The sequence below is a fragment of the Macrotis lagotis genome, chromosome 1 (genome assembly GCF_037893015.1).
Source record: "Macrotis lagotis isolate mMagLag1 chromosome 1, bilby.v1.9.chrom.fasta, whole genome shotgun sequence".
Classification (NCBI taxonomy): Eukaryota; Metazoa; Chordata; class Mammalia; order Peramelemorphia; family Peramelidae; genus Macrotis; species Macrotis lagotis.
The window spans coordinates 671,010,383-671,298,740 of NC_133658.1; the positions used below are offsets into that span (position 1 = coordinate 671,010,383).

Sequence of the window (288,358 nt, forward strand, 5' to 3'; positions counted from 1 at the left end):
TACTGTTATTGTATACAATGTTCTCTTAGTTCTCATTTTGCTCTTCTTTATTTTGTGAATGACTATCCATGTTTTTCTAAAATTATTGACCTCATTTCTTATAACACAATAGTATTCTATTAGGAAGATATATCACAACTTGTTTAGCCATTTCCCAATTGATGGACCTCCTAAAAATTTCTAGTTCTTTGCCACCACAAAGAGTTTCTATAAATATTAAAACAGGTATGTCCAATATGTGACCCATGGACTACATGCAGCCCTCAAAGTCCATATATGCAATATTTTTACATTTTGTTATTTTTCTCATTGGTAATATGGGTTACATTGTAGTCATAAATAAAAACTAAATTCTATAGGCAGCCCTTGATATATTTTTGTATGAAGTCTTGATAAGTTTTTTTTTAGGTTTTTTCAAGGAAAATGGGGTTAAGTGACTTGCCCAAGGTCACACAGCTAGGTAATTATTAAGTGTCTGAGGCTGTATTTGAACTCCTGACTTGAGGGCCAGTACTCTATCCACTGTGCCATCTAGCCGCCCCCATAAGTTTTTGCATGCAGAACCTTGTTAAGTTTTTTTTTCTTTTTTCTTTTAGGTTTTTTTGTGAGGCAAATGGGGTTAAGTGGCTTGCCCAAGGCCACACAGCTAGGTAATTATTAAGTGTCTGAGACCGGATTTGAACCCAGGTACTCCTGACTCCAGGGCTGGTGCTTTATCCACTGTGCCACCTAGCTGCCCCTCTTGATAAATTTTTGTTGGGTAGTGTGACCCAGAAGAGCTAAAAGGTAGACTACCCATGTTCTTTTCCTTTTTCTCTAATCATCTTAGGAAATAAACCTAGAAGAGATATCAATCAAAGGTTAAATTAAGAATGTCTATTAGTTTTTGATTATATGGTATGATACTATGTTAATATTTTTCATAATATTGAAACAATGCTGCATTCCTGTTATATATTAAACTCATATCATATAAAATTTGTAATATATTTCTATAACCTCTGCTAATATTTCATTTAAATTTTTTTGCTTAAATTTTCATTAGGGATATTATTCTGTAGATTATTTTCCTTTGTCTTGACTCCCCTGGATTTAGATATAAAGATAATTTTGTATTATAAAATATTTTTGTCATGATAATTTATATTTTTTAAATGCCTTTTATAATACTGATAGAATTTAATTTTTTGAATGTTTGATAGAATTTGCTAGTAAATATTTTTGGTTCTGGTGTTTTGCTTTTCATTTTGGAAGCTAGTTCATGGCATACTCAATTTCTTTTTTCTGAGCTTTTAATTTAAGTTCTCTATTTCTTGTTCTATTATTTTTTTGAAAGGGGAAAAATAACATATATAATCCATGATTCAAAGATTCAGTAGTATGGGGTAGTATTGGGATACCACCATTTTCCCTTTCAACACAATGATTCAAAAATGATCTCCATTTTATCTGTTTGCCAGGTCATTTGTTTTGATATTTTGCATTTTCTTCTATTTTTCAGTGTTTTGAGTTGTTTCTGGATTCATTGGATCTAATCTATATAATTTCATTTTCTATGAGATGCTGTTTGGATAATATTTTGTACTTCTTGGCCAAATGATTAATTATCTTTTAAAGTCTTTTCTCAATACATCTCTTCTAATTCCTTTCTTTTAAGCTCAAATAGCAAATAATTTTTATGCTCCCTAACCTTGCTATTTTACTATAGGTTTCATATCAGACTGGAGATTAAATCTGACATCCCATCCTAGTCCTGGGATAAGAAGTACAAATTTATTGCCTATTTCTGTTTCTGTTATGTACCTGGGACAAAGCTCTAGGCCTTCCTCTATTCTTTGTCCTGGACCACCACAGCTTGGTATAGCTTTCCTCTTCAGTTTATGCTGGACCTAGACCTATTACCAAGCTCCAGAGAAGAGCAACTCAGCTACTAGTTGGCACTTGTTTTAATTTGCTACACAGCATCAGCCCTCTCCATTTTGGATCTATAAGAGATTGCTTTTTTCCCTAGTACATAACTTTTGGCTCCAATCAGTCCCTTTGCTGGATGACTTCACTGTCTCGATTAGACCTTGTCTCTAGTGTTCAAAGACATTTGTCTGTCTCCTTATGCTAACTTGGGTTGGAAAAATGAGTCACTGTGATTTTTTTTTATTTCCCCTTCAGAATCAAATCTAATGCATTTTCTAGGTCTTTTGTAGCTGCTGGGAGATGTACTGCTTTTTCCTACTTTGGCATTGTGATAGTTCTCTGACCACCTAGCTTTAATGTGTATACTTTTTTTTAGACTTTTCAAGGCAATGGGGTTAAGTGACTTGCCCAAGGCCACACAGCTAAGTAATTATTAAGTGTCTGAGGTCAGATTTGAACCCAGGTACTCCTGACTCCAAGACCAATGCTCTATCCACTGCGCCACCTAGCCGCCCCAAATGTGTATACTCTTAAGACTGATTCTTCATGTAGAATTCTACTTCATATAAATAAGTTGGGGACTTCTAATTGTCTGTTTCTTATGCTGACAATGTTTTATGTTAGCTTCCCTATAGTAAAAATATAGAGAAGTGTTAGATTTCTCCTAGGGAGGGATTTGAGAGAGTACCTTTTGGCTTGCTTCTTTCATATAACTTGGTTCTTAGCTGCTATTTTATTTTTCATGTTACTATTTCAATAAAACTGAATATTTACTGAATGAGTTTTCAGATGCTTGGTACTTGGTTTTAAAATGCCTTTTGAAACTGCAGAAAACCACATGATGACAAATCTAAAAAACCCCAGAATTGAAAAAAAATACATATTTCTCATATTCCATTGAATATTTGAATCCAATTTTCTCAATCTTCCCTCTAAAAGTCATGGAGGAGACTAGTTGAAAAATATCAGGCCTTAAAATTTTTTTCTCTTTCATTCTTTCTTGTTAGTATTTGTGCCTGTGTCTATATGTGTGTGTGTGTGTGTGTGTATGTATGAAAATTGATAACAACTGAAAACAGAGGTTTAGAATGAGGCTGGCAGCAAGTATATCCGTATTTTAGTATTACTGTTGAAGACATTATTTGTATCATTCCTAGGCACTATCAGCTAGAATGAAGTTTTTGGTCCATGTATTTCATTTTCTGCTAAGTAAATTCATAACTGGAATACAAGTAAATAATGTTCTTCAATAAATTCAGTTTATAGTAGCAATATCTTGAAAGGTACTTTATATCAGTGTTTCCTATCATTTATCAACATAGGATTACTATTCCCTGCTATTCTGATTATGCTCTGAAAACTCCTGTATTTATCTTAATCTTTTCTTTTTTCCTTGTCCAACATAGCGTTTTAGATTATTTAGTCAATTTTTCTTTGGGCACTTTCTCTGGGAGTCTTGCTTACATTTTATTCCCTGGGATCTTTTCTAATAGCAAGTAGTAAGAAAAAAAGTTAAGATTTCATCTTTATTTGGTTTATATTGTATGTTAATATATTACAGAAATCCTTTCATAATACTAATAAATGAATCTAGACATGTAGTTATCAGAACTGCATGACTGCCTCCCAGATTATTTAGGATCTTATAACTTACTCATAAAGTCAATGAAGTCCCTGAAAAAGAGTCCTAAAATGGAAATGTGCAATTCAGTTTAGTAAAGGTAATTGAAACATTCCATTAAATTTTTTTTCTTTAGGTTTTTGCAAGGCAGATGAGATTATAAGTGGCTTGCCCAAGGCCACCCAGCTAGGTAATTATCAAATGTCTGAGACCATATTTGAACCCAGGTACTCCTAACTGCAGGGCCGGTGCTTTATCCACTATACCACCTAGCCGCCCCTCCGCTGAATTTAAGATACGTGAAACCTAAAGTCTCAGTAAATTAAAGACTTAATTGTTGTTCAGCTGTTTTCCAGGTGTTTATCCAACTCTTCCTGACAACACTTGAGGTCAGGCAAAGATAATGGTAGTGGTTTGCTGATTTCCTTTTCTAGATCATTTCAATTTGAACCCTGGAAAATGAGTCTTCTTGACTCTAGGCCCAGCACTCTATTCATTGCACAACCTAGCTGCCCCCAAAACTTTATACTAAGTTCAAAAAGTCCCTGATCAAAGAGATTGAGGTGGCACTGTAAGCAATTTTGAATTGACTAAGAAAACTTGGCCATATTCTGGAGGTCATTTATAAAATATTAATGCAGTTCATATCCAAGAGATTTGGAATTGAGCAGGTTTCTGATGGCAGAAAGGAAAAGAAAAACTACCTCTAAAAGGGATTTCTTGGGGGGCGGGATGTGTTAGGATGTTTATTTCATGTTATTTCATGGGTGCCTGAGGACAAGTAGCTTCAAGGACTTCAAGGGGTGCTCTGATGCTTGACTTGGTGGATCATCACTGGCAACTCAGGCAAGTGAGCTTTGCTTAGATGAAATAATACAAGGTGTCCTTAGTGCTTATTATTGTTGAATATTCTCTTGCTAGGGCTAAGAAACTTTTTTTTTTTAAACTGTTGAATGACTTATTGATGTCTCATTTTGTTTCAGTATCAGAACTGGACTATCAGCTAAACTAAACCACCAGACCTGTCAACCCCTGCCCAGAATGGGATAGGGAAGGAAGGAGGAAGGAACTCCTCCTTAACCTAACTTGACTGGAGAGGGATCTTGTGAATTTTGGAAGGTTAGAGAACAAGGATTTTTCTTTGACCACTCTAGCAGCATTCCTGAGAAATTATAGCTGATAGCATTGTCTGCATCGGGAGCTAAAGACAGACTGGATATAGATTCTACATTGAAAGGCTATATCATATTTCCTAATGGAAATATCTTGAGCAAGTCATTTAATCCTAATTGCCTTGTATTCCAGGCCATCTCCAGTTGTTCTGATTCATATTTGGTCACTGGACCCCAAAGAATCCAGAGGAGAAAGGAGAGGATGGTGACTTAGCACAGCACCTGCCTTACTCAAATTCAATCCATGTGCTGGTCATATTATCATCTCTCTGATATTATAGTCTTATTTGGGAATGAAGAACAAACATCATCATCACTTCCAAGAGTTATGTTTTTCTAGAATTGAATTTCCTTTCTTTTTGAGTTTTGTATATACTAGTGGATAGCGTGTTTTAGACTGTTGAGTAGATATTTTATTCCAATTATTACAGACCACATATTATATATACTATTTTTGTAACAACTCCTTTCTAAAAGCTAATTGTTTGACTGACTACTTGATAATCAACTGATATTGGTGACAGGAAGCCCTCAGGTATTTACTTAGAGTAGTGCCTAAACCATGAAGACCTGTAAATGGAAATTAGAGTTGACCTTTGGACTCTTTTCATCTCAGATTATATGCTGTAATTCTATACTTTCTTTTGAAAGGAAGGTGAAATTAGAGATATATCTAGGTTGGGATGATGTGACATTGTCATAGGATATTATGCTTAGATGGGTTGGTAGCACCTGTGGTCCTTCATTGTAGAAATAGCAAAGCATAATATTTAGTGAGAAAATATAAATGGTAAAAACAGGAGGATACTGGTTGGTACTTGGAATGAGCCCATCCCTTACACAATTTTTCAGTCTTTCCTTTCACCTCAACTGAGAGTGAATTTTGATACTTTGCCCCAAGCATAATACTTACCATGATATTGGCTCTGGGATCAATAAAAACCCATAAAAGTGTTTATAAGAAAAATCTGAGTTTCCATAGTGAAACTATGGAAACTCAGATTTTTCTCATACATATAAATGTTTCCTTATTTTTTTTCTATGGGGGAACTCTTGCTGAACTGTCATTTTTAAGTTCTAAAGATTACTATTTCAATTTTAAAATAGAATCATGTTATCAATATACTGTTAAAATGAGATTTATAAAATAGAGACATATAGTCTCTTTCTGAGACTTTAATTGAATTTCTTTCCTTTATTTTAGGCATTGAATTAATTAGACTGAACAGTGTCTTCTATAGGAAATTTGAAGGGCAGTGTAAAGTTTGCCATTCCTGGCCCCACATCTCTTTTCTTTATTTTTATATGCTATCTACTTACAGACTGAAAAATACATTCACAGTCATATTTTTGGATCCTCTCAACTGTTTAGTGAGGTAAGCACAGAAGGTGTAATTAGCCTCGTTTTAACCCCAACCTATTTGGCTTATGACAAAAGAAGGAAGCTCTAGTTATGAAATTTCATAAGAATGAAAGCTGATAGAGATACTAGAAATCCAAACCCGTAATATGATAGATGAAAAAATAATGAAGATGAGAGATATATAATGAATTGACTAAGGTCTCTAAAGAGGATGAGAGAGCTTGGATTCAATTTCAGAATGTCTTCCTCTAGTTTATGTCCTTTTTACTATAGCAGAGGCTTGAGCCTATTTAAAAATCAATAACTATATTTCATTTCATTTTAATCTATATATTTTATGACTTTAAAATATTTTGAGAAGGGGTTCATTTGCCCCAAATACATGACACAAAAAATTAAGCACCCCTGCACTACAATGGATTAAATAAGAGAGGTATTCAGGGGAATAGACAAGTCTTTCCTCTGGTATCAGAACCATTCTTTTTTTTTTTTAAGGTGAATACTGTCACTTGTGTTCCCTTATTTTAAATTTAGGATCTTTGAATTTCAATTATTCCTTGTTTTCTTTGCATCTTTAGACTGTTCTTTCTTTCTCCCTACTGCCACTGGCTTATTTATGGTTACATATAACCACATTCAGTTTCCTTCCTTCCTTGTTTCTAGGTTTTTATTATCTTTGGTCACAACTGAGCATTTCATATCTCCAGAAATGAATGAAAACTGTTTGCAAAAACAAATTTTTTACAGAATAAAAATTATCTGATCAAAATATGTGATTAAAAAACATATGTGATCAGTGACTGAATGGTTGCCATTCCTTTTTATATCATTTTTTTGCATATGATTTATGCCTCTCACTCTTCCCACTGAACTTTAGGCAACAATTCAAACCCTCAATGGTTTAGTTAAAACTAGGAAATTAAGTCAAATTATTAATATCATCATCAATGTTTAAAGTATATATATAATATAGACAAATAGTTTCAATTTAGATTACATAAAAGTAATATAGAAGTTTGTTTTAAAAATAAATTAATATAATCATATTTTGTTAGGGGGAGAAGTTTAATCAAAAATTTTTTCCGTGTTTTAGTTTGAACTGGACATTTATCCCTCTTCTTAGGAAAAAGTATTTTGAAAGTTTTATGAATATGACATTGAATTATGAAACAACTAAAGTCAATATGATATTAATTTTGCTTTCATAGTGCCATATTTTTCTTTGAAGTTGTTTGGTTCTGTTGCTCACTTTTATTATGTGATTTGTTCAGTAAATGATCCAGTCTCCTCTTTCAATCACACTTGTAATACTTTCTTGCATAGGATCAGTTAATTTGTCCACCTGATCCTACAAATGCCTAATTTTGTTATTCTTCATTCAAATCATGTTCCAGATCCATCCTTTAGGAGAAAATACCTTTTTTCCCCATTGAAATCTTCTTTCAAAAGGCTTCTTTCATTTTTCATAAAATCAGTAATGTAATTATCAACACTTAGTTGATGTTGAATTTAATTGACATATTTATATACCACCTAAATGTTTTCTGGAAGCTTTCTGGTCACTGCTCCTTGTCGGGGTAGCTGACTGCATCTGATTGATATGGGTGGGTTGGAGGGAAGTTAAGGAAGAAGGAAAGGGAGAGAACTCAATTAAGAAATCTTCCTGGGGTGGCTAGGTGGCACAGTGGATAGAGCACCGGCCCTGGAGTCAGGAGTACCTGAGTTCATCCAGCCTCAGACACTTAATAATTACCTAGCTGTGTGGCCTTGGGTAAGCTACTTAACTCCATTGCCTTGCAAAAACTAAATAAAAAAATAAACAAACAAATCAATCAATCAATAAATAAATAAAGAAAAGAAAAGAAAAAGAGAGAAAGAAAGAAAGAAAGAAAGAAAGAAAGAAAGAAAGAAAGAAAGAAAGAAAAAGAAAGAAAGAAAGAAATCTTCCTCTAGGTAGTCAGATACAACACACTTCTGAGGAGGGATAGGGTGGAAGGAGAGAGAGAACAGAAAAAAATGGGAGTGGGACGGAATAGAGTGGAGGGAAATACAGTTAAAAATAGCAACTGTGGGAAAAAAATATTGAAGCAACTTCTCTGATGAACTTAGAAAAAGAATGCAACCCCTCCCAGAGACAGAGCTGATGGTATTAGAACACAGGCTGAAGTACACTTGTTTTTCTCTCACTTCATTTCTCTTGAGGTTTCTTTATCTCTTTTGGCGGGGGTGGGGGTTGATGTTTACTTTCACAACAAGATTATTGTAGTAATGTGAAATAAATAAATAAATCATTTTTTAAAAAGAAATCTTCCTCTAGTCTAGATCCTGTTAATCTCCTGAGCTGCTATCCAATCTCTCCTTCACCTGCAAACTTTTTGCAAGAGTAGTCCATTCTTATTGTCTTTAATGGAATACTATTAACCTTCCTTCTTTACTGAAACTGCTCTTTTGAAGGTCACTAATGTCCCAGCTGCCAAATCTAATGACCTTATTTCAGTGCTCATGTTTCTTATTGACCTTTCTGATGGCATTTAATTGCTAAATACCCTTTTCTCCTGGTTTCTTCTCCTAGTTTCTTCAATATTATTCTATCCTGGTTTCTTTTTTTTTTGCATCTTTGACCATACCTCTTTCTCTTTCATGGGATTCCTTTCCTTGGCATCAAATAGATCTACCTATCAAGGTTTGATTTTTATCCCACATTTTTTACTACATCTTCTTAAGTCATCTTATTTATTCTTTATGAGTGGTAGAATTGAAGTCAGAGACCCAGGATCAGAACTACAGCTCTATAACTTTCCCCAGTTATTTCCTTGATTTAGGTCAAACTTCTTTCCATTTTGGTCTCTCACTACATTTATTTTGTGCTCTGGTCAAATGGGAAGATTTATATAAAAAACAAAAAAAATTCTTTCCTGCCTTTGCTTGTTCTATTTCCTGTATATGAAATGTTAACTTTGCTTTTTCTACTTATTGAAATCCTTCCTAGAGCCAGCTCATGAAATCTTTCCCCTTTCATGAAATCTTTTTTTTTTTTGATACCTGCTTCCCTTCCTTTCTTAGGCAGTAGAAAATAAACTTTTTGTTTCAGACTCTGATAACACTTTGAACATCATTTAGAGTACACATATTATCTTTTTTACCTGAATATTATTTTGTTTATATGTGCCTTAATTCTACTATTACATTGCAGATAATTTAGGACCAGAGATTACATTGCTAAAATATAAGCATATGTATCTTTATATCCTCTTTAGCAGGAAGGATGATGGAATGAGAGAACACAAGGTAGCCAAATCCTTGATATAAAAAACAGCAATGTAAGCACAAAAGAAGAAATCTTCAAAAGAAAAAGAAAAAATAAATCATATTGATAGAAATAAACAAAAGAAAATTTCCAACAAAATAGAATCATAGATTTAGTGCATTAGAAGAGCAGTTAGTAAAACTATGGGAGGCACATTAGACTTGGGCTAAGGAAGGCATTTCAAATCCAGCCTCAGATATTTACCAGCTGTGTGACTTGGGGCAAATACTGCTTTTCCCCATGTAAAAGATGCACCTTAATTTTGGGGCCCTAAATTTGAAAAAAAAATATATCACATCCAGTTATTTAAGTTTTATTCATCATGAAATTTAAAGACCTTCTGCTCATGCTTTCAGGCATCTTTTGGGTAAGTCTGGTGCATGTTTGCATGCTTAATCCATTCCCTTTCATGAACCTGAAGCACAAATTGTGTCCTCCTTTGAAATCAGTAACTTCTTTTTCATCAGCAATTCTTCTTGCCTCATGATGAACTATCTTTGTGGACACAAGAATTCCATTGGCCCTTTACTCTTCAATCCATATCTTCAATTCCCTCTCTAAATCAGGTCATTTTGCTGACTTGCCTCTCATAGCCTTCTTCAGTCCTGGCATTTTCAATAGGGTTTCTTCTTCCTGTAGCCAGTCTCAGATCATTCTCTCAGTTGGAGGAGGATCAAACTGACATTCAGCAGCATGATTTCTATTCACTTTTGCAAAATGGATCATTTTTATCTTGAATTCAGCAGTGTACGAAAAACTCTTTTGAGCCATATCTGGGCAGAACATGGCAAAACATAACCTAATATGTAACAAAGGTGAAACAATGACTACAAAGGCAACAAGCCCGAAAAAGTGGAAAATGCAAATAAAAAAATCTACAACCACTGTATAGGCTACTCCCATTTTTTAGACCCAATTTTTTTTTTAAAAAAGGGTACATCTTATGCATGGGGAAATGTAGTAATTTGATTTCTATATGCCTCAGTTTCCTCATCTGAAAAATAGTGATAATAATAGCACCTGTCTGCCAATGTTATTGTAATGATAAAATGAGATAAAATTTTGTATTTTTTTTTGTATTTTGAAGCATGTTGCTAGCTTTATAGCATCATATAAATGTGATTATTGCTATTACTACATATAGTGGGAGTTAAAAAGTGTTAGTGGAGTACTGAATGAATGTTATATGTTGCAAAGCTGGACCTGTTCTTCGTATAAGATGAGTAGAATAACCTGCCTTAAAGATAGTATATATATATATTATATATGCATATATATATATATATATGTGTGTGTGTGTGTTGAAAAATATCTATCATATGAGAAAAGTTGAATTTCCCCCCTCCAAACTTCTTTGTCCCTAAAGGTGTCCTCTGTGAAAATTGCTCTGCTTTCAGTTCTTTCAAATTTAAGCTTAGGAAATCTTGGCAGAAGTGCTGAACTGATGCCAATTGCTGGGAGGTAGGGGTGAAACATACTTTTACAGAGTAATTAATCAAATACCCTAGAGTCTAATAAGACATTAGCTGCCCAAGGAGGAGTGAGGAGGATGAATTTTAATTTGTGCCAATCCACCTGAGACCAGAGTGGTACATACCATTTGGTATGTCAAATCTGCTTCTTATACATGATCTGAAATTTTTGGAGACCAGCCATTTTGGAAGTACACTTTCTTTTTTCCCTCTGTACTTCAGTATCCAACATCTCAGATAAGGAATTGCATAAAATCTCCAGAAAAATGACAAAATCTAGGCATATATATATATATATATATATATATATATATATACACACACACACACACACATATTAAAGGAGGAAGCAATTACTGATGTTAAGTCAATATTTTTGCTCTAAGTATTGGATTAATATCATAAATATTATTCTTTCTTGATTTTGACAAACATCTTAGAATTAACAAAAGAAAAGCTTTCAATTCTACCCATAATTGAGAGCATTAGTATATCAGTAACACACACAAAGTAACGAGTTAACAAATAATAAAATAACAAGTTAACTAATAACAAAATAACAAGTTATTTTTTTGGGGGGGGCTTTTTACAAGGCAATGGAGTTAAGTGACCTGTCCAAGGTCACACAACTAGGTAATTATTAAGTGTCTGAGGCCGGATTTGAACTCAGGTGCTCCTGACTCCAAGTGAAGTAAATACTGACAGAGTGCTTTCCATGGGGTGGGAAGCAAGATTGGGGGGAAAATTGTAAAAATCAAATAATATCTTTAATAAAAATAAATTTAAAAAATAAAAAAAAGACATTTTATGTTACTTCTCTTGAAATCTCCACATTTCAGGCAAATTGGCCTCTCTAATGGTCCACAAATTCAATTTGACATCTCCCAATTGTGTGTCTTTGCATAAATTGCCTCCATCTCTGGAATACACTCCCACCTCACTTCCTCTTAGAATCTCAAGTTTCATTTCATTCAGTGCTCCATTTTACCTCACTCTATGCAAATTCTTCCTAATTCCTCCAGTTTTAGGTCCTTCCAAAATTACTCTTCATTACAGATATTATATCATTATCTATGTCCCATATCAACACCCCTTTCTATGAATCCTCATCAATTCTCACCTGGACAATTATAATAGCTTCCTAATTTCTTCCCTAGTTTAAGTTTCTCTCCTCTCCAATTTGTTTTCCAGAAAACTGCCAAAATGACAGATCTGGCTATGTAACTTTCCTATTCAGGAAACAAATGGTTCCTCTCATTCTCTTGACTGCAAAGGTCAAAGCACCCTTTCCTGGCCATTAAGGTCTCACTTATTTTACCTTCCCCTGTTTTTGTTTGTCCATCATTCTGGAAGATGATCAAAGACACCAAAAGGGTGATGACTTGTAAGTGAATTGAACTTAAGTGAGGCAAAGCTGTGTCATCAGCCTCACCCTCATCTCCAGAGACATCAGAGTCCATTGGCAATGAATAAGTCAGGATGACTTGCAGAGCCACCCCATCCCATCCCATACATATCCCCTTCTATAAGTTGCTTGGGAACAAAGACTGTCTAATTTTTTTAATGTGCATCCCCAAGAAGACACCAGAAATTAACTGGTCCTGACTTAAAAATTTGTTCTGTCAATTGGACAGAATTGACTTCTAAACAGTGGATGACCAGAGTGGAAAAAATCAGGTTAAACATTGGAAAGTCAAGAATCAAACAGAAGTTTAATTTCAAATTGAGGGTAACAGCTTGCAAACAAGGAAATAGCTCTCCAGAAGGGTTGGATGAGTTCATAGCTCCACCAACAGTGTAATAGTGTCCCAGATTTCCCACAACCCTTCCAACAATGATCATTATCCTTCCTGGTCATATTGGCCAATCTGAGAGGTGTGAGGTGGTACCTCAGAGAAGCTTTAATTTGCATTTCTCTAATAATTAATGATTAGAGCATTTCTTCATATGGCTATGGATTGCTTTGATCTCCCCATCTGTAAATTGCCTTTGCATATCCTTTGACCATTTGTCAATTGGGGAATGGCTTTTTGTTTTAAAAATATGACTCAGTTCTCTGTATATTTTAGAAATAAGTCCTTTGTCAGAATCATTAGTTGTAAAGGTTGTTTCCCAATTTACTACATTTCTTTTGATCTTGGTTACATTGGTTTTATCTGTGCAAAAGCTTCTTAATTTAATGTAATCGAAATCATCTAATTGGTTTTTGGTGATGTTCTCCAACCCTTCCTTAGTCATAAACTGCTCCCCTTTCCATAGATCTGACAGGTAAACTAGTCCTTGATCTTCTAATTTGCTTATAGTATTGTTTTTTATGTCTGTGTCCTGTAACCATTTGGATCTTAACTTGGTAAAGAGTGTGAGGTGTTGGTCTGATCTAAGTTTCTTCCATACTAACTTCCGATTATCCCAGCAGTTTTTATCAAAGAGGGAGTTTTTATCCCAATGGCTGGACTCTTTGGGTTTATCAAACAGCAGATTAATATAATCATCTCCTGCTTTTACACCTAGTCTATTCCACTGGTCCACCACTCTATTTCTTAGCCAATACAAAACAGTTTTGATGACTGATGCTTTATAATATAATTTTAGATCAGGTAGGGCTAAGCCACCTTCTTTGGCACTTTTTTTCATTAAGCTCCTGGCAATTCTTGACTTTTTATTTCTCCATATGAATTTACTTACAATTTTTCTAACTCATTAAAGTAATTTTTTTGGAATTTTGATTGGTAGGGCACTAAACAGATAGGTTACCTATCCATGAGCAGTTGATATTTGCCCAGTTATTTAAATCTGATTTAATTTGTGTGAGAAGTGTTTTATAACTGTTGTCAAAAAGATTCTGAGTCTGTCTTGGCAAATAGACTCCCAAGTATTTTATATTGTCTGAGGTTTCTTTGAATGGGATTTCTCTTTCTAGCTCTTCCTGCTGTATCTTGCTAGACATATATAGAAAAGTTGAGGATTTATGAGGGTTTATTTTATAACCTGAAACTTTGCTAAAATTGTTAATTGTTTCCAGTAGTTTTTTGGATGATTTCTTGGGATTCTCTAGGTAGATAATCATGTCATCTGCAAAGAGTGAGAGTTTTGTCTCTTCCTTCCAAATTCTAATTCCTTCAATTTCTTTTTCTTCTCTAATTGCTGACGGTAACACTTGTAATACAATATTGAATAGCAGTGGTGATAATGGGCACCCTTGTTTCACCCCTGATCTTATTGGGAATGCCTCTAGCCTCTCCCCATTGAATATAATGCTTATTGATGGTTTCAGATAGATACTACTAATTATTTTAAGGAACAGTCCATTTATTCCTACACTCTCTCTAGTGTTTTTAAAAGGAATGGATGCTGTATTTTGTCAAAAGCTTTTTCTGCATCTATTGATATGATCATATGATTTCTGATAGGTTTGTTGTTGATATAATTGAGTATACTAACAGTTTTCCTAATATTGAACTAACCCTGCATTCCTGGAATAAATTCTACTTGATCATAATGTATTATCCTAGTGATAACTTGTTGTAATTGTTTTCCTTAGATTTTATTTAAGATTTCTGCATCTATATTCATCAGGGAGATAGGTCTATAATTTTCCTTCTCTGTTTTAACTCTTCCTGGTTTAGGTAACAGCACCATATTGGTTTCATAGAAAGAGTTAGGCAGAGTTCCATCTTTCCCTATTTTTCCAAAGAGTTTCTATAGAATTGGAACCAATTGTTCCTTAAATGTTTGGTAGAATTCACTTGTGAATCCATCAGGCCCTGGAGATTGTTTTATAGGGAGTTCAGTGATAGCTTGTTGAATTTCTTTTTCTGAGATAGGGTTGTTTAGGTATTTAATCTCTTCTTCATTTAACCTGGCCAACTTATATTTTTGTAAATATTCATCCATTTCACTTAGATTATCAAATTTATTGGCATAGAGTTGGGCAAAATAATTTCAAAGTTTTACTTTAATTTCCTCCTCATTGGTGGTGAGTTCACTTTTTAATTTATGATACTAGCAATTTGGTTTTCTTCTTTCTTTTTTTAAATCAAATTTACCAGAGGTTTATCAATTTTATTAGTTTTTTCATAATAACTTTTGGTTTTATTTATTAATTCAATAGTTTTTTTGCTTTTTATTAATTTCTCCTTTAATTTGTAGAATTTCTAATTTTGTATTTAATTGGGGATTTTTGATTTGTTCTTTCTCTAATTTTTTTAGCTGCATGTTTAGTTCATTGATTTCCTCTTTCTCCAATTTATTCATGTAAGCAATTAAAGCTATAATATATCTCCTGAGAGTTGCTTTGAATGAATCCCATAGGTTTTGTTATGTTGTTTCATTATTATCATTATCTAGGATAAAATGGTTAATTCTTTCTATAATTTGATTTTTGGTCCACTCATTTTTTTAAAATGAGGTTATTCAGTTTCCAATTTGTTCTGGCTCTATATCTCCTTGGCCCAGTATTGCATATGAGTGTTTATTGCATTGTGGTCTGAGAAAGATGTATTTGCTATTTCTGCCTTTCTGCAGTTGATTATTAGGTTTTTATGTCCTAGTACATGGTCAATTTTTGTATAAGTTCCATGTACTGCAGGGAAAAAGGTATATTCCTTTCTATCCCTGTTCAGTTTCCTCCATAAGTCTACCAATCTAATTTTTCTAACAATCTAGTTACTTCCTTAACTTCTTTCTTATTTATTTTATGATTCCATTTATCTAGATCTGAGAGTGGGAAGTTGAGGTCTCCCACTAGTAGAGTTTTGCTGTCTATGTCTTCCTGTAGTTCTTTCAGCTTCTCTTCTAAGAATTTGGGTGCTGTCCCACTAGGTGCATATATATTCAATATTAAAATGACTTTATTGTCTATGGTACGTTTTAGGAGGATAAAGTTTCCTTCCTTATCTCTTTTAACGCTATCTATTTTTGCTGCTGCTTTGTCTGAGATAAGGATTGCTACTCCTGCTTTTTTTTACTTCAGCTGAAGCAAAATATAATTTGCTCCAACCTTTTACCTTTACTCTATATGTATCTCTCTGCTTCAAATGAGTTTCTTGTAGGCAGCATATTATAGGATTCTGGTTTTTAATCCACTCTGTTATTTGCTTATGTTTTAAGGGAGAGTTCATCCCATTCACATTCAAGGTTATGATTATTAATTCCTTATTGCCCTCCATGCTATCTTCCCTCTGTTTGTAATTTTCCCCCTTTCTCCCCCTTTATCCATATTACCCAGTATTTTGTTTCTGAATACCACCCCCCTCAGTGTGTTTGCCCTCCCATATCACCCCTCCCCTTTCTTTCCCCTTTCCCTTTTCCCCTTTTCCCTTCCCTTCCTTTTTTCCCCCCTCTTTTTTCCCCCACTCCCCTTCCCTTTCTCCATCTCCCCACCTCCCCTTTTCCCTTTTAATATTTGAAAGGTTAGATGTTTTATATGTTAACTGAGTATGTGTAGGTTGACTTTAAGCCAAGTCTGATGAGAGAAAGATTCAGGTGTTTCTCATCTGCTCCCTTCTTCCCCTCTATTACCATAGGCTTTTTGTACCTCTTAGTGTAATGAGATTTACCCCATTCAATCCCCTTCCTCCTCCAGTCTCTTTCCTGTCCCCCTTTTTAAGGAGGTAGTGTTTTTTAGATCATTCTATCTAAGTCATAGAAAATTCTGAGTGTCTTTCCCTTCTAGTTCAGTATATTCTATTGAATAGAGTCAAAATCCTGAGAGTTATTAGGGTCTTTCTCCCAAGTGGGGTTAAAGCCAGTTACATCTCTTTAGATAGCAGTCTCATGGATAGGTCATGAATGTCTATCATTTCTGGCTAGGTATATTCTCTCTGTTAGAGTTACAATTCTCAAGATTTATGAGAATCTTTTTTCCCCCATGTGGGATATAGCCAGTTTCAACTTACTGGATTGCATTTTTTTTCCTTTTACTGCCCCTCCATCCTTTTAACCTTTTCGTGTGTCTCTTGAACCTCCTGTTTGATGTCCAGATTTTCTTTTTCAGCTCTGGTCTTTTCATCAGAAATTTTTGGAATTCTTCCATTTTGTTAAATGTCCATCTTTTTCCTTTGAAGAGAAGGCTCAGCTTTGAGGGAAAGTAGATTCTTGGCTGTATTCCAAGTTCCCTTGCTGTTTGAAATATCTTGTTCCAGGTTCTTCGATCCCTTAATGTTGATACAGCCAGGTCCTGCATGATCTTTACTATGGCTCCTGGATATTAAAATTGTTTCTTTCTGGCTGCTTGCAGGATTTTCTCTTTAATCTGATAGTTCTAGAATTTGGCCACAACATTCCTTGGTGTTTCCATTTTATTATCTCTTTCCAGAGGGGATTGATGTATTTTTTCAATAACTATTTTGCCCTCTGGTTCCATGCTATCAGGGCAGTTTTCCATCTCTAAATCCTGTTATATTCAGTTCAGGCTTTTTTTCTCTTCAATGTTTCCAGGAAGTCCTGTAATTTTCAGGTTGCCTCTGTTTGATCTATTCTCGAGGTCAGTGGTTTTGTTGATGAGGTATTTTACATTTGCTTCTATTTTTTCTATTTTTTGATTTTGTTTAACTGAATCTTGCTGTGTCATGGAGTCATTAGTTTCTGTAGACTCCATTCTCTTTTTGAGGGAGGAGTTTTCTTCATTAACCTTTTGCAACTCCTTTTCCAATTGGTCAATTCTACTTTTGAAAGAGTTTTCCATTTGACCAATTGAGGTTTTGAGAGAATTAATTTCTTTTTGCATTTGCCCAATTGAGGATCTGAGAGATTTATTCTCATTTTGTATTGGTCCAATTGGTGATCTGAGAGATTTATTCTCCTTTTGTACTTGTCCAATTGTACTGTCTAAGGTTTTGTTTTCTTGTTGCAAGGTATTAATTGTCTGTCCCAAATTTTTTATCTCCTTCCTCATTTCTTCAAGGAAGTCTTTCTGTGCTGAAGACCAGATTGTATTCTCCTCAGAGGTTCCAGGTCTCTCTGAGTTAGGGTCTTTCCCTTCCAAGAATTTTTCTATGGATCCCCTTTCCGCTGACCCTTCTTCATTTTGCTAGGTCCTTGAGTGGGGATGGGATGTTTCACAGGGGCTTGGGATCACTAAAGGCTTTACTCACTGAGTGCAGTTTCTCTGGTATTGGTTGCTTTCTCTGGAATGTCTGTGACCTTGATTGAGGCCTTCTCCCTTTGCTTGAAGGGAAGAGTTGGAGCTATTGAATTCTTTTGCCTTCAATCAATGGTGGGCTTTACCCTGGCCTGAGGTCATTCCTCAGTTGGGCTGGTTCTTCTGCTCAGACACCTGGGCCTGAGGCAGAATTAGTTTGCATTTGTTTTCCCTGGGAAGAAGTCTGAGCTGTAATGGGACTCAGAGTTCCTCAGACCAGAGGAACCCATGGATGGTGTCCGCAGCTTTCCTGCTCCATAACTCTCCCCCCAGCTCTGTCCACAAGCTCCGGGGGCACAGCACCAACACCAGCGCCTCTGCTGCCTAGCTGACTCAAGCCCCAGCTATCTAGCCCCACCACTGATCCAGGAGGTCCGGCTCTTGGGCCCTCAGACTCCCAGCTCCAATTCAGCTGTTAATCTGGCAGATCCAGGGCTGATCCTCTCTCTGAGCCCAGATTCACCCGCCTGAATTCAGCCAATGCTGCTGCCGGAGACAAATCCTGAGGTAGATATTCTTTCTCCGGGCTTTTCTTTCTGGGTTTTGTGGGTTGGATTTCTTTTAAGAGGTTTGTTTCATGTGATAGATGGGGAAGAGATCAGGAGACTTTAGAACTGTGCCTGTCTTCTATGCGCCATCTTGGCCGGAAGTCTCACATAAAATGTCTTAAAAAATAAATGGAGAGTATTGAGGAAAGCACTTGAATGACAGGCTAAGGATTTTCTGTTGTATCTCAGAAGGGAAGAGAATAACATTTACAAAGTATCTGCTTTGTGTTAGGTACTATGCTACATATTATCTCATTTGATCCTTATGATAACCTTGTAAAGTAGGTGCTTTTATTATTCTCATTTTGCAGTTAAAGAAAGTGAGTCAAATAGAGATTGGAATGATTCATCCAATAAATATCTGAGGCCATATTTGAACTTGGATTTTCCTAACTCTGAGTCCAGGATGCTATCTACTGTAAGACTAGTCACCTCTAATTTGTATAACCCAGAAGCAACAGACAATAGGAAAAATCTAAGGATTTTTCAAGTTAGGGAGTTACATGATCAGATGGGTTTCATAGGACGATTTAGTCAGCAGTGTGGAACATGGAGTCTGAGTTTTATTTCTAGCTTTCATAAACAATTCCAAAAACTGGATAATGCAAATATCATTCCTATCTTATAGAGGTTAGGAAACAGAATCTCAGAGGTTATATGATTTAGATGAGATCACATAGGTAGAACTTAGGAAGGAAAATACTTGTATTTGTTCTCATGCTAATTTTTCCTAATTTGCAGGTTTCTTGAAAGCATTGACTAAATGTTTGTAGCTCCCCTTGTACAATATGTATCATATAAATTCCATTCTCAAAGGATCTTAGATTGAGAGCTGGAAGGGATCTCAGAGATCATCTAGTCCAAACCTCTCATTTTACTGGTGAGGAAACTGAGGTTTAAGGAGGTTAAGTGGCTTAATAAGGTAACATGAGCACTCAGGGTCAGAGATAGGATTTGAATCTGGGTTCTTCCTTTGATTGTACAGTCACTGGTCTTTTGACTCTAAGGTGCTACTTTATTAATACCTGCTCTTTTTTCCTTTTAAAAGAATAATGAAGGTGGAACAAGGTTGCCTTAAAAAAACCACACTGAAGATGCTATTGTAATTATGAAAATTCATACAGCTAAGCACTGGTTAAGTGGAAATCTCTGAAATGGAATCCTCATAGGAATTTCCCTTCTTATGGTTTTAGCAACTTTTCTTCTACTGATTACTAGGTTTTTGCATCCTCCCCGCCCCTCCCCCCCCAACCTCCCCATGGTATCTTCATTTTCTGTTTTAATTTGAGCCAAATGTTTTATTTATTATTGAAATGTGTTTGCTTGTGAAGTGGGATCATCAAGAAGGTGTGTCACCTGTTTTTGTCAAGTCTCTCAGTGTAGGGACATTAAATAGATATGTCAGGAACACTCATATAAAATTGAATTATTTACCCCATGTCAAAATTTAAGAAGAGAAACTGGTTTTCCTTTTGATGAGTAAATATCTAAAACCACTACAGGTCCTTTTTCTCCTCCTCAGAAGAAAAAAAGTCTCAATAATCATCACAGATTGTGTGAAAAGGCCACAACTGGTGCATAGGACAGTAATTTCTGCAATTTATTAGTTCCTTAGGCAATATTTAAATTATGTTGAAGTAAACAGATCTCATTTAAAAACTGGTTATTTCCTTTTAGGAGAATAGAAAAAAGAGGTGATTAATGGTCATTTTTGGAGTGCTAGTGCCTCTGTGCTAAGTTTGCCTTTACCTTCTATTAGTTTAAGTAAAAAGTTCAGTATAGTTGCTGGTGATTGATACCATGTACACTAACTCTAATTGATACTATGCAACTGCTACCTTTTCTACACAGACATGTCTACCACTTTAGTTTAGGACTTTATCACCACTGACTGAATTACTTGTTTCTGGTCTTTTTCAGAGCTTCTGAATTCTAGGTTTTACACTGGGGAATTGAATTAGGATGGGAGTAAACTCAGATAATTCACAGATATCTTCATTCACAGAGGAAAGCAAGTCTTCTCCTTTGGTTCAACTCTATACACTTCTTGGGGACAAATGAGTTTGATTTACTCTGGATTAGAGGGGTTTAAGTTGGTTTATGTCTCAAGTATTTTTAGTATTCTGGTGAAGTCTATGGGACTCTTCCAAGAAAAATGTTTTAAATGCTTCAAATACAAGTGAAACCAGTTATATTAAATTACAGTTTTATTACAAAGATCTCAGATGCCTGGTTAAGAACTTCTCTAGACAATAATTTGGAGTATCTTATTGTTCACATATGGTGAAAATGGGTATGAAAGTAGGACCATTGAAGTAAATTCAAGATTAAAATAGCCAAAAAGGGTCGTGAGGGCTTGTGATATCTTCCTATGCCTCTGCCAGTGTGATCACACTTGATTTTGGAAATGCTAGAGAATGTCACCATGTAATGGAAATGATGAGAAAGCTCAATGGGGATGATGAACCATGCCAATCCAGTTTAGGTAGTTTACAACTATATTTGACATTCACTGATCCTTTCTGGGGTCCAGAAAAATGGTTTAGTATCATAGTGACTTGTTTCAATACTAATATTGTTTGTCCTTCTACATGAAACTTCTCTAAGAGTTGAAATAAAATATGTAACATATTTAACATGGAGATGAAACCATTGATAAAAGGAATTCTAAATAATTAATGCACATAAATCATTTCATTTCACATCTCTGTGAAGTTTCCTTTATTGACAAATGAGCTAGAATAGTTAGTCAACCAGCTTCAGAGCTGGGAACTACACCCTGGGGTCTTGCTTCCCACTCTATTGGAAGCATTAGATTCAGGCTCAGCAATTTGAGCTTTTTTGGCTCTGCAGGTGGGGACATTGTCATTCATTCTCTCCTTAGACTAACTGCAGGATTTGTAGAATATCAGCATCCTGTCTGGGATGATTTCAGACAGGCTGGTAGATTGATATAACCTATTAGATAGAAGCCATTTCAAATGATTTGGAAATTACGTGTAGTTTGAGGCACAGTTAGAAAAATGCATTTCAAAAGGCCCATTCATCATCGGAGTTGAGAAGTCACAGTGCAGTGTGACTTGGGTAGCAGCAGTTGAACTTGAATCCTTTAATTTGTCTGTTATCATGGTCCTCAGTACAATGCACACCAGGAGTGATGTATTTGTTTCTTCTCTATATAGCTGTGACAACTTCTTGCAGCAATCTTAGCATGAAGTGATTCCAAAATGATGTTTACGATGGAAACTGTCAGTTCACTTCTTCACCACCTGGAGAGCAATAGAACTTGGACATGTCTACTTCCTGCTGATACATGGGCTTTCAACAACATTACAATTGTAAATAAAGGTAAGCCTGATGCAAATTCTGAACTCTGTAGCCTCATCCCAGACATTCCTCCTTCAAACCTTTAGCTTGAATATAGAATTTTTTTTATTTTTTAGATTTTTATATTTACATTTGATGTCAGACTTTTACTTTTAGCATCTGGGAGATCTTGAACAAGTCTTTTCACTTTTCTGAGTCTCAAATTTCCTCATCTATACAATGGTACAGTAATTACTGATACTACACTTCACATATTTGTTGTGAGAAAAGAACTCTGTGGACTTTAAAGTACTATGCTATTATTTTCATTATTATGTATTAATATACTTAGACTGGTTGCCTGATAATGAAATTTCCTTGGCTCTGGCAATCTATGAAACAAAGAAAAGGAAGAAAACAATGGTCCTTATGTTAGTTCTTATTAGTTCTCTATGTTCCTCCTCCGTATCTGTAGTAACTGTGGGAAAGGGGACAGAAAGTATTAAGAATCCTGCAGTGTTCAGATTGTCAATAAATTTTAATTTAACTTTTGGCACTCTAGATGTGAGATCCTTATCCAAGTGAACATGTTGCTGGGGGGGGACTGATCATACAAATTTTGATATTTTTACTATAAACAAAACAAGAAGAAAATTATAACTAAATAAAAGGATGGCTCCTTAGAGAACCAAAGCAAGGAATTAGAAGAGTGGATTGTATCATAGATCCAAAAGATACAAGAAATATTCTTTCATGGAACATATAATTATCATATATTGAAATACTAATGTTAACTATTTGTAGAAAAGACCTTCATGAAAATAATTGCAACTTATGAACCTGTTCCTGAAAGGGAAGTGGTAAGGAAATTCTATGAAGAACTTAATAAACCCTTTAAACCAAACATATGTGTTCTCTGATTATTAATGATTTCAATGAAAAGGCTTAAGGTGAAGATATGGAGAAATATGTAGGACAGGTTGGGTCCAGGAAAAAAAAATGAGACCAAAGATTTGTTGGTTATTCAGTAATTTTATGCCTTGATTTAATGAACACTTAAAAAATGACAAACATTGGACATGATCAGCACCAAATGATATCACTAAGAATAAAGTTGACTATATTTTGATATGCAAGAAATAGCTTTTCACATATGTAGACCTTATTTACAACTTGTCAGCTAAGAATATAATTTATAATCAGTAAGAAAAATAGAATTGATAAAAGGATACAGGTCCAATTAAGATGATTTAATACTTAGTTATTTTAATGTTATTGAAAATTAAAAAAAATGGAAATTGGGCAACAAAAATGTCAGCATTGACCATAGCAATTTGTCCACAAGCTAAAGCAACAAAAATCAATTGAACCAGGGAGAATAAGAAAGTCCAGTATGCACATTAATCAATAAATATATGACTTACTTCTTCATTGAAGAGAGATTACTGCCAGAGACAACAAAGTATTAGAATATAAACTTATCTCTAAATTGTTATGAACTTGGATGATGAACAGTTAGGAACAGCATTTTCTCATAAAGTAGAAAGAATCAGTAGAGACTAAAACAGTTTAAAGAAAGCAGCTAGATGGTTCAGTGGATAGAATATTGGCTCTGGAGTTAGGAGGACCTGAAATCAAATTGGGTCTCAGAAGCTTAATAATTATCTAGCTGTGAGACCTTGGGCACATCACTTAACCTCATTACCTTTTAAAAACAAAACAAAAAAAAGAAAGCATGACAGCTAACTAAGTATTATTCCATGATGAACATGAAAACTGGACTATAAACAGAAAAATAGGCAATATTAGCAAAAATCATTACAGCAATCTATTTTCTCCACCAAGAATGATGAAATTACCAAATCTGGACCCTAAAATTTCAGTCTCTGAGGTAGTTTCAGAGAAATTAGAACTAGTACTAAAGGGAACAATGACAAAAAGAGCAGCCTGGTTGGATCCAATTAATGGAGAAGTCCATACTAGAGGAAATAAAATTTAGGGGGCACAAAGTTTGCCTGATAATGAAATTTCCTTGGCTCTGGCAATCTATGAAACAAAGAAAAGGAAGAAAACAATGGTCCTTATGTTATTTATAAAGTATTTATAAAGTTATATTTATAAATTATTTATAAAGTATTTAAAAGTTAAAAAAGGGGAAAAAAGTTTAACTGAGGTAATTCCAATAACAACTAAACAACATGCTTACTTTTTCATCTAAATACAAAATTTGAGTTATCTATATACAAATTGAAGTCATCTTCAATAAGGGTTTTTAGTAGGGAACAAGGAAGCTTTCACTATTAATATTCAGCAATAGATCACATCTCTACTATTTCACAGTTAACTGAAAGATGAAAGAATTATAAGACATCATTATTTTTAATTTTTGTTGATTTAAACAAAATCATTTGATTCAGTAGAACAAAACAACACTTGACATTTTACAATTTATCTCAAATTCAGCTATCACGATTATCCAAGAATCCTTAGAAGATGTAGTAACATCTTCTGGATAAATGAAAAGCTGCACATAGAACAGGGAAACATACTTGCTAAAAGTGAAGGAGAAGAGTTGGGGCATAGTTCAGATAAAGTAGGTATTCTCTGTTGATTTTATGTCTTTCAGATACTCCTGGTGGATGACAATCTGTTGATTATATCATTTCCCAATACAATGAAGAAATTCCTGACAGAAATCTGTAATCTCTTAAATGCTAGTTTTCAAATGAATGCTCATCCTTGTTCTCTCTACAGGTTTTGATACTGTTGATTACCTTTTTATGGATACTTTCTTCTCACTAGCATTTTGTGACACTACTGTTTCCTATCTATTGTCATTCTCCTCTACTAGTTTTTCATTGATGTCAAGACAAATAGCTGTAAATATTGTCTGGGACTCCATCTTGGGATGCTTTACTTTCTTCCTTGTATACCACTTCACTTCCAGATTGCATCAGTTTCTATGTGTTCAGTTATCATCTAATGTAGATAATTCCCTAACTTCAACATGTTTGAATAGACACCCCATAAAGCTTGTGCAAAAAGTATGTATATATGAAACAAACAATACAGATGCACAGAAAGTAGAGTCTAAAATTGGAAAGGAATAAAGCTGGTGATATTGTTTGTGGGGAAACTGCAGAATGCTTTTATTGACTCCAGGCTTTCCCAAATAGCAAAGTTTCATTTTTTTTCAATTCAAACATTTGACCTGTGTTCCTATGAGGCACTGAGGCATGACACATTAATGTCTAAAAAGAAATAAAGATGAGCATCACATAGAAGGCAGTGGAAAGGGTAATGGCAGGTAGGAAAAGAATCCAACATATAACCAAGGAGGAACTTAAACAAAAAAAGAATGTCATCAAAGAATTGTATGATGGAGAAAATAGATTGGTCATGAAGCAAGAAACAAATTCTTCATTTGTATCCATGTATTATAAAGAGAAAGCAAGGAAGGCTTCAAGTTCAATAGGTGCACATCCTATGGTGAAAATTTGGGTAGAAATGGATGAAAATTTCATAGATGAGCTATGCTCTTTGTTGGAAAGACTTCCTGAATCAACAAAAGCAGATTCATTTTGAATATTGTCAATAATAATCTATTTTTTGTATTGTATCCTGGCATTTCATAGATTATAAATTAATGGTAAAAGCAATTGCAGATGGTCATATGCATATGTTCAGTTATATGTAGGGCAGTTATGTGTTATAGTGGATAGAATGTCAGACCTGGAGTTAGGAAGATTCATCATCCTGCATTTAAATCTGACCTCGGATACTTGCTAGCTGTGCAACTCTGGCCAACTTACTTAAACCTGCTTGCCTCTGTCTCATTTGTCAAATGAAATGGAGAAGGAAAGGCAAACCAATCTAGTATCTTTACCAAGAAAATTCGCTCAATGGGGTCATAAAGAGTAGGGCATGACTGAAAAAATGACTGAGAAGCAATAATTATTATATTTGTGTTATTATATTGTTACTTATACAGTTACATTGTGTATAGGTAGTTATATATGTATTGTTAGCTCTAAAATAGATCAACTACTTCCAGTAACATAGTAACATATGTGTTCAAATGTGAGTGAAAAGGCCATTGTAGAAGCAGCTCTATTTTTTTCTTCTTATGGGCTGCCTAAATTGAATGAAATTTTGTCTTGTCAGCCTCTTACTACACAGTTATTCTACCCAATAGTATGTGTTTCAACATATAGCACTGTTCAGTTAATATTTTTCTCACTCCAATGTAATGCAGGAGAATTCCTTAGAATGCTATGATTAGTCATCCAACTGAATATTTGACAGGTATTTTGAGATTAATATTTCAGAAGATACTGCTAAACTGGTTGCATGAAATCTTAGTATGTGCAAGATGCTGTAATATTTTGAATATTGTAATCATTTTTTCTACAATCCAAAGTGCAATGTTACTCATAAATAACACTTTTGTTTAAAAAAAGATTGCTGCTCATTTCTTTAGGAATTGAATTTTCTGAACAGGACTACCAACATCTCTAACTTCCAAATCATTTCACATGGCTCCTGACTAATGAACTGTTATAGTATAGTAATATGTGTGAAGTGATCTTAGAAAGACTGCTGACATTCAGTTGGTTCAAACAGAACGAATGGATTTAAAAGCCTAGTATTTGGGTGATAGATCCTATACAAGATGAAAATATGGTAAAGATGTGACAACAGGAAAAATATTACAAATACATGAAATGTAGAAACAGTCAGAGTTAATAGATTGACTAAGATTTTTCTCATCATAGTACTGTCAACAACAATAATAAAGCTTATACTAAGTAATGTATCTTTTGACTTTCTTCATTCTAGAAAAAACATACATCTTTTCAAAAGGTATCTGAAGATCTGTATCAAACCCAGAAAACACTTCTAAACATGATAAATACATAGTATAAATGAAAAAAAATGCAAATCTTTCTTTCCCTAAGGAAGATGCTAGACATATTAGAAATTCTAAAGTAGTTTCCTCATCATCTTTAGGGTATGCTTCCCTTCTTGATTTTTTGTTGATTTCACTGCTATCCAGATGGACTTAGCCTTTTGAAATGGGCATTTACTATGCATTGGTACAAATATTTCATCCTTTCTTCTATAAGTATTACTTCTACAAGTACATACACAATTCAGGGTAATATCGTTAAATTTAGAGCACATATAGCAAAGAGGGTAACTCAGATTCTTGTTGTTGAAGGATTTTTCTCTCCTTTGTGAAGAATGTATGAAATTCCTTTTAGTTTTTTCTCTGACTTTTCTATTGGGCTTCTTGTAGAACCTTGAATCATTCTTTCTCTCTTCTATCTTTAGCTGTCCATAAAAATGCACTATTGCCAGCTTCTCCTCTTCTTGGTACATGACTGGATGTTAATTAAAATTCCAAACTCCTGGTACTACAAAATTCTTCATAAGGTTCTCCTCTAGTAAAGGTGTTGGGGAGAAGTGCCTGAAACTTTGTTTCCCCTCTGAAGTGATTTATTCTCAGGTACTTGGTTCTGAAAGACTTTCACTGCTAAGATCTCAGATGTTCAAACTCCCAATTCCATCTTAACTTCCTTTAGTTTTTTGGTTTGTTTTTACAAGCCTCACAGAACATGATAAAGTCTCTCAACCAATCTGAACAGAATTTCTTTTACATCTAATTGAAAGATGTCTGGATCTTCATCTCTCTGATTAAATAGAGATTAGCATTCATCTGTCTAAGATTTCAGAGTATAGCACTTTATAACTTAAGAGTTGTAGAATGATTTCCATGTGTGATTCAAGCAATAACTATTCTTATACCAAGATAAAAAAAAAAGAAAAGGAAGAAACAAACATTTTGGCAAAACCAATCAAAAGTCATATCTGTATAAATTGTATGCTTGCCAAAATGACTGTTTCATGGAGAATTTCAAGGAACAAGCACTCATGGCGGGGCAGAAAGATAATATGCTTTGTTATGCATTCAGACTCCACAGTTCTTTCTCTGAATGTGGTTAGCATTTTCTATCATCAATGTTTTGGCATTGTCTTGAATCATTATATTGCTGAGAAGAGTTAAGTCTATCATAGTTGATCATCATAAGGTGTTGCTGTTACCATGTACCATTTTCTCCTGGTGTTATTCTCTTCAGTCACCATCAGTTCATGTAAGACTGTCAGTTTTTGTGAAATTTGTCTGCTCATCATTTCTAATAGTACAATAGTATTTCACTACATTCATATAGCACAACCTGTTCAGCCACTCTTTAATGATGGACAGCTCCTCAATTTCCAATTCATTGCTACCCAAAAAGCTGCTTGTCATTTCTTACAGCACAACATTATTATATCACAATCATATATACAGCTTCTTCAGTCATTCTTCAACTATTGGGCATTTAGGGAAAACTTTGAATATATTCCAGAACTCATCTACAAGAATCACTGATAGAGGCATAAGAAAGAAAAAGAGGCTATGAGTCGAGTGAAGGTGGTATCTCTGGTGCCTTTGGGCCCTAGTCTATCCTAGCAATAGCTATCTCCTCTGTACACAATTCACAACCTAGTACTCTTATTTCTGATTTAAGTGAAGAACTGTCAAAAGAGTCTTGTATGAAACTCTCTATCAAGTTGTTTTCAATGAATATATTAAGATCATGCAAAATTTCTTTGTGTAGAAACAGTGAGGATAGCTTTTTCAAAGAACCACTAGTTAATGAAGCAGAATTCCAGAAGATCTATGCCCAACAAAGGTATTTATCATGGAATGTCCAACACAGACAACATAAGATAAGAATAAGATGACCTAAGACATAAGAATCCTATAGATGGGAAGGTTCTTTGTATGCCCAATTCACAAAAAGTAAGACACAACAGGAAAACTATTGAATAAGAACAAAAACAAGAAAAATAGCATTATAGTATATACTAAAGTGTTATTAATTACCACTAGTCCAGGGTAGAGGTTTCAATCATATTGGCAAGGATTTTATCCATAATATGGCCTGAATCTTCTGGAATTGAGAAATAGCTAACAAAGTAAATAAAAATGCAATGAAACAAATATGATGTTACTAGGTGGTTTTCTAAGTCAATATGTAGTCCCTAGAAATCCTTAGGATTTTAATGTTTTATTGCCACCCATACTCCCATTTCTTTTTGAATTTGACACTGTTGGTTTTGGGAACAAGTCTACTCTAATTACCTGGATTCTGTTAATAAATCCCAAATGCATATTTTGTAGAAATTCTTGAACTTGAGAGGAAAAATCCACTAGTAGTCTCTAATCTCAGTACTTTTTAATTAGTCTTTTGTACTAACATGTTGATGGGAAAAAATGTTAAGCAGAGCAAAAAATTCATTAATTTTGCTTTCTGTCATAGTGTTCTTCAGATAGACTCCTGATAATTTTCTTTGGTTGATATATTTGTGATATCATTTATTGTTGTTCAGTACTTTTCAATTGTGTACCAATCTTTATGATCCCATTTCTTTTTTTCTTTTTAAAAAAATTATTTATTTAAGGCAATGAGGTTAAGTGATTTGCCCAAGGTCACACAGCTAAGCAATTATTAAGTATCTGAGGCTGGATTTGAACTCAGGTCTTCTGACTCCAGGCACTGTGCCACCTAGCTGCCCCAGACCCCATTTCTTAATACAGATACTGGAGGGGTTGGCATTTCCTTTTCCAGCTCATTTTACAGATGGGGAAACTGAGGCAAGTAAGGTTAAGTGACTTGCCCAGGGTCACATAGATTCTGAGCCCTGATTTGAAGTCAGGAAAATGAGTCTTCCTGACTTTAGAACTCCCACTTTATCCATTCTACCTCCCAACTGCCATTGGGATACCATATGTTTAATATTATGAGTTTGCTGCATTAATAAATAGAAGCATTTCAAAGACCTTTATTAGAGATTAATATTTTTTTCTACAAGTAAAGACAGTATAATGTGAAACAAGACCTGTTTCTCCATGAATGAAAATTGTAGCTTTTCTTCTTTTCCATGTCTGTCCCATATTATTAAAATGAGAAATTTTTTATTATTTAGACTAATCTCTGGTGGCTGCCACTGTGATCTAGATTTCAGGATAAAATTCTGTTCTAAAAGATATAAAGAGATACTTCTTTAGTCTTGGGATGTGCTATTGTTTTCTTACACAATTTATCATTGAGAAAGATGATATTCATTGGAGAACTCCAAAAGAACTAAGCAACCAAGTTGTTCTACTAACAAGAACATATGTAATTCATCATTCAAAACAGCTGCTCCACTAGAAGACAGGATGATAGCCAATGAAGTACCTATTATGTGCACATGTTCTTGTCCTTTGTTTCTTTCCTCTCAACATGTTATTGATGTTATTCTCTGTAGCCCAAATCTATGAAATAAGGGAAGAGAGAAAACAAAACAAAGCAAAACCAACAACACAATCACTTCCCCTAGTTACTGAGAATGAATTGTTATTCCTTAAGCTGGTAAAGGGAAATAAAGATACTATAATTTATAAAGACACAGAGCTGCCATTTTATTAAATGATTTTTCTAATTTTTTGGTAAGCATTATATATCTAGGGTTCTTGAACAATAATATGATGATTACATGATAAATACTTTAATGCATAGGTTTTGGGGTGCTCTTGGTAAATTTATTTTTCCTGTTAGTAAAACAATTTTTTCTTTCAATTTGAAAACTTTATGAAATGTAATCGTTTTGATCGTTTTTTGGCTAGGAAGACAGTGTGACCTCTTGGATAACAAACAAACTTTGAAGGTAGGAAGTCACTCTTGTCTTGCCTCTAGAATGTGCTGGCTGTTCTAGGCAAGTCACTTATACTTTTAGTGTTATACGTAACTTTAAAACTATAAATTGTAGAAAAATTGTGAAGTTTCCTCATCAGGAGTTCCCTTTGCTATCAAAATCAGAGGTTTGGCTCTATCCGTTTATCTGGCCATATAAAGTAACAGGAGCTGAACATCATTGAATTGGATTTTTTTGGTTTTTTTTGGTTGATGGAGCATCTTGTGACGGGTCATTTTTCTTAACCTTGGTGTTTCCTAGGGAGGCCTAGAGAGATAAATAAGAGTTTATTGTGTTCTCCTAACTCCAGGGCATCACCTGCGAGTTGCTTTCTTGACAAAATTCCTCCCTATTAACTTATTTCCTTATGATTCACCTCTGCTAAAAGGTCAGAAATATTCCAGATAACTGAGGACTTTTGAGTTGAATTTAGTTAATAAAGATTTTTGTAGTATCTGCTGTTCGGTCTTAAGCCTTATTCTCCCAAATCTAAGTGCAAGTGACAAACGTAAATTGCTCTCCCCAGGGCTACCTGTGTATTACTGAGTTGACCTAGCAGTAATTGCATTAGGATGTTACATTGCTTCCTACTGGCAAAGTGCTGACCCATCTTCTGAAAAGAGTTTACTTCTTCCTAGGCTGTGTAGCGGTGGTAAAGGAAACAAATGGAAAAAAAAAATGAAAGGACTGCTTTATATTTACCTTCTAGTATTATAGTCAACTCTTGATTTTCCAAATGGGGAGACTTAATTAACTAGGAACTGACAAATAATTGACAATAGATGATAATTCATACTGATCTGGGGTCATATTCTTGCAACTGATGGCACAATTTTCTACTGTCTAGAGCACCAACATCCTGAATGGGCTGATCACTAGGTGGCAGGATATAGATTCAACTTTCCTCTCCCATTGTAAAATGTACTTCATTTGCACGTTGATAATTGGGAATACAGAATACATTGCTTTTTATTGTAAAACTAGATTGCTTAGTGAAACTTTCAAGGTGTCCAATCTTACTACTTCAGAGCAATTTAGTACTAGAAAACTGTTTCTGTAATCATCAGATATATTAAGTGATTTGTCTGACATCACATATGTCAATGATAATGTAATTACACGAGGTCTTTCCTGGATCCCATTTCTAGGATGAATTGTGTTTCAATTTAAAATGACATAGTTTTTGACTTGGCTCTCTCCTTTATTAACAACCCTAATAAATAGTTATTTTTTTAAACTTTCATAAAATGTAAGCAATTCACTCATTTATTTGACTGATTATTTGTTTACTGTATATCCTAAATAAATGGTTCTATATCATTTTTGTCTGTTTTGGATTATATGCTGGATGTCAGGAAATATGCCACTTTGATTCATTGGAATGGTAAGGAAAATAATTATCGTGATATTGAATTTTAAAATTAACTTAACCTATTCTCCAAACAACATCCCACAAACTATTTCATCTCTTTCTTAGAAACAAATAAAATAAACAAAAAGTACAACCCAAACTAAACTAGTTTGCCCTCATATATAGGATGTATGACTATAATATCCAAAATAAGTGCAATAAATATGAAAAACTTAGAATTCTGATGATGATAAAATATAAATTTAAATATTTAAGTATAATTTTGCATTCCATACTTTAAAGAAATAAGAAAACTAGTAGATTTGCTAGATATTTCAAAAGGTAAAATTTTAATAGGAGAATGGAAGATTATGAATTATAAATAATTATATATACTTTAGAGTATTAATTGATTTAAGAGATTACATAATCATTGATTTAAGTCTGTAGTAGATTTAAAGAGGTCATGTAGTCTAATCCTGTCAATTTACAGATGAGGGAATGGAGACTCATGGATATCAAATAACTCCCCAAAGGCCATATAAGTAGTAGCAGGTAAGGTTTGAACTTGTGCTTTGTGAGGCTGAAGTCAGTACTCTTTCTATTGTATGTTGTTCATCACTCCTTCCTTTACTTTACAGATGAGGAATAGAGATTAAATGACTTTTCCAAAGTTACAACTAGCTAGTGGTAAGAACTAGCATAGGACTACTCCTCTAGACTCCTAGGTTTTTTGCATTGTATAGTAATGAACATTTAAAAATCTGAGTTACAAATTATATGTAAAGAAATTCAACTTTTATTACTTTCAGGTATAATGAATAGTATTTCTTTTTTATATATTTCTTCAATATTTTATTTTCCCCAATTACATGTAAAAATAATTTTAAGAAGTTTTTAAAAATTTTGTGTCCCAAATTTTCTCCATCCTCCCCTTCCCTTTCCTTCCTTGAGAAGGCAAACAGTTTTTTAAAAACTTTTATTTATTCATTTCAATGAGGTTTGAGTGTCTTGCCCCAGATCGCACAGCTAGGCAATTATTAAGTGTCTGAGGTCACATTTGAACTCAGGTTTTACTGACTCCAGGGAAGATGCTCAATTCACTGTGCCACCTAGCTATCCCAGAAGGCAACAATTTGATATCAGTTATAGATGTAAGGTCATACAAAACATTTTAATGTTCATCATGTTGTGAAAGAAAACACAGACCCTAAAGAAAAATGAAGTTTAAAAAAAAAATTTGTTTTGATCTGCATTTAGACTCAGATTAACTGCTGATAATCTTGTGTGATCCTATCTTTGGCTCCAACAATATTTGAATTTTTCTTTCTGGCTGTTTGTAGTATTTTCTCTTTGATTGACGAGTATTTGGATTTGGTTATACTATTCCTGCATGTTTTTATTTTGAGATCTCTTTCATGGCATGAAAGGTGGATTCTTTCAGTTTCTATTTTACTATCTCATTGAAAAATATCAGACCATTTTTCTTGATAATTACTTGAAAGATTATGTCTATGCTCTATTTTTCATCGTGCATTTCAGAGAGTTAAAGAATTTTTAATAACCTTTGTTTTTAATCTATTTTCCAGGACAGTTGTTTTTCCAATGTGATATTTCACATTTTCTTCTATTTTTCATTTTTTATTTTTTCTTGATATGTCACATAGTTCTTAGCATCCACTAGTCCAATTCTAATTTTTAAGGAATTCTTTTCTTCACTAAACTTTTTACCTCCTTTTCCGTTTGACAGATTCTGCTTTTTTTCCCAAAGATTTTATTTATTTTGAGTTTTAAAATTTTCCCCAATCATGCTTCCCTACTCCCACCCCCCACAGAAGACAATTTATCAGTCTATAAATTTTTTCCCTGGTATACATTGATACAAATTGAATGTCATGAGAGAGAAATCATGTATAATAGATATCAAGATTACATAATAAGATAATGGTTTTTTTTTTTCTAAATTGAAGGTAAGTCTTTGGTCTTTGTTCAAACTCCACAATTCTTTCTCTGGATGGTATTCTCCATCTCAGATTGCTCAAAACTGTCCCTGGTTGTTGCAGTGATGGAATGATCAAGTCCATCAAGGTTGATCATCACCCCCATGTTGCTGCTAGGGTGTGCAATGTTCTTCTGGTTCGGCTCATCTTGCTCAGCATCAGTTCATGCAAATCCCTCCAGGCTTCCCTGAATTCTCATCACTCCTGGTTTCTAATAGAACAATAATGTTCCTGGCATACATATACCATAGTTTGTTGAGCCATTCCCCAATTGATGGACATTTACTTGATTTTCAATTTCTTGCCACCACAAACAGGACTGCTATGAATATTTTTGTACAAATGATGTTTTTATCCATTTTCATCATCTCTTCAGGGTGTAGACCCAGTACGAATATTGCTGGATCAAAGGGCATACACATTTTTATTGCCCTTTGGGCATGATTCATAATTCCAAATTTCTCTCCAGAAAGGTTGAATGAGTTCACAGCTCCACCAGCAATATATTAGTGTCCCATATTTCCCACATCCCTTCAAACATTGATCATGTCCTTTCTGGTCATATTGGCCAGTTTGAGAGGTGATACTTCAGAGATGCTTTAGTTTGCATTTCTCTAATAATTAATGATTTAGAGAAATTTTTCATATGACTATGGATCGTTTTGATTTCCTGATCTGTAAATTGCTTTGCAAATCCTTGACCATTTGTCAATTGGGGAATGGTTTGTTTTCTAATAATTTGACTCAGTTCTCTGTATATTTTAGAAATGAGTCCTTTATCAGAAATACTAGTTGTAAAGATTGTTTCCCAGTTTACTACATTTCTTTTGATTTTGGTTACAGTAATTTTGTGCAAAAGCCTTTTAATTTAATGTAATCAGAATCATGTAGTTTGTTTTTAGTGATCTCTTCCTTGGCCATAAACTGCTTCCCTTTCCATAGACCTGACAGGTAAACTATTCCTTGATCTTCTAGTTTGCTTATAATATAGTTTTTTTTTATGTCTAAATCCTGTATCCATTTTGATCTTATCTTGGTATAGGGTGTGAGGTATTGGTCTAATCTAAATTTCTTCCGTACTAACTTCCAATTTTCCCAACAGTTTTTGTTGGAAAGAGTTTTTATCCCAATAGCTGGACTCTTTGGGTTTATCAAACAGTAGATTACTATAATCATTTCCTGCTATTGCACCTAGTCTATTCCACTGGTCCACTACTCTATTTCTTAGCCAACACCAGACAGTTTTGATGATTGCTTCTTTAAAATATAATTTTAGATCTGTAAGGACTAAGCCACCTTCTTTTGCACTTCTTTTCATTGAATCCCTGGAAATTCTTGACTTTTTATTTCTCCATATGAATGTACTTACACATTTTTTTACTCATTAAAGCAATTTTTTGGAATTTTGATTGGCAGGGTGCTAAATAGGTAGTTCAGTTTTTGGTAGAATTGTCATTTTTATTATATTAGCTTGACCTATCCATGAGCAGCAAATTCTGGTTTTTAAGGAGTTTTCTTCAGTGGATTTTTACCATTTGTCTTATTCTGTTTTGTGAGTGTTATTTTGATTGGTTTTATAGGACCTTTTTTTTTTACTAAGGTGCTTTTTTCATTATTTTCATGCATCACTGTCATTTAAATTTTTTTTTTGTATTCTTCCAGGTATTTTTTTTTGCACCTGAGACCAATTCACAATTTTTTCATTGATATTTTGAATGTAGCAAATTTGACTTTGTTATCTTCTTTGTTTATGCTTTGATCTTCTCTGCCAGTATTGTAACTTTCTACTATCAGGTTCTTTCTTTGTTTCTTTGTCTCAGTCTATCTCTCTGTCTCTTTCTCTGTCTCTCTATCTGTCTGTCTATCTGTCTCTGTCTCTGTCTCTCTCTGTCCCTCACTTTTTTTCTTCCCTCCCTTCCTCCCTTCCTTCCTCCCTCCCTCCCTCCCTTCCTTCCTTCCTTCCTCCTTCCTTCCTTCCTTCCTTCCTTCCTTCCTTCCTTCCTTCCTTCCTTCCTTCCTTCCTTCCTTCCTTCCTTCCTTCCTTCCTTCCTTCCTTCCTTCCTTCCTTCCTTCCTTCCTTCCTTCCTTCCTCCCTCCCTCCCTCCCTTCCTTCCCATTTCCAGTATATTTTTAAATATTAACTTCTTTGTTAAAGTTCAGGTCCACTCCTGGAGATTGTTGAGCAACTATTTTTCAGAGTTACTCCTGGGGGGGGTCCATAATTTTTAAGTTCTTCCAAGGTGGTACTCTTCTGGTCTGTGCTTTGAACTATGGGGCAAACACAGCCATTCTTTTCAATCCTGGAACTATGATTTGGGTATTTGTTCCCCAGAGGTTATAAGCTCTAGTATGCTAGTACTTGTCCTGGGACTGCAACATGGGACTGAGTCTGCATGTGGGCAATGCAAAAAAATTTTACACCCAATGGCAAAAAAGGGAACCCTATAATTTCCTTCTGACCAGTTGTTTGATCCCCCTTATTGTGAGCCAAAAGTTCTGGAAACTCTGCTTGACGTTGTTGTAGACCTGCTGCTGAATTTCCTGGATGTTGTTTGCATTGTGCTATGCTTCATTCTTATCTCAGTTTGCATACTTTTCCTGCTGACCTTCTAAGTTTGGGCTCACAAATTATCTTTTTGTAAGTTTTGCCACTCCAGAATCCATTTTGAGGCATTAATTAAAGTTTTTTTGGTGGGGAATTTGGAAGAGCTTAGGTGGGTCCCAGATAGTTCTCTACCATATTGGTTTCCGTCCACTTTACCTCCAAAAACTGTTTTTTGAAGTAGTCTTAGTCTATCAAAGTGTTTCTTTGGTTTTTTTTGGTTTGTTTGTTTTATGTTTTTGCAAGGCAAATGGGGTTAAGTGACTTGCCCAAGGCCACACAGCTAAGCAATCATTAAGTGTCTGAGACCAGATTTGAACCCAGGTACTCCTGACTCCAAGGCCGGTGCTTTATCCACTATGCCACCTAGACACCCCTATCAAAGTGTTTATAAGGAGATTTTTTTGAGGAAATTATTTTCATGAAGAGTTAGTGCCAATTATAATCATCTGTAGCCAATTTCTTACAAACAGCAAGTGTTCTAAATTCCTTAATCCTGTTTGTTTTCTTAAATAGGATAAACATGCCCCCTACAATCTAGTTGAGTTTTTTTTCTTCAGAAGGAATAAACAGTGAAATCCTTGAACATAAATTCAAACAAATTTTAGAACCTAAAAAAAGCAACCTTTGAAAGGCTGTGTTCAGAGAGCTATGCTCAAGAGTGAATGTATCAAAACTTACTTGGCATCTATCATAAACTAATTTTACTTTTATTAGGATTAGGAAGATCTAGGACATGTTTAAAGTTTTGTATTGCCTGATTTATTGGAGGGGGCATAAATAATCAAATAAATAAATAAATAAATAAATAAATAAAATACTATAGTTACTTAATAAATTTTGTTATCAAAGAATAGTAATTATTTTGAATGAAACTTTCTCCACTTCCCAGTTTGCAGTAGAGAATTAAAAAAAAAACCAAGTCTTATTCTTGAAACCTGAAAACAGGACATTTCAAGGAAAGGGTGTAGTGAATTTTTACGAATGTCATGTAAAATACAAATATCTAAACAGAGACACCTAGATTGGTATGTCATGATATATGAATTGAAGAAATGAATTGGAACAGTTCTACATGCACAGCACATTAAGGACAGAATTGCATGGAACCTTCTTTGAAAACAGTGTTCTGCATTGTTGCTCGTAAATTGCATTGGTTATGTGCTTAAATGCTGAGTTTTGAAGGTCACAGATTTTGTTTTCCTGACCTGATTTTAGTTGTAAAGTGTTGGCCTCTATTCAGTTCTATGTAATTTGCATTTTAGTCCTAAAGCACAGCACTTCCTATTAATATTATATAATTGAGTCAATCTTTTACAACTATATCAAACTGCTGTTAATTATAATTGACACTTGACTTTTCATGAAAAGTTTCCTCAGGACATCTCCTTGGAAACTCTTTTATAGCCTACTTTATAATACAGTATATAGAGGTGGAGGAAAGAGAAACCAAGATGGTAGAGAAAAGTCAGGGACTCAAGCTCTTCCAGATTCCCCTTCAAACAACTTTAAATATTGCCTCAAAATAGATTCTGTAGTGGAAAAAAAATCAATAAAAGATGGGGTAAAAATTTTTTTCTAGTTCAAGAGAACTTAGAAGGTCAGCAGGAAAGGTGTGTAAAACTGGGATGAGAAAGGAACATAGTCTAGTGTAGTCTATGTCCAGTATTGTATAAGGAAATTATAAATCATTTTTTGAGCTCTCTCTAGCTGGCCAATGATTTATGATGAGCTCATTTTAGATAATAAGCCATAAATACATCCTCAGTCTTAATAATTTATTAAAGAATAAGTTATTAAAAATTTTTCATTAGTTATATATTATATTTATTAGCTAAAAAAATGACCTGACAAATTTTAAGCCTTGAAAGTTGTTTGAAATCATTTTTGAGGGATAATTATTAAGTATATGAAAAATAATTTTAAAATTTACACCTTCAGAATTTGCCTATGTCAGGAACTGCCATTGTCATTAACTCCACCATTCTGTCTCTACCTACTCCCCCACTCAGGTTAAACCTACATAGGAATTGCCTCTTTTTCTAATTGAGAATATATAAACTTCCTGTTGGTGTAATATTTTATTTCAACTATCAAGATATTTCTTTGTCATTATTGCTGTTTTTTTTTTTGTTCTTTGCTTTGCTTTATCTCATGTCTTTAATTTCTAAAAAATCTTTTGGGTTCTGATATTTTATTGATCACCTGCTTTATTTTAGTGGTATATGAGTCATTTAAGGGCAGGTATTTTGTGTGTGTGTGTGTGTGTGTGTGTGTGTGTGTTTGCATCTCTAAAGTTTAGCACAGCATCTAATAGCATGTATTTTTTTTTTGATTTTTGCAAGACAGTGGGTTAAGTGACTTGCACAAGATCATACAGTTAAGAGTTAAGTAAGTATTAAGTGTCTGAGCTGGATTTGAACACAGGTCCTCCTGACTCCATGACCGATGTTTTATCCACTGCACCACCTAGCTGCCCCCCAAAATATGTATTTTTTAAAACAATGGTGGTTGACTGATTGCCCTCTGGCATATGTGTTCTTGGATTCTTTGTATCTAGCTTTTGAACAATTAATTCCCTTGATTTATATAATCTTTGTAAGTGTCTTAACTCTGACTTACTTATTTTAAAAAAAAACACAAATTCTTCCTTGGTTCAAACATTTGTGTTAGCTATTATTTCACATCTTTTTTCCTCTTCATAGTTAACTTCCCTGAGAAGTCATCTACAGTTAGTTTTTGATCCTTCTAAACACTCAGCAGTATGGCATCTCAGCTAATCATTCATGACACTGATTTGCTGCTTTTACCCCTATCTGTCTGAACATTCTTCTGTTTCCTTTGCTGGTTCTTCATCCATGTCATGTTCAATAACCATGAATGTCCTTCCAAGACTCTATCTTCAGTTCCCCTTTCTCTTCTAGCGATTGAATCATATCAGTTCCCATGTTTTTGTAAATGATTCCCAGGCCTATATCTTGTCTCTGTTCAGGTACAATCATGTCATCAACTTGGACACCTCCAACTGTAGGTCTTGTAGGCATCTTAAACTTAATATGCCTAAAATAAAACTTGTTATTTTTCTTTTCAAGCTTTCCCCCCTCCCTTCCCAAGAATGTTGAGGAACACAGGACTCACAATTTTGGTGTCATCTTTGATTCCTCATGCTCATTTCATATAACCTATCATTTGCCAAATCTTGTCTTTTCTACCTTTACAACATTTCTTGGATGTTTCCTTCTTTTCTACTCATACCATTGACCTAATTTAGACTGTAATTATCTCTCTTCTGGATTACTTCAATAATTTCCAATTGCTATCACTGCCTCAAGTCTCTCTTCAATCCATTCTGCACTTAGCTGCAAAAGTGCTTTTTTAAAAGTGTAATTTGACCATGTTACCTCTTTACTCAATAAAATCCTCTGGCTCTCTGTTATCTTTTTTTAATCCTGTAGGATTAAATATAAAGGCTTCTATTTGATATTTAAAAGTATACATACTGGGGTTCATCCTATTTTCCTAATCTTTTGGCCATACACTATGATTTAGATAAGGTGACTTACTTGCAAATCTTCTAATAGACCACAATTGTTAAGGGCTTTAAATATGCCAAGCAGACCTTTTTATACTTTATCCTAAAGATAATAGGAAGCCACTGTTATTTATTGCATAGAAGAGTGACATGGACTCTTCTATGTTTAGGAAAATCATTTTGCCATCTATCTAGACTATGGATAGGAGAAAGAAGAAATTTGGGAGAGCAGTTAATAGATTTTTTGCAGTGGTTCATATTATTACTATTATTGCCTTACTATTGGATTGTGACCATATAAGTATTGAGAAAGGAGCAGATGGAAAAGATCTTTTGGAGGTAAAATTGAAAAGATTTGAGGAGCAATAGCTGAACAAGAATCTAGAGCAAGGTGTTAGTTCAAATAATGAACCACAGTGATTGCACTATTTGAAGTCATACTGCATATTTCAAATGGACTGGATCTAGTTACCATATTTTGCATAATTATAACTTTGAATTATAGAAAATCAAATGTATGTTCCTACTTTATGGGATTCATTGTTCATAATAATCAGAAGACCAGAAGTTCATCAGTATTGTATGCCAATTTCATGATGGCATGCATACCCAGGTTCTGGATAGTGGATGATGCTCTTGAGATTTCCCAGTCATCAATGGAATAAAGGATATATCCTTGCTCCCATTCTTTTTAGAATGATGTTATCAAACACTTTCACCGAGGATGAACATGGCCTCAAAGTCAGCTACCACACTGATGGCAAATTCTTTAACTTGAAAAGGCTGCAAGCCAAGACCAAAGTGGAAGGATTGTTGGTGCATGATCTTTTGTTTTTAGATGATTGTGCCTCAATGTAGCCTCTGAAGCTGAGATGCAACAAAGTATGGATCGATTCTCTGCTGCCTGTGCTAATTTTTGTCTAACCATTAACAGTAAGAAAACACAAGTTCTCCATTACCCAGAACCAAACCACCCATATGTGGAATCATCTATTACAGCAAATGGAGAAGTTTTGAGTGCTGTGGAAAAGTTCTTACCTTGGCAGTGTCCTTTCCAAGGAGACAATGAGATTGACACTCACACTGCAGAGCTAGATCAGTATTTGGGAAGCTCCAAAAGAAAGTATGGGAAAGAATAGGTATTACACTGACTACCAAACTGAAGGTCTGCAGAGCCATTGTGCTGACCTATTTGCTATATATCTGTGAAACCTGAACTGTGTACCAGTGCCATGACAGAAAACTGAATCGCTTCCATTTAAATTGTCTTAGGAAGATTCTGAAGATCACCTGGCAGGAGAAGACACCACTGAGGTCCTTTTTTGAGCTAAATTGCCTATCATTCCAATATTACTACAGAGAGTGCAACTACAATGGGCTGGTTATGTTAGAATGCTAGACGTACATTTGCCAAAAAAACCCCCCTCTATTTTATGGAGCACTAAAGAAAAGGTGATACTGAGATACCCTGAAGGTCTCATTGAAGAACTTTAGAATTGATTGTTCAGCATGGGAGAGACTGGTACAGGACCACCTAGCATGGCATACCTTCATCAGTGAGGGTGCTGCACTCTATGAGGAAGGCAGAATTGAAGCAATTCAAAGGAAGCATGACACTCCAGGTGTTCATGTGGACTATTTGTGCCCAACCAGTGGTAGAGCATTCTGAGTTCATATTAGTCTGATAAACCATAGTCAGACACACTGTAATTTGTCTCAAACATGGTGATGTCATTTTAGTCTTCTTTGATAATGAAGGCTAATAACCAACCAATCACAATAATCAAAACCCTAGCTGTATACAAAATGGGAAAGCTTATGAAAATACGAACTAGGATAAAAGCCAAGTGCTGAACAATTAATAATTGTCTTTTAAATAGTTATTATGTAATTACTGATAACAATGTGTGGGATAAAACTAATACCCACCAGCATAAAGCTATAGAAAGAGAACTAAATTTGGAGTTAGAGGACCTGGGTCAATATGACAATTTTGGTCCATGGTACTTGTGGTAAGTTTAATATCTTTGAATTGTTTTCATCTTTAAGATGACAGATTATATTAGATAATCACTAAATTTTCATTTCAAGCTTTTATATCCTATGAACATATATTGGTACACAGTTTTGCTGAATCCAGTACTCATGACTAATGTTGTATTATGTTAAAAATGATAATGATATAAAGGGAAACATAATAGAAATTCAGTTTCTCTCACATTTAATCTTTAGAATGTTAATTACTTTGCCTTCTGCAAGACTGGTTTGACTATCCAACCTTTTAACATGATAGGAGCAAAAATCTTAAATTTGCTATAATGACACAGTCAATTTCTTAGACTATCACTGGAATCTAGACAATTGAAAAGACATATTAGGGAAATCTCATTATCTAGAAATGATAGTAAAACTAGATTTACTATCTTCGTCTGGGAGATATTAACATAACAAAATACTAGTAAAAATTCATCTTCATAGTATTTCATTTTAGGGCTACTAATAAAAAATGTGAAGAATGGTACAGTAATAATTTCCCCTGTAATGTGTTATATTTATTATTTAATGCATTAAACACATATGTCTTCTGAATATTTGAAATGAGAAGTAAAGAAATCCTTGTCATCTCCCAAGTTTCTCTTGAAAACATATTGATTTTGGGTAGCTAGGTGGTGCAGTGGATAGAGCACCTGGAGTCAGGAGTACCTGAGTTCAAATCCTGCCTCAGACACTTAATAATTACCTAGCTGTGTGGCCTTGGGGCAAGCTACTTAACCCCATTACCTTGGAAAAAAACATATTGATTTTCAAACTAACAACTAGAATATGAAAGTTTTAATTTGGAACAAATTTAAGCAAACAGGTTATATTTATGATTAAGATAAAAGATTTAGATACAAATGATTTAGGCAAAGAAGATTTGTAGCTAGCATTATATTAGAGTGGATATGTTGATCTCTCCTGGTTCTCCTTCTAGCTCTATGACCATTACTTCCCAGTTTTCTTTGCTGATGCATAATATATCTCCAGTCTCTTAGTTTTGGAACCCCTTAATGCTCTATCCTAGTTCCTTTTCTCTTTCTCTACTCTTTCTAAGTAAGTAATTTCATCTTTATCTTTGGGTTCATTAATCATCCCTATCCTGCTAACTCATATACACAATATGTGTTAAGTTTAAAATTGAAGTAAGACTTTTGTGACATACTGTATACTCACTCACACATACAAACATGCACACACACACACACACACACACACACACACACACACGAATACATTTAGCTTTAATTTATACTCTAAACTCAAGTTCACATCACCAGATGCCTGTTGGACTTCTCTGTTCCACTTGGCTACCTCATCAACATCTCAAAACCAACATGTATGAAATAGAACTTATCTTCCTAACTATCTTCCCAAACCCTTTTCTCTGTCAAATTCCTTAAATTTTGGTAAAGAGTGTTTGCCTTTCTGGTTATTTATTTTCAAAATTTCATAATCATTCTCCCTCTCCCTTATTCTATATATTCATTTTTTTGGCAAGGCAATGAGGTTGTGACCTGCCCTAGGTCACACAGCTAGTTAATTTGTTCTCTGTATTCAATTACTTGTCAAGTCTTTTCAATTATGACATCTCTGACATCTATTCTCTTCTCTCTATTCATATGGCAACCAATCTAGTTCAGACTATAATTTTTCTTTTCTGGACAATTTGAAAGTCTCTTTTTTATGTTTGTTTTTGTAAGGCAAGTGACTTGGCCAAGGTCATACAACTAGGTAATTATTAAGTGTCTGAGGTCACAGTTGAATTCAGGACCCCCTGACTCCAGGGCCAGTGCTCTATCCACTGCACCACATAGCTGCTCCAATATAAAAGTATCCTAATTGGTCTTCCTTCTTCTAGTTTCAAATTCATCTTTTCCACAGGTACTAAAATCATCTCGTTTTTGACCATGTCACTATCTTATTAAAAATCTTCAATTAATCCTCAGCCTAGCATTTAAGAATGTCCAAAAATTACTCTCCTTTACTTATTCCATATGTCATCCAAACTGACTATTTTTGGAAGAGGGAAAAAGAATAGTTTTTTCAGACCATTCTGAGAAAGCTTCCTATTTAATTCTTTTTATTAGCTACTAAGATCCATTGCTTTGCTGTTGATGCTATCAGAGGATTCAGAATAGTTAACATTCTCTAAATTCAGAGCTTCTGTACTCTGACTGTATCTTGGCTAAGGGTCAATATTATTTTTGTTCTTAAGTTTGGAAGTCTGAATAATACACAGGATCACCTTATAATAAGATGGCTTTAGTTACTATTCAAGATAGAATTGAGTTCTACCAAAAATGTTTTGACATTTCCACTGTCTTAATCAATACTACCAGTTTCAACATTAAAGAAGAATAGGATTTCTTAATATTTTTTTTGAGATTTCTCCCACTTTTTACCAGTTGAAGACTTCTATTAATTTACTGCAAAAAATGTTTAAAATTTTTTTTAGAAACCCAATTTGTTTGAAGTTATTTACCTCCTTAATTCCCTCATTGAATCTTCTGACTTGTGAATTGTCTTTATTCTATAAAATATATTTAAACAAATTACAAGAAATCACACTTCATTCACAGATAAAATACTTAATTAACTTTGATAATCACTTAGTTAATTAAGATACTCTATTTTTGAAAGCCTATTGAAAATTCATTGATAATTTTTAAAAAAGCTTTTTAAAATAGTGAAGACAATCATGCCTCCATTTATTTCAAGTCTAGAGAGTTTTAGAAGTTATTTGACTTGTTTGACATTTATATTATTAAAATTGTTAGGACCACTAAGAGCTGTAGAGATCTTTCCTAGTTTTTCCCCAAATATAAGGGCAAGACTTAAGAAGTATCTCCTTTTAAGGGGTGGCTAGGTGGCATAGTGAATAAAGCACCGGCCTTGGAGTCAGGAGTACCTGGGTTCAAATCTGGTCTACCTAGCTGTGTGGCCTTGGGCAAGCCACTTAACCCCATTTGCCTTGCAAAAACCTAAAAAAAATAAAATAAAGTATCTCCTTTTATGTATGAAATCAATTGTACTATGCACATGTGCTTTTTTTTAAAGTAAAAAAGCAGCATCAAGCTTCATATTTACATTAAATCTATTTGAAAAAAATCACCACTGATATTCTTTGTACCTTTAGGACATATTTTATTGAGTCATTTCATAGGAAGAACTTAATTTGCCAATTCTGGAATGTGGTAGGAGAAATCAACTCTCAAACTTTGTTATTCTTAAGGTCTTGAATTCTTGGTTAGTTTGTGTAGGGCAGGATTTTTTACTGTTTTATGTGTCATGAACACCCTTGACAGTCTGATCAAACCTATTGTTCCTTTTATTTTTTTCAGAATAATGTATAAATAAATTTTTTAAAAGTTTCTTTTTCTATGTAACATTATGAGCAAACTCAAATGTATGAGTAACTCAGGTGACTGAAATTCATTTTTCTTGCTGAAAATATGATTTCACAAGAGAAGAACAGTCAATCATGTTTCAATATCTTTTTCCATTATTCTTCAGAATTGTAAATGCAATGCTATCTTGGTCCTGGGTAATTTTGTCAGATAGCTGGGGCACAGAACTTTTGCAGGAATACCTGGCTCAAATGCAATCTCAGGCACTTATTAGTATGTCTCTCATCCTCATTTTCCTCATCTGTAAAATGGGAAAATAATAGCTTTTATATCTCAGGGTTTTTCTAAAGATCAAATGAGATAATGCATGTCAGGTCCTTTCCAAACATTAAAATACTACAGAAGTGTAAGTGGGAGAAGGAATGATGTAGGACACAGGGAAAAGATTTCTTAGATATTGTTAAGTATGTAACATTTAGTTTATTTGTGCAGCTATATATTAAGGTAACCTCACATTCTTGGAGATAATTACTCAAATTATAGATGACATAATTTAGAGGAAATGATCAGATTCTGACTTTGGAAATCCAAACCTATAGCATGGAGAAAAATTTCATTTATTTATCAACTACTTATAGTAGAAAGTGATTTTGAGATCAGAACAAAGTAACTTTTTTGGTACCTACTAATGGTTTCCTCAGTGTGATGATATAATGTACTTCTCTTGTTTGTCAGCAATTGTCTTAACTTAGTCTTAGAGAAAACACTGGAGGCACAGGAAAATTAAGTAACTTGCTCAGGTTTAAACAACCAGGAATATAATTGATAATTTTTTGTCAGGTCTTTTGAACTCTTAGGCTGTCCCTTTATTTACTTTTCCAGGCTGCTCCTCAAAAATGTTATGTATATTAGGCTAATAGCAGCACTGTGATAATTCCCTCTTCTAAAATTAATAAACGGGCAGATTACAATGACTGTTTCCACTATCATCATTACATTTATTTATTAAAATTAAATTATTTTTACCTTTGTTTCATCTTGTGAAAAGTACATTACTGCTACTTTTTTATTGGAATAGCACTAATTAGAATACATGACTGGAATAGTATAAGGAAAGTACAAGATAAATCTGTTACTGAAATAAGTAGCATCTATGCCACATGATCATTACACAGTAAATAGCAAAAACCTGACACTGCAAATGGTCAAATAACAATAAAAGAAATAATAAAACTAGAATTTTGAAACAGTGGAAGAAGCTGTATGTGTACTACATGCTGGTAAAATGAGCCTACATATGAGAATTTATGAATTCAGGTTTCATGATGAGTCATTTGAGGAAGCAAAATGATTTATGTATGTCTATTTGTAATGTACATGTTCAATTTAAAAAGAATCTTCTACCTCATTATCAGAGTATTTTTATGATAGTTGGCATCTTTTATCCATTGATCATGCTCTCTTAGGAATGGAGAAAATGAAAAATCTTATTTCCTTTGTCATAAAAGGTATGACTATTTAGTTAAAATATAATAAATAATTGGAAAATATATCAGTCATTGAATTCAATTATTTTTAATTGCTTTGACAACAAAAATACAACTTTAATGCATTGCTACACTCTTGATCTATTATAAAATATACACATGATATTTGGAGAATTATTTGAATTATATAAACCTTTAATCAGAACATCTTTGAAATACTAGATGTAATGAATAATTTACAGATAAAAATACTTTATGGGAAAAGTCTCCTTTCCTCTCATATAGCGATATTTATTTATAATTTGAAATAAATTCTCTTTTTTCCATTTGCTCAATTTTACTTTTTAATATCTTTTATTTTCTTTCTTTTTTTTAAACAAAATATTATGCTAGAGGATGGACAATTTCTTGGTGCAGTGAGAAAGTATTTCATGTACATAATTTGTGGAAACTTCCTGTATAACAGGAGAGAAAACCAATTTTAGAAATGAAAAGATAGGGAAGATTAACAGGAAGAATCTCACTGAATATTTTTATATATACTGTAGAATGCTTGTGTGGTCTAATGCTATGTCAGCTTGCAATTAGAATTCACTGGCATTGAACACTGTTTAAAACAAAAACAAGTCTATGACCAGTAATTACAGAGACTCAGTCCTAGGAAGTAAATTTTATAGAGTGAGTCTTCTATTTGTTCTCATTTGCCATCATGGATACTGTTTCTACTTTCCTAGTATGAATTTGAAAGATAGCATACCTCTCAGTAGCAACTTATAAAAAGAGATAGTCTTTTACTGGACACAAATTTACTTCCAAAAATTCCAGAGACATCTGCTTTCATTCCATTTTTAGTGGCTTATGTTATTGATTTTTAGGCATGTTTGATCAGGGAATGAAGGATCTAGAATACATAATTTGCAGTTAGAAATGACTTTCTCACTCTGAAGTTTTTGCTACATTACTTTGCACCTTAGCTCCCTCACTAGAATATTGTGAAAGTGTATAGATTTTTAAAAATTAATACTTGCTTTGAAGTCCTTGGGATTCTCTCCTTGGGGAGAGAGCTGATACCTAATAACAATACTACATTAGCATTATGACCTTCTAGTCCCACATTTAGAATTCCATAAGGTAAGAAATTATTGTACGAATTCTAAACCTCTCACATAAACTTTTCCCATTGTTTATTTAATATAATTGTAACATTTGTTTCCTACATTGGTTATATGTATTCACATAGGTTTTTCTAGATGTGGCTCATAAGGTCATGAATATGTATATCTAGAGACTCCTCTGCCTTCTACCTGGCAGTTTGGGGCCACAAGGCTCTGCTCTCTTCAGAAAGGGAACATCAGATAAGAATTGGATCTATCTTCCTCCCCTAAATATTGCTAGTCAAGGGGAAACGATTTTTAGGTTTAAACCTTTTTCTTCATCACTATTCCTTTTACAAGGAAATAGTACAATAAGTTTAACCACTAAATATAGACCACCACACATAGTGAATAGTACATATACTCCTTTTTCCAAGCTGATAGTAAACATAAATAAGAAATAGCATACAGTCTAAATATAACAGATAATATTATTGTTTGTCATTCTTTGTGCGTGTGTGTGTGTGTGTGTGTGTGTGTGTGTGTGTGTGGCATTGGTGTTAAGTGACTTTTCCAATGTCAAACAGCTAGGAAGTATCAAATGTCTGAGAACAGATTTGAACTCAGGTCCTCTTGACTCCAAGAATAGTGCACCACTCAGTTGAAGGGAGGTGATGCTATGACATGCATGAGAATTGGATTGAATGAGAGCCTCCTGACACCAGCAGGTAGTGATGAAAATAGCAATATAGGACTCTTTGGAGACCCTGTAACTGGAATGAGGACAATTTAAGGAGAATCCATTGTGGGGGGGGGCCTGTCTAACGCCAGCAGCCATGGTAATAAAGTTGACACAGTTAAAAAGCCCATAGTTGGATTTTGGGATCGTGCTGCTGTTCTGCCACAAAGCAAGCCACTGACTGTCCCAGTCCCTACTTTTTGGGGTGCTCTTGATGCTTTTTGCTGAGTGTCCCTTGGAGTCCTAAGTGTTTATTTTGAAAAAAACATTAGTGTTCAAAGTAGACCTGGATCATCTGGATACCCTAACTAGGGATAATGGAATAGGACCCTAGATCTATTTTGTTGGTTTTCAGAACTGTGGTCATTATTCTGAGGATTAGTTTGAGGCACTGGTATTTTGTAGCTAGGATGAAACTCTTGGACTAATATAAGACCCGAGCAAAATCATTTGCCAAGAATGTTTAATTAATCAAGAATGAAAGTTGGAGATTCAAAGACTATCAGATACCATCATAGTTCTGACCGTAAAATATGCAGATTTGCAATCTGGCAGCATTATTCCCATGATCTTCCAAGCAACTTCTGGGAAATCAAATTCTTTGAGTTTTGGGGGCAGTGTGGTTTTGAAGGTCTGAGAGAAGTGGTATTGATGATTAGTCCATTTAGAGATAGGTTTGGCTGTTCTGTGTTGTTGCAGCTGAAGTTGCTGAAATGTCATGGTACCATGGCTTGCTATTTTGCAGTGTTTTCTCTGCTGTTACTGCAGTGCCATGGTGCTTTGTTAATATGGGAGAGGAAACCCATATTCAAAGGCCAAGAGATTCCTGAAACATTCAGACCATCAGCAGGCAATGTAGAGAATAAAAGAACTTTTCTACTGGGGGGAACATAGGTATGTGCAACAAAGAGAGAATCCCTGATCTTGCTTAAGAGGAAATTCTCTGGAAGTCACTAAGGTCACAAATAGCTAGGAAGTATAAAGTGTCTGAGAACACATTTGAACTCAGGTCCTCTTGACATGCTCAAGGTGCAGATTCTAGGAATTTTGGCTTCTTCCTGTAGTTTTTCTTTCCCTTCAGGAACCTCTAACTGAAGAAAGCCTGGAACTGAAATCTGTAGTAGAAAGACCAGAATCTTTCTTTTCTAAGAGACTGTGACTACCACTTCATATAAGAATGGAGTAATTTTTCTCTATCAAACTGGAAAGTTTTATATAAATGACAGGCTTGAACCCTGGGATACATAAGCAAAAAAATCTTAATGGGATTTTCTCTTCCAGTTTAGTAGCTATGTCTCCTTTTCATACTCTTTCCTCCCTCAAGGTTTTGAGATTTAATTCACACTGATTCTTTGATCAAGAATAGCCAAATATTTTTCTCCTGAAATAGGGTGCAGAGAGTTCTATTTTTCACTCAACTCAAAATCGCTAAATAGCATTGTAGCCATTGTCATTTCCATTTCCCTTGATTCAATTTACATTTATAAAGTCTCAAATATATGTAAAGAGCTGGGGTTGCGAAGAAAAGAATATGAAATTCTTCTTGCCTATTTTGTAATATACATTCCACTAGTTGTAAAATAAGGGGGGGGGGAGAGAGAGAGAGAGAGAGAGAGAGAGAGAGAGAGACAGAGACAGAGACAGAGACAGGAGAAGAGGTTGAGAGAGGTGTGCTTTGAAGGAATGAAGAGATTTTGAGTGGAGAGTACGTAACAGGGCATAGAGTTATTATTAGATTAGTCCCATAACAAGTATAAGACTATGTTGAAAAGACACAGAGGAAGGAGTTGGAATATTTTGCATGCGGAATGGTTAGCAGGCTAGTTTTACTTGAAAATCTGGAGTACCAGAGGATAACTAATCTGAAAAAATCTGGAAGTGCAAATTGGAGTCAGAATGTGGAATTTTAAATGTAAGTATGATGATTTTGTGCTTCATCCCAGAGGAATGGGAAGACATTAAAGATTTCTTAGAAAGATGGAAAGAGAGGGAATGATGAAGATAGATCTTAGTCTTAAGAATATCAATGTGGGGGTAGCTAGCTAGGTGGCACAGTGAATAGAGCACTGGCCCTGGAGTCAGGAGGGCCTGAGTTCAAATGTGAACTCAGACACTTAATTACCTACTTGTGTGACCTTGAGCAAGTCACTTAACCCCACTGACTTGCAAAAACCAAAAAATGAAAAAAGAATATCAATTTGTCAACTGTGTAGAGAATGAATTGAAAAGGAGATTGAGAAGAGGAAAACCAATTTGCAATCCATTGCAATAATGCAGCTGTAGAGGTGTTAAACTTCTACAGTAGATTAGAAGCTATGTGTAGGGGCTGGAGGATAGATATTTTGGTGATATTCAACCAGATGCTACCCGTTTTAATATAGGGGATGTGAAAGAAAGAAAGAAGCATCAAGATTAACTCTAAGGTTGTCAAGCCAGGTGACTAGAGGGATAATGGTACCTGTTATAAATAGGGAAAGTTGGAAGATAGATGTTTGTTAATAGAAATATAATGATTTCTGTTTTGATATGTATTTTTACAAATAAAAATCCTATTAATCATGTTAGGATGCCTAAAAATAAAGTAAATAAAATGTGATATAAGAAAAATAGAGTACTGTGCACATTTTGAACTTTCAATTGTTATTCTTGCAGACTCTTAAATTTAACAAATGTTTAAATTTTGCTTATGTATATTTCTATATTATAACTAGGCTAGAAATATAACACAGAATCATAGATTCAGAAAACCTTGGGCCCCAACATGAAAGATTTCCTATCTTTTCCTAATTCCCAAAGGGTCAATTCTAAAAACTGAAAAAAGGACTCAATTAGTAATATAATTTCTATGAAACTTCTGCTTCTCCCTATAAACATACATGTGTAACTTGGGCATGACATTTAGAATTTTTCAAATAATTTAAGCTTTTTTTTCATCCCCCCCAAAAGAATGATATACACTACATTTTTATGCTTCTATGGAGGAAAATATAATACCATTAAATTTTAATTTTTATCTATTGGAAGCAATATTGCACAAGTAAATTTTAAATGCTTATTATAATTCCATTGAAATGCTAATAATATAAACTATCTCTTTTTGCCTTTTACAGAATAAAAAAAGTTCTAGGAGGGAAAAAAGCAACCTTACCTTCTTTACTCTTATTTAACAAAACATTTTAGGTTCAAGAAACTGCATAGTGTAGTGAAAAAAAGAACTGAGGACAGAGAATTGGGACCTTTGGAAGTACTGTGATAGGCTATGAGCCTTTAGGGATACTTTGCACAGTGCTCTGCCCTCTCCCACACAACCTGGGGAGCTCCCATCCTCACTTGCTGATCACAGGTTGTTGCACTGCTCAGGTAAAATGTGGAAACCCAAACAAGACACAGACTCAAAGTATTACTTCACTCTTATCTCTAACCCTTCCTACACTTCAACCAGCTACAGAGAATAACCTTTATTCAGCTTCAATAAGATGCATCATTGAAATGAAGGAATAGTTTTTTCCTCTCTGGTGTAGTGACTAACTTTCCCCAAGTTATCAGATATAGAGCAACTGCAGCTTTGTGAAAGGAAAGAATGCATATGACAAGTTCATCATATTCTTTTCATTCCTCCCCACCTCAAAATAACACTACTTCAGTGGAATTCTTGAACATTATATATTTGCTATAAGCTTTTGTAAAGGTGATGCAGTAGGCCCGAAGTCAGGAAGACTCATCTTCCTAAATTCAAATGTGACTAAAACTCTTACTAGCTTTGTGACCCTGGATAAGTCATGTAAGACAGTTTACCTCCATTTCTCATCTGTAAAATGAGCTGGAGAGGGACATGACGAACCCCAAATGGGGTCACGGTGAGTCAGACAGCACTGAACGACCACCACCACCACCACCAAGATTGAATTTATAGACTCATTTTCTTTTGCAAAGATTGAATAGAAGTTTTCTGCAATGTGTTTCTATATTAAATCATCATGTCCTTCACAAAACCATGGATTTAGAGCTGAAAGGGATCTTAGAGCTCATCTAATACAAAGACATTTTATATTTGAATTAGCTGAATCCTAGAAGTTTAGTTCAGTCACGTTGGTAAGAAATAACAAAGCTGAGATTCAAGGTCCTGTTACTTCAAACCCAGTACTATTTCTTCTACATCACAGTTTTTTTTTTGGTTGTTGTTTGTACTTTGCTATTCAGTGACTGTAAATTTTTGTGAGAAAAATCACACATTTCTAGGAAAATCTAATGAAATATGAGAAGGGATTACAAGATACAGGCATGCTACAGCAGACTGTATCTTTGCATCTCCAAAATCTATTTGAAGGGTTAGGGAATACATTATCTTTTCCTTTGTGATCACTTTTTATTAATTTCCCCCTTTCAAAGATTATCACTATTCCATCCCCGTTGTCTTTGCTTTCATTTATTGACCTTCCTCCTTCTCCCAGAATATATACATATATATGCATATATATGTGTGTGTGTGTGTGTATATATACATATATATATATAAATATATATATATATATATATATATATATATATGTTTGGTTTTCTTTATTGTTCTTAGTCATTATTTTCTATTTTAACAACTGAGTCTCCCTATTCTCGCAGGTTGTTGGTGGCTACCCATTACTCTCCCCTCTTCTATTTTTGACCTGACCTTCTGCTTCTCTCCTTGGGCCTCTCCATAGACTCTTGTTTCCCTGGAAGCTTATTCCATTAGAACTGGATTCAGTGCAGACACACTATCAATTTATCCCATGGCCTCAGTCTCCTCAGAAGCAGGTACAAGAAATGTGCACTTTTAGTTTCATGGGCAGTATTTGATTTTGACAAAGCAAAACTACAACATAAGACTTTCCACTGGCAAAATATATGCCAAGTATATATTCAAGCCAAATAAAATTCTTAAAAGATGCAAAACTCCAAGAATGAAGAACCTAGAGATCAAATTAGATGAAGATTGGTTAAAGGAAATTGGAATGTATAGCCTGGAGAAAACTCAGGGGGTATATGATAGTTATCTTCAAAGTATTTGAGGGACTGTCATGTGGAAGAAGGATTATATTCTGGTTGGATCCAACTAGGAGAAATGGGTGGGAATAATGAGAGACATTATTTATCCTCTTGAAAACTCAGTTTATATATTGAAAATTTTTTGAATATAGTATCCTCTTCCCTTTTGGTTGAAAGATGGGAGAGACTGACTTGTTCATCTTTATCTATATTCTCAGTACCTAGAATAATATTTTACATATATTAGATAATAAATGATTATCAAATTTAATTGACTCAGTCTTGTATTAAATTTTATAGACTTCAGTGTGATTAATTTAGATACAATGCCTCTATTAATTTCATAATTCTGTATCAATTATTTGAATACATCATATGATCAACCATACAGGTTAGTAAGGAGAAATGAAATAGCAACAAAGATAGCCATTTTCTTTTCAGTTGTCTAGATATAATTCATCCCATGTTTTATTTCTTGTTCCCATTTTTTTCTACTGAAGTAATTTATTTTGAAATCTCAAATTTTACTTTATAAAAAATATCAGATGGGTAATCTTTTTCAACCAAAATATGTATCTTGTAAAATATCCTAAAAGTGACTTAATTTTCAACTGTTTTATCATCATTAGACAAATATATTTACTTAATCTGGGTGTTCTTATCTTCTTTATCCATGAAATCATAAAAAAAATTTTGCTATGTTCTGGACATGTATAGAGTGTTAAATGTATAGAGTGTTAATCCTGGAGTCATGAAGACTCACAGACACTTGCCAGGTTTGTGATCTTGGGCAAGTCATTTAACCCTTTTTTCGCCTCAGTTCTTCTTCTGTAAAATGAGCTGGAGAAAGAAATGGTAAACCACATCAATATCTCTACCATAAAAATTCCAATTGAACTCATGAAGTGTTGGATATGTCTTCAATGACTGAACAAAAACAACAGCAAAAAGTGAAAAATGTAAATTGTTGACTTCTTATAGTATTTCTTTAGAAAGGAACATGGAAGACTCTGAGACTATTTCAGAAAAGCTAAGTAAGAGTATTATGATTAAGCATTTCGGAACCGTGGTTTTCACATTTGACAACTTTTTAAAGGGTTCAGTATAGACATAGAAAAAGTAGTACAAGTTTAAGAAAAGCATGTAAGAAAAGACTCCAGATATGGATAAATATTTTCCCCACTCTAATTGGCAGTATCCCTACCTAGAACTGTGGTCACTAGTTTGAGAAAAAATGAGCTAACTTTGATTTGCTGCTATTCAGTAAGGGTTTTAATAAAAGGGACCTCATCAGCACATCAAATGGATAGATTTTTCTTGGTATTTTCTTAGCAAAGGGGACTAAGATTGAATAAGCCTAGAAAGTATAATATTCTCTTGTCCCTGAAACTTAGAGATGAAGCAGGGAAAATTTCTTTACTGCTGAGTATATTCTCTGGATTTACTCTCCAGCTATACTTTTTCCTCTTCATTTATACTTAATTTGCTTTAACATAGAAAAAGAAAAATTATATAAATTTCTCAGACCCACACATTTTAGCATAAGGATTTGATAAATTTACACTGTTTTAGAACAAAAAATAAAATATAAGTATATTCATATTAAATAAAAGATTTAAGCATATTTGCATGTCATTTCCCCCTGAATAATGGCCTTGATGGAGTTCTTGGTGGTACTCAGTATTCATTCAATTCCACTCAATTTAGTTCTCTTCAGTTAACAGATATTTATTAAATGCTATTATATACAAGGTGTCAGAGGCACATTGAGAAGCATGGCCCAGAAACTCCTCTGAAGGACCTCACATTTAAATAGGAATAAAGAAACAAATAAGATTAAAAGTGGCAGTTATATCAGGACCCACACATACATACATACATACATACATACATACTTACATACATTCATGATTTAGAAAACTGTTAGAAGCAAAAAGAGGGAAGAACATTTTTAGTTGGCACAAGGATTTGTCAATTCAAGAAATGTTTCATGGAAAAGGTGGCACTGAGCTGGGGAATTTGTCCATAAAACAAATCAATAAACATTTATTAGATATGTTATGTTCTTAGGGTTCATCCCTTTGAAGTCTCAATTAAACAGAGAGGGGCAACTCCTTTCTTGTGGCTAGTATGAAGCCAGATTGTACTGGTTTGGAGGAGGGGCAAGTGCCAGAAATCAGAGTTTGATTTATAATTTTGTTGATTGTTCATATATAATGAAATGAAGGAGAAAATGTTAAGAATGTAAATTAAACTTAAAAGTGTGTCTTGGTGAATTTTTCCCCTGTAGAGTCAGTTTTAATTTACCAGCGTGTTCTTGTTTGAGTGCAGTATGAAGACTATTGAGTCTTGAGTCAGTTGTCCTGAATTGAAGATCCAGCTCTGACAATTGCTGACCTTGGACCAGTTACAACCTCTTTGGTTCTCAGCTTTCTCAACTGTAAAATGAGAATGTTGGATTAGATAACCTATAAATTTCTTTCTAAGTCTTTGAAGGAACTTCCTTTTTCTTACTTACAAACCATCCCCCAAAACTTAAAATTTTATTTAAAAAGACCCACTATCACTTATTGATTAGAATAACTTAATTTCTTTAGTTTAATGCTGTGGTCTTTTTCAAGACCTCAAAGAATAAATTCTTGTATTATAATGTCATTTATCCCTAAGTGTGAAAGAAAGGTACTGAGATCAGATTTTGATCGGGAGATGTTAGGAGATGTTAGGAGAGAACCTGATGCCACCAATGTAGAATAAACTGCAGAAGAAAAAGAATAAAGAAAATAGGGAGTCTGAGTGTTTTGCAGATTAATTTCAACCTTAAAATTTGCTTCTGAACAGTTCATTCCTATAAAACTCTCCCCAACTCCACCTTTTAATCTATGTAGACTTCTGCCCTGTACTCCTTTCTCTTCACTTATCCTTATCAATATTTTTCTTTGGGCAGATGACTCCATGATTTGAAATCTCAGAGTAGTTCTTGACTTCTCATTCTTACTAACCCACATAATCAAATGCCAAGTTTTGTAAATTCTACATTTTACAAATCCTATGTCCATCTTTTTTCTCCACTCATAGAGTTACCATTTTAGTTCAGGCTTACATCATCTGTTTCTTAACTGGTCTCCTTATATTGTCGCTGCCCTCCAAAACATCCTATAAACAGCTACCACTAAGGGAATAGTGGTAGAATAGTGGTAGAATAGCTCCCTATTACCTCTGAAATCAAATGCTAAATTATCTTTTGGGCATTTAAAGACATTTGTGGCCTGGTTCCAAAAGAACTTTGAAAACTAATTTTATTTGACTTTCCTTTATGCCATCTTTGGTCTGGATAAAAATGCTTTCTTGTTTTTCTTCACACTGGAATTTCCAATTCTTGTATCCTTTTTTTTCAGACTGTCCCCCCATCTCTAAAATATACATTTTCCTTTCCTCTAGCTTGTAGAATTCCCAATTTCCTTCAAAGTTTAACTGAAAGATGCTTTCTGCCTCAAGCCTCTTATGGTTCACCCCAACTCCCCAGCTGCCAGTATCTCCTCCAAAAATTACCTCATATTTATTTTGTATTCACATACATTATATTTTTAAGTGTATGGAATTTTTCTTTCTGACTCTGACCGCCTCAGGATACATGCCCAGCAATAGAATCTGGGTAAAGGAACAGTGACATTTCAATCACTTTTGTAATATTATTTCAAATACTTTTTAAAAGGATTGGATCAATTCCAGCTCCACCAAGAGGGTATTAAAGCACCCATTTTCATGTAACCTTCTTAGCATTTTCCATTTCCATTTTTTTTATCTTTGCCAATTTACTGGGTGTGATGTGAAATCTCACAATTATTTAGATTTTGATTTTTATTCATTTGAGTGACTTTGATAGTGTTAACAATTATATTTCATGATTATAATAATCTGTTGTTTGATAAACCCAAAGAGTCTAGTTATTGGGATAAAAAAAACTCTCTCTTGGATAAAAGCTGTTGGGAAAATTGGAAGTTAGTATGGAAGAAACTTAGATTAGACCAATACCTCACACCCTATACCAAGATAAGATCAAAATGAATACAGGATTTATACATAAAAACAATATTATAAGCAAATTAGAAGATCAAAGAGTAATTTACCTGTCAGATCTATGGAAAGGGAAGCAGTTTATGACCAAGGAAGAGATGGAAAACATCATTAAAAACAAACTAGATAATTTTGATTACATTAAATTAAAAAGCTTTTGCATAGATAAAACCATTGTAACCAAGATCAAAAGAAATGTAGAAAATTGGGGAACAATTTTTCTAACTAGTATTTCTGACAAAGGACTCATTTCTAAAATATACAGATAACTGAGTTAAATTTTCAAAAAAACAAGCCATTCCTGAATTGACAAATTGTCAAAAGATATGCAAAGGCAATTTACAGATGAGGAAATCAAAATGATCCATAATCATATGAAAAATTGCTCTAAATCATTACTTAGAGAAATGCAAATTGAAGCATCTCTGATTTACCTCCTTACACCTTTCAGTCTGGCCAATATGACCAGAAAGGACAATGATCAGTGTTGGAAAGGATGTGGGAAATCTGGGACACTGATACATTGTTGGTGAAGCTGTGAACTCCTCCAACCTTTTTGGAGAGCAATTTGGAATTACACCCAAAGGACAACAAAAATGTGCATATCCACTACTGGGTCTATACCCTGAAGAGATTATGAAAAAGGGTAAAAACATCACTTGTACAAAAATATTTATAGCAGCCCTGTTTGTAGTGGTAAAGAATTGGAAATTGAGTGAATGTTCTTCAATTGGGGAATGGCTTAACAAACTGTGATATATGTATGCCATGCAACACTATTGTTCTATTAGAAACCAGGAGGGATGGGAATTCAGGGAAGCCTGGCAAGATTTGCATGAATTGATGCTGAGTGAAATGAGCAGAACCAGAAAAACATTGCACATCCTAACAGCAACATGGAGGTGATGAGCAACCTTGGTGGACTTGCTCATTCCATCAGTGCAACAAACAGGGGCAATTTCAGGCTATCTGTGATGGAGAATATCTGTATTCAGAAAAAGAATTGTGGAATTTGAACAAAGACCAAAGGCTGTTACCTTTAATTTAGGGGAAAAAATTATCTTATGCAATTCTGCTATCTCTTATACTTTATTTTTCTTCCTTAAGGATATGATTTCTCTCTCATCACATTCAACTTAAATCAGTGTATACCATGGAAACAATGTAAAGACTAACAGACTACTTTCTGGGGTGGGGAGGGAGAGGAAGATTAGGGGGAAAATTGTAAAACTCAAAATAAATAAAATCTTAAAAAACAATTGTATTTTAGATTGTTCTTTAGTTTTGAAAATTTTCATTCATTCACTTTTGCTACTTAACTATTCACCTAGGGGTAAAATGAACAATTATTGGACCTAAGGCAGAAAGACTTGAGTGCAAATTCAGCTTTAGACATTTATTAGCTGTGTGACCATGAACATCCCCTATGTGCCTTAGCTGTCACACCTATAAATTAGAGAAAATAAGAGCATTTATATCATAGGGATTCAGATTCTTTGGATAATATTCTCTTTTAGTAATTCTTATCGATATCAAAAATATCTTGCCCTCTGGAAAAATATATAATATACATATAATAGTATACATATATTTCCAAATGTCCATATGTATATATCCATATTCCAAGTGTATTTATGTATATATATTACAAGTGTATATATATGTATATATATATAAAACATAAATCATAGTAATAAAGTTAAGGAATTCAGTTCATAAAACAAATAATAATTCATTGATGAATCAATAAGGAAGAAAATATTATTTAGTATTTCTAAAGACCAGATTACTACTGTTGTTATCAATTGCCCTCAACAATCTGTTTCTTAAAACCACAATATTTAGCTTGTTTACTTTCTGGTTTTTTCTGCACTGAGCTGCATTTTGAAGTCTTCCACTTATATATAACCTGAAGAAGTACAGCAATGAAATAAGATGCAAATTAATGACTCTATCACCAAAGGAATTTTTAGCAGAGAAGGGATTCATTCATCCATTCATTCAACAAATAAATGTTGAGCATCTATTATATGCAGATTTCTCTTCTTCATAGGAAGATGAAAGGGTCCCTTCAGTCATTCTTACAAGAATGTTACCTAGTCCTATGCATATTAATTAGGAGAAAGTGAAATAATGAAAATGGCTGACTACTGAAGTGATGATGAACTCTGATAGTTGTATCAATATACTGAGTAGGGTTGTTTTATCAGTAATTCAAAAATACTTCATTAAATCAATGTATTTATCAGAATTCATCATTATCTCAGTGAAGATAAGATTTCCAAATTCATTAAAAGTAAAGGAAAAACTCCAACATTTTTTGGTGAATATTTTATATTAAGATGAAATTACCCTGGGGCAGCTAGGTAGCAAAGTGGATAGAGCACCGACCCTGGAGTCAGGAGCACCCAGTTTAAATCCCGCCTCAGACATTTAATATTTACCTAGCTGTGTGACCTTGGGCAAGTCAACCCCAATGCTTTGCAAAAAAACCAAAAAATACCCAGAAAAAACCCCACCCACCCACTCGAACAAACAAACCAAAAGATGAAATTACCAAGTTCTTAGTTAATGTCCTGAACTTCTGACCATAATTTTGGTGTAGCTGGAAAGGAGAGTTTTGTCAATACAAAAGATCTTTTTCTAATCTTTGATCTTATCCTCTAATCTTTTTTTCTAATCTTCAGTTTTTCAGTCTTTATTTTGTTTTGCCCATGAAATATAATTTTTTTCTTTATGCTCCCTACTGGATCATTTTCCAAAATTTTAATTTCTTTGATAGAGTTCCCCCCAGAAGACAGCTGCTATGCCACTTAAGGTTCCAGGAAGAATTCTGAGGGGCTAGCATTTCTAGCAAATTTCCATCGGTATTTGCTTACTTTTCATTAGATTATCAACCACTAGATTGATTTAGAAAGGATATTTATAAAGTGACTGTAGAAAGGAGAATTGTGTAACAAACAATCCTCAAATCAGGAGCTTACCCTCCCCTTTCATACACAATGTCTATGTTTTAAAGTACAAAGGTACCAAGCAATGTTTATTAGAAAGCCAAAGAGAAAAAAAAAAGAGTATCAGATTATTACTAATTCTATTCTCCATTTATGGAATACTTATGAAATTCCCCTTAGATATAGTTCTGGGGTAGGCTCTGAGGCTTGGTATTCTTTTAAACTGCTGTAACTGATTTTCTTTGACATGTCAAAATATTTTTCAGTGTATCTGCCTACACCCAAAGTGGACAAAGCCATTAATTAGTCTTTTCTGCTCTGGGGATACTGCTACAATCTCAGGTAGATACTGGTAATTACACTGAAGACCATTGATCCTACAAAGGTCTCAAGTTGTTAACTATTTTATTTTATCTCTGAATATCTTTTCTTGGGAAATCTTCAGTTTGCTGTTAGTATATATCTCTCTTTAATCCCAAATTGATCCATTTTCTCCTACAAATCCAGAATCTCTAGAAAAATGGTTAATGGAGAAAGAGGAGTTTTCTTTTCAGCCATGTGGGATGATTAGTTCTCAAATTTTGCATTCTATTTTGTTTAACTATGGAGTAGATTGCTGTTTATATCTATGTATATTATATATGTATATATATACATGTATACTGTATATATATATATATCCATGCATACACATACATTATTAACTCTGAACTGATTACTTTGTCTTTAATTTCTATATTGTTATTGAATTTAAAGTTTATTTTGAATCTCTTACAGAGACAAATTCAAAGAATGTATATTCTTTATGTTGGTCTTGGTTGTTCTGGGCAAGCTGATAGAACAGGCTTCTCAAATATTTCCGTTTCATTTTAGAGCCAAGGGCTTTAGAGTCTCAAAATTCCAGACCTTTTTTTCATGCCTTCAGCTGATCTATGTAGATGTTCACAATGGTAAGTTGTTTTTTATTTTTGAAAAGAAGTTCATGATGATAGTTTTTATCTCAGAAAAGTTGTTTTGGAGTCCAGGTTCCCAACAAAGAGTTATTTGAGGAGATTTCTGGTTCCAATTTCTTCCAATTGCTTTCTTACTAGGAGTCATAAATGCTTTCCTGGCAGATGTGATGGCAACAGCAGCTTTTTTGGTTGTGGTACCTTGTTTGTTGTACTGCTGTAGTCATGACCTTTTTACCCTTCAGAGGGATCACAACCTCTTAACCACTGTTTTCTTCTTCATCTTCTGATTTGTTCTCATCTTTGCTATCTTCTATTTCTTTGGGGGAGGGGTAATTTTCTTTGTCTGACTTTGATTTTTATCAGTCTTAGTGAACTTCACCATGGTGGTGGTGCATGACTATAGGGTGGAACAGATCTGTTAGCAGAGACCCAGGCAACATTGGTGGCAGTGGGAGGGAGGCACAGTGGCACCGGGAGCTATCTCTGAGTTTTCTTTTACTGGAGGGGAGAGAAATGAAAAATTCTAATTACATTGTTTTATAACATAATTCTAGTTCTTATTTTTTTGGTTTTGTTTTTGATCATTTTTTCATTTGAATTATGACTTGAATTATTTACTTCATTTTGTGTCTCATAATTTTTGAAATATTTGATTATGCTGCTGTGATATATCTAACAATCATTGCAGTGTGCTCTTTAAGACTTACAAATTTTCCCCCACATTTCCTTGGTGTTATGTGCTCTTAAAAAACCCACAGAATTAAAAGTATTACGAGGGAGGGAGGGAGAGAGAGAGAGAAGAAATTGTTTAAGAAATGAAATCAATCATTCATTTGACAGGGAACTAATTAAATATAGGAAAACCAGCTAAATCTGGTTTCAACTTGTCAAGACTGAATTTTATGAGATAGTCTAAGCATTAAAATTTTATATACATGACTACTATCACAAAACAAAAACATACTAAAATCATTACTTGTCCTAAATAATTTATACACCACTATGGGGGGTGTCTATCAGTGGGAGAGAAGTTAGATTAGCTGATATCTGAAGTTCTTTTCAAAGAAAATAATTCTATGAATCTAGTGTTAGCACTAGATTAACTATGGAATCTTGAAACACAATGACCATCGTTTAGTGAAAAATTGTGTGTCACTTCAGAGGCTTCTGTTCCTTTTCCCATTAACAAAGATTACTCTATGAAATAATAGACCTTAGAAGGAAAAAAAAGCTGAGATTATTAACAGAAAGGGATATTCAAAGTATTTTGGAGTGGAACATGGCTATTACAATTACTGGGAGAGAGTAATTCCTGTGAACAGTGTTGGAACAGGAAAGCCCCAGAACAGGTTGATTATTCACTTGATTCAGGTGTGATGAAAACAGATGGAAAGGAGGACTGAAAATAATAGGACCTCCTGAAATGTTAAAGACACTCTAAATTGCAGTTCTGTAAACCAGTGATATTCTATTCCTCTCCTCCTCCCCCATTTCCCTAGTATGCATGTATACTAAGACTAATCTCAAGGACTAAGCAGTCTCACTCCCATCCTCTTGTAGGCAGGGAGAGAAAGCCCTGATTCAATATTTGAGCTTTAGTAGTTTTTATGATTTTACCCTCTTCCTGTTTGACCCTTCCAAGTCTTTGCTGAATGGCAGAGTTAAGTAATGTTGCCTGTGTCATTGTACTTCATTCCTCACCCTTTATTAAGTAATTTAGAAAAGATACCCTCATTCCACTGGTCCTGGCTATACTATCTTTCCCTATACATGACAAAGCAGTCTCTTATTGGTACATGCTGGTTGTTTCTCTAAAGCTCAATTTCTGACCTCTTGTCTACAGCATGAAAGACATTGCAATTCTGTTTGGGAAATTACTGCATATCAGAACTGTTCCTTGTTGGCATGTTTTTTTCCCTGTCTTTGTGAGTAGTAATCAAATTTTGTTAACTTACTATTCCTATGTGACTGTTTGCTTTTTATATGAATTCCTCTACAAGATTTTTTCTAGGAAAATGCTTCCTGTAGCTTTTAAACCTTGCTTTATTTCTGAATTAGTTTGACCTGAGTCAACCTCTCTCTTGGTATTACTGTTGAAAATCTCAAAAGCATTAGGGCTCTGTCACTATTTTCATTATATCTGCAATGGAAAGATTCTCCCTCTTTCATCATCAGAACTCAATGTAGCCTTATTGATGGTGGAAGTGCTGGTGGCCTTTTCTGTTCAAGAGCTCCTGCTTCTCCCTTCTTTCTTCAGGACTTAGATGGAAAGCTGAGCTTTCCATTCTAGCAACTTTTAATTATTTGTTTTAAATATTATTTAAATTTTGTTGTTTGTGTATTCAATAGCTTCAGTTAAGCCTTTTTTGCCCATTAGCACCCAAAGTGTGAGCTAATCAAATGCCCCCCAATCAAATTTTAACAGAGCTTCCTTTCAGAGAGGAGGGAAGGTCCTGGTTCCATATTTGGGCTTTAGTTATTCTTTTACCATAAGATCTATCCTGTTGCTTGCTTCTTTGATCATCCTATAGTGACCTCCAGGCATCACTTTTCTGGTAAGGGAAATAAGTTATTTCTTTTGCAATTTAGCTCCTTTTCTACCTTTCCTTTGCCTTTTTCCTCAGATTTTTTCTGTTATATTTCTAGTTGCCTAACAATGATGCTTCTGAAAAAAAAAAGCAGTCTCTTAAAGATTCAAAGTCATTATAAAATGGATTACATGTTTCCTTGTCATCTTAAGCTGATACTATTCAGCATAATTTAACCTTTTCTTGATGACTTTGGTTCTTCTTTTGTACATCAGTGATATATTGGGCTGTGATATAATAATGTTTTCCAAGACCATTGTGGTGGTGGTGCATTTGCCTACTGAATCAGCCAACCCTAAACTGACAGACTTTTTAAAGTATTTATTATTTATAGTTTTCATGTCTTTTCTCTGATATTAAATTGCCAGTGATTATTATTGGATTTTGTCTCTATGCCTTCCTCTAGAATTGAGCTCTTAGGATGTTTGAGAGATTTTCTTCTAGGAAATCAGATTACCGGTCTTGGCATTCTTTTTATCCCCAAATTACAGTTGAAGATATTGAGGTAAACTTGCCCAGGATTATAAAGCTAATAAATATCTAAATCCAGATTAATTAGTAGTTTTTATGATTTTGCCCTCTTCCTGTTCTACCCTCCCAAATCCTTGCTGAATGGCAGAGTTAAAGTAATGTTGCCTGTGTCATTGTCCTTCATTCCTCACCCATTATTAAGTATTTTGGAAAAGATACTCTTATTCCACTGGTCCTGGCTATACTATCTTTCCCTATATATGACATGATGGTGCATTATTGGTGTATGTTGATTATTATTAAATTAAATTAAATTAAACTTAGGCTTTCCTGACTCCAGTTCTAATGCACTATTCACTGTGCTACAGGTTCTGGTCTTGGGATTCAGAACTGGCAAGAAAGGAAAATCAAGGAGACCAGGTATTCTTGTGTGTTAGGGAATGGTTATCATGGAGTACAGAATGAAAGCAAATAGAAGTAGAAAGGGACTTATGAACTAGAAACAAAACTTTGCATCAGAAGATTGGAGGCTATAATGAAGGATAAGAACAAATTTATCAGGATTAAAGAAATAGATGAGGTGAAAGGATAGATGTCATGACATAAAGAGGTTATTTGAAAATCCAAGAAAAACAGCAATCAGGAAGAAGAAAGAGGTCAATCATGTTGAATATTATAGAGAGTTAAAAAAGATAAATACTGAAAAAGGGATATTTAATTTAGAAATTGTACTATTGGTAACTTTAGAGAGAGAGGGATTATTGAGTGCTGGGATTGGAAGCCAGATTATACCACCTCATATTAGTGTATTGTAAGGAAGAAGAGTCAACTGATGTAGAATTGTTTTTTTTTCCTTGAAAAATTTAAAATGGAAAGAGGAGAGAGAGAAGATGACAACTTGATGGGGTCAAAGGAAGTATTCATTTTTTAAGAATAATAGATTTTTGAACATCTTTATGAAAAGCGGGAAAGGAACCAGTATATAAAGAGAGAATAAGGGTTAGAATGAGAGAGAGAATGTCTGAAGGGATGGCATCAATGGTCCACATAAAAATAATTGATCTTTGGCAAAGGTAAAGATCATTAGCTGATACTAGAATAACTTAAGAGAGAATGAAGAATGCTGTTGGGGGTGATTTGAAAGACAGAGTTGGATAGAAGAGGGGACTTATGAAATTAAAAGGAGAGGATAAAAGATAGTTCAGAGAGTTTGAAAAAGGTAGGTTTGGCATAGATGTGGGAAGCATGATAAGGAGTCAGGAAATAATAAAAGTTTTGCATTAAACAAGAAGTGGAGATTGAATAACAAATTTGCAATGGCCCCATTCAACACAATTATATTAATCCCTTGAAAAACTTTCACAATTTGGAGTGGAGAAAGTAGATGAAATCTGAAAGACATGAAAAGAAGGGAGCAATAGGCTTGGAGATAAAAGAGAGTGTAAAGCTAAATAGACTAGCTATAGCATCAGGTTTTTGAAGGGATGAAATTGCAACTAGATTAGGGATGATAGGGAAATGAGGGATGGAGTGATTGAAGGTTTAAAGGAGAAGGAAGAATTAATTATTTTTGGGAGGACTGAGGCAGAGGAAGAAAATGGAAGGGTAAGATGTTATACTTAGAAAGCACAAATTCTGAGTTTTAAAAATCAGATGTCTGAATCATAGACATGGAACACTTGGTGAATGTTAAGTTAAAAAAATAGGACCACTTTTATATGGGTTTAGTTGGATTTGAAGGAGTGGTGCTTTTAAGGATACTACTACCTTGATAATCAATGATGGGTCATTGTGTAAAATTCTTTCTGTGTTATCAAAATCTGATAATTTTGGGGAATTAATCCTTAGATGATTTTTCCTCTAAAAAGTTTCAAGTTGCTTAGCCTGTGAACTAATTAGCCTAATCTGAAATTTGAAATTCTTGAACAAGTTTGTGTTTTTTTGAAAGATTTTATTTATTTTGAGTTATACAATTTTCCCCTTAATCTTGCTTCCATATCCCCACCCCTCACAGAAGGCAGTCTGTTAGTCTTTACATTGTTTCCATGATATACATTGATCTAAGTTGAATGTGATGAGAGAGAAATCATAATCTTAAGGAAAAAAATAAAGTATAAGAGATAGCAAAATTATATAAGATAATAGTTTTTTTTTTTAATTAAAGGTAAAAAACTCCACAGTTCTTTCTCTGGATACAGATGGTATTCTCCACTGAAGATAACTCAAAATTGTCCCTGATTGTTGCACTGATGGAATGAACAAGTCCTTCAAAGTTGATTATCACCCCCATGTTGCTGCTAGGGTATGCAATGTTTTTATGGTTCTGCTCATCTCACTCAGCATCAGTTCATGCAAATCTCTCCAGGCTTCCCTGAATTCCCATCCCTCTTGGTTTCTAATAGAACAATAGTGTTCCATGACATACACATACCACAGTTTGTTAAGCCATTTCCCCAATTGAAGGATATTCACTCAATTTCCAATTCTTTGCCACCACAAACAGGGCTGCTATAAATATTTTTATATAAGTGATGTTTTTAATCTTTTTCATAATCTCTTCAGGGTATAGATCCAGTAATAGTATTGCTAGGTCAAAGGGCATGCACATTTTGTTGCCCTTTGGGCATAATTCCAAATTGCTCTCCAGAAAGGCTGGATGAGTTCACAGCTTCACCAACAATGTATTAATATCCCAGATTTCCCACTTCCCTTCCAACATTGATTATTGCCCTTTCTAGTCATATTAGCCTATCTGAGAGATGTGAGGTGCCTCAAAGGTGCTTTAATTTGCATTTCTCTAATAAGTAATGACAACAATTTTTCATATGATTATGAATCACTTGGATTTCCTCATCTGTAAATTGCCTTTGCATATCCTTTGACTATTTGTCAATTGGGGAATAGCTTGTTGTTTTCAAAATTTGATTCAGGTCTCTGTATATTTTAGAAATGAGTTCTTTGTCAGAAATACTAGTTGTAAAAATTGTTTCCCAATTTACTACATTTCTTTTTATTCTGGTTAAAGTGGTTTTGTCTGTGCAAAAGCTTTTTAACTTGATGGAATCAAAATTATCTAGTTTGTTTTTAATGATGTTCTCCATCTCTTCCTTGGTCATAAACTGTTCCCTTTCCATAGATCTGACAGGTAAACTACTCCTTGATCTTTTAGTTTGCTTATGATATTGTTTTTTATGTCTAAATCCTGTATCCATTTTGATCTTATCTTGGTATAGGGTGTGAGCTGTTGATCTAATCTGAGTATCTTCCATATGATCTTCCAATTTTCCCAACAGTTTTTATTGGAGAGTTTTTATCCAAATAGCAGGACTCTGGGTTTATCAAATAGCAGATTACTATAATTATTTCCTGCTATTCCACCTAGTCTATTCCACTAATCCACCACTCTAATTCTTAGTCAATACCAGACAGTATTGATGATTGATGCTTTATAAAAAAAAATTTAAATCTAGTAGGACTAAGCCACCTTCTTTTGTACTTTTTTTCATTGAATCCCTGGAAATTCTTGACTTTTTATTTCTCCATATGAATTTACTTACAATTTTTCCTAACTCATTAAAGTAATTTTTTTGAGCTTTGATTGTTAGCCTAATTTTGGTAGAATTGTCATGTTTATTATATTAGATCAGCCTATCTATGAGCAGTTGATGTTTACCCAGTTATTTAAATCTGATTTTATTTGTGTGAGAAGTATTTTGTAACTTTTAGAAAAGTTTTTGAGTCTGCCTTGGCAGGTAGACTCCCAGGTATTTTGTATTGCTTGAAATTACTTGGAATGGGATTTCTCTTTACAGCTCTTTCTGCTGTATCTTGCTGGTCATATATAGAAATATTGAAGATTTATTAGGGTTTATTTTATATCCTGTGACTTTGCTAAAGTTGGTAATTATTTCTAGTAGTTTTTTTTAGATGATATTTTGGGATTCTCTAGGTGTACAATCATGTTATCTGCAAAGAGTGAAAGTTTTGTCTCTTCCTTCTCAATTCCAATTCCTTCAATTTTTTTCTTCTCTTATTACTGAAGCTAACATTTCTAATACAATATTGAATAGTAGTGGTGATAATGAGCATCCTTGTTTCACCCCTGATCTTACTGGGAATGCTTCTATCCTATCCCCATTGCATATGATGCTTGTTGATGGTTTCAGATAGATACTGTTTATTATTCTAAGGAACAATCCATTTACTCCTACACTTTCTAGTATTTTTAGTAGGAATGGGTGCTATATTTTGTCAAAACCTTTTTCAGAATCTATTGATATAATCATATGATTTCTGATAGGTTTGTTACTAATAAAATTAATTATACTAACAGTTTTCCAAATATTGAACTAACCCTGCATTCCTGGGATAAATACTACTTGATCATAATGTATTATCCTAGTGATAACTTGTTGTAACCATTTTGCTAAGATTTTATTTAAGATGTTTTTGCATCTACATTCATCAGGGAGAGAGGTCTATAATTTTCTTTCTCTATTTTTACTCTTTCTGGTTTAGGTATCAGTACCATATTGATGTCAAAGAAAGAGTTAGGCAGAGTTCTGTCTTCATCTATTTTTCCAAAGAGTTTATATAGAATTGGAACCAATTGTTCCTTAAATGTTTGATAGAATTCATTTGTGAATCCATTTGGCCCTGGAGAATTTTTCTTAGGGAGTTCAATAATGGCTTGTTGAATTTCTTTTTCTGAGACAGGGTTATTTAGTATTTAATTTCCTCTTCATTTAACCTGAGCAACTTATTATTTGTAAATATTCATCCATTTCACTTAGATTATCAAATTTATTGGCATAGAATGGACAAAATAATACTGTATTATTACTTTAATTCCCTCTTTATTGGTGGAAAGTTCACCTTTTTCAGTTATGATACTAGCAATTTCATTTTCTTCTTCTTTCTTTTTTTAATCAAATTGACCAGAGGTTTATTAATTTTATTGTTTTTTTCATAAAACCAACTCTTGGTTTTATTTATTAGTTCAATAGTTTTCTTGCTTTTAATTTTATCAGTTTCTCCTTTAGTTTTTGGAATTTCTAATTTGGTATTTAACTGGGGCTTTTAATTTGTTACTTTCTCTAACTTTTTTGGTTGCATATTTAGTTCATGGATTTCCTTTTTATCTAACTTATTCATGTAAGCATTTAAAGATATAATATATCCCCTGATAGCTGCCTTGAGTGAATCCCATAGTTTTTGGTATGTTGTTTCATTATTATCATTATCTAGAATGAAATAATTATTTCTATAATTTGTTATTTGATCCACTCATTCTTTAAAATGTGGTTATTTAGTTTCCAATTAATTTGGGGTCTATATCTCTCTGGCCCAATATTGCATATGATTTTTATTGCATTATGATCTGAGAAAGATGTATTCACTATTTCTGTCTTTCTGCAATTGATCATTAGGTTTTTATGCCCTATTACATGGTCAATTTTTGTGTAAGAGTCAAGTACTATAGAAAAAAAGTATATTACTTTCGATCCCCATTCAATTTCCTCCATAAGTCTATCATATAGATTTTCTAACATTCTATTTACCTCCTTAACTTCCTTCTTGTTTATATTATGATTAGATTTATCTAAATCTGAGGGCAGGAGGTTGAGGTCTCTCTTACCGTAATTCTTTCAACTTCTTCTCTAAGAATTTGGATGCTGTAACATTGGGTACATACTATTTAGTTTAGAAATTATTTTATTGTCTATGGTACCTTTTTTAGGAGGATATAGTTTCCTTCCTTATCTCTTTTAATGTTATCTATTTTTGCAGCTGCTTTGTCTGAGATAAGGATTGCTACCCCTGCTTTTTTCACCTCAGCTGAAGCAAAATATATTTTGCTCCAACCTTTTTGCTTTTACTCTATATGTATCTCTCTGATTCAAGTGGGGTTTTTGTAAGTAGCATATTGTAAGATTCTGGTTTGTAATCCACTCTCTATTTGCTTACATTTTAATTGAGAATTCATTCCATTCACATTCCAAGTTAAAATTACTAACTCATTATTGCCCTCTATTCAATCTTCCCACTGTTTGCATTTCCCCCCTTTTCTCACTTTATCCATATTCCCCATACTTTGTTTCTGAATGGCACCACCTTCAGTGTGTTTGGCCTCCGATATCAACCCCCCCCTCCACTTTTTTCCCCTTTTCCCCTTCTTCCTTCCCTTCCTTTTGTTTGTTCCCCTTTTCTCCCCCTCCCTGCCCCCCCTTTCCCTTTTTACTATTTGCAAGGTAAGATAAGTTTCTTAGCTTAACTGAGTGTGTGTAAGTTGACTTTAAGTTAAGTCTGATGAAAGGAAGATTCAGGTGGTTCTCATCTCCTCCCTTCTTCCCCTCTATCGAAATAGGTCTTTTGTACCTCTTAATGTAATGAGATTTACCCCATCCAATCTCCTCCATCCTCCTGTTTCCTTACTTTCCCCCCTTTTAAGGAAGTATTGTTTTTAAATCATTCTATCTGAGTCACAGAAAAGTCATGAGTGTCCACATCGGGCTAAGCATATTTTCTCTATTAGAGTTACAATTTTCAAGAGTTATTAGAATCTTTCTCCCAGGTAGGGATATAGCCAGTTTCATCTTACTGGATAGCAGTCTCATGGATAAATCAGGAGTGTCCATTACTCCTGGCTAAGTATATTTTCTCTAATAGAGTTGCAATTCTCAAGAATTATGAGAATGTTTCTCCCAGGTGGGGATAAAGCCAGTTTCATCTTATTGGGTAGCAATTATTTTCTTTACCATTTTCTTTCTTTCTTTATTTTACTTTTTCATGAACCTCTTGAGTCTCCTGTTTAGTATCCAAATTTTTTATTTAGCTCTGGTCTTTTCATCAGGAAATGTTGGAAAGTCTCCCATTTTGTTAAATGTCCATCTTTTCCCCTGGAAGAGGAGGCTCAGCTTTGTGGATTCTTGGCTGCATTCCAAGCTCCCTTGCTCTTCAGAATATCTCTTTCCAGGCCCTTTGAACCCTTAATGTTGATGTAGTCACATCCTGCATAATCCTTACTTTGGCTCCTTAGTATTTAAATTGTTTCTTTCTGGTTACTTCCAGGATTTTCTCTTTAATCTGATAGTTCTAGAATTTGGCCACAACATTCCTTGGTGTTTCCATTTTAAGATCTCTTTCCAGAGGGGATTGATGTATTTTTTCAATAACTATTTTGCCCTCTGGTTCCATGTTATCAGGGCAATTTTCTATCTCTAAATCCTGTAATATTCAGTTCAGGCTTTTTTTTTCTCTTCAGTGTCTTTAGGAAGACCTATAATTCTCAGGTGTCCCTTCTTGACCTATTCTTGAGGTCTGTGGTTTTGCTGATGAGGTATTTTACATTTTTTTCTCTTTTTTCAATCTTTTGGTTTTGTTTAATGGAATCTTGTTGTCTTATGAAGTCATCATTTTCCACAGATTTCATTCTTTGTTTTTTTGGAGAAGAATTTTATTCGTTTACCTTTTGCAGCTCCTTTTCCAATTGCTCAATTCTATTTTTGAAGGAGTTTTGCATTTGCCTAAGTGTAGTTTTGAGAGAATCATTTTCTTTTTGTATTTTGTATTTTGTATTTTTCCAATTGTTTCCAATTGTTTCCAAGGATTTGTTTTCTTGTTGAGAAATATTAATTTTCTCTTGAGTTTATTTTCCCAGTTTTTCCAATTGATTTTTAAACTCCTTCCTAGTTTCTTCCAGAATGTCTTTTTGGGCTGGAGGCCAATTCCTATTCTCCTCAGAAGTGCTAGATCTCTCTAGGTTAGAATCTGTTTCTTCTAAGAATTTCTCCATGCTCCCCCCCCTCCTTGGCCTTTCTTTATTTTCCTAGGATCTTGTGTTGGGGGGGGCCTGGCTCTCAGAAGTTTGCTTTTGAAAACCCTAGAGACATTGTTTACTTGGTTTAGTAATCCCAAGGCCCAGACAGTAGGGGGTACTGGTTGCTTTCTCTGAAGTGTTTGAAGCTCTCTCCCTAATCCTGGGGAGATTAAGAAGGGAGGGAGGAGGGGCAACAGAATCTCAATTGTCCTTGAACAATGGGTTGAGCCCTGGGAGAGGGAATTAATCTCCCTTTCAGCTGAGTGAACTCTGTTGCCCACACCTGAGCCTGAGCGGGTGTGGGTGGGGGTGTGGGCATCATTCTTCTGAGAAGAGGGCTCCACATAAAGTATGGAGCTCAAGTCCTTTGCCCAGCTTGTTGTTTTCTAGGGATACTCAGCAACAACCTATGTTGCTGGAACTCATGTTGCATGGAACTCACCTTCCTGACAAGTGGGGCTCACCAGAATTCCTCTCCCCACCCCCTACCCCCAAATATTCCGAGGCTAAAGTTGGTCCTTGGACCCACCACTTACCAAAGTCTCTGCTAAATCCAGTCCTAAGTCTCAGCTAAGACTGGTCCTCTGGCTTTACCCCACTACCATCCCTGAACTTATCCTCTGCTCTCTGTTCCTGATTCAATCATGGTTCCCTGAGATAAACTTTGTTGGTAGGTGTTCTCCTAGCTTCTTTTTCTGAGTTTTTTTGATCAAATTTCTGTTAAGAGGTTTCTTTCATGTTATTTTTGAGGGGACCTGGGAGTACTTAATGCAGTCCTGTCTTCTTTTTACCATCTTGGCCGGAAGTCCAATTTTGTGTTTTGAATTAGGAAAATTTTCTTATTTCTACCTACAGATTTGCTCTATGTTTTAGAAGTTACATTGACTTTATATGTGATACTTTATGTTTAAAAACAGTTTAATATAGAATTTGAATATGTTTCTTGATGAATGAATGCAGTTAGATCAGGGATGATAGACTGTTGTTTCTTTCCAAAGAAAATGTGTTGGTTGTGTGTTGTCATAGTTCTTTAAATTTTTTTTGCTAAAAGTAAAATTTCTTTTTTTTCTTAAATACATTTGAATCTTTCTGTCTTATTTATTCTTTGTGTCCCTTAGCAAATTTTTACTTTATTGAATAAAATTAAAAAATTGATGTATAAGATAAAAAACCTCTTCAATCAGATATTGACTCCTTTTAAAGGTAATAATGCCTCCTTTTATAAAGTAAAATGAGAGCTTTAGAAAAAGAAATGCAAGCTAGTGCATTGGAAAAAACACAAGATTTGAATATAAATGACTCAGATTTGAGTATCAGCTCCAGTACTTACTAAGTTGGGGAAGTCATTTAATCTTTTTGATTGTCATTTTCTTCATCTATAATTTTGCAAAAGAATATTTGGGTTTTAAAGGTCATTATATTTGATGATTAAAACCTCTTTGGTGATTTCTGAAAGAGCATCCTTTTTACATTGGTAGGAAAAATAATCAGTTTGCAAGGACTGAACAGTTAGTGGCTGGTAACAAAGTAGAGCCACTAGCTTTGGTCAACTCAAGATGTTTAGTAGGGAAAGGGAAGAGAGAGATATTTGACAGTAACTGGGTAGAGTAGAAGGATAAAGGAGAATTTTTTTTTTATTTAAACACAGATTTGAGTATATTAGCAAATGAGAAAAAGTGAAGAGGCAGTCATGTATAATACTTGGGATCCTAGACCTAGAGTTAAAAGAGATCTGAGAAACCATCTTGGCTGAACACCTTATTTTACAGATGATGAACCATAGACCCATTAAGTTGAAGGAAATCATTTAATCCACACAAGAAGTTAAATATCAGAGGTGGATTGGAAAAGAGGGATGATTTCTAAGTAAGATCTTAGAAGAAGCATGAGATTGAGGCACTGGAAAAGTCTTAATTTTAGAAAGGACTTGAGATAGATATATCTATCTCTGAGGTGCAAGGGAAGTAGAGAATGGCTATAATGATGAATAATATTTGTTATTAATATGTGTTGATGCTGATGGCTATTATCCCTTCAGAATCCAAACTTCTTAAGTTATTGAAAATATACAATCTAGAAATCTCTTGGAATGGTTTCTTCTTTTCTTGAAGGATTTTTTTCTTGTAAAGTCATTTTGCAAACTCCAGTATTGCAAGATTGAAATACATAATAAACACTTGTTGATTGATTGACTGGTAGTAATTTTTAAGTCTCATATGGATGATAAACAAAAACTTTTAATCTAAAAATATTGACTTATTGTGTTTTTAAGAACTGTTACTTATTCTTTTAGGATACTGTATGTATTGTTAAACTAGCCACAAGATATGAGAAAGTTGATTTATTCTATTATTCTTTTCTCATTAAAAATAGCTTTTTTTATTATATACTGAATGGACCAATAAAATTAAAAAAAATGGAGCAAAATGACAACTTCATACAGGGAATTGCTGCAAATACAAAACAAATACAAGTATTGTTTTAGTATTTATAGCTTTATAAAATGATATAGGCTGTTACTTAGACAATGAATTTTGCTTTTATGAATAGAATCATGATTTTTCTAGAGTTTTACTCTGAAACTTAAATCCCCTCAAAATATATTTTAACTGGAATAATGACTAAATGCAAGGTAAAAAAATGTATGTGTTCCTTACTTTTTAAATACTGATTTGTAACTGAACTTTAAAAACACTTCATCAATTTTAATGTATCTTACAGGATCAAAAGAGTTTGATTAAAAAAAGAAATTGTTACATTGTAAGGAAAAACCACCTTTTAATTAAAATATATCATTCCCTTAACAGCAGTCTTAAGATTTTGATATCTTTCAATAGATAGAGGGAAAGTTGGACTTGGGACCAGTATTTCACATAGCAAAGATGATAAAATGAAAAGTGTAACTATGAGGAATGTAGAATATAAATTTCATAAGACAAGGACTATTTCACTTTTTGTTTTTTTTAGTTCCAAATACAATCCTAGTTACCAAATAGAAAAAAATGAAAAAGTTGAATAGAACTGATTGAGAGTCTCAAGTGAAAAATTGTTAAAATATCACAAAATACATTTCAGGCATTCAAAACCTCTTATACTTTTTAGGGGAGGTAGAGTGGAGTGGTTTGCTGTGTTCATGATGTTGAGTTCTCTTTCATTTGGATGGCAAATGGTGGATTTCTATACTATTTTGATCACCTACACTGGACAAAGTATTTTTTAAATACTTTGATCTGCTGCTGACAAAATTTATTAGCTTCTTTTTTGTCCTGGTATTTAAATCAATAATAAACATTATTAATTGACCACAAGATGTGATTGATTTTCTATGGGTAGCTTATTGGGACTCACCAGCTCAAAGAAGCCTTTTTTTGGACAATAAATAGCTTGCACATTGAAAAGCAGCTTAATTGGTCTTTCACATTTCATAAATTAAGTTTGAGGGAAAAATGCTTATGGTTTAGTTCATGTTGTTAGGTCACATTCCTCTTAACTTGGAAGTTTGCCTTGAAGTTAGTCATGAAGTGCTGTGAACATCTTCTATTGATGTCAGATAATTATTTGTGAAAGTAATGATGATGATGATGGTAGCAAACTAAGTTTAGGTCTTTAAAGAAAATTTGAGAGCATGTTGCAGTAGAAGGAATGCTAGATTTAGCATTAGAAAACCTGAATTCCAATTCTAGTTTTGTTTCTATGACTGCTGGGGTGACTTTAGTAAATTATTTTACTATTTGAGTTAGTTTCCTTAACTTGTAAAATGAATAGGTTGGATTTGATATTCTCTGAGATTCTCTCTAACTCTTAATCCTATGAAGATAGAATAGGGTACATGAGTCAGGATTTAGAAATCTTAGCATGATAATGTTAAAGAAGAATAATGCTGATGTAAATGATCTCTGAGGTCTCTTGTTGCTCTAGTAATCTAATTTAGTGCTGAAATAGTTTTGAAAATTATTAATAGAGGAAAATGAGATAATACAGAGTCTGCCTAGTCAATGCTCTCATTTTACAAATGAGGAAATCAAAGACCATAGAGAAGAATGACTTGTCAAAGGTCACATAGATATTAATTGGCAGAGAATGCATTTAAAGACACCTCTTTGGAATACAAAATCAGGGTTCTTTCCTCTATGGAACATATATGTGGTATGAAAACTATAGGAAAAATTAGGTCTTTTGTTTTTGCTCTAAAAATCAATATTCTACATTAAAGCAAAAATTCAGTAAAACAATGCTAGAATACCATCATCATCAAATTGATTTTACCTTAAATTGTCCCTCACTCTAATCCATACTTCACTCAGTTCCCAAAGTTTTTTTCTCAAGTTTGTTTTCCCATGTCTATTTTTTACTCAACAAATGCCAATGTTTCCCTATTGCCTCTAGGATACAATGCAATTTTTTGACATTTAAATCCTTGACATCCAAGCTCCAATATACTTTTCCAGTCTTATTAAACATTCTCCCTCATTCACGGTATGGTCCAGGAAAACTAACTATTTTTTTTCATCAGCAATGTTCTATATTCTATCTCTATGTCTTTGTACTGATTCTCTGTCATCCTAAATGTACTCCCTTTCCTCTGCTTCTTAGAATATTTAGTTTTGATAAATATTCATCTCAAGTACTACTTTTGATATGAATTCTTTTCTGATCCCTCCAACTACTAGTGATATTGATTGATTTAGATTTGTGAATATGACCTCAATTCATTTTAGTTCAGTACAGTTCCATTCAATTTGATGAACTTTTCTTGTGTTAGTGATATTCAAATAAATTATTGAACTAGGTTACTATAGATGCCAAAATGAAAAAAAATTGTTATTCACTGTGATAATAAACAATGATTCATTGTAATCTATTTTGGGTTAGGGTTTGAAATCTATATGCCACTAAAATAGTTATAATAAAGTTGAGCAAGCACCACAATATAGAAGATAATTTGTGTTTAACTCCCATTTATATTAATAATAATAATAATAATAGTAATAATATTGGCTATAAGACCCTGGGCAAATCAAATAATATCTGTGTGACCAAACAGCTGTCTTAGATTAAAGATGTGAAGTGGTTGCTGAACTGCATTATTAGAGATAATGTTTATACTGATGAAATAAAAGCTCAAGATTAAAAACAAAACAAAACAAAACTTAAAATTATAAAATAATGAATGAAAGGTCAAATAAAAATATCTGAAGGATTAATAATCTCAGGGAGTCATCTTCTTTGGTGAGTAGTCAGATAGAATATTTAGAAATGCTGAGGGTTTGACTTAAGCTGCATTGAGGATAATAGTGGTAAGAAGTCAGTCCATGTGTAACAGTGTACAAATGCTAAGAGATGAGAGAACAGAATATGATTATAGATAATCTTATCTGCTTTGATCTGAATACAGGATAATAGAGCATGCATTTTTTGTGTATCCTCTATATTTAACATATACATATGATATAGTGTTAAATATACATAGGTATATGTAGATATAAATATATTAATATAATATGCATCATATCTATCTATATATTATATAAATATATATGTACTTTGTATTATGTACTATATAGAATGTGACTACCTATGTATATATATACACATACACATATGTATATACATACACACATATAGAAAGATAGATAGATAGATAGATAGATAGATAGATAGATAGATAGATAGATATAAACACACAAAGAGGAATATTACAAAATAAAGCTGGAATGGTTGTTTGGAATCAAGTATTGGAAAAGTCTTAAATATTATGCTAAAAATTTAGTAGCTAATTTTTTAGATCATTGAGAAAAACTGAAGGTTTTGAATGTAGGATCAAATTAGTCAAATCTTTCCACTTAGAAGATTACTTTTAAAACTGTATGATAGATGAATTGGAGTGGAGAGAGAATAGTAAAGTTGGAACTGTACTAAAATTGTACAAGAAGGAGGAAAACTCAACTATAGTCTTAGCAATGTGAATGGGAAGGTAGGATTGCTAGATTCAAGCAAGAGCTATCTTGAAGAAGAAACAAAGGGATTTATTAATTTTTTGAATAGACAAGGGATGATCAAAGAGAAAAATTAAAGACAGTTTAGGTTTTAAGCCCGAGTGGCTAAGAAGGTGGAGATGTAATAAGCAGAAAAAGGAATGTTTACAGGAGGGACAGGTTTCAGAGGGAAGATGATGAGTTTAAGTTTCAATCTCTTAAATCTGACATGAGATTTTCTGGTGGAGAACTTGTGTTGTTATTTGGTGAGGAGGAAAGCCTGAGTCTGAAGGGAAATAAATAACATAAAATTTTTCTTGTATGCAGAAGGGGCTATAAGGGATAAAAAAAAATCTATGAGGGGTGAGGGCATTCCAGGAATGGAGGAAAATCAGAGAAAATGCTTGAGCTGAGAGATGCAATGTCTTGTTTGTGGAAGAGACCAGCGGCCAGTGTCACTGGATTATTAAAGAGTATTTATGGAGGACTAAGTTAAAAGAAGACTGAAAAGGCAGGAAGGAACTATGTTAATGAAGGGTTTTAAATACCAAACAGAAGATTTTGAATATGATTATGGAAGCAATAAACAGTCACTGGATTTTATTTTGTAGACTGGTGAAATGGTTAAACCTCTGCTTTAAGAAAATCAGTTTAGTGGTTATATGGAAGATGGATTCAAGTAGGCAGAGATTTTAGATAGAGATACTAACTATCAATATATTGCAATGATTCAGATATGAGGTTCTCAAAGTCTGAACCACAGTGGTGATAGTTCGGAGGCAATAACTGGGAATAGGTGCTGTTGCAAAGGTGATACAGGCAAGTTTCCATGCACTGATTCTACTTTTTCAGTTCTCACTCATTTCTTAAAATTTGACTTCTTACATCACCACTTATGTGGAAAAACTTTTTCCGAAGTTACTAGGATTTGATTTTTTTCTTTCTTTCAGTTTATATTCTTCATGTCTTTTCTATTGTATTTGATGTTATTGACCACTTTTCCCTCCTAGAGATACTTTTTTCTCTCCTGACTTTTGGGACACCACTTTCTTTGCTTCTCCCCTTCCCTGTATAACCACTTCTCAGTCTCCTTTGTGGAGCTAGCATATAGATAATGCCCCCTAATTATGTCCCTTATTTTTCTCCATGTTCTTGCCCTTGATGACCTCATCATCTCCCATAGTTTGGAGGTGAATGTTGGCAGAGTTCAGTTGAGTTATTTGCTCCTTCTCCTCTGGCATCTTGACTCTGCCCAAATGTAACCTCTTTTTGTGAGTTCCAATTATTTATTCATATATATGTATCCAGTATCTACCAAATTGCCTGGCATATAATATAAAATTAATAAATATTTCTTGATTGACTAATTTCAAATTCTGTAAAAATGATTATAATGGAACAGTTAGGAATCAGGAGGACCTGAGTTTAAATGTGAACTCAGATGCTTAATAATTACCTAGCTGTATGATCTTGGGCAAGTCACTTAACCCCATTGCCTTAAATAAATAAAAATAAAAAAATGATTATAACCAGGAAGATTTAAACCTATACAAATACCATTATTTTTAGGGGCTTACTTAGTCAAGTACAAAGAGTTTTATATAGATTGGGATAACAAATTACAATTTATGTTTGACTATACTTTTTAGGTAAGAACTTGTGTCTACCTAAGTTTACAAGGATTCACCACAAGATGACCTCCATAATTATTCAATAATTAAACTTTTATAAAAGTAATAGGAGAACACTGTCTCTTCAGCAATTAAACAAAATGAGGATGTTCTTTGGGGAAGGGTTATAGAATGCTGGTGATTAGCTATTATTGTCTTTCTTCTAAAGGAGATCAGTGAATGATGATCACATCCCAAAGGGCACTGGAAATGTGGAGATTTGTTAAAAATCATATTTATTACTAAAGACTTTGCAAGATTTGAATTATACTTCATCAAAGTATGTATACCATATTTACATTTTTCTCATGAAATGAGCTGGAACATTGTCAGCTGTAGTTTTTACTACAATATTAGGACCACAGAATTTATTCATTGACTAATGACAAAAGTGAAGTCAACCATAAAATTGGGTATGGTCATCAAGGGACAGGAAATTGATATAAATGTTAGGGAAATATCTCAATTTATTGTTGGAGATTTATAAACTTGTATTAAAAACATGTAGCCAATATATCAGAATTTGATATTGCAGTTACTCTGCTTGATTATAAATTTGCATTTACTTTTTTTCTAACACTATCACCATGGCCAATATATTGTCTTATATTATAATATCAAAGGATCATAGATTTAGAGAGAAACCTTGGAATTCACCCAGTTCAGCTTCTTAACTCCTTTTTTACAGATAAGGAAATTGAAGTTTTCACCTGAGCCAACATATGTAGGAAAGAGAAGAGCTAGGATTAAAATCTAAGTCTTCTGACTTCTGATTCAGAACTTTCTATCCTGCCAATCTATCTCCTCGAAAAAATTTGGTGAATTCTGTGAAATTCTCATGTGATAAACTGAATTAAACAAGGGAAGGTAAGGAATACAAGCAGATTAAATTAGACAAATAATGTCAAAATGAGCAAAACTAACTTTTAATTTTCAAAAAAGTAAGAAGAGGAGAAATAAGGTCAGAACAGAGCAAATCATTTCCCACACATTGGATAATATCTTTAGTAACCAAAACTAATTGGCCAGAGCAACAAATGAGCTAATAAGTAGTTTAAAGATGGAACAGGAGAAATATAGATAATTGCTTGATATGCTTTTGAAGTACTGAACATATTTTAAATCTCAGCATACAAAGCAAAAGCACAAGCTATTTATGCTTGATGAGTTCATCTGAACGCAGAATCAATCAAGCTTCTTTCTCTACTAGAGTATCCAGTTTGTTAAGGATAAAAGCATTGTGATCCCTTCTTAAAACCTTTAGAACCCAAATGAGAAAAGCACAGGAGCTCCAATGATAGTATAATTACATTTGATTGAGGCAGAAGGTCAAGAATAGAACAGAGAAGTCCTATAATTAATTAAGGAATATGTATCTAATGTTCACATGCACAAGATAGGAACTCAAGCAAAGTGAATTATACAACTAATATCTAGAAAATCCACTGCAGTTAATTTTTTTAAAAAAAAAACTGAGGCATCTAATATATTTTGCTTTTATTTCTATTTTTCTCTAATTTTATTAAGTTTCTGACATTGGCAAGTCACCCAGTCAAATGAATTTCCTAATTACTCATTAGTAATGATATAATTATTCCTTTATTGAGGAAGAGGTTATATTCCAAGGACTGACTTTGTGGCAGAAAATTTATAGGAGATAACGTTCTTCTCTCTCCGCTGATTATCTAATCAATTGCCATATTTTTTTTTTGTTTTTACTTTCACAAAGTCTCTTGAATCTGCCTTTCCCATGTCTAATCCCACATGATTAACTCCCTAGTTTAATCCCTCATCACTTCAAACAGAAATGAAATAATAGACCCTCTGATGAATCTCTCCCCTCTCTAATCCATTCTCTGTATAACTACTAAAAGAATATTGCTGAGTCAAAAGTATGATCAGAACATTTTGCTTTTCAAGTCTTCAGTGGTTTCATATAGTTTCTGGGATAACATTTTTCTTTCATGTAATAATCTACACAATCTGGTTCAAATATATTTTTCTAGCTTTATTTGGCCTGGCTTAGTAGAAAAAGATCAAGACTTGTAAGTAGGAGAACTGGGTTCACTTCCTAATGAAAATGGAGATGTATGTATTGGCATGGTTTAATTCATAGGATTGTATTGAGTAAAGCACATTACAAACCTTAGAGCTTGGGTTAAATTTGAACTGTTATTGCATTCCAGAAAAATGATAATAACTGGCTATGTATCAGGCACTGTGCTTAACTTCAAGTATTACCTCATTTGAACCTAACACCAACCCTGGAAGATAAGTGCTCTTTTTATTCCCAATTTATAGTTGAGGAAACTGAGGCAGTCAGAAGATAAGTGAGTTGACCATTATCAGACAACTACTAAGTGTCTGAGATCATAATTGAAGAAAGGGCTTTCACACTTCAGGCTCAGTGCTTTTGCAACATGAATGATAATTCTTTTTGCTAGAACTTCTTAAGGCTTTTAAAATATTTTCTATGAGGCAAATAGGATATAATAAGAAAGCAAGCATTTGGACCCTCAGAGTAAGAACATGTGTTAGCTTATTTTCACTAGATTTATGCCACTGGGCAAGTGATTTAAAGATTGTTAACCTCAGTTTCAACAGATATAAAATGAAGATAATACTTAACCTCTTTCCCATACAGATTTATTATGAATAAAGCATGTACAAAATATAAAGCATTATATAAATGAGTGGTCTAGTATATCCTCATTTTATAGAAGAAGCTCAGGGTGATTAATTGATATATTGATACCCCTTTAGAGCTCCTGCTCTGAGACATTTAGAGTTCATATAGTCCATCTTCTTACTTAATCCCTTCCATATAATTGCTACCATTATTTTTTTCTTGAACATATCATTGGGCCATATATTTCAGTCACTGAGTTAATGAATATTTATTAAGCATCTACTATTAGAGAATGTGCTAAGTATTGACTATAGAGTTAAAAGAGTCCCTGACCACAGGAAGCTTATGAGCCAATAGAGGAGGCAACAATGAAACAATTAATTACAAACAAACTACAGGATATAGAATGATTAGGAAGTAAATGAGAGAAGGCACTAGAATTAAGAGGGGTCAGGAAAGGCTTCCTATAGAAGATGGGTATTTAGCTGGCATTTAAAGGATATCAGAGAGACCAATAAATGGAAATAAATAGGGAAAATATTCCATGCATGAGGCACAGCCAGAGAAAATTCATGGAACTGAGGGATGGAATATTTTGTTCCTGAAACATCTTGGAGGTCTGTATCATGGGGCTGAAGAATATGCATGGGGAGGGTGAGTTGTGTAAGGTATAAGAAGAAAAAGTAGGAGAAGACTTGGTTATGAAAGGCTTTTAATATTAAATAAAAGATTTTCTATTTGATTCTTCAGGCAATAGGGAGTTTATTGAGTAATGGGGAGTGACATGGTCAGACCTATTTCAGTGAACTTTGGTGACTGAATGGAGGAGTGGGAGAGACTTGAGTTTCAAAGACCTACTAGCAAGTAATTGATATAGTTAGAGCTAATGAAGGCCTGCATCAGAGAGGTAGCAGTGTCTGAGAAGTGATGCGAGTTAATTAGAGATATTGCAAAAGTAGGAGGGGGAGAGGGTTTAAAGGAAAGATAATAAGTTCCATTTTGAACATAATGAGTTTAAGATATTGTTCTCAACTAATTATGCTTGCCAATTTGTTTCTATTCTTGTCTGGGTTGCTCTATCTATTCATAACAGAAGGTCTGCCTTACGTACTGGGCATCTCTCTCTGGTTTTCCTGATATTCCCATGATGCAAATGGAGAGAAAATATGGCAGCCTACTGCTTAATATTTTTTCTTGCTATATCATTTTTTAATCATACATTTCTTTGATGAAACACTTTGCATTTCTTCATAATTCCTTATGTGTAATTTTTTATGGTTTACATTATACCCACTAGTTGATTAATAAATACATATTTATCATGTTGACTTAACATACTTGACAATTCATTCCATTTTGGGGGAATTCTGCTTATTTCAGGTACCATGACACAATAAATCAAACTTGTAAATTGTATTCTCCCTAATTCTGAGCACACCAAGGAAGGAAATCAAAACAAACTCCATAAATGAGCCTATAGATATTTTCTTCTCCTTTATTGCAATTAACTATTTTTTTTTGGTTGTCACATTGTGTCAGAACATAGCCATTATTATTAATTCAGTGCAAATTTTAACTCCTCCTACTCCACCCCTACTTTGTATGGAAAATATGTGTAGGGGAGATATGCTACTTTTACTCCAATACTTCAAAGGGAAATCTATTAATTTTAAATCTTTGTCAATAATGTCTTCAGAAGTTATGACTTCTAGGTGAATTAAAAAAATATTTCTTTCTTGGGATGTGCTAAAAAACTTGAGTCTTTTTCAATGGAATCCTTCCATATATATATATATATATATATATATATATATATATATATATATATGTATGTATTTGCTAGTGCTCATAAAGTGCAAGATACTAGGAACTAATTTTCTTTTGATTTTCTTGATAATAATAATAACATTGACAATATCACTTTGTAGTTCTTCTACCTTCTACTCTCAAATCCCCTCATAAATCTTAACTCACTAGCCCTCACAGCATACCTTTAAGCTACACAGATGATAGCTATAATTATTTTATTTTTCAGCTGACAAATCAGAGGTCCAAAGAAATTGAAATTGTGTGAATGTTTAGACTATGTCTACTTGAAGAAAATGTTTGGAAGCATTATTTTATTCATTTCTGTTATATAATGTTATATTAATTATGTCATGTTCTATTATTTATATATCATTACTTCTCATATCATGTCATAACATATTATAGAGAAATTTCTTCTTCTAGTAGTTCCCTATACCCATATAATGAGGTAATTTATAAATTCACTTACTATCCCTATCAATCTCTCCATTTCTCTTCTATTTTAAGATCAGGAACCTGTGCTGGGCACTGGGGTGGAGGGGGAGTGGGGTTAGGGAGAAAGGAGATTTAAGTATTTAAATTCAGTTGGGGGAATCTCATCAATTAACTTTTATTATGGAAAGTAGCAGATAAGAGCCTAAATACTTTGGCAGTACTCCATTGACTCCATGACCTTTGGAATGGTAGTCCTTTACTACTTTTCAAGGTCTCTTGTCTCTCTCCTCTAAATTCCTAAAAATGAAACTATATCACTATGTATATAATGGTGAACTAGGATTAAGAGTTACTCAGCATCAAAGTTCAACTTTTGAGTACAAAAAAAAATCAGGAAAAGATTTATTCCTTTGTATTGTTCTCAGTTTCCAGATCCATATCTTATCAGGAGCTATACAGCAAATATCTATCACATTGTTAGAGAGAAATGAATAAGTACCCACATAATGGCTAGCTTAGGTGCTGGAGATACAAAGTCAAAAACAAATGTCCCTACCCTTAGGAAGGTCATATTACATGAAGGGAAACAACATTTAGGCATTTAGGTGAATATAAAATGTAAAAAAAATAATTACAAAATCACTTTGGGAAGGGGAGGCATTAGAAGCTGGAGATTTTGGGAAGGGTAAGCCCTGGAGTTCTCTACATTGTCTAATTGGACTTTCCCTGCCACACAGTGGAATAGTAACCTGTAAATAGGAGTGGTAACTAGTCATAGGACATAGGACTAATCTTTGGATCATTTGGTTCATTTGGTCCAACAGGGTAAAAGACACTGGTCCAATACCTAGCCCTGTCATTTTATACTTGTCATCATCTGAGCCAAAACAGCACATACAATGCAGAGGACTTTTGAAATAGTTGATGATAGCCATATTGCCATCATGTTTCTCTTTCTTTCTGGTTCTAGATCTCCAAAAACTACCTTTCCAAGGAATTAACCTCTGCTAGTGCCTATGGAAACTCTCATGTGGTGATTAGAGTTCTTTTGGCTACAAAAACTTTGTGGTAAAATAGTGAACCTCCAGAGAAGTTCCTGGCATGGAGTTAAAGCAACCTGAGATGCTCAAATGAGAAAAACACAGTAGAAAAAAAAGAGTAGGAATCTTTAATTAAAAAAAATTAAAAAGAAAAAGAAAAAAAGAGGAGGATGAATCCTTTTATCATCACTCTAAGATGCTGCTTATTCTTATTGGTAAAATTATTCAACTGTGTTTCTGCTTTGTTCTTTGTAATTTATTTAAGATATCACTTTGCATCTGATCTTTATGGATTTCCAGTGAAGTTCTGATTTGACATAGAGTAAGAAGGCTCCTGCTTTCCTCAAGAATGCACACCGTGTTGTCCATAATAAGACTTTCATTTGCTTGCTGTCATTTGGACATTCACTTGGTTGGCAGTCAGAGTGTGGGGCAGAAAGAATAAATATCCACTAAATTCCAATTTTAGATCTGTTTCCAAACTTGCACAGAGACTAGAGTCAACCTCTGAAAAAGCCTCCTAGGAGTTCAGCTAATACTTACTTTTCTGGACTTTGCAATATAAATATGTGGTTGTATATCAGATTCATTGTTCAGGAAGTCTGATCTCTCTCCTCAGGGGATTAGGCTCCCCATTGTTAGTCATATTGGTTCATCATGCCTAAGAAAGTTACTTTGAATTCAATTCTGTTTTTGGCTATAGGTTATGTTTTCTTTGAAAAGAGAGAAAGTAAAAGAAGCATTCAATGTATAAACATGATTTGGGACAGGTAATTGATAAATACTAAAGAATCACAGCACACATTACTGAGTTCCAAGAAAAGAAATTAGTCACCTGGAAGGTCAATATTCAAGTTTTGTGGGGACATATCTTCATGGTTTGTAGTCAGGTAGAAGATATCTCAACCCTCCGGGTAATTGAGATGATTGCTCTTTTTACATATTTATTCAGTTTTGGTTTGACAGTCAGTTGGAGATCACTTTGGCTACACAATATAAATCTCTTATTCATCATGGTCAGGGAATATCTATGAATACATTAAGAATTGGTCCTCATAATTCAATACATCTATATTATGTCAAATTGTGTTAGGCATTAGTAATTACCATACATTTTCTGGCTTATACCATCTGGTTTTAAAAATGACCAATTTAGTTCATGGTAGTTTAGTAGAATTTTTTTTCCTTTTTCAAATTTTCTTTTGATGATATGGTGGAAAATACAACTGGATTTAGAGTTAAGAGGATTTGAGTTTGAATGCCATTTCTACCATTGATTTCTTTCCAATCTTGATCTTGGTCATCACTACAATTCTCTGGGCTTCACTTTCCTTATCTGTCAAATGATGGGTTAGAATAGATGATCTCTAAAGTCTGTTAAGAATGGTTGGTTGGTTTTTGTCCTTTGTTATCGAAGAAGACCAAAATGACATCACTATGTTTTAGAAAAGTTACAGTATGTCCGACTGTGACTAATGAGACCAATATGAGCTTGGAATGCTCTACCACAAGTTGGACACAAATAGTCCATGTGAAGACCTGGGATAGGTACTCTAAACTTATGTATGTCACATTTCCTTTGAGCTGCTTCAATTCTGCCCTCCTCATAGAGTGCAGCACTTCAATGAGACCTTCAGGGTGTCTCGGTATCACTTCTTCTGACCCCCTTGTGAGTGCTTGCCCTCTGGGAGTTCTCTATAAAATAGTTTTTTTGGCAAGTGTATGTCTGGTATTCTTACAATGTGTCCAGTCCATCATAGTTGTACTCTCTATGATAATGTTGTAATTCTAGGCAATTTAGCTTGAGAAAGGGTCTCAGTGTCTGGTATCTCCTCTCCTGCCAGGTGATCTTCAGAATCTTCCTAACACAATTTAAATGGAAGCAATTCAGTTTCCTGACATGGCACTTGTAGACTGTCCAGCTTTCATAGGCATTTAGATGAGGTAAATACAACAAATTTATAGACCTTCAGTTTGATAGTTAGTCTAATACCTCTTCTTTCCCATACTTTCTTTTGAAGCCTCCCAATTACTGAGCTAGCTCTGGCAATGCAACCTCCTTGGAAAGTCACTGCCAAGGTAAGTGAACTTGTCCACAGTACTCAAAACTTTTCTAATTACTGTAATTGTAATTGATAGTTCCACATATGGATGGTGTGTTCATGCCATATAACCTGGAAAATTTCAGTCAGTTTTTGGATGAGCAATGGACCCCCCCCCCACCTTGTAGATCTCAGCTGGAATAGAATCAGTGCCAGGTGCTTTGCCACTTGAAAGGAACTTAATGGTATTCAAAACTTGTTCTTTAATTGGAACTTCAACTAGGGATTGATTGACTTCAACTTGAGGTAAGCGGTCAGTGGTTTCTGCATGATGAGCTGTTATGAACACTATGGAAGTGTTCAGCCCATCTCTCTAGGATCAAGTACCTATGGTTAATCAATGTGGATCCATCAGCACCAAGTAATTGATATGGACTTTATGATTTGGCCCATAAATAATTTCAGGGCATCATAATAATATTTTGGTTTGTTACTGTCTACATAAAATTGAATTTCATCTGCTTTCTTACTGAGTCAATAATCCTGCATCTTTCTATGCTTCACTTAGACTTTACTTTTAAAGCAATTAAATGATGCCTTCTTTGGGATGGATGGACTATCCTGCTGGGAAACCCAGTGGAGTACTCATTTTTCATTTAGCAGATTCTGTATTTCACCATCATTTTTCATCAAATCACTCTTGGTGTTTACAAGTGTTCTGGCCCAGATGAGCAAATGTAGTGCTGTACACCAGATCTTTGAAAGCTGCCCACTCCTTTTCTGCTCCACTGTTGCCAACTGTGTAGGCTCAGTTTTCCTTCCAAGTTTGCAACAAACTGTTCCTGCTCAGAGAGACACTTTAATCTCTTGACATTAATTGTTCTTGTATTCAATTTGCCTTAGGGCTACCACTTTGGTTGAATATGATTATTTAGCTTAGAGAGGATGAATCTGTGATCAGTCCAGCATTTTGCACCACACATTGCCTTTGTCATTCTCGGTCTTGTCTGTCTCTTTTTACAATCATGTAGTCTAATAGATGCCAATGTTTTCTAAGAGGGTGCATCCAGGAAGTTTTATTGCATTTAGGTAAATGGAAGACAAGACAGTGTTTGTGATGAGAAGGTCATGAAATGCACAAGTCTTCAGTAGAATTGACCATTGCTCTTGTTTCCAATTCCATTCCTCTCAAGGATTCCCTGCCATGTCTGGTAATTTGAGCCTTCTCTAGCATTAAAGTCACCCAGAATTATAAGCTTGTCCTCTTTTGGTACAGGTCTTCATAAAATTTTCCTTTAACTTCATCAGTGTTCTTCGTGGTGGGAGCATAGGCACTGATGATGGTGGCATGCCATTTTCCTGGAAGTGATAATCTCATTGTCATGAACCTTTTATTCACTCCTTTTGGTAAGCATTCAAGCATGTTAAGTAGATTAATTTTGATTGAAAAATCTACCCTAATTTCACTGCATTCCTTTTCACTGCAACCAATCCAGAAAAATGTGTATCCAGTTCCCACTTCAGAAAACCGGACTTCAATTGCCAGCCTTGTTTCACTCAGACTGCTGTTTGGATACCATACCTGCTGAATTCTCTCTCAAGAAGTGCTGTTCATCTTTCAGTTCTATTGAATCTTGTGTTATCTATAATGTGTCCACATTCCATGTACTGATGAAGAGTGAAGTAGTATGGGGTGTAGGGTGTATTCTAGGAAGACTAGTACCTTGGTGTGAGGGTTGCTGAACCCTTTTCAGAGCTGCTTTCCACCTTTGATGTCTACTTGAGCCACCTAACTCTCACCTGTGGCTCTAAGAAGCTGTGGCATGCAGAGCAGTCATACCCTAGCAAACTGTGTTGGCAGGTGGATCATGAAGACTTTGGAAGAGAGAGTGGTTGATTTTGTGCAGTTCTACCTCACTTCAATTCAGTTTATAAACACAACAAAAGACATCACTTATAACCATTTCTCAAAGTCCTGCGGTGACAGGCAAGTGGCAAAGCAGCATGTGTGGATACACTGGGAGCTGTAGTAACAACCCTGCACACAGGTGGCCCAGGTCTGTTTCTTCATTGAAAGGTTGTTTCTCCATTGAAAGCAGAAATGGGATTTGGTAGCCCTCTGGGTGGATTGTATTGCTCATCTCCTAATATGAGGAAGGGGCTAGAAAAGTTGCCCTAAATATTGTCTACTTACCCAACCCTGACCTGATTACGGCAGCAGGCCAGGTATCCCACAATGCAGTCGAATCTCTTAAGAATATAATGTTATAATAATCCTATGATTCTAACAATCTTTTGTTTCCCTCAGCCTAATGTTTCTACTTCTATGTTTCTACTTTCCTATCTGTATTCTTTCTTCTTCTTAATCTTATTCTATCTCATATAGATATGTCAACATTGGATTTCTTATTTTCTGACCCTCTGATTGAGCTCCAAGTACTTTCTTTTAGTAAAACTTGACTTAATAAGGTTTGTAAAGCTATTTGAAGATAAAAAGCATCAAGTCTCATTACAATTATTCCCAAAGTAATATAATGAATGCAGGGTTCTTTCTATTTTCTACCTTACTTATTCCCCAAGCTCATTGTGCAAATAAGAAAAACATTTGAAAATGCCTTTCAGGATAAATCTTCAAATTAATTCCTGCTGTCAGAAGTAAATATACAAAAATATATTTAATATTAGGTTTCAAATTATACCATATTTAATATTCCTTGGAAAATACTAAGAATTACATATTTAAGAGAAAGAGAAGTTATTTACAGATTTAGCTTGTCTCATTTAATGGTCTCAATTTCAGGGAGAAATGTCAATGCCTAATTTATGGTACAGACTTAAAAGAATATTTTTTTAAAGGACATCACTACAATATTTTTTGGATCTTTGACTTCATCAGTGTGAGCATTCTTCTACAATGCAAAATCCAACCCATCTACACCTTTTCATTCTGTTCATCTTTTATCCATGACTTCGAATTCCTACACATTGACTATAGTCAATTTATTGGGAAATATTAAAAGGACAATATTAGTCTCAAAATAGAAATAAAATGCCCAGGAAAAGTTAAATGTCTTCAAATATTAAATTTTAGTTTCTTAAATTCTTTAATCAGAGACAGGATACTATGTCAGATTAAGTGCTATCTTGACATCAACAAGATCTAAGTTTAAATCCCCTCTCTCATAATTGCATGGCAGACAGTATTAGGTGACTTGCCCAGGGTGACACAGCTAGTAACTTATCTGGTCAAATTTGAACTCAGAAAGAGAAGGTTTCTTGACTTCAGACCCAGCATTATATCTACTGTATCACCTTGCTGCATTGTAATAAATGCAAGTTATATAAGTTTTACAAAAAAAAAAGGTGATCCTGATTTTCCAGAAGCTTATATTCTAATAAGGGAAGATAAATCATAGATGGCAACTGCAATAGTGAGGAGAGGGTTACAGAGGGCTATAGGGTAACCTGCAGACTAAATGGAGCAAAGCATGAATGTGTGCCTTGGTGGGATGCCTTCAAGAAATGACTGTTCCCATGGGGAACTCCCACCACTAAACAGGTTCAAAATATTTATTATGCTGAAGATAAATCCTAGGGAACATCATGTTTCAAGATGCTATAGGCAGTGGAGCAATATTAATATGTTTATGTATAGATGGTATAGATATCTTACACATCTTTATGACAATTTTTCAAATATAGGATGGTACTGTGGTCATTAATAAAATTAAAATTCAATTAAAAGTTTTATGGAATTTAGTTTTTTTTAAATCAACATTTATTTTTTCAATCAGCAAATACTAATTGTATTACTTTGTTTTTTGCAAGGAAATGGGTTTAGATGACTTGCCCAAGGTCACATAGCTAGGTAATTATTGTGTCTGAGGTCACATTTGAACTCAGGTCCTTCTGACTCCATGGCCAGTGCTCTATCTACTGCATCACCTAACTATCACTATATAACTCTTTTTATGTGAGAGGACTTTCACACTTGAAGAGGGTTGGAACTATAAGTATAGCAGAAAGAACATCAGGAGATCTGTAGATCACTACAATTTCCATCATTAACTAACTATATGAACTTGAGTAAGTCTTTTCAACTTTTTATCTCAATTGCTGAAGTGTAAAATAAAGATGATAGAATTTTAAAACAAAATTAATGAAAAATTTCCCATTAGGTTTTGTAATTTTTCCCTATTTTTCCCTATTTCTTCATATTAATTGCTATTTTGCTTAATTCTTCATCAAAATTTTACTGTGATGCCTAATTAGGGTGTTGCACAAGTAGGAGCAGATCACTCTTGTACCTAAAATTCTGCTACTGACACTTGTTTTTTTTTAAGAACAAAACTGATTAAGTTCAGAGAGGTTTATCAACAGAAGGTTGGCTGTCAAGCAATAAATTTTCTGTATGCAGCAATTCATGAGTCTATGGGGCATGCTTAATTTGCATTGGTGGAGGAAGTATGAACACTAGTGAAATGACACATTGACCTAACTTTATGAGACCAATATAACTGAGATCAATTAAACTCTTTGAATATTACCAAAAACTTCATTTATAGTATCTTATCCAAACCTTGAGGAAGTTAGCCAGTTACCCTTATTTATTTTCCCCTTTTTAGATTACAGATAGGAAACTAAGACTACAAGAGAGTAAGTGATTCATCCCTGGTCATAACAGTAATAAATTTCAGAGGCAGGATTGAAACTCAGGCTTTTTCTAGGAACTGAATCTAACATCATTTCCACTACAATATAATGCTTGCAAAACATTACATCCTTTATAAAAATGCTTTTAGTCAGTCAATGTACCAGTCATGTGCTAAGTTCTGGAGACACTAAGCTATGTACTTGAGGCAGTCTAATGTTTCTTTACCTCATAATGTTGATCATATTCTTACATGAACCAACTATTTACTGTGTCTTCTTAAAAAATTAATATAATAACTTCTATTAACAGAAACAAGGTGTTCAAATCAAGCTAGATAAAAATCCTACTGTGTGTATTCTGTAATGGACAGACAATATTTAGAACCTGGTCCTGGACTTCAGGAGGGTCACTGATAGAGAACTTCCAGAGAAGGGTAATGAAAATGAAGAATAGTCTAGAAATCAGATCACATACAAATCAGTTGAAATAGTAAATTGGAAAGTCTATAATGTGGAAAAGGGATTAAGCTAGCTTTATTTATGCTCAAAAAATAGAACTAGGTGGAAACTGTAGGGAGGCTGACAATGGTTCAATATAAGGTATATTTTTAAACATCTACAGCAGAGGTTGTTTTTTTACAATATTTTATTTATTTATTTTTTCCAACCACATGCAAGATAGTTTCAATGATCATATTTTACAATTAATTTTTATTAAAGATATTATTTGAGTTTTACAATTTCCCCCCCAATCTTGCTTCCCTCCCCTACCCCCCATGGAAAACACTCTGTCGGTCTTTACTTTATTTCCATGTTATACCTTGATCCAAGTTGGGTGTGATGAGAGAGAAATCATATCCTTAAAGAAGAGAAGTCTAAGAGGTAACAAGATCAGATCAGACAATAAGATATCAGTTTTTTCCTAAATTAAAGGCAATAGTCCTTGAACTTTATTTAAACTCCACAACTCCTTATCTGGATACAGATGGCACTCTCCTTTGCAGACAGCCCCAAATTGTTCCCGAAATGATGGAATGAGCAAGTCCTTCAAGGTCGAACATCACTCCCATGTTGCTGTTAGGGTGTACAGTGTTTTTCTGGTTCTGCTCATCTCACTCAGCATCAGTTCATGCAAATCCCTCCAGGCTTCCCTGAAATCCCGTCCCTCCTGGTTTCTAATAGAACAATAGTGTCCCATGACATACATGTACCACAGTTTGCTAAGCCATTCCCCAATTGAAGGACATTTACTTGCCAATTCTTTGACACCACAAACAGGGCTGCTATAAATATTTTTGTTCAAGTAATGCTTTTACCCTTTTTCATAATCTCTTTAGGGTATAGACTCAGTAGTGCTATTGCTGGGTCAAAGGGTATGCACATTTTTGTTTCTCTTTGGGCATAATTCCAAATAGCCCTCCAGAGGGGTTGGATGAGTTCACAGCTCCACCAACAGTGTAATAGTGTCCCAGATTTCCCACAACCCTTCCAACAATGATCATTATCCTTCCTGGTCATATGGCCAATCTGATAGGTGTGAGGTGGTACCTCAGAGAAGCTTTAATTTGCATTTCTCTAATAATTAATGATTTAGAGCATTTTTTCATATGGCTATGATTGCTTTGATCTCCCCATCTGTAAATTGCCTTTGCATATCCTTTGACCATTTGTCAATTGGGGAATGGCTTTTTGTTTTAAAAATATGACTCAGTCCTTCAATTGCGGAATGGCTTAGCAAACTGTGGTACATGTATGTCATGGGACACTATTGTTCTATTAGAAACCAGGAGGGACGGGATTTCAGGGAAACCTGGAGGGATTTGCATGAACTGATGCTGAGTGAGATGAGCAGAACCAGAAAAACACTGTACACCCTAACAGCAACATGGGAGTGTTGTTCGACCTTGAAGGACTTGCTCATTCCATCAGTGCAGCAATTGGGAACAATTTTGGGCTGTCTGCAAAGGAGAGTACCATCTGTATCCAGATAAGGAGCTGTGGAGTTTGAACAAAGTACAAGGACTATTCCCTTTAATTTGGAAAAAAAAACACCAGATATCTTATTGTCTGTTCTGGTTACCTCTGAGAATTCTGTTCTCTTTAAGGATATGATTTCTCTCTCATCACACTCAATTTGGAGCATGATACAACATGGAAACAAAGTAAAGACTGACGGAGTGCTATCTGTGGGGTGGGGGTGGGGGGAGGGAAGCAAGACTGGGAGAAAATTGTAAAACTCAAATAATATCTTTAATAAAAAAAATTAAAAAAAAATAAAAACTAAAAAAATGACTCAGTTCTCTGTATATTTAAGAAATGAGTTCTTTGTCAGAATCATTAGTTGTAAAGATTGTTTCCCAATTTACTACATTTCTTTTGATCTTGGTTACATTGGTTTTATCTGTGCAAAAGCTTTTTAATTTAATGTAATCGAAATCATCTAATTGGTTTTTGGTGATGTTCTCCAACTCTTCCTTAGTCATAAACTGTTCCCCTTTCCATAGATCTGACAGGTAAACTAGTCCTTGATCTTCCAATTTGCTTATAGTATTGTTTTTTATGTCTAAGTCCTGTAACCATTTGGATCTTATCTTGGTAAAGGGTATGAGGTGTTGGTCTAATCTAAGTTTCTTCCAATTTTAGATCAGGTAGGGCTAAGCCACCTTCTTTTGCACTTTTTTTTTCATTAAGCTCCTGGCAATTCTTGACGTTTTATTTCTCCATATGAATTTACTCACAATTTTTTCTAACTCATTAAAGTAATTTTTTGGAATTTTGATTGGTAGGGCACTAAACACATAGTTTAGTTTTGGTAGAATTGTCATTTTTATTATATTAGCTCTACCTATCCATGAGCAGTTGATATTTGCCCAGTTATTTAAATCTGATTTAATTTGTGTGAGAAGTGTTTATAATTGTTTTCAAAAAAGATTCTGAGTCTGTCTTGGCAAATAGACTCCCAAGTATTTTATATTGTCTGAGGTTACTTTGAATGAGATTTCTCTTTCTAGCTCTTCCTGCTCTTTCTTGCTAGACATATATAGAAAAGTTGTGGATTTATGAAGGTTTATTTTATAACCTGCAACTTTGCTAAAATTGCTAATTGTTTCCAGTAGTTTTTTGGATGATTTCTTGGGATTCTCTAGGTAGACCATCATGTCATCTGCAAAGAATGAGAGTTTTGTCTCTTCCTTCCAAATTCTAATTCCTTCAATTTCTTTTTCTTCTCTAATTGCTGATGCTAATATTTCTAATACAATATTGAATAGTAGTGGTGATAATAGGCACCCTTGTTTCACCTCTGATCTTATTGAGAATGCCTCTCCCCATTGAATATAATGCTTGTTAATGGTTTCAGATAGATACTGCTAATTATTTTAAGGAACAGTCAATTTATTCCTACACTCTCTAGTGTTTTTAATAGGAATGGATGCTGTATTTTGTCAAAAGCTTTTTCTGCATCTATTGATATGATCATATGATTTCTGATAGGTTTTTTGTTGATATAATTGAGTATACTAACAGTTTTCCTAATATTGAACTACCCTGCATTCCTGGAATAAATCCTACTTGATCATAATGTATTATCCTAGTGATAACTTGTTGTAATCATTTTGCTAAGATTTTACTTAGGATTTTTGTAACTATATTCATCAAAGAAATAGGTCTGTAATTTTCTTTCTTTGTTTTAACTCTTTCTTGTTTAGGCAACAGCACCATATTGGTTTCACAGAAAGAGTTAGGCAGAGTTCAATCTTTCCCTTTTTTTCCAAAGATTTTATATAGAATTGGAACAAATTGTTCCTTAAATGTTTGGTAGAATTCACTTGTGAATCTATCAGGCCCTGGAGATTTGTTTTTAGGGAGTTCAATAATGGCTTGTTGAATTTCTTTTTCTGAGATAGGGTTGTTTAGGTATTTAATCTCTTCTTCATTTAACCTGGGCAACTTATATTTTTGTAAATATTCATCCATTTCACTTAGATTATCAAATTTATTGGCATAGAGTTGGGCAAAATAATTTTGAAGTTTTACTTTAATTTCCTCCTTATTGGTGGTGAGTTCACTTTTTAATTTATGATACTAGCAATTTGGTTTTCTTCTTTCTTTTTTTTAAATCAAATTGACCAGAGGTTTATCAATTTTATTGTTTTTTTCATAATACCATCTTTTGGTTTTATTTATTAATTCAATAGTTTTCTTGCTTTCGATTTTATTAATTTCTCCTTTAATTTTTAGAATTTCTAATTTAGCATTTAATTGAGGATTTTTGATTTGTTCTTTCTCTAATTTTTTTATCTGCATGTTTAGTTCATTGATTTCCTCTTTCTCCAATTTATTCATATAAGCATTTAAAGCTATAATATATCCCCTGAGAGTTGCTTTGAATGAATCCCATAGGTTTTGGTATGTTGTTTCATTATTATCATTATCTAGAATAAAATGGTTAATTTTTTTTCTATAATTTGTTTTTTGGTCCACTCATTTTTTTAAAATGAGGTTATTCAGTTTCCAATTTGTTCCGGGTCTATATCTCTTTGGCCCAGTATTTCATATGACTTTTATTGCACTGTGATCTGAGAAACATGTATTCACTATTTCTGCCTTTCTGCAGTTGATCATTAGGTTTTTATGTCCTAGTACATAGTCGATTTTTATATAAGTTCTATGTACTTCAGAGGAAAAAGGTATATTCCTTTCTATCCCCATTCAGTTCCCTCCATAAGTCTACCATATCTAATTTTTCTAACAATCTATTTACCTCCTTAACTTCTTTCTTGTTTATTTTATGATTCGATTTATCTTGATCTGATAGTGGGAAGTTAAGGTCTCCCACTAGTGGAGTTTTGCTGTCTATGTCTTCCTGTAGTTCTTTCAGCTTCTCCTCTAAGAATTTGGGTGCTGTCCCACTGGGTGCATATATATTCAATATTGAAATGACTTTATTGTCTGTGGTATGTTTTAGGAGAATAAAGTTTCCTTCCTTATCTCTTTTAACGCTATCTATTTTTGCTGCTGCTTTGTCTGAGATAAGGATTGCTACCCCTGCTTTTTTTACTTCAGCTGAAGCAAAATATATTTTGCTCCAACCTTTTACCTTTACTCTATATGTTACCTTTCTGCTTCAAATGAGTTTCTTGTAAGCAGCATATTGTAGGATTCTGGTTTTTAATCCACTCTGCTATTTGTTTACATTTTAAGGGAGAGTTCATCCCATTCACATTGAAGGTTATGATTACTAATTATTTATTGCCCACCACGCTATCTTCCCTCCATTAGTATTTTCCCCCTTTCTCCCCACTTTCTCCATATTCCCCAGTATTTTGTTTCTGAATAACACCCCCTTCAGTGTGTTTGCCCTCTTATGCCACACCCTCCCTTTCCTTTCCATTTTCCCCTTTTCCCTTCCCTTCCTTTTGTTATTTCCCCCTTTTCCCCCCACTCCCCTTCCCTTTCTCCATTCCCCCCTCCCCTTTTCCCCTTTTAATACTTGAAAGGTTAGATGTTTTATAAGTTAACTGAGTATGTGTAGGTTGATTTTAAGCCAAGTCTGATGAGAGAAAGATTCAGGTGTTTCTCATCTGCTCCCTTCTTCCCCTCTATTACCATACATTTTTTGTTCCTCTTAGTGTAATGAGATTTACCCCATTCAGTCCTCTCCTTCCTCCTTTCTCTTTCCTGTCACCCCTTTTAAGGAGGTAGTATTTTTTTAGATCATTCCATCTACATCATAGAAAATTCTGAGTGTCTGTCCCTTCTAGTTCAGTATATTCTATTGAATAGAGTCAAAATTCCTGAGAATTATTAGGGTCTTTCTCCCAAGTGGGGTTAAAGCCAGTTACATTTCTTTAGATAGCAATCTCATGGATAGGTCATGAATGTCAATCATTTCTGGCTAGGTATATTCTCTGTCTTAGAGTTATAATTCTCAAGATTTATGAGAGTCTTTTTTTCTCCCCATCCTGGGATATAGCCAGTTTCAACTTACTGGATTGCATTTTTTTTTCCATTTTACCACCCCCCCCCTTTTTTAAACCCTTTTGTGTGTTTCTTGAACCTCTTGTTTGATGTCCAAATTTTCTGTTTAGCTCTGGTCTTTTCATCAGAAATTTTTGGAATTCTTCCATTTCATTAAATGTCCATCTTTTTCCCTGGAAGAGAAGGCTCAGCTTTGCGGGAAAGTAGATCCTTGGCTGCATTCCAAGCTCCCTTGCTCTTCAAAATATCTCATTCCAGGCCCTTGGATCCCTTAATGTTGATGCAGCCAGGTCCTGCTTGATCCTTACTGTGTCTCCTTGACATTTAAATTGTTTCTTTCTGGCTGTTTGCAGGATTTTCCCTTTTATCTTATAGTTCTGGAATTTGAGCACAATGTTCCTTGGTGTTTTCATTTTAGGATCTTTTTTTGGTGGGGATTGATGTACTCTTTCAGTAACTACTTTGCCCTCCGATTCCATGATATCAGGGCAGTTTTCCCTCATTAGATCCTGTAGTATTAAGTCCAGGCTTTTTTTTTCTCTTCAATGTTTTCAGGAAGTCCTATAATTTTCAGGTTGCCCCTCCTCGATCTATTCTTGAGGTTAGTGGTTTTGTTGATGAGGTATTTTACATTTGCTTCTATTTTTTCTATTTTTTGATTTTGTTTAACTGACTGTTGCTGTGTCATGGAGTCATTATTTTCTGTATTCTCCATTCTTTTTTTGGGGGAGGAGTTTTCTTCATTAAGCTTTTGCAATTCCTTTTCCAATTTGTCAATTCTACTTTTGAAAGAGCTTTTCATTTGACCAATCGAGGTTTTGAGAGAATTTCTTTTTCCATTTGCCCATTTGAAGATCTGAGAGAATTGTTCTCATTTTATATTTGTGCAGTTGAGGATTTGAGAGATTTATTCTCCTTTTGTATTTGTCCAATTGTACTTTCTAAGGTTTTGTTTTCTTGTTGCAAGGTATTAATTGTCCCCTCCAAATTTTTAAGCTTCTTCCTTATTTCTTCAAGGAAGTCCTTCTGTGCTGAAGACCAGATTGTATTCTCCTCAGAGGTTCCAGGTCTCTCTGAGTTAGGGTCTTTCCCTTCCAAGAATTTTTCTATGGATCCACCTTTCCGCTGACCCTTCTTGATTTTTCTAAGACCTGAGTTGTGGGAGGGCTAGTTCACCAGGGCTTGGGAGTGCTAAAGGCTTTACTCACTGAGTGCAGTTCCCCTGGCTGGCCAGTAGGAGGTGCTGGCTGCTTTCTCTGGAGTGTCTGTGACCTTGCTTGAGGCCTTCTCTCTTTGCTTGAATGGAGGAGTTGGAGCTATTGAATTCTTTTACCTTCAATTAATGGTGCTCTTTACCCTGGCCTGAGGTCCTTCCTCAGCTGGGCTGGTTCTTCTGCTCACACACCTTGGCCTGAGGCAGAATTAGTTTGCATTTGTTTGTCAGGTAAGAAGTCTGAGTTGTAATGGGACTCAGACCAAAGGAGCCCAGGGATGGTGTCTGCATCTCTCTTGCTCTAGAGCTCTCCCCCCAGCCCTGTCCACAAGCTCCTAGGGGACAGCACCAACACCACCCCTACTGCTCCCCAGCTGCCTCAAGGCCCTGCTGTCTAGCACCACTGCTGATCCAGCATGTCTGGCTCTCCAGCCCTCAGACTCCCAATTCCAATTCAGCTGTTAATCTGGCTGATCCGGGGCTGATCCTCCCTCTGAGCCCAGACTCACCCGTTGGTACTTGGCCAAAGCTGCTGCCAGAGACAAATCCCGAGGTAGATGTTCTTTCTCCTGGCTTTTCTTTCTGTGTTTTGTGGGTCTTTTGTCTTTTAAGAGGTTTGTTTCATGTAATAGATGGGGAAGATATCAGGAGACTTTAGAACTGTGCCTGTCTTCTCTCCACCATCTTGGCTGGATGTCTCAATGATCATGTTTTGCAAGATTTTGAGTTTTACATTTTTCTCCCTTCCTTCTCCCCCCCCCCCCAAAGAAGAATCAAATCAAATCATAAATGATTAGGAAAAATAAGTTTATGACAACTTTCATAAGTTGAAGATAATAATCTTTAGTCTGTATTTTAACTCCATATTTTCCATCCCAAGTTTTTAAAAATAATCTTTGATTATTGTACTGTTGAAGTGAAGAAGTTATGTTGCTGTTCTGCTCTCTTTATTCAACACCATTTCAAGCAAGTCTTTCCACATTATTCTGAAGTCCTATCCTTCATGATTTCTTATAGAACAATAGAGTTCCTTCACATTCATTTGCTACAGTTTGTTTAACTATATCACAAAAATATTAACATAAAGTCATTCTTTTAGAAAAATTAAGGTATTATTTCAGGATGAAATTATTTTTCTTTTCTCTTTTTTTGTCAGTTTACTTGTGAAGAAAATTTTAGAAATTGATAGAGAAACCTCCTTGTTCCCTGACTATAAAATATACATATGAGCTGTAAAAAATAAATTCTTGGGTTATCACAGGGAAATTCTGTAATGTTTCCTCCATTAAAATGGGCTTATATCATTTGTCACCAGATTATTTTGTATAACTTTAAAAAAATTCAGATTATTACATTTTATAAATTGGACACAGTTCAACTAAAACTTGAAGTAATTTCAAAATAATTTCAGGGAGGGGAGGATACTAGTAGCATGGGGAGCAGGATAAACCCTATGTAAGAGGCAGAATATAAGTTAATCTTTAGAAAAATGTATAGAATGTAAGAGGGATGACTGAGGAGGGAATGGATTTCAGGAAAATCACCTGTGCAAAGGCTAGTGACAATTAGTGGAGTGTTCATAGGATCATAGATATATGACTGACAGGGACCTAACAGATCATTTAGTTCAATCTCCTTTAATTTTATGGATACATAAATTGAACTACAGAAAAGTTGAATGCTTTGTCCAAGAATGCGTATGATAAAGGGCTGGTAGACCAGTTTGGCTGGATTTCTGGAGTGCATGAAAGGGAAGAAGGAAAATGTTTACAAAGATAGACAAGGACCAGATTGTAATAACTGTTGGACTTGGATTTATAAGGACCCAGATTTGAATCCTTATTGACACTTGACTACTATGGACAAATTGCTTAGCTTCTCTTGAGTTTTGTTTTCCTTATCTGTAGAATGGGGATAATAATACTTATAGGACCTTACTTCCTTACTTAATGAGATAATGTATGTATGTATGTATGTAAAACAGTTTTAATCCCTTTATAAATATCAACTAGCTAAATTGTCCTTCCTGGAAAATATAGGGTTAGCAGTCAGGATAGCATTTGGAATTCTCATTCTGTTCAATACTTAGCACAGCACCATGGATGTAGGCAGTCTTCAGTGAATGTTTGTTGAATGATTTGAAGTTGGATTCAGTTTTCAGGACTCATCTTTTAGTGATTTCCTACACCAAAGGAGAACAGAATAATTGTGTCTATATGATGGTGCCAAAAATCCAATTGAAAAGTAAAAATCAACTGGCTGCTTTGTTTATTCAAAGTCAACCAACTGGCTTAATAGTTATTTTCACTGGATTATTTTCACTGCTTGATTGTTTTTATTGTGTAGATGTAACCCAAAAGTAACATTTTAAAATTATCTACTTCTAAAAGTCTAAATCTTTTGGGCACAATATTCTGTGCATTTAATGAATATCAGTTATGCTTTAATGCAATTTGTGATGCCAAATGATATTTGTATTATCTGGTGATGTAATTTTGGCAATTTGAAAGTGTGATTTTTTTTTGGTTATTTTTAGGCAGAATATGATGCCATAAAGGCCTTTGCTTCAGCTTGTTCTCCATATGGTTCCATCATTTTCACCTAAGAGTTGTTCTGTCCACAGTAGAGATAGTATCCTGAATTTTGTTAGCCATTTACAGAGTTTTTCAGAGTGAAAACTTTTACTCTTAACATTATGGATGATGAATCAGTACCATTATTTAATCTTACAAAATACAAAAGGGTTGATTATTGTGAATTGAAATTTCTAATACAAATCATATAATTTATTTTTTACTGTCTAAAAATAAAAAAAAAATTCCACATTTTGGTTCACCAGACTATCTGTGAATATAAGTATAATTTACCTTGTATCAAGTTAAGACCAATGATGCTTATTTCAATGTGGTAAATGTACAGACCAAAGTGGTTTTCTGGTTTACTGATTTTTCATTATATTGAACATTTAGCTTTAGTTTCTATTTTTCTATTTTTTTCAATGGGTTTATAAATTCTATCTGTTTTTTTCTTCTGTCCCAGAATATTTGTGAAAATTGGATGAGTCTTCTGAGTTTCCTAAAAACAACAACTGGAAGAATAAGCTCTTATCGATTAAAGAAGGCAATTAATCAGTTCTTAATCTCTATTCTTAATCATTTCTTATGTTTTTTTCTGCTTTTAAGAGTTCTTCTGGATTCACAAAAGTATTTCAGCAAAATATCCTTTATGTTAATAGTGTGCTATATTAATAACTGATAAGCATTATTCAAAACATTTCTGCTGGTACAAATTTACTTGCTGTTTTAGGCAATATAAATGACATAGCTTCAAAATACAATAAAGAATTGTGAACTCTGTTCTTTAATCTACTTCACCAAATACAAAATAATCATGATCTGTTCTTTATTACTGTTCATTTCAATGGATGAAACCAGATTAGTGAGGAGCTGTCATGACCAGAAGAGATACTGGCTGATGTAGATGATTAAATAAATCATATCAGTACAATCTTATAATATACATTGCTTCTCTGGTCTTTTTAAATCCCAGATTTCATCCTTAGTTATATTTTCCTCTTGATAAAAACTGAATGATTTAAGCAATTGAATGAAAAGTATATGCTTTTGTTTACTATATAATATTTCTTAGATTCCTAATCTCATATAATTTTAATAATTAAAAATGAGCTACAATAGGTATTATTATTATTATTATTTATATTTTTTCAAGGCAATGGGGTTAAGTGGCTTGCCCAAGGCCACACGGCTAGGTAATTATCAAGTGTCTGATATCAGATTTGATACAATAGGTATTATAACAACAATTATTTAACCAATCAATTAGATAATGCTCATATATAAGCCTATTATATGCTATGCACTGCACTATGCAAAAGAATAAAAGAAGACTAAATTTTGTCAAGAAATTGAGGTTCAGAAAAGTCATATATGAAGTAGGAAAAATATAGCAGATACTGTACTTGAGTTTAAATTTCACCTCAGATACTTACCAGCTATGTGATCCTGGAACAATCAAGTAACTACACTGTGCCTCAGTTTCCCCATCTGTAAAATGAGTAGGTTGATTTTGGTGACCTTTATGGTCCAATATGTCTAGAAAGCTGAGATGCTGGGGGTGGCTAGGTGGTGCAGTGGCTAGAGCACTGACCTTGGAGTCAGGAGTACCTGAGTTCAAATGTTGCCTCAGACACTTAATAGTTGCCTAATTGTGTAACCTTGGGCAAGTCACTTAAAAAAAAACCAATTACCTTAAATAGATAAAAAAAAATAAAAAAAATAAAGCTGAGATGCTTTGGTTTTCCCAAAGTCACACAATGATGATCTAATTGATCAATTTAGCTTCTATGAAGAGTTGACATTATACCTCCATTATAGTGTTGTTATGAGAAAACAAATGATCTTTTGTTTTATATATATCTATATCTATATCTATATGTATATATGTACATATACACACACACATATATATGTATATATATATAACTTTATGACCTTTCAAGTACTATAGAAATTTCAATTGTGATGATGACAATGATGGTGGTAATAAAATAACACTTTCCTCAGCTATGTTAAGAAAAATTCTGAGAAGATTATTGTTACTTTTAGTTGGTTGGGCAAATATTTTCTGTATATTGGAGTAGCCATTTTTAAACAAACTGATATTGATGGCTTTTACTCTTGTTTATTTTTGTTTTCTTAATATATTTTTTCAATGACTAAAAATCTATTTTTTTCTCTCTCCCTCCCAACTCCCATTATAAAATTAAAAAAAAAATTCCTTGTATAGACAAAAGAAATTTCAACATTGGACATGTAAAAAATCAAATATTTTAATTTGCAACCTGCATTGTCATTTTTCTGTTAGGAGTCAAGCAGTAGATTTCATCATGAATCTTTCTTAATTGTCATTGGCCATTGTATAGAAAAGAGTTCTTAAGGCTTTCAAAATTGTTTGACCTTACAATGTTGTTATTGTATAAATTCTTCTTCTGGTTCTTCTTACTTCACTCTGCATTAATTCATCCAGTCTTTCTAGGTTTCTCTGAAAATGTTCTCTCTATCTTTCTTTCTGCAAAGTAGTATGTGATTATATTTATATACCATTATTTGTTCAGTTATTTCTCAAATTATGTGTATCCCCATTGTTTTCAATTCTTTGTCACTAAAAATAGCTATAAATGTTTCTGTACATAGGAATACTTTTCCTCTTTAATCACTTGGGATATTGATTTAGTGATGGGTCAAATGGTATGAGGAGTTTGCTGATGCTTTGAATATCATTCCAAATGGCTATCTATAACAGTTGAATCCATTCACATATCTAACACTATTATATTAGTATACCTGTTTTCCCAAAGTCCCTCCCAAGTATATATTTGTCTTTTGTTTCTCAATTTTGACAATCTGATAGGTTTGAGGTGGAATTTTATACTTTAATTTGATTTCTTCAATTATTAATGATTTTTCATGCAGCTATTATTGTTCAGTCTACTTGAATAGTAGCCAAATTAAAGATTAAAAGAGTTGAATTTTTTTTTTAACTTTTTAAAAAAAAATTTCATATTATTACAATAATCTTGTTATAAGAATAAACATAGCTCCCCCTCCCCAGAAGATGAGAAACCTTGAGAATAGTGAGAGAGAGAAAAAAATATACTTCAGTCTGTGTTCAGATTACGATATCTCTGTCTCTGGGTTGAGGTTTCTTCTTTATCATAAGTCCAACACAATATTTCTCCCACAGTTGCTATTATTAATTGCATTTACCTCCACTCTATATCTCCCCACTCTCATTTATTCTATTCTCCCTCTCTCCTTTCATCCTCGCCCTGTCCAAAAGTGTGTTGTATCTGAGTACCCTCTCCCACAATCTTCCCTCTCTTCTTTCACCTATTCCCTCCTTCCCTTCCCCTATTCCCCTTATCCCATCCCTCTCTTCTCATTTTTCTCTAGGGTAAAATAAATTTCTATACCCTATTAAGTGTGTATGTTATTTCCTCTCTGAGTCATTTTTGATGAGAATGAGGGCTCACTCATTCCCCCTTGCCTTCCCCCATTCTTAGCTCTTCCTTCCTCTCCTTTCTCTTCCTCCCAGTACTTCAATTTATCATCCAATGACTCCATCTTTTTACTATATTTTACCATTATATTCTGCTCCTTCCTGTGCCCTGTCTATATTTTCTCCTTCTAACAAGCCTTTATAAATGAGAAAGTTCATATGAGTTATCAATATCTTCTTCCTATGCAGGAATACAAACAGTTCAATATCATTAAGTTCCTCATAGTTAGTCCTTCTTGTCCACCCCCTCTTTGGTTCACGAGGGTCTTGTACTTGAAGATAAAGCTTTCTGTTCAGCTCTGGTTGTTTCAATAGGAAAGTCTGAAAGTCCCTTACTTCATTGAAAATCCATCTTTTCCCCGTGAAAGAAGATGTTCAGTTTTTCTGGGTAGTTGATTCTCGGTTGTAAACCAAAATCTTTTGCCTTCTGGAATATCATATTCCAATCCCTACAAGCCCTTAATGTAGATGCTGCCAGATCCTCTGTAATCCTGGCTATAGAGCCATGGTGGTTGAATTGTTTGTTTCTGGCAGCTTTTAGTAATTCTCTTTGACTTGGGAGTTTGGGAATTTGGCTATAATATTCCTGGAAGTTTTTCTTTTGGGATCTCTTTAGGAGGTGACCGTGAATTCCCTTGATTTCTATTTTACCATCTGTTTCTAGGCTCACGGGGCAATTTTGCTGTATTATATCTTGAAAAATGAAGTCTAGGCTCTTGTCCTGGTCATAACTTTCAGGTAGCCAAATAATTTTAAAATCATTTCTCTTAGATCTGTTTTCGAGGTTGGTTGTTTTCCCAGTGAGATATTTCACATTTTCTTCTGATTTTTGGCTTTTTTTGGGGAAGAGTTTTATTTCTTCCTGATTTCTCACAAAGTCATCAGCTTCCTTTAGTTCCATTCTACATTTGAAGGAGTTATTTTCTTCAGAGATTTTTTTTATCTCCTTTACCAGCTGGCCAATTCTGTTTTTAAAGGCATTCTCCTCATTTGCCTTTTGTTTTGCCTTTTCCATTTGGCCTAAACTAGGTTTTTAACATATTTTAGCATTATTTTCTTCTTTATTTTTTTTTTTGTATTTTATTTAACCAAACTGCTGATTTGGTTTTTATGATTTATTTGCATTGTTTTCATTTCTCCTTCCAATTTTTCCTCCATCTCCCTTATTTGCTTTTCAAGGTTCTTTTCTGAGCTCATCCATAGCTTGAGGCCACTTTCTATTTCTCTTAGAGGCTCTGGATACAGAAGCTTCTAGTTTGTCATCTTCTGAATCTTCCATGGGAACAAAGTAATTTTCTTTGGTCATATTCATCTTTTTCTTTTGTTTGCTCATTCCCTCAGCCTAAGACTAATTTATCACACTTCCAAGGCTTTGGGGTGTTTTTCGGACACCCCAATGGTACCATTATTCCTTCAAGGTCTTATGCTCTCTTGCCTGTGTTTTGATATGTTGATGACCACAGGCACTCCCCTCTGTCCTGGAGCTGTGAGGAAGGTCCCTGCTTGGCTATCTTAGTATGAAACCCAAATAGTAACCTGGATCTGAGTGTGGGCAAACAGCAGAGTCCTGCCCCAGGGAGAATAGAGATATTTCTGCAATCTCTCCTTATCCCCTTGCTGTCTGTGGGCTGCGGGCTGGCTTCCCCGATTCCCACTGCTGGTTCTCACTGCAAGGCTTTTCTGAGGCTGGTGCTCCCGCCCTCTGGTGCAGCAGAGTTCTCTTATTGCCCTTTCAAACTGTTCTTAGTGATCCCCAGGGCTGCGATGTGGTCACGGTTTTTTCCCCATCCCCTGGTCCTGGTGAAACACAACTTTCCCACAGAACTTCTAAGTTGTTTTGGACTGGGAAATTATATCACTCAGTTTTTCTGTGGGTTCTTCCCTTCTAAAATTTGTCTAGAGTCTTAATTTGATGGCTTTTGGAGTGTTTTGGGGAACAACTTTCAGGGAAATCCTGTGTTCACACAACCATCTTGGCTCCCAAGACTTGAATTTTGAGAAACAAACTAGGAATTCAGCTCTTACCTTGGCAATTTATTGCTTGTTTGACCTAAGCTTTATGGATCTTTCAAACTGAGACCTAAGTCAAACTGAGATCTTTGAAAGGCCTTCAGAAAAGCAAAATCTCCTACTGCATTTGAGATCATCTAAAGTGTTTCAGACCTACATCTTGCCACTGCACTCATAAAGCTCCAGAGGAGAAAGTGAGACTGGTGACTGCTCAACCTTCCCTCACTTAAATTCAATTCACTTTCAAATTATGGCATCACCTTCCTGATGTCATGATCCTTTCTGAGAAAGAATGATTAACAACATTTTCCTTATTTGTAAAAACGAGGGAATTGGATTAGTGATATCTTGGTTTTCTTACATTCCTGAATTCTACTGTCCAGATTGGTATATATCTATATATCTATCTATCTATCTATCTATATATATATATATATATATATATATATATACATATATATATATATATATATATAGATATATATATATATATATCTTCATTTATTTAAAAAATTTAACTTTGTTCTCTTCCCTGTTGCCTTATCTCCTCAATGAATCCAAAGTCAGGTTAATCAGAATAGATCTCTAGGCCCAGCTAATGAAACACTTCACTAGGTCTGAATAGTTAAGTATGCCTCCATATTACAAAAGAGATCCAATAGTTCAAAGAGGCATAAAAAGTAAGTGTATTATCCTTTCAAGGAATACATCTCTGTGTTGCTCCAAAGTATCATACTCTTATAGCCCATATATTTTATAAAGAGTTATGCAAATCTATAGAAGCTGCTATATAACAACTTGCATAACTTTTGTAATAGAGCTATTAATCTATAGAATTAAGAAAGTTTTACAAAACACCTTGCCACATTATATACTCTCATTTTCCATATCCTTGGTTATATCCATGAATTTGCATTATACAATTCTATATAATCTACTGTCTAAGTTGCTTCATTTCACTATTGCTGGGAAATGCTTTGACCTTAATTTCTGAGTGCTGCCTTGGACACTGATGGCTAAAAGATGAGGTTGGAAAAGATGTTGCTTTGGCAACTTGTGATAAAAAAACAATCCTGAAGTTTACATGTAGGGGGCAGCTAGATGGTGCAGTGGATAGAGCACTGACCCTGGAGCCAGGAGTACCTGAGTTCAAATCCGGTTCAGACACTTAATAATTACTAGCTGTGTGGCCTTGAGAAAGCCACTTAACCCCATTGCCTTGCAAAAAAACCTAAAAAAGAAAAAGTTCACACATAGAAAGTAATCCTGGAAACTTCAGTCTATTTTTACCCCACTATCAAATAGTAACTGAAACTATTGCTCCTCCCCCTTCTTCATTTTTTGGGATTTAATTTTCCCTTTGAGGATGCCACTGTTATTCAACTTAAGTCTATTTTCCTATAGCTAAAATGTTACTTAGGGGCTCGTTGCATGATTTTTCGTAGCTCTAAATATCTTTCTAGTAGATTTGGGTTTTTTATTCTTTCTCAGGTCTTGCTATGACTACATGAAATCTTGCTTAATTTCTTAGAACCAAGCTCAGGTTTTACTAATGATGTAGAATGCGTTAAAATATAGTTTAATAGACTGCTCTGCCTTTTTCTTGAATCTATCATATAATTTATATTGTCTCTTCCATTTTACCATAGTTTCAATGAAAAACTACACTGGAATTCTGAAATCACATAGTCAATGATAAGTTGGGGTAATACAGGAAAATGTTGAGTAATTTTTGGCAGTTGAGTCTTGTTTGGAATAATAACCAGAAAAGATTAATGGACCTGAAATATTTCCAAGGCAATTGTTTCAACTTCAAATTCCCAGTCTACCAGAAGATGTCAGTATTGTTTGTGGAATGTGTAAAAGAAAACAAAATGCCAATAACCTCCATATGGATTTATTGTGTCTCTCCTAATCTTGCTAAATTTTCTCTGGAGTTCTGTGAAAGAAAACACTTGAGTGAAACCTTGTTTTGAGTCTGACAAGCACTGGAAAATCACTTCAGGCATTGGACTGGCATGACAATCATACCTTACCTCTTTTTACTTCGGGAAAAATAGCAAGTAAAAATGCCAAGAAATAGAGAGAAAATAGTCCTCTATGTGTGATTTTGTAGGGCCCCAAGAGAATGCTAATAATTGGTAACTAGAGCTGTTTTACTTGTAAAAATATTGCATCATTAATAAATTTCAGTAGATATACATTGCAATGAAAACACTCATAATATAGCTTATGATTATAATTATAATATTCATATAATACCTTAACATTTGAAAATTTAGATATATAGACACATATATGATATAATTTTTGTTTTATAACAAGAATGATATTAAAGGTATAATCATAATTTTAATTTTTCAATTAAGAAAACTGAATTTGGTTTAGGTGGCTTGCCTATGTAGAAGGCAGAATTCGAATCAACTCATTTAGCTGTTTTTCCAGCCCTCTACCCCTCTATTTCTTCAAACAGAAGTGGCAAAATTTATATATGAAATAAGAAAAATTTCCAAAAAATTATATTTCAATTTTAAATGCATAGATATTAAATATTATATAATAATAATTAAAATGATTAAATTGGGAAGTTTGGTTAAAATTGGTAATATCTTTTATCAATATAAGATGCAAAGAGAGATCGGATTTATTTCTAGTTAGAAATGTATTGTTCTTGTTTTTGGCACTAAAATTTTCTCTGAAGCCTCTTCAGTTGTTAATCTCTTTTCTTACAGAGGTTATACTCAACAGGTCATAGCTGCTGATAGAACCTGGTCCAGAATCTAGGTTAGTTACATACTAATCAAGATGGGATCAGGGAGTCAAGGTAGATCCTTTAAAAATCAGTGGAATTGGAACTGGGATAGTGTTACCCTGAGAATATTGCTCCCATAAAGACTTAAGGTTACTATTGCCATTTCTATTCTTGGTATTCTAAACTTTGGTTCCATTTTGTGGTGTGTCTGTATAAATCCTATTGTATAGGGAAGATATTGATTCCCAGGAAGGAATCTGCACTTTTATCTTTATGGAATATTCCATGTATGTGTCTTTTCGCAGGGCAATATTCTCTATGCAGTTTTGGCACAGAGTTGGGGGTGGTTGTAATAGTTTGGTAGGGGGGTCAGTTTCCTCCCTGCCTAAACCTTTTTCCAATGCAGTCTTGTATTTTATTAGGGATAGGTCATGAATCAGGAGAGTAGGGGGATTTTGACAGGTTTTAAGAGGAAATAAAAAACTTAAGTTGGAATCAATTAGATTGTGTGCATACACATTTTATGCATGTGTGTATGTGTGTGTGTGTGTGTGTGTATGTGCCTGTGTGATGAAACAGTTTTCACTTATTTATGATTTTAGAATGTTTCTAAAGGGGAAAAATGTCTTTTTCACTCATTCAGGGAACCCAGTAACTGATTAATCATGGATGTATCACTTAAACTCAGTGACTTCAGTTAACCTTTTAGACCAGACTGACAATAAAGACATGAGACAGATTTGGTAATTGCTTTTTAAAATGTCAATAAGAGTAAGATTTCATTTCTTTTCTGTTTAATTTTGAATATTAATTGTTCTTTGAAAAATTTTTTAGACTCTCTACTGAACTGTTTTCTTTCAAGTGTACGATGGTTACTGGTGTTAGAACATGAGAGTGTTAAAAAGTTATTTATGGATAAAATTTTCACTTTAAAGTATTTTTCTACTAGTAGTGTTAGAATTGTCTTCCTTTCTGACATGTATATCAATAACACCTTTCTTTTTATTATTCTTACAAGAGAAAAAAATTTTAAAGCAAATATTAGTGCAGTGATGCTGTTTATAGACTATTGACTCAACCAAATCTTTGAACCTATCTAATTGGGATTTTAGGAAACAATGAATTATTCATTATGCCAATGCTGGATAGATGCATCATTGTAACAGTAATAGATTTTGTATTGGCACATCAAATAAAATTTCTTCATTGGAGATGAAGCCATTAGTCCACAGGGTCTATCCTCTGTTTTTGGTAATGGATGATGTTTCAGAGCATCAGAAAAGGCTGCCACAACAGATGTTCTCAGTCTCATACTCAGCATATTCTGCAGCTAGGAAATAGTCTCAATCAATCAATCAGTCAATTAATCTGGAATTACTTCTAAGGAAATAACAACTAATAATAATAGCTAAAGAGGTGCTGAGTTGTAATGGATAGAGATTTGGGCTTGGAGGCAGAACAACTTGGATTGAAGTTTGTCTCTGACAGGTAGTGTGGTACATTAGAAAGAGTAATATCATGGAAATCTAGATGCCAGTGATAGTCTTATGACAGAACCAAGTGATAGCAAGTTGATGAAGGTCACAGGGAGTGCCTCTCATACTGTCTAATTTTGGGTAAGTCATAATATTTCAACCTTAATTTTCCTTTATGTAAAATGAAGAGACTTGGCTAGCTGGCCTCTAAGTTTTCTGTCAGCTCCATGTCTATGATTCTATTACTATGGGCAAGGTACTTAACTCTTCCAGTGCTGAGCAGTATTAATTGATATGTAACATTGTCTCTGTGCCCAAAAAACTTAGTACATATTAGAGTATTGGGGATAGTTGGCACAGTGGATAGAGTGGATAGAGTGCTGAGCCTGGAGTCAGAAAGACCTGAATTCAAATACAACATCACATACTAGCTGTGTGACCCTGGACAAATCACTTTATCCTGTTTGCCATAGTTTCCTCATCTTGAGAAGGAAATGGCAAACAGCTCCAGCATCTTTGACAAGAAGACCTCAAACAAATTCATAAAGAGTCAGATCTAACTAAAATGACTGAACAGCAACAAAGAATGATAAGGCATATATGTATATAAAAATAACAAAACAAGCCAGCATATATGAAATGAACAATAAAAACATGCCAACAAAGCATCATACTTATATTTAAGGATAAATTGTATTTCAATTTGACCCTGAAGGATTAGTTTTCATTTAAATAGGGTAGTATTCTAAAAAGGAATCACAGTACAAATATGAAAATGAGTCATAGCATAAGTGAGTAAGACAGTGTGAATGGAACAAAATAGCTATGGTGGGGAGTAGCTTAAGGCAAAAGCTCTGAATATATATGGGTGTCAGATTGTGAATAGCCTTGGATAGTAGTACTTTTAACAAACTTAACACATTGAAGTTTAGAATTTTTCTCTATGGGATCAAAAGGGATCAAAGTATGTGATATTTAATATTTTAATTATACACAAACTTAATTAATGCACCTGTCTGTCTACTGTTGTTCATAATAGAAGATGATCAGAATAACATTATGATGTCAGAATTAATGTACAGTATGTCTGAGAAGATCAGTACAACCTTAAAAGGCTCTATCATGGTTAGACACAAATAGTCCAAATGAATATTTGTGATGGAGATGTCTCTAAATTTGTGCATCTCACATTTCTTTTGAGCTTCTGCTTTACTCATGGAGCACAATAATTTCTTTAACTGGGCATACCATTGTGGATGGTCCTGTGCCAGTATCTTTCACATCTCACAACTGATATAAAACAATTTTTAGAGAAAGATTGAGAATGTCCTCATATTACTTCTCCATGTGATCACTTACCTCATATGAATTCTCTGTAAAATAGTCTTCAAATAGTCATTCAAACAAGGTATCTAGACCATTGGAATGGTGTTCATTGTAGAAGAATTTTAATGCTGAGCAATTTAGCTTGAGAAATATCTCAGCGTTTGGTACCTTATCTTTCCAGGTGATCTTCAGCATCTTCCTCAGACAATTCAAATGGAAGTGATTCAGTTTCCTGATGTGGCACTGGCATACTGTCCAGGTTTTTTAGGCAAACAGCAATGAGCTCATCACAGCAGTTCTATTGACATTGAATATGGTGTACAAGGTAATACTTCTTTCCCACACTTTCTTTTGTAACCTCCTAAATGTTAGGTTAGCTCTGACAATGCATGTATCATCCTCACAATCCATGTGTACATCCCTAGAAGATATATTGTTAAGGTAAATGAACTTATCCACAGCACTCAAAATTTCTCCATTTGCTATACCTGATGTTTCCATGAAGGAATGGTGTGATGCTGGTTGGGAGAGAACCTCTGTTTTTTTGGTGTTAATTGTCAGGCCAAAATTAACACAAGTGGTAGAATGCACACTCTGTTGCATCTCAGCCTTAGAGGTTGTACAGAGTGCACAATCATTAACAAACAAAAAGTCATGCAACAATTTTCCTTCCAATTTAGTCTTGGCTTATTGACTTTTTAAGACAAATAATGTATTGACAATATTTTAACTGGCATTGATGCTATTTTCATTCTCATTGAAGTTGTTTGAAAACATTGTTGAAAACATCATGCTAAAAAGCATGGGAGGAAACACACAATCCTACTTCACTCCACTTCACTTCACTGGAAAGAGTGAAAGCGTTATCAATTATCCAGAACCAGTGCAAATCTAATGCCATGAAACTGGCATACAATAACAAAATCTTCTTTAGATAACAAAATTTTGCCATGAATTTATTAAACCTTATGATGTGAAAAAGAGCAGGGTTCAGTCCTCATAGTTTTAAATTAGATTCATATTGAGAAAAATTGTTTTTAAAGACTTTTTTTCCTAGAATGGGACTGGGGAAAAAGTATGTATATTATTTAGTTATAATCCATAGTCATGCTTAGAAAACATCTCAGGTTCCTATCCCAGTAGTTCTGGATCATCTAGGTCAATATCTAGCATCATCTTGATATTGAAGGATTACATATTTTATAATAATTCTATGTTACTAAAGTATATATGATTTTGTTTTTGTCATCTTCGCCCGAAGGAAAAAAAGTAAGCCTAACTATAGATCTACATTATATATGTACATATGTATGAACACATATATAATTTTAAAGTTAACAAATATCAAAGATAACAAGCAAACCTTATGAATTATAGAAAAGCAAAATATATGAAGCCATAAATATTGTGTACAATTTACTTTTCAACACACACATTTGCTTCATTATCGAAGAAGACTGTGACATCAAGGAGATGCTGCCATGAAAAGCCCATGACTTGGATTTGAGTGAGGGGGGTGTTTTGTTAAGTCACCAGCTTCACTTTCTCCTCCAGAGCCATCTGGGTCCAGTGGCCAGACATGAATCAGAATGACTGGAAATGACCCTAGGTGCCAAGCAATCAAGGTCACACAGCTAGTAAATGTCCAGTGTCTGAGACTGGATTTGAACTCCAGTCCTCCTGACTTCAAAGCCAGTGCTCTATCCATGGGGTCACCTACTGCTTCAAATTCACCATGAAATCCCCAAACCATCCTTGCTTAGTTTTGATTCTTTCTCCTTGTTTCTACATTAAAATGATTCAATTTACTTTCTTTGCTACTTTTTTCTTCTTTGCTAGGAAAGGGCTTTCCTATCCCTTTCCTCTAATCTCCAGTGGACTATATACATATTCAAGCAAAACAGATTCCCACATTGGCTGTGCCTAGACCTTGAGTCCATTAACTATTAGGAGTAGTTAGCATGCTTCATCACTGGTTTTCTGAAGTCAAAGTTAGTTGTTGCATCTATCACATATCTTGAATGTTTTTGGAGTTGTTTTTCTTTACAATGTTATTTTTTCTAGAATTTGTTTTCCTGATTCTGCTCACTTGATTCTGCATTAGCTCATAGACATCTTTCTAAGTTTTCTTGATGCCATCCTTTTGATAATTTCTTATGCTACATCAAAATTCCATTACATTTGTAGCTCTGAACTGAAATACCTATTGACTCCAAAGAATGTTTTGAAATAGAGACTCTGGGAAGGTTGTGTGTGAAAGTGTCTGTGCTTTATTTTGCTTAAAGAACTGTGAACTGTTGGAAGATGGAAGATGAAAGGTAAACCCAGTGTATTACTTTGGGTAGCCTCCATCTTGATGTCATTTGTGGATTTTGAAGATTCCAATTTTCTGGAACTTATGCTTTTCTGTTCAATTTTTCAAAGATTGAGGGAGGTCCTATTTTACTAGATAAGCAGAAGTGGTCCTAGAAATGTAAGAGTATGACCATGACTATAAATTCTGAGCTGAGTGAACCAGTTTGGTTGAATCCTACTACTCCTAAAGAAAATTCATCTTCTGTGACTCTGAACTAGGGAGAAGGCAACTGCCTTAATCCTGCTACGCTATAGTTCAAGGATCTTCTCTTCCCAGAGCGTTTATGGATGGTGTTAGGCAGTAAAACTGAATCTCTGCTGTTCCCTTCTTCTGTTTCCATTTTTTCCTCTTATGTTGATTCTTCTACTTTTCATTTTTGTTTGTTTTTAAATCACAATGATTTGTGTTTGCCTTCTTACCAGAGACTGGTAAAAAAATGGGCTGTTATGTAAATCTGAAATTATATACATACAATTTATTAATGAACCCCAAATGCAAGAACAAGAAGCTACAGTGGATTTTCTTTGGTTCCTTTATCCTTAGCACTTGGATCAATGTCAGATGTGAGGACTTTACCTTTCTGCTTGAGATATATGACATGTTTCCTGGTAGTTCATATTTATATGCTACAATTTATTTAGTCATTCCCCCCACCCAATTGATAGATATGTCAATTAGTTATAAGTTCTTTGCTAATAGAAAAAAAAGATACCAAAAATATTTTTGTACACACAGGACCCTTCCCTCTTTCATTTAACACTTTGAAGTATAGGCCTAATAATGGTATTCTCAGTCAAAGGACATACATAGTCTAATGACTTACTAGGCATAGTTTCAGATTTCTTTCTAGAATATAGGCTTAAACTATTTTTTGGAGCAAGTTTCCCCTTGAAGTTTTTAAAGTACATTTTTGTCCATTATTTTGGGATCATATTTATTTCAACAATTTCCTAGAATCTTAATGCTCTAATGTTCATTAAGTTTAATGTTCTCTCTCTTATACCCAACACTTTGCTTAGCTTGTTCTTTTCCTGTGTGTGAAGGTCTTAGGACTTAGGAATAGAAACATTTAGAATTTTTTTTTGCAAGGCAGTTGGGTTAAGTGACTTGCCTAAGTTCATACAGCTAGGTAGTTGAAAAAATTAGAATTTTAAGGGAAAAAGTTATTTCTCTAAATCTCAAACATTATTTTAAAATTGTAATTTATTTGTTTTGAGGTGTGTGGTTCAAACATGAGATCACATCAATGTAAATAATTCCAGGTGTGAAAATCCACCTCCCAGGACATTTAATATGTTCTGCAAAAATGAGCTGGGAGTTCATAGGTTCATAAACTTAGAGATGATAGACGTTTCTTTTTTTTTAAGATTTTTTTTTTAAGGCAGTGGGGTTAAGTGGCTTGTCCAGGGCCACACGGCTAGGTAATTATTAAGTGTCTGAGATCGGATTTGAACCCAGGTACTCCTGACTCCAAGGCCAGTGCTCTATCCACTGTGCCATCTAGCCACCTCAATGATACACATTTCAAAATCAGTCAAATCCTATCTCCTCATTTTACAGATAGGGAACATAAGACACAAAGTTGTTAATTGACTTGACAAAAATTATACATGTATTCAATAGTAGGTCTAGAATTTGAACCTAGGTCTTTTGAATTCAAACTTACTAACCTCTTTACTGTCTTCAGAAAATGTGAGTTCTGTTTTGATGTTTAACACTGACGGGCACTATTGTGATCAGAAAACTTCTGTTTGCCTCACCTTCCGTATCTACAATTTGTTTTTTAAAGCTGAATGATCATATTATTAAATGAAAATTGTAGAGCTTCTTTGTAGTACAATTCTCTTGTTATATATTCATTAAATATTATCAGCAGTGCCATACTGAATTTATTCTTGGATCTTTAAAAAATGACACAATGGAAATGATTTTCCTACAATCATGTCTAAAGCAGGAAAAATTGGTTTTGAATTGAGTTGCAATCTTTCATCTGGGCTTTTAAAAGCAGACTTTATCAAAATATTTATCCCAGTGAGTCTGTTGCATTGTATGGCTCTGTTTGAGCAAACAGTTCTCTAGGTGCTGTGATGAAGGATATGATAAGAGTAATCACAAGTGCTGAGTTTCTTTTTTTGTAATTAGTTACCTAAGGGCTGATGAGAAATGTGTAGAATTTAAAGCAAAATAAATGTGATTTCAAGTAAAAAAAATCTATATGATTATTAAATGGAATACAAATATCTAAGAAAATTTATCTTTCTTTATATTTTCAGAACCAGAAGGTAGTAGTTACATAATCACAGAACTTTAGAGGACTTGAGGTCATCCTATTCAACTTCATTATTTTATTTATGAGGAAATTGGGGATCAATGAGATAAAATGACTTGAGCAAAGCCACACAACTGGGACAAGGAGCAGTTAATTATGAGATTTTTAGCTAAAATCACTATGGTAATTTATCAGTAATTTTCTATTAAAACCCATCTTCATTTTTAAAGAAATGAAATGATTAAATGATTATTCTTGCTAAGATAATAAAATGAAAATTATAGTTAACATTTATATAGTGCTTACTATATGCCAGATACTGCCCTAAGTTTTTTTACAATTATTATCTCATTTGAGCCTTACAACAATGCTAAGGGGAAGGTGCTATTATTATTTCTGTTTTACAGAGTAGGAAACTAAGGAAAATCAGGGTCATGAAGCAGTATCTAAGGCTGGATTTGAATTTAGATTTTTCTGAATTTAGGATGCTCTATCAACTACATCATCTATCTGTCTTTATGGTTATAATTTTTCAGTATGGATTCAGCTGGACTTTTCTAGTAAGATTATTATAATTTAATGGTCAGCAAACTACAATCTTAGAGCCAAATTTGGTCCACTGACTCTTCTGTATGGTCAGTGAACTAAGAATGCTTTTTTATATTTTAAAATAAAGTTTTATTGTATTTAAAAATGTAAAAAAAATCTAGCGTAGTAACTGGATTTGTCTCTCAGGACCTAATTTGTTAACACTTGGGTAATATTTTCACCTGATAAAGTTCAAATTAAAAAAAAATTGTCTTTTCGCAGAGACCCCAGAAGGTCTTTCTTTGCCTAAAGGTACCACATCAGGAAGCTCTGGGGACATCCTTTGAGAAAAGTTAATATTGTTTTCACATGACCCTTAATGCCTACACTATCCTTTTTTTTTTTTTTTTTTTAGGCCTTTGCAAGGCAATGGGGTTAAGTGGCTTGCTCAAGGCCACACAGCTAGGTAATTATTAAGTATCTGAGGCTGGATTTGAACCCAGGTACTCCTGACTCCAGGGCCAGTGCTTTATCTACTGCGCCACCTAGCTGCCCCACACTATCATTTTCATATCCTTTCTATGATGCTGGTAATCCTAAACAAAACCTCTATAAGCCTAGTGTATAATTTTTCTATGTATCCTTGTGGTTGATGTCATTAGCAATTAGCTTTTGCCAAGAATTTAGGTGATGGTGAGTAGACACTTCAGGATCACTTCAGGATTCATATGGACTAGATACAAAGAGGGAGCAAAAATTCCAGATAATATGAATAATTTATCAAGAAATGGTAAACTATTAATGAACTACTTGATGTGTGGTAGAAGTTAATAAAAAGTAATTAGATAATAACAGAATTGCATACCACCTGTGATACAAATTAATAAATTAACTGATGAGGAAGAGGGTTTTAGTACTGGTTCCACTTATAACAAATTGTGAGACTTTGGAAAGTCACTTCAACTCTGTAACTGTGATATCACATTATATAATTTCATGTTTTGCTTTCTTGTGGTTTAGTATTACTGTTTTTAAATCCAGTGTTCATATCATTTATGTTGTCCCATTTTCTGGATCTAAAAGTCCTTTCTTAAGACTCAGATTACATCTGTGATTTAAGGTATTATTTTTCCATTACATTTGGCCACAATTGCTATTATTTTTTCTCATACGTTATTTTTATTTTTAACCTTTGTAATATTTAGATTGGTTTTATTATTGCATATTATAACCATAGTGGATTTCACAGCTTATATGGATACAAATATGATACCAAAAAAGCACATGATGCAAATTTTCTCTAATCTGACTGTCATTCTAAATGAATGAAAACAAAATGCTAATCTTAGTGTTTTAATTCCAATCTGGTTTTTCTTCTTCTATGCATCTTTATTGAAATCATGATCATATTAACAATGAACAAGTTTGAAAGACTTAATATCTATGATCAATGCAATGACCAATCATTATTCCAAAAATTTGATAATGGTGATCTCCTAACATGATGGAGCAAATCAGATTTGTGGACATGGCCAATATGGGAATTTTCTTTACTTATCTCTGCAAAATATATTATATTATTTTGTATTTTTTTGTATTTATTATAATACTTTATTTTTTTCTTTATTGAGGGGACATGGTAAGCAAACAGGAAAATATATGCTCCTTAACATTAAAAAAATTTTCAGATGGTATAAAGACATAGTAACATAATGACTTCAGATCTTGCGAATTATTTGATTTCAATTTTTTTGATGATTCAAAAAAGATCTAGTTCATTGACTTTCAGTAGAAGGTAACCAGAGAAGACTAGTAATTTTTGTTGTTTTTGTGTCATTTCAATCATGTTATTCTTTTGGGGATTTTCTTGGCAAAGATACTGAAGTAGTTTGCCATTTCTTTTTTTAAGCTCATTTTACAGGTGAGGAAGTTGAAACAAATGATTTGTCCAGGGTCTGAGGCTGGATTTGAATCCAGGTCTTCCTGACTTCAGATTCTTTGCCTCTATTCACTCTGCCACTTAATTTCCTGATAATTTTTTACTTTGATTTTATTTATTTTGAAATTTCTCTTGACTTTTTCAGTTTTGAAGCTTCAGAAATTGTTAGAATACTGTTTTGTCAAAGCTAAGAAAGTTTCTTAATATATCTAACTAGCCCTCTTTAAAATGATGTTTAATTTTACTCTATAAGATTTTAAACTTTTAGAGTTTCATTAATACGTATATGTCAGGTATTCAGTTCTCATTCATACAACTTGCTTATATGAAGACTAAAAACAAGTATTGCCCAACTCAGTCTAAGATTGATGCTTCTTTTGATTTGAGAGAAGTATATCAAAAACAAAACTAGATTCTAAAATGAACTTTCTTGATTATTATGTTTTTAATCTTCACTGCCAATTGTCCAATATGTGACACTTTTAAAGGACGTTTGTGTTAAAGGGCATTAATCTAAAGTGATAGAAACTATTTGAAAGCCATGGGAAGATTCTTGAGTAAGGCAGTCATTATACTCTTCTCATAACATACTGTGGCCTTGCCAATCCTAACAGCACATTGGCTAAACAGTGTGTTAGTGCTACAAAGAACCCTTTGCTGAGAACTCAGATTAGGCAGATGCCATTTGAAATGATGCAAGTTTAATGGACAGTCTGACTAACCCGGTTTCCAGCAACCTTCCGGCCTTTTTCTCTGCAAGGCGTGAAACTGAAAAGACATTGGGTCGTTGCCATTGAAATAAATGAAGATGCCAGTATCTATTCAGTCAATCCCACTTGTTTTCTGTTTCATTTCACTTCCTCCTTCAGTGCTCCCTTGCTGTCACCCAGTATGAAGGGCCCAAGGACAAATTGTCTCATTGTAATTTTCCACTGAGTTTTGAGTTTGATTTGCAAATTAGTTTAAAACAAACTTTTAACTCATCTGCTAGCAACAGGGATTCTTTGAGGATTGAATGAGGAAGGGGATGGATATAAATGTGCTATAAATGTGAAAAGTCATTTTATGATTTATCAAAGAAGGTTAAAATAAATAGACTTGTCAAGAAGTATTCAATACTCCTATTTCCCTAACTTGTCTCTGACTTCAGGAAGTATAATAAACTAAACAAATCTTCCTACTCCTTTACCTGGTCACAAGGGTAGCAGGGTCTCATTGTGAGCACTTGGAGTAAGAAGCCTGGGTTTGAAACTCAGTTCTATTACTTATTCCTCTGTGGTCTGGGCAAGTCTTCCCTTGTCTAAATAATTTCCAGATCTAGTTTTTGAGATATTCAAGATGGCTAAAGAAGTAATAATATTGAAGCAGCTAGGTGTCACAGTAGAGCACTGACTTTGGAGTCAAGAGGACTTGAGTTCAAATTCAGCCTCAGATCTTGATACTTACTAGCTGTGTGACCTTGACCAAATCACTTAACCCCATTGCCCCATAATCCCTCCCCCCAAGTACTAATGACATTATTTATTATATTTCCAAAGACTTACATATCTTACATAAAAAGCTCTTGTGATATATAACCTATTGTTGACATTTATGTCCATTATCCTTTGTGCTATCCTTATAGGAGAGGCAAACCAAATCATCTTTGTCTTCTCTTTAATATCTCCTCTATTTGACTGAAGATCATTGAGTGATTTTAAAATTTTTCTTCACTAAGGGAGATTATCCAATTACTTATTTTTTAGGAATTTATGTTAAGGAATTCAGGTGTACTTCCCCACTAATATTACTCAGACATATCCTTTCTATGATCAAGTTATATAGTTTAAGGTAAATTGAACTCATTTTTCTTATCACAACTGGCCTCCCTTCAAAACTACTATAGAGACTTATTAGATCAACCTTGAACAAATTACTTAACCTCTAAGCTTCAGGTCCCTAATATACATATTGTGGAAATTGTATTTTATGAATGTAGTTTTTAAAGATAGCATTATACTATCTATCAAAACTTTCACATGTTTCAAAGCCTATCCACAATCACCCAAAAACTCTCCAGGGAGACATCTTTCATATGCACTAAGAATTCAATATGAATTAAGAGTGAGATGTGCCAGGCACATCTTGGAATTGTCTGTCTTAGTCAAACAATATCAGACTAATCCATTATCTAAATTTATTGAGTTTAGTTCTGTGTGGCATACTATAGGAACAAAATTGTCAGAGAAGCATAGGGAGACAAACTGATACAAAGAAGTAAACAGAAACAGGAAAGAACATACACAATAACAAGAAGGGGATCTGTGATTTCCTTGGTAAATAGAACTTCCAAAGGAAGAAACACTCTACCAAAGCAGTCTGTCACCTTCATTGCAATTTATATTCTCAGAGAATTGCTTAGGTAATATGCCAATACACATCAGAAGCTAGACTCAAAGCCATGTCTTCCTACTCTGGAGAACAACTCTCTCTCTACTGTGGCATACTGAATCTCTAGATAATTATTATTTCTATAACAATGGAAGTAGAAAGGAACAACCTTGAGAAACTGAAACATGCTCCCAGAAAGGCAATAAAGTTTATGAGCAGCCTGGAAATAGTCAAAAATGATTTGGTGTGCTAGTTTATTTCACTCAAGAAAATCCTTCATAGATAGTCTGAACCTATAGGGGTCCAGATTTGTTGCAGGGTTCTTATACTTTTAGTATGCATAAAGGAAATCTAAGCTTCTAATTAATCCTTATCCCTCTTCATGCATTTTGGTCTCTTTATATTCAAGAATTGATTAATTCCACACAGATACAACAGCTTTGGTTTTGAAGAACTACTTCCAATTCTATTGAAAGATAGCAGAGAATAGTATAGAGAAGAATATTTAAGAAGAATAATATATCCATCTTTGAGTTCTAAAATTTTATGTTGGAAAGGAGAATAAAGCTTTCTCTTTGACTCTAAAAGGCAGCTAATATATAGTACTTAAGAAGCATCATGGAATAATAGAAAGACCATTACACCTGAAATTAAGGGAGTTGAGATCAAATATTGATTTTTTGTCAATTATTAACTGAGTCACCTAAGACAAATGCATCATGTTAGCCTTTGGGTTCCTCGCTTAAAAACAGGAAAAACATTTACACTATTTACCTTTTAGGGGGTTCTAAATAAGGAGGTTTCTAAGGCTCAACATGATATATATTTAATATTGTTATTAACCACCTCTCCTCAATTATTATTTACCTGCTATGTGCAAGGCATTATGCAAATTAAGTATGAAAATGCAAGAATACTACAGTTTCTACTTTCAGGGACCTTGTACAGAAATATATATATATATATATATATATATATATATATATGTATATATATGTATACACACAAAGTAATCTCAAAAGGGGAACAATGAGTATTTTAAAATATGGATGAGAAAATATTGATACACATTAAAATTTTACCTGCATTATGCTTTCTTCATCACTAACTTAAGTTTATACAATCAGGAAGACAATAAATCCAGCCCTTATTTGTAGTGTTTGCCTATTTCTGAAGTATAAATGCTCATACTTGAAATTTACTAATCATTTTTGTGTATTGGTAAGAAAATGACCCCAGAATTGGGTGGTTGGGGTGGCTGTATATATGCATATATATATGTATGTGTCTTTGTGTGTTTGTGTTTATGTGTGTGTGTGTGTGTGTGTGTGTGTGTGTGGGTGGTATGTGTGGGTGTGGGTGTGGGTGTGGGTGTGGGTGTGGGTGTGTGTCAGAGAGAGACAGAGGGAGAGAGACAGAGTCAGAGAGAGAGAGAGAGAGAGAGAGAGAGAAGGTGGAGAAAAGGAGGAAGAGGGAAGAGACTCTTCAAAAAGAGGTTTCAGCTGAACTGATCTTTGAAGAAAAGTGAGGATTCTCTGAGGCAGAGGTGAGGAAGGGATTAAAAATATTCACTTGCTGTTTGACACTCTTTAGATTCCTCCTCTTAATAAAAGTTTATAGAAAATTGATTGTGTTATATTACTTACTATTAAGAAGTCCTAAGGATTTAGATGCATGAAGAACCTTAAAGATCAGGTAATTTCACACATTAATTTTACTTTTTTTTTTTTTTGGCAAGGTGATGGGTTTAAGTGACTTGCCCAAGTAACACTGCTAGGCAATTATTAAGTATCTTAGACTGGATTTGAACTCCAGTCCTTCTGATTCCAGAGTCTCTGCTCTATCCAATGCATCACCTCGCTGTCCCCATTATTGGTCAGAGAAGTTAAATGTTTTGCTCAAAGTCAAAAGGAGAGTTTAAAGCAAACTTTGGGTACTTTCTCTCCAAAGCTCTTTTGTGGCAGAAACAGTTGGATAGTAGTGGTTGAATAGTATAGGCAGTCATGGTATGGCATGTAAATAGAGTATCTGAGTGGAGCAGCAATAGGGTAACTGTCAGGGGCAAACATGAAAAGTGATCTTAGAAAGACAACATGGGAAGAAATCAAGATGTCATGGATCACCTGCAGTGTATTTGAGAATTCAAGAACGACAACAAGGACTAAAATATTTCTTTCAACCCTGAAACAAGGGGATATATGGATTAATTAAGAGGTACTACAGATAATTTTCTTCCCCATTGTATTGAAGATCCAGAGCAGGGTAATGAAGACCCTTATAGTCTCTAGTTTTAGGAGATTTGGAAAGTAGTTATCTTGGGAAATGGTAGATAGTTTTTTCTATTTAGTGTAGCCCATGTAAGATTCTTGGGGCTTATCATAATCATACTGATGGATCGGGTCCCCCAGATTAAGGATATATCTTACTCTCTCATAGTTGTAGAGTTATCTTCGAGGAGTTGGAATATCTTTTCCTAGTACTTTCATTTTGAACCTCCAACCTGGAATTTGGTTCCCATTTTCAAACCCAGTTTCATATATCCAATGAATGAATTAGGTTTTACCAAGAGATATTTACTGAGAAGATATAACACAAAAAAGAAATATAATTATTTGCCAACACCTGGAAGGGAGGAACACTTTCCCTTATGTTACCTTGGTCCTTAGGGAGAGTGGACTCATACATAAAATAATTCCTACAAATCATTTTTTCATCTAAATTCACTTCCAAAGTAGCATAGCCAATGGATAAGTGCTTCTTTCCTGTGGGACCTGACATCTGGACTAGAAGGGCTAACTCACTTCTGAACTGAATCCTTTTTAATCAGACTTTTTCTGATGGACCACAAATTCTGACCTGTACTGTGGCTCCCTGTTACTCTCTTGCTGCTTGTTTTTATGAGCTTTTAAAGCTTATAAGGTCATGACCTATTCTGATTCTCCTTTGTGTGAGAGCATGAAAGAATAGTCACAACAAACATGGAAGCAATGAAAGTTTATACACTTATGGATCATTTGGTAGCATTCTAGTTAAGGAGATAACGACCTGAGACCTCTCAATACTAGGAAACTTTAATCACTCCTTGCCTCCTCACTTAAACATGGCTAGAAAGGAATGAGAATAACACTTTATTAAGTTAATGTCTTTTGTAAGCATTCTGTTTCAGCAGCCATTTGAAAGATTCCTCTTATACAGTAAGCAGACCAGGTTTGGGAGAAGATCCTTTCCATTTGAAGTAGGGTGCCCTGACTTTTCAATATGAGTTTCCAGCAGTCAAAGCATAGCATACATACTGTGAAATGGGGCTCACATTGACTGGACTTATTTTAATTCTTTGTCATTTGTCATTCTGTTTCAAAAAAAATGTCTTTTTTATTATCTTGTGGCATGATTTTGACTTGGCTAGGGTATATTTGATGGAAAAAAGGGGACTCATGAGCATAAATTTGTATATCTGATGGACTGAAACATGTTCCAAGAAACTGAACATGGCAGAAGGACTTTACATTTAAATTATTGTTTAGTCACATATTTCCTATTATGTTCTCATAGATTTGGTTTTTTGAACACATATGCACTTTAAATCTGAGTATTGGGACAAAAATGAGTCAAAATCACTGAGTTCACAAGTCCTGCTGTTACCTGACTTGTTTAACTATGTAATCAAATAATATTCTCCCTTTTCCCCTGGCTCTTTTTAAATAACCTTCTTTTAAAAATTTTTTCTAGGGGCAGCTAGGTGGTACAGTAGATAGAGCACTGGCCCTGAAGTCAATAGTACCCGAGTTCAAATTTGACCTCAGACACTTAATTATTACCTAGCTGTGTGGCCTTGGGCAAGCCACTTAACCCCATTGCCTTGCAAAAACTCTAAAACATTTTTTTTATTCATTTAATTCTTACTGTTCCTTTTGTTCTCTCAAAATCCTATGTATCTCTTCTAAAAGCAGTTATGTTTCTTTATTCCACTAAAATTAGTGTTTTACAATTTTTCTTTCCATTCAGTTCTACCTGACAATTATTAAATGATTACATTGTATAATGTTTATTGTTCCATCATTGAATGTTGTAAAATGTTCAGATTAAGCACAATTCTCTACTTTCATGGAGATTACAGTCAAGTATTATTGATAAATAATCCTTTTTTATATAAATATTTTGTTTCCTAATTACATACAATAGTAGTTTCTACCAATCATTTTTTTTGGAAGGTTTTGAATTTTATGATTTTTTCCCCTTCCCTTACTTCCCTCCCTTCTCTTCCCAACAGAAGGCAATATGATACATTTGTTTCCAGGATGTGCATTGATCAAAACTGAATGTGTTAGGGGAAGCTAGGTGGTGCAGTGGATAGAGTGGAATTAGGAGGACCTGAGTTCAAATGTGGCCTCAGACAAATAATTGCCTAGCTGTCTGACCTTGGGCAAGTCACTTAATCCTAATTCCTCAAATAAAAATAAAATAATTAAAGAAAAACTGAATGTGTTGAGAGAAAATAAAAGATATCTGTAAGAAAGAAAGTATTAGAGATAGCAAAATCATGTAATACATAAAACAACTTTTTAAAAAATTGATAATCTCTGTTCATTTAAACACTACAGTTCTTTCTCTGGATACAGATCCCTTGAAATTGTTCTTGATTATCGCACTAATGGAGTGAGCAAGTCCATCAAGGTTGATCATTACCACATGTTGTTGTTAATGTTTACAATGTTCTTCTGGTTCTGCTCATCTCACTCAGCATCAATTCATGCAAGTTTTTCCACGCTTCTCTGAAATCCCATCCCTCCTAATTTCTAAAAGAACAATAGTGTTCCAACACATACATATACCACAATTTCTTCAGCCATTCCCTAATTTATGGACATCCTCGTGATTTCCAATTCTATGCCACTACAAACAGAGCTGCTGTGAATTGTATATGATATTCTTTAAGATGTAATTAATATTTTTTGATCTATATATTACTGATCAGAAGTTAGTCTCAACTTTTAACTAAGGGTTATAAAATGCAGTCTGCTATGTAAGGCCTCTTTCCTAAAATGTTGAGTATACCTGTGTCACTACTATCTGATTATCTCAATATTAGTACTAGATCAACAAACTTTAAGGTAAGAGACATCCTGGATGAGCAGAGAGAGAAATCCTAATGTTGTTTGTAACCATTTACTCTTCAGCCTAAGTGAAATTCTTGTCAATGGAAATTTTCAGTAACTATTATAAGATTTGAAAGAATTATATTTGTAAAACCATGTCATCTATGTAAAATCTCATTGGTTGACTGCCTAAAGTTTTATTATTCTTTGTTTGAACTGTATAAAAATTCCCCAAAATATTGGGTCAATGTTGGTGTTCACTAGAGTGCCATCCACCCATGGGTTTTGATAAGATCCTAGAGAATTAAACTTCATTCATAAAACTAACCTTGTTGTTTCATTTTAGCCAAAAGGAAATGATGGTTAACAGTAAATGGTACATATGACATCGGATCTAGGCTTGAATTTGAGAAAGGATAAACTTTTCCTCTAGACAACAAGGGATCCTAAGGAAAAAAAAAACCAGGACACATTTTAAGCTGGGAACTAGTGGACTTGTCTAAAGGTGGGATTGTTATTTTTCAAACTCAATTTGCCCTAGTTGTGAACTGTGTTGTTTTATGAAGTGAAGTTCTCTGGGATTATTACTGAGGGTTTTTGGGCAATTCTTCATTTTGGTGAGATTTTTCTTGATTTTTGGTTTTAAGCCAAAGGGGGTGTCAGGGCTTATTTCTAGAATGTACGGGAGATATTTTGTTTGGTAAGATAGTTCAGTGCTTAGATCTCTGGCGTTTTTGGTTTGATAAAAACATAGAGGAATATCTGTCTGGTATCTTATGTCTAGTGTATGTTCTGTGTTTTTTGTTTAGTGTCTTTTTTTGGTGAGTAATTTTTATGTATAGTTATTACTGACTTGAAAATATGGGACAAACTAAATCTAAGATCAGAGATCCAGCAGAGAGACCTGCTTTTTATATTACCAAAAATTAGAATTCCAGTGATCACTGCCAAAAATGGCAAAAATTAAACAGTGACAATCCTCAGATGAACTGGCCTAGGTGGGGATTGTTTGATAGCACTAAAATTAATTATATTAAGACAAAATTAAAAACTATTAAAACTTCTAAAAAAGAATGACAATGCTTCTATAATTGGTCCATTATAAGGAGAAAGAAAGTCTGAGAAGGCTTCATTCCAAACTATAGAGGGGAAAATGGCTTTTTCAAAATCCTTTTCCCCTGATCAGACAGAAGAGGCACAAAGCCTCTTAGCTTTGTGCTATGAGACCTACTGAGGTTTCCACCTCTGCTCCTTCTAAGCCACAAGAGCTGGTAGTGAGCACTGCTCCTACCTCCTTCTCTCAGTCCTCTCCTGTTTCACTTCATCATCCACCTCCTATTTCCTCTCATTTCTCACCCTCTTCCTTGCCTGTTCACTCTCCTTACCCTCCTATCTCATTTACCTGTTCCCTGCTCCGGATAAAAGTCTGAAGCCTGAATTAGTGGGGATCCATCCTTTGAAGGTAATAAACACACCATGTCCTCAGGCTATTCAACCTGTGGATGGGGGACAGGCTGGAGCTGCTACTGTAAAACTTAACACTTATCCTAGCTATGAATTTAAACCTGGGACAGGGGTGAATTACCGGCATTAAAGAAATATTTTCCTTTTCCACATAAAGATCCTATTGGGTTTAGTGATCAATTTAAGGTTACTATGAAATTTTATCACCCTGGTATCCCTGATATTTTCCAGTTGACTGTTGTCCTAGTAGCAAAGAATTGGATTAAAAAGGCAATATCAAAAGTACTTTTGAAGAGGTTCAAAGCACACACTGGGTGACATGTACAAACCAGGAAAGACACTATGTTGAAGCACGAGTGATTGAGGATGCACTTTTTGATACCATTTCCCCTTGCATTTCCCTGACTAGCAGACTTTTCAAATATTAAAACTATTGTTTAGAAGGAAGATAAAGCAGTGTTTCAGTGTTTTGACCACCTAGCAGAGGCCTCTGATACAAACTCAGGTTTGAAACATGGTAATGAAGAAGGACAGACTCAGTTTCTCTCTTATTTTGTTAACATTCTGCAGCCTATTTTTGTTCAGAAATATTAAGATAAGTGAGCCAAGCTGGCAAGATAAACATCCTCAATACCTGATCGAACTGGCTCAGATATTGAGTCAGAATTTGATAAAGGGAAAAGGAAAAAGATCTCCAAGAAAAAGAGAATTAAGGGCAAAGCTAGAGAAGATTCTGACTATGCAGCTCAAGCAATTGACAGCCCCCATGCAAGACCCCTTTGTAGCTAGGAGGCAGTCTGAGGATCAGGCAGGCAGCATTTGTCATAATTGCAAAAAAGCCTGATCCTCAGAAAAAAACAGTGTAGGTCCCTTCTCAGAGATTTAGGAAACTGTAAACATGAGAAATTAAGAAATGCTTCCCCACAGTCTTTTCAAGTTTTTAAAACTCATTTTTCTGCTTCACCTGGACTGAACATGCTCAGCTACTATCTTGCCTCCCTCTCCTGTGGTGTCCAATCCTCCCTCTGCTGGATTCACTGTCTCTGACCTGTGCAATGATTATCTTTTCAATCTTCCAGCATTAAATACATTTTTGCTTTCAAATGGGAAGGAGAGCAATCTGCGTGGATAGACTTTTTTTTTTTTTAAATATGCTTTGGAATGTAATAAGGCTCAACTCAATTGTTTGGAAATGGAATGTTCTCTGAATTTTTACCTCTCCTTGTTGGAGATTTGTCACCTTTGGTGGTATCTGTTTTTGTTTGCTGGGGAGGGTGCTGAAGGCTTATTCTTAGAAAAACATAAAGGAGTTACCTGGCACCCCCTTGTCTTTGTCTGGGTAGTGTTTAGAGGACCCTCTAGTGTGAAAGCAAGGAGGGGTTTTCCCGGGACCTTGGGGGTCCTCTCTGGTTTGAAGTGCTCTTTATGTTATATATGTGCTTGTTTTAAATTACTGGCATGGGGAAGCTCCCAGCTGTCTCTCTGTATGGTCAGGTATGCTGGTGTGTCTCTGTGTTCTGATTGGCCAATCTTCTCTTTATTCTTCCTTTTCAAAAGTGGATCTTTTCTTTTCCAAAAACTCATGATTTGGCGCCACAGGACAGATTTTCCTGAAAATCATGCTGTTTTGTGTGTGTGTGTGTGGGGGGAGGGGGTTCTATTATTTCCTATTGTTTCTTTCCTGGTCAGATTGACTAGCAGCGTTTTATTTACTGATTTGGCAAATTACATTGGTCTTAATTAGCACATTAAAAGAAATAAAAATTTAATTTAGATAATTTAGATTAAAGGTCTCTATGTTGCTCCTACAGCAGCTTTTCTTTAGTCTCCTCTGGCCTGGAGATCTAGGAAGACATTACTGGACCTTTTGGGGGATTTGCAAGGGCTAGACCAGAGCCCCTAAAATCTCACAACACAGTATGCCAGTGTATAATCTTTGATCTCTAAACAGTACTGGTTTGGTTAGTTCTCATAAAATAATTAAGTGTTGATTTCAGAATATAGAATAGAACTGAAAATCTTATTCTAATGTTATTTCTCAGAAACTGCAAAAAGAAAAGTTTTTGTTTTGTTTTTAAAAAATTAAGGGTAGAAGAGAGGATTATCTGTAGCTTATATGTATATGTTAAGGACCTAGAAGTCCAGATTTTGGGTTAATTTAATCCATAATTTAATTCTTAAGGAAAAGATAACAGGATTATATAAATTAAGGAATGTATTAAAGCTACATGATCACCTTTTTAATGAGATAATCATAAATTGATTTTCTATACATTATTGTTTATACATTATTTACCTCGAGAAGTTTTTGTTGGAAAATACATAATTTAAATCATGATATTGTGATATTCATAAAAGTTCTAATATTAAAAAATATTTCTAATAATTGGGAGTTTAAAAATTGTGCTATTAACGAACAAAATGAATGAAGAAAACTAAATTTCTTGTGTATTATTGTTGCTTGTTGTAACCATAACTTTTGACATTTGACTCATGAATTTCATAAGATTGTTGAATACAAAGAAAATCTTGTAATCATAAAGAAGGATTTTTAGAACCATCAAGTCATAAATCTTTATCAAGAATTTTCTGTAAGGAAGTCTGATGGGCATTTAACAATTTGAATCACCTGATTTTAGTCATTTTAATTAACTTAATTGACAATGAATGGCTTAATTATGTGATGTCACTTTTTAAGACCAATGTTTGAAAGGAATTTGACTTAAGGTTGTTTGTAAGAGTAATTTTAGGTATATGTATCCATGTCTTAAACCAACAGGTCCTTACTTTTGTACATACCTTCGAGTTCAAGAAAGGTGGTACTCAGAAGTTCTGTGGTAATTGGGATTTATTGTCTATGAAGAATTTGTGGGATTAATTTATAATCTCTAAAAACAATGTTATACTAATTTATTGGTGTGATAAATTCAAATTTAAATTTTTTTCTTTTTTAAGATTGAATGAGAGAGAGACGTCCATCACTTTACTAGTTCATAATTAATATAGTGTCCTTTTAAACATCAGGAATGTTTATTACTGTTTTATTGAAAGAAGATGCATAAAAACTTGTAAAATTTTTATGTATTTTTATATAAGGTATATTAAATTTTCAAATCTGTAATCTAATTTATTGCAAATAATATAATGATATTTTTAATAACTGTCATAGAAAAGTTTCTATATATATTAAATTTGTGAAACAATTAACTGTTGAGTAACTATTAAGAGCATTTAAAGTTTGCAAGTAGATCAGTTCTTGCTATATTCTGAAGTTATCAGGTGTGAGATTGAGTTCCTGGGAAATCTCATTTTCTTTTTGAGATTGATATAAGTATATTTTGGTAGAAGTGAATAAACTTATGAAATTATTACTACTATGTCAAATAAGGTTATAACATCTCTAGACATATCACATGAGATGGAAGGCATAGGTGCCCCATGGTCACATGGGGAATGTTTAAAAGAATTTCTCCTCATATCCTCTGAGGAAATGTAAAGGTGAAAAGGTCTTTTTTCTCTCTTTTGCTCCACAGGTAGGATTATGTGGCCCTTTGGCCAAAAGGGGGGAGTGATAGAGTGATATAAGATTTAGTATGATTGTTAGTATAATTTTGTAACAGTAGTATTACATTATAAAATATGATAGTATATATTCTGTAATAATCAAACATTTTATGAATAATGTTACTATATATGAAATTATCAGTTGGGATTATTATACTTTACATTTTTTAACTTCATTTTTTTCACTTATTTCTTCAGTTTTCCTGCAATTTATATTGCTTGTTACATTGTTAATTTAGAACATCTGTGTGCTTTTATATATGCATGTGTTGGAGCATATTAATGAAAAGTTTTAAAGAAAATTTTTGTTCCTATGTGTTATGTGTTTCAGATCTTTTGTTATAAAATCACCTGTGCAATATGCTTAACATTTTGTGATTGTTACCACTATACAATCATAATCAAAATATGACATTATTTCTGATCATTTAGTTTATGAAGTTTAGAGATGAATCTCTGTCTGATTATAGAAAATTGCTATAAAAAATGTCATGGGACTGAAATTGGCTTCCTGTTTTAAGTCTGAAATCCAGGTACCAAAGGAAAAGGGCCAGAAGAAAGAAAAGCCAGAAGGAAAGAAACCCAAGAGGGGTTTGGTTGAAATTTACAGCTGAAAGAAGGTTTTTTTTTTTCAGGGTAAGAGAGTGGAAGGAGTGGTTTTTCAGACTGATCTGAGAGTGGACTTCTTCCTGACTCAATTTCCCAAGAATGTGACCTTCAGGAAAAAAAGAATGTCTCTCACCTGGCAGAAAGAGAGTCTGGTTTGAGATACTTGACTATCTATATAACTTCCACCTGAACAGACATCTTAACTACACAAGGGACCATTGTCCTTTCTTTTATGTCTCTAATTTTTATGGTAAATTGCTATAATCATGTCAGATAATCAATATTAAAATCAGATATAGAAATTTTAAGTAATGTTGTCCTATATTTATCTAAATTTTAAAATAGTGAGCATTATGTGGAAAAGTATCCTGGGGAAATAATAAAAAATAGTGATAATAATCCGTGTGTAACTGAATTTTCCATGGATACCAAATCAAAATGTAAATCATTAAAATCTAAGGGATTTCAGAATTTAAATTTTTAGTAAGGCATTTCAACAGAAAAAGGAAAAATCTTTACAAGCAATCTGCATTGAAGAAATCTCTGAGGCTACACTCTAAGCCATAGAACTTCATAATGTGACTTCAGAAGAAATAGACTTGAATCTTTCCTTGCTGATGAATGCTTTTTATCTATGTATCTATCTAATCAAGATTATCCCCTTTTGAATCTCTGTAATTTTTTATTATTTGTGATTGTATTACTCATTATTGTTATAGATATTACTTGCCCATGGCTCTCAGAAAATCTAAAATCCCACTTATATATATGCTATCCCAATATGCACATTATCTTCCTAAATATTTATATGATTGATCTATGAATAATATAAGTCAAATAGATCAAAATGGGGGAATGTATATAGTATGATGTTCTTTAAGATGGAATTAATATTTTTTTGCTTTATATATTACTGAACAGAAGTTATTCTCTTAACCTTTAACTAAGGGTTATAAAATGCAGTCTGCTATGATAAGGCCAGTCTCCTACAATGTTGACTATACCTGTGTCAGTACTATCTGGTTATCTCATTGTTAGTACCTGATCAACAAACTTTAAGATAAGAGACATCTTGGATGAGCAGAGAGAAAAATTCTATTGCTATTTACTCTTTAGCATAAGTGGAATTCTTGTCAATAGGAATTTTCAGTAAATATTATAAGATTTGAAAGAATTGTATTTGTAAAACCATGTCATCTATGTGAAGTCTCATTGATTGACTGCCTAAAGTTTTATTATTCTTTATTCAAACCGTGTAAAAATTCCCCCAAATATTGGGTCAGTGTTGGTGTTCACTAGAATGTCATCCACCCATGGGTTTTGGTAAGATCCTAGAGAATTAAACTTCATTTATAAAACTAACTTTGTTGTTTCATTTTAGCCAAAGGGAAATTATGCTTAACAGAATATTTTTGTACATGTGGGGCTTTTACCTTTTTCATGATCTCTTCAGGATATAGACCCAGTAATGGTATTTCTGGATCAAAGGGTATGCACATTTTTATTGACCTTTGGGCATAATTCCAAATTGCTCTCCATCAAGGTTGGATCAGTTCACAGCTCCATTAACAATTCAGTATATAGAAATAATACTTGAGCACAATAATAACTAATAAATATATCAGTATTAAATTTAATTGGAATAGGATAAAATCTTATAACCACCTTGGACAACTAGGGAAATTTGTCAAGAAGATGGGACATTTGAACTTGGATTTAAAGATGGAAAATAATTCAATATATTTGAGAACTATTCTAAGTATAAAAAAATAGCATAAGCAAAGTGACTAAAAGAAGAGAAATGATTTAGCAATAAGGCTAATAAGGCACAGTCAGGTCTATGTCCCAGGTCAGTAAGTCAGTAGCTTAACTTTTTGTAAGGCCCATGTATGTTCCAGGAACTATGCTAGGTGCTCAGGATACAAAGAAAGGTAAATGACAGTTTCTGCCTTTGTTGAATTCATAGTCTTATAGTCTCTCCCTCTATCTCTCTCTTTCTACATCTAGGTTGATTTAAACCCTCTAAATTTGTGATAGAAACAAGTCTTACTCTATTAGCTTTTATATTTTTGAAGACAAAAAGCAAACTATATGCAGGATAAATTAGACATGATCAACAGGGGAAAGGCACTGAAATTCAGAGAAACCAGAAAAGGCTTCCTGGAGAAATTGGAATTTTAGTTGGGACATGACAGAATCCAGGGAAACCAAGAGGTGGAGATGAGGAAGGAGATTGTTTCAGGCATGGGGTACATGCCTGGGAAAATACCTGAAGTCATGAGATGGAATGTTTTTTGAGAGAAACAGAAAGGAGACTGGTGTTGCTGGATTGACAAGTATTTGTAGGGGTATAATGTTTGAGAAGACTACTTCCCTTCCACTTCATTTGTTTATTAAATAGGAAAATTTAAAATTTGGTTAGTCCTAATAATTTCATTATATGTTTTACACACACACACACACACACACACACACACACACACACAAACACACACACACACACACTACACCTGATATCTACAAAAGTTAAAGTTCAATGATACTTATTAAGAACATGAAACAGTGATTACTCACAGGAAAATAATATGTATAATTTGCACAATAATTTAAGATAGTTTTCTGGGCAAAAGTAGCTAAGTATAAGGAATATTTCTCCCTTTTTTAACCCCCTCTGTTTCCTCAGTGAACCTATTCAGACAGTACTGGACAGGTTCAGAAGGATTAGTGGTCAGGATGTCCATCATAGCTGTATGTAATTCTCTGCTGGTTCCACTTATATCCATCCCTAAGGACACAATTAGAAGCTGATGCTGGTTACTATGGCTGTTTCTGACATGGATATAAATAGAAATTTGTCAGCAGTCTGGTAGTACTTAGCAATTAAATGGCATCATCTAAGATAGAGGTATATTTGATTTCAAATGAATCAACTAATTAGCTTCAACCTTTTCACTGAACTACAATGCGGTTCTAAAGCACTTGTACTTTGGGAGAAAAATTAACTTTATTGTCAAAAGATTATCTTTTAAAAGTCTATTGTCACTTTCTACTGGGTATAAGGCAATGAAACAGCAATATGGAAATTGATATCCTGTGAGTTCTTTGTCAGGAAAGCTTAGGGTTGCAGATAAATTTGCAAATAGAGAACTCTTGAAGTTAGTATATATCCACCTATACTCAGTCTGCCCCATGCCACATGCATATTAGCTTGAAGAAAACCTACTATTTGAAGCCTTTCCCCACTTCTATATATATTTCTGAAACAAGTCTAAAAATTATACTTAAATTTTTTCTAGCTCTATAAAATAGTTTTTTGGTATTTAGATTAATATAGCACTAAATAAATAATTTAGGTAGAATTGCCATTTTTATTATATTAGCTCAGTCTACCATGAGCAATTGCTAATTTTCCAGTTTTTAGGTCTGATTTTATTTGTGTGAAAAGTGTTTTGTAATTATGTTCATATGGTTTCTGGGTTTGTCTTGGCAGGTAGATTCCCAAGCATTTTATGGTGTCCACAGTTATTTTAAATGGAATTTTTCTTTCTATCTCTTGCCAGAGTTTTGTTGGTAATATATAGAAATGCTGATAATTTAGGTGCATTTATTCTATATCCTGCAACTTTGCTTTAAGTTATTAATTGTTTCAAGTGGTTTTTATGTCTGTTTTCTAAGTATATCATCATATCTTCTAAGAGAGTTTTGTTTCCTTATTGCTTATTCTAACTCCTTCAATTTCTTTTTCTTCTCTTATTACTAAAGCTAAATTTTATAATACAATATTTAATATTAGTGGTGATAAAGGGCATCCTTGTTTTCATCCCTGATTTTACTGAGGACACTTCTAGCTTATCCCCATTATATAATGATTGCTCATAGTTTTATATAGATACTACTTATCATTTGAAGGAACAAATTTCCATTATTCCTATTCTCTCCAGTGTTTTTAATAGGAATGGATACTGTACTTTGCCAAAATCTTTTTCAGCATTGAGATAATCATTTGATTTCTGTTAGCTTTGTTATGGAAAGATCAAATATTGAAATTATGTTTCCCTAAATTTGAAACATCCCTGTTTACCTGGTATAAATTCTACCTGATCTTAGTGTATTATCCTGGCGTTAAATTGCTTGTAATCTCTTTGCTAATATTTTATTTACAAGTTTTTGCATTGATATTTATTAGGGAAATTGGTTTATAATTTTCTTTCTGTTTTGGCTCATCCTGGTTTAGACATCAGTATCATAGAAAGAATTTGGCAGAAGTCCTTCTTCATCTATTTTTTGAAATAATTTATACAGAATTTGAATTCATTGTTCTTTAAATATTTGTAGAATTCACTTTTAAGGGGTGGCTAGGTGGTGCAGTAGATAAAGCACGGGCCCAGGAGTCAGGAGTACCTGGGTTCAAATCTGGTCTCAGACCTAGCTGTGTGGCCTTAGGCAAGCCACTTAATCCCATTTGCCTTGCAAAAACCGAAAAAAAAGGGGGATTCACTTATAAATTCTGGAGATTTTTTCTTAGGGAGTTCATTAACTTTTTCAATTTCTTTTTCTGAAATAGAATTATTTATTTTATTTCCTCTTCTGTTAATCTGTGCAATTTATAGTTTTGTAAATATTCATTCATTCATTTCATTTGAACTGTCAGATTTATTATGATACAGTTAGGTAAAATAATTATGAATTATTATTTAATTTTTTTCTTATTGGTGATAAATTCATCCTTTTCTTTTTTTTTCATACTGGTGATTTGGTTTTCCTTCTTTTTGTTTAACAAATCAAATTAATCAAAGGTCTATATATTTTATTGTTTTTTTCATAAAACCAGTTCTTAACTTTATGTATTGCTTCAGTAGATTGATTGCTTTCAATTTTATATATCTCTCCTTTGATTTTCAGAATTTCTAATTTGTTATTTAACTGGGGATTGTTTTCCTAGTTTTTTTCAGTTACATACCTAGGTCATTGATCTCTTCTTTAAAATGTTATTTTTAGAAATATAAACCTAGACATACATTAATTTCTGACAATGAATGGGAAGAATTCAAAGATAGTCAGGTTCATATATGGTTGTATTCATGAATTAGGATTATGGTTATGGAATTTTTCTAATGCTTTTCTTTGCTTAAATGGATAATCTTCTTAACTCATAGCAACTATTTTATTAGTAACAACATAATATCAGAATTGTCCCAAACTATCTGCAAATTTTATGAATCTTAACAATATGTCATTGTAGTTAATATCAGTCAATCAACATTATGGGCCAGGAAAAGTGCAAAGAAAGGCAAAGGCCTTGTTTTTGTCTGCAAGTTTACCTTTAAATAGGGGTGGCAAAGGGTAAGACAAATAGTAGATGAAATGTGATCTGAAAGGGAAGATAATAGAGGGGGCTAGAAATGGGAAAAGTTCTTTTGTTGAAAGTGGAATTTGAGTTGAAATTTGAATCTTGAAAGAAAGTTGGGAAGCTAGAAAGCACAAATGGTAAGAGAAAGTATTTCTTGTATGGGGAAAGTCAAGGTTAGTATAAATTGTAAGAATATAAGGAATCAGGTTGTGAAAAGCTTTAAAAGTCCAATTTATATTGAATGCTTAAGGTAATAAAGAGTTCCTGGAGTAGAGATGGGGTGACATGGTCAGATCTGCACTTTAGGAAAATTACATTCTTAGGTGAGTAGGAGATGAACTGAAGTAGTGATAGATCTGAGTCAGGGAGATGAATCAATAAACTTTCTCAACAGTTTAGGCAAAGAAGTCTTGAGGGCCTGCAAGAGTGTTGGTGCTTAAAAAAGATAAGGGGATCCATACAATAATGTGAAAATACAAACAACAAACAAATTGGATGTGTGAAGTGAGTGTTAATGAAAAATCTTGGATAAGTAGATTTCAAGTCTTTGTGATTGGGAACATGGTAGTACCTGTGATTGTAATGGAGGAGTTGAGAAGAGGGGAAAGTTTTGGGGAAAAGAATTAGTTTTGTTTGTACAGATTTAGTTTGAGACATATTCAGAATATCCAAGATGTCTAAAATACATATTCTTAGTATAAAACTGGGGAAGCAATAGTTATAAAAATCTGAGAATTATCTGCATAGAGATAATTAACCCTTCAGAGGTGATGAAATCACCAATTTTGTGGGTCATAATTTAAATCGTTGATTCCTAAACTTTTTTGAATCCCTCAGATTGCCACTCACTGTCTTAAGTAGTTAATAAAACATTTCAAAACAAAGTTAATTTTAATCCACTTTAGTTTTCAAAATTCATAGTGTAAAGCACTTCTGCTAGGATATTTAGGTGGGAAAATTGTGTTGAGAACTATATAAAGAAAGCGGGTCTCCATCCTGGGTAGAGACAAGTGGTTTCTTGTAGGAAATCAAGGAAACAAAATCTGACAAATTGTGAGAGAATTGTAGTGTGGAAGCTTTTCTTTTTAATTAGAAGTGATTTTAAAAGCCAAAAGCCATATTGACTTGTCACCAATGCAGGCAAATGTCCTCACTTATCTATTTGAATCATTTGTTGGACTTATAAAATTATAGACTTTCACTAATGAAGATTCAGGACAAAATACAATAGGACAAGATTAATTAAGGCTCTAAAATATATGACTAGCAGTGATGATATTAGAAAAGCATGAAATGCCAGGAAATAAAAATAGCAACCATTATTTCATTCTCCCTTTAGGCTTACCTCTGAGAAATATCAACTTTATAATGGCCGTAAAGCTAATCAGTAATACTTCTGGTAGAAATTTCAGAATAGGACAAAGTCTGGGATCAAAAATACTCTAAGTAATAACTGTTGCTACAAAGGGAAACAATTAAGAAGATGCCACAGTCTTAAAATAAAATTAGAACATTAATTTTTTTAAAAGTACATTATTAAGACTTCCAGCAAAGATGGCGGAGAGAAGATAGATACAGTTCTAAAGTCTCCTGATCTCTTCCCCATCTATCACATGAAACAAACCTCTTAAAAGAAATCCAACCCACAAAACCCAGAAAGAAAAGCCAGGAGAAAGAACATCTACCTCAGGATTTGTCTCCCGCAGCAGCTTTGGCAGAGTACCAGCGGGTGAGTCTGGGCTTAGCGGGAGGATCAGCCCCAGATCAGCCAGATTAACATCTGAATTGGAATTGGGAGTCTGAGGGCCTGAGAGCTAGACCTGCTGGATCAGCGGTGGGGTTGGACGAAAGGGGCTTGGGTCCGTGGGGAGGCAGAGACGCTGGTGTTGGTGCTGTCCCCCAGAGCTTGGGGAAGGGGCTGTGGGGAGAGGTCTGGTGCAGGATTGCTGCGGACACCATCACTGGGCTACTTGGGTCTGAGAAACTCTGAATCCATTCCTCCATTGCACTGAGGCCTCCTCCCAAACAAACAATTAGAAACTACTTCTGCCTCAGGCCCAGGTGTGTGAGCAAATGAACCAGCCCAGCTGAGGAATGACCTCAGGCCAGGGTAAAGCCCACCATTGATTGAAGGCAAATGAATTCAATAGCTCCAATTCCTCCCCTCAAGCAAAGGGAGAAGGCCTCACAACCAAGGTCACAGACACTCCAGAGAAAGCAACCAGCACCTCCTACTGGCCAGCCAGAGAAACTTCACTCAGTAAAGCCTTTAGTGATCCCAAGCCCAGGTAAACCAGTGCCGCCCAACTCAAGGTCTTAGCATAATGAAGAAGGGTCAGCGGAAAGGTGGATCCATAGAAAAATTCCTGGAAGGGAAAGACCCCAACTCAGAGAGACCTGGAACCTCTGAGGAGAATACAATCTGGTCTTCAGCACAGAAAGTCTTCCTTGAAGAAATAAGGAAGGAGCTTAAAAATTTGGGAGAGACAATTAATACCTTGCAACAAGAAAACAAAACCTTAGAAAGTACAATTGGACAAACACAAAAGGACAATAAATCTCTCAGATCATCAATTGGACAATTACAAAATGAGAATAATTCTCTCAGATCCTCAAATGAGCAAATGCAAAAAAGAAATTAATTCTCTCAAAACCTCAATTGGTCAAATGGAAAGCTCTTTCAAAAGTAGAATTGACTAATTGGAAAAGGAGTTGCAAAAGGTCAATAAAGAAAACTCCTCCCCCCCCAAAAAATGGAGTCTACAGAAACTAATGACTCCATGAGACAGCAAGAGTCAGTTAAACAAAATCAAAAAATAGAAAAAATAGAAGCAAATGTAAAATACCTCATCAACCTGAAAATTATAGGACTTCCTGAAAATATTGAAGAGAAAAAAAAGCCTGGACTTAATATTACAAGATCTAGTGATGGAAAACTGCCCTGATATCATGGAATTGGAGGGCAAAGTAGTTATTGAAAGAGTACATCGATCTCCACCAGAAAAAGATCCTAAAATGAAAACACCAAGAATGTTGTGGACAAACTCCAGAACTATCAGATAAAAGGGAAAATACAGCAAGCAGCCAGAAAGAAACAATTTAAATATCAAGGAGCCACAGTAGGGATCACGTAGGACCTGGCTGCATCAACTTTAAGGGATCGAAGGGCCTGGAATGAGATATTTCGAAGAGCACAGGAGCTTGGAATGCAGCCATGTATCTGTTTTCCTGCAAAGCTGAACCTTCTCTTCCAGGGAAAAAGATGGACATTTAATGAAATGGAAGAATTCCAAAAATTTCTGATGAAAAGACCAGAGCTAAACAGAAAATTTGGACATCAAATAGGAGGTTCAAGAGACACATGAAAAGGTAAAAAAAAAATAAAGTGGGGAGGTAAAAGGAAAAAAAATTCAATCCAGTAAATTGAAACTGGCTATATCCCAGCATGGGGGGGGGGGGGGGGGGGCGGAATTCTTATAAATCTTGAGAAAAGTAACTCTAACAGAGAGAATATACCTAGCCAGAAATGATGGACATTCATGGCCTATCCATGAGACTGCTATCTAATGGGATATAACTGGCTTTTACCCCACTTGGGAGAAAGACTCTAATAACTCTTAAGAATTTTGACTCTATTCAATAGAATATACTGAACTAGAAGGGACAGACACTCAGAATTTTCTATGACTTAGATAGAATGATCTAAAAAAATAGACTACCTCCCTAAAAAGGGGGACAGGAAAGAGACGGGAGGAGGGAGGGGATTGAGTGGGACAAATCTCATTACACTAAGAGGTACAAAAAGCCTATGGTAATAGAGGGGAAGAAGGGAGCAGAGGAGAAACACCTGAATCTTCTTCTCATCAGACTTGGCTTAAAGTCAACCTACACATACTCAGTTAACTTATAAAACATCTAACCTTTCAAGTATTAAAAGGGGAAAATGGGAGGGGGGATGGAGAAAGGGAAGGGGAGTGGGGGAAAATAAGGGGAAATAACAAAAGGAAGGCAAGGGAAAAGGGAAAAAGGGAAAGGGGAAAGAAAGGGGAGGGTGTGATATAGGAGGGAAAACACACTGAAGGGGGTGGTATTCAGAAACAAAATACTGGGGAAAGTGGATAAAAGGGGGGGAAATGGGGAAAATACAAACAGAGGGAAGATAGCACAGAGGGCAATAAAGAATTAGTAATCATAACCTTGAATGTGAATGGGATGAACTCTCTCTTAAAATGTAAGCAAATAGCAGAGTGGATTAAAAACCAGAATCCTACTGTATGCTGCTTACAAGAAACTCATTTGAAGTAGAGAGATACATATAGAGTAAAGGTAAAAGGTTGGAGCAAAATATGTTTTGCTTCAGCTGAAGTAAAAAAAGCAGGGGTAGCAATCCTTATCTCGGACAAAGCAGCAGCAAAAATAGATAGCGTTAAAAGAGATAAGGAAGGAAACTTTATTCTCCTAAAACGTCCCATAGACAATAAAGTCATTTCAATATTGAATATATATGCACCCAGTGGGACAGCACCTAAATTCTTAGAGGAGAAGCTGAAAGAACTACAGGAAGACATAGACAGCAAAACTCTACTAGTGGGAGACCTCAACCTCCCATTACCAGATCAAGATAAATCGAATCATAAAATAAACAAGAAAGAAGTTAAGGAGGTAAATAGATTGTTAGAAAAATTAGATATGGTAGACTTATGGAGGGAACTGAATGGGGATAGAAAGGAATATACCTTTGTCCTCTGAAGTACATAGAACTTATATAAAAATCGACTATGTACTAGGACATAAAAACCTAATGATCAACTGCAGAAAGGCAGAAGTAGTGAATACATCTTTCTTAGATCACAATGCAATAAAAGTCATATGCAATACTGGGCCAAGGAGATATAGACCCAGAACAAGTTGGAAACTGAATAACCACATTTTAAAAAATGAGTGGGCCAAAAAAACAAATTATAGGAAGAATTAACCATTTTATCCTAGATAATGATAATAATGAAACAACATACCCAAACGTATGGGATTCATTCAAAGCAACTCTCAGGGGATATATTATATAGCTTTAAATGCTTATATGAATAAATTGGAGAAAGAGGAAATCAATGAACTAAACATGCAACTAAAAAAATTTGAGAAAGAACAAATCAAAAATCCCCAATCAAATACCAAATTAGAAATTCTAAAAATTAAAGGAGAAATTAATAAAATCAAAAGCAAAAAACTATTGAATTAATAACTAAAACCAAAAGTTGTTATTATGAAAAAACCAATAAAATTGAAAAACCTCTGGTCAATTTGCTTAAAAAAAGAAAGAAGTAAACCAAATTGCGAATATCATAAATGAAAATGGTGAACTCACCACCAATGAGGAGGAAATTAAAATAATAATTCAAAATTATTTTGCCCAACTCTATGCCAACAAATTTGATAATCTAAGTGAAATGGATTAATATTTACAAAAATATAAGTTGCCCAGGTTAAATGAAGAAGAGATTAAATACCTAAACAACCCTATCTCAGAAAAAAGAAATTCAAAAAGCCATTATTGAACTCCCTAAAAAAAAAAAATCTCTAGGGCCTGATGGATTCACAAGTGAATTCTACCAAACATTTAAGGAACAACTGGTTGCAATCCTATATAAACTCTTTGGAAAAAAAGGGAAAGATGGAACTCTGCCTAACTCTTCCTATGAAACCAATATGGTATTGTTACCTAAAACAGGAACAATTAAAACAGAGGAAAGAAAATTATAGACGAATTTCCCTGATGAATATAGATGCAAAAATCCTAAATAAAATCTTAGCAGAATGACTACAAGTCATTACTAGGATAATACATTATGATCAAGTCGGATTTATTCCAGGAATGCAGGGTTGGTTCAATAGTAGGAAAACTGTTAGTATACTCAATTATATCAACAACAAACCTATCAGAAATGATATGATCATATCAATAGATGCTGAAAAACCTTTTGACAAAATACAGTATCCATTCCTATTAAAAACACTAGAGAGTGTAGGAATAAATGGACTGTTCCTTAAAATAATTAGCAGTATCTATCTGAAACTATAAACAAGCATTATATTCAATGGCGAGAGGCTAGAGGCATTCCCAATAAGATCAGGGGTGAAACAAGGGTGCCCATTATCACCACTACTATTCAATATTGTATTAGAAATGTTAGCATCAGCAATTAGAGAAGAAAAAGAAATCGAAGGAATTAGAATTGGGAAGGAAGAGACAAAACTCTCAGTCTTCGCAGATGACATGATGGTCTCCCTAGAGAATCCCAAGAAATCATCTAAAAAACGACTGGAAACAATTAGCAATTTTAGCAACGTTGCAGGTTATAAAATAAACCCTCATAAAGCTTCAACTTTTCTATATATGTCTAGCAAGATAGAGGAGGAAGAGCTAGAAAGAGAAATCTCATTCAAAGTAACCTCAGACAATATAAAATACTTGGGAGTCTATTTGCCAACACAGACTCAGAATCTTTTTGAAAACAATTATAAAACACTTCTCATGCAAATTAAATCAGATTTAAATAACTGGGCAAATATCAACTGCTCATGGATAGGTAGAGCTAATATAATAAAAATGACAATTCTACCAAAACTAAACTATCTGTTTAGTGCCCTACCAATCAAAATTCCAATAAATTACTTTAATGAGTTAGAAAATATTGTAAGTAAAATCATATGGAGAAATAAAAAGTCAAGAATTTCCAGGAGCTTAATGATAAAAAGTGCAAATGAAGGTGGCTTAGCACTACCCAATATAAAATTATATTATAAAGCATCAGTCATCAAAACTGTTGGGTATTGGCTAAGAAATAGAGTGGTGGACCAGTGGAATAGACTAGGTGTGAAAGCAGGAGAGGATTATAGTAATCTGCTGCTTGATAAACCCAAAGAGTCCGGCCATTGGGATAAAAACTCCCCCTTTGATAAAAATTGCTGGGATAATTGGAAGTTAGTATGGAAGAAATTTAGATTAGACCAATACCTCACACCCTTTACCAAGATAAGATCCAAATGGTTACAGGACATAGACATAAAAAAAACCAATACTATAAGCAAATTAGAAGATCACAGACTAGTCTACCTGTCAGATCTATGGAACGGGGAGCAGTTTATGACTAAGGAAGAGTTGGAGAACATCACCAAAAACCAATTAGATGATTTCGTTTACATTAAATTAAAAAGCTTTTGCACAGATAAAACCAATGTAATCAAGATCAAAAGAAATGTAGTAAATTGGGAAACAATCTTTACAACTAATGATTCTGACAAAGGACTCATTTCTATAATATACAGAGAACTGAGTCATATTTTTAAAACAAAAAGCCATTCCCCAATTGACAAATGGTCAAAGGATATGCAAAGGCAATTTATAGATGAGGAGATCAAAGCAATCCATGGCCATATGAAAAAATGCTCTAAATCATTAATTATTAGAGAAATGCAAATTAAAGCTTCTCTTAGGTACCACCTCACACTTCTCAGATTGGCCAATATGACCAGGAAGGAGAATGATCATTGTTGGAATGGATGTGGGAAATCTGGGACACTATTACACTGTTGGTGGAGCTGTGAACTCATCCAACCCTTCTGGAGATCTATTTGGAACTATGCCCAAAGGGCAACAAAAATGTGCATACCCTTTGACCCAGCAATACCACTACTGCTTCTATATCCTGAAGAGATGAGGAAAAGGGGTAAAAACATTCCTTGTACAAAAATATTTATAGCAACCCTGTTTGTGGGGGCAAAGAATTGGAAATCCAGTAAATGTCCTTCAATTGGGGAATGGCTTAGCAAACTGTGGTATATGTATGTCATGGAACACTACTGTTCTATTAGAAACCAGGAGGGACGGGATTTCAGGGAAACCTCGAGGGATTTGCATGAACTTATGCTGAGTGAGATGAGCAGAACCAGAAAAACACTGTACACCCTAACAGCAACATGGGAGTGATGTTCAACCTTGAAGGACTTGCTCATTCCATCAGTGCAACAATTGGGAACAATTTTGGGCTGTCTGCAAAGGAGAGTACCATCTGTATCCAGATAAGGAGCTGTGGAGTTTGAACAAAGTTCAAGGACTATTCCCTTTAATTTAGGGAAAAAAAACAGATATCTTATTGTCTGATCTTGTTACCTCTGAGAATTCTCTTTCTTTAAGGATATGATTTCTCTCCCATCACACCCAATTTGGATCAAGGTACAACATGGAAACAAAGTAAAGACTGACAGAGTCCTATCTGTGGGGCTGGGGGGTGGGGGGAAGGAAGCTAGATTGGGGGAAATTGTAAAACTAAAATAATATCTTTAATAAAAATAAATTTTAAAAAAGTACATTATTAGATTGCAAACTCCTTAAAAGTAGGCTAACACATCTTTCCTTGATTTTGTTTCTCCCTAAGTCTGATTTTCTGTACAGATCAGAGACATTTGGTATTTGTTGCATTGTACTGTATTTGAGTTACTGCTAATGTTCTACCGAAATAGAACACTGATTTTTATTTATCTTTTTCTAATGGTTGTCACTGCTGAACTGAACGTTATGATTTTGATTAATCTTCATGGACTGACATTTAAAGGTAGATTGTGGCAGAACAATCTTGATTTCCAAACTCTTGGATTCCTGTGACAAAGTCAAAATTTTATAAAATACATTTCAATCTGAGTCAGACAGAAAATACAGACAGGCACAAATTTTACCTCTATACTTTTGAGAATTTCTGGCTCTGGAATATCTAAATTATAAAGTTTTGAGGTAAAAATGTAATTCTTCCACGGAAAAGGCTATTTATCATGGCACAACTGATGCAATTCAAGTTAACTGTATATATATATATATATATATATATATATATATATATATATATATATATATATATATATGACAGACTCAAATAATGGTTGTTTATAAACAATAGTTCATCATATGCTGAATATTCCATAGTATGCTTAATAAGAATGCAATACCAACTTATCATAGAGCAGGAGGTAAATTGTCCCAAAGATAGAGGCATGGGATTTTAGGAGAGTAGAAGGAGTCAGTTGGTTATCTCCTCAGAAGGGTAAATATTAAAGGATGTGTGAGGAATCCAGTGATCTGACAAATGATAGATTAAATTCATTCTAATATCAATTATTGAAGAATATTTTTCAAATGCCTGCTACATGTCAGGGACTGGTTAATAATCAAATGAAATGATGCCATCACTGGTTGATATTAATACTCTATGTAATGAATTAACAACTAATATTTATTTTACCTTTCTGCCATTCTATCTGCTTTAAGATTTTAGAAGGGGCATTGAAATATTACTAAAAAGAGCCAAAACTGTATTGCATCATACCAATTTTTACTTTTCCCTTCTCTATTTAAAAAATATTCTTCCTCTTCTTAGTATGTTTCAAACTTAAAAGCAGTAAACATAAAATTTCATTTTCACATATTTATAAACTTGCATATTAATGTTTCATGAATTACTATGAGATGGTATCTTTGAGGTGGTTTACTTAAAAAAATACATTTCTTAGATAATGCTCCAAGAAAGATGACATGATTTACTAAACTAAATTATGCATTCAATCTATTATTATTATCCTATCATGTTTTAAGAAAAAAATTATATGTCATGAGAGGTTGAAAATATAAAACATATTCTTTAGATCAATAAGTAGATAGATCTTTAAGAGGTATCAATAATAAACCATTTCATTCTATTGGCACTACTAACTCATCTAGTATTTATAAGTGAGAGAGAGACAGAGGAGACAGAGATAGACAGATGTTGATAGGGAGACAGGGAGAGGGGGGAGGGAGAGAGAGAGAGAGAGAGAGAGAGAGAGAGAGAGAGAGAGAGAGAGAGAGAGAGAGAGAGAGCAGGTTATTAGGTGGCAGTGTGAAGAATGCTAAAGCTGGAGTCAAGAAAACTCCCTGAGTTCAAATTTGGCCTCTTTCACTTATGAACTTTGTAACATGGGGCAAGTCACTTAACCCTGTTTGTTTCTTCATATGTAAAAGGAGCTAAAGAAGGAAATGAAAACTATTCAATATCTCTGTCAAGAAAATCCCATATGGTTCATGATGAATTAGACATCACTGAAATGACTGAGCAACAATATACGTAGCGTACTATGTAGTCATATACATTGCATATTTATTCCAAAGACCTCTTACAACTTACTACATTTTTAGTATTTATGCTAAGAACTCTAGTAATCAAATTAGTTACTTTTTGTCTTTGTGACTGCTTTCCTTTTTTTGATGTTTCTACTTTTCCTATAGTATGATAATAAAATGATAATGAGCAATATTTTAACATTTACAAGGTGCTTTGCAAACATCATCTCATTTTATTTTCACAAAACCATGGAAGATAGCTCCATTTTTATTTCTATTTTACAGAAGAGGAAACTAAGGTGTCAAAGATTGAGACTTGTCCATAGTCACACAGCTAGTGCTGGAACCTGAATTTGAAATCATATCTTTCTGACTTTAGATCTATTTACTATGCTACCTACTTGTCTAATGTAAAATTTTCTTTTTAGGAGTGGATAGAGAGCTAGCCTCAAAGTCACTAAAGCTTGGGTTTATGAATTGTCTATAGACAGTTATAGACAATTATAATGAATAATGGCTATGTAATACTGGGCAAGTCTCTTAATCTCGGGGCCTCAGGTAGCTTTTTAAGATTATAGTGGCAGAAAATGTGCAACCTGCACTGATAGATGATATTTTCTCACTTGGGATATTTTCTCCCTGTGTCAATGAAATTACAGACATAATCCCTATCTCCATTCTATCTTCTCTTTTGCTGTTTACTTAATCTTTTTTTCCTCTTTGCCATGACTATTAAAAGATAATGCTAGGGGCAGCTAGGTTGCACAGTGGATAGAGCACTTGCCCTGGAGTCACAAGTACCTGAGTTCAAGTCCGACCTCAGACACTTAATAATTATCTAGCTGTGTGACCTTGGGCAAGTCACTTAGCTCCATTGCTTTGCAAAAACCTGAAAAAAAGAGTTTATTGCTGTTGTACTTGCCTTTAAAATTAACTTATGACTCAGGGTACAAAATGTTAACTGACTAATTTGATAAATCCTCTGTGCAATTGTAAAGATCTGGTAGTCTCACCCAAGTAGGTAATATTTTTACTGTAGCCTTCTAGGGACAAATGACCAAGGTTTAACTATCTAAATGTGACATGACTCTCCCACTCCTAACCCTAAACTGGTTGCAAAGGCATGCAAAGAGCATTTGCCAGTATACAGAAATTCCCCATACACATCTCCAAAATTGTAGGAGGGGATGCTATCATGCAGATTGACTGGGAAGATATTTAAGGGAAAAGTGAATCCTATGATAATTATGATAATTAAAATCACCTCATTTAGACTACTTCATATCTCCATTTCTTAGTTTAATCATGTATAAGAAGGAAGCTATTTTCCCCAAGTTTGGGGTTATACATTTTTCAATAACCTTCCTTACTTCTCTCAAGTTTATATTTCAACTACTATAAGTAGTTTCCCCCCAAGATTTTTATGAATGTAAAATGATTCATATATAGCAAGCCAATAGAAACTTCAATCAGCACATATCCCTAAGTTGAAGAGGACTATGAATCGTTCTATGGTGTCCTTTTTACCTCTTCTTCCATACTTATTTTTGATCAACATCATATTGTCTAAGAAGCAAATATTAAAATCAAAGGAAAAGTTTTAATAAATTACCAAATAATAAAATTTTAATTTTAGAGCTACCATATTTGCTAATAATTAATCTAAATATCCAAATAGAAAACTACAGAGAGCTATTCATCCTCCATAGATTTTTCTCACACAAGAGCTAGGCAATGCTAGGGAACACTGAAACTTTGTGTTTCTCAGAAAGCGTAGTCAATTACACACACACACACACACACACACACACACACACAATATACTTATGAGTACATTTTGGTACCTAGTAGCATCAGTTGTGTTTCTGCTTTTATAATATTTTATGCCCTTATAAGAGAGTGTTCCAACTGGAGACAAGTCAAGTTTATACACATAGGAAATAATTTGAGAGAGACATTGAGAAGCCTATTACTCTCTGTATTTGGGTAGAGAAGAAAAGCAAAATGACTTTTATTGCCATTATATTTCATTTCTATATATGAGAAGCAGGGTAGTAAAATAAACTGAGAACTAGTCTGGAAGACCTGGGTTCAAGTCCCTTCTCTTACACATTTTCTGGCAGTTTGACTCTCAACAATTCATTTAATTCTCTGGTGTTCCTGTCAATTGCCTGAGATTATATGCTATAGAGAAGGGGTAGGAGAAATTTCTCATTGGAAAGTTCTTCATAATATTACAGATGTAATAAAAATATGCCAGCATCTATGGAAATTGTTGCAAGTATTTCTACTTCAAAGACCTTAGTGTTGATTTCCACATACAGCCATTCATTTCTCAAATTAATGAGTACATGTAGAGAATATTAAATCAATATAAAAATGCCTTGAAGAACTTAACAAGAATACTGATTTGAAAGAGCCTCTTTACTCTCTACCAGTTTTTTATGGAGAGAAATCATTTTCTTTCCCAAGATGTCCCCTGAAATCCCCTTGTGTGTAGGAGGGTAGGAAAAGTCCTTGCTCTTGGCTCAGATACTTCTCTGAGATGATAACTCTCTGTCTTTCAGGGAATAAAAAATTCTCTTTTCACTCTTCTCAACTAGGGGGTTGATTTTGTTATACCATTTTGTATATGAGCTTTAAAGATTTAGGGTAATTGAAAAACAGATAATGAGGGTTCATAAATTAGTTAGCATCATAAGTATTTTTAAAAACAGTTTACAGATATGAACTGACATGAACATTCAAAGTGAACAAGTCTTTAAGTTATATTAAGTCCTTCCTTTTATTCTTTTTTTCTCCCCTATTTCTCCTTTTCTCTTCCTTTTGTTATATTTTTTTCTTCTTCTCAGATTTTCTTCCTTCTTTTCTTATCCCTTCTTTCTCAGCCTTTCCCAGTAAGCCATGTTTTGGAATTGGTGTGTAGTTTTTTAATCATTTAATATATTTATTTGGAAAATGACATGATTTTGTTATTATTTTTAAAAGGAAAAATCAAATATTTTATATTTCTTAAAAAACCTTTCTAAATTAAATTTCTTTTTGTATATAACCTTTGATAATTTTTTTTCTTTGGTGTAGTGGCCTTCGATTGAAAAAAAAGTTTTCTCTACCTAATTTTTTTTTGCAAGGCAATGGGGTTAAGTGTCTTGCCCAAGGCCACACAGCTAGGTAATTATTAAGTGACTGAGGCTGGATTTGAACTCAGGTACTCCTGACTCCAGGGCTGGTGCTCTATCCATTGCTCCACTTAGCCACCCCCCAAAAAGTTTTCTCAATTCTACTATACAGATACTTCTAGAATTGGTCAATTTATTTACATTTAATGTGCTATACTGAAATCATCTGAGACTTTCAAGTACCTCCTACATATACTGATGATCCTGATAGACAAGGTTCATCTCCCCAAGTCTGGATCCAATGTACTTTTTCAGTATTATACTAGCGTCAAATGGACAACTGTCTAACTTAGTCTTCTGTTGTTCTCTCTTTTCTTTATACCTTTTCTTCTGTTGTCTCTCATTACTGGAATAGTTTTTTCAAAATCTCATTTCTACCTTAAGTCTTTCTTTTCCTCAGTGCCTAATTTTCTGCTTAAAAGTCTCCTTTACTTCTTCAGGTGTCAGTGTTTTTTCCCTTCTCAATTTTTTTGTACTTTGACTGAACCTCTTTTCATACTTGCATTTATCTCAGCTTTCCTTGTATAACATTTTTTTTAAGGCTTTGCAAGGCAAATGGGATTAAGTGGCTTGCCCAAGGCCACACAGCTAGGCAATTATTAAGTGTCTGAGGTCAGATTTGAACTCAGGTACTACTGATTTCAGGGCTGGTGCTCTATCCACTGTGCCACCTAGCCGCCTCCTTGTATAACATTTTTGAAGGTTGATTCACATTTCTCTTTTTTCTCCCCACCTCTTTCCCTCACTTAAAATGAAGTCTTTCTTTAAAAAAGTCTTATCTCCAGGATTCAATCCAGTGTCTTGAAAATAGAAGGCACCTGATAAATATTCTTTAAATTGAATCATATTAAAGATGATATCTCTTACCTTTTTGACTTATCATTTTTCTTTATAAGCTGTATGGAAATTTGTGTTAGAATCATATTTCCTTGGTTGATGGTGGTCAGCTTATTCCCTATCCTGGGGAATCAAAATCCCATTTATTTGCATGGATGGCAGCAAGGAAGTACAGCTGTGTTTTTAAGATCATGATAGTAATAAAAAGCTGTAGTGCATAAATCAGTTTTTTAGTTTAGTTGGCTGTGACACTGCATTGATGACCATAGTAGAACTCAGCTGACATGTAGTCAGGAAAAATGATTAGTGCCTAAATAAGGTTTATCATATATATATATGCCCATCTAAAGTGTGCTTCAGAGGAGTGAACTTGTCATATAGTGAATCCTCTGATAGTATAAAAGCTTCATGAAATTCTATTCATTTGAATATCTATCCACATGCTAGATAATACATAAGAAGGTAACATGAAATTATGCTAGAGAAGAAACTGACCTAGTGAACAGTAGTTCACTAGGATTTTGGAGAACTCTAAATTCAAATATTTTCTCTGTTTTTAGCTTAGTGACCTTTATTTTATTTGAATCTTAGGTTTCTTATTTTTAAGATAGGGATAATAATTTGAAAATGAAGGTCAAACATCATTCTGAAGACAGGGATAATAATTAATTGTAAGGCCTACCTCAGGGTTTTTGTGAGGATCATAAGAGAGAGTGTATATAAAGTGCTTTGAAAATCTTGAAGTATTACATATATATAATGTCAGCTATTGCCATAGAGGGGAAATGTAGTATGCTGTATAGTTTGCTGACAATGTTGAGAAGAGACCTAGGTTTGAATCCTACCTCAGACTTTTGTAAATTGTGTGATAACAAGTAATTTAATTTTTTAACTCTGTATATCCTTAATTTGTTTATCTCTAAAACAGGGATAGCAATCAGCATACTATCTCACAAGATTGCCTTGACAATATCTTTTGTAAAAATGTTATATAAAATGTGAATTTCTACCATTGGTATGCCCAGATAATCTTTTCTGCTCTGCCTAGTTTCAACTCCACTGAACAGTATGTCTTTCCCAGGATAAGCTTATAATTTTTGACATACTGCCATGTTGCTATCTCAAGTGTTAAATAATACTACCTTCTTTTGCCTCTTTTACCATCCCAAACTCTTCCTAATACCTTTCTTTATAGAAAGCAAAAAATGAATTTTGAGTCAGCTCTGTTTCATATCTGCTGCTCTACCTGGTTTCAACTCCAGGGAAGAAAATGTCTTCACACCAAGAACCCTCCTGGTGTCTTTCCTGCCTTCTTGCCTCCTTTTGTGTATGGTTTTCCTCTTTTTTTATTGTCATCTTGAGGACAGGGAATATCTTTTCATTAATTGTATCCCCAGCACTCAGTACAATTCCTCGAACATAGTAGACACTTGATACATATATTTTAAACTGAATTTATTGGAAAGACACAAAACTGACAATAGGAATTTTTAAGGTTTTTTTTAAAGTTGGAATGAGTAGAGACTTATTTAGCATTTGTATTAATAAAATCCTGATGAAATATTTTAAAAAGAAATTCAAGAAGTTTAAATACATCTAACAACATTTGTAGTTTTCTTCTGAATAATTATTAGGTGGTTGGAAAATTTTGACAATTTAGGAATTTTAAAAGTTTAAGGCTTGACCTATTAACATGCCTGCTGAATTTATTACTCACTAAATCCAGTTCTTTTAATGCCTTAAATCAGGTTGAAAAAAATAGATAGATTAGCAAATGGAGAATTTTATTTTATCCTATCCTGTCATCCTCATCCTCTCTCCTCCTTGTCCATTTTCTGTCCTGGATTCGAACCCTCTTGGATCAGGTATAACATATAGTATCTTAAAGAAATCCAGCCAATAAGGGATTTCACTTCTTTCCTGATTAACTGAATAGGAATGTGTCTCAGCTGAAAGTAACATTTAAAAAATGTTTTTTGTAATTTAATTCACTTTTGCCACCTGTGTATGGCAACTTGCTCTATCACTATTGCCAAATTCTGTTTTTGCCACTTGGAGGACATCTAACTATTAGGAAACTCTCTCTTTTTCTGTGTATATGCTTTTATGTTGTCTGCATGTATTCCAGCTGCCATCCTCATTGGCCATCTTGGATTGCACTTGATTCTAAAGGGAGTCTTTGGACTAAATGATTTGGCAGAGTACTGAGTTTAGATGTACAATCTGATTCAGAGAATCAAGACCTTTGGCATGATAGAGAAACACTGACTATCTAACATCTGCTTGAGCAACTGCTCAACCAGAGATACTTACAGTAAGGGAAAGCATGAGAGTGGTCATAACACTGGGATGCAAAAGGATTTTTGTCTCTTATGTAATCCCTAGATTACAATTTTCAGTATATTTAGACTATATGGAGAAGATTGAATGAGAATAGCAACTGCCAAGAGGGAAGAGTGCAAAGCAGGCACTCTGTTGATAGTAGAGTTTAAATGTAGCAGCTGTAGGATGTCTGTAACAGAGGGATTGGAGTATTCTCATACAAAAGGACTATCAATCAGCAACAAAACTACAGATGCCTAGTATACATTTCCTCTACTATCTATAAAATGAGGACAAATTATTTTATTAAGCATTTTTTTACTATTATGTAAAAATGAAAAAAAGATTTCCTTTTGACCCCTTTGCATAATAAAGAGATATGAAAGAATGTGGTTTAAGCTTCAAGCCATACCATAAGTCACCTCAGATCATTTTAAGATGGCAAGCTCCTAACAAACTATGAGCTGCCCCTCCTTCACCAAATGTTTATAAGCTTCAGTGTGGAAAGTTTTCATAATCATTGAATCATGGACTTTTGGTCTTTGACTGACTTTGAATTATTTCACAAGATCATGGATCCCAGAATCTCAGAGTAAGGAATGATACTAATAGCCTACTAACTAGTCTACCCATGTCATAAATGAATTCTTACAATAATGTACCAGGCCATTTAACTTCTGCTTGAAGATTTCTATTAAGAGAAGATACATTTTCAGTTGATTCCACTTTTGGAATGCTTTCTCTGATGCTTTCTGTCATAAAACCTATGTTTGTGTCTTTGCAACTTTGACTTACTGTTCCTGATTTTGCATAATGGGGTCAAACAGAAGAAGAATCTTTCTTTCATATGGAAGACTTTCAAACAATTGAAAGACAGTTATTATGTCTTCCTTGAGTCTTCCTTTTTCCAGGATGAGTATTGCCAGTTTCTTTAACTTATTCCTCTATTAATGGGATAACATTCATCATACTGCCTCAGAGGATTTCTTTGAGAGTACCCTTTTTAAACCACAATATAAACATGAATTTTTATCATTGGTATGCCTTTACACTCCCCTCTGTTATTTATCTATTACTCTGTCTGTTTTCAATTACACTTAACAAGACATCCTTCAGTTCATCACTTCTAAATACATCACTGTGTTGCTGTCATTAGGTCTGTTTGATATTACCTTTCTCAGTTTCCTCTTACCTTCGATGAAGAGATAAACTGGGGAGTTCCAAACTCTTCCTGATACCTTTCTTTGTGGAGGGCAGAAACTAGACTTAAAGCTCAGTTTATTTTGCATTTGCAGCTCTACCTGCTTTCAACTTCATGGAACAAAACATCTCCACATCCTGCATAAGCTCCTGGTATCTCTCTTGATCCCATCAACACCCCCATTTTAATAGAAGTCTCTAGTGTCTTAACAATTCTAGATGCCTTCCATTGAATACTTAAGGTTCTAATTTAAAAGCTACTTTTCTATTGTCCCATCAATTTGTCCATTGATGGGTCAACTTTTTGCTTTGTCCTTTGAACTACATAATCTGTATTTTTATTTATCTCCTCTGTTACTGTGATCACTTTATCTTTGTTTCTGTTTATTTCCTTTCTCATCTTATATTTTTCGAGTAATTGCAAGAAATAATATAGAGAAGTATATAAAAATTTGACCTGAGATTTTAAAAGACTTGACACATATTGGTTTTTTGAGGCTAGGCAAGTCATTTGACATCTTCATACAATAAGTAAGTTTCTTAGGTTATATGTTCTTGACCAGTTGTCCAACTGTATTGATTTTTGTTTTTCAGTTATTTCAGTCATGTCTAACTCTTCATTACTCCATTTGGGATTTTCTTAGTAAAGATATTTGTCATTTCCTTCTCTAGCTTAATTTACAGATGAAGAATTGAAGCAAACAAAGTTAAGTAACTTGCTCAGAGTCACATAGCTGGTAAGTATCCAAGACCATATTTGAACTTGGAAATATAAGTCTTTCTGAATTCAGGCCCAGCACTGAATTCACTGCACTTCAAAGCTTCTAAAGAATTTTGAGTCAGTTAGATTTTTGGCAGCTTGGCTTTGAGAAGCATATATTGTTATAGTATGGAAACGATTTTCTGAATATGCCTAAATCTTATTAGTCCTTTTGCTACCATCTTTTATGCCCAATGCCTTTCTAGCACATATATTTGTGCTGACATTTAATAACAAGAAGTATTTACAATATGACTGATAGCTGAATTGTGGGCAAGCTATTCTCAACATTACAAATAATCAATATAGCCTCAGGATCCCTACCAAGCAAAAAATCTCAAATCAAAGTGACACTGAAAGAAGCAAACCAAAAGGAGCATCTCATTACTTGAACAAAAGCTATGATTTGACTCTTTTGGGAAAGTCTGTTTTCATGGCTAAATGAATGTTCAGTGAAGTAAGAATTAATATTGTTATAAGAGCAGCATAGTCTTATAGGAACTATTATAGCAATTCTACACAAAATTTAGGTAGACTTCAGAATTCCAGATTGTCAAAGTTCACTTCTCAAATCACTAGCAATGATAATCACCAGGAAGACAATCACTGCAAATACTGCTTTTGAAAGAAATAAAGTTAGAAGCAAAATTGGAATGTATTTTTGGGGACAACTGAATTTGAGGAACAAAAGGAAAAAAGTAGATGCTGTCACTAAACATTTGAATATAAGAATAGGAAATATCATTTCAAATAGAGTTTGGGGTACGTCAAGTCCAGTTTACAAACTACAAAGACAATGGGAAGTTATGTCATGATTGACATTTGAGAAAGGGTCCTCATAATCACATTGAAAGTTGTAGTGTCCTTCTAAATGTATACTTTCAGATTGTCACATCAAATCAATGGATAGAAAGGAATCTTTATGTTGTAACCCTGTTACTTCTGTCTTATATAATTAGAACATCTATATCTAAATTTCTTATCCATTCTCCTGATTCTGAAACTGAAAAAAATAGCACCTGTAACCCATGAATCACCTGCTTATACTTACTATGAGTTCCAAAGTTCTTAATACTTTAATAGTAATAGTAATAATAATAATAATAATAATAATAACTCATAATGCCCTAAAATTGAGCAACATCTTATATAATAGAATGAAAATAGAACATGGAGACCTATAAATAGATGAACAACTAGTCTATTCTTTTGCTCCAAGACCTTCTTGGGTAATACAAAGAGAATTATATTATATACTTTGTTTTTGCTTCTTCAAATTTTATTTTATATTAACCCTTTCAGTATCAAGGTGATAGTTCTCAGATGTTTGATAGGATCCTAAGGAATACTGGAAGAAGGATTCCTATTAGGTCTAGATTTGGGAGCCTGATAATAATCTTTCCAGCATAACAAGCAAGGGGAGATATTTGGCACTGTCCACAATCTCTGTCCTGTACAAATACAAATGAGACACAGGCTCTATAAATGTTTTTTAAACAAAGATCAAATGATTAAAATTGAATATGTTTACTATTATCATTATTTTATGTCCTTTTATTCCCATGTAGATGAGGAATGGTGGTATCTAGGAGCTGGGATTCTATGCAACCTGTATCCATGGAAATGTTAACATTATCCCAGTAATTCAGATAAGTAATACCAGAGTAAGCTTAAAAAAAAAAACTTAAAAAAAAATGACAGAACTGAAGCTAAAATCCAGGCTTCCTTCATTGACAATTAATTGTTCAAATATATTAAAATAAAATGTGAGTGTCAAGAAATTACTCTTATATCCCTAGTAATTAAGTGACAACCTTGATTAAAAATTGTGAGTGAAAAATAAATTCTAAGCCTTGTTCTAGCTAAGCTTTTAGGAAAAAGTAGTTTTAGATCTGCTGTTAGAATCTTATGTACTGCCAAGTTTTCTCTTCCTTATTTAGAATTACACCAGCATTGGTTTGCTCCTACTGCAATATTGAATTACTCTGCTTTACAAACAAGTAATGGAGAGATAAGGGGATTAAAACTTTTGGAGACATATTTGGCAATAAACAATATTAAATCTTTCACTGGGTTGCAGACAGAATTTGGACAACACACCGATCAAATCTTGAGGCATTTTGAGACACAGAATTGAATTAAGGGGACTCTGAAGAAATGTAAAAAGGAACTCTGAGCTATAACACACCTGGGACTCTCCAGTGTCAAAACATATGGGCTTCTAGTCTTTAGAAAGCCAAGAAACCCAAACAGAGGCATCTAATCAATCTGGAAGCCCAAACTGATCAGGAATGTGGTTACTTTGTGGGAACTCATTAAAAAATATATAGGAGAATTTGTTCGATTTCATTTTGGATAGCATTTTCATAGATTTTTGATGTTCTTTGGGGTTTTAACTGTCATCACAGCTCCTGGACAGTTGTTCTTTTCAGTGTACTATTTTAGAACTTTTTTTTAATCCTAGGAGACTGGTACATTTATATAAGTTGAGGTGAATTTCAATGTGTTTGCTTTTTGCACAAGAGAGGGAAACATTAGTTCTTTCTTCCAAAAGCACTGCTTATTAATGAGGCATAAAAATGGGTCTGTAAATTGATTATTTGAAAGAATAAGAGAATGGAAGTTTATAAATAAGTGAAGTGCGATATTTAAAGCTACATTTTAAAGTCTTGTTGTTTCATGGGGTTCAGTTTCATGATTGAAATAATTGGGTTTTGGGTTTGTCTCATATGAACATTGGCTTTTCCATTGATTCAGAAAGAGAATTTAGTTTCTCACTTTTCAAATGTCTGGTCATACTCATAGCTTAAAATAAGTAATTAAATTATTGAAGGAGACATATTTAGATGAGAGAATTGGACAAGATCCCATGATCTTTCTGATCATTCTAGTACTTTTCAGGATGTAGATATAATTCAGATGAAGTCAGCAGTCAGCAGATCAGAAGCCTAATATAGAAACATGGTGCTAGAACATCATAGGTTCTTAGATTTAGAGTAATAGGTCACTGGAGGTCATCTCACCCAACCTCCTTATTTTTTAGATAAGGAAATGAAGTCTGAGGAAAGTGAAATGATTTGTCAAAGTTAATAAAGATAGAAAATGGCAATGCTGACATTCAAATAGAGGTTCATGTTCTGATTTCATTTCCATCATTTCTTCCATAGTACCTCATAGTACCCTAGCCTGATTAGGACCTCTTTTGTCAGTGTTAAGAACTTGGAGGGAATATTTAAACAGAAGTAGTTCAAGTGATAGATGAAGTCATTAAGCACAATTCTTGAACAAAGTAATTTTACTAAGCCACTTATTTACCTTTAACTGGTCTTTTTATTATTGGTGTATACAAAGGTGGTTCAGGGTTTCTTAACCCCTAAATTGATGCATTTGTAAAAGATTGCCTCAATATAAAACCCTATTGACCTTAACCAACACTCTTCCAATTACAAATTTAACCTGAAAAAAATTGTTTACTCACTGCCTAGAATATTTTAGTGTGTTGTTTCAATATCAAATTAATTTGGAGAACTGGGTTAGTAATCAAATAATAAAGACATATGTACACCAATCAGTTTATAGACTACAAGGAAACCTTGTAGTTATGTCATTTGAATTGAAGCTCTATCTTTATCTGTCAGAAAGATAAAACTTTAATATCTTAATATTACTCATACTTCTCTGGAAAATGGTTGAAAATTAAGATGATATTAAAAGGAATTTGTTAGCCAGGTATTGTTACACATCTGTAATCCCTGCTAATGGGGAAATCAAGGCTGGTGGATTGTTTGAATTCAGGAAATTTTAACCTGTAGTGGGGCTAGGCCAATGGAGAATACACTTTAAATATAGAACTAATCTGGTGATTCTCCAGAGTGGTGATCCAAAGGGGCAGCCTAGATGATCAAGTAAAGGCAGGGACTCTCACAAGCTCTCTGCAAATCACCCCAAATACCTTTCATTAATGATTCTAACCAAATTCTAGAGTGGCAGAATCCCCTAAAAAGACTGAATAAAACCATTTTCACCCCAGAACACTTAGAAGATCTGTGCAAAGGGTCTGTTACACCAGGGTTAGAAAGGACCGCAGCATAGCCCAGGCTGTAATGGAGTGAACCAGCTCCAATCAGTCAGACTGGTCAACAGACCTAGGAATGTTTGGCTCAGTGGCAGTGGTGGTGGTTTCCAGACTTCTTAGTCCAGGGATTGGCAAGGATAATTGGGAAGATCAGCAGGACAATTCTGCCTCAACAGAGTGAGAGCAGAATCCAATCTAACATAGGTCTCAGGCACTGATCCAGCCCCAGGGGACCAGGAGTAAACCTACAAAGTCAACTTCCAGAGTGTTCAGTCCATGCATTATAATTTGACCATAAACAGTTATTTTGGTCCTATGTAGAAACAAGAAAATAAAAAAGTCAAAGCTTCTGCATCCAAAGCTTCCAAGAAAAATATGAATTGGTTTCTAGACCATGAAAGATCTCAAAAAAGAATTTGAAAATCAAGTAAGGAAAGTGGAGGAAAAAATTGGGAACAGAGTGGTGGACCTAAGACTTCCTGGGGGAAGACAAACCAAATTCAGGTTAGAAAGAGATTAGGTTTAAAGCTTTTTTGTTGATCTGAAATGTAATTGAACCCACTGCCTTTCCAGCCAGAGTGAGATAGGAAAATCTAATCTCATAAAAGGTCTTCCTAATCACAGAATCTGATACAGTCTGGAAGTATAAAGAGTTATATGTTTGGGATGTGATGAAACCTTATCTGCACTCTTGAAATCATAGCAAATTAAACGCTTCTCCTGAAGGATTGGGAATTTGGATTCTTGGGCTATAGTTCTAGTTCTGCCACTCTCTGTGTGATCTTGGGCAAATCACTGAATTTCCTTCAATTTCAGGTTCTTTAACTCTAAAATGAAGGAATAGGAATAGATGTCATTTCAAAACCCCTTCTTTTTCTAGCATTATATATATATATATATGTATATATTTACATATATTTAAAGAGAGAGAGAAAACAATATTAAGCAGACTTTAAAAATGTGCTAATTATTAAAATTGAAAAGATGATGATTTAGTCTTTGTACTTGAGAAAACCCAGACTGAGGTTTTCAAATATACTCAGATTTGTGTATATATATAAATGTATATATATATATATATATATATACACACATATCTCTATATCTTAGTTATGCTGAAGGAAATAAAATTATTTGGGTGTTTACACATAGATATATCTAAAAATACTTCCATCTGCCAGGAGACAAATAGATTTTAAAGAAATTTGATTGGAGTAATAAAACCAAATGGTAATTATGGTTCTCTCATTGACATAATCATATAAGTAATCATATAGAGAAGATGAATTTAAGTTCTAATATTTTATTCAACTATAAAAAGGAGTTGTTTTATTCATTTATATAATAGTCTATAGAAGATTAAATTTAAATTAATAACAGTAGAACAATAACTTATTTCTGCATTGTTTCTATTTTTCTATAACTAACAGGCAGGGATGAAATGTAGGGTCAAATGAATGTTTTTTTCCCCAATAATGAAAGGTATTTGTAACTGTAAGGGAAGTAGTAGTCAGGAAGAGGTTGAAGATTAGAAGAAGAGTAGAGATGATTGAGGATGCATCTTCTCAGCTGGAGAAGATGGAATGGATTGATAATAATAATATATTTATAGGATTATTGAAAGAACCTTGAAGTCCAATCACTTTCTTTGCCTTTTTTTAAAACATATAATTTAATTGAATCCCAAAGAGATTAAATGCCTTGAACAAGGTATATGTAGGAGAGTCAAGTTTAAAATTCAGGTCCTTTGACATTCAATCAGAGACAAAATTTCCATTATAATAGGTATCATACAATGCTTTCCAGTTTACAAAATACTTTCCTTTCAACAACTCTATGAGGTAAACACTGGACATATTGCTAGTCATATGTTCTATTTCAATACTGATGTTATGAAGTAAAGCTATCTATAGCGAAACAGTAAGGAATAGATGACTGCCTCAATTATAGGTAATGAATAACATTTTGGATAATCTACATTGAATATATAGTAATAAAGTGTTATTTCTGAATCTCATTATATCATATGATTGACCTTGAAACTTTGGTTAATTTTATACAACTCCTATAAATTAATGAATAAATGTAATCCCTAATAAAAAATTTAGATATTGACCTAGAAGATTCAATTTACTTGTTTTGAAAAGTTTAGTTTAATTTTAACCTTCTATGATTATGTTTCTTAGTATGCTGGGAATATACTATACCATTTTTAATAAAAGTTATTGTTTTAATAATATGAGATCTTATAACAACCACATTATTAATTTTTTTGCTGAAAAGTAGGAAAGGATTTAGTTTTGGTGAATCATCACCGATATAAACAAGCATATATTAGGTTCTCACTGACTGAGCTTAGAGTACTTAGCTTTGGGCTGAAGCATCTCAACAATTTACATAAACAAAAGTTCCTCAAAGAGCTTAACATAAGATATCAGAAGAGATGACTAATAATATGTAATAAGTGCCTTGACAAATACAAAACAAGGTGCTATAAGAAATTGATGAGGGGAAGGTTATTTATCAAGGATAGGAAAAACCTTTCTGGGGGGAATTTATCATTTGAATTGACCTTTAAAAGACTGGTGGAAATTCCAAAAATGTAGAAGGAAGGCATGCTAGGTATAGTGAAAAGCCTGACCAAATTCTGCTCAAAGGTAAAGGGATAGAAAAGTTCAGGTATTTTATGAAAGAATAAGTTTTCCTTTGTGTAGAAAATACAAGAAGGAATAAACCCAAATAATCCTAGAAAGGTAGGGTGATGTCAGATTGGGGAGCACTTTTTTTTCCTGGATCTATGCCTTTATTGCTATAGGGATCTCTGAATGAGAAATCTCTTTCTTGGTAGGACACTTTCTCTCTAACTGGCAGTATTAAAGAGATGCCTAGGTCAATTGACTTGCTTGAGGAACTCATTGTCAATATGTGTCAGAGGCAGGACTTGACCTCAGGTCTTCTATGTTTAAATTGGTCCTTTATCCATGTTGCTTCTCAGATTAACCAATAGAATCTTTCTAATTCTGATCCTGCCTCTTAAATTTTCATTGTGATACATGATTTTCCAGAAGATTTGATAAATATTATTTCAGATGCAATGTAATGAAATAGATAAGGAGCTGGCCTTAGAAGTAACATCCTCAACTCATCAATTCTCTCAAACTATTCATTGCAGATATGTTGATTGGTGGAGCAACTTTCTTCTCCATGAGTTCCTCAAATCAATTAAATCATAAGTTCTGTCCTTCCTTCACCCCCAAATAAAGGTTGACTTAGAGATTTCAAACATTTTATTTTTATATTAAAAAAAACATAAAAAGAGATAACTTTTTAGCCAGGAAGACCTGGGATCAAGTCTCCTCTCTGACATATATTAACTATATGATACTGGGCAAGAGCCTAAACCTCTTAATGATCTAGAGAATTCTCTAAAACAGAAGCTTCATGATAGGAGTTTCATCTCGTGAAATTTTCCTATTATAATGATATCACAGCTCCATTTTATTTCCTATCCTTTTATTCACCTCAAAGTCTTGAAATCCTTGGTGATGGTAAGAGGCCAAGCTGAGTGTCAATTCCTTGAGTAGGATGAAATAATGGACTTTGCTTCCAATCAGACTTTCCTTCCCATTGACCATTCCAATCAAACCACATGTGATAGTACATAGTTTTTGCATATATAATGTGGGACTTGAAGAATCAGATTGTCTCGTAAAAACTGGTGATGAACTGTGCCATGGAATATAAATGCTTTACTTCTCAAGTTTAATTCATCTGACACCTGTGGTCATAGAAGTGAATAAGATTTTATGAGGGTTTGGTCTGAAGAATGAATTGTGCACAGGGTTACCTTTGACAGAAATATGGTGGCTCTTCTGAACTTCTTCCTTCAAATATTTTCCCTCCCAAAACCTTGCCATTCTATTAATGAGTAGTTTATATTATAACATAAATCAGCAAAAGTTTTTACTTTTGGGATCTCCTTCAAGGCTTTTCAGTTTCTAACCTCCCACACTGTATAGGTTTTGTTTTCATAGGTGGCTTTCATGGCATTAAATGCCATTACCATCTCTCTTCCTTTCTTCTCCCCTCCCCTAGTTAAATACATACTCTGTTTATTCCAAAAAGTAAGAACCAGGAGTGATGTGTAGAACTTTCAAAGAGACAACTTTAGGCTTGATGATAGGGAAAAAGCAATAACAGCATCCATCTTTCTATCTCTATTATCTCAAGGATAGCAATTCTGATCATGACAAAGCAAAAGCAAAAATAAATCTAATTAAGAAACAAGGAAGGAATCCATATCTTGCTAAAGGATATCTTAAACAATAAAGCAATATGAACACTAAACATATTTGCCACAGGTGGTACAGCATTCAGATTCTTAGAGGAGAAATTAACAAAGTTACATGAATAAATAACCAGTAAAATTATATCATTGAGAGACCTCAACATCCTTCTTTCTGTACTAGATAAATCTGACCTGTTTCAGATTGCTTGCCATCTTGGGGAGAGTGGATGGGAAGGAGGGAAGGAGAAAAAAATTGGAACTCAAAATCTTCTAAAAATGATGCTTGAAATCTATCTTTACTCATAACTGGAAAATATTATTTAGAAAAAAGACAGAAAAATATTTTCAGCAAAACTGAGATAGTTATATAGTAAATTGGAAAAATTACCAGCAGCAAGTTTATCTGATATATATTTCCAAGGCATATAAGAATTGAGTCAAATTTATAAGAATAGGAACCATTCTTTATTATAGAGTCTTAGAATAAAAAATAGATAATTCTCAAGAGAACTATCTGCAGTCATATGAAATTTTTCAAATGACATTTCTAGATTGTAAATGAAAATAATTCTGAGGTTCCATTTCATACTTGTCAGATTGGCGAAGTTGACAAAAGCAAATGACAATGTTGAAGGGAAAATAAACACATTAATAAACTGTGAAGCTGTGAATTGGGATAACAATTCTGAAAAAATAATTTGGTATTATATATGAAAAGTAACTAAATAGTATACTTTGACTTAACGATATACTAAGAAGATTAAAAAAAAGGAATAGGTCCTATATGTGCAATATACATTTTTGGTATGGATAGAAAAAATAGAAATTAAGGAATGTCAATCAGTTTAGGCAATGGTTTAACAAATTGTATGATGTAAATGAAATGCCATACTATTTTGATGAAATAAATGAGGAATGATGTGACTTTAAAGAGACATGAAAAGATTTGTACAGATTAGAAAAAACCAAAATGACATACAACAAATTGAGCAAAACCAGAAAAATTCATACTATATATCAATATTATGGGGGGGATTTTTTGTAGGACCTAAGAAATCTGATCAACCAAATGGTCAATTGTGATTCCATGACTGATAAAGAAATTGCTATTCAACTCATGACAGAGAGATGATGTACTGAATATAACTATTCCTTCCTTCCTTCCTTCCTTCCTTCCTTCCTTCCTTCCTTCCTTCCTTCCTTTCTTTCTTTCTTTTGATATGAGGGAGGTAGGAATTAAAAAAAAATAAATGTTTGATTTAAAATAATTCAAAAAATAAAAATTTTAAATAAATGAAACCCTGTAATAAAGAAAGTAAGCAATGTGACATTAATTAAAATACATAGACTAAAGTTAAATTGTGAATGTCTTTTTTTTGTGCCAATTTAAGAGATCAGTATTTTTCTAAAGGTAAAAGGGAACCAGTGAACATTCTTTTGAGCAGGGGAATGAAATTATCAAACATGCTTCCAGGACATTAATGTGGCATTTCTACGGAGGACAGATTGGAGAAGAACATAGCTAGAAATTGATCATGGTGCTTTTTCCATATTTTGCTCCTCAAAGGGAAAGAAGAGAAATCCTGACTGGATTTCCTTAAAAGATCACTCGACATTGAGAAATGGTTTTACTGTAAGATCATGGGATCATAGGTTTAGAGCTGGAAGGAATCTTAGAGGTTATCTAGTTCAAGCTATTTATTTTACAGGTAAGAAAACCAAGATTCAGGAAGTTAAAGAACTTAAATAAGGTCACACAGATAGTAAATGACAGAGGCAAGATTTGAACATAGACTCTTTTATTACAGAATCGTTGATCTTTGGTGTCATCACTTCCTAGTTGTTTGGCACTGGGGAGGACGTTTAATGTCTTAGATTCAATTTCCTTATCTTTAAACTGACTATCATACTTGTACTACTTAGTTCATTGGGTTGTTATGACAAATGATGTTTTGAGAACCATAAAGCTTTAATTCATCTATTGAATTATTTTTATTGCTTTGTCCAACTCCAAAGTTTATAACACAATGTCTGGATTAGAATAGGTTCCTATAAAATTCTACTCTGCCTTCTGAAATGATAATAATACAGTATAAAATATACTGAAATTTATTAAAAAATAAGCTCCTAAACCCATATTATGAGATTTATCTGTAAAGATACAGCAGTCTCAAAATAGAGCTCTCATCTAATATGGGAATCCAACCATCTTTATGCTAAGGAACACTAGGTCACATATCTAACTTGCAACACTTATTATCTATACGTCCCTGGAAAAATCACTCAACCTTTATTTGCCTCAATATTCTCATTTATAAAGTGCAGATTATAATAGCAGCTACCTCCCAGGATTATTGGGAAGATCAAGCTCTTTGTAGAATGTCTAGCATGTAGTAAGTGCTATATAAACGTTAGATATTTATTATTATTATTATTATCTTATGATTTGCAAAGCCTTTTGTCTATATCATCACATTTGTTCTTGATTTCTTTGCAAGGTAGGGACTATTATCTTAATTTTGTATATCAGGAAACTAAGGCTGAGAGAGAGGTTTTTCCCATACCTTCCCTGACTTTCTCAGTTTCGCACATTAATACCTGAAGCAGTATTCAAACCCAGATTTGAAGCCTAGCACTACATCTATTAATGCCATGCTGGGACCTTGAGATAATGGTCTAAATCCTGGGGTATTTTATAAAACACCATTAATCTTTATTCCTTAAAATTGTAAATGGTTTAATAGTTAACCTTCTAACTAGCTGAACCTAATTGCTTTTGGAGAGATGTCTTCCCTTTCTTTCCACCAAGACAAAGGTGAAGAATTTCCTTATCAACTAATCTGAAAATAGATAAAATTAAGTTCAAGGGTGGCTTTCCACTTAGCCTAGAAAGTCTCTTATTGGCTTTTTGAAAATTCAAATGACTTTCATTACAGAGAAGATACATGTTTAATCTCCTTGGAATGATAGCAGTCTTTCAAAGGAAAGTTATTTATATAATCCTTAAGACTATACCATTTTATATTATCTTATAAGTGTAATATTTTGTTTTAAGCAATGTCTTGGTTATTTCTGAGTAATTATATAGACACAGATATATAAACATTTTAAGACCTTTGTAGTGCTTTATATTAACAAGTAAAACTTATATACAACTAAGATTTTCAAGTACATAATAACATTATCTACTTTGAACTTCATAATAATTTCATAATGCAGTTATGATAATATTCCCATTTTCCAGTTGAGGAAACTGAGATTTATGTGATCACACAGCTAGTAAATTTTGGAGGTGGGATTCATACTCAGATCTTTCTGGTTATAAGTCCAAAATCATAAATATGCACAGTATTTAAATTAAATGACAAGAACATTAACATCTTATGGTTATAGTAGTATTTGAGAGAATAAAAAATAGATGATAATAGAAAAAGTGTATATATATATATGTATATATATGTATATATATATATATATAGATATATATATATATATATATATATATTCAGGTCCAACAGTCCTAAAATGAGACTAACTTGATTATTTTTTTTGGCAAGGCAATGAGGTTAAGTGATTTGCCCAAGGTCACACAACTAGGTAATTATTAAATGTCTGAATCTAAATTTGAACTCAGGTCCTCCTGACTCCAGGACCTGTGCTCTATTCACTGCATCACCTAGCTGCCCCTAACATGATTATCTAACCGTTTCTAGTAAAAATTTCTAAGTAAAAATAGGTCTCATTTATATAGAGAAGTGAGATTAGTCCTTGATACCAGAAAAAACTTGGATTCAAGTATTGACTATTACACATAATGACTATATGTTTCTGGGTAAAGTGATTGATCTATCTTCTGACTCAGGCAACTCTCAAAGAAAAATGATTTGGAGAACAATTGCTTGTTTACCTTGATAGAGGGAATTTTTTCACCAGGAAACTCCTTATACTGATGAAACAAAGGTGTGGACAAAAATAAATCATGATTGTTATGACTGAGATATTAAAAATGGAATAACTTGTTTTAGTTTTATACTCTCTGCAACGATATCCTGGTAGTAGTGTACAAGAATCTTTGAAGTTAGTTTATGTGGAAAGAGTAGGTGTTAAGAATGCCATAACATATAGAGGTATATATATATATATATATATATATATATATATATATATATATATACATATATGTATATATGTATATATATATATATACCTGTATATATATATATCTATATATATATATGTATATATTTCAGAATATCACAAAGTCTGGAGGGAAGAGTGTTATGGCAATAAAACAGATGTGAGAAACAAATTAGTGGTCCTGCTTGTACATCTGGAAATATTGCTAGGTTGCCATTTTTGCTTCCCTGCCTCAGCATGGGAGCATTACCATGGCTTAATAGTGTGTAAGTTTTTTATTGTTATCTAGGAAAAGCCATTTATTTTCCCTTGCTAGCAAAGGTCAGCAACTGAAAATAGCAGAAATTACATTTGGGATATTCCTAAGAATAGCTTGAAGTCTTGCTTCACTATATAAATATTGCATAAAGGGAGATTGTTTATTTTTTTAAGGGGGAAGCAGGTTTAAAAAAATCTTACATGTTTATGCTCAAATGTAAGTGATTATCAAGAGATACATTCTTGCTGTGCCAGCAGGTATGTATACTTATTCACATTTTTGCCCACCCTGAAAGTGATTTTAAAGATGGCCTGCATTATGATTTGTAAATGTAAATTCTTCAGGTTTCTTTAAGAGTGACTTATCTCTGCTGGAATCCTTAGTTCACAATATTTATTACTGATTTTATCACTTCTGATTTATGTTCTTTTCATAAATTGTTTCTTGGTCTAAAATTGTATTTTGTTGGAGAGTAATTTAAAATCAAACTGTCATCCCAGAATGGAATTGAATTATGCTGGTCTCAGATATTTTAAAGAAACTTGTTTTATCAGAGAGAGATTACTCTTTCAGGATATGGAAGCATAAGACATTAAAACTACTTCAATTGTTCACCAGTAGAGACTTTACTTGGTCAGAGAGAGCTAATGGGACTAGTATAGTAAGAATATATTTTAATTCCCTTCATTTACAATGATAAAGTAGCTTCACATACATTAAGGAATTTTTCTTTTCTGTAGAAAAATATTTGTTCAATAAATATTTGTTCTATTGCTTTCTAAATATATTACCCTAATAAGTCATCAGGCTCAGTATTCCTCTCTATGATGTCCAACTACTTTGATGAATCTATGATCACATAAATGTAGGTACTTTCTACCTTCAATTGTACAGATTAGTGCAGTTGATAGAGTACTGGCCTTAGAGTCAGGAAGATGGGAGTTCAAATTCAGCCTCAGACACTTGCCACTTGCTAGTTGTTGCTAGTTATATAGTTGAACTATATAAGCAAATATTTATTGAACCAAATATTTGTGTTTTTATTTAGAGTTAGGAAAGGGACAGTGAAGTGACCTTCTGATGCTTTGTGTCTATGTTCTACTCCACTGAGGCTAAAGATAGAGAGCAGCTAATACAGATTTTTACTTGTTGAGTACAAGTACATATTGATAAAATAAGGATGAAAAAGCGAGAGCTTAATAATCTGGCAAATGTCAACTCAACCACTGAGGTGGGACAATAAAGGAATTATCTGGTTTTCATTTTTAACTATGTCCCATATATGCTCAGTTACCAGTTGGGAAAATAGAATCTTATAAAGAATATCTAAAATTATAATGTAGTGAGATAATTTTCCCAAGTTATTTTCCAGATTGTAAATTTAATGTACTGATTGGTAGAAGAGGACAAGATTTTAATTGAGCTGAAACCTTTGTAATTTGATTTCAGCATCTTTTGATATCTAACATTGGGAGACATCAACTTTATTTTAACCAAATGCCTCATAAAATAATACAAACCAATTGTTTTGAATCTTTAAAAAGTAAATTTTTATTAGAAACAACATTAGCATCAATAGAAGAAAATAAAATAAAATCACTTGATGACTATTTACATATAAATTAATTTTTAATATATAGAGTGTTATAATGTTATTTTAGCCACTCCAAGTCCTCAAAAGCTTGACTATCCAGCCTTATTTATGTGACAACAATATCCTCCATTTTTATGGTTTTGAATTATTTTCTTTTTTATTATTCCATAAAATTCTGTTGAGTCTTTTTTTGTATCTCTCCAGTTGTAATTAACTGCATTATAATATCTCAAAATATTAACATCTCATTATTTATCCACTTAAGCTGTTCCTCTTGTGTATTTTTTAATTGCTAATGTGCCATAGTGACTTCATGCCCACATTCAGTATCTTTTGAGTTAATCATCTATAAAATAGGAATGATACCTTCCTACTTGAAAGAGTTGTTGGATATTTGGTTGGTTGGATATGTTGGATATTTACTTCTCTTTTATATTTCATTTTTCAATGTGCATAAATGCTTCTCTGATAATCTTTGAACATATAATCTCCTCCTTTTTCAATAATATATCCTTGGTACATTCCAAACAATGCAATTGTTAGGTCAGAATTATTTTGGTAATTTCTTTTTCTAATTTTGACTTGTTCATATCTTTCTTAGTAATTCTCCAGATGGCATCTAACTTAGCATGCTTAGGACTTCTCCTTTTCCTGTTGGAATACTTCGCAGAAATATTCTACAAGTTTTGAAGACCATAAGCAATGATTGAATATATCAGTTTCTTTTAAAAACTTTCTAGAACTGATCTTTAATAATTTCCTCCAATTTTGTGGGTGCATTATTATGACTATTTATTTGTAATCAACTGATTAATTTAACTAGGTTAATCCTAGTTAAAGAAAAGAAACTTTTTTTCTTTTTTGTAGACATGCCATCTGCTGTAATATATGTGATATAATTCAAATAATCATTTGAATGAGTAATGACTGAGGAGTTTTCAGCAGATCTGTGGAGCCAATTATCATTTCCATTTCTTCTCAGATATTTTTCCATAGCACTAATCATGACTGTTTTCTCTCTACCTCCATTTATAAAGTAATTTAAAAAATTATAAAAGATACTAAATCACTTGCATTTTAATTTTAGCTTGCAATTTAATTTTAATAAAATCATATATTTAATGTAGATTATCTTTATTGATTACCATAACACTGTGTGAAGTAGGAAGACATATTATTTTCAATTTATAGATAATTCACCAAAAAAGACAATGAATGCATGTAGAAATTAATTGGCTGTGGCAATTAGCAATGAAACAAGCTATAGGAAAAAGTAGCATAAAAGATGTTTGCCAACTATATAAGCAAAAAAGGAAATTGTCAAGGTGAAGCAGATGTCTGGGTGGTACACAAGTCATTTTGTCATTGGTAGTATACAATATTCAAATGTTTAGGGGAAGACTATGAAAACATTAGATAGATCCCCTGTAGAATTCTTTGAAAGCTCTATCAGAGGCCATTTTTCAGTCTAGCTCACAAAACTTCATTTGGGGATTTTCTGAGCAAAGATAGTAGAGTGATTTGTCATTTCCTTCTCCAGCTCATTTGACAGATGAGGAAACTGAGGCAAACAGCATTGAATGACTTGATTAGGGTCATATAACTTTTAAGTATTTGAGGTTAGATTTGAACTTAGGAAGAGGAGCCTTCCTGATTCAAAGTCCATAACTCTGTTCACTGTGCCATCTAATTGTCATTTTTTTCTAGTTAGTCTATATCAAAAAACTCTGTCTAGAAGGTATAAAACATATTCTGAAAAGAGTCAAATCCAGAATTCAGATGAAATCAGTGTCACAGACCTTCTCTCAAATTGAAAGCAAGATGTTTCGTTTCACCAAGTATCTCAACATTGCAAAAGTTTACATTAAAATTTTCAGGAAGCAGATTTATTTTCAGATTTTTTTTGGATAGTTTTCAATCAAATGCTGCTGTTGTTTCTATAATTAGCCCAGACTGTGTGGAAGGTGCAAGAGGCATATGTGTAAAATTGCTGACTTAAGTTCTAATTCAACTGAGTTAAGTTATACTAGTTTTGAATTTGTAATAAATATACCCTTATTCATTGTGAAATAAAAAGGCAACTATTCAAGCTAATACATTTGATATTAGAATCAAGCTCTTTGATGGATTGCAGTCTATCGTTTCAATAGGCAGCAAAGTTCCAAGAGAGGTCTGGGAGGGATCCAATACTGGATAACTGTTTCCACTGTTATCAAGACTCCAGAAGATAAGTGAATCATGGAGTGCCACTAGATTTAGGTTGTGGCAATTATGTAGCTATTTACCCCTCAGTGACAACTCAGGAGCTTTCATTGTGGTACATTTTGGGTGTCATTTTCCTACAGGGGCATGTTTATGTTATGGATGGTGCACATGCCTCTGGTAAGGATTCTAACAGTTCTGTTGGGCTGAGGATTAATGAGGTTAAATTAACTCAGTCATTTAATGCACATTTTATTGAAATTCAAGCTGTTCTGACTGTTGCAGTTAATATAAGTAGCCCAGAATGTTGCCAGTTAAATGTAAGTTACCCATCAGGGATGCCAGCATTGCTCCTGACAGGGATAAGGCAATTTTACTTGGTGATAAAGTTCATTATTAAGAAACTTTCCTAATTTTTTTCTAGTAGTAGAGAAGCTATTATTTATTAGTATTTTTATACCATCCATTAGGTAGACTGGTTATTACTTCGTCAGAGTTTCCAGAGAAGGACTGACTGTGACTTTAGCTACTTCTCAAACTCCCTTTGGTCAGATTTTAGAAAGCAGAAAGTCAATTTAATATAAATAAGTGAGTTGGATAAAAATTCTTCCTCTCTTTCATCAGCAGTCAACATGATAGTTGGTGTTAGAACTGTCTTTTACTACTGTATTCCTACAAAGTCACAAAGTTAAACTATCTGGACTGTGGAGTATAAAAAGATCATGTGTTTGTACCATCTAATTCAGCCCCATTGACAAGGCAGTCCAGGTTCTGTCTTTAATCCAACTAGATTCTGGTTGCACTAGCAAGTGTCTGTTCCAAATTATTCCCCTTTCTTCTCTCTAGTCTAAGACCTTGAAGGCACCTCAACCTAAATAGTTTCCCTCTTCTTCCCTACTTCATTATTTGACATAATTTCCCTCTTTTCAAGTAGCTTCTTTTTTGCCATTCATATTCTATATTTCCAAGCTCTCCAACCTAGTCAACCCTTCTGGCTCTAGAATTTTAGCCACCAGATTAAAAAAGCCAAAACAAACATAAGATGCCAAGGCCTTGGGTGCTTACCGTGTTGCATCCAATATGTTGTTCCTCCATCACTCTTGCAGAAGCTCTAGTAAAGTAAACAAACCCCTTAGGTGATAGCATCTACTATGGACATAAATAGCCCTTTAGTAGATTCAGAGAATCATAAACATTAATCCTCTTCTTCAAGCTAGGACTAAGAAAGAACTTCTCTGACCTTTTCTTAAATGTACTCTTTACCCAAGGTAGTATGATTGGCTGATTTATAGAATAAGTCTTGAACCCTTCCCAGCTCTCTCTAAGTTAAACAAGCTCAAAGTATATTCTCCTCACTTCCTTTCACTACTCCTCATCTCTTTCTCTTATCGCTTTTCCCTCATTTCTTTGCTTCTCTTCCTTTTTCTTTTTCTTTATTCTTCTTCTTGTTGAATGAACTCTGAAAAAGAGCTTTTATTTTGAGGCTAGAAATAATGAGACTGGAAAGAAACCAGAGGACAACAAAAGAAATGGAGAAATAAATAGAATTACTAAGGAAGGATTTGCTTGCAATGACAGTGGGACCTCTGAGTGCATGCTGCCTTCCTCTGGCCACTTGCCTACAATAACTGCTGCACCATCTATATCCTACCTCCTGGGGTTTCTCTGGATTAGAAATTGTGCCTGTGACATTACCACAGAGAGCAAGATATTAAATAGCAGCTAGGAAAAGCCAGAAGAAAGGAGTGTATTATCTTCATTGGGGGATCAACATCAATTCTAGTTTTACAATGGAGCTAGATCCCCATTATCAGAGAGGTAATTTCATGATTATTCTTGCTTCTATTGTTTAAACTTGACATGAATAATCTTAGTCTTATTATTCATTCTTTTTTTTTACATTTGTTTTGCAAGGCAAATGGGGTTAAGTGGCTTGCCCAAGGCCACACAGCTAGGTAATTATTAAGTGTCTGAGACCGGATTTGAACCCAGGTATTCCTGACTCCAGGGCCGGTGCTTTATCCACTGTGCCACCTAGCTGCCACCTAGCTGCCCCCTTATTATTCATTCTTGACAGAAGAATTAAAAAGATTTAATCTTAGATTAATTATTTTTAACATGGGCCCAGGCATTGGAGGCCCAGTTCTTGGAAAATGTTCAGAGTTCTTTTTGCCTGTTGAATATACACATGGAAGTCATATTTATAGAAAGCATATTTATATAAAGTGGTTAGGCCTTTCCCTTGATTAAGAGTGTATAGCTAATCTGTGACTATTTTCTGTACCTTTTCTCTATAATGAAGAAAAGTTTTTCAATTGACTGCCCAGCCTGAACTGAGTATGCATATAAAATAGCTATCTCTTTCAAAGTAAGCAGAAATAGGAGTAGCCAGGTGGTGTGGTGCATAGAGCACCAGCCCTAGAATCAGGAGGATATGAGCTCAAATCTACCCTCAGACACTTAATACTTACTTAACTGTGTGACCTTGGTTAAGTCACTTAATACCATTGCCTTGCCAAAAAAAAAACCACCCCAAAACAAATAAGCAATGGTGCTATCCATTTCTTATCTGGGTAGAGTCCTCTGGTCCTTATCTGAGATGTGGTTTTCAACCCAAGGTCACCTTTTTTGTGTTTATTCTTTAATTGATTTTAGATGAATGAGTATTAGAGATGAAAAAAAAGCAAACAGGTGTACAACTTTGTTATCTTTAAAAAGTCAGAAGAACCACTAGAGGTGTAAAGATTAGAGGTCTGACACCTGATCCTGAGGAAGAATCAGTCCTAAGGAATAGTTTAACTGGCTTATCCATTAGGAATAAACTCAGTAAATGAGACACTACATCCTATGAGCAAGGAAACATTTCATTCATTGGCTATACCATACTCACGAGTGAATTTGGTGGGAGGAATGTTTGTAGAAGTCACTTTAAGTTAAGCCCCTTCTCCCCAGTGACCAAGGTAGCTGAAGAGAGCATACTTCATAGTTGAGTGATTCTTTCCTCCCCTTCTGCCCCCCCCCCCCCCCATTTCTTTGGGTCTTGGTAAATCTTCTCAGTAAATGTCCCTTTACAAAACTAATTGATATAATTTTCAGTGGAACTGAAGACATAGTTGTTATTGGGTAGTAATCATCGATTATATTGTAGAGAGTAACTGTTCATTGATACTGGGGATAATTCAACAGGTTGGGGTTTGAGAGTAATTGTTTATTTTAGTTGTGTCTAACTCCTCATGATCCCCTTTGGGGTTTTCTTGGCAAAGATATGGGAGTGATTGCCATTTCCTTCTCTAGTTCATTTTACAGATGAGGCAAGCAGGATCACACAGCCAATACATGTTTGAAGACAGATGTGAATTCAGGAAGATGAGTTTTCCTGACCCCAGGACTGTCATCTATCCACTATACCAATCTAGCTGCTTTAAAAAAAATCCACAATTATTCAGGTTGAGAAGAGCCTGAGAGGAGAAAAAGCAACTAACTCTTGAGACCTAATTCTCAGGTATTAAGTGAGTTTGAGAGAGTGAGCCCAGAGCCTATGTGTCTACATAGGTTATTGGAAAAACAGATAAATGTCTGAAGTTGGAGTAGCAGAGGAAAAGTTCATAATAAACACATTCTTCAGTATTTAATTGAGATAAATAGATTTGAAGTAAAGAGTTTTGCTTGAGCATGTAAAGAATAAAATGGTGAATTGTATGATTAGAAATGAAATGTCAAGAGATCAAATTTCTGCCAGAATGTTGAAATTGGCATTGGAAAGGAACCTCAGAGATACCTAGATTAAGTGACAAGGTCAAATGATTTGCAGGCTTTTCCTTCCTTAATGTGATAGAAGTATTCTTTATCACTTAATGTTGAGTGGAAATAGCAGCTTGTTGAAAACTAGTAAATTATCTCATTTATCCAAGGTAATTTTTTGCTGACAGTATACAGTTAAAACCAGTAATTTAACCTTAGGATTGAATTGCTAACCTTCACAAAACACTATCTAAGCAGGAATTATGAAAATTATGTTTATAAATTAATTATTTGCTTCATTTTGGGGGAACTAAATAGGGCAAGTGGAATATGTTTTATTGGGAAATGGCTTGATTGATTGGCATAAATAAAATGTGAAAAGAATTTTAGAGAAAAGTACAATTACTTAGTAAAATATAGTATCTCAATATAAAAAGAAAACCTCATTTTGGTTTATGTGTTTAAGCTATCCTTCCTGAAAACTGCTATGTCCCTGTCTGTTCCTGCTTTGGACAAAGGATTTTGATAAGAACTTTAGCCAATATTGTTTAGAATTGAAAATCAAGATCCATATTAAGATGTCTGAATGATACATGGGATAATCTAAAACCTGTGTATTGTAGGTTAAAGTAGAATTGCCCCATTACATGCTGAGGTAATACAAATCTGTAGAAATCTTTCAGAGGAACACTTTAACATTCCATGTATTATTCAGGGAGGTCAACCATAGAATCATGACAAAAGGAAAATCTTAATATATGTAAAGATGTGGATGATTTATTAAACACTTAGGGGTTGATTTAAACTGATTGTTTTGGTAACTAAGTGGTCCCCTAACATTTCAATATTTTAAGTTGACCAGTCCATGGTTTTAATTCCTTTAACTAGGCACAGCGATTTATAAGGGAACTGCAAATTTCTATTTAAAAAATTTCCTTTCTCTCATAGAGAAATTAAAGCTAAAATTATTTTACAGTGGAAACAAGAAATTGCAGGGTTAGGGACCATTGAGGATACTAATATTGCTGAAACATAAGTCAAGGGGAGCAAAAAAAGCCTGAATATCTCATGGCATTTTAGAACTCAATAACATTTTCTATCAAGTACCCCTTGCCATACTGTGTACATCTTTTTCATATTTCCAGTGGATTAATTTCTGCTACCAGATAAGATGTGTTTGGGTCTACCTTACAACTTCTATATGTGGTACTTCACATTAATCTCTTTAGTTTGTTCCTTATTCATCAGTACTTGCTTTGTAAACCTGTTTTCAAGTATCATATCGCCTGCAACAACAAGGTATGTGTCCATACATTGATTGAGAGCCAGGTTGAAGAGATATTACATGAACACTTAGATGTCATGAAAGTCACCAACACTTAATGTTGTGAAAACAATCCCTTGTCTTTATTGTTGAATATCTAGACTTTTATAACAAAACTTATCTCAAACATGACAAGTCAGATGAAACCCAGCTGCATAGCTTCCCTGATTAAATTTATGATATTTATTCTTATCAGAAAGTTTCCCACACACCTCTGGCTCCACTGATGTTTTAGGTCAGGGTTCATCAGTGAGCCAATCAATCCATTAATGAACAAGAAGACATGGTTGTCCTTTCATTACTTTAGTTCCAGGGACAACTGTGTTCTCACTCCTACAGAAGCTGGTCCTCAGAAGAATTACGTATATAAAATAGGAGATTTTTCTTAACTTGGATGAAGAAATGATGATAAAATTCCATATCATTGGTGAGATAAGACCCCAGGAATAGGATTATATAGATTCACGTTGTTTTAAGAGAGAGAATAGAATTGGTATTGTTTGAGAAGTCTGCTTGTGGGACCAGAGCAAGACTTATTATTTGATAAAATGTGACTTTGTTGTTAGTAATTATTTTAAGAATAATATGATTAGAAATTATGTCTCTGGGTCAGACATATGAAAACTATTTGTCAAGATCTGGTTTAGTTCTGATATTGAGTAGCTGAGGAGTGTAAATAAGATAAATCTGGAAAGATACATTGGTATTAGTTTTTAAAGGGTTAGGCTAAATACAAGTTTGACCTTTGTTTCTGGAAACAGTGTGAAACTCTTAATGCTTTTTAAGTAAGGAAAGACATGTACAGACTTTTATACTTAGAATTAATTTTGTATATGTGCATAGGATGGATTGGAGTAGAAAGACATGAGCCAGAGGAAAGTGTTTAGGAAGCAGAAGTAGTTGAGGCAAGAGGTCAGTAAAGTAATCTAAGTAGTAGTAGTAGTATTAGTAGTAGTAGTAGTAGTAGTAGTAAGAATAGAAGGTAGAGAGGTATGATACAAGAGACAAGGGTCAAATTTGTAGATTCTGTTGACTGAATATATTTTGGGGATAAAGGACAGGGAGATAAGATAACTTCAAGGTGTCAAACTAATATTTTTGTGAAATATTTGGAGATTTTTAAAAAATTTTTTTGTCAAGTCAATAAATGACTTGCCTAAGTTCACTCAGCTAAGTAAAGTATTACGTGTCTAAAGTCAAATTTGAACTCAGGTCCTCCTGACTTCAGGGCCAGTGCTCTATCCATTGCATTGCTTAGCTGCCCCAGAAGACTTAAACAGAAATAGATATCTAACTTTCCATTAAATCTAAATAAAGATCAAGTTTAGGAGAAGAGATAGTGAATCAAATTTAGCTATTGAGTTGGAGGAGCTGGCAACATATCCACATGGAGTTAGCTGAACTCCATCAGGGGCAGCTAAGTGGTACAGGGGATAGAGGGCAGGTCTGGAGTCAGGAAGATCTTCCTGAGTTCAAATTTGACTTCAGACAAAGACTTGCTTTTTGACCCTTTTTTCCTTAGTTTCCTCTTCTGTAAAATGACCTGGAGAAGGAAATGGCAAATGACTCCAGTATCTTTGCTAAGAAAACCCCAAACTAAGAGTTGAACATGATTGAAATGACTGAGCAACAATAAATATCTATCAGGCAGCTAGAACCATAGGTCTGTAGCAGACTTTTAAAGGAAAACTTTGCACTCAGTAATCTTAATGGATAATGTTAGGTGACTACTTCTTTGGAAAGATTTTTCAACCACTTAATATTAGCTCTGGGATCCATAAGAGTGGGATAAAAGGCATCATTTGCAAGAATGTTTACCCCATAGAATTGGATGTTTGTTGAATATATTTTACTAACGAGACTGAAGTAGGGAGAGAGAGAAGCAATAAAGAAATTTTCAGATTTCTTTTTTCCAAATAGTTATGGAGACATATTCCATATTTACATATTCAGTTTTCATGTATATAGCAGGTTCTTCTTTTTCTCCTACTCAGATGAAACTTTCTCCACAGTGACAGAGCAACAACTCACTTATTTTCATTCAATTTACAGCTAAATTTCTGATGCTGATCACCTAGATTTTTAAATTCAGCAAAAAAGAATCATTAGATTTATAATGTAAATACAATGAGATCAACTTAAAGTCCATGGCTATCTATATATTTAACAGTCATGTCAATGAAAGATTATTCTATTATTTCAATTCTATTTATAGGGTCTCTTTCTTTTGGGGTATCTATTTTTAAAAACTATTTGATATTGGAACATTTTGGACTTGAGAGATTTCATTCTCCTGATAAGCAGATTGAGTTGATTGTCATTTGAGAAACTATTTCTAATTAGAAAAACTGGCTCAAGGGTTTTTCCTGCCTGAGGCAAAATGGAATGTCTGCCCCTGATTGCCTACACTCTCTCTCACAATAAAGAGTCACTTAACATTTTGCTGCCCCTACTATTTTCCTGCCCCAGGCAACTGCTAGTAGGGAAGTGACAGCTCTCCTCACTTTTGAAACAAGTGAAGCTGACACTCTTTTCTTTTACCTTTTCTATGGAGATATATCATCACTTGAGTTTAATTTTTAAAAGACATCTCACCCTTCCCCCAATAGATTTTTTTTATCAGATTTCAAAGATAGGCTTCCCTTTGACAAAAATTCTTTTGTTTTTCTAATCATTTATTTATTTTCTTTTCCAACTTGATAGAACACATTAGCTAATCCTCTCAGCAGCTAACTAATTACATGGAGCAAATAGACTTTCAGTGCACTTGGCCTCAATAAGAGAGTCTTGACAGTTGGGTCCAGTATAAAGAGAGTAGACCATTGAAGTGGGAGAACATGTTCTTCCTCAGATCATGACAAAAGATGTGTGGAACCATCACTTTATGGGAATAATATGGGGAAAGGAGAAAAAAACACTTTCATTTTCCTATTTATTTTTCTGGTATTTGTATCTCCAATCATGGTTAGATATACACACAGAGAGCTTCCAGAATTTATGTAATTTAATGAACAGTGAAAAACTCCTGAACAAGATTTCCTCAACTGGCCTATGAAGATACCTGAAATCATTAGCATTAATTTAAATTCCTCAAGGTTCTAAACTATAGTTAGGTGATTAAATAAAGGGATTCATATTACCCAGAAAGGACTATGCATTAGGCAGCTATCAAATTGACATTGTTTTATATTAACTCATAGTCTATTGTTTCCTGAATGAGGAAAAAGGTCTATTGATTCTAAACTCTGGAAAGGAAGTCAAAATCATTGGACTAGGCCTACTATGAAGAGTGAATTAAACATAGAATTATATTGAATAAATGTTAGTGTAGGAAGATCATTTTGTCCAAGACTAACGGAATAAAACGATTAGCTCAAGTTCACATAGTGACTTAGTTACCTTAGAAAAACTTAAGGAGTATTGTCTCCATCCTTTTCTAGAGCCTGACTGAAGCATCTTTTCCACAAAGTCCCCTAGGCATCTAGAGGGATTTTTGTGGGTAGAGTGTATTTTCTCTACCCTCATTGACTTAACACCCCTATTGGCTATATATAGTAAGAACAAATATACAAGTATTTCCTACCAACAGCTTGTGCACAATTTTGACTCAGTTCCTATGAAACATTGAACAAGCTCACATTCAGATGCCACATGACTTTAGGATGAATCCTTATCTCATTGCTGTTCAGGGTTCTAAAAGTCACTCCTTATGCTACCAATGCTGTCCTGGCTGTATACTTGTAATTTGGATTGCTGGAATACTGTAGCAAACTCCTTATCTTATGTAAATCCTATCACTGCTTAATATAGTACAGTGGCTTATTGTTTTTAGTATAAAATAGAAAATGTTCTGCTTGACAATTCAAAACCCTTCATAAGCTAACCCCTTTTTAACCTTTCCAGTTTTCTCCAATCTTATTCTCTTCTATCTTTTTTCTTGAGGGCAGACCAAACTATTTAGGGTCTTTTTGTCTTTTTATTCCTTTGTGCCTAGAATAGTGCCTATTACATACTCGACACTTAATAAATTCTTAATGTTAGTTGTTTAAGTAATAGAGCTACTTACCAAGTGGCTGCAAGATCTTAAGACAAATCTTTCTCTCTCTGGGTCTTAATTTACTATAGAATGACCTTAACTTAAAAAGGTCAAAATCTTCCCCCTGCATATGAGGTGTGTCCAGTTGTTCTGATCTATATTATGCCACTGAACTCAGATGCCTCTGGAGAAGAAAGAAATACTCAGCTATATACAGCTCTCCATCACTTAAATTCAATTCTCATGCAAGACATGGCATCCCCTTCCTGATGCTCAGGTCATCTTCAAGAATGAAGGACAAACAACAAATAACAACAGCAACAATGTAAGTCTTTACTCATCTATTAGTAATGATGATTTCTGAGTCAGTTATAATACTTTAAAATTAATCTTGATGAAATTTTAATCCTATTAAGTTAAGAGAAAATAATATCATTTATAGGGCAATTCTATTCACAGGTCAAGATAGAGAATGGGAAAGAAATGAGTTCTTCATGAAGAGGTATTATTTTGCCATATTCTAGTCTCCTGCAACTCATGCAAGAGTTTCAGAACCCTAAAAATTGTTTTTCTCAAATTTGTCTGTTTTGTTTACAATCTTCTGATTTTTTAAACTTATTTTAAAAATTATTTCATTTCTTCCTTTAAACATAATCTTACAATTTTGAATATAAATGTTCAGAGAGATAAAATCTGTTAACTTGAAAAAGTAGAATCCTAGAAATAGGAGTTCCAAACTGACTTAGACCATGGCCATTTTATTATTTTCACACTCAATTGTACTTAAATCATTTAAAAAATTATTACTAATTTAAGTAATATCTCTTATGGAAATTTTAAGCTTGAACTATTATGGTACATCTGATAATAGAGGAAATCTAGACAACTTTTCCCATTCTAATTATATTCTTCCATCTTGCATGGCATCAGTATTGTTCTTTTCACAGTAATAATTGACTTTATAAATAGAACTGTTTCAAGACCTTATTTTAGTTCTTTTGTTACTCTTTATTTTATTCATCAAGTTTCCCCAATATGTTTAAAAAATAAAATAGAATAAAGAATTTACTTTAAAAATAACAAATGATTATCCATGAGTTTTGTATATCATTTTAGTTCTGATTATTTTCTGCTCTGCTTTTCCCAAGAGAGCCATCACTCATTTTTTATTTGTATAATCTGCCTTGTCACAGTTAACCTTTTTCATATGTAAGGAAGATCATTTCTCTAACCTCTTTGTCATTTTGAATTTAATGTTTTCCCTTCAATGAGAAATTCAAGGTTCTTAATTGGTGTGTGTGAACTTGATGACTATGCCTTCTTTTTTCCACATTCATGTCATTAATATAAATATGCAGCAGTGTCATTTCCAGGAATAGACTTTGATGAGGTGATAAAAGTTCAAGATAAACACATAAATAAAAATTATTCATCTTTCTAGTTGTGAACACCCACTTCAACTTCATGTGGTTTAAAACATATTTTACCATCTTCTTAATGAATATGCTGTGAAGGACAGAATCAAGTTGAGATCTATTACTTCTTTTGCTTCTCTCCATTTGTAAGACTTGTCATTGTCTGGAAGGACATTTAATTAGACTGTTAGAATTTGATTTTCACAAATTCTTGTTCCAATGTTTGGAAAGATATTAAAGTTTTTATAACTTCTCTGTATTTTCTGAAGTCATTTCCTTTTTTCACTCTTTTTAAAAGCCATCTCTCTAAATTCTTCCAGTTGAATTTTATGTTCATTCATGAGCCTTTGAGATTTGATTTTGTATATGTATGCATATATTTAATACATAACTTGAAAATTCATGGCACCTTCCCAATTACTTATTTATCCTAGGGTAAATACTCTTTGAACATGCTCTTTGATAGTATTCATCTTTTCTGAATATTGTCTTTGATAATATCATTTTCTTTTAGAGAAAATTATATAGTCAATTCCACCAAAGAATAAATCTAGGTATTTGATTTTTGATAATCATATATTTTAAAATGAAATTTGGAAATCTGTGACTTCTTTAACAACCATCATATGATAATTTCTCATAAATTTAATAATGGAACTATTGTTTTTCTTAGTTTATTTAGTAGCTAAATAATTATTTCTATTATCTATGTATCCTGTGAAAATTCTATTTAATTTAGTGGCAAAGAAAGAAAATCTGTATATTTTTTTCTAGCCATATTTACACTAAAAACAAAACCCAGAAACACCTTCCATATAAAGCACAGTGGCATGTTCTGATTTTATTATTCTTTGTTTCTTCTAGCTTGTCAAAGGCCACAGGCCTATTTTTACACTTCATGGCATGGTTGTTGTTATATTAGGTATTCTCATATCTATTTTCTTTTTCCATGCTCAATGCTATCATCTTAAACCAGACTGGTATTGCTTATATCTTGCTTCGTCTAACACAGTACTACTAATTTTCCATAGGCACAGATCTGATCGTATATACCACTTATTTATTGAAAAACCTTCACTGATTTTCTCAGACTTACAGGAAAAATTTTGTATTGTCAAATTACCTCTCCACCTTTATTACACAATAATTTTTGCTTTGTATTTTGAGTTATGATCAAACCAAAGTCTTTACCATTCTAAGATCACATCTTAGATTTTCACATTTTGATACATTTGCCCATGTTATTCTCTCTTCTTTGAATTTAAAATTCTATACCATTTTCAACTTATTGACTTAATATTCTTTCTTCAAAGTTCACTTAAAGGACTCCTCTATGAAGATACTCACTCATTTGAAAATAATTTTTCTCTTTTCTGAATTGCTATGGTCCATTGGATCATTTTTGTGTGTTTTCCCCTTTTCTTTTGTTCACGCAAAATCATTGAGCAAAGATTTATAAAGAAGTAATTAATTATATGCTAGTGGCTAAAGGCTGAGAGTACAAAAAGATAAATAAAACACATCCTTTTCCACAAAGGGTTTTCATTCTATTGGAAGTAAGCAATATGTAAATAGATAAGAAAATTTAACATTTACACAACATACATTCAAAGTGATTGGAGACAGAAGGATTCTAATATTTCTAGGAATAAAAATAGGCCTTGGATATGCAATGGCATCTATACTGTGCTTTGAAGAAAACTAGTGATGATAAAAGTAGAAGATAGGGAAGGGATGCATTCTATTCCTAGAGGACAATCTGTTCCAAATATGGAGATGAGGTAGACTATTACATATGGAAAACAGTAAGTAAACTGGTTAATGCTGGAATGTAGATAGTTTGAAGGGGACTATTCAGTGAGTCTGAAGAGGTAGTCTGGATCCAGTTTTGAAGGTTTTTTTATCTAATAAATTAAAAAGGTCACTGAAATTTCTTGAATAGGAGAGTGAGATTTTTCTGTCCTATACTTTAGGAACATCAATGAGACAGTTTTTTTGAGGATGGATAAGAAATTTAAAAAGTAAGGGAATCTAATTTGGAGGTTTCTTCAAACATTTAGGTGAGATGTAATAAAAGACTGAATTATGATGATGACCCATGTGAGTATATCAAAAAGGATGAAGATGGGTGTGGTCTAATTGCTCAATTAGACTTAGCAATTCTTTTGATATGAGAGGAGTGAAGGAGAGTGAAAAACTGAGATTGATTTCTGGGTGACCAGAATGATGGTTATGCCTTTGATGAAAATAGGGAAGATATTAATGGGTGAAGAGTTGGGGGGAAGATTGTATTCATTTTTGAATATATTGAATATGAGATGCCTATGGGACATCAGGATAGGCATATTTATTAGAAAGTAGGGAATATGGGATAAGAACTCAGAAGAAAGATTAAGGCTAAATGTATTAATTTGGGAGTTATCTGCTTAGAGGTGATAACTGAATTTATTGGAACTGATAGGATCACTTATGTTTACTTCTAAAATTATTTATGAAATATCCTTCTATCTTGCTTTTTTTCTTAAGAAATTTGAAGTCAAGGGGGCAGCTAGGTGGTGCAGTGGATAGAACACTGGCCCTGGAGTCAGGAGTACCTGAGTTCAGATCTGGCCTCAGACACTTAATAATTGCTTAGCTGTGTGACCTTTGGCAAGTCACTTAACCCCATTGCCTTAAATAAAAAAAAAAGAAATTTGAAGTCAGAGATGATCTTTTTTGTTTTTGTTTTTTGTCTTTGTATCTCCTTCAATAACTATCACAGAACAAGGCACCTAGTAGGTATTAAGTAAATTTATATTGGTTTCAATAAAGTACCTATTCATTTGAAGTAGGATTGGAATTATTTTGCTTTATCATGATTGGTTTTGTTTTATATTTTTGTTCTGTTGAATTTTGCTAATGATTTTATAAGTCTCTTGGGAATCAAAATTTTCCTCCAGTAATTTCCCTCCATTTTTTTATTAAATTGTGGAGAGTTTTGCTTTTAAAATAATTTCATTTATTTGGTTTACTTTTTTCTTTCTTCATTCACTTAACTAAAAGGACTATATACTCTTGCTTCCAAAACTCTGTAGAGTTTTGAATATTTCTGTATTCATAAATGGCATAGTAGAAAAAAATCATATGTGAAATCAAGAAGTATCTTATTTCTTTCTTTCTCTTAATTCCCTCAAGTTACAGGTGTGGAAATTGAAGCTCAGAGACTTGCTCAAGGTTGTAGAATGATCCAAAGGCAAAAAATCCATTGTACATCCCAGTTGTTTCCATTTCAGCCTCTTACCCTTGAAAATTCCCTGATTGTTTATTCCTGTGGCTATAACTCCAATAACGTTATTGATGCATCTGACAGTAATACAAAAGACAACATATGTATAGGTCATTTATTGAATTAAGATAAAGTAGGGGAAGAAAAGAAACTTTAGTTATAAAAGCCTTCATTATTCAGATGTTTATATCACTGAAACACTGGCAGACCACACTTTAGAAGGAAGAATGAACTGAAGGCAATAATACTAGGAAGGAACCTAAAGCTATTATTGTCTCATCTTGTGTTACTAACATCAGTTTTTATACTCAATAGACTCCAAGTCACAGAACAAGAGAATGATCAGAATGGAAATAAGATTTCAAAAGGAAAAAAAAGGTCCACTTTCTTACCATGTGTATCATTATACTGAATATACAGAAAGTGGGTCAAACTAATGTATCAGTTAGAATACAAGTTACTCTCTCACTGACAAAATACCTGTTAACTAGGATTTAATGAGATGTATCTTTTGTGAGCATAGACAAGGAAATTCTTTTTCTTTTAAAAACTAAATTTTTTTCAATGATATACACGATAATTTTCTACATTCACTTTTTTCATGCTTTAGAATTCTACATATGTCTAACATGACATTCCCTATCTCCATGGCATCAAACTATCTTAAATAGATAGCATATGTGTAATCATGTTGAACGTATTTCCATATTAGTCATGTATTGAAAGAGTAAATGGAAATGAGGGAAGTGAGAAAGAAAGAAAATGAATAAAAGAAAAATTTTAATATGAACATAGTATGCCTTATTTTGCATTCACACTCCATAGTTATTTGTTCTCTGGATATGGATAGCATTTTCTATAACAAGTGTTTTGTTGCTGGTTAATGTTACAATGTTCTCCTGGTTCTGTTCAATTTACTTAGCATCAGTTCATGCAAGTCTTTCCAGACCTTTCTTAAATCCAGTCACTCATTATTTCTTACAAAAAAAAATAACTTGTTCAGCCATTTGCCAATTGAAGGGCATCCCCTCAATTTCTAATTCTTTGCCACTACAACTTTTTTGTCCCTATATTATTTTTATACGTGTAGTCTTTCCCCTTTTTATGATTTTTGTGAGATATAGACTAAATAGTGATATTGTTGGATCAAAGGTATACACAGTTTTGTTGCCCTTTGGGTAAAGTTCAAAATTGCTCTCCAGAATGGTTGGATCAGTTCACAATTCAACCAATAGTGCATTAGTGTCAAAGTTTCTCACATCATCTCCAATATAGATCATTTTTCTTTTTTTGTCATTTTAGCCAATCTGATAGTTGTGAGATGGTACTTCAGAGTTGTTTTAAATGGCATTTTTCTAATCAATAATTTATTTGAAGCATTTTTATTTGACTATTTTAGTTTTAATTTCTTCATGTGAAAACTGACTATTCATATTGACAGGGGGGGATACTTTTTTTTTTTAGGTTTTTGCAAGGCAATGGGTTTAAGTGACTTGCCCAAGGCCACACAGCTAGCTAATTATTAAATGTCTGAGGCTGGATTTGAACTCAGGTATCCCTCACTCCAGGGCCTATCCAAGTGCCACCTAGCTGCCCCGACAGGGGGATTCTTAAGAGGGATCAAAACCTAGGACAAATTCCTTCTATCTCCCAATTTATTTTTTAATCAATCTGGACATAGATTTTTATTGTAATGAAGAAATTTTTTTACATGTAATTTGTTTTACATGATATGCAGATTTTCAGCTTTTCTATAGAATAAATTTTGAATAGCAATAAAGGTCCTAACAGTCAATCAATTAATATTTATTAAGCTCTTACTATATGCTTAGCTTTGTGACAAGTGCTGAAGGATAAAAAGAAAGTAAATGTCTTTGCATCATTGTGTTCACATTCTCATGGAGCAACATGAGAATGACTATTTACATAAAAATGGATACTAGCAGTGGGGGAGACCAAGAAAGTTCTCTTGCAGGAGTTGGAATTAGGAAACTAATGGGCATGTCTTTCTAGTATGAGGGACAGCTAGTGAGAAGGTACAGAAGGTGTTGTTCAGAGTGCATGGAAAGAGAAAAAAGTTATAGAAGACAGGGAATGGAAGAAAGGGCTTTAAAAACCAAATAGAGGGGTGGCTAGGTGGTGTAGTGAATAAAGCACCGGCCTTGGAGTTAGGAGTACCTGGGTTCAAATCTCAGGCACTTAATAATTACCTAGCTGTGTGGCCTTGGGCAAGCCACTTAATTCCATTTGCCTTGCAAAAACCTAAAAAAAACCAAATAGGAAAAAAATCAAGCCAAAGAGTATTTAATTTTGATTATGAATGCAATAAAGAATCAGAGCCAAATTTTAGGAAAATTACTTTGTTAGCTGAGTAGAAGATAGATATGAATGGGGAGGGAGTTGAAGCAAAGAGACCAATTAGAATTCTGTTGCAGTAACCAAGTTGAGAGGTGATATGTGTCTTACACCAGAGCAGCTTCTGTGTGAATGGAGAAAAGAGATTGTGTATAATAGATGTGAAAAGTTGGTTAATATGATTTAGTATAATATTTTATCTATGGACTGTGAGAGAGGAATCAAGGATGAAACTAAAAATTTTAAGTTTGTATGATTGAGAGGATGGTGGTCCTTTCATTTTTTGAGGAAAGATAATGAGTTTTGCTTGGCTCTGTTGAGTTGTAGATGTCATTGTGTCACTTTGAGATATCTCATAGTTGTTTATGCAACACTGGAAGTCAGGAGAAAAGTAGAGTTGGAGAAAATTGATAATCATCTCCATGGAAATGAAAATTGAGCACGAGGAATATGAAATCACCAAAAGAGAAAATAGATAGAGGTCTTCAATTATTTTGAAAACTACATTTCAATATAATTGATTTCCTTTGTAGCTCTATGCACTTAATTTCAGACATTTTAAAACACTTTTGTGAGATGGAGACCCTGGGCTTCTCCAGATCATCAAAGGGGTACATGGAACAGAAAATGTTAAGAACTCCTGGAATAGAGAGAGAAGGGAAGAGGGCTCAGGACAGGACCTTAGGGGCACTTTCATTTAGAGAGCATGACCAGATTGAAGATTTAACAAAAAGAGATTGGGAAGTGGTTAGACAGATGGAAGAATTGAGGGCAATGTTATAACAATCTAAAGAGCAAAGAATATTAGTGATCAGAAAATGAATCAAGGTGTCAAAGGCTGTAGAGAGAACAAGAAGATGATGGCTGAGAAAAGATCATTAGGTTTTAGATTTAAGAGATCCTTAATCAATATTGAGAGAGTGATTCACTTTAATGATAAGTTGGGAATAAAAAAAAATTTCCCATAGCTACAGATATATTAGAGGCATGATTTGGATCTAGATCATTCTAACTCAAATGCTATGTCTTTATCCTTTTCTCTCTCTCTCTCTCTCTCTCTCTCTCTCTCTCTCCCCCTCTCATCACAAATTGTGTATCTGAGTTTCTCTGCACAGGACTCAACATAGGCAGATTGCTATAACTGAGCCTGAGCTTGAACAAAAAATGTTTCTGTTAGTGATATTTTCCCTTCCCGATAGTACTTTGGAATGGAGAAAATTAGGGTGCCATTCTATAGGGCAATTTGAACTATGCCCAAAAGGTTATAAAACCATGCATTGATCTAGCAATGCCACTGCTAGCTCTGTATCTCCACAAGTGATAGAAAACAAAAAGGAAGAGAACCTAAATATATCAAAATATTTATAGCTTCTCTTTCAAGGTGGCAAAAAATTGGAACCTGAGGAGATGCCCATCAACTGGACACTGAACAAATTGTAATTTATGATTATGATGAAACATTATTTTGTCATTAGAAATGATGAGTAGGATACTCTCAGAAAAAACAGGAAAGATTTACATGAGTTCATGCAAAATGAAATGTATTGCATTCAATTAACAATATTGTATGATGATCACCTTTTAAAGATTTAGCTATTCTCAACAATGCAATGTCCCAAGACAAATCTGAAGTGCTTAGGATGAAAAATGCTAAAACTTGTTAGAGAAAGAACTGATGGTGTTTGATTTCAGATTGAGGAATATTTTTTAAATGGGCCAAAAGGGTTAAATGCCTTACCCAAAGTTAATTAGTTAGTATTATGTGAATCTGAAGTCACATTTGAACTCAGATCCTCCTGATTCTAGGGTCAGTGCTCTATGTATTGCACCACCTAAATTCCCTGTATACTTATTTAAATTTTATTTTTCTTGAATTTTATTTTTTAGTTGGGGAGGAGCAAGCTTTATGTTTTTTTCACAACATTACTATTACAGAAATGTTTTACATGAGTATGCATATATTACCTATATTCTAATTGTTTATCTTCTCAATGGAGATAGAGAGGAAGGGCGAGAATTTGGAACTCAAAGTTTTAATGATGAATATTAAAATTGTTTTTATATGTAACTAATGAAAAATTAACTACTGAATAAGAAATTAAAAAAGAAAATCACTTTTTAATGATCATGCAGTAACCCTAAAGGTAAAAGTTGGAGGAAATTTCATAGAAGGGCAACATGTAGCTTACAGGAAAATTGGATGTGAAAAATATGGGAACATTGTTGCCAAGAAGTCTTATTTCAATACTACAGTCTACCTTTTCTCACTTACCTCTTCCCAATATCCCTCCTTAACATACCTTCTTACATTTTGCTTCTATAAATATCAAATATTTCCCATTGCTTATTGCTTATTTTGAACAGTGTCATCAGCTTACACTATTCTTCTCTATCAGCTGCTTTTCTGGAGCCATCCAGAATCCCCCCCACTTCTATTAGGGTGTAAGTCTAAGGTTGCAGTTATCCAGTCTTTGTTGGGAGACCTTAAATGATGGAAAAACTCAATTCCTAAGGGAATTCATTCCCCATTGAGGTTGCTTTACTTGATAAGAAGTTTTTAGATAAATGTAGTCTTTTTTCTTGTGTCAATTTTCAATTCATATTTTCCTGGTTCTGTTCCTCTCCACACTTGGACCCAAACTGAATAAATCTACTTAGTCTTCTACCTGGTAGGTCCCTAAATATTTGAAGACAGTTATCATATACTTCTTAATTCTATTGTCTTTCAACTTGAGCTCCCCAATTTCTTTAATCTTAATTACCATACTTGTTTGTGAATGTGAATGAAATGAATAACCCAATGGAGTATTTGTTTGCATATTGAACACTGTCTTTTTTCCTCTTTTCGTTTTTCTTTAAAAACAAAGTTGTTCTTCATTTATAGTTCTATGAGGAATACTTTCTGAATCAGCATGTGATTCCACATTTGATCACCTGTCTTTTCTCTGGTGATGAAAAAATATTAGACTTCCTTGGAAAAAGCCTTTAACATGATCTCTTTGTAGCTGGGGAGTAACTTTAATAGCAGAGCCAGCTTTCATTGAATGGTTACCTCAGGATGCCATACAAGCAGCAACTCAGGTTTTAATGAGAGCAAATGTGATCACCATATGTTTGGCTTTGATTAAATTTTATGGACATTGATTGTGCAAGATTAGTTTACAAGCGAAGTCCTCACTGAGAAGTCTCATTGAGAAATGAGAGGCACAAGAAATAATGAGTAGTGATTGGAATACTCGATTTGGCCATTACCCAGTCAACAGTCATAATATGCTCCTGTTGCTTTCTGTCTTGGTTATGAATAGGTGAATAATTCTTTATTTATACTAGGTAACCTTTATGAAAGCCTTTTGATAGTAATTTTTGATAGATAAAATTACATAGACATGAAGGATATTAGCAGGGGCTGAAGTTGTAAGAGGAAAAGAATAGAAAGCTTTCCTATTTTGTGGTCTCATCAGAAATCAAAATAATGTAAGGAGATGACATCAGTCCCCAAACCTTGGGTCTAAAGATTGAAGAGGAAGTTATTTTTCAGAAATGATGTTCCTACAGGCAAGAGTATACACTATTCTATATATCTTGCAGTTCTTTTGACGTATTAATGACATGAGAATCATTGAAATTGAGAAAAAAAGATCAGCTTGCTGCTTTTTAAAAGGTTCTTATTCAATAGCTATTATTTTACTGAGAAACAGTTTATTGAAAAGCAATGGCATTTGTGGATAGAATATTGGTATTTGTCTTGATTCTGTATTTAGAATAAGTTTAGAATATCTAGGTGCACCCCACAAGATCATGGAATTCAAAGAATCTTAATGATCATCTATTCCAGTTTCCCCATTTTATTGATTAGGAAATTGAGGTCTAGAGGGGAAAATACATAGATCAAGAATATGATTGAGCAGTAGAGTAAAAATTTGTACCTTTTAGGGGAAATTTGGTGGTAGAGAGTAAATAGAGTTCAGAGTCTGGAATCAGGAAGACATCTTCCTGAGTTTAAATGTGGCCTTAAATACTTTTAAATTAGTGACCCTTTGCAAGTCACTTAATCCTGTTTGTTTCAATTTCTTCATCTCTAAAATGAAATGGAGAAGAAAAAAGGCAAACCACTTTAATACTTTTTCCAGGAAAATGCCAAAATGACTGAACAACAACAGTGACAACAATTCTCTTAAGTTCTAGTATGATCCTTTACATGAGAATTGTTAAGAGTATCAGATGGATTAACTTGAATTATACTATAATTTTACAGTTATCATATCTTATGTCATTACATCTGAGACTGTAATTGTGAGTGAAATTAATATTTCATGGATATAGTTTTCTTATCAGGAAAGCTCATCAGTGGACATAAATTCATTATATGATTTCTAAATGGAGACAGACATTTATTTTATTTATTGTTTCAGAAGTAAATCTTGAGACTGATGATGGAGGATTAAAGGCAACCCAGCTGAACTCTCACCATTTCTCTCCAAAAAAATTCCTTCCCTTCCTCCACGTCTCATTGAGAAGGAAAGTTACTTGATATGGGTTAAAAATGTATAGTCATGAAAAACATTACCACAATAGTATGTAAAAGTAAATATCCCCCCCACACCAAAAGAGAAACCTCAAGAAAAATATAGTGAAATAAAGACTGTTTCAATCTGTATTCAGATACCATCTTTGGAATGACCAGTAACTTTATAAGTCCTTCAGGGTCATATAAGTCTCTTGGGTCATAGCATTGCTGAGACAAGGTAAGTCATTCACAGCTGATCAAACTGCAATATTGCTGTTACTTTGTATACAGTTCATTTCCCATTGCATCTGCTCATGGAAGTTTTTTTTTTTACTGAGGGCATCCTGTTCATCATTTTCCATAACAGAAGAGCATTTCATCTTAATCATATACCACACTTTGTTCAGGCATTCTCCAACTGATGGGTATCTCCTCGATCTCCAGCTCCCTACCATCAGGATAAATAACCTTATATATATAGGCTCTTTTCTTCCCATATATAATCTCTTCTGGAATATAGACCCAGCCATGGTACCACTAAACTAAAGAGTAGGCATGCTTTTATGGCCCTTTGGGCATAGTTCAATATTCATTTACAGAATTGTTGAATCATTTCACAATGTTTCTGACAGTCATCAATGTCTCAATTTCTTAGTAGCCCTTCCAACATTTGTCATTTTCTCCTTCTGTCCTATTAGCCAGTCCATTAGGTATAAGGTAGTAGTACCTCAGGATTGTTCCAACCCACACTTCTATCAATAGTGAGGACATTTTAAAAATGATTTAAATAGATTGCATTGATAACCTCATCTGAAAACTGTTCATGTCTCTATCATTTAGCAATTGGGAGATGTCTCATTTTTTTTTTATAAATTTGACTCAGTTTTCTATTTTTGAGAAATGGGCCTTTATCAGAGAAACTTGTTTCAATATTTTCCCCCACAGTTACGATTGCTAACTGTATTTCCCTCCATCCTATTTCCCCCAACCCCATTTATTCTACTTTCTTTCCTTTCATCCTGTTCCTCCTCAAGAGTGTTTTGCATCTGACTACCCCCTCCCACAATCTTCCCTCCCTGCTATCACTTACAACTCCTCCCATCTCCTCTCTCCCATCCCTTTCCTCTCTGTAGATTTCTATGCCCAACTGAGTATGCTATACCTTCTCTAAGACAATTTTGATCTGAGAGAGGCTCACTCACTCCTCCTGACCTTCCCCCTCTTCCACTCCACTGAAAAAACTTTTTCTTGCCTCTTTTATGTGAAATAACTAACTCTATTCTATTTCACCCTTTCTCCTTCTCCCAGTACATTCCTCTCTAGCCCATTAATTCCATCTTTTTAATGTTATACTTTAAATTCAACTCTTACCTTTGTCTTGTCTATATACATTCCTTCTAACTACCTAATAAATGAGAAAGTTCAGATGAGTTATCAATATCATCTTCCCATGCAGGAATATAAGCAGTTCAACATCATTAAGTACTTTATGATTTGCCTTTCCTATTTATCTTTTTTTATGCTTCACTTGAGTCTTATATTTGAACATCAAAATTTCTATTTAGTTCTGGTCATTTCATCAGGAAAATTTGAAAGTCCTCTATTTCACTGAATATCCATATTTTTGCCAGAAAGAGTATGTTCAGTCTGGGTAGTTGATTCTTGGTTGTAATCCAATCACTTTTGCCTTCTGGAATATCATATTCTAAGTTATATGATCCCCTTAAGGTAGAAGCTGCTAAATCTTGTGTTATCCTGAGTGACTCTACGATATTTGAGTTGTTTCTTTCTGGGTGCTTGATATATTTCCTCCTTGACCTTGTAGCTCTGAAATTTGACAAAAAAAAATTCCAGACAGTTTTCATTTTGGAATCTCTTACAGGAGGTGATCAGTGAATACTTTCAATTTATATTTTTCATTCTGCTTCAAGGATATCAGGGAAATTGTCCTTGATAATTTTTGAAAAATGTAGTCTAGGCTCTTTTTTATAATTGACTTCAGATATTCCAATAATTTTTACATTATTTCTCCTGCAGCTGTTTTTGAGGTCAATTGTTTTTATAATGAGATATTTCGCATTTTTTCCCAGATTTTTCTTTCTTTTGATTTTTTTACTGTTTTTTTTTTGTTTTCTCACAAAGTCATCAGCTTCCCTTTGCTTCATTTTAAGGAATTATTTTCTTCTGTGAGTTTTTGTATTTCCTTTTCCATTTGACCAATTCTACTTTTTTTAAGGCATTCTTTTTCCTCATTGACTTTTTGGACCACTTGCTCCATTTGGTCCAGTCTGGTTTTTAAGCTGTCACTTTCTTCAACATTTTTATATATCTCCTTTACCATCCTGAAGACACATTTTTCATGATTTTATCTCATCACTCTCATTTCTCTTTGCAATTTTTCTTCTATCTCTATTACTTGATTTCAGTCTTTTTTGAACTCTTCCATAACTTTAGACCAATTCATATTTTTCTTGGAAACTTTGGATGCAGAAACTATGACTTTGTTATCTTCTTCTGAGTGTGTATTTTGATTTTCTATATGACCAAAGTAACTGTCTATGGTTGAATTTTTTTTTCAATTTGCTCATTTCCCTAACCGATGACATAATTTTAACTCTTTGTTAAGTTAGGGCTCTGCTTCCAGCATGGTGGACATACTTTTCCAGACTTTTGAGGATTTTTGCAACTGTTTTCAGAGATATCCCCAGAGGTCTGAAAGTTTTCAAATCCTCCAAGGTCTTATGAAAGACTATGACTACTCTCTTGACTTGTACTCTGGTTTGTGAAGGAACACAAGCACTTCCCTCTGCCCTGGAATTGTGATGAGAGTCCCTACTCTTTTGAGGCAGTAAATGCTGTTGTGCTTCTACTCTTTTTTCTGACCCGTGCCCTGGATGGTGAGCAGAATAAGAATATGGGCAAAGCCACAGAGTCCTGTCTTAGAGATAGCAAATAGACTCCTGAAATCTCCATCAGATCCCCTTACCATCTGTGAACTGAGCACTGTGAAAGCAGCTGCTGGGTGGCTCCTAAGACCTTTTCCTGGTCTGCAGTTTAACAGAGCCTTCTCATGTAACTTTCAAGTTATTTTGGGTTGGAAAATTGTTTTACTCAGTCTTTTTATGGCTTCTGCCACTCTAGAATTTGGTTAACATCATTATCTAAAGGCATTTGAAATAGTTTGATGGAGAGCTTTGGTGAACCACTGCCTTTGCTTTACCATCTTGGCTCTGACCCCACAGAGAGTTAAAATAAAGGACTGGAGCAGAATAGAATTTGTTTCAGCTGAACTCAAAAAATGATAAGAGTAGCAATCATGATTTCAAACAAAACAAAATCAAAAGGAGACCTAATTTAAAGGGATAATAATCAGGGAAACTATATTTTACTAAAAGATATAATAAACAAGTAACATCTAAAATTTTATGGCAAATTTTTTGGATTAAGGTCTCATTTCTCAAATATATACTGATCATAGAACAGAGGCAAATTTATAAAAATAAGCCATTCACAAATTGACAAATGGTCAAAGGATATGAACAGGCAGTCTTCAGAAGAAGAAATCAAAACTATCTATAGTTATAAAAAGTATTTTATGTCACTATTGATTACAGAAGGGCATATTATAACAGCTCTGAAGTGCCACCTTGTACCCATCAGAAATGATAATGCTGAAGGGGATAAGGGAAAAAAATCTGCAACAAATTTTTGTTGGAATTGTGCACTGATCCAACCATATTTGAAAACAGTTTGGTACTATACCCAAAGGGGAAATGCATAAAAATATTTATAACATTCCTTTATTGTGGAAACAAAGCAATCAGAAATCAAGGGGAAGCTCATCATTTGGGGAATAGCTAAATGTGTCACATATGGTTGTGATAGAGGATTATTGAATGGTCAGAAACAGAAAGAAAGAAAAAAAGTTTCAGAAAAGCATGGCAAGACCTATATTAACTGATGCAAAGTGAAGTGAGAATAGCTGGGTGATCATTTTCCATTGTAACAGCAATGTTGTAATGATGATCAATAGAAAAGGACTTGTGTACTATAATCAATATAATGATACAAGACAATTCTAAAGAGCTTATGATGAAAAAAATGCTATCTAATTTCCGAGAGAGAACTGATGAACTGAGTTCAAATTGAAGCATTATTTACTTATTTAACTTCTTTGGATTTTTTTAGAAGCATGGCTAATATGGAAATATGTTCTTCATGATTTAATAAGTCTCAATAATATCATATTGTTTGCTTTATCAATATGTGGAGGAAGGAGTGGAAGGAATAGCAGTTGGAATACATATAAATGCAAATACATACACACACGTGTGTGTATGTGTGTATGTGTGTGTGTATAGGCACACATACACACATATATGATGGGATGGGGTAGATGAAGGAAGATAATAAGAAATGTGGAGGGCCAAAGTTTGAATCCTATCTGCTCTCAGTGAGACCTTGTCACTTCCCCAATAGTCACTCCCCATCTCAACATTCTCAATTTCTTCATTTGTCACTGAGCTAAAATTTAACACTGTTAAAGTGGATTGCATGGAATTTTCAGGACTACCAGTATTTCTGGTATAAGAGTTTGTAAACCCTTTTTAGGACTACTTATACACTTTTGTTGTCCACCTGATTCACCCAACTCTCATTTGTGACTTCAAGAAACAACACACAATTGGAAGATATCTCAGAGGTCAATTAGTCCAATTTCCTAAGTTAAAGATTCTCTTCTAGTTTATTCATGAATTATGGTTTTTTTGTAAGTGAGAACACTCCCAGTGATAAAAACACTTTTCCTTGATGAAAAAGCATATTTATGTAGCATGTCCAATAACCACACTCCAGGAAAGCATATTACCAGACCAGTTATATCAGATTGAAGGTAACTTGCAGACTTCAGACCTATTGTGAGTTAGAAGGAGGTCTACCCCAAACATATTAAAACTTCCCTCAGCAGAGTGGGCAGATGAGAACAATTTGTTCCAATGTCTAAGAAAGCATCTGAAGCAGGTGCTACAGAGTACTTAGAGGTTATTCAAGCATGTAAGTTGCCAAGGTCATCCATGCCATTCTGTTCCATCACCAGTCATCCTGGTTTGATGACATAGGAAGAGAGAGAAAGGCTGAATGGCTTTGTACAACTCTTATGTACTTAAATCTATTTCATATACATGTTAAGAAATCACCTGTCACATCACTGTTACTCTTCAAAAATAGATAACATAAATGACATATAATTGGAAGCTGACTCATATTTCATATATCCAATTTTTTTGTTAAATGCAGAATTCTCTTCTAGAGCATCCTTGAAATATGATTATGTCAACTTGAACACTTACTTTATGAATAGTATATTTTATTTTTCCACAGTTTTAACTGTTTTAAAAGGTTTTCTTTATGTTGAGTTGAAATATAACTAATGCCCTTTGGTCCTAGTAAAATTTAGCTTAACAAGGAAAGAAATTATAAGAGAAATATTTAAGAGATATGGTAGAGTTTGCCCTGGAGAAGAGAAGATTTAGAGAGAGCAAAAAAACTTTCTGTACACATTTGAGGCTCTGAAGAATAGACTCAAGTTTTCTTTTTGCTAAAATTTATGTACTTTTCTGAATTTTCTCTACCTTTCCAATTTCTCATTTAAAACACAAGAATTCAGAGTTGGAACCTCTACTTCAAATGTGATAACCAAAGCAGGGCACAGTGGTACTATCAGTATCTATATTCTGGACACTCTAATTCTATTAATGATGCTGAAGACAATTTTACCTTTTCAACATCCCCATTGTGTTTGTTGTTAGCTCCCACTGTTTGTAATCAGTTTAAAGTCTCAAATCTTTTACTTTTACACTATTGTTACTAAATAAGAGTCTAGTTTTAGTCGACTTTTTGGGAAAAGTTTACCTACCAGAAAAATGACATGTTGCTGGGAATTTGAGACAGTAACATATAATTTATATTAGTTCTGACTTTAAGATGATTGACTACATATGAGTGGCATATATTTAATTCAACAACATTTATTACGTTCCTGCAATAAGGGCACTGCAATAGATACTGATTTTAAAATAGTGTGTCCTTTTAAGACATACAAATGGAAATACCTAACTAATATTAGTTTGTAGAGATGAAGGTGGTAATAGAGTTAAAACTGTGCAACTTAAATATAAGTCAATACCTAGCAAAACTAAATTTTTATTATGAGTTTATGAGTTTATCTTGTGACTGACTGAACACGTGTCTGTGCAAGCAGAATAGTGGAAATCAATTGGTATGTACTCTTTCTGTAACACAGTGGGAAACTTTTCCAATTTTACAGGACAAGTTTAGTCAATAGCTGACCCTACATAGTTCTACCAAGACTCACTTTTATTGTTTCATGGTTCTTACCTTATCTCCCACCCTTATCTTTTGATTTTTATTAGTGAATGTATTTTAATGGTTGTCATCAGAAGGGATTCTGATTTGTGAATCACATGTAGCACTTAAGTTCAAAATTTCAAAGATTTATTTCTAAGTGAAAGCACAAATAGTAATTAAAAATATAGACACAGTTTTTATATGTTGGGAATGAGAAGAATAAAGAACACAAATGAATAATACATTTTTTCTTGAATTTTCATGGTCATCACTAAGAAATGTAGAGATTTTTATAAATAAGTTTTGACATTAACAATGCATTTTTATCTCTTGACCAAAATAAAGAAACTTAAGGAGAGTGAAGTATGAAAATGAAAATGAATAATTCTAAGGTTTTATTCAATGCAGTGTATAAGCATCAGCTAAATGTTGTGCCTGAATTTTGTTTCATAGTGATGCTTATTTATAATGATTTTTGAGCTTTCCAGATGATTATTCTGACTCACTACTAATTACTTCTCTTTTATTTTCTTTTGGGAGTTTCCCCCCTGTATATTTTTTAACTTTATCTAGATTCACTGGATCAGTCCTATTGCAGTCAATACACTATTGTATATCAGTGAATAAGATGGTGAGAAAGAAAAAGTTGAATTTTCCCTAGAGTGATTTTTGACAGACTCTTCCTATTTGTGTGGTCTTTGTCTGCTACTCATTTTCTCCTTCTTCTGAATTAGGAAGCTGTATCTGGGACTTTCCTTAAGTACGTCATCAAACAGCTGAGGAGGCATTTTTGAGCTTTTGGTACTTATTATTTGTTGATGCTGTGTTATATATAACTGTATGTTCCCCTATGAAATTAATTTCACTTTTTTTAGTTTTTGCAAACAATGGGGTTAAGTGACTTGTCCAAGGTCACACATCTAGTTAATTATTAAGTATCTGAGTCTGAATTTTAACCTCCTGACTCCAGGGCTAGTACTATAATCTACTGCACCACCTAGCTGCCCCTATTTTCACTTTTTTTTTTTAAAAAGCTAACCCATATCACAACACATGGAGATCTTCCCACCTTTAAAATACTACATGACACCTAGGTGGTATAGTGGATAGAACTCCGAGGTGTTGTTGTTCAGACATTTCAATCCTGTCTGACTGTGACCCATTTAGAGTTTTCTTGGCAAACTGGGTTTGCCATTTTCTTCTCCAGTTCATTTTATACATGAGGAAACTGAGTCGAATGGGGTTAAGTGACCTACCCAGTTTCCCATGTCTGTTAAATATCTGAGGTCACATTTGAATTCAGATTATCCTGAATCCAGTCCCATTCTTACCTTAGACACTTACTAAATGTGGGACAATGGGAAAGACACTTAACCTCTATTTGTTCTCCTGCTTCCATACAGCATCTACCTTCCATGGTTATTGTAAGGATTCAAAGAAATAATATTTGTAAAAAGTTCCAAGCATAGTGCCTGTAACATTGCAGGCATTATTTAATTACTATTCCTTTCCCTTCCCCTACTCTGGTAATTTTTAGAAATTCACATAATGAAAGATGATGAGAGGAAACAAATAATACGATGTTTTGGGTGGGAGCTAGAATCAGTTGGAGAATGTTTGAGAAAACTAATAGAGCAGTAAATCAAGGATCCAGTGAAAAGCAAAGGTCAGTTTTTACTCTCAAAAAGCTAACTGTCAAATTAAACAACACGCAAACAACTATGTACAAATAAGATAGATACAGGTATGTTGGAAATAATCAACAAATAGAAGACACTAAAACAAAGGGAGATCGGAAAAAAATTCCTGTAGAAAGTAGAATTTTAACTGTGACTTGAAGGAAGACAAAGAATTTAGGAACTGGAAATAAGGAAGATGTTTCCAGACATGGGAGAACAGTGAGGGTAGGGGGAAAGGGGTAAGGTCTAAGAAGACTGGAAAAATAGTGTCAATATAACCATAATCTAAGCTTCTTTTCCTTAAAAATATATCTATAAGGAAAAGAAAGCAATAACTCTATGATGTTCTGACATCATAAATCGGAGGTCTATTTACTATATTTCAAGATTTACCAGTCTTATTTGAGCTTCAATTTTCTTACCAGTGAAGAAAAATAGTTTTTTTTGTCTACTTCTTAACCAGGTAGATAAAAGATAAATCTATTTTTTTTGTGGAGAAATAGCCACACTGAGTTATAATTTTGAAAGAGGAAAAAATTCAGGGGTTTATTATTTCATACCCATGCTATTATGAAAATTGAATTGTATATGGTATCTAGATTTTTGTTATTTTGGGGGAGAATATTTGGGGAGAATGTGTGATGCAGGGGACAGAATATTGAGCCTGGAGTCAGGAAGTCTCTCCATGAGTGTTTTATGAAGAACTGGAGACCCTTGTTATCAATGTACTAAAAGAGAACAAACTTATTTATTTTCATCCATATGCACATGTATATCTTTAAGTTACAAAAATTTCCCTCCACCCTCCCTTCCCACCCCCCTCCCCATAGTGGCAAACAGTCAGGTTAACATTATACATACTTATTTTTGATAAACATGTCTGCAGATTAGTTATTTTTGATATGAGGAATTAGGATTAAGGGAAAGAGATACATAAGAGAATTTTTATGAAGTGTTCATCAGATTCTGAAGGGTTGGTATTTTGTTTTGTTTTGTTTTTCTTCCTTTGGATAGGTATAACATTGTCCATAGCCCATTTAAAACAGTTGTCCTAGTTCTCTGAACTGCTTAAAAGGAGTGCTTCCATCAAAGTTGTTAATGTTGTACACTGTTTTCTTGGTTCTACTACCTTTGCTCAACATCAGATCCCATAAGTCATTCCATACTTCTCTAGAGTTCATCCATTTATGGTTTCTTACAGAACAATAAAACAATAATATTGCACAGTCTGCATGTATCATAACTTTTTTAGCCATTCCTCAATTGTTGGGCATCTCCTCAATTTCCAATTCTTCGCCACTATTAAAAAAAGCTGCTATGAATATTTTAGAACTTGTAGGACTTTTCCTTTTTTTAATAATTTCTTCTGGATATGACCTAGAATTGGAATCGCTGGGTCAAAGGGAATGAACAGTTTTATTGCTCTTTGGGCTGAGTTCAATATTGCTTTCAGAATTGTTGAATCGATTCACAACTTCACCAGCAATGCATCAATGTCCCAATCCTCCAATAACCCCTCCAACATTGATCATTTCCCCTTTTTCTATTGGCCAATCTGATAGGTGTGAGGTGATAACTTGTTGTTTTAATTTGTATTTCTCTAATCAATAATGATTTGGAGAATTTTTGTATGATTATATATAGCTTTAATTTCTTCATTTGAAAACTGTCTATTCGTATCCTTTGATCATTTATCAATTGAGGAATGACTTGTAACTATAAATTTGATGTGATTCTCTATATATTTTATCAGAACTCCTAATTGTGAAGATTGTTTCTGATTTCTCTCTAATTTAGAGAACAAGCTTATAATTCTGGGTGATTTTAATGCTAGAGTAGGCTCAGACTAACAGACATGGCAGGGAGTCCTTGGGAGGAATGGAGTTGGAAACAGAAACAGCAATGGTCAACTACTACTGAAGACTGTGCATCTCATGACATCTTTTCACAAATACTGTCTACCATTTTCCTAAATGCAAAAAAATTCCTGAATTTACCTTCTTAGCAAACATTTGCATCTAACAGATTATGTCAGCTATGTCCATCCCAAGGCCCAAAGGCCTCATGAATCCCTCAAAGTCCATTCAAACTATAATATTACCATTTATTATTTATGATCATTGGTAATATAGGTTACACTAGTCATAAATAAATATTCCATACTATATGTGGCCCTTGTCAAGGTTTTGTTGGCTGATGTGGCCCAGAAAAGTTAAAAAGGCTGAACAAAAGATTAGAGTGCTTCTCTGAGCAAGAACAATTTTTTGCTCACTTGGAGAGAAAGTTAAACCAACACACAATTGGCAACAGTGGAGTAGAAGAGGAGTGGACAATTTTCAGAGATTTGGTGAACAGCACTTCATTTTTTCATCTGGGTAGGGGCATTAAGGTATATTTGATGAAATCAATGGGGAAATACAGAAGCTGCTAAATGAAAAAATAAGAACTCCACAGGATTTATCAGCAGGATGGCCCATCCAGTTCTATGAAGGCAGTATTAAGTTCCATCAAAATTTAAGTATAAGTCAAGCATAGAATGATGCAGGCTCAATAAGAAGACAGATGAAGTTCAATATTATGCAGATAGTAAAAATCCAAAGGGCTTTTATTATGCTTTGCAGACTATTTATGAGCTAAAGATTTTTGTTGCATCTTAACTACTCAGTGCTGATGGAGCCACATTGATTAGTGGTAGGAACATGATCCCAGAGAGATGGGCTGAGCACTTCTACAGAGTTCATCAACAGTGTACAGACTGTCTTCATTCAATGCAGAAACCATTGATTGAATACTTCAAACTGAAGTTAATTTGTCCTTAGCTGAAGTTGTACCTGAAGACGAGGTTAATGCCATTAGACTCCTTTCATGTGACAAACCAGTTGGTGCTGACTCTATTCCAGCTGCAATTTACAAGGGGGGAGTTGTTTGCCCTTCATTTTTTTTTTTTTTTTGGTGTTTAGTTTTTGTTTTGTTTTGTTTTTTTTTAGTTTTTGTGAGGCAAAAGGTTTAAGTGACTTGCCCAGGGTTACACAGCTAGGTAATTATTAAGTGTCTGAGGTTGGATTTGAACTCAGGCCCTCCTGACTCCAGGACCAGTGCTCTATCCACTGCACCACCTAGCTGCCCCCATCCTTCATTTTTTGAACAAGACCACAACTTCAGGGGAAGTGATGTCAGGTATGTGAATTGGATTTGAGTGAGGGGGTGCTATGCTAAGTTACTATCCTCACTTTCTCCTCCAGAACCATCTGGATCCAGGGGCCAGATATGAATCAGGATGACTGGAGACAGCCTTGTTAAGTGGCAAATGTCTGAGGCTAGATTCAAACTCCCATCCTCCTGAATGTAAGGCCAGAGCTCTATCCACTGTACCACCACCTAGCTGCTCGGGGCAGGGTTGGGGGAGGGGTTCATTACTCATACAAAAGGTGATTGAAATTTTACAGGTCATATGATGTGAGGGAATTCAGCAATTCAAGAATGCCTCCATTGTTTTTCTCTATAAAGATAAAAGGAATAGTTTGTTCTGTGACAATCACTGGGATTTTTCTCTCTTAATTAGTGCTGCTAAGATTCTTGCCAGAATCCTCCAATAATAGGCTGATCTTTCACCTGGAAAATGGTTACCTATCTGAAAGTCAGTGTGGTTTCAGAAAGGGTCAAGGAGCAGTTGATATGGACTTTGCTGCCTGATAATTCCAGGAGACAATCCAGAAACAGAACAGGGTCTGCATAAAATGTTTGTAGATTTAACCAAATTATTTGAGGGATTATGGGAAATTATGTCAAATTTGGCTGCCTGGAGAATTTCATCAGTTTTGTACATCAATTTCATGATGGCATTCTTGTCCATGTTCTGGATAATGAATGGGATGATTCTCTTGCAATTTCTTGATCACCAAGCAAAAAGACTGTTACCTTGCTCCCTTGCTTTTAGGATGATATTTTCAATCATGCTATCAAATGCCTTCACTGAGGATGAATATAGCATCAAGACCAGCTATTGTACTTCTGGTAAATTCTTCACCTTGAAAAGGCTACAAGTCAAGACAAAAGTAGAGGGAGTGTTGGTGCACGATCTTCTGTTTGCAGATGGTTGTACATTCATTGCAGCCTCTGAAGCTGAGATGCAGCAAAGTATGGATCAATTCTCTGCTGATTGTGCTAATTTTGCTCTAACAACACCAAGAAAATTTGTACTCAATCAGCCAACATCACACTGTTCATATGTGCTACCACTAGTTACAGTTAAGGGAGAAGTTTTGAATACTTTCCAGGGAGGTATATGTTGATAATGAAGTTGACACATAAAAGTCAGAACTAGCTTAGAATCTGAAAGAAAAGTGGAGAAAAGAGATATTAAACTGACTACCAAACTGAAGGTATACAGAGCCATTGTGCTGAACTCATTGTTGTATGCCTCAGAAACTACTATCTATAGGAAGCTGAATCATTTCCATTTAAATTGTCCTAAGAAAATTCTGAAGATTCTATGACAAGATATAATATCAGACACTGAGGTCCTTTCTTGAGCTAAACCGCTTGGCATTCACACATTACTACAGAGAATGCAACCATGATGAGCTGTCCACATTGTTAGAATACCAAACATATGTTTGCTAAAAAGACAATTTTGTCACATAGGGCAAATATAACCACAGAGTCACAGAGGGATCAGAAGAAGCAAAACTTGAGCACTTTGAAAGTCTCTTAAGAATTTTGGAACTGATTGTGCATGATAGAGATACTGGCATAGGACCACTCAGCATGACATGACTTTATGAAGAGAGGTTGCTGTGATGAACAAGGCAGAATTGAAGCAGCCAAATGGATGCATGATTTTTTAAGTTTAGACTACCCATTCCCAGTGTTCCCCATGGACTATTTGTGCCCAACCTATAGTTGGGCATTCTGAACTTGTATTGGTCTGATCAGTCACAGTTGGAGACATTACAACTTATCTGTAACCTAGAGATTTAGTTTTGTCCTTCTTCGATAATGAAGGACAAGAAGCCAGCAACCATTATGTTTTATACTGTAAGATGTTGGTCTAGGCCTAACTGGAGAGTATTTGTTGGAGGAAGGAAAATTTTTGTGTGCTGGTTGTGTAAGTATTTGCCAATAGCAATTTAAATAAAAGGAATGAGAAAAAAAGAAAGCGTGCTAATGAAACATATGAGTAAATAGAAAGATGAGAGCAGAAGAATTGAGAAGAGGATCCAGAAAAGAAAGGCAGAGTTGGCATAACCATGTTTTAACATATACTCTTTAAAGAATTCAACAGAAACCATAAATAGATGGAGGCAAGGAATGAGTTACAGGATCTGATGCTGAGCAAAAGGAGCAGAACTAAGAGAACAATGCACTTATTAACAACAACAATGTGAGATGAACAGCCTTGATGGAAGCAACTCTCCTCAGCAGTTCAGAGAACTAGGGCAACTGTATTAGACCAGCTATGGACAATGTTATCCCTATCCAGAGAAAGAAAAACAAAGCAAAACAAAATCAAACAAAAACAAAAACAAAAAATAACTCTTCAGAATCTGATGAGCATTTTATAAAAATAATCTCTTATGGAAGATGGCTAGGTGGCACAGTGGATAGAGTACCTGTCCTGGAGTCACAAGTTCCTGAGTTCAAATCCAGCCTCAGACACTTTATAATTACCTAGCTGTGTGGTCTTGGGCAAGCCACTTAACCCCATTGCCTTGCAGAAATAAACCTAAAAAATAATAATCTCTTATATATCTCTTTCTCTTAATCCTAATTCCTCATATAGAAAATGACTAATCTGTAAACATGTTTATCAAATAATGATATATAATATTATATATACATACATACATATTTCCACATATATAACATATACATATATATTTATATACATACATATATATATTTATATACAATGCTAACCTGATTGTTTGCTGTTGAGGAGAGGGTGGTTGGAAGGGAGGGTGGAGGGAAATTTTGTAACTTAAAAATATATATGAACATATGGATAGAAAAAATAAATTAAAAAAGAGAATTGAGCAAGTCATATATTGTAGATTCATGGTTTCATATACTTTCTTCTTTTTTAAATCATCCTTTGTATAGGAAAATGTTCATGTCTCTTCATGATTCTCAAGCCACAGATAAAAATATTTACATAATTTAAAGAGAAAAGAAGGGGAAAAAATCTCTGGGAATTTTATTTGAAGCACTTCTACAAGACTGTGGACAATTTTTTTCTGAATATGCCGGAGCTGCTCCAAGATTGTAGCTGAGTTATTTACCATGAAGAGCTAGAGAAAATTGTCTGAATCTTGGAACAGGAAGAAAATCTTCCCCTGGAGGATCAGCAGGTTTTCAGCTTGCTACTCTACCAATTTACATACTTTTAAACTTATAGTAACTAGACACCCAGGCATAGACCAAGACCTTTGGTAGAGCTAATCAAACATCAAGGAAGAAGGTGAGGGACTGTCATCTTAAAGGTGACAGTCATATAACTTCCTGACTTCAATATAGATTCCTCTTCTTAGTGATAGGAAATATTTGTATTATTGAAACTTTTTCTGTAGGGAAACAACTTTTTCCCCACCAAAGTTTTAGTTTATTGATAATTCCTGAGATAATAGCTACCTCCTTCCATTTTTGTAGGGGAAACCAGTTAGAGAGGAATCATGTTATAATCACATGGTCTTTGTAATCCCAGACATCTCAGGTTGCCCAGGAGGGCATTTTCCTTGTGCATTGACTTCTAGGTTGAAGGAATACTAGTAGATCTCATGGTTATATTTGGCACAAACTAGGTATTGGCATGGAAAATGAAAACTGAGAAAAGGCCGTGGAATTTGGCAACTAAGGGATTATTGAAAATCTTGGAATTATGAGAAGGCATACTTTTGGGATTTGAGAATTAGATTGTAAGGAGTTGAAAAGTATCAGTGAAGGAATGGAGCAAGAAAATGTAGACCATACTTTCTAGAAGTTTAGGAGTGGCAGGAAAGGAAAATATATGATAATGTCTTGAAAATAAGAGAATCAAAGATGTTTTATTTTTAAAATGGAGTGACCAGTCAAGTTTTGGTGGGAGAGGGAGAGATTAAGGCTAGAGACAAGCTGATGAATGGAACAAAATTTCAAGGAGTTGGACTCAAAGGAAATCATAGAGGAACTAATCTTTATAATAAGGTAGACCACTTCAGTCTCTGAGATGATAGGGAAGCAAAATAACTTAGATGAATGTTTCAATTTCATTGGAAAGGAGAAGAGATGAAGGAAGTGGAAGATATATTACCTCAGTCTTTTTGGGTAAATAGGAGATATCACTTATTGATAGCGAAGGAGTTGTGGAAAGGGAAAATCCATCAAATACTTGAAAGTCATGATTTTCTTACATTTGAAGTTTTATCTACTTCTTTATAAAGCTGTCAAGGATTCCAACTTTTTTTCTTTAGCAATTTCTTCCAATGCTTGTGGTTTTTAAGAAACTCTTTTATGTCTATTGGACAAAAGAACTCCTTTTTGTCCTTCCTGGGAGTTTTCCCTTTCCCTCTCTCCTTCCCTCACTATGTTTATTCTAATTCTGCTTTTTATATCTATCTATCTATCTATCTATCTATCTATCTATCTATCTATCTATCTATCTATCTTAGTGTTTATGGTTCCCAATGGTTGTGTTGTGGGTAACCAAGAGACTGCTTCATTACATGATTGGCCCATTCCAACTTCTGTATGAGAGAGTTAAATGTAAGAATGGTTTTGAGGAAGAATATGGAAAAGAATTCTTTGGAAAATAAAACATTCTTCATCATAGAAACAGTCTCTTGCTAAAAATCAATCATATTTCATTAATATTCATTTCTTCAAATTCAAGAAAAATATCAGGAGACAATTTGATACAATAGAGACAATAATCCATCTGAACTCTAGCAACATTCATCTAAAAAAACTTTAAAATAATGCCTCAAATAAAATTTTGGAGCAGCAGAACCAACAAAAGGTCAGAGTGAAGCATTTTTCTAGCTTAAGACAATTTAGAAACTTGCAGGAAATTTCTATGACACCAGATTGGAGGCCTTTCTGGAGAGCATACATGCTGTAGCTGAACCAATGACAAGCCTTAGAGGAGGCAATAGCAGCAGTTTTAGGAGGTTTCAGCCTAGAGGTAGTCAGGGACTTAAACAACTACTCAAAATGAGTTAAAAAGTGAATCTTAGCTGTCACAGGGAAATTAGAGAAGAATCACAATGAAATCACATGGTCCTTACAACTCAGACATCTCAGGTAGCACAGGCATGCATTTTCCTTGTACACTGACTTTCTAGGATTGAAGGAGCACTTAGTAGAACTCATGTTATATTAGGCATTAATTAGGTCTTGACATGGAGGATGAAAACTGATAAAACTCCATGGAATTTGACAACTAAGGACTCACTGATAATCTTGTAATTATAAAAAGGCATGCTTTTGGCCCAAAAATAATTCTGGGTTGCAATTCCAGGGAAAAGAAGATTGCTTGTTATTGATCACAAAGGAACAGGGGCCCTGGTCAAATTTTGAAAGCAGAGAGGAGCACTAGAACTCGTGACTTCAGGGGAACAAGGGACCTTCTTGAGTAAAGAACAAAGTGCAGACCAGGAGAGAAGTGACCACATATCTCCTGGATCATAGTTCCTTGAATCCCTGAAAACTTGTAGACTCTCAGAAATAGTTCTGAAAATATCCTACAATCGGGACAGTGTCTCCTTATCTGCAGATGAGTAGAGTCCAACTTCAATGTAAAGTTCAAAAACCAAGACACAAATGTAAAAAGAGTTACAACTAAAACTTTGAAGAAAATTGCTAATTGGACACAATCCACACAAAATTTCCTGAAGAGTTTAAAAAAGATAAGACTGGCAAAAGGGAAATCAACAAGAGAAAACAACATCTTACAAAGCAGAATTGGTCAAATGGAAAAAAGAGGTACAAAACTAATGAAAAAAAATATTACTTAAGATTAAAATTGGGCAAATTAACTTATGGAAGTTATGACTCCATTAATAAACAATGAAACAACATAAAACAATATAAATAGAAGAAAATATGAAAAATATCTTTGGAAAACCAACTGCCCTGGAAAATAAATTGAGGAGAGATAATTTGAGAATCATTGGACTACCTTAAATTCATGATTAGAAAAGAATAGATATCAACTAGATATCAACTTTCAAGAAATTGTCAAGGAAAATTATCTTGACATTTTAGAACCTGAGAGCAAAATAGAAATTGCCAGTATTATTATTATAACTTGCCCATGGTCAATTTAATATTAAATATCTGAGGCTGGATTTGAGTGTAGGTTCTCCTGACTTCAGGGTTAGAGCTCTATTCAATGCATCACCTAGCTGCCCCTAGCACAATTAAAATTGAAAGAATTCACTAATCACCTCCAAAAGGAGATCTCAAACAAAAACTTACAGGAATATTACTTAAATTCCAAAACTCTCGTGTGAAAGAGAAATACTTCAAGTAGTCAAAAAAATGTCAAATATTGTGTAGCCACAGTCAGAATAACAAAAGATTCTACAATAAAAAATAAGAGGGCTTAGAATATGTATATTCTAGAAAATAAAGGAACTAGGATTACAAGTAAGAAATACTTATCCAAAAGAATTGGATGTAGTCTTTCAGAAGAAAAATGAATATTTAATGAAATAAAAGACTTTCAAGCATTTAATGACCTGATGAAATGATCAGAGCTAAAAAGGAAATTTGACAATGAAATAAAAGACTAAAGAGAAGCCAAAAAAATGAAAAGGAAGTCATAAGAAATTCACTAAAGTTAAACAGCTTACTTTCCTTATGGAAAGTTTATATTGTAACACCTATAATTGTAACATTATTAGGACAAGTAGGAAGAGGATACACATTGACAGAGGGCACAAATGTTAGTTAACTATGATAGGATAATTTCAAAGAAATAACCTTAAGGGGGTAGGAAGAGGGAAGCACGTGGAGAAGGAGTAAGGGAAAGGTAAAATAGGAAAAAAATATCTCACATAAAAGAAGCACACAAAGAAGAATCTTCCTCCTATAGTGGAGGGGAAGATGGGAGGGTGTTAGGCAATGCTTGAATTTCATTCTCATCATATTTGGTTCACAGAAGGGAAAATATACAGATTCATTTGGGAATGGAAATGTGTCTTACGTTATGGGGATGTAGGATAAGAAGGGGTTTAGAGATAGGGAAAAAAGCCTGAAAAGAGGAGGGCAGATTAAAGGAAGCAGTGGTTAGAGCCAAAACAGTCTCTGGGGGGAAGGACAGGCTAAATACAGAATGTAAAAGAATAAATGGGGGGTGAGAATGATAAGATAGAAACATAGTATTTATAACTGTGAATATGAGTGGGATGAATTTATATATAAAATGGAAGCAGATAGTAAAATGGATTAAAACATGAGAATTCAAAAAATATGTTGTTTATAAGAAACACTTAAAACAGAGATATGTGCAACAAAAATAAGGGATGGAGTAGAATCTATTATGTTTCAGGTGATGTTAGAAACCAAACAGGAGTAGTAATTATGATCACAGTCAAAGAAAAATCAAAATTAGAACTAATTAAAAGAGATAAACATGAAAATTACATTTAAGACAATGAAGACAAACAATGAAGTAATATCAATAATAAACATTTCTACATCAAATGGTATAACAAATAAAAGTTAAATGAGTTATTTGAGGTAAAATATAGTAAAAATGTACTAATAGACACCTCCCCGTTTAGAACTAGATGAATATAACCAAAAATATAAATGAGAATAAAGTTAAGAGGATGGATAGAATCTAGGAAAGTTAGATATGACTGACTTCTGGAGAAAACTGAATGGAAATAGAAAGACATATACCTTTATTTCAGCTGTACATGGCACCTTTACAAAAAAAGGGACATATGAAAACCTCACAAATGGAGAAAAATCTTAAATGTGAAATTTTCAGATCCCAGTGCAATAAAATCATATTCAATAAATGTTCATGGAAACAGTTTAAAATTATTTGAAAAATAAATAATCTATTTCCAAAGAATGAGTAACTCAAAGAACAAATCACAATAAGAATCATTAGTTTCATTAAGGAGAATGATAACAATTAAGACTATATATCAAAATTTGTGGGATGCAGTCAAATCAGTGGAGAAAAATGTTTCTTTAAACATTTACATACATAAAACAGAGAAAGAACAGATCAAAAAGAACTAGAAATAAAATTAAAAATCCTCTGCTAAGCATAAAACTGGAAATCCTGAAACTCAAAGGAGGCTAATAAAATTGAAAGTAAGAAATACATTGAACTAAAAATAAAAATATAAACTGATTTTATGAGAATATCCCAATAATGGGGTGGCTAGGTGGTGCAGTGGATAGAGCACTGACCCTGGAATCAAGAGTACATGAGTTCAAATCCTTCCTCAGACACTTAATAATTACCTAGCTGTGTGGCCTTGGGCAAGCCACTTAACCCCATTTGCCTTGCAAAATCCTAAAAAAAAATATCCCAATAAGATAGATAAACCATTAGGCAATTTTTTAAAAAATGAAAGAATAATTTTCTTCAGTGAGTTTTTGTAACTTTTTTTCATTTTGTTGATTCTGCTTTTTAAGGAGTTATTTTCTGTGCTTTTAAAAAAGCATTTGTCCATTTCTGATTTTTAAAGTGCTATTTTCTTCAGTATTTTTAGCCTCTTTTACCTAACTGTTGGCTAACAATTTTATTATCACTCTACTTCCCCCCCACCAATTTTTCCTCTACCTCTCTCATATGCACTGATGCAAAGTAAAGTGAGATGCTTGGGAAAAACCTTGGTTATAATAACAACAACAATGCTGCAACTTAGTTACTCTGATCAATACAATGATGTAAAACAATAAATTCAGAAAGACTTATGACGAGAAAAAATTCCGTTTACCTCCAGGAAAAAGAGTTGATGAAATTTAAATACCAACTGAAACATGATTTTCTCACTTTTTTCTTTTTTAAAATGTGACTAATGTGCTTTGCATGATTTTACATGTATAAGTGGTATTGTATTACTTGATTTTCTTGTAGTTGGTGAGGAGATGGAAGTTAAAGAGAAAATTTGGAACTCAACATTTAAGGAGAGAAATCATTAAAATTAAAAAAATTAAAACTTAAAAAAGAGATAACATTTGATTATTGATCATGTCCATTCTATGCCAGTGCTATTTTCCTTCTTTGCCTGATTCTATAAATAAGCTTTGCCCAGTGCAGTGTCTCATTTCAGTCACTTTATAAGTCACTTTTATTTATGGAATCTATAGCACTTTTAAAAGAAAAAAAGTGATAATATATTGAATTACAGCAGCATTGATATATTTATTTTTTTAATCAGTTATTCAAAATTGAAGTTTTCTTATCAATTGAGAAAAATATGCACCATTGGAAGACAATGAAAACAGAGTAAGCTATAATTTCAGATATCTCTAACTCTTTTTTGAATTAGTATTAAAATAAGAACTATGCTAAGAGAGAATTTTCATCTAGGGAATTTATTGGCAAGGGAGGCTCAAGAATAATTTATCAATAGGCAGAATCTTCCTATTTATTTATCTAAATATGAGGAAAATCTCTAATCAAACAGTATGGTAAGGTCAGAGAAAAAATATACCCTGATGAAAATTTGAATGGAGTCAGAAAAAAAAAAATCTACTTTTGTAGTTATTGAAAAAAGATGTATAACAAGGTTGAATCCAAATTCCTAAAATTTAGGTAATCATGCATATAATTGATAATGTGTGTTCAAGTTAAGAATAGATTTTTTAAAAAATCATATTTTTGTTTTGGAAAGTCAGCCTGTTTTCAGAATATAGATACCCTGAGTAATTTGCCTCATGTGAAATAGTGCGTCTCTCCTGGGAAAATTGATTCAACACCACTCTGCAGCATAGGTCTCCTAAAGGACCTGTGGAAATTGCTATATAATTGCTCTGCAAGGGTTGACGTTAAGATTAAACCTTAAATGGTTTCAGACAGTTTTAAATTACAGATTCCCCAGTGAGAGTACTTGGAATTAGCATGATTTTCAGATTAGGAAATACAATTTGACTACTTAGAGAATTTGTCTCTTTCTCTCTTTGTCTCTCTCCCTCTCCCTTTCAGCTTCTCATGTACAAGTTGAATCTATTTTGACTAACTTTATATTGAAAATTCTGATTGACAGCTGTGATTTCTAAAGAGTAAAGGGAACTCCTGACTTGGAAAATTCTTCCAAAAATAAAAATAAGGATCCCCTCTTTAATTCATAGTCCTTGAGAGTTGTCTGGGGCTTTGAGAAGGTAACTGATTTTCCCATGGCTGTTTAACTAGGATGTATAAAAAAATACTGATATACATAATATATTTATGTATACATAGTTAGTATGTATAAGCAATGGGACTAGACTTGAATCCAAGACTTTCTGATTCCAGGTCCGGATCTCTATCTACAATAATTCCCTCCCTTCCCTTCTCAAGATTCCTTTCAATTTTCCTCTCTCCTTTTTCCTCCCTCCTCAATCTCTCCCTTTGCCTTCTTATTCCATTTTTTCAGCCTCTAGATATACACAATTGCATTAAAATATAATGGGCAATGGTTTTGGTTATCTCCTTCTCCCCACTTTTATCCCTTCCCTCTTCTTCCCCTAACTAGTAGAAATTATAGGCATTGGATGAATGTTACACAAATTGTGCTAGTGAAAAGAGAAAGATTGTTCTCTAAAGTATTTTCCCTTTGCCACTGTTGACATTAGATTTCTGACAGGCACACTCACACTCTACAATCTGGGACATTTTATTAGCATGTTATTTCAGTTCCATAGAGTACAAAGATAGGTACAATTTTAAATCTTGCTAAGTGACAGAGTCAAATTGAGGAGAAGTCTAGTGGTAGGTTTATGGTACCTGTAATTCTTAAAACAATGGTGGAGAAACCATGTTTCCAGTCCATATTGTCTGACACTGTTCTATTCCTCATAGAAACAGGAATAGGATGTTTGTTTTTGTGCAACTTCAGATTGAGAATAGTTAAGAACTGGAATTCTCGATTTGTTCTCCTCTTCTGACTAGTAAATTAACTATATCATAAATGAAGAGATAGAACCTAGCCATCAGAACCTGATAAAGGCACAGTGAACTTGACAGATATCTTCAGAAAATTTTCTGGTGCTGGATGTTGGCACTACATCACATATGTGAAACAGAAAAGGGTATTTATAAAAAAAACAATTTGGAATGATTCTGAGAATAGGAGATAGGATAGGTCAGTCACCATACTGATATCTCAATACCAAATTCCACTGCTATAAGAGAGAAAATATGAGATGATAGAGTTCAATATGTGACATATGATCCTGGATATTTTGCATGTCGTGAGACAGGTCTCCTTGTCCTGGAACTCACACTTATGTGTGTACCAGAAATAGAGAAATGTGTTTAATGGGCAGTGTGAAGGATGGTGGAAGAATTATGAAGTGGGGAACAGCTATAGACTAAATCACTAATCTGGAGGATCACCTACTTCTTCTGAAAGAAGCAGAGTCTCATGGTTCTCTGAGATTAATGCTAGGCCAACTATTCATATTTTAAGTAACAGAAAACACAGAATCTGAGAACTAGAAGGGACAAATGTTCAATTGGGAAAGGGCTTGGTACCATCAAAAAAAGTATTAAATATGAAATCAAACTGAACTTGAACTTTGGTTCAAGTCCTGGCTCTATAATTGATTTTTTTTACCTTCTGTGCCTCAGTTTCCTTATTTGAAAAATAAGAATAAATAATATGTATACTATTCAGTGTATAAGGTTGTTATAAAAATGAGTTTTATAAAGCCTTAATGTATTTTATGAATGCTGTTAACACTTAGTCCAATCTGAAATTAAATAGGCATTTTTTAGGTTTTTGCAAGGCAATGAGGTTAAGTGACTTGCCTAAGGTTACACAGCTAGGTAATTATTAAATGTCTGAGGTTGGATGTGAACTCAGGTACTCCTGACTCCAGGGCCAGTGCTCTAACCACTGCACCTAGCTGCCCTGTAATCCTCTCTTAAACAGCATAGTGGTTATCTAATTTCCACTTGGAGAGTGCTAGTCTTATTGTATTTTAGTTCCTTAAAATATATAGTGTTTTAATAGCATTTTCAGTTTTACAAAGCTTTTAATAATATTAAAACTCATTTTTCCTCTCAAAAAATTTTAGGAGGTAGGTACTACTATTATCCTGATTTTTATAGATAAGGATACCAAGACAGACAGTGTTTATGTGACTTGTCCAGTGTGAATTGAACTCAGGTCTTCCTGTGGTCTAGTGCTCTATTCACTGAGTCACAGAGCTACCTCTGTTTTTTATTCTTTTTGGGTATCCCTAACTCTTAGTAGGAATTCAATAAATGATCAGTGATGACTGCAGAAATAAGTCATTCTCCTTTTAGATATCAAATGCCAGGGTTGAATAGCATGAAGTCCAGAAAGAGAAAAGCAAAAGCAGAAGGTGGCTGAAACAGAAATAATATAATTGGGAGCAGTCTAGTGTAAGGAAAAGAAACTGGGAAGGAAAGGAGCTGAACAATAAGTCCCAAAGGAAGTTGAATACTGGCTGTAAAAGCCTGATAATTGACCCTGTCCTGGTCAGCATTTTTATCAGGAACTTATAAGAAGATATTGAATGCATGTTAAGCAAATATGCAGGTGACAAAAGCTGAGAGGAGCTATTATATTGGATCACAGAACTTTGAAGGGATAAATAATATGTATTGAATTTAAAGAAATAAATTATATGAATACTAGTGGGGGCATTCTGACTTGTTCACATGAAACAAAAAACATTACCTTCTGAGAAAACAGTTTTGTCTTATCTTACCTGGAACCAGATCACCATGCCATTTCCTGGCCATATCTAATCTCCCTGGCCAAGTCACAGGGATACAAAATATTTTATGACCTGCTTCCCAGTCTCTTTCCAACTTTTAATTCTCTATATGTATTGTCTTCCCCTATCAGATTGTAAATTGCATCAGGGATATGTCTGTCTCATTTTATATTTGTATCCACACCACCAAACACAGTGCTTGACACAGGGTAAATGTTCATAAATGATTTTTCATTTATTCAATGCAAACTTAGAATGAATTAGCAATTTTACACAGTTGCTAAAAAAAGCTAATATAATCTGAGGCTCCTTTAATAGAAACATTGAATTGAATTTAAGGGGGTTAAGTGTAAGTTAAGTGTTACTATGTGTTGGTGAATATATCTGAAATATGGTTTTTGAATGTCAACCTTTAAAAAGACTAAAGCAACAACTTGGAGAGCATATTTAGGGGGCAAGGAAACTATTACATGAGAGGAAATAAATTCTTGTGAATTTAAGATATGGCCCACTATATTCAAATTTTTTTTATTTTCAAATATTTGAAGCATTATGTTTTATAAAATGTTTTAGTTTTATTCTATTTGAATAAGCCAGTGAAACCTTAACCAATGAGTTGAATTGCAGCAAGAAAGATATAAAATGAATGTAACAAAGTTTTCTAGTAAAAATTATCTGTAATAACATGTAATAGATTATAAAATCAGTGACTTACTTATTTTAAAAGCTATAGAGAGGGAAGCTAGATGCCCATATTTCAGAAATGCTGGTGTTTATTCCTTCATGGAGTGAGAAAATAGATTAAATGATTTAAAAAAATAAATGTTTAAGGGTGGCTAGGTGGCGCAGTGGATAGAGCGCTGGCCCTGGAGTCAGGAGGACCTGGGTTCAAATCCGACCTCAGATGCTTAATAATTACCTAGCTGTGTGGCCTTGGGCAAGACACTTAACCTTATTGACTTGCAAAAAAAAACCCCAACAAAACCCAAATGTTTATTGATATCTTTTGTTTTTTACATTACCTAAATTTACCTCTCTCCTTCTCCCATCCTGTCAAATATATCAGAGTGGAACATTCTAAAGTGCTAATCTTAAGTTTACTTTTTTTTTAGGTTTTTGCAAGGCAAATGGGGTTAATTGACTTGCCCAAGGCCACACAGTTAGGTAATTATTAAGCATCTGAGGTCGGATTTGAACCCAGGTACTCCTGAGTCCAGGGCCAGCACTCTATCCACTGCGCCACCTAGCCGCCCAGAGTTTCCTTTTCTTCACAAATTCCATTATAGCCTCACAGATCTTGCTCTTTTACACTTCTTTATGTTTTGCCTCACTATTGAATGTATCAGTTTCTGTGGGAGATGATGAGGTCAGGAGTAATTTCCCATGGTGGAAATTTTTTGTATCCTTGATCATGTAGTCCAATGTTTTCCTCTGCTCTTCTTTAATAATTTTCTTACCATTTTCTATGACATATTCACTTTGATTCCAAGGTCTTCCACTCTTCTGAATCCACTCCCCCCATCCACTGAGTGGTGTTTCATTTTTCTGAGTCAGGATGTGGTTATAAGGCTTTCTCCAAGGAAGTATTCTTTTTATATATAAATATTTTATTTGTTTTCCAATATTATACCAATCATTTTTTGCAAAGTTTTGAATTTTACAATTGCCTCCTGCCTTCCTTCCCCCTCCCCTTAACAGAAGGCTATCTCATCATTTTTGCATTGTTTCCATTCTATGCATTGATGAAAATTGAACGTATTCAGAGAAAAAAAAACCATATCCTTGAGGAAGAATAAAATATTAGAGATAGCAAAATTTTATAGTAGCTGAGACAACTTTTTTTTTTTTAAATTGAAGGTAAAAATCTTTGGTCTTTGTTTAAACTGTACAGTTCTTTCTCTGGATACCAATGGTATTCCTTATCACAGATATCCTAAAATTGACCCTGATTATTGTGCTGATGGAATGACCAAGTCCATTAAGGTTCATCATCATCCCCATGTTGTTGTTAGAGTGTATAATGTTCTTCTGGTTCTTTTTATCTCAGTCAGCATCAATTCATGAAACTCTTTCCAGGTTTCTCTGAAATCCCATCTCTCCTGATTTCTAATAAAACAATAGTTGTTCATAGCATACATATACTACAATTTGTTTAGCCATTCCACAATTGATGGACATCCCCTTGATTTCCAATTCTTTGCCACCACCAATAGAGCTGCTATGAATATTTTTGTACAAGTGATATTTTTACCCTTTTTCATGATCTCTTCAGGGTATAGACCCAGGGTGTTGCCAGGTCAAAGGACATGTACATTTATATTGCCCCTTGGGCATAATTCCAAATTCCTCTCCAGAAAGGTTGGATCAGTTCCCAGATCCACCAACAATGCATTGTCCCAGATTTCCCATATCACTTCCAAAATTGATCATTGTCCTTTCTAATCATATTGGCCAATTTGAGAGGTGTGAGATGATACCTCAGAGATGATTTAATTTACATTTATCGAATAAGTAGTGATTTAGAGCAATGTTTCATATGACTATAGATAACTTTGATTTCCTCATCTGCAAATTGCCTTTGCATATCCTTTGATTATTTGTCAATCAGGGAATGGCTTCATTTTTTAAAAACTTGACTCAGTTTTCTATATATTTTAGATATGAAGCCTTTGTCAGAAACACTAATTGGAAAAATTGTTTCCTGGTTTACTACATTTGTTTTGATCTTGCTTGCAGTGGTTTTGTTTGTGCAAAAGCTTTTTAATTTAATGCAATCAAAATTATTCAGTTTGTTTTTTATGATTTCTCTATCTCTTTCTTGGTCATAAACTGCTCCCCTTCCCATAGATCTGACAGGTAAACTATTCCTTTTTTTTTACTAGTTTGCTTATAATATTGTTTTTTAAGTCTAAATTCTGCACCCATTTTGATTTTTTCTTGGTATAGGTTGTGAGATGTGGGTCTAATCCAAGTTTCTGCCCTACTATCTTCCAAGCAACTTTTAATGAAAGAATGAACTCATATCCTAGAAACTGGTCTCTTTGGGTTTATCAAACAGGAGATTACTATAATCATTTCCTGCTGTCTCTTTTGCACCTAGTCCATTACACTGATCCACCTCTCTCTCTCTCTCTCTCTCTCTCTCTCTCTCTCTCTCTCTCTCTCTCTCTTTCTTTGTTTCTTTCTGCAAGGCAGTAGGGTTAAGTGACTTACCCAAGGTCACACAGCTAGGTAATTATTAAGTGACTGAGGTCAGATTTGAACTCAGGTCTTCCTGACTCCAGGGCCAGTGTTCTATTCACTATGCCACCTAGCTGTCCTCCCACCACTCTATTTCTTAGGCAATACAAGACAGTTTTTTTAGTGTTTTTGCAAGGCAGTGGGGCTAAGTGGCTTGCCCAAGGTCACACAGCTAGGTAATTATTAAATGTCTGAGGCTGGATTTGAACTCAGGTACTCCTGACTCCAGGGCCAGTGCTCTATCTACTGCACCACCTAGCCACCCCAATACCAGACAGTTTTGATGACTGATGCCTTATAATATAATTTTAGATCTGGTAAAGCTAAGCCATTTTTTTCCCATTAAATTCCTTGATATTCTCGGCTTTTTGATTCTCCATATGAATTTAGTTACAATTTTTTCTAGCTCATTAAAGTAATTTTTGAGAAGTTTGGTATGACACTAAATAAGTAATTTAATTTAGGCAGAATTGTCATTTTTATTATATTAGCTGGGCCTAGCAGTTGATATTTGCCTAATTATTTAAATCTTATTTCATTTGTGTAAAAAGAGTTTATAGTTATTTTCATAAAGTTTCTGAGATTTCCATGACAGATAGACTCTGAAGTATTTTATGTTGTCTGAAGTTGTTTTAAATGGGATATCTCTTTCTAGCTCTTGTTGCTGAATCTTGCTAGTAATATAGAAATAATGAGGATATATGTGGGTTTATTTTATGTCCTGCAACATGGCTAAAGTTGCTAAATGGTTTGAGTAGTTTGTTATATGATTTTTTTAGGGTTCTCTAGGTAGACCATCATGTAATCTGCAAAGACTGAAAGTTTTGTTTTTTCCTTCCCAATTCTGATTCTTTCAATTTCTTTTCTTCTGTTATCGCAGAAGCTAATGTTTCTAATACTATATTGAATAGTAATGGTCATAACAGGCATCCTTGTTTCACCCCTGATCTTATTGGGAATGCCTCTAGCTTATCCACCTTGCATATAATGCTTGTTGATGTTTCTGATAGATATTGCTTATCATTCTAAGGAGCAATCCATTTACTTCTATTCTCTGTAGTGTTTTTAATAAGGGAATGGGTTCTGTATTTTGTCAATGGCTTTTTCAGCATCTAATGAGATAATCATTTGATTTCTGTTAGGTTTGTTATTGAAATAGTCAATTATATTGACAGTTTTCCTAATATTGAACCAACTCTGCATTCCCAGAATAAATCCTGCTTGGTCATAGTGTATTATCCTTGTGATAACTTGCTGTAATAACTTTGCTAAGATTTTATTTAAGATTTTTGCATCCATATTCATTAGGGAAATTGGTCTATAATTTTCTTTCTCTGTTTTGACTCTTCCTGTTTTAGGTATCAGCACAATATTCATGTATTAGAAGGAATTAGGCAGAGTTCCATCTTAACCTATTTTTCTAAAGAGTTCATATAAAATTGGAACCAATTGTTCCTTAAATTTTTGATAGAATTCACTTGTGAATCCATCTGGCCCTGGAGATTTTTTCTTAGGGAGTTCTTGATGAATTGTTGAATTTCTTTTCCTAAGATAGGGTTATTTAGTTATTTAATTTCCTCTTCATTTAACCTGGGCAACTTATATTTTTGTAAATATTCATCCATTTCACTTAGATTTTCAAATTTATTGGCATACAGTTGGGCAAATAGTTCTGAATTATCATTTTAATTTCCTTCTCGGTGATGAGTTCACCTTTTACATTTTTTTTATTCTTCTTTTTTAATCTAATTAACCCAAGTCTATCTATTTTTATTATTTTTTTCTTAAAACCAACTTTTGGTTTTATTAATTCAATAGTTTCTTACTTTTTAAAAATTAATTTCTCCTTTAATTTTTAATATTTCTAATTTGGTATTTAATTGGGGGAGTTAATTTATTCTTTCTCTAATTTTTTTAGTTTCATCTTTATTTCTTTGATGTCCTTTTTCTTTATTTTATTCATGTAAGCATTTAGAGATATAATATATACACTAATAACTGCTTTAGCTGTATCCCATAAGTTTTGATATGTTGTCTCGTTATTGTCATTGTCTTGGAGAAATCATTAATTTTATCTATAATTTGTTGTTTGATCCACTCATTCTTTAAAATGTGGTTATTTAATTTCCAATTAGTTTTATGTCTATCTCTCCATGGCCCATTATTGCACTTGATTTTTATTGTATTGTAGTATGAAAAGGAAGTATTCAGTATTTCTGCCTTTCTGCTTTTGATTATGAGGTTTCTTAATGCAATAGTATATGGTCAATTTTTTTGTGTTGGTAACATGTACTGCAGAAAAAGTTATATTTCTATTACCATTCAATTATCTCCAAGGATCCATCATGTCTAGTCTTTCTAATATCCAATTTACCTGCTTAACTTCCTTCTTGTTTATTTTATGGTTAGATTTATCTAACTGTGAGAAAGCAAGGTTGAGGTCTCCCACCAGTAGAGTTTTGCTGTCCATGTCTTCCTGTAGCTCATTCAGTTTCTCCTCTATGAATCTGGATGTTATAGCACTTGGTGCATACATATTTAGTATTGAAATTACTTCTTGGTACCTTTTAGGAGGATATATTTTCCTTCTTCATCTCTTTTAAGAGATCTAATTTTGCATTTGTTTTGTCTGAGATAATGATTGGTATCCCCTGCATTTTTCCCTTCAGTTGAAGCAAAATATGGTCTGCTCAAATATTTTACCTTAACTATGTATGTATTCTTTGCTTCAAATAAGTTTATTGTAAGCAGCATATGGTAGTATTCTGGTTTTTAATCCCCTCAGCTATCTGCTTATGTTTTATGGGAGAATTCATTCCATTTATATTCAAAATTTTAATTGCTAACTCTTTATTGCCCCCTCAAGCTACTTTTCCTCTTTTTGTATTTTTTTGCCCTTTTCCCCTTATCCCTATTTCCCAATATTTTGTTTCTGAATATCACTTCCTTCAGTGTGTTTAACCCCTTATATCCAGCTCCCCTCCCCTTTCTTTGCCCTTTCCCTTTGTACCTTCTTCTTTCCCCTCCTTAAATCAGTAACTCTTTTCAGTCCCCTTTCCCCATTCCCCTCTTAATACTTACAGGTAAGATAAGTTTCAACTTGGGTGCTTTAATTCTTCTTTGAGCCAAAACTTTTGAGAGTAAGATTTAGACAGTTCTCACCTCCCTTCTTCCCCTCTATTGCAGTAGGTCCTTTTTAACCTCTTCATGTGATGTGATTTACTCCTTTCAAGCTCCTTCATACCCCTGTCTCTTTATTGTCCCCCTAATTAATTTTTCTTTTCCCTTTTCTACTTTTTCATGGATCTTTTGAGCCACTTCTATATGTGTATGCATGTATGTATATATGAGAGCACATACATACAATTGATAGTATTCTTTTATGGGATCTTTTATTATCACTGAATTGATTTTCCTTCTGGTTCCATGATAGTAGGGTAATTTTCCTTCACTACATCTTGAAGAATGGGTTCCAGACTTTTTTTCTCCTTAATGTTTTCAGGAAGGCCAGTGATTCTTAAATTGTCTCTCTTGAATCTATTTTCCAGGTCAATTGCTTTGCTGATGAAGCATTTTACATTCTCTTCTATTTTTTTTCATTTTTTAAGTTTTGTTTTAAGTTTTGTATAACAAATTCTTTTTGTCTTACAGTCATTAGTTTCCACAGATTCCACAGATTCCACAATTTTTTTTAAAGAAAGATTTTCTTCATTTACCTTTTGTAACTCCTTTCCCAATTGGTCAATTCTATTCTTGAAGGAGTTTTCCATTTGTCCAGTTGTGGTTTTGAGAGAATTATTTTTTTTTTGTACTTGTCCAATTGTATTTTCATTTTCTTTTTGCAAGATGATAATTTTCTCTTCTGAAGTGTTAATTTTTTCTTGTGTTTTCTTACCCACTTTTTCCCTTTGATTTTTAGACTCCTTCCTTATATCTTCTAAAAAGTTTTTCTGGGCTGGAGATCAATTCATATTTTCCTCTGAAGTTTTAGTTCTCTCTGAGTTAGGATCCATGTCTTTGAAGTAACATTCAATGGACCCCATTTTTCTCTGGCCTTTCTTCATTTTCCTAGGACCTTGTGTTGGTGAAGGGGCTATTTCACAGAACTTTAGTTGAAATTTCAACCGGCTTTGCTTACTGGGCTTAATAACTCCAAGTGGGCCCTCCAGCAGGGGATGCTAGGCGCTTTTACTGGAGTGTCAGTGACCTTGAAAAGTGGCCCACTCCATAGGCCTGAGGGAGTGGTGGAAGGGGTGGGGCATGCAACAAGATCTCAGTTATCCTTTATCAATGTGAACTGGGCCCTTGGGTTATATAGTTAATCTCCATAATCCTCAATCTGCACTGGGAAGCTCTGCTGCCCACACCTGAGCCTGGGGAGATGGGGGATCTTACAGTGTTCATTCTGGGAAAAGTTTCTTTCTCCCATAGGAATGGCATTGGGAGGAGACTCAATTGGAAACAGGGAATCTTTCCTGAAAACACAGGCTGGTGGCCCTACTCTTCCAGAGCAGTTGAGCTGATTGGATAGATGTCTAGCTGCTAGGCTGAAGTTTTCCCACCCCACACATTAAACCCTTCAGTGCTGGAGCTCTCCCTGTTGCTGTGCACACAGAAAATGCTTCAGCTGCTATTCTCCAGCTAATCTGGATCTCACCCCACCCACCACCCTTGTGCTGGCTCTCTGTTTTCTGCCCCCAGCTCAACCATGTTCCCCTGACACAGACCTTTTCTTCTCCTTGGTTCTTCTCTGGGTTTTGTAGACCTGAATTCTGTTAAGAGGCTTGATTCATAGTAGTTTTGAGGGAAAGCTAGGAGAATTTAAGACAGTATGTGTCCTCTCTCTACCATCTTGGCCAGAAGCAGCAAGTATTCTTTACAAGCAACAAATCTCTACAGATTATGCCTGTTCTATAATAGTGATCTGCCACTTCTATATGTGTATGCATGTATGTATATATGAGAGCACATACATACAAGTGATAGTATTCTTTTATGGGATCTTTTATTATCACTGAATTGATTTTCCTTCTTATTTTACTTAGATCAGTTCCTTCCTTGTCTCCTTACCCATTTTCTTATAGATTCTACAATTGCTGTGAGACCATTCTTTACCATTAGTTAAAGTATATCACATTTCCTTCTATTTTCTACTTCTCTTTTCTCATTTTTTCTACCCTTCTATTCTGCAGTTTTGCATTACAAATAAATTGACTTAAGTATGGGAGGTGTTGGGAAGTTTAGACTCTGGAATTATATATGTATACCTTTCCTTTCACTTCTTTTTCTTTAAGCTCTACTTTCTAGTTTATTCCCTGTCTGCTATTCCTCCTTAGTTCTTTTTCTCTTTCTTTTTTCGAAATGACATGTTGGAGTAACTGCTAACACTGAGAAATGATAATTGTTAAATTTTTGCTGTGCAAATTTATACCTTGGAAACTGGCAAGTTCTAAAAAAAGTTGGATTTATTGTGTTATTGATTGTTCAGATAATATTAAGTAATGGATAATATTTTAAACATTAAATTTTTGTATAATCAGATGTTGTATTTTTGCTCAAATCTCTTTTCTATGAATGCTTCATATGTCTTTCTTTTTAAAAATCAAATACCCAACATTTTCATTGATGATTAGGTTTAAGTCTGAAAGACATGCTATTTTGGGTTGCTCCTTGACCTCCTTTGTCTTTTGGAATATATTATTCCATTTCTTTTTAAATTTCTGTTTTGTACAGATTATACCTATTTTGAGTCTTGTGTTAATTAAATTTCCTTTCTTTTATACTTGAAAGTGTTTATCCTATTCACTTCCAGACTTTGTTGTTTGTTATTAGAGTTGTTAAATTTAACTATTGCAAGTCTTGTGAATTTTAGCACTAATTAATTATTTTTTTTTGCTTTGAATAAGAGTGGATTTTGGGTAACTGGTAAATGAAATCCACTGAAGCTGTAATTGAGTGGATGTTGTCCCCTAGCCACAATATCTTTATAACCTTAGTTTTCACTTAAAATACATATTCTTACTGATTTCTTTTTGAATGAAAAGATATAATGGAGCACCATAGGCTACACAAATATAAATTGAGAATATAGTCATATTGGGAAAGCAGGATATGTCAAATTGATGACATTTGAAGATTTTTTACTAGACCCTAACATCTTAAGATTTCAACCTATTTTATAAATAGTGAAATTATTTGGTCCTGGTGAAATGTAGAAGAGAAGATCTTGTGTAATTCTTATTTTAGTTTCATGATATTTAAATTATTTTTCTTGTTGCTTTCAATATTTTCTCCTTAACCATGATGCTTTGAAAGATTACTTCTGGAATCTCTTTTAGATGATGATTGGTGGATTTTTTTTTCAATTTCTGCTTTGCCTTCTTGTCCTAGAACATCAGGTCAATTTTTTCTGATAATTTCTTGTAATAGTGCATCAAGATTATTTTTTATTATAACTTTTAGGTAGTTTAACTATTCTTATGTTATTTCTCCTCAATCTGTTCTCCAATTTCAGTTGTTTTTCTGATGAGATGTTTCAGTTTCTATTCTATTTTTTCATTCTTTTGATTTTACTTTATGATTTTTTTGGTGTTTTAGAATGCTATTAGCTTCCTCTTTAAATTTCTTTTAGTGATAGGTACATATAAATCTGATCAGGATTGGTGATGCTATAATTATAAAATACTGGTATAAATCCACCTTTGACTTATCTCCACAACTCCCTTATTTCTTCCATTTGATTTAATTGTAAACAGATATTGTATAGTTAAATATCTAATAGTCATTGATTAATGAAAGATACTGCTCCTTACAAACCCATCAGTCTCAAAATATTTTTCTTTCTTCAAAGAGGGACAGTAATGGCATCTAAAACATAACTATAATCAGAGTAATATATTTAAATGTTAAATATCTTCTCTATTTAGTTGGAATTTATTATTGGATGCAGAAAAGAGTCCTTTGTTAGTGTTTCTTCTCATCCTCTAGTTAAGGGGTATCACTTGGTACATTTGTAAATGGTAGAGAGTAGTTTTCTTGTAGTTCTTGTGAGGCTGGAATATTGCCTAGGTTACAATAATATGAAGACTCACCAAACTTAAAGAAACAACATATCTGATCAGAAATTCTTTTTTATTACCTATAAGGAAATGATAGGAATGTAATAACTTTACTCGATTTAAGCCTAGTTAGCAGACTGCATTTACTATATTATCGTTTTGCTCTATAGATGTTTCAGTTATTCCATGTAATTCATCACTGGAGTTTTGAGAATAGAACATGTCACCAAACTAGCAGAATTAATGAGAAGCTTCTTCTGTTTTCAGGGACAGACAGTGAATCATCATGGAGGATTAAAAAAAAAGAACTTTTAAAAAAATTTATTTAAATTACTATTCTGTGGAATATGATTCAGGACTTGTATTTCTTATACAGGTGCAATTCTGACCCATGTTTATTCTTAATTTTTCATCTATGAAAGTTACAAATAGTTTTCTTTGCAGAACACTGAAATAAAAACCTGTTTATGATTATTGCTGAGAGAAAACATTTAAATGAAGCAATAAGAAATGCTACTCTTTAGTTAAGTTTTCAGATGCATCTGCTATAAATAAAGTAATTCAATTCAACAAGTATTTATCAGTTCATCTATTTTTGATAAAAAATTTTGCTAGGGTCTTGGAAATAATAACAAAAAGGAAAATCATTCAAGGAACTTAACATTCTATTTCCTCAAATGAACTATATTTCCTCTCAAATGAAGAAAAGAATTCAAGAATATGAAGAATTGATTACTCATGATAAGGACAACACAGTTAAGTGGATTCAGGTCTAAATATACTGTTGAAAGTTCTTTTGTGCCACTTGTTCCCCTTTATTTTAATATCATCTTAATTAAAAATATATATTTTGTTACCTGTAGGCTTCCAGTAAAGCTCTTCCAGTTTTTAGTAATTCTGTGGTGACCCAATTAAAACTATAGCTTGTGAACTGTTATTTTTCTTTTACCAGATAACTAGGGGATACAATATTTCAAAGAAATATCATTTAATAAAAAACAAAACAAATAAATAAGGAAGAAAAAAATCCCTAACCCCTTTCTCTTATGAATACATTCTCCTATGGTTTAGTTACTATCTGTGGGGAGAGTACAGTCATGTGTGCAAAATATGTAGTAATAGATCTTACATGGAGGTTAAAATATGTGGTAATTATGTAGATAGGAAACATGTATGGAATGGTACATAGAAAAGTTCTTGTGTGTACCAGTGAAAGGTGTCTAAAGGGTACATATACTAGGAACAATGTGATCAGGATTAAAATAATGTGACTTAATACTTAAGAACTGTATTTGTACTCTAATGATTTCATCATACCAAAAATATGATGGGAGTGATATATTTCTGTTCTCTGATGTATGTGCCATTCATATACAGTCTCTGTTGGTCTTGTGCTTATGGAGTTGCTTTTTGCTACCATCTACTTGTTGCCAGGAATATAGTCTTTTTAAAGATAGCTGATATTTCTTATTAAAGTGGACTCAACGATCATTGAAAATGGTGACTGCACTATGAAATTAGAAGATGCTTTCTCCTTGGAAGGGAAACTATTGCAAATCTGGACAACATACTTAGAAGCAGAGAAACACTTTTTTGACAAAATTCTATATACTCAAAACTATGATTTTTCCAGTAGTAATAATGTATGGGCTACAAGGAAAGCTGAGTGTCACAGAATTGACACTTTTGAATTGAAGTGCTAGAGAACACTTTTTAGAGTCTCTTGGACAGCAGGAAAATCAAATCAGTCAAAACTTCAGGAAAGTAATTCAGGCTATTCACTGGAAAGTCAAATACTGAATCTAAAGCTTATATACTTTTTCCACATAATGAGATTATGGGAGACCCTGATGTTGGGAAAGAATTAAGGAAAAGAGAAAGGCGGCAGAAGAGGATGAGATGGATAGATAATGTTATGGGAAAAATGAATATGAACTAGGGCAGATTTTGAGAGATAATGGAAGATAGAAGAGTCTTGCGGGCTACGGTCCTTAGGGTCATGAAAAGTTGGAAAAGATTGAATCACTGAACAACAACAAAGTGTGAATAGGTCATTTATCCCTCTCATTACTATTATATTTGTTTTCCAGTCATATCAGTCCTGTCGTATTCTTCATGACCCCTCTAGGGATTTCTTGGCAAAATATTGGAGTGATTTTCCAGTTCCTTCTCCAGCTCATTTTACAGATGAGGAAACTGAAACAAATAGGGATAAGTGACTTACCTATCATCACATAGCTAGTAAGTATTAGAGGCCTGATTTTTAACTCAGTTCTTAATTCTACCTTATCTCCATTACTATTATGCACATAAAAATAATTCCACTCTGCATCTGCTTCTTTGCTTGATTTCAACTCCATTGAATAAGATGAGCTCTCAGGATAAGCTCATCACTTTTAAACTCCCCACTAAGCTGTTTATTCAACATTTGTTACTATTCTCTTAGCCTCCCTTCTCCTCTGAATTTAGGACTGGGAATGGAGTACCAAATATCAATCAATTACCTTTCATCTCCCTCTGCATTTTTGCTTTGCTTGGTTTCAAATTCATGGAATAAGAACACAGGTTAATTCCTGGTGTTCCCTACCACTACCTCCTTCAGATTATAAGCACCTTGAAGGCAGTACCTGTACTTTTTATTAATTATTTATTATCCATTCCTGGTGCCTTGCAGCATACTTGTTACATAGTAGCTGCTTAATAAATGTGTATTTGGTTGTATATACATTGTTTTCATTCCCATCAGAATGTTAGCTCTTTGAGAATAAAATGTTTTATTTCTTGTCTTGTTTTGATTTTTTCTTTGAAACTCCAGAGTTTCGTTAGCACATTGCCTAACTTATATTATGCACTAAATAAATATTTGTTGATTGATTAAGATGTATTTTCTAGGTGCTATTCTCAAAGTCTTGAAACAGATACTTTTATTACTCATTAGTTGGTTTATTTGCACAAGGTCTAGTCCTGTTCTAGTTCTCTGATCTTTGGGTTTCCATTTTTTAAATCTTTTTATCTGAGTATCTTGGATTTGATTAACCCTATATAGAAATAGTTATCCTGAAGTTTACAGACCCCCAGGGAATCGATGGATAAATTTCAACAGGTTTGTTAGCTTGAATAATGAGAAAAAATATAATAATTTTCACGAGCCTCTAACTGAAATTTAATGTTCCTTTAAATATAAGTTAAAAATAAACATGAATCTAAGAAGGGTTCTATAGAATTCACCAGACTGTCAGAGCAGTCCATGATACAGAAAATGTAAAGAATCACTGCTTTCTAAGGTTTCTTCCATCCTTACTACTACAATTTGAATGCAATTTGAGCATGAGACTCACAGAGTCATGCATTTCTATGCATGGCTTGGTTTACTCCATTTGGTGTTAAGTCGATAATGGCTTCTCTCTTCTAGGTATACTACACTCTATTGCCAGTGCCTTCATAGTTACGTGATCTTTGAGATCATAGACCTGTCTGAATGCCTGGTCCTGATATTCCCTAAAGTGGTAATCAGGTAACCTCTTAAAAAACCCATCTTTTTAAAATTCTGCATTATATTTAAGGGGGCAGTAAGGTGACACATGAATAAAGTACTAGCTACTTCTAGAGTCAAGAAGACTCATCTTCCTGAATTTAAATATGAACTCAGACATTTTTTATTTGTGTGACTCTGAGCATGTCTTTAAACACTGTTTGCCTCAGTTTTCTCATATGTGAAATGGACTGGTGAAAGAAATGGATGGCTACTTAAGTTCTATGTCAGGAGAACCCCAAATAGTATCATGAAATGACTGAACAACATTCTATTATAAAAATGTATATATTATATATATGGAAGGAATTTGGGTTAGGGCAAGGGCCCTCTTAATTCAACTTTAAAATCTTTTGCTTTTCCTCATCACCTTATAGTTATAATCAATTGTCTTCTAGTCCTGGAGTCAGGGGTTCCTGAGTTCAAATCCAGCTTCAGAAACTTAATAATTACCCAGCTGTGTGACCTTGGGCAAGTCACTTAACCCCATTGCCTTGAAAAAATCCTAAAGTAAATGTGCATAAACTAGTTACAAGGAACACCTTTTTTGATCAATCTAGATAAGCACCTTAGGGGGTAACAAACTGGAAACCACCTAATTTCTTATTGGTATGAATTGTGTGCTTTGCAGTTATATTTAGATCAGTGAAATGCTGTTTCAATTTATATTCAGTTAGGCATCTACTATGGTAGTTCTTCCTAAATGATGATAATGACAATGTCACCATAGTACTTAACTATTAAATTCTGTTCTCAGGAAAAGGAGCTCTAGCTAATACCAATTTTCCTTGATGAGTATAGAGAACATCTTTGCTGTATATTTCTTCACTTGACAAATGAGCCATTCCCTTAAGTACCATTTGGTTTATTTCATTTGTAACGATCTCCTTTTTTTGGAGTGGGAAAGAGGGAACAAAACTTGTAAAATATTTTTAATGGTTTTGAATTTTTTTGGGGGATGATAGGAGTTTAATGGGGAAAGAAAATAGGCATATATATATATGTATATATATAGTGAGAATTTGGGAATTAGAATGCAAATATTTTACTTTCAATTATTGCTTTGTATGATTTTGATAATCTCTAAAAAACTGAATTTACCTTCTCATAGGAATATGCTGTGGAAAGAAAACAGAACAAGGAGCAATCAGCCCTCTTCCTCCCAGCAAGTCCTATTCTGCCTGTTCACATTGTTCACATTGCCTTATCTTTCTTTCCAGCACTTAGTCCATTCTCTGTTCTAGAAGGAGTGAAAGATGAAATGTAAAAGGACAATATTCAATGGCTTAGTAGTTAGGGAAGGAAGCTGAATTGCTAGCCAAACAAATGGGAACAATGCTCCTATTTATAGGGACCTGCTAATTGCCAACTAACTCCTGCTACTAAAATAAATGATAAAGTGAGTCCAAGAAGGACAATTATTAAGAGATACTTGAACATTACATATTCAGGATTAATATAAAGGCAAAATTTATACAAATATTTTGAATATTTAAAATCCAATTCCTTTCCTATTCACACATGTCCTTGATGATGTCTCATTTTGCTACATTTCATATTCAATGTATTGTTGATGATGTGGTTCTATTTATTGGCAATCACAATGTATCTATCCATTTACTTCCAAATCACCAGAAGTCTGATTCTTCTGAAAACTGTGTGAATCAAAAAAGGATTTCTGAAAAAAATAAGAAGTTTGACATCACTAATAATTATCTAATTTCAGAAATATGTTTCAGAAAGTTCACCACTTATGTAATCCTATGCCCAGTTTACTGTCTATTTGTTAAGAAAAATGTGATGTTTAATATATTAACATGGTTATTGCCAGTGCTTAGACCATTTCCCCCTTAGATTTGGCTCCTTTGCAACAGTTTACCAATTTAAATGTTTTTTACTGTCAAAGGCCCTTACTTCGTAAAAATTATAAATTAAAATACTTGCTCCTATCACTTCTGGGTCTTTCCCCTGTTTCTTCAGCCTCTATCTTCTCTACTTCTCAAATGTAGCTTTTGAGAAACATCTCATTGTGATTGTAAAATGTAGTTTAGGAAACATAATTTAATTCTTACCATTCTCTAAGACTACATAAATTATAGGGGAAATGCCAATCTGCATTGATAGATGGAGTCTGCTCACATAGGAGTTCCCATAATCAGTGAAATCCCAGGTTCATTCCCAAAACCTACCCATTTCCCTATCCTTTTCTCTATTCCGGTGCCTATCTTTATTCACATCTATATCTATATCCTTAACACCATTTAAGTAATTCATAGAATATAGTTTGTTTCAGGAGATAGGTACTGAGAATGATATCCTATTAAAGCTTTGATGCTGGGTAGATATAGTTTTAGTATATACTGAATTAGTTTGTTCATTAACTTCTTCAATTTTCCTATTATTTTTCCTAATGGTACTTCATGTTAGATAGTCCTCATTGGTATTATTTTCTGCCTCCCAAAACTTCTTTAACATATAAAGAGAAATTTTTTTTATTAAGAAGCCATGCAAAAGAACGAACAGTAAAACTCTGACAAATAACTCATACAGTTCAAAAGAACTTTCAAATAGAAAATTTCTGGAAGGAACAAATTCCCTCCTACAATTTCTCTAGGACTATTTTTAGTATTATTTCTGTAATACATCTCCATCCTAATGCCTAAATTTATTTTTAAAAATTTTTTCAAAATTTAAGGCAATGGGATTAAGTGACTTGCCCAAGGTCAAACAGCTAGGCAATTATTAAGTGTCTGAGGTTGGCTTGAACTCAGGTCCTCCTGACTCCAGGGCCAGTGCTCTATGTACTATGCCACCTAGCTGCCCCTATGCTTAACTTTTCTTTTTTCTTTCTTTTTCTCAATTTTTTAAAGTATTATTTTTGTTTATTTATTTTATATTATTGCAATAATTTTGTTATTAAGAGTAAACATAAACCCTCCTCTCCTGCAAGAAGATGAGAAACCTTAGTGAAAATAGTGAGAGAGAGAAAAAAGTGTACTTGAGTCTATGCTCAGATCCCAATGGCTCTGTCTCTGGGGTGAGTTGTCTTCTTTATCATAATCCACCAGTGAAGCTGCTTCAATATTTTTCCCACTTGCTATTACTAGCTGTATTTCCCTCCACTCTATTCCTCCCCACTCTCATGTATTCTATTCTATTCTCTCTCTCTCTCTCTCTCTCTCTCTCTCTCTCTCTCTCTCTCTCTCTCTCTCTCTCTCTCTCTTTCTCTCCTTTCATCCTGGCCCTGTCTAAAGTGTGTTGCATCTGAGTACCCTCTCCCACAATTTTCCCTCTCTTCTTTCACCTATTACCTCCTTCCCTTCCCCCATTCCCCCTTATCCCATCTCTCTCTTCTCATTTTTCTCTAGGGTATGTTATTTCCACTCTGAGTCATTTCTGTTGAGAATGAGGGCTCACTCATTCCCCCTTGCCTTCCCCCATTCTTAGCTCCTTCTTCCTCGCCTTTCTCTTCCTCCCAATACTTCGCTTTATCATACATTGAATCCATCTTTTTACTATGTTATACCATTATATTTGCTCCTTCTAATGAGCTCTTATAAATGAGAAAGTTCATATGAGTTACCAACATCTTCTTCCTATGCAGGAATACAAACAGTTCAATATCATTAAGTTCTTCATAGTTAGTCCTTCTCGTCTACCACCTCATTGGTTCATGAGAGTCCTGTACTTGATGATAAAGCTTTCTGTTCAACTCTGGTTGTTTCAACAGGAAAGTCTGAAAGTTCCCTATTTCATTGAAAGTCCATCTTTTTCTTTGAAAGGGGATGTTCAGTTTTTCTGGGTAGTTGATTCTCTGTTGTAAACCAAGATCTTTTTTGCCTTCCAGAATATCATATTCCAATCCCTACAAGCCCTTAATGTAGATGCTGCGAGATCCTGTGTAATTCTGACCATGGAGCCACAATGGTTGAATTGTTTGCTTCTGGTAGCTTTTAGAATTTTCTCCTTGACTTGGGAATTTTGGAAGTTGGCCATAATATTCCTGGAAGTTTTTCTTTTGGGATCTTTTTCAGGAGGTGACTGGTGAATTCCCTCAATTTCTATTTTACCCTCTGCTTCTAGGATGTCAGGGCAATTTCTCTGTATTATTTCTTGAAAAATGAAGTCTAGGCTCTTTTCCTGGTCATGACTTTCAGGTAGCCCAATAATTTTTAAATTATTTCTTCTGGATTTGTTTTTGAGGTTAGTTGTTTTTCTAATGAGATATTTCACATTTTCTTCTATTTTTTTTTGCTTTTTTTGGGAAGAGTTTTATTTCTTCCTGATTTCTTGCAAAGTCATCAGCTTTCTTTAGTTCCATTCTGCATTTGAAGGAATTATTTTTTTTTCAGAGAGCTTTTTTATTTCCTTTTCCATCTGACCAGTTCTGCTTTTTAAGGCATTTTCTCCTCATTTGCCTTTTGGTTTGCTTTTTCCATTTGGTCTAAACTGGTTTTTAACATATTATTTTCTTCTTTCTTTTTTTGTATTTCTTTCACCAAGCTGCTGATTTCGTTTTCATGATTTTTCTGCAGCACTCTCATTTCTCCTCCCAATTTTTCCTCCTCCTCCCTTAATTGCTTTTCAAAGCCTTTTTAGAGCTTATACATAGTCTGAGCCCATTTTCTGTTTCTCTTGGAGTTTTTGAATATGGAAGCTTTGATTTTGTTATTATCTGAGTATGTGTTTTTATCTTCCATGGGACTAAAGTAACTTTTTATGGTCAGATTTTTCTTTTTCTGTTATTTACTTATTTCCTCAGCCCAAGACTAATTTATAACACTTCCAAGGCTTTGAGTTTTTTTTTTTAGTACACTCCACTGGGGGCCTTTATTCTCACAAGGTCTTATGCTCTCTTGCCTGTTCTTTGATGTGTAGATGACCACAGACACTCCTCTCTGCTCTGGAGTTGGGAGGAGAGTCCCTGCTATCTTAAGCCAAGCTACAAGCTGGATCTGAGTGTGGATAAATAACAGAGTCCTGCCCCAGGGAGAACAGAGAGATTTCTGCAGTCTTCCCTGACTGACCCCCTTACTGTCTGTGGGCTGTACTCTGGAGGTGCAGGCTAGTTTCTCCTGATTCTCACTGCAGGTTCTGTGGCCAGTGTCCCTCACTCTACACTCATTCTGGTGAAGCAGAGTTCTCTCACTGCCCCTTCAAGTTGTTCCTCATGATCCCTGGGCTGGACTGGGCTGGGGTGGGCTGCACTACACTGGGGGCTTTTTTCCTAACTTGTGGTCCTGATGAAGCAGATCTTTCCTGTGGAGCTTCTAAGTTACCTTGGACTGGGAAAATGTATCACTCAGTCTTTCTGTGGGTTCTTCCCCTCTCAAGTTTAGCTAGCATCATGATTTAATGGCTTTTGGAGTTTTTTGGGGAAGAAATTCCAGGGAAATGCTGCTTTCATGCCATCTTGGCTCTGTCCCCACCCCCCATGCTTACATTTCTAAGATTTATCTGGCAATTCAGAAAAAAGAAGAGATGAAATGAAAATTTTAAATTTACTTTCCCCTCTTTTTTGTGCTGTTTCATTGATTAGTCTCTTTTAAAAAGTCTTTATTTAGGTCCCATTTCTTATTTAAAATATATTTTCAAAGTTCATTTAATGTTTTTCCCCAGATGCATGTAAAAACAATTTTTAAATATTCATTTTTAAAATTTTGAGATTCAAATTTCTTCCCTTTCTCCCTTCCCATTTTCTCCAATTCATTGAGAAGTAAGCAAATAGGCTATACATGTTTGGTCATGAAAATGTTTCCAAAATGATCATCTCATGAAAGAAAATACAGAACAAAAATCTCAGGAATATTAAAATAAAAAATATGTTTCAATATGTATTTGGACACAATTAGTTATTTTTTCTAGGGATGGATAGAAATTTCCATCATAAATCCTTCAGTCTTATCTTGGATCATTCTATTTCTGAAGTGAGGAGGGAGTGTATTTTAAGAACTGGGGAATCACTTGTGCAATATCATTATATACAATTTAGACTTGATAAGTTAGACATGCTACAAGAACACATGTATATTCTAAATTCTATATTCAAAAAAGATAAAATCCTGAAATTGAAATTAAAATTTTTTAAATTTAAGTCTCTTTTACTTTATTAGAAGTGAAGGCTATTTTTCTTTTTCTCTTATAAAATTTACTACCCATTGAGTGATAGAGAAAATGCTAACTTGCTAGTTCTTTAACCAATTAACATTGGTTAACATTAGATAATTTTTTCTTTTTACTAACACATTGAATTTTCTTACTTGGTACCTCAGTAAAATCTCCAAAGAGAAATGAATCATTCATAGAATTATAGAAAGGTAATATTCCATTTAAGATCATGATAAAGATTAAGAGACAAACATATATCTTGGCCCAATAATTACTTCCACAAAAAATTTCTTTTTGTGAATGAACAACCTGGAGAATTTTAATACATGGATACATTATTAAATTATGGTACATATGGAGTAAGACATTAATCATTTCTGTACTGTGCTTTGATAGAGTCATGATTTAATTAGCTATGTAAATTGTAGTCTCTTCATCAATATTTATCCTGCGAAATTCTTCTACAAGCTTTTCTTAAAATTGTGCAGAGATCACTCAAAATCCTGGAAGGCATCCTCTGGCTATTTTTTTTAATATTGGAGAGGGGGATATCAATGCAGTATTAGGATTGCCAGTCTGCTGTTCCTCATTACTTACTTTCTAAAAGAGTAATCTTTCTAATAAATAAATGTAGATGAATTAACTACCCATCTAGCTATGCCATAAATTGGGCAAGATATACCGTCTATCTACTTTATTTTCCAAAAAGAACTGTTTTTGACACTGCATCATTGAAACTCTAGTGGACACTCAGAAGCTTTGGATTAAATACATGTTGACCTATAGAGTTCCTTGAACCTGGCACAGTTTTCAGAGGGCCAAATCTTAGGGGAATCTTGGTTACGTGGATATGGAATGCTATAATAATATGTATTACTATAGAATCAGTGTGGTGTAGTGGAAAGAACATGGCTCAAAATAATGGGAAATCTAAGTTTAAAAGTATAGCTCTATAACTTCCAGTTTATCATGTGTAATAGAAAAATGATAATGCTAGTCCTACCTACTTCAAAGAATTTTTTCAAAGCAAGGCAAATGTTTTTTTCAGCTATTTTTATTTAAAATAACATTTAATAAATATTTTTCATTTACATATAGATTTTTTAACACTCATTTAAAAAAAGTCAATTCTTAATTCTCTCAAAGGGTATGAACAGTTTAATAATCCTTTGAGCATAGTTCCAAATTGTTCTCCAGAATGATTGGACTATTTCACAACTTGACCAGCAGTGAATCAGTCTTCCAATTTTTTCACATCCCCCCCCAGCAGTTGTCATTTTTTTGTGTCATACTAGCCAATCTGATAGCTGTGAGGAGATATCTCAGAGTTGTTTTATCTTGAATTTCTCTAATCATCAATGATTTAGAACATTTTTATATGAATATTAGTAGCTTTGACTTTTCTTCTGAAAACCACCTGTTCATATCCTTTTTTCCTGAAAGCAGCCTGTTCATACCCTTATCAATTGGGGAATGGCTCTTATTTTATAAATCTAGTTCTGTTTCTTAAATGTTTGAGAAATGTGACCTTTATTAGAGAAACTTGTCATGAATTTTTCTTCAGTTTCATATTTTCCTTCAAATTTTGGCTGCATTAGTTTGCTTGTGCAAAATGTTTTTAATTTCATGTAATCAAAATTGATTATTTTATTTCCCTTAATGTTTTCTATCTCTTATTTAGTCATAAATTTTTCTGTTATCCATAAATATGATAGGTAGTTTTCCTACCTCACATAATTTATTAATGATATCATTCTTTTACTTTTAAATTCTTTATCCATTTTGACCTTACTCTGATATATGGTGTGAAATATTGGATACATGTCTATATTTTTGCCAAACTGCTTGGATCTTTAGGTTTATCAAACTCTGGATTATTATAGTAATTTACTACTGTGTATTGTGTACCTAATCTATGACACTAATCTACCAATTTACTAATCTACACAAAAATTCTTAGACAGTATTAGATTGTTGTCATGATTACCATTTTATAATACACTTTCCAGCTAGGCAGTGTAGCAAGTGGAGTTCTGTGCCCAGAATCAGGAAGATCTGAGTTCAAATTTGACCTTGGACATAATTATTGTGTGACCTTGCTTTCCCTATAAAATGAGCTAGAGAAGGAAATGCCAAGCAAAAAAAAATGAGATGATAAAGAACAGAACATGACTGAAACAATAGATGAATATAGTTTGAAATCTGGATCATCTAAACCACCTACATTCACATTATTTTCTATCAATTTCCTTGATATTCTTGAATTTTTGCTCTTCCAGATGAATTTTGTTACTTTTTTATATTTCTATAAAACAATTCTTTGGTAGTTTGATTGGTATGGCACTGAATAAATAAATGAATTTAGGTAGAATTGTCATTTTTATTTTATTGGTTTAATCTTCCCTTGAACAGTTAACATTTATCCAACTGTTTACTTCTGTCTTTATTTGTGAAAAATGTTTTGTTATATATATATATATATATATATATATACACATACATATATATGTATATATATGTATTTACTACTTGCACCAATTTATATATAAATGAGTTTCAAGTATTATCTACCCTGCCACCCTGTTCCCCTCCAATTTAAAAGCTATTCCTCAAGTTACTCTTTTATATGAGTTATTTTTCTCCATATTTTCCTCTCCCTTCCCCCTTCTCCTAAAGGATTTTTCTTGCCTCCCCATTTTTTTGCATTGTTTCAACATACCTTACCATGTTTCCATGCCGAATCCTTCTAACTATCCTAATAATGAGAAAATTCTTAGAAGATACATATAAACAGTTTAACCTTAAGGAGTCCCTTATAATTTCTACTTTTTCATTCTTCTTTTTAATCTTGTATTTGAAAGTTAAAATGCAAACTCTAGTATCTTTTATCAGGATTATTTGAAAGTCCCCTATTTCATTAAGTATCTATTATTTTTCCTTGAAAGATTATACTCAGTGTTGCTTGGTATGTTATTCTTGGTTGAAATTATAATTCTTTTGTCTTCCAGAATATCATATTTCAAGCTCTTATCCTTTCACATGGAAGTTACTTCATCTCTTATGCTTCTGAATATGGTCCCATAGCATTTGGGTTTTTTCCCAAGGCAATGGGGCTAAGTGACTTGCTCAAGGTCACACAGTTAGCTAATTAATAAGTATCTGAGGTTGGATTTGAACTCAGGTCCTCCAGACTCCAGGGCCAGTGCTCTGTCCACTGCACTATCTAGCTGCCCCAGCCCCATGGCATTTGAATGGTTTTTTTTCTGACTGATTGTAATATTTTCTACTTGACCAGGGAGTTCTGCAATTTGGTTATATTATTCTTTGATGTATTCATTTTGGGATTTTTTCAGTTTGTGATTAGTGTACTGCTTCTCTTGTTTCTTTGTAAGTAATTTATTTAATGTTTTATCTCCCCCAATTACATTGAAAAACAATTTTGACATTCCCTTTTTGAATTCCCAAATTTTGAATTCAGAATTTTTACCTTCCCTTCCCTCTATCACCCCTCATTGAGAAGATGAACAATTTGAAAGAGGTTAAACATGTGTAGTCATGCAAAACCCATTTCCATATAAGTTATTTTGTGAAAGAACACAGATCAAAAATGCCAAGAAAAGCAGACAGTAAAGAGAAAGTATCTTTCATCTGCATTCAGACTCTATAAGTTCTTTTTGTGGATATGGACAACACTCTCATCACAGAATCTACTGAATCATGTTGAACATTGCATTGCTGAGAATAACTTATTCATAGCAGATCATCATACAATATTGCTGTTACATTGTACAATGTTCTGGTTTTGCTCATCTCACTTTGCATTAGTTCATGTAAGTCTTTTCATATTTTTCTGGGAAAATCCTGCTCATCTTTTTTTTTTTTTAAGCACAATAATATTCCATCACAATCATTATGCAACAATGTGTTGTCATTCCCCAACTGATGGATATTCCCTCAATTTTCAATTCTTTGCCACTTTTACTAAAAGTAGTGCTACTAATATTTTTGGATACATAGAATCTTTTCATTTTTTAAAAAATCTCTTTGGGATATGATAGTTAGAGGTGTATTGCTTAGTCAAAAACTTTTATGAGGCATGATTTTATAGACTTTTGGACATAGTTCTAAACTGCTCTCCAAAATGTTTATGACCTCACCAATCACACATTATTGTTTTAATTTTCTCACATCCCCTCCAAGATCATTTTCTTTTCTGTTATATTGATCAATTTGGTAGATTGTTCAATTTCTATTTTATTCTCTGGTTCTAGAATTACAGGGCAGTTTTGACAATTCCTTGAAATATGGAAGTAGATTAATTATCTGCTAGTTGAGATTATTGTGGAACTTGTTAGTCATTTTTGTATCAAAGACTGCTTTTTCTTAGCTAAACTTTTCAAACAAAAGATGACTGTTTTCAAGGCTTCTATTTCTATCCATTTTCCATTTTGGAGGTACAAAAATTGTCTAAATTGCGCATATTGAAGTAAATATCAATGTATGCAATTTTTTCTTATCCTTCCTCACCTTCATTTCTAATAACTCTCAATTCCCATCAAAGCCTATCTACTGGTGGCACCTTGATTCTAATTACCCACTTATTATGTATGTCTGAGTATATATATATATATATATATATATATATATATATATATATATATATATAAATTATTTCTTGTCTATTAATATATTAGTCAGTTTTAATTTTTATTGATGCTGTTGGGAACTTGCCATATCTACTGCTTTTTTACTCTCTGTGGAAAAATGCATTATGATTTAGAGGTGTGAACCTTTCAAATTACCTATAAGATTTTTTTTTACTTTTATTTTTCTGAACCTTATTTTTTAATATAGATTTTTGTCATTTTCTCTGATTCACTCTTGCATTTAAATCACTAAATGTTAACATTTGTTGTTGTTTTCTTGCTTTTGTTTTGTTGTTGAGTTATTTAGTGGATATTGCAAAGTTCTTTTATAAGGTTATTATTTTCATTCTCATGCTCATCATCTCCTTCAACATCTTTATTATTTTATTGTTTCAAAGTAAAAAGCTGTGCTTTTTTATGATTTGACTTGTTTCTTTACTCTCCTAGTGTGATGCAAATTGAGATAATCAAGTATCCCAAGAAATTATGTTTCTTCTTTATTTTGGGCAAAAAAAAAAATGTCACTCAGTTCACTTTAGTTTTCTAAGAAAAATCTGTAGGTTTTCTTTCCATTTTGCTGGATAGCATTTTGTTTTCTATTTTTACTTATATGAAGAATGTCAAGGTGTATTTACTATAGCAATTCATTAGTTATTATATAGAAAGCCTATATTAAAAGAGGGTCAGATTTTCTTATATAGCACTCAGTATTCTTATACTACCCTACTAGTAAACTAAGTTTTAAACTACTCCTTGCACTTCACTTTTCAGGTCTCATGCAGCATTGTATTTTCTGACCTTTGTGCTTTTCTTTATGTTGCTCCCTATTCTGGAAATATCCTCCTCTACCCACTTTGCTTTTTGATTTTTTTTCCTATTCTTGCGAATCATCTCAACTGCTAACTTTTTTTTTTTGTTTTTTGTTTTTTTGCAAGGCAATGGGGTTAAGTGGCTTGCCCAAGGCCACACAGCTAGGTAATTATTAAGTGTCTAAGGCCGGATTTGAACTCAGGTACTCCTGACTCCAGGGCTGGTGCTTTATCCACTGCACCACCTAGCTGCTCTAACTGATAACTTTTTGAGGAATCCTACTGTGGTTCCTCTTTTAGGTAATGCTATCTGTTCCACCTTGGGCCTCACATCGATTTTTCCTGGCATCTCTCTCTTATGCTCTTTTATGCTATAGTTATGTATATGTCACACCTTTCTTCTAGACTTTAAACTCTTTGAGAGCATGGGCCATTTCTTTTTTAAATGTACCTATCACTGTATTTTGAATAAAGTAGGTAATTAAAAATATCATTTATTGGAATACTTTTTATGGATATCCTCTAGTTTTTTCTTTCATGCATACTTGCATTTCAATCTCTCCACAAGATATCTCCACTTGGATATTCCACAGACACTTCAAAGTCAAAATGTCTCTAACTGAATTCATTATCCTTCATGCCTGGAAAGCTCTACCTTATTATCTCAGCCTTTCAGGATTTTATAACAATAATTAGCTATTTTAATAGATAGGATAAGAAACTTTAAAGGTACATAGTGCAACTAAGAATAATTATGACCTCAAAACAACTTTTAAATACCAATTCAGTTGAAGGAATCCCTAGGACTTTGCTTTCATTGGATGGAAAGAAATCATAGAACATTGACCATACCTTGAATGTGTCTTCTGGTTTAATAGGGAGTAAGCTTGTCTGGTAGCTTCCTATTTGAATTAATTATTTTTGCTATTTGTTAAGATCATTTATTTCTACATTGTTGGAGTGAAAGAGTTGTCTGCACTGCTAAATTTTGTACTCTGTGGGAAAACCTTGGCTGTTTCACCCTAGTTATGACTGTATTAAGTCCTTCTCTTCCTTCATGGACACTTCCTTTTTGAAGAGTTCCTTGATTCCTCTAGTTATTAATGCCCCTTTACTTTCAAAATTTCATATTTAAATTTTAAAAATGACCTTTTCCTTGCCATTATACTCATTACATTTTTATTTGCTTATAGAGATATAATATATGAATATCTATCTATATATAAATGATAAATTAAATGGAAATTTATTCTGCAATTCTATATTATACTTATCAAATATTGATTGAGATATTCTTTTTTTTGGGGGGGAGGTTTCTCCAAAACAGGTAATTTTCATATAGTGTGCTCCTTTTATATAATATCTGTTCAATAGCTATTTGTTTAATTGAATTAATCTTTCATAAAAAATCCTGTTGCTCTCTCTGACTTTTTTGGTTTTTTAGTTGCATCAATTAGAAATACAGACCTAAAATCTTGGTATTATTGTTGACCCTTCTCTTTCCCTGGCCGTATACATTCAATCATTTGCTAAATTCCTTCAATTTTGCCTGCAGACCATATCTCAAATAAAGTCCTTCATTCCCAATCTCTTAGTAAAGGCCAATTAGTCTCTTTTCAGGTTTTACCCTATGTTTTCATCTATTCTTTTGATTTAGCCAATTATGTATCTTTGTACAATATATGGTCAAAACACATGTCTGCTCAAAATTACAATATAGTTACTAATTCATTGCCTTCTGAATAAAGTTTAGGTACCATAGCCAGTATTTTAATATCATCTGCTAGTTTGCTACTTTTATCCATCAGTCTATTATTATTATAAATTCAACATGTCCAAAGCTAGAAACTTCATTTCTCTTTGATCCTACAAAGAACTTTGTTCTTACCCTGACTTTTTTCAGATTTTTGGAAGATGAATCCATACTAATTTATATAATGATCCATAAAAAAAAATTGGTCCTTGAATTTAATAATTAATTTGTTCACCAAATTAATAAAACATAATTATCACTATAATGGAAGAAAATATTACCATGACATATGTGTGATTATAAGTATATATGTTTATATTTTCTATGCATGCATACATGCATGTATCTATCCATCTATCATATTGCTCTAAATGTTGGCCACCAATTTCTGAATTTTGACATATAAAACCTATGGCAATGCTTTTAATAAAATAATAAATGTGAGAAAAATGAAAGATATCAGGGATAATAAAAATAAACAAGCTAGCATTATTGCAAAGGAAAAATGAAAAAATACATTTCTTTTTCTAGTGTCTTAAAATATAAAAACGTATTATCAGTTTTCTATCAATATCTTTTTTGACCCTTTTAATAAAATATAATTTAAGGGGTATGTCCTAAATTATGAGCTGATCTAAACTTGGACCTGATATGATATATTTTTGGTTTTATTATTATATATGTGCATACAAATATGCACATATATAATATGACTTGGTATTCTATGCTCACATGTTTTGAAAATAAAAAAGAAATGTTTCTCAAAGTTTATTTCACAAATATTTTCTAATTTATTCATTATCATTTTATTTTCCTTAACCTGTAATGAAGGGTTTAAATGGATAAAGGAATTCCTGTTCAATGAGATTTCTCCTTTATAGATCATGAAGCTCAGACCTAAAAAGTTCTTTATAAAACAATTGCAGTTAGAGTACATTGCCTATTAGAGCACCTTAGATGTTTATTCAACACATTTCTTGGGACTATCAAACCAGGTCTCATTCTTTAATTCTTATCTGCCGCTGGGGGCCTTAACACTTTTTAACATTTAAAATAAAAAAAAAACAATTTAAAATTGTTCTTCTGACTCCCTATGAATTTCTTGACAAGTGAACTCCAGTTTTGTTTTCTCTCTGTCAGAACTCAGTAATTCATTTCTCCTTTAGGTCAGTTGCTGGCTACTAGCTTTTCTTAGCACTGCTTCATGGAGGATAATGGGGTGAGAATTTCCAGTTCTTTCATAGAGGTGTCTATTGGTTTTAAGGAAGTTTGCTTTGGGGAAGTTCACTGTGTAGTTTGAGAAGTTCTTATTTATGTTTCCTATGAAAGCCTTCAGGCAGACTTAGGTCAAAGGATAAATCTATTTTTAATGACATTATTTGCACAGGTTAAGAGGACTTAATGGGTCTCCGTTATGTGTTAAAAAAAAGGAGTCAAAGTGTAATGTGCGCTAAGTAAAAGTTTATGTGCTATATGGACTATTTATCTAATGTTTATGTTACGTTAGGCATACTAAACCTATTCATATTCTCATTAGGAAGTTATGGGAATATTTATCTTAACAAGATTCATCTGTTTTTTATGAAAAGGACCAGTGCTAATTAAGAAGATTACTTCAATATAATTGTGATTCCCTATATGAGTCACTCTAGCCCCAGCTTAATTGTGGTGCACAAATTCACTCTGACTCTCTCCTCTGTAAACTTCCTCTAAAGAAATTAAGGTATGGCTCATATACAAAGAAAGGGAGATGGATTTAGAACTTGATAGAATTGAAAACATCTAATTTTAGAGTATAAATTTCTGGTCTTTCTCCACACATTGAATTTCTGACCTCTTCCTGTGATTCTGGTTGTTGTTTGCTCACAATCAGTTTTCTACATTATTTCCTATACATTTCCAAATCATACTACTATATACATTCCCAGCCCCATTTCACACTCCCATATATGTGTTATCCTCATCAGAATCTAATTCTTTAGGGTAGAGATAGAGAATGTCTGACCAGTTTAAATATTGGTGTTAAGTTGTAGGGGCATGGGGAGGCTTGAAATTCAACAAATCTAGAAGCTATTTAGGGATGAATTAATTAAATGTTTGAACAAATATAGTCAGTGAAAAATGTTATAAATATTCACATGGCCCTTGGGGAAAAAAGTTCTCTATCCTTGCTTTAGGTCAAGTCTAACTTGCTTGTACCCATTGAATTAATCATAGTGCCTAGCACATATCGAATTTTTATAAATGCCTTTTAATTCAATCATTTATTTTGACTAACCTGCTCACTTTATGAAGAAACTGAGAGCCATGGAGGTTGAAAAACTTGCCCAAGATCATATAAGTGGGATTTGGATCCAGATGATTTTCTCTATTTCTCTAAAAGCCTTTTAACTTATGTAGATATCATATATGTAGATATTGAGAGATACAACTATATGTATGTATATATTTCTAATGTACATATCTAGTCTTTTATTATATAAACATGCTTCTACTATATGTTTATATATGCATATTTGTATATATATATATATATATATATATATATATAGAGAGAGAGAGAGAGAGAGAGAGAGTGCATATATGACTTTAAATAGTTCTTTCCCCATAAGAGCTATAATAGTAGGAAAAAGCATTAATGCCACTTGCTTTTAATTGTCACCCTGGAAAGTTAACCCCTGAAGAATACTTAATAAAAATGCTTCTTGCATGTGATGTATGTGTGTCAACTCTTACCTGATTAGAGTTATCTTCTGCATCCTCAAGCAGCAAACATTTATTAAGTACTTACTATGTTCCAGACACCATGCCTTTAAACACTCCTCAAATAATCGCATATACTGAATTTTCTCTGTGCTGTATTTCCATAACAGAATGTAAGCAGAGATTTTTTTTTTGTATTTATTACTCCTAGCACAGTGTCCTTCCTTGCACATCATGGTTACTTAGTAATTTTGTTTTATTTAATTAAGTGCTTTGAGCTCTTCAAAATAAAAATTCTAGAACATTCAAAGCCATCTTTTACTTTGTAAAGAAATAACTTCATGAACAAAGTTTAATCTACTAGCTGCATTATACATTTTGTTTATGACCTATTTGATTTACTGTCCCATTTGGTTCCAAGAGCAGAACATCATTAATGACATGTTAACAAGAAGAGTTAGTTTCCCCTCTTCAGTTTGTCATAGGAGCAGACAAATAATATTTTAAATGTTTCATTTTGTACTTTTGAAAAATTGCACTACAGGAGCATTATCTCATTTTGTTTAAAACAGTGATGAGAAAAACAACAGAAACATATAAATTACCTCTTGCAATTATGTAGTGAAATTTATTAATTACTGAAAGCCACATTTTGGATATAACAGCTGGAAATCCAATTAAATTAATATTGCAACACCAGTTGGATAATGAGCATAGTTAGTTAATAGCAAAATGGACTTTTCAAAACTAAATACGAAAAACCTGACTGATAGTCATAATAATAAGAGCTCACATTTATATAGTGCTTTATAGTCTATCAGGAACTTTCTAAACAACAATCCTACACAGTTGGTAATAAAAGCATGCTTATAACCATTTTACAGATGAAGAAATAGAAATTAAGAGAAGTGAAATGACTTGCCTAGAGTTACCCAGATGGTTAGTGTTGGGTGTAGGATTTAGAAGACCTGGATCACTTCAAACTTCAAACACATTACATCTTCCACTATATCGGGTAGCTTCTTAGTTGAACAAACAAATAAACAAATAAATGATTCTGAAATAAATGAAAATTTTTGAGACAACATCAACATTCATTAGTTACATTATTAAGTGCATACAACATGCCCAGCAAAGTGCTAGAATACAAAGTTTTCTAATAGTCTATACTGAGTAGAGTATTGCTGTATTCTAAGTCACTATACCATAGTTCTAGAATGGTAATGCTTAGAGATAATGCTGTTATTATTTTTAGTGGGGGCAGGAGGTGGAAAAGACAGAGGAGAAGCATTTGGGGTAGGCAAACTTTGACTTTTGCCGCTGTGGATCTAGGAGTAAAAGCAAACAATATGAAAGGGTGACTGATACTAGGGTTTTGACTGTGACCATGAGATGAGATGTGAAGAACATAGTTGCTTTGTTGGCCACCCATGGAGGACATCCTTCCTTGTACCTCACCATCAAACAAACAAATAACTTTAGGAAGCATACTTCACTCTACAAATTGGCATTCTGGGGTCAGTATAACTACATGATAATAATACTTCCAGTATCTCAGTGATATCATGAATGGAATAAAGCTAGGAAACAAGCAATGAAAATTTTGGAGGCATTGTAATAAATGGCACAGAGTTCATAATTTAAAATTTCTGCATCTTACTCAGAAGAGTGCCTCTTAGGAAATCACTTAAATACTCTTATTTTATGTATGATTCCAACAAGTTGGGATCTTTGATTTCCCAACCCCACAGTAGGGTAGGAAAAAAACTCAGCTGAGAATGATACACTATTAGTATCTGACTTCTGACAGCAATGAACAGTAATAAATAGTCTTACCAAAGTATTACCAAAGGAGCTCACAGAATACATGGATTAGTGTCAATAAACTGGATTTTAGGACTTTGATGTTCATTCTGATATATAGACTGTGAAAAAGTCGATTTGCATTCTAGAATGAGGATAAGAAAGAAAAGGTGGGCAGCAAATCCCCTAATTCACTCAATAACTATCTAAAAATATCTCTACCCATTCTTCTCATCATTTAACTTGGAATTTGAAGAATCAGGTTTAATTTACCTTAAACAGACAATCCTAGAATACTTCTTAAATGCTACAGTGACAATGAACCATCTAGGACTTGATTTAAAATTCTAATCAAGTGAGATACATTTTTTTTCTAGAAGATTTACATGAAAAGAACAGCATGTAGGTCATAACATGGGTTTTAAAGTGTTGACTAATTTTACAACCATTAAAAACATTTATAGCTATACAAACTAAATAATAAAAGTAATCAAACCTTATACTTCAGGGTTGGAAGCAACTGCTTAAAGGGGTCAAGTCTGAAATTTCCCTACCAGGCAGAGCATTATGCAATTAGTCAGTTGAATTACAGTGTGATATCTTTTTTTTTTACTGAGATGCACTCAAGCACATCTGGAAACAACCCTCTGTACCTATTGATTGCTGAGAAACAGCTACTTCCAAATCTTACAGGCATAGCCAGGAAGCAACAAATGGAAAACTGATACTGGAATAAATAGTCCAAAGACAGAGGTGTAGAGAGATAACCACTGTTAAATGTAGTTTTACTATAGTTGTTAAACAAAGGACTGCTTCACCCCTGGATTCCTTCCACAGTAGTAGAAATATTATTATCAAATAGGTAAATATGGATACATTTTCAGACCTTAATGCCATATATAAATGCTATTATTATTAATAATAATAATAATACCATAAATAATAATGATATTATTAGCATTCAATTGGCAGGTAAAAGGGGATGAGATTCTGTTTCTACTACTTACAGTCTGTGGGATCTTAGGTAGAGGTAGATCCCATTTAAACCATGTAGACCATAGACTTCTTAAATGTAAATTGAGAGGGTTAGATTAAATGACCTCCAAAGCACCTTACATATCTAAATCCATGAATAATCATTAAATTAATATGACAAATAGCTTTTTCCTCTATCCTATTCTTTCAAGATATTTTCCACTAGTTGCTTATAGTCTCTATAGAACATGCAAGGCACATTTAAGTTTCTATGATGGGAAAGGACTTCTTTTTAGGTGTTTGGCAATATAAAGATGAATGTGAGGAACCTTCCTCTAGAGAAGATAACAATTTAGAGAATTAGAGGATTTTTTCTCACAATGTTCTTCTACTTATTGTAAGATCTTTCACCCCTAATTTTCTTTTCTTATTCCTTTTTTCTAGTGACCCTTTTCAGTATCAACTTGTTGACATGCTGTAATTTATATTTAACGAGTCTATGGCATAATGTGTCAAGTCCACCCAAGATGAAGGTGTCCACATGAGAGAACTTATGGATCTGCTGTGTGTTTCACTTGACCAGCTTTGTCCTACCCCCCACCCCCGCCGTGGCATCCAGAAGTAAAATGTTTCATTGAGCTCTTGTATGAATTCTCTGTAGCATGTCAAGCAAGGGGAAGATGTAGATCCTATGTCTCTGAGAAACAAGCATAAGGTCTTTTTTTTAATTTTTTTTGACTTCTGTACATAGAGGTTGGTTTCCATGAATCTGGAAACTTGAGCCAGGGAACCTTTAAGCCAAGATTCTAAACTAGAAGTTGTAGCCAGCTCAGCAGGGAAGCTCTGAGAAGGTAGGATTCCCAGTCATAAGTCCAAAGGAGCTTTGGACTTGCAACAAGTAGGATGGATGCTATGTAGTAACTGAGTTAAATCATGACCCTAATTCTTCCTCGCTTCCCTAGAGATTTAGATAGGTGGGTATAATATTTGTCCTTTTTTTTTAGAAAAAGTTTTTCAATATTCCTTCATAAAAGCTAATCTGACTATTGAGTAGAGCTGGGGATGCTCAGACCCTTAAAATTGGAGGATTGGCACAGAGGAGACATCACTCCCACAACTCTGTTGAAAGCTGAACTCTCATTGAGGGGTGAAATTTAATATATGTCTATTTGGTGGAATAGAGACCAGAGTAAATAGTGCTAAATGTAAAAGAAAATAACAAACAAGCAAAGTAATAATCTCTCTCTCTCTCTCTCTCTCTCTCTCTCTCTCTCTCTCTCTCTCTCTCTCTCTCTCCCCCCCCCCACTCTCTTTCACTCAGAAACACACATCTCTTATTTTTTATTAGCGGGTTACATATAACTGCAAGATGTGGAATGCATATATGACCACTTATTTATACTAGTTTGTAAGCTCCTTAGAAAGGTGAATATTCTAAGGTACATCTATAAATAAACATAAGAGCTGAATTGTTTAATATAGGAATTTTGATTCAAGCTTTAAGGTCCTTTCTATTATAGCAAAGTGACATAATGTATCAAGTTTTGGACTTTGAATCAGGATGACGGAGTTCAAATTATGTTGCTGACACTCCATGACCCTGGGAAAAACATTTAACCTTAGTCTCTATATCTTTATTTGTAAGATGAGTCTAATAAGAGCATCCTGCTCCAAGAGCAGTTGTGAAAATAAAACAAAAAAAATTTATAAAGCACTTTACCAAGCTTAAAGTTATATCAATTCCATTTACTATTATGATTTTATATTATTATTATTTGAGAGTCAGTGTTTCTAGTAGACAGAGTGGTAGGCTTCAGACTCATATAGGAAGATGAGTTCAAATCCCAACTTTCATACTAGCAGTTTGACCCTGAGGAAGTTATTTAATCTTTGTGGGCTTCAAGGAGATGTCTGGACTTAACTTCTAAGTCACAGACTATCTGAGAACTATGACAGCAGGAGCAAGTCCCCACACAAGGAAGTTACTACACTAACAAAATCACAAACCTTTCCTGGATTCATATGTTATAGTCATTTGCATATGATACCTCTACTAAGATCCTACTCTTCTTTTTCATGACATGGAGGTGCTCTTTAGGATCTAAGTTAGTGGAGTGAAAATATCACTACTTCCTATCAAGTGGAAACGACTTTGAGCACAAATGACATGGATGGATAACATGTGTGTTTCCTAGCACCAGTCTAGCTAGGTTTAGATCTTTTTTTGGACACAATAACTCATGAATGTGGCCTATGTAAACTCAGAGGAGTTGAAATTTCCATCAGTCCAAGATGTTCCCAAACTGATGAAAACCTTACAGTATTGAAGTATGTATCATATATGTCCTCTGTCCCCATTAGATTTTAAGCTTCTTGAGAGTATCAGAGAAAATTAATTGGTAATCCTTGTGTCTCTCATACTCCAGCCTGGCATAGTTCTTTGTCTTTAGGTGCTAATTCATCTTAATAATTCTCATTTTTGTGTGATTTGGATGATTAGTCATATTCATATTATTCATATTACTTGAAATTGGAATGGAATTTAGATTTTTAAATTTCATCTAAATCTCTCATTTTATAGATGGGTAAATAAGCCCAGAGGAGTGAAAGTAATTTGAACAAGACCACATATGTGGTAAGTAGCAGATAGCAGACCTGCTTTGCCTTCAAGTTCATTTGGATCCCTAGTCCATAGCATTGCCAAAAAGAGGGGTAGAAACTGGCTGTTAGAATTGTTTTTTGTTGCTGTTCTTTGTATCTGAAGAGGACCAAAATGGCACCACAATGTTGGGATCAATGTACAGTTTGTCCACCCATGACTGATCAGATCAATATGAGTTTGTAAGGCTTTACCACAAATTGGACACAAATAATCTCTATGAACATTTGGATGGAGATGTCTCTAATTTTGTGCTGTTTCACACTGCCTTCTTTGATGCAGTCATACCATCCTGGATGTTACTGTGCCAGTGCCTCCCAAGTCTCACAATCAATACCAAAGTTCTTCATAGAGATCTTGAGAATATCCTGGTAATATTTCTTCTGATCTCCATATGAGCACTTGTCTTATGTGAGTTTTCTTTAAAATAGTTTTTTAGGCAAACAGACATTTCGTATTCAAACAAACACAACTCATTGGAGTTGCACTCTCTGAAGTAGAATTTGAATACTTGGCAGTTCAGCTCAAGATATGACTTCAGTGTCTCAGTTATCTTTCCATCTTCCTATGACAATTCAAATAGAAGAAATTCAGTTGTCTGTCATGGTGCTGGTAGACAGTCCAGGTTTCCCAGACATTTAACAATATAGTCAATTCAACAGCTCTTCAGTTTGTTAGACAATCTATTACCTGTTCATTCCCACACTTTCTTTTGAAGTCTCTCAAATGCAGGGCTGGATCTTGATGTGTGTGTGTGTGTGTGTGTGTGTGTGTGTGTGTGTGTGTGTGTGTGTGTTAATCTCATCATCTACCCTATTGTAATCAAAGACTACAGAAAGACACCTTATTTCTACCCATCCACATATCTTTCTCCCATCCACATATGTTAGGAACAATGAAAGATAATAAAAGGTTTGGTAAATACTTACAAAGATCCAAGGAATGCAGAAACTTCATTTCCTTGATTTTTTTGGTAAAGATTCTTTGAATGTTCATGACCAAGACCATTTGGAGCAATTTGTATTAAGTTATATTTCCTTTTTTTCATACTGCTTATTCAGGAAGTTGAAATTCATAGCATTTGGGATATTATGATAAACATCACAGTAAGTTACCTGCAGTTCTAGTCAATTAATGTCTGGAAATCTTTCTGAAAGGTTTTTCCCATTGTGAATCATATAGTACATTGTCATAGTTTTACAGCCGAGTTCCAAATCTTTGAGTAATTACAGAGTGAAGCTGCATGATGTCTGTCATGAAATCACAAAAGTGATTTATTTCCAGGGTCCAGCCTTCCTTGTGGGGTAAAATAACATGTTGTTTAGGAACACTGAGACTCTAAGGTGACTCATGGTGGGAGAAGTTTGCTCTTTTTTTAGATTTTAATAAAGACATTTTATTTTGCAAGTATTCTATAACTGAAAATTGTAAATTATTTTGTAACTGAATATGCCAAGAAAAATGCTTATGATAAATTATTTGAAGAAGGCATTCTAGTATAGTGGTTAAGAGATCTGACCTTGGAATCAGGAAGGCTTGTACATAATAGCTATGTAACTATTTGCAAGTCCCTAGACTTGTAAGATTGTAACTTATGTCTTATTGCCTTAAGTGCTACTTTCCTGATTTTGAGGGCTTCATGGACACATGCTTAAGCTAGTTCCAGACATTCTTTGCTCATATTTTATCATCTTTCTGGTCACTTTGCTGTTCAGACCAGACACTATGCCCTGGAGGACTTAACCCTTTCCTATAGGAAGCAACTACCCTCAAACTTTGCTGTCCTGATCAATGAGAGATTCACTTGGATACTAAGTGTAAAACAGATGGAACCATTTTAAAATTCACTCTCATATCTTTTTCTCTTTATCAACTTGCCCCTAAAAATGTATCCTCTAACTTTCCTCTCTCCCAGTTCTGAAGTTAAAATTAAATCAATGTCACCATTGCTTAAATAAATATCACCATTCTACTTTCCTATGATTCATTCCAGTTATTCCATTCAAAATAGAATACCCCTTCCTGGCCATCACTTCCACATTTGCATTGTTTCCCATCTTGTACAAAGATACTTTCTTTGTTACCCCTTAATTCCTGTACTTTATCCCTCTTTATTATCAATTCACCCTGTATACAGCTTTCTTCGTTTTATATTTGTTTGTATGTTCTCTCCGTCATTAGATTGTAAGCTCCTAGAGGGCAGATTCTGTATTTTGCCTCTTTTGTATCCCCAGCACTTAACATATTGCTAAGTACATAATAAGCTCTTAATAAATGCTTGTTGATTTGAACTGAATTATCTCCTTCAGAGTAAGGAATATTTTTAATTTCAGTTTTGATCTGATAAGAGCTCTTAGAATTAGCATAGTTCTTCCAGTGAGAGGAAGCATAATGTTGTGGGCAGAATGCTTGTCTCCAAGCCAGGAAGACTTAAGTTCAAGTCTGATACATATTAGTTATATGACACTAAAAAAATTACTTTTTCAGTATTCTAGCCAACACTCTCCTGTAACTTACAGAGGTTCTGATTTGTAATAGTAGATGAGTTTCTTTCCCTGAGTGGTTCTCTACTATGATGAAATTGTAAATGCAGTTGCTTTTCCATTTTTCTTCCGTTTGTTATTATAAGCTCATTTCAGACTCCTTGTACCATTGAATTTGCTTTACTAAGATAATGGAGTGTTTTGCTTTTTCCTTCTATAGTGGTGAATAAAGGTTAAATGACTTGCCCATGGTCACACAGCTGGGTCATTTGTGAGGCTAGATTTGAACTCAGGACTTTTTGATTATAAGTTCAGTGCTCTCTCCACTGCACCACTATTACTAAAGGGGAAATGATTGTACAGCTTAAAATCAAAACTTTTTTTTCTCTTTCCATATCACTCTTCTGTTCAAGAATCTTGAATGGTTATCAGCTCCATGATAAATTTATACTTTTGAGTTAGCATTTAAATCCCCTTATAATTTGACTTTCAATGTTTTCTGTTTTATTTCATTTAATTCTTTCAAATATGTCATATAGGAAACAGATTGGTCCTTGAACCAATATTTTCTCTACTGACTTTATACCTTTATATAGGCTAATCCAAATGATTGGCGTAAACTCCCTCTTAACTTCTGTGTCTTAGAATCTTTTGTTTCCTTCAAGGTTTTTAACTAAGGTGCCTACTCCTATGGATCCTGATGATCTTAGTTTCTAGTCTTATCTAAATCAAAAATTATCTTGTATTTTCTCAAATTTATACATGCTTCATCTCATCAATAAAAAGCTCTTTTGAGGGTAGGATACTGTTTTTTTTCCATTAGCTCATTTAGCTCTTAGGATCTAGCAGTTTGGTATAGAGTAGACAATGGTTGAATTGGTTTGAACTGCATGAACCAGAAGGGATTTTGAGGAAACATTCTTTTTATTTCTTTTTTTCTTTTTCAACATTCATCCATAGGCATATGCATATTTTAAGTTACAAAATTTCCTCCCACCCTTCCTTACCACCTCCCCACCCCCCAGTGGGGAATAGTCAGGTAAACATTGTACATACATACTTTTGGTAAACATGTTTATAGATTGGTCATTTTGAATATGAGGAATTAGGATTAAGAGAAAGAGATACATAAGAGATAATTTTTATAAAGTATTCATAAGATTCTGAAGGTTTTTTGTTTTGTTTTGTTTTTCTTCCTCTGGATGAGGATAACATTGTCCATAGCCAGTGTAATATAGTTGTCCTAGCTCTCTGACCTGCTTAGAGGAGTTGCTTCTAACAAGGTTGTTCATCTCACGACATTGTTGTTAATGTGCACATTGTTCTCTTGATTCTGCTCTCTTTGCTCAGCATCAGAACTTGTAACTCATCCCTTGCTTCTCTAGAGTCTGACCATTTATGTTTTTTTTAAAGAACAATAATATTACATAATATTCATGTACTGTAGCTTGTTTAGCCATTCTCCAGTTGTTGGGAAGATGAGACATATTCTGAGAAATCCTCTACATTTGTGTTGCATCCAAATCATACTACAGAAATAAATATCTATTCAAAGTTTAAAATTCTTCAAGAAAAGATATTCCACATCCTGCTGTGACACTCTATTTCAATGTTTAGCAAACCTAATACTCAAGAAATTCTTCTTTGTAGTTAAAATGTTCTTTCTAATGACACTTTCTTTTAGGGGAGAGCATTTTATTGCTATGTTCTTTACATATTGTTAATACTTTGCAATGCTCCAAAATGCTCTATAGAACCTTCCTCATAAAAGAAATAAAGATATTTAAGGAATCATTATTATGATCATTATGGTTAACATATGCCTCATTTTAAATGCAACTTCTGGGCTGAGAATAAATAGATATTATTCCATTAGTCTTTTGATTTTTGGTTTGACTATGCTCATGAGTAGTTATGAATTGAATAGAATCCTGATTTTTTTTAAGCATTGTTTTTGTTGCATTATTTTTATTGTATATATTGTGCTTGGTTTTGTCTACTGATTTGCTTTGCTTTAGTCACAAAGTCTATATTTTTCAAACCCATATAATAAGGCATATTATTCTTTTACTTTCAATCATTTGTATAGTTATTTCCCAGTTGGTAGGCACTTATTTTGTTTCCAATTTTTTGTTACCACAAAAAGTTTAAAAAATATTTTTGCATCAATGGAAATTTTCTTTTCCATCTTTGACAGGTTTGGTGTGATGTTCAAAAAATTTGAAAGACATAAACTCTGAGTAATTTTTTTTATTAGCAGGCTAGCATATTTGTTAATAAAAGCTTGCTCATTTGGTCATCTGTCTTAGACCAAAGTGATCTAAGGGACCTTTGAAAGAATAGGTGTTCCTGAGGGTGGCAATCAACTCTGATTGTTTATCACTTAATGAGTGAATGAATATTACAATGAGAGACTGGGCTATATTACAATGAGTACATACCTTGGACCATCCAAACCTTGATCAAGCAGACATTAATTTCTATATCTCCAGTCTGGGAAAAGGGAGAATCAACAATTTACCAAGTACCTCCCATTAGTTCAAACATAAAATTTCTTGTATTGTTTGATTAAATCTTGTCCTGGGTAAATCTTTTCAAAAGATAACCCACATTGCTTGATTTCTGAATGAGGAAATAGTAAAGGGCAAAAAACCCCCTTGGTCCCAATTCAATAATTAATTTTTGATTGCAAAAGAAAAATAGTCATTTATTTTATTGGGTTATATGTCCAATGAGATTACTGCACCAGTGCTTTGAATTGTTCAGTGACTTCACTGTTAACACCAAATTATTTTCCAAAATGTTTGGATACATTCTCAGTTCTATTGATAGTACATTATTTCAGTTTAATTCAGTAAACAATTATTAGGTCCAGTAGATGGAACAAAGTATTTTTCCAGGCACTAAGAACTGGGTATAAAAATAAGGAGCTTACAATCTAATGAGGAGAAACTGAAAGGGGGCAGTAGAAGACTACCAATGAACAACTGGTGCAAGGGTGGGATGTTTCTTGAAGGGTAAACAAAAGTGACCCACTGGTGGAAAATGAAGACTTATCTACAAAGTTCTAGATTTTTTAATATAAGACAGCTTTGGTTATTGAGGGTTTATTGCTCTATCCTCTAGTCCTTTAATCAAATAGGAGAGGCAATTGAGAACAATAAGAAGGTGCTATTAAAAACTGAGTCAATCAATCCTGTAGGAAACAAGATGTTTGTGTTGAGTGGAAACCAATGAGAACTGCTCATGGCAAATGGAGAGAGAATGCTGTTCTTCAGGTGAGGAATACCTAGGTTAAATCCAGCCTCTCATACTAGGTTACTCTTGGAATTCATTTAAGTTCTGAAATCCTCATTTTCTTCATATATAAAATGAAACTGGACTATATGGGTTTTAAATTCCTTTTAGCACTAAATATATGATCATATAAACATAAACAATTTATGCCATTTGTTATTGTGAACTTGAAGAAGATAAGAAAAAACTTCAGAATTGCTTTAATGTCCATTTTTCTTATTAGTGAGTCATTTTTTTTATCAAAGTTATTGTTAGTTTGCATTTCTTTTTTGAAAACTACTTCTTCACTCCTTTGAACATTTATTTATTCCTATTCTCTATATAATCTTGGTTACCAGATTTTTATCAAAGGAATGTGATGTAAGCTTTTATTACAATTATTCTCATTCCATTAATTTATTTCTGTAAAGCTTTTGAATTTTATGAATTCAAACTGATCTATATTATTTTTAATGATCATTGTTACACTTTTATAGATATATATGAGAGATATATTTCCATCTTTCTTTCATTCTTTCTCTCTCCCTTCTAAAATTGTTATGAAATTTATATTTTAGCTTTTATTTCTGTAATTTAATTTTTCTGTTTCTAATTTAAAGATTGTATTAGCTTTGTCTATTTTATTAAAATTTTAAATAACTTAATTTTGTTATATTTGATGATTTTGTTTCCAATTTTCTATGTATCTTCCAATTTTCAGAGTTTCTGTTTTTGAATTTTAATTTGTTACTTTTCTAGTTTTAAAGTTACCTGCTCAATTAGTTCATCTCTCTTCTTTCATTTTTTTCTTGTTGAAAGAATTTAGTCTTCAAAAATTTTCTCTGAATTATTTTGTCTATATACCTTAGGTTGCCTACTTTTTAAAAATCATTTTCTTTGATCAATAGGTCATCAATGTACATTTATTTAACTCCATAATGTGTTCCAAGCACAGTATTAACCCTTGGGAAACCAAGAAAGACAAAAGGTGGTCTCTTTTTCTTTAGTAGCTCATAGTCTAATGGGGAAATCAACATGCAAATAAATATGTACAAATAAGCTCCATAGAGTATAAATTTGGGATAGTCTCAGAGAAAAGGAACTAAGATTAACAAAGCTACTAAGATTAACAAAGCCTAGAAAAAGCTTCTTTTATCACATTGGTTTCATCTGAGACTTGAAGGAAGCAAGGTAATCCAAGAGCCAGAGATGAGGAGAGAGTCATCCTAGGATGATTGATGAGGGAAAGTCTATGAAAATACTAAATTGTCTGGACACCCAAAGAAAGAAGGTTGTTTTAACTGGATAGCAGAGTAGGTGGAGAAGATTGAGGGATGAGAAGACTGGAAAAGTTGGAAGAGCCAAGTTGTGAAGCCTTTAAAAAACAAAATTGGCCATTTTATTTGATATTGGGGTTAACAGAGAATGGTCACAGGATATAGGGTTGGCATAGACAAATATTCTTTAAGAAGAACAATCTAATAACAAAGTGGAGAATAGAGTACAGCTTGCATGAAGGAAACCAACACTAGGCTATTGAAATAATCTAGGTACAAGGTTATGAGGATGTGTCTTAAATTGTTTGACAGTATTATAAGAGTAAGGAGAGCATATTTGAGAGTCATTATCAGGGAAGAAATTGAAGGACTTGGAACTAGATTGACAAGTAGGTTGTGAGAATGAGTGAATATTCTATAAAGGTACCTAGATTGCAGGTCTGGGTGACTGGGAGGCTAGTAATAGCTTTGACTGTAATAGAGAAGTTGGGAAGAGGGGAAAGTAATTTTTGAAAGATAATGTTTTGTTTTCATCATATTGAGTTTAAGATGTCCATAGGACATCCAGTTTGAGATTTTAAATAGTTGAAAACTGGAGCTCAGGAGAAAAGTTAGCTTTGAACAAATAGCTTTGAGAATCATCAAAGAAGAGTTGATAATTGAAACAAAACACAATTCAATAAGAAGAGAAGGGATTCTAGGACAGAACCTTAGGGAGCCCCCACTGATTGTTAACTGGCTTTACTTTATTGAACTAAGAAATCACATGTGTAGGAGGTGATCAAAGAAAGAGAAGTGTCACAACAACCTGGAGAGAAAAATTCATTAAGAAGAATGTGAATGATAATGCCAAATGCTGCAGAGAGATAAAAATGATAAAGATTAAATAAAAGGCCATTAGTTTTGGCAATTAAAAGATCATTGGGAAGTAAATTTGAAGAGTGAAGTTTCAATTGAATGATTGGTTCATGATCCAGAAATCAAGGTATTTAGAAGGGAGGGAGAGGAAAGCAAAGGTGTACCTATTTATTGTATATGGTTTTTTCAAGAGTTTATTCACTGCAAAGAAGAAATACATAGCAGATAGTTATCTTGGATGAACTCTCTTATATTGACTATTTCAGTCTTACCTTGTCAAAAAATGCAGTTTTTTTAAAATGAATTTCATTCACTGAAATTAGCTTGATGGAAACCAAATCAACCTGTGAAAAGTATTTTTATTGTGAGTGGCTCAATGAAAAGACAAATCAAGGGATATAATGTAGGTCTGGGTTGGCAAGAGTCAATAACTTACAAAAACAGGACTTATATAGAGAAGTGATATAAGTATTACCCTTAATGATGTCATTAAGATATAAAACTGAAGAAGAAAATGGGCAAATCAATCAATAAACATTTTATATAATGGAAAACAATACATAGAAGTAAGTTGAACAGGGGTGAGGGTTGATTGGGGAGACAGTGAAAGTACTCAGGACTTGATGGTTCGGAGAAGTATAGCTGGTTGGGAAATAAAAAACATGAAAGAATAAAGGATGACTGATGGATTCTCCATCTCTTCCATTGTATAGCCTTACAACCAAGAGAAGGAGCAGATTTCCACCACATTGAATGATCTCCTATGATGATCTGATGTTGATGCTGATAATGATGATGATGGTGTCTGTCCTTCATTCTTGAAGATGACCTTGATGTCAAGGAAGTGAGGCATGACAAACATATGAATTGGATTTGAGTGAGGGGGTGTTGTGCTAAGTTATCAGCCTCATTTTCTCCTTCAGAGCCATCTGGGTCCAGTTATCAGATATGAATTAGTCCCTGGATGCTAGACCATCAGGATTAAGTGACTTGCCAAATGTCAACCAACTAGTAAGTGTCAAGTGTCTAAGGCAGGTTTTGAATTCCCATCCTCCTGACCCCAAGGTCAGTGCTCTATTCATTGTGTCACCTACTTGTTCTACATGGTAACCTCAAGGAAAAACAAGGCTAGGAGTCATGTGAGGTAGGCAGGCTTGAATAGGTTGTTTTTTGTTTTGTTTGAAGGAATATTTGCGTTGATGAGATCCTTTGAAATATTAGTTAGAAAATGTATGAGTATCATCAATTCCTTATCTATGAAGAAGTCTCAAGTGCTCAGCATGTATTTTATTTTTTTAATTTTTAAAATTAATTTTTATTTTTGCAAGGCAATGGAGCTAAGAGACTTGCCTAAGGTCTCACAGCTAGGTAAGTATTATGTGTCTAAGGTCCAATTTGCACTCAAGTCTTCCTGACTCTGGGACTGGTGCTCTACCCACTGCACCACCAGCTGCCCCTGTATATCTTGTATTTAAAATTGAAGCTAATAACTCCTTTCCATCATTTTCACTGTTAAATTATTACAAAGTTGAATTTCTTTTTAGAGTTTTTAGTAAATATATTTTTTTCAAATAAGACTAATAAGACACCCTGAAGCATTAATTGCTTTGAATTCTGTGGGAGGTCTTATTTTGGTACATATTTTTTAAAAAAATGTTTGGCTGGTTCCATTTGTTTTTATATCATAGTCATTTGTGGATATAAGTCAACCCTCATCACCATTAAGCTTTTCCTTATAACTAAGAAAATTAGCACAGTAAAATCAATCCACAAAGTGACCATTCTGACAAATATATGTGTTAATCTGCAACTCTTGATCCCAACCCCTATTGTGAAAGCAGAGTAATGTGTTTCATCTCTTCTCTGGAGGTGACATTGATAATTGTAATTATATAGCATTTGGATTTTGTTTAAAGTACTCTTTTCTTTATCATTATCCCTATATAACCATTTCTGGGAAATAGCATGAATGTCTTTTTATTACAATTTTCTCTTATTGAATTCCTTATTGAATTTATGATGTAACGCTATTCCATTCAATTATCACATACATTCACTCTATGTATATAATCCATAATGACACCATTTTAATAAAAACTCTTTGTGTTATACTCCCATGGGATTTGCATATAATAAGTGGATTTGCAACTTTCCACGTGGGTCTAATTATTAATCCAAATGCTGTCCAATAAAGACACTTACATTTCAGAGATTCTTATACTAAATGACTTGAGAAAATATCCCTTTCCCTTTCCAGCCTCTTCATGCATACTCACTCTGACAGGTATCATGGGAATCACCAAGGCAGCAGATGGTCTATGCATAGTTCCCTCAAGCATAAAACAACATTTCTGCACTTGTTGTCAGGACCTTAAATTGCACACTGTTCTATCTGATTATGTTCAAACTCTGGATTGGCCGTAGGGGCTCAGATGAGAAACATTTGCATATTATGAAGTGGGAGCAAAGGCTGAATTAAAGGGGCAGATAATTGAACTGAAATAAAATCCTAGGAAAAAAGTCAGATAAACTATTTTTTTTTTTGCTTCCAAGTGCTTTTGTTTCCCACAGAGGCAATGACCCTTGAAAAAATGAAGCCATACTCAGACAATGTAAAAGGTAGTCAACCAAATAAACACTGGAGTTTTGTTTTCTGTCCCAATGTGCAAAAAGTATTCCAGCATTAAAATTCTTAATTTTTGAATTTGGATTTGGGGAATTGCATAGAAATCATGGAATAAGTCATTCAAGTTTCTGTTCACTGCTAACATATAAATTTATTAGTTTCCTTATTTGGTAATGTAATAGTTTTAGTGAACATAATTTCTGGGGAGAGGAAGGTTTGTTTTCTCCTCTAAGAAAATTTAAATAATGACTGGCTATATCTGTGGAATTAAAAGAGATCTGCATTCAGAGGAAGCAGTCTAAAACAAATCTGAAAGAAAGATTTACAAATCCAGTGAGCTTAAACAAATTGTTTAATTTGTACATATTTTTCTTGACTGAAAAATTGTTCTGAAATAGAGTTATTTGTTAAATGCTATCAGAAATTAGAAATCTTGCACTAAAAATGAATGATTATTTCCAGGGCAAACTAGAAATTACAAAATCCCTTTACCTCACTTTGCCTCAGCTTCTTCAACTGTAAAATGAGGAGAATAATATTACCAACCTCTCAGGGTTGTTATGAGGATCAAATGAGATAATATTTGTAAAATGCTTTGCAAACTTTAAAGCACTATATAAATGCTAGCTATTATTATTGAGAATACTTTGAAAGAATAAGATCTTAAAGCATTCTCATATAGAAATAATGGGAATGGAGTGCTTTATAAATCCAATGTACCAAATAAACCTTGGTTCTCATAACATATCAATCACAATACAACATTGATGTATGACAAACTCTTCAAAATCTAGGATACATGTAGCATTAAACTATGCCCTGTAAGGTAAGAGCCAATATCCTCTCCCCATCCTATAACACTCTTGACATTTTTCTCAGATGTATATGCATGGTATATAAATAGTATATGACAAGTCTCCAAGTGAGCTGCTACCACAGTGGCTTGCCATGTAGTGTTGTTTTGAGCTGCTAAATTGAACTGGAATGTTCAAAATAAAAATGTTTTCTTCTTTTTGCTTCAGACAGTTACTCTTAATGGCTAAGAAACTATAAACAGAAGCAATATCTTCTTTACAGTTGTCATTGGCATTTTGAGAGTTACTTCATTAGGTTGGTGGACTATTCCAATTGAAACTATCCATTCAGAGAAAATAAAAACTTTTTAGAAACTAAAATTGGAATTTGTTCATGAATATCAGAGTGCCTTTTCAAAAGAGCTTTAGAAATAATTTATTAGGAACCTACTTTATATTAGCCATTGCAGCAAGCTCTGTGGCTACATAAAAGGCAAAACAAAACAAAAAAAAACACAACAAAACCTAGTTTCTTTTGGTGACTGGTTTTTCTATGCTGGAGAGCTCTTAAAGTTAGCCATGATAATCAACTTTTATTTTTCAAGCATTAAGGATCCCATACTGAAGTTCATGAAATAGTGAACTTCTGAGATGTCTGGCTATAACAGGAGGTGTTTAATCACCACTATAAACTGAAAAAAAGGTAAAAAATATATTCTTCATTTTTTTCAATTTACATGATGGTACCGATAGCAGTGAGACAGCATGGAATATTAGTCATCTTTTCCCTCCTTTCTTGGGCTCATCAGAAAGGATTCTTTCCTAAGGAAATCACACAAATTAAAAGAGTTGGAGCACAAATATTAACAGAGAAACAAAAAAGGGCAAGGTTTCCCATTAAACCTACTCCTCCATGAGTAGACCATGATTAATGGTCATCATTACTCAGAAAGAAATTTTGCTTTGTTTTGTTTTCTCTTAGCAGAGATTTAGGATCACAGAATTTTAATTATCAATGTCTTTCAATTTCACTTGTTGGATTTCACCTGCACACCCCCTGAAAGACTCAGATGTTGGTTCAAAATTTTTATATAGGCATACAATTTGAATATATATATATATATGCACACACACATATATAATATCTATCTATCATCTATCTATCTATCTATCTATCTATCTATCTATCTATCTATCTATCTAATCTATAGATTGTTGCAAGGCAAGTGGGGTTAAAGTGACTTGTCCAAGACCACACAGCTAGGTCATTTTTAAGTGTCTGAGTCCGGATTTGAACTCAGGTACTCCTGACTCCAGGGCCAGTGCTCTATCCACTGCACCACCTAGCCTCCCCTATTTGAATATATTTTGAGAATTGTAAAAGGTTTTAAACAGAAAATGGAAGAGGAAATGGGAGCCAGAATAAGTGAAATAAATTATAATGGCAGAACCAGAAAAAGACTTCAAATTACATCAGCTTTAATATTTTTTGAGTTATGTTACATAGTTTCTCAGATATCTTAACACTTCATATTTTTTCCTTTAACTTCAAATCAGTTCTGCTTCAATAGGAGGAAAACAAAAACTTTCACTAATTTGAAAATAAAGTAACATTGTTACCATTGCTGATATAGTTTTAAATATGGGCTCTTGGTAAAATGTTTTTTGAGAGTCTGTCTCTGCTGTATTAAATGGAATTGTTGATCTAGGTTTTCTCTAAGGTCTTTTCTAGGTTTGACTTTCTGCAAGTTTCTGTGTACATTATATACTTGGAATCACATAATTACTTAAAATTTATCCAGGGTTTGTTCTTCCCTCTTCTCACCCCTTCCTCCTTTTTGAATTCTGACATGTTTAAACTAAGCCAATTTAGTATGCCAACTTAGTCATTAATAAATAGAACATATTTTGGACATCTTTTAGAATAATAATGAAATTAACAAACAAATCAATATAAAATGAAATTATTATTCATCAAACATTCATGTAGAAAGGTCTAGTTTAACCTGAAATTGCTGTATTATAGAACCTTTTAGTTAAATATATTGATGAAAGCTCCAAGACAAGAGAAAGATTAGAGAAAGAAAAGAGAAAGTCAAGGTCAGAACCATGAGGCCACCTATACATAAAATCAGAGTAAGAATGGGAAAGAGTAGTTAGGTATGGTAGCAGAAGAAAAAAAAGAGGAAATAATTTCAAATACTCAGAGATAAAAGTGTATGCAGGAGAAGGATGGAGTGAAATATTACAGAAGATCAAGAAGACAGAACTTGAAAAAAAACATTGAGTTTAGTAGTTAAGAGAGTAGTTTCAGTCAAGGAGTGGAACAAGAAGCCAAATTACAATGAATTCAGAAGATCAGGAAGGTGGCAAGAATTTTTTTAGGTACCTACTATGTGCTAGATGCTAGGCTAAGGGATTTATAAATATTATTTCATTTGATCCTTACAACAAATAACTCTGTGGAGTAGATTTGGTTATCTTGATTTAACAGTTAAAAAAGAAAAAAAATTGAATTTTCACATGTTAGCAAATGTTTGAAGTCAGATGTGAACTCAGATCTTCTAGACTTCAGAGGCAGCTCTCTATTCACTGTGCTGCTTAACTGAAAAGTTAATGAAAAATAGGGAAATTGAGATAACTATTACAGATAACCTCTTCCAGGAATTTGGAGCAGAGAAAAAGAGGAAAATATAGTATGAAATCTTGAAAGAATGATAGTTAAGTACAAGCTGTTTTGTGTAACTTTGTTGTTGCTTTTGTTTCTGGTAGTAGGAAACCCCAGAATGTTTTTATTTGATAAGGAAGAAACTAGCAGAAAAAGAGAGATAAAGATGAATGAAAGGAAGTGACAAAGGGGCAAGTTTTCAAAGGAAACAGCAAGAATTAATAGGAACAAGCACACATCTGAAAGTATTACTATTGACAATGAGGCCAACTCTTCCTTGATGTCTCAAATGAGAGAAAATACAGTGTCAAGAAGGATTTTGAGTGGGATATACTAGAATAGTATTATGGATACTACTCAGTAAGATAGGAGACATAGAAGGAGTAGGGAATAGATTAAGCAATATCAGGAGAAACAAAAAGTTTTGTAATAGTTGCTATAAAGAGAGTGATATAGCATCAGAGAAAAATAAAAATGATTGTATTGCTTCAAAAAAGCTACTAAGTGAGATTACATAGTATAAGTTTATAGTGACTTTCTTTAGAAGCATTTAGCAATATGTGAGTAGGAATGGATAAAAAAATAGGATAACCTCTTAGACTTTGATTAACAGTAAGTAGAGGGGACAAGGCATACAAAACCAACTTTGGATGTATTGTTGAACTGATTAACAACAGAGTCAAGCCTGTGAAGAGCGAGTAGGAAGGTCAGAGCAGGGATGATAGACTGTGAGAACAAGGGGAAGCAGAGGGATTGACATGATATCATAAGAAAGAAGAACAAATTTAGGAGTGATGATGTAGAATGAGAGAAAGGATAGAAGTTTAGGATCATACGTTAATTTCAGGGCTTTGGACCATGAAGTTGGAAAAATTTAAATGAGTGTTAGATCAAAGAAATGACTATCTTCATGTACGACTGATGTGAAATTAATTGGAGGTGATGAGAGTTGAGAAGTTTGATGAACTTGGAGGACAAGATATTCCAGTGGGCAATATTTATATTAAAGTTTCTAAGTGTGAAATCAGGGCCTAGGATGGAGAACAAGGGTGAATAAGGCATGGAACCTCAATCTTCCTGTAGATAGATGATTATGACAATGAATTAGACTAGTTCAGTGATGGAAGAAGGGTGATGATGGCAAAGGAACAACCTAGAAGTGAAAGTGAAGAGTGCACTTTTTTCAAGGAAGACCCAGAGAAACAGCAACCAACAGGTAAGATGGTAAGGGATATTGTGTCTTTTGTTTAAGAGCATAGGTTCTATTAGTGCTAGAGGATGGGACTAATGTGAAGCTAACATCATTAATATTTGAAGTCAAGCAGAGCTTTGCTTTGAAACCAGGATTCCTGAGAATACAACAGAATAGGAATGCATTTGATAAAGTAGACTGAAGGAGTATGACTTAGCGAATAGGGATGAACATATAGGGAAAGAAGTAAGTTGGGGAAAGAACATTGCTTCTAAAGCATTGTGATTAAGACAGAGAGAAAACTGGGGATTTTGGGCCAACTGGAAGAATGACTGAATGACCAGGTAGTAGTGAGTCCCTTAGAGTTCTGTGATCATTGAGTATAAAGTCAGTGAGGGCTCTTAATATCTCTGAGTCCAAGAGATTTGAGGTCTCTCTTGTGTTTCTAAGTCACAATTACAGAAATATGTAGAGATTAGGAGTCTGGAGATTGAACTGAACTTAAGCTTTTAACCACTCTTCAGTCTTATTCAACGATAAGGCTTTAACCAATACACCTGTGAACATAGCTAGAGACACTTCATCACCCTTGTTATCCTATTCTTTGCATTCCAATTTATCATTTTTCCTTAAAATATGACTTTTGGAACCAAGTAAATTATTTCATGTGTTATGAGCTGATAGGTAACCAAACTGAATACATTATGATTTTCTTAAGGCAGCCTAGGATTGAAATAACTTTCTTGCTTGTAATATCACACAGTTGATTCATATTAAGGGTTCATATTAAGGTATAGATGGAATAGAATGATAATACCAATCACATGAATAATAACACTTATATGGCATTTATGTTGCCAAGCACTTTCTCCAACATTATCTCATTTGATCCTTACTACAACCTCTATGATTCTGTAAATGTGTTGTGGGAAGTGAGATATATGATGAGAAAAGAACAAGATGCAATGAGAGGGAACATGTTTTTGGATGGAATCAGACCCTGACTGCAGAGGAAGAAGTGACTCCTTTCTTGTTCCTAAAGAAAGCATGCCTTTTAAACATACCAGTTGCTAAACCATTTTACTGGACTTTAGGGTTTCATTTCTGTACCTGAAATTTTTGGGTTTGTGTTTTGTGAAAACTTTCAAGAGAAAGGAATCAAAAGGAAAAAGTCCATTCTTTATATTTGATCCTTGCAGACAGTCAAGATTTAAGTAATACCTGGAATTGATTGTTCTTTCATATTGACTTTGGGAAGTTGCTACCATTTTTCTGTTGCTGGCTGGCTAGAAATAAACCTGAAAGATTACTGTAACCTGAGTAGGATGGTGGATGGAATGATTTAAGTTCCCCTTTGAAACAGTACCTTTCCCTCCCCCCACTCCCATTCTTCCCTCCCCCATCCCCTCACTGCTTAGAGAAGAGAACAACTAACTGCCATTAACTTCTTACTTCCTCTATGTGTCTGACTATTTACTATACTAGACTCTTTTCATTAAATTTGCAACCCCTTAAAAATCCTGTATCATTCTCATAACCTCTGCTTAGTTGAGTTCACCCACTTAGGGAGTGTAACAAAAGATAGAGGAGAATTTGCTGTTCAAATTTCTCATATTTTCTTTGTGTTCTCTGATCAGATTATGCTGTTTATTTACCTTCTTTATTTCATCTTTTCTGCTCCCTTCTTACCCTTGACTATTCTCTTAATTCTTTCTACATAGTTGCTCCATTGAGAAAAGATCCTCCCCTTCCCCCTTTTTCATGATGGACAAGGTAGTTTGAATTTAGAACAGAACTGATGTTTTAGAAGAGTCTTCTATAACTTCTCTTGGTTAATGTGTGAGGATTGAGATAAACCATGGGAGCTTATTATAAATTGGAACTCTTCAGTGGGTTTAATGGATTTCTTCCAATGAATGTATTTTCTCACCTATGCTTAATGAGTGGCATGGAAATTTTGCCTTAATGTATAAATACTTTTACTTTCCAATGAATATATTTTGTTTCTTCATGAAGTTATTCCCCAAACAACTTAGAATTTTAAAAAGACATGAAAAGTAGCATGGCACTGTAGATAGATGACTAGACTGGCAGTCAGAAAATCCTAGGTTCATCTCCTTTCCTTGACACAAGCTAGCTGTGACTTATTCACTTTGAACCTCAGGTAGCACTCTAGGATTTTTATAGATGAGTTTTTAATGTCTTTTTGGTGCAGGGAGACTTCCCACCTGAAAATCTTTTCACTGTTTAAGTTGTAGGTCCAGATTTGGCTATTTCCAATCCTAAAGAGGGAAAGAAACGGAAGGAAGGAAGAAAAGAAAGAAACCAAAACTAAAAGTAAAGGCAGGTTAAGGGTATTAATGTAAAAGTGTGGCAAATTTCTTTAAGAATTTTATCAACTAGAACAAGTTGTGGTATGTGCTTGTAATGGAATATTATTGTGTTATAAAAATGACAAGTAGGATGGCTTCAGAAAAATCTGGAAGATTTATATGAACTGATGCAAAGGGAAGTGAGCAGAACCACAAAAATGCTGCATGCAGTAATCGCAATATTGTTAATGAGCAACTTTGAAAGTCTTAGCTACTCTGATCAATATAATGAACCAAGGCAATCAAAAGGACTAATGATGATGAACTATATTCTCCAACTCCAGTGAGAACTAACTCATGAAATCTGGGAGCAGATTAAAGCATTTTTAAATTTTTTTTAAATTTTTTTTCTTCCTTTTTCTTTTCTTTTTTTTTCAATATAGCTAGTAAACAAATATATTTTGCCTCAATTCTCAGTGATTGGGGTGAGAGTATGGATGGAAGGAGAGAATTTGGAACTCAAATCTTAAAAAAAGAAAATGTTAAAAATATGTAAATAAATACAAATGAAAAAGAATAGTGTTAGCTAGTTCAGACTATCTGCATTTAAATTTGAAGAAAGGTAAATATGCTTTAATGTCATATATAATATTTGTCATCTCCCTGACATGACTTCTGCTTTTGGAACATGGGAATTTTTTTCATCATTGCACAACTTTATGTGATTTCCACTGAATTAAAAAAAAACTTTATAAATGAATTTAAAAATGAATATAATAATAGCAGAAAGTATATAATTTTTCAGGCCCTTAAAATATTTTCAGTCTAAATAGATAAGAATGTGTTCAAAACTTTTCAAAATGATTTTGGCTGGCACCCATCTTGCTAATTAAAACAGACTAATAATGTCTATGGATTTGGAAAACAAAAGTTACAATAAATTCTACAAATGTTGTGCCAAAATTATAGATTTTGGCTGGTGGTGACTAAGCAAATGATTAATTACAATCTTATCTTCACTATGTTGTCCATAATGACAAAGCTCAAAATTGCCTAGCTTATATTGCTACAGTCCCCAAAGGTCAACCTGGAAACTGAGTGTAAGAGGCAGAAATAGAATAATCATGATTATTAGCCATTTTCATAACGATGACATTTTCATTACATTTATTAACATCTTTGTGATATGTCTGAGTGTGAACCTTTTGCCAGTTTTGAAAATACAGAATCAGAGTTCATGCTGTAGAATTATAATTGCATTTCTACAGCAAGCTATAGTTTCTATAAAAGTATATCTAACAAGTGACACTATTTCATATGCTCTAAGAAACAGGGAAAAAGCAACTTAAAAAACCTTAATTCCCCATCATCTTATTTTTTTCTATTCAACGAATATTTAGTAAGTACTTTTTGTATGTACTGTAGTCTGTCAGTTAATTATAAATTTAATTTTAAAATGGTGAGTCCCTGCTCTCCTAAATCTTATAGACTATTTATAATGATTAACACAAACAAATTAATAAAAAACAATATAATACATTTTGTATGTGAGAAATATAAAGGAATACTAGGAATGTATAAAGCTAGAGAGAGTTTTCCTATAGTGCTTCCTGTTAATTCCCTTTGTGAATCATCTAAAAGACTAGTGAAGAAGAGGAAGGTAGAGAAAAAAGGTAACCTCTTTTTAGAGAACCTGGAGTTTGGACAACCCCCAAAGCTAGAAGGAATAATATTAGTTCTAAGCTTGAGGGAGAATCCTATGATTTCCCAGCATTGTCTTATGTCAAGACTTCTCAGGGACAGAGCTAGATATAATAACAATTCTATCAATAAATAAATGTTTATTAAGTATCTACTATGTCCTGGGAAATAAGGCTACAAAAAAGAGACAAGGCACTTCTTGTCTTGTCTTGGAGTTTATAATGGATTATATTTAAGGGGTATTAAAATAACTTGATTTTTTTAACTGTGAAAAACTAAGCAAATGGCCACAGTTTATTTCAGAATCTATTTTTTAAAATTTAAAATTTTTTTAAAATATCATAAATCTTGTCTAAGAAGTACTGCTAGATATTAAAAAAACTAATTTTTATTTTGCAAAAATACAAGGAATTTTGAAAGTCAGTGCAGTTTAAAATTTTCATAAACTTAAAAGTTACACTGATGTTTGAAATACCTTGTATAAAAGTACAAAGAGATCTCTAAAATGATAACTGGAATATAGTCAAAATTGCAGAATATGTTTCCTTTGTCTTTTAGCATGAATTAGAACTAATTTATAATAAATATTGACTTTTGTATAATTAAAATGCTTCACAGATATGATTTCTTTTGGGAAGGGGAATGAGTAAATTAATGATTACTAATATGGGACCTATTGTGTCAAGTACTGTGCTAAATTTTTTGCAACTGTTATGTCATTAGATCTTTGCAACAGCCTTGTGAATTAGGTACTGCTATTATTCCCATTACAAAAGTTGAGGAAACTGAGGCAGAGAGGTTAAGTGATTTTTCCAGGGTCACACAGCCAAGTGTCTGACACCAGATTTAAATTCAGATCTTCTTGACTTAGGGCCCAGGGCTTTACCTCTTGATTGTCACTTGAGTCTCACAACAGTCCTGTGAAGTAGGTATTATTATGATTTCCCTTTTGAAGAAGCACAAACAAAGCTTAAAGACAAAAAGTGATTTGCCTATCAGCTTCTAGCTTAAAAGAAGAAACAGTGGGATTATATTCCAGGACTCCCTTTACCATTGTTTTAGCAACATTATTGCTATTGTATGTGTTGTAGTATGCTATTGCTTTATTCACATTAATAGATAAGTGAATTTAATGTCTAGATATGTATTTACAAATTAGTACATCTTTATATATATGTATATATACATATATACATATATATATATATATATATATATATATATATATATATATATATATATATATATATACATGTTAAAAGTCAGGAAGATAATACAGCACAGGTTTAAGGATGACCCTATCTATAAGTGAACCCAATGCTCTTATAATATGGGTTCTAATGGATGCACTTTTTCTTGAAAAAACCAAACCAAACCGAAAAGTCTTTTTACCATTATTTTGAATTTGTGTGTGAAACTTCCATTATTTATATCATATTGTCAAAGAACAATATTTTCTTTTGTAAGCCCCTATTGTTTTTAGAGTTGTTTGTTTAATTTGTAGAAATGGTTAGATTTTTATTAATTACAGCTCTCATCATATGAAGAGGTTTATCACATTATAAAAAGAACCAAAACTGATTCTTCTATTACATTTATCCAAAAAACAGGACATGTATCTGGATAAGATCCTTCTATGCTCATAGATAAGTTGATAGGAAATATAAAAATTGTACTTCATATGATTCTTGTTGGTTGATGGATCAACTTAACTTTTTTAGGATTTGTCCCCTTTCCTCTGACCCTATGGTTTATGCTACAGCAAGGAATTGAATCACTCACTTTAGATGCAACCTGGGTAAATTCTGTATCCCAGTACTTTGTTCAATTGTTTGTACTACAAAGAATTTATACTCTGATACTGCACTAAGATACTATTGTAGACCAATCTCAAATGATGCAGGTATAAATGGCAGGAGCAAGAATAGACTCTGATTAAACACAAATGCATTAATAGGAAAGGGTAAAATAATATTAAGATAATGAATCAGTTTATAGAGAGCAAGTTATAGAGGGAATATTGTAATAATATTGATCATAATAGGTGTAGCTTACATTTATTAGCCATTGTTTTACAAAGCATGTTCTTACATATTATCTTATTTTTTCTCCTACCTCAGACCCTCTGACATGTAATACATTATGCTTTATTCTTATTGTGCAAATAATTTCACTCATATTCTGAGAGGATGGTCAAAGTCATAGAACAAATAAATAGTCAGTATAGAAAACAGATTTTTTTAATTGCTATAAATCTGGAATCTCTACCATAAAAAGTGTGAAAAGGAGGGCTGAAGAGAAATAATACAGACTACCTTCCTCTTGAGAATCTTTTAAAAATATAGTCTGACATGTGATCAAGGAAATATCATAAAAACATTGATGTCTGTTAGATAGGGAGAAAGCTGGGTGACCAGAAGAGTAATATCTTTTATTTCAATATTCTTTTTTGAACCAGTCAACAGAGTTTCAGTTTATATCAAAATCTCAGATTGTTGGTGAAACAAAGGAACTTTGAGGTTACCTAGCTTTATTTGCTTCTTTTCCAGATGCAATCATATCCATGAAATGACCTATAAGAAATATGCCGAGCTTCAGATGTTTTTATCTTGATATTAGATTCAAAAATTACATACTGCTTTCTATTTATATAATTTTATAAGTTGTTTCTGATCTCATACTACTCCTTTTTATGCTTTAGTGCATTAATTTATATTTCATTTCTTGTACATGTCCTATTATCTTTCAACATTATGAAGTTTTTTTAATGTATAGTTAATAAATGTTTGTTGAGTTGATTGTTGAATTATTATCTATGTATTTCCCTTAGCACATAGAATTATTTATTACATGTAGGAGATACAGAAGAAATGTTTGTTGAATACTGAATATTAAAACAAAACTTCAGTTAAGTAGAATGTCTTTTCATGATAGATTTGGGATGTTCTGAGAAGCCTTGGTTTTGGAATATATATTTCCAATCTAGTATACAATATCCTAAGTCTTTTTCCCATAAGAGATATAGGGGGAAATAAAATGACTATTTCTCTATAGCTTGAAGAATTAATGTACACAAAACATTGACAGTCCAGATGGTAGGCAATAATTCAAGTATCTCTCTTTCACACACACGAAAACACACACACACACACACACACACAAACACACACACACACACAAATTGGGAAATACATTGGCAAAGAGGTGTTCATAGCTTTTAAATACCACCAGACAGGAAACTGATTTGAAACATATCTTCAAAGCGGAGATCCTAAGAAACCATGTGACAATATTAGATTAGAACAACTTTGTTGACAAATTGGAATCATACTGTAAATACATCCAATTGGAGGAAATCCCAATTTTGGCACCCTCCAGCAGCACAACACACACACACACACACACACACACACACACACACACACACACACATATATATTTTGCTCTGTAAGGGTCTGTGAATAAATTTAATTTTTTTTATCAGCTGACATGTTTTATATTTCAAACTAAAACACCATCCTCTCTCAAAAGCAAGTGGACTATATAGGAAAGATATGTCACATCAAATATGTCACATCAAAACAGAAAGTAATTTAGGTGACATGTCCCAATCAAATCCCTGCTTCCTACCTGAGTGGAATAAAAGGAAATCTTTGAAAGATCTTACTATTCAGACCATGGAATAATCAGAAAGATACAAAGATATAAATCATGGAAAATGATCTTGAAATTTTTCTTAAATAAGAAGTTCCTATTGAAATCCTTTATTTCTCCATCATATTCTTTGTCTCTTTCCCATTTTATAAAGACTTTCTTTGTTAAAAAAGAATTGAAAATAAAAAATAAGAGAAGAAAACAATTTAGCAAATCAGATAAACTAATAGTATATACTATGTAAATAAATCTAATAGTATATACATTATTCCACATATGTGGTTCTCCAGTCAGTCAATTTATTAATTTATCTACTATTTTGTCTCCCTGCCCTTAAGGAACTCAAAATCAAATGGAAAAGACAATAGACAAACAAATATTACAGGTTAAGTAGGAAATAATTAAGAGAGGAAAAGCACTAGAACTGAGGAGCAGGTTGGAAAAGGCATCCTCTAGAAAAGAGAATTTTAGTTTAGACTTAAAGGAAATTAAAGAAGTCTGGAGATAGAGATGATGAAGAAGGAGAGCATTCAGGCTAGGGGGTCATTCAGAGAAAAATGAAGCTCTGCAAAGAAGGCAGTGATACAAAACTTTCATTTCAATAGTTTTCTTTCTCCTGACTTTTATTTGAATAATTATCCATAGGACAATCAGAATCAATTTCCCTTATTATAGATACAGTAATTGTTACGCCTGATGGTGGTTTGCAAAAGGTCATAACGGAAGCCAAATCTTTCTTCAATGCCTCTTTTATCTTCAAATGCAAAGTTTCTTTGGTGGACATTATCTTTGTCATCCCAAATACCATTTAATTTACAAGAAAAATCTTAATATCAAAGTTGATGAGTTTGAGTTTTCTACCTATATTTCCCTGAAATTTCTGTGATTCTGCTGAAATTCTTATGGATGTTAACTCAGGTAATATTTAATCAGGAAGAAGGGATCTGGTGAGGGTGCATGAAATATCATTCTTAGGAGGTCGTGATCACTGAATCAAGTAAACTAATTAGGAAATAAAGTTGAAAAAACATAGAAAATATGATTTCTAGGACTATTATGAAAAAGCAATCTCTCTGAGATGGTCTCCAAATATATTCCCTTTTTTGATTATCTCAAGGGTGAAATAGTTACAAAGTCTATTTCAGTTCAGTGCAATAGTACAGAATATACATTCAGAGGTGGGAAACATTGAGTAATAAAAGCATCGCTCCAAATAGGAGCTTGTCAAAACAAGATGGAAATCCTTCTTTAGTCCCCTCAAAGAACTAAATAATGTTAGGGTTTTTTCTTTGCTTTTTACTTCTTCCTTTTTTTGATTTTTTTGAGAAAGCACAAAAAATGGCCACCAATGATGAGGAAACAGAAGAAATGTTCTTTAATGATTATGCTCATATCATGGATAGGTGAATGTCTCTAAAGACTATAAGGGGGAAGGGAAATGAAGCTAATGTAAAGAGGAGGTGTCTAGTAAATAATAGGTAGTGCAGGGTCAGGCCTGGAGTTAGGAGGGCTCATCTTCCTAAAGTCTGGTCTCACATACTTAATAGCTGTGTGACTCTGGACAAGTTGCTTATCCCTGTTTGCCTCAGTTTTCTTATCTATAAAATGAGCTGGAGAAGGAAATGGTAAACCATTCTACTGGATAAAACTCCAAGTATGTCTTGAGTTGAACATGACTGAAACAATAACAAAATGATAGGCAAAGTATGGTAGTAGTGCCCATCTGCTCACACTGCTTTCAATTTATCTCTAAAAGTTGTAAGGGTCAAGTTTATTTTATATAATTAATTTATATTGGTTTTCAACTGTGCTGAAAGGTAGAAACATGATATAGGACAGAGTGTTGGACTTGCAATCAAAAAGAGCACCCCAGACACTTCCTGGCAGAATGATCCAGAGTATGCTATTTTAAACTTTCATAGCTTCTTTATCTATAAAATGGAGTAAATATTTTCACCTACCTCATAGAGTTGTGAGATTAAACGAGATAATGATCTTAAAGTATTTTGGAAATCTTAAAGCACTTTATAAATGCTGCTATACTACAAGACATTTGTAAAGCAATTACAATTTCCATTGCTTTTGAATAGTCTCAATGTGGAAAATATTTGATCTTCCCACATTTTGCCTCAGGGTTATTTCTCTATTTCTACCTTCCCACAAGAATTATGTTCTGAAGACCTGTGCTAAAATTCTGTCTCAGATATGTATTAGCTATATGACCCTGGAAAAATCATTTAGCCCCCTATGGTTCAACTGTAAAATAAGGGCATCTTATTTAATGACTTCTCAGATCCTCTCCAGCTCTAAATCTATGATTGCTATTCCCTATTACTATCAGCATAAATCATCAAACAAATATTAGTGGGTAGATTTCCTTTATATATATATATACATATAGATATATAGATATATAGATATATAGATATAGATATATATGTTTGGTAGAAGTAGCAAACCACAAAGGAAAAATGAACAATGTAAGGAAATGAATTTTGTAGAGGAATCAGATGTTGACTGTAAGAAAGAAGCAGCTTCTAACTTCTTCCCCTTTGCACAAAGAATAGAGATAACATTCAGGGGAATTAGGAAATTAATGATAGTTGCTTCCTTTCTCAACAGAGTCAGGTGAAAAGGGTATTATTTCAAAGTAAAACTTGAACTCCCTCATTCACCAATGCTCTCAAGGATCATTTATCCCAGGCTTACTTCCATATATGTACTTTTTTTTTAGTTTTGTTTTTTTTTGTAAGGCAATGGGGTTAAGCGGCTTGCCCAAGGCCACACAGCTAGGTAATTATTAAGTGTCTGAGACTGCATTTGAACCCAGGTACTCCTGACTCCAGGGCTGGTGCTGTATCGACTGCACCATCTAGCTGCCCCTATATATGTACTTTTAAGTTTAATCTATACTATAAACATTTTTTCCATCACATTCTTTAAAGTTCCTCCTAGATCTTTCATTTAGGGACGTTCCCTTATAATTTTTCAACTGGCTGCTATCCTTGGTTTTATGATCTCCAGAAGCTTATCTTTCTCTAAGATGACCAACTTTGAAATTCACACCTCTTCAGTATTCTCTGCCACAGGGGCCTACCCTTCATTTGGTTTGGAGAGTATGGCCATATGTGAATTCCTCCTATATCTTTTATCATTTAATGAGAGTACCCAAGGTTATAAGCTCATAATTTCCCACTAGGTTGTTTTCCTGGAATTCACGATCTCTAGTAATTCATCATCCTATAAGATGAAATCAGTGCTGTAATTCATACCTCCTCACATTTCCCACTCTAGCTGCATGATTTCAGTATGTCCCCATGCTCTCATTCTCCTCTTCCTTTTCATTTTCTTTTTATGTGTTGTTTCCCCTTCTTTAGAATGTGTGATTTTTGAGGGTAGGGATGGTCTTATATTTTTCTTTGTATTTAGCATGGTGACTGATCCACAGTAAGTATTTTGTTGTTGTTCAGTTGTTGAGGTATTTGTTTAATAGTTGTTCAGCTACATCAAGACTTTTTATGACTCCATTTGGGGGGGGGAGTTGACAAAATTATGGGAGTAGTTTGCTATTTCCTTTGTCCAGCTCATTTTATAGATGAGGAAACAGAGGCAAACAGGGTTAAATAACTTAATCAGTGTCACAAAGCTAGTAAATGTGAGGTCAGTTTTGAACTCAGGAAGATGAGTCTACACTTGGAGGAGCAGCTAGGTGGTGCAATGGATAGGGTACTGGCCCTAGAGTCAGGAGTACCTGAGTTCAAATACGGCCGCAGACATTTAATAATTACCTAGCTGTGTGGCTTGGGCAAGCCACTTAACTCCATTGCCTTGCAAAAAATAATATAAAAAAACACAAAAAACTACACTTGGGCATATGGAAAACTACTTTAAAAATAGAATGGACCAATTGGAAAAGGAGTTGCAAAAGGTAAATGAAGAAAATACATCTCTAAAAAAAATGATATCTGTGGAAACTAATGACTTCATGAGGCAAGATTCTGTTAAACAAAACCAAAAGATTGAAAAAATAGAAAAGAATGCAAAATACCTCATTAGCAAAACCACTGACCTTAAAAATTGATTGAGGAGAGACAACCTAAGAATTATCAGTCTTCCTGAAAACACTGAAGAGAACAAAAGTCTGGACTTAATATTACAGGATTTAGTGATGGAAAACTGCCCTGATATCATGGAACCAGAGGGCAAAATAGTTGTTGAAAGAATACATCAGTCCCCTCTGGAAAGGGATACCAAAATGAAAACACCAAAGAATGTTGTAGCCAAATTCCAGAACTATCAGATAAGAGAGAAAAGCCTGCAAGCAGCCAGAAAGAAACAAATTAAATACTAATGAATCACACTAAGGATTACACTGGAGCTGTCTGCATCAACATTAAGGTATTGAAGGAACTAAATAAGATACTCTGAAGAGCAAGGGAATTTTGAATGCAGCCCAAAATACACTATATGGCAAAGCTGAGCCTTCCTTTCTAGGGGAAAAGATGGACATTTAATGAAATGGCAGACATCCAACATTTCATGATGAAAAGACCAGAGCTAAATAGAAAATTTGGACATCAAACCAGAGACCCAAGAGACACATTGAAAGGTAAAACAAAAAAAAAAAGTAAGGCGAAAAAAAGCTGCTAATCCAATAAGATGAAATTGGTTATATCCCTACCTCGGAGAAAGACTACAATAACTTTCAAGAATTGTAACTCTATTAGAGAGAATATACTTACACAGAAGTGAAGGAACATGTATGACTTTTCTGTGACTCAGATAGAATGATTTAAAAACAATACCTGCATAAAAAGGGGGACAGTAAGGAGGTGTGAGGATGGAGGAGAATGAATGGGGTAAATCTCATTACATTAAGAGGCACAAATGACCTACTGCAATAAAGGGGAAGAAGAGCAGAGGTGAGAACTGCCTGAATCTTACTCTCATCAAATTTTGCTTAAAGTTAACATACACACACTTAGTTAAATTAAGAAACTCATCTTACCTTTCAAGTATAAAAAGGGGAAAAGGGAAGCAGGGAGGAAAAGTGAAAACAACAGAAGGAAGGGAAGGAAGAAAGGACAAGGAGAAAGGGGAAAGAAAGGGAAGGGGTGTTAGATATAGGAGGGTAAATACTGAAAGTTGTGGTTTTCAGAAACAAAGTACTAGGGAATATGGATAAAGTGAAAAAAGGGGAAAATTACAGAGGGAAGATAGCATGAAGGGCAATAAAGAGATTAGAATTATAACTTTGAATGTGAGTGGAATGAACTCTCCCTCAAAACATCAGCGAATAGCAGAGTGAGATAAAAACCAGAATCCTACAATATGCTGCCTACAAGAAACTCATTTGAAGCAGACAGATACATATAGAGTAAAGGTAAAAGGTTGTACCAAAATATGTTTTGCTTCAGCTGAAATGAAAAAAGCATGAGTAGCAATCCTTATCTCAGACATAGCAGCTGCAAAAATAGATAGTATTAAAAGAGATAAGGAAGGAAACTATATCCTCCTACCATAGACAATAAAGTAATTTCAAAACTAATTATGTTTGCACCGAATGATATATAGTATCCAAATTCTTAGAGGAGAAGTTGAAGAAGTACAGGAAGAAACAGACAGCAAAACTCTATTGTGGGGGAGCTCAACCTCCTGCTCCCAGATGTAGATAAATCTAATCATAATATAAACAAGAAGTAAGTTAAAGATGTTACTAGATTGTTAGAATACCTAGATATGACAGAATTGTAGAGGAAACTGAATGGGGATAAAAAGGAATATGCTTTTTCTATATCACATGGCACTTACACAAAGACTGACCACTTACATCAAAACCTAATGATGAATTGCAGAAAGGCATAAATAGTGCATACATTATTCTCAGATCAAAATGCACTAAAAATCCTATGAAAAATTGAATCAGGGAGATTTAGCCCCCAAACTAATTGGAAACTAAATAACCTCATCTTAAAGAATGAGTGGATCAAATAAATTATAGAAAGAATTAATTATTTCATCCTAGATAATGACAATAATGAAACAGCAAACTGAAACCTGTGGGATGCACTCAAGGCAGCTGCCAGGGGGGTATATTATATATTATATACTTACATGAACAAATTAGAGAAAGAGGAAATCAATGAACTATATATGCAACTTAAAAAAATTAGAGAAAGAACAAATTAACCCCTCCAATTAAATAACAAATTAGAAATGCTAAAAATTAAAGGAAAAATTAATAAAAATCAAAAGCAAGAAAACTATTGAAGTAATTAGTAAAACAAAGAGTTGGTTTTATGGAAAAACCAATAACATTGATAAACCTCTGGTCAATTTGATTAAAAATAAATAAATAAAGAAGAAAGCCACATTGCTAATATCATAAATAAAAAGGTGAACTCACCACCAATGAGGAGGAAATTTAAGTAATAATTTGGAAATATTTTGCCAAACTCTATGCCAAAAAAGTTGACAATCTAAGTGAAATGGGCGAATATTTCCAAAATAAAATTTACCCAGGTTAAATGAAGAGGAAATTAAATACCTAAATAAACCTTTCTCAGAAAAAGAAATTCAATTAGCCATTATTTAATTCCCTAAGCAAAAATCTCCAGGGCTAGATGGATTCACATTTGAATTCTATCAAACATATTTAAGGAACAATTCTTTCCTTATCTAGGTGAAGATGGAACTCTGCCCAACTCTTTCTATGACACCAATATGATGATGATGCCTAAACCAGCAAGAGTTAAAACAGAGAAATAAAATTATAAACCTATCTCCCTGATGAATATAGATGGAAAAATGCTAAATAAAATCTTATCAAAACAATTATAGCAAGTTATCACTAGGATAATATATTATGACCAAGTAGGATTTATCCCAGAAATGCCGGGTTGGATCAATATTATGACAACTGTTTGCATAATTAATTATATCAATAACAGCCCTATCAGGAATCATATAATCACATCAATAGATGCTGAAAAAGCTTTTGACAAAATACAGCACCCATTCCTACTAAAAACACTAGAGAGCATAGGAATAAATTGATTGTTCCTTAGAATAATAAGCAATATCTATCTGAAACCATCAACAAAAATTATATGCAATGAAGATAGGCTAGAGGCATTCCCAATAAGATCAGGGGTGAAATAAGGATGCCCATTATCACCACTACTATTCAGTATTGTATTGGAAATGTTTACTTCCACAATAAGAGAAGAAAAAGAAATTGAAGGGATTAGAATTGGGAAGGAAGAGACATGGTGGTATACTTAGAGAATTCAAAAAAATTATCTAAAAACTATTAAAAATAATTAGCACCCTTAACAAAGTCGCAGGATGTAAAATAAACCCTCATCATTTCTATATATATGACTCACAAGATGCAGCAGAAAGCGCTAGAAAGAGAAATCCCATTGAAAGTAACCTCAGACATTATAAAATACCTGGGAGTCTACCTGCCAAGGCAGATTCAGAAACTTTTTCAAAACAATTACAAAACGTTTCTCACACAAATAAAATCAGATTTAAATAACTGGGAAAATGCCAACTGCTTATAGGTCAAGCTAATATAATAAAATGGCACTTCTGCCAAAAATTAAACTACTTTTTTGTGCCTTACTAAAATTCCAAAAAAATGATTTAATTAGTTAGAAAAAGTTTTAAATAGATTCATATGGAGAAATAAAAAGTCAAAAACCTCCAAGGATTCTATGAAAAAAGTGAAAAAGAAGGTAACTTAGCCCTACCAGATCTAAAATTATATTATAAACATCAGTCATCAAAACTGTCTGGTGTTAGCTATGAAATAGAGAGGTAGATCAGTGGAATAGATTTGATGGAATAGCATGAAACTATTATCATAATCTGGTTTTTAATAAACTCAAAGAATCCAGCTTTTGGGATAAAAACTCTTTGTTAAAAACTGTTGGGAAAACTGGAAGTTAGTATGGAAGATACTTGGATTAGACTAACACCTCACATCCTGTACCAAGATAAGATCAATATGGATACAGGATTTGGACATAAAAATAATATTTTTAGCAAATTATTATAATCAGGAGATCAAGGAATAGTTTACCTGTCAGATCTATGGAAAGGGAAGCAGTATATGGCCAAGGAAGAGGTGGAGGACATCATTATACACCAACTAGACAATTTTGATTACATTAAATTAAAAAGCTTTTGCACAGACAAAAGCACTGTAATGAAGATCAATAGAAATATAGTAAATTGGGAAGCAATTTTGAATCTCCTTCCTGACAAAGGACTCATTTCTAAAATATTCAGAGAATTGAGTCAAATTTTCAAAAATACAAAAAATGCTTTTTTTTATTTCTTAACAAGTATCAGGCAGTTTTGATGACCACTGCTTTATAGTATAGTTTTAGAGCTGATAGAACCAGGCCACCTTCCTTTACATTTTTTTTCATTAGTTCCCTTGTTATTCTTGATCTTTTATTGCTCCAGATGAATTTTGTTACTATTTTGTCAAGTTCAGTAAAGTAGTTATTTGGTTGTTTGGTTAGTATGGCACTGAATAAGTAATTTAATTTTTGTAGAATTGTCATTTTTATTATATTAGCTTGACCTAACCAAGAGCATTTGACATTTTTTCCATTTATTTAGATCTGTCTTTATTTGGGTGAGAAGTGCTTTATAATTGTATTCATACAGTTTCTGGGTTTTTCTTAGGAGGTAGATTCCCAGGCATTTAATGTTGTCTATAGTTATTTTAAATGGAATTTCTCTTTCTATTTTTTGCTCTTGGGCTTTGTTGTTCACATATATAGAAATGCTGATGATTTATTTGTTTATTTTATATTCGGTTACTTTGCTGAATTTGCTAATTCTTTCAAGGAGTTTTTTAGATAGTTTTCTTGGGTTCTCTAAGCATACCATCAAATCATCTGAAAAGAGTGAAAGCTTTGCTTCCTCATTGCCATTTCTGATTCCTTCAGTTGCCTTTTCTTCTCTTATTGCTACAGCTAGCATTTCTGATATTGTATGGAATAGTAATGGTGATAATGGGCATCCTTGTTTCACCCCTGATTTTATTGGAAATGCTCCAAGTTTATTCCCATTTCATATAATATTTGTTGATGGTTTTAGATATATAGTATTTATTATTTTTAGGAAAACTCCATTTATTCCTAAACTTTCTAATTTTTTAATAGGAATGGATGTTGCATTTTATCTAAGAAATTTTCAGTCTATATTGAGATAATCATATGATTTCTCTTGGTTTTGCTATTGATATATTTAATTATGTTGAGGGTTTTTCTAATGTTGAACCATCCCTGCCTCCCTGATATAAATCCTACCTGATCATGGTGTACTATCCTAGAAATAACATGCTGTGGTCTCATTGCTAAAATTTTATTTAAGATATTTTCATCAATATTCATTTGGGAGATTGGTCTATAATTTTCTTTCTTTTGGTTCTTCCTGATTTAGGTATCAGCACCATGCCGGTATCATAAAAGGGGTTTGGCAGAATGCTTTTCTTTCCTATTTTTTTAAAAAAACAGTTTATTTAGGATAGGAATTAATTGTTTCTTAAATGTTTGGTAGAATTCACTTATAAATCCATCTGGACCTGGAGATTATTTCTTAGGGAGTTTAATGATGATTTCTTCAATTTCTTTTTCTGTAATGGGGTTATTTAAGTAATTTATTTCCTTTTCTGTTCATCAGAACGGTTTGTATTTTTGTAATGATAGTCTTAATAAAGAAGATGATTCATCAGATAAGTAGCATATTTTTTTGAAACTTTGGGAGACAGGAAACACAAATATAATGATTTATGGAGGAAAATTTTTTCCAACCTTGAAAAATCATAAAGAAAGATAAAAATGTATTTGTGTACCTGAAAATAAAAAAATACACAGGAAACTTACATATAAAATCCTCTCCACCTGGAAAAATTCTTGATAATATGATTTTAAATCAAATTTGTATTATAAAGGATCAAGACATTAAAAATTTGGATAACTTTATAAATGGAAATATAACTGACTGTCCTGACATGACATCTATATTATTTTAGTTTTGTTTTTGACAATTGCTTGTCTGATAGAAATTACCTAATCTCTCTTGTCCTTTGTTTCTTTATTAGTTGATGATTGTGCTGAACTCAGTGATCTTTGAGTTTCATTATTATTCCATGGTCTGTTAAATACAATTGAGACCAAAAACAATTGCTAAAAGTTAACATGGCATAAAATTTAAAAGAAATCAATTCGGTTTATGGTAGTGGTGGTGGAGGGAATAATCATAGTGAGGTGACAGAGTTGAGACATCACTACACCAAGCATCAGGAATATCTGACTTCACATCTGGCTTCAGAAATCTACTATGTTACACTGGTCTGGTCAAGTCAATTAATTTATATCTGCCTTAGTTTCTTCATCTTTAAAATAAATGTGAAATTTTATCCACCTCCCAGGATTATCATGATGATGAAATGAGATAATATTTGTAAAGTACTTGGAAGATGTTAATACTTTATTTTTCTCAAGTTACATTTAAAAATAAATTTTAGCATTCATTTTTTAAACTGTTACTTCTGAATTCAATCCCTTCTCCCCATCCCACTCCTCCTCATTGAGAAAGCAAGTTAACTGATATAGGTTAAAAATGTGTTTTCATGAGAAAAGGGAAAATGATCAATGTTGGAGAGGCTGTGGGAGAACTGGGAGATTGATGTGTTGCTGATGGAGTTGTGAATGGATCTAATCATTCTGGAGAGCAATATAGAACTCTGCCAAAGAGCAATAAAATTGTTCATACCCTTTAACCCAGCAATTCCAATATAGGACATTTCCCATTATTTATATTCAGAAGAAATTATAAATAATGGGAAAAGTCCTATATGTTCCAAAATATTCATAGCATTGTAGTGGCAAAGAATTGGAAATTGAGGTGATACCCATCAATTGGGGAATGACTAAATAAGTTATGGTACATGAATACTATGGAATATTACTGTTTTATAAGAAATCATAAATGGTGGCATAGAGAAACATGGAATGACTTACAGGATCTGATGTTGAGAAAAGGGAACAGAACTAAGAGAACAATGTACACATTAATAACAACAATTTGAAATGATCAACCTTAATGGAAGCAAGTCCTTCAGAAGTTCATAGAGCTAGGAAAATCAGATTAGACTGGCCATGGATAATGTTATCCCTATCCAGAGGAATTAAAGCAAAGCCAAACAAAGCAAAAGAAGAAAAATCAACCCTTTAGAATCTAATGAACAATTTATAAAAATTATTTGTTATGTATCTCTTTCCCTTAATCC

The 288,358-nt window shown here is 33.8% G+C and overlaps 1 long non-coding RNA gene across 2 annotated transcripts; it reads right to left on the reverse strand.

Moving 5' to 3' along the window:
• Positions 1 to 55,674: 55,674 nt before the first annotated feature.
• On the reverse strand, positions 55,675 to 175,563 carry LOC141522742 (uncharacterized). 2 transcript variants are annotated; one of them, XR_012478246.1, is made up of 3 exons: positions 175,395 to 175,563; positions 113,953 to 114,082; positions 55,675 to 56,280 (listed from the first exon to the last, which is right to left on the reverse strand). It is a non-coding gene; the product is annotated as an uncharacterized LOC141522742 (long non-coding RNA). The 2 variants fall into 2 exon arrangements; XR_012478247.1 differs by lacking the exon at positions 55,675 to 56,280 and adding an exon at positions 110,820 to 112,313.
• Between the last annotated feature and the right edge of the window lie 112,795 nt (positions 175,564 to 288,358).